The sequence below is a fragment of the Pleurodeles waltl genome, chromosome 8, assembly GCF_031143425.1.
Source record: "Pleurodeles waltl isolate 20211129_DDA chromosome 8, aPleWal1.hap1.20221129, whole genome shotgun sequence".
Taxonomy (NCBI): Eukaryota; Metazoa; Chordata; class Amphibia; order Caudata; family Salamandridae; genus Pleurodeles; species Pleurodeles waltl.
Window position 1 is genome coordinate 423,172,512 of NC_090447.1, and position 263,173 is coordinate 423,435,684.

At 46.0% G+C, this 263,173-nt stretch overlaps 1 protein-coding gene across 1 annotated transcript; it reads left to right on the forward strand.

The window, feature by feature from the left end:
* The first annotated feature begins 74,732 nt into the window (after positions 1-74,732).
* Positions 74,733-219,090, forward strand: RP2 (RP2 activator of ARL3 GTPase). The gene is made up of 5 exons (XM_069204296.1): positions 74,733-74,979; positions 91,513-92,178; positions 126,800-126,914; positions 180,409-180,494; positions 214,485-219,090. Exons 1-5 carry the CDS (start codon positions 74,872-74,874, stop codon positions 214,566-214,568), a joined length of 1,059 nt encoding a protein of 352 aa, XP_069060397.1. The 5' UTR covers positions 74,733-74,871; the 3' UTR covers positions 214,569-219,090.
* The last annotated feature ends 44,083 nt before the right edge of the window (positions 219,091-263,173 follow it).

Genomic DNA, 263,173 nt, shown 5'->3' on the forward strand with positions numbered 1-263,173 from the left:
ACTTCCCATAATCAACATTCGGGCATACGTGTTTAACAGACAGGTTTCCAGGCCATCTAGTCAGCCATGTATCAGTAGATATCGGCCATTAACATCCACCTGATGTTCCAGCAGCTGAAGGGGAACTTGTGGTGCAACCCACGTTATCACCCGGCACACGTAGTTGGAGTATGTTGCAGCATACACTTGTCCCCTCCATCTCCGGTGTAATTTGGTGACCTCTGAGTCAGTCAAGTCTGAAGGAGTTTAATGTGTATACCATGATGGCGCAGGTAGGTAAGTACCCTGTTACATTTAACATATGAGTCCAGCCCCCATATATTCCATCTCAAGAATTTATATCGGGTCCTCATTGTTTCGTATTAGAGGGTGTCATGCCCTGTATGTGTGATAAGCACGTCATGTGGCCATGTTGGTCATGGCGTATCGTGCAGAGCTAGCCATGTTGTCCCCCCACCCTTGGGTAAACACATGGAAACAAACAGTGCATTCCCAACTATACCTACAGAACCTCCCAATACCACCAGAGCCAAACAGCCCAACATTGTATTGTCATGTAATGATAGACAAATTGTGAAATTAACTTTTACAACTCCACAAGAATTTAATTCACGCCAAAGCATCCGTGTCCAACCCTTACTGTTGCTTTCCAGAAGCTTATGCACAGGCGGGTCCATGCTTTGTCCCTCACTGTCAAAGGGTCCCAGGCACCGGGCCCACTCTAGTGCCAATTCATACACTCAATGCAATCACTCTGCCAACAGTCAGTCCTGTTCCTCACTCTCTCTCACACATGCGACGTGGAACGCACACACAGCAGTCACACCAAAGTTGTCCCTGTGCGGGATTGGAGATACGTAACAGTCCTCAAGGGCAGCCCCACTGTGGTTTGCCTCCGGACTCAGAACCAATGATTTCGTAAGTTCTGCAGAATTGAATGAGCATCCCCACAGTATTTCAGTATTTCAGTACTTTGTAAGTCAAAGGAAGGGCCAGGCAGGGATGAGTGGTGACCCCGTGGGAGCCTTGTCTGCCCTTCACTCCCCAGTCTCATCACGGAGCATGGACTCTGTGGCTCCGCCATCAGTGCTCAGAGCTGTGACCTCCTCAACCAGGGACCTGACTCTTTCTTTTTCCTCCCGCAGGTTCTCGGGTTCCAAGCCAGGCCTATGCTGCTCCTCCGTCATTATCACACTGGGCTCGAAGGCCAGTGTTCCATCTTTTTGCACCACTACCCTCCGGGAGGGTCTGGGGAGTCCATATTGCTTCTGCCTTCTGCTCAGGGGCATTTGGGGATCCCCAGTATGTTCGCCACCCAGTTTGTGTGGTTTTGGTGCGTGGATGTGCTCATCCTCGCGCACTTCAAACCAGTTCCAAGCAGCCTCTAGGGTGCTGAAAAAGTGTGCTCTGTCAGCATGTATCACTTTCAATTTCACAGGAAATAGCAGCATATCGCACAATCCCAACACTTTTAGCTTCTGTTTGACACCCCCGAAGGTTGCACGGAGTTGTTGGACCTGCCTTGTGTAGTCAAGGAATATTCTGATTGTGTGGGTTTCAAACTTGTGGTCACCAGTTTGCCGTACAGTTCACAGGATGGCATCACGATCCTTGTAATTAAGCATTTTTGCATTGAGGGTGTGTGCGGTGCCCCCAACAAGTGGTTTCAGGGCCAAAGCTTGGTGGGCTCTCACCACCACGAACACTTGAGACAGCAGGGCTTCAGGACACGCTTCACGTATCCATCTTTTGAGGAATAATTCCGGCTAGTCACCCTCAGCATCCTCAGGGAATCTTATGAAACGGAGGTTGCATCTTCGTAAATGACCTTCTGCATCCTCAGCTCTCCTTTCCAGGGCATCTGTTTTGGAGGCGCGCACCTTGAGAGCTATTTTGAGGGTTGCCACTTTGCCCTGAAATTCAGATACATGCTGTTCAGTGATCTGGGAGCCCTCAGACACCTCACGGAGATCTGTCCTAAGGAGACCAACATCTAATGACACCGCCTCTATTTTGGCTTGGACCAGTGCACTGGAGCGTTATATTGCAGCTAGTATTTCTGCCCCTGATGGTTCATCCCTTGGGGGGGGCGGCTGTTCTAACAGACAACAGCGTGTGGCAAAGTCCTGCCCCCTGAGTAACCAAGGTGCTGTTGTGATCAATTCTGTTCTGCTGCGTGTTTCAGAATGTCCGTTCTTTCCCCATGGTGATAGCAGAGGGAGGGCCCCTCCTGCGAGCAGGCCACCTGCACTGGTCAACAGGAATGCGTGGTTAGCAGGCAGTCTGGGGCAAGCTCCTGTACAGCAAAGGTGAGAGTGGCTGAATGTTTAGCCTGAGCCCGCCTTCAACGTACACCCTTGTGGTCACAGGTCCTCCATGTAACTGCGCTCTCTGGGTGGGGGACCGCCATATCACCACCAACCAAAAGAAACGGGGGAAGGTTCCCCGGGTGCCCCCAGCCGAGATCTTGGGTTGGGGGTGGTCCACCACACCCCAGCACAACACCTGGCAAAAATGTTGTAGGCGTCCGCAATCAGTAAGGCAGCCCACGCACCACAGCAGCACTCACTGTTCCATGGGGGGACTAACTGAACAAGTCCCCAGTTTCAAGGGGACCCAGGCTCCAGATGCCCCCGCTGCTTGGGGCGGGTCCCCAGCCCAAGCTCAAACCAGTATAACACCGTGGCCTCAAAGTCCGGCTCCAGGCAGCAGTTCAGTCAACCAAGCCATCTCACCATGCCGCAAGGGGTCCACGCCTGGGCTCACCTCCAATCTGCACCACCAGCGCAAGCAAGTTCCCCCGCCGTCCTTACAGCCTCAGTCTGCTGGGCACTCCTCCCTCGTCCTGGCCCGACTCTCTCCCTGCTTCACTTCTCTTCCCAGGTGAATGATGCTTCATTGGGCAGCGCTATCTCTCAGGCTGCACACGCCGCGGTGCCCATCTCCAATTTGCCAACTGCCAGTTCAGGTCAGCTCCACAGGGTGACAGGTTCAGCCGGGCTCCAACCATCCTTTTTCCACTGCCTGGGGATTGGTTGGATGTCGTCCCACTCTTCCACATAAGGGTGCAAGGACCGTACGCTCCTCAGGTCCTGCAGGAGAAGGCCGTGCCTCCAATGCGGTTGTGTTCCAAGTCTTCCTCTCCTCAGCCAGGACGAATGCTAATTTGAGGTCCAACTCTGGCTCCCCCCGGTAGTGTTCACATGTTGGGGTTGCTTTCCCATGGGCTTTACCGTCCGGAGGTTAGGATTATGCAGGATTGTTTTCGGGGTATATCGGATCTTACGCTGAAGCTGTCCGATCAGCTGCTATCTTGGCCAGGCCCCGTGCCTTCACTTTTTTAATATGAAAGTAAACATATCTGCACTTCTCAGCGGGGTTCAATACTTTTAATGGGAGAGTACCAGCACTTCACAGGTCCTGCAGGAGAAGGCCGCGCCTCCCACATGGTTGTTTCCTAATCTTTCTCTCCACAGCCTGGACGAATGCTAATTTCAGGTCCAACTCTAGCTCCCCCCCGATAGTGTTCACATGCTGGGGTTGCTTTTAATGGGAGAGTACCAGCACTTCACAAAAATACACAGATACTCTTCGCCAGTGAGCCTACTCTTCCATAGTTCCAATTCAACCACTGGATACAACCTAGGAAAAATTGACACCATGTAATCGAGTAAGTGGGAGATAAGCTTTATACAAGTATAGTTCTCAAAAAATGAACGCAGCAATAAATTTGAAATACAACATAAGAAAAATTAAAAGCAGATATTGGAGAGGGAGCTGGAGAGAAAGGATTTCACTCTAGTAGTTAGCTCTACATTAACGCTACAGTATAATATAGGAGCCGACTGGTTGCTACCTATGAAAGTAACAGAAGCATTATACTTACATTTTGAAGCATTTCTTCCATTGAGCCCATTAATAGGTGTGTCAAGCGTGCCCCGACCTATCTATTTGTAGAATTTATTCATGCCAACAGAAGCCCTGCCAAGTTTCCTTAGGTCCATGTGTGATATGCTGCTCCTTTACAGTTTTTTTTGTCCTTTGAATTCTGGTACTCGTAGTCTTGTTTATTAAACCAGACTACAAGTCCCAGAATTCAAAGGAAGAAACCTGGACTTGAGAAGCACATCATGCATGGACCTGGGAAAGTTGGCAGGACAGCAACAGACACGATTCAGGGAAGATCCCACTTTTTTAGGCCAAAATCTAATTATTTTAGATGTTACCCAATGTAAAATTGCCTGTTTCAATGTATGTCAATGGGGAAAGTTCATCCCCTGATTTTTTTCAAATCTCCCACTTTCCAGCTTTAAAACATTGGGAAATATGGTGTAGACCCACACAGGTTATCAGCCAAGGCCTAGAATAGGGTTGCCACCTGGCTGGTTTTTATATCACATAGCCATGTGCTTTCTGGCAGAAACCTGCCATTTTGCCCTCCATCAGTACATTCTTTAAACAGGTAATGTTGTTAGAAAACACTTTTGAATGTGTTCTACAGCGGTGCTTATAATCTTTGACTGATAGATTTATGTCAAGGCTCCTATTATGCTTTCAATTCTTGCTTTCTATTTAAAAGCAGCAGTCAAGATAACAAACTACACGTCCCATGGGGCAAATAAATGTGACCAATGACATAAGAAACGTAGTACAAGTATACCAGCCAATGGCAGACAAGAGACCCCTATAATACCTAACTTCACTGCAAACAACCCTCTTTTCTTGCTGCTCGCAATCAAGATAAATATCTTTTATAATTCATGTTCATACTTAATTGGTTTATGTGCATTACTATACCATCCATCAATCAGTTTTTGTACAGAGTGGCTACTCACCCGTGAGGGTCTCAAGGCGCTGGGGGGGAGGGGTCTCATCCGAAGAGCCACATCTTGAGATTCTTCCTGAAAATGATGAGCGATGGGCTTTGTCTGAGATGCAGGGGGAGGTTGTTCCAGCTCTGTAGGTGGGATGTAGGTGAAGTATTGTCCTCCGGCGGTGATTTTGAGAATGCAAGGGATGGTGGCCATGGCCAGCTGGGCGGAGCGGAGGGATCTGGCAGGGGTGGGGAAGGAGACACCATGGTTCAGGTAGGCTGTCATGCATTGAGTATGGCCTTGTGCGTGTGGGTGAGTATCTTGAAGGTGATTCGTTTCTCGACCAGGAGCCAGTGGAGGGTCCTCAGGTGTTGAGAGATGAGTTCTCAGCTTGGGAGGTCCGGGATGAGTATGGTGGCAGCATTCTGGATGAGTTGTAGTTTTTTTATGTTTCTGGTCGAGGTGCCGATGTAGTGGGCGTTGCCGAAGTCGAGCTTGCTTATGATTAAGGCATGGGTGACTGCCCTGCAGCAGTCTGCTGGGATCCATCTGAATATCTTCCGAAGTTAGCCGAGCATGTGCCAGCAGGAGGAGGCGACTGAGTTCAGCTGGCGGATAGTGAGAAGTCAAGGATGATGCCTAGGTTGCGGGCGTGCTCATTCGGTGCAGGGGGGGCGCTGAGGCATATGGGCCACCAGGAGTCGTCCTAAGCTGAGGTGGCGTTTCCAAAGATGATGAGCTCAGACTTGCCGGAGTTGAGCTTGAGGCAGCTTTCTCTCATCCGGGTTGCGATGGCTTCCATTCCTGAGTGGAAGTTTCTTTTGGCCGTGTCCAAGTCTTCGGTGAGGGAAATGATGAGTTGTGTGTCATCGAATTATGACACGATGTCCATACCGTGGCTTCTGACAATGGCTGCGAGAGGGGCCATGTTTACGTTGAACAGTGTGGGACTCAGTGAGGAACCTTGGGGGACTCCGCAGTTGACTCCTCTGGGACTGGATGTATAGAGTGGGATTCTGACCTTCTTAGTCATCCTAAAGAGGAAGGAGAGGATCCATTCCAGGGCTCTTATACGGATTCCTATGTCATGGAGTCTGGTGCGTAGAGTGCTGTAAGAGACCTTGTCAAAGGCTGCTGAGAGGTCGAGGAGTATGAGCGCTGCGGTGTGGCCGTGGTCTAGGAGTAATCGGATGTCATCGGTGGCTGCCAGGAGGGCTGTCTCCGTGCTGTGGTTGCTGCAGAATCCGGACTGGGAGCTGTCCAGGGAGTTGTTGCCCTTGATGAAATTCTGTAGTTTGCGTTGATGGCTTTCTCCCGTACTTTGGCAGAGTAGGGTAACAGCAAGATGGGCCAGAAATGTTTTTGTTCTGATGGGTCGGCCAAAGTTTCTTCAGGAGAGGGCGTATTCCGGTGTGTTTCCAGTCCTCAGGGAAGGTGCCAGTGTTGGTGGAGCAGTTCATTGTGTTTCGGAGCTCGGGTGATGGATGTGCTGGCTCTGATGTAAATGTGGTGTGGGCAGGGGTTCGTGGGGGCTCCGGAGAGGGTGCTATTCATGATGCTGTTTCCTCTGTAGTGAGCGTGGACCAGCTGTGGATACTTTGGGTTTTAGGTTCCAGTGCCAGGATTTTCCGTGAGGAAGCTGTCGTAGATGTCCTTGATCATGCAGTGGAAAAAGGTGGTGAGTCTGTCGCAGAGGTCCTGTGACAGGGGATGCTGGTGGCTTCGGAGGGGGGATTTGTGAACTCGCTGATGACTGAGAAGATTTCCTTATGGTTGTGTGTGGAGGAGTTGATGCGATCCCGGAGTGTGACCTTCTTTGCGTTCTTGATGTTTCAGCAGTGGGCGGCGGTTGCAGCTCTGAAGGAGACGAGGTCTTTGCTGGTTCGGCTGTTCCTCCATATTTTCTCTAAACCTCTGAGAGTACGCTTTGATTCTTGGAGTTGGGTGGTGAACCAGCTGGCTTTCTTAGGTACGCGTTTTGCTGATATCAGCCTGAGGGGGGGCTAGAGTGTTGCCGCATTTGGTGATCCATGCGTTGAGATTGCGCGCTGGTGTGTTGGCATCATTGGAGGGAGGAATTTGGCAAGAGATGAGGTGAGTTGCTCGTTGGTGATTTTGTTCCATTTTCTGTGGGGGGGGTCATAGGGGTGCGGCTGCCGGGTGCGGTGATTGTGGAGTGTATGCAGCGGTGGTCGGTCCAGACTGGGGTGGAGATGGTCTTGATGGTGATCTGGTTGCTTGAGGTGAAGATGGGGTCCAGTGTGTGTCCTGTGATGGGTTTTGGGTGCGGAGACCAGCTGTCTGAGGCCAAGGGTGGCGAGGTTGTTGAGTAGAGCGGTGATGTTTGGGTTGGTGCATTCCTCGAGGTGGAAATTCAGGTTACAGAGGAGGAGGTAGTCATCTGGCACCAGGGCCTGGGGTTAGCAATGTCTACAACATCGACTATGAATGCTGGGTGGGGGCAGGGTGGACTGTACACCAGGGTGCCACGGATGGAGGAGTTGTGGTTGGAGTGGACCAGGAAGTGAAGGTGTTCCATGGTGGTGCATTGTTCTTCTGGGATGGCCCTAACACATAGTGAGGGCTTGTTTATCATAGCGAGTCCTCCGCCTGGGCGGGAGGGCCGGTCCCTTCTTAGGATGCTGTATCCGTCTGGAATGGCGATGTCAATGTTTGGTCCCGAGGTGGGGTTGGTCCAGGTCTCGGTAAGGAAGGCAATGTCCGGTCGGGCGATGTTGATCACATTCCAGAGTTCGGTGGCGTGTTTGTGGAGGGAGCCGATGTTCAGGAGCAGGCAGTTGACGGGGTTGGTATCTCTGGGTGTGGAGAGTACCTTCAGCTTGTTGAGGATGGCGCTGAAGTTGCAGTTCCTGCAGGTGAAAGGTCCGTGGGTGTCCTTGGGGGAGATAGTGCAGCAGTTGCTGAGATGTCCAGTGTTGAGGCAGAGGAGGGTCTGGGTGTTGTAATGGAGGCTGGAAAGGGGGTGGTTTAACGGAGATCCAGGGTTCCTGGTGCTGGGCACGGTCTGGGCGTGGACGGCCGCCATTAAGAAGGGAAGGAGGTAGGGGAAGCGGTCAGCTGGGAGGCAGGAGGGCTGTTGGGTGTACCAGCATTTCCTTGCGTAGTCGCTATAGTCTTTTTGTATACTGTGAGCACCTTGCGCTCTTCCCTTCCTGTGCGTTTACTGTGCGCTAAACAGTTCAGTCCACTAACTTGGTGCCTGCCATCTTCCCAGCTCGTCGCGCTTGCATTTCCTCTGTGTTTCCTCCGAAATATTGTTCTTGCAGTGGTTTGCGTTTTTTACCATGTGGAACTTTCTCAGTTTTTTGCTGAGTTTTAGATTTCTTTAGGTGTCACTAAGAAGGCGTGGCCTACTCTCCGCCTCTCTCCGCCTGCTCAGTGCATTTCCTCACACGGCAGCGCACACAGGGAGTGTTTTAGGGCTGTGATGCTATTAATTGTGTTTGACCAATGACTTTGTGTTTCACCACTGCGCATATAAGTTGCTCAATGTTCACCAGTAGCACATTATGGGGGTCATTCCGCCAGAAGACCGTACCGCGGTCAGAAGACCGCGGTGGTCATTCTGACTTTCCCGCTGGGCTGGCGGGCGACCGCCAAAAGGCCGCCCACCCAGCAGGAAAGCCCCAGCAACGAGGAAGCCGGCACCGAATGGAGCCGGCGGAGTTGCTGGTGTGCGACGGGTGCAGTTGCACCCGTCGTGATTTTCAGTGTCTGCCAAGCAAACACTGAAAATCCTAATGGGGCCCTGTTAGGGGGCCCCTGCAGTGCCCATGCCAGTGGCATGGGCACTGCAGGGGCCCCCAGGGGCCCCGCGACACCCATTCCCGCCATCCTGTTTCTGGCGGTGAAAACCGCCAGAAAGAGGATGGCGGGAAGGGGGTCGGAATACCCATGGCGGCGCTGCTTGCAGCGCCGCCGTGGAGGATTCCCTGGGGCAGCGGGAAACCAGCGGGAAACCGCCGGTTTCCCTTTTCTGACCGCGGCTTTACCGCCGCGGTCAGAATGGCCCCAGAAGCACCGCCAGCCTGTTGGCGGTGCTTCCGCGGTCGTTGGCCCCGCCAGGGTCAGAATGACCCCCTATATGTTTTGTTCAGTTCAGCTGCCTATTGGCTTTAACATGGAGTTAGCCATTACATTCTGTAATCAGGTCAGCTGCCTATTGGCTTTAACATGGCATTAGCCATTACATTTTGTATTCAGTTTAGCTGCCTATTGGCTTTGACATGGCATTAGACATTACATTTGGTATTTAGGTTAGCTGCCTATTGGCTTTAACGTTGGACATTGCAGTTGAGACATTGCAGATGAGCTGTGTTTTTCCCAGCTGTGTTTTTCCACATGATAGACCAAGCTGTGTTTTTCACACCAGACTAGACCTGATAAGAGAGAGTACATTTGGGCCATCATTACAACATTGGCGGTAAATCCTGCTTACCGCCGTGCAGAAGACTGCCAACACACCGCCGCGGCCGCGGAATTCCACCACAGCAATTATGACCCACAGTTCTGAATCTGCCAAAATCTAGACACCGACACAAGTCCGCCACACCAAAGGCCAGTGATAAACTGGCGAAAACCAAACCACCACCGTCACGCCAACAGAAATACACCCACACTATCACGACCCACGAATCCACGCGGCAGTCTTTCAACAGCGGTATTCCATTAGCAGTACACACCGCCGCGCTCAAAATACACACACATTTACAAAACACAACCACATTGGACTATTCAAAATACACACACCTGATACACATACACACACCACTCCCACACACCCAATACAATATAAAACACACACCCACATCACCCACAAACCCTTACGACAACAATTCACGAACGAAAGCCAGAGAGAGACAGCACCAGCAAGAACAACAGCATTCACAGGCACACAACACCATCACCCACAGAACTTCCACGCACCTCACACAACACCCCACTACATATCAGCACACTTATCACCCCACACATCACCTACACAACCCCATGGCACGGCAAAGACACCCCAGGTTCTCGGAGGAGGAGCTCAGGGTCATGGTGGAGGAAATCATCCGGGTAGAGCCACAGCTATTCGGATCACAAGTGCAGCACACCTCCATTGCAAGGAAGATGGAGCTAGGGCGAAGAATAGTGGACAGGGTCAACGCAGTGGGACAGCACCCAAGAAATCGGGAGGACATCAGGAAGAGGTGGAACGACGTATGGGGGAAGGTGCATTCTGTGGTCTCAAGACACCACCTGGCGGTTCAGCAGACTGGCGGCGGACCCCCACCTCCTCCCCCACAACTAACAACATGGGAGGAGCAGATCTTGGCGATTCTGCATCCTGAGGGCCTCGCAGGAGTAGGTGGAGGAATGGACTCTGGTAAGACAAATCTTAACTATTACATCCCCCACCCTACCTGTATGCCAGCACATACCCCCGCCCTCACCCCCAGCACTCCAACTCCTCACAAGTGTCCCAACATCACAAACCACACATCCCAACACCAAGCCCTGCATGCAACAACAAAGCATGGACACCAATCACTAAAGCATGCCCACTGCACATACCCATACACCCCCCTAAACCATCATCACACGATGTCCCACACAGGAATGCAAGCACTGGGGTACACGGTCACCCACCCATTGCACACCATGACACACACACGTCCACACCACCAACAGAAGAGGCCCACAGTGATGACAGCACCTCTGTCCAACTGGATCTAGATGACCAGCCCGGCCCATCGGGGACCTCTGGAAAGTTGGTTCCCCTCACACAGTCACAGGCCACTACAGAGCTTCCCCCTCTGGAAACACCAGCACAGCACCCACCCAGCGGGCCCATACCTCCATCCTCAGGACACATCAATCAGCTGTGTGTCTACCACTACAGGGAACCCAGGCTAACCCACCACACCAACAACAACAGGGACCTGGGGGCAGTGGTAGTGGGCACACGGTCCAGGGGACGGAGGCCCAGGAACACAGGGGAACTGGGAGGGCTGCTGTGCGACAGGGGGCGGACAGGCCCAGGGAACCCACTCTCCACGAGGCCCTCTCCTCCATCATGGGAGCCTACCACCACTCCCAGGAGACGATGGCAACGGTACTGGCTAAGTTTCAGGAGACCCAGTGCCTGCAGGAGGAACAGTATATGGGCTTCAGGGAGGAACTCAGAACCATCAACTCCACCCTGGGCACCATCGTAGGGGTGCTGAAGGAAGTACTCAACACCAGGAGGGACACTGTGGCACTACAAGGGGCCCCTGACACTAGCATGGACGATGAACTGCCCACCACCTCCGCCGGTGCTAGTGGACAGGAGGCACCGCCACAGGACCACCACACCAGCACCCCACCCCCTGCAGAGGGAGAACCCCCTCGCAAACGGTCCCTGAGATCCAGGAACAAGACAGAGCACGATGCCAAGAACCCCGCCAAAGAATGAGACCACCCTGATAGTCATCCTACTGTCCCACTTTGTCACCCTGTCCATACTTAAACTGCCCCAGCTCCACTTCCTGTGCCCCTTTGGACAATGCACCTGTGAGACTAATAGACTGGACTCTGCCATGGACATCCCTCCACCATGAAACAAACCAGTGGGGCACACCAAGAAATCTAAATCTGTACTTTAGAGATAATGTAATGTCTTAATAAGGTAAATAGAAGGATCATAATAAGTTTAGCTAGACAGTTATTTTAGTCCTCTCCTTTTCTAAAGTAGTATGGATAATCAACAAAACTAACCAAAAAAACGAGACATACACAAGAGTGTTCCTATCCAATCCAAGGATATATTCATACAAATAGAAATTATCATACAAAAAAAGTAAATTTTCTTAAACACATAAATATATACATATATACATCAAACATATGGAGAAAGAATGAAAAGCAATCAGCCGACACGTGTTTCGTCCTGAATGGACTTCTTCAAGGCTGAGAAAATCACAACAAATAACAATCAATACACAACAAACAAAAATGTACCATTTTACACAAAGATAGAATATATATATCTAACATTCATTTATCCTTTCCTTTCCTAAGATCAATACATGAAAGTTGTTTGGTCAGTTAAATATCCACAATATTATATCGACATCCTATTTGAGATGTGCCTCAATTTGAAATTAGAAAAGAAACTGCCCAAGAAAAGAAGAGAACCATCACCACATCTCCTTTTGTGTCAAAGTGTTGTATAATGGCCAAAGATATACCATAAGAAAAGGCTCCCCATGTCTCCAAAACATAACTAAATGAGAACCACCGCAATGATTACACATTCCACATGCAAAACCCAAGTATGCAGACTTTTCTCTTTTGTGGACAGTAGAATGTTTCATGTCCAAAGTGACCTCACTTTAAGCAAAGGTGAGGAGAAACATTTCCAATAAATATATACCTTTGATCCTTTACAAGTCCGTTATGCTCATATCCCATCTGACATGCACTAAAAAGGAGAAAGGTAACAATTTCATTATTCTCCTTTTGCTCCTCAAATATATTCTTTAAATGTATAAATTTAATTTATTATAATGCCCTTACTGACCTGTTTTTAACCACAGGCAATCACCTCTTTTTGCCTCTTCAAAAACCGTCTACACGCTGGGTGTCACAGGTCTCGTTCATGTTTTGCAAAACCGACTGAAACATAAACAATTGAAAATGACTCTAATGGCCCCTCTACAAAGACCCTAGTATTTTGTAATTGCTATGCGGTCACTGTCTACCCATGTAGTTAGATTGTTTTTCCCCTTTCGCCAGTATATAACCGGTTTTTAGCAGTAGAAAAGACACACAAATGACGCTTTCTTTTCCCATTGCTTGCATTTGGATGCACTTCCCAAACTGGCACTGTTAGCTTACCTATCCATCCATCTGTCTATTCTTTGGATGCACCCCAGTCGTGTTTGTTAGAGTATCTCGACGTGAAGTGCGAGAAGATTGTGTCCCTTGTGTGTGTCCTCCGGCTTGTTCGCAATAAGTGCGAGCCTCTTACCGGAATTGTTAAATGCCGCGTTCGTGTTGAAGACGATGTAACTGACCAAGACGACGGACTTCCGTCTATCCATTCTATCGCCGGCGGCCATTTTGACGTGGTTTGTATTTGGAAAGAGGAAGCTGACAAAAAGCAAAGGCGGACTTCTGCCTATCACATTTAACTACGTCGGCCATTTTAACAAAGTGATTGTGACTTCCATCTATCCATTATGACCACAATGGCCATTATTGAAGTGATTTGTATCTAGAAAAAAAGTGCTAACCAACACCAAGGGCAGACTTCCGCCTATCACATGTCACTACGGGGGCCATTTTCACATGGTGATTATAATATGTCATTTCTTTCAACTAGTGCACAGATGAGATAAAGTCTATCCTTTATAACAACAGCAGCCATTGGAGTGCTATATATTTGAAAGAAAGGCTGGCTAACAGCGAGGGCGGACATTCCGCCTATCCCTTGTAACTATGGCGGCCATTTTAAAATGGCAATTGTAATATGTCGTTTTTATTCAGCTAGTCCACAAACTGTGTCAATAACCTATTTAGGCACTGCTCAGAATAGTCAAATAATTTTGTCCTCAAAATTCTATGTTGCAAATAAATCAACAATATACTTCAACCTATATAAAGTATATTAATGAGATCTATTATCCACAAAAGGAATATATATTTTCCCTTAACTTTCAACCATTACATTTCTTAGTGGCAGCGTGATTTGTGCCCCAAAACATATACAGGATGTCATGCAAAGTGAGACAGTGAAAAAATCCCCCCAGTATATAGATAGTTGGAGTGAGAAGATGGATGGTCCCCTCAGTATCTAGGGGATTACAGTGTACTGTGTATGTCACCAAAGTACAGTTGCTCATGTTATATACATGTTATTCACATCAATGGTATATCAAATAAATACATTCAAAGAAAATGATACAATTCATCATCCAAATTCATGCCCATTTCAATTGTTCTTAATTTAATAATCCATTTTGCTTCATTTTTCCGTAAATCCAATGTTCTATTGCCCCCCCTATCATTCATCGAGATGTGATTTATACCCATGTATTTTACTAGTAGGACCTCAATCTCTGGATGTTTATCATTAACGTGTCGTACTATTGGCGATGCTGTATCAAGATTTCTTAGGGCTCTAATATGTTCCTGAATTCGTTCCTTCAAGGGCCTGATTGTACTGCCCACATATATCTGGCCACATATGCATTCTAATGTATATACCACAAATTTTGTGTTACAATTAATAAAGGTGGAGATTTTATATTTGTCACTGCCATTATAGCTAAATTCAGAAGTTTTATGCAGTGCCATATTGCACATATTGCAATTTCCACACCTATAGAAACCCACAGGTTTTTTAGAAAGCCATGTTGCTTTGTTTTCCGCTAAAGGTGGTAAGAAGCTTTTACAGACTTCGTTTCTAATGGTTTTACCTCTTTTATGTATTATTCTTGGCTTTTTGGGAAGTAGAGCAGCAAGTGTATCATCTGTCTGCAATACATTCCAATGTTTACATAAAATGCGGTATATATTATGACTGTTCTGGCTATACGCCGTACAGAAATGTATTGCTCTATATGATGAGCCGTCTCGCATTTTCGTGTCTTGACCTAATAGAGTAGTTCTACATACTTGATCAATCTTTTTTCTTGATGTTTTGATGATGCGTTTGGAATAACCTCTCTGTGCAAACCTGTCTTCCAATTTGTTTAATTCTATATCACATACATTGGGATCGCTACAGTTTCTTTTTAGTCTGGTCATTTCCCCAAATGGAATGGCTGAGATTTGACTTTTAGGATGAGCACTTTCCGCATGTAATACAGAGTTGCAGGATGTTGGTTTACGATGGACTTTTGTATGGATCTCATTGTCTATAATGGATATCTCTAGATCCAAAAAGCAAACATTATTCCTACTGAATTCATACGTCATTTTGATGTTGAAGATGTTGCAATTAATATACTCATAGAATTCAATTAATAGTTGTTCAGATCCTGTCCAGATCATTAAAACATCGTCAATGTACCTTCCCCAGAAGAAGATATTGTCAGTAAAGACAGAAGGACCCTTTTTCCAAATATGTATTGCCTCAAAAAAAGCCATATATAGATTTGCATATGATGGCGAGAACCGTGAGCCCATGGCTACTCCCTGTGCTTGCTTAAACCATTGTCCCTCGTGTGTAAACACATTGTTCTCCAATGTAAAGTCGATCATGCACAATATCATTTCAGTATGTTCCATATGAGATGCGGATCTTCCAGACAAAAAATGTCGCACTGCTTGTAAACCCATATCTTTGGGGATACAAGTATATAAGGAAGATACATCTAACGTGACCAACATCATATCTGGAGTCCAATTGACGTCCTCCAACTTACGAAGGACATCCTTTGTGTCCTGTAAATATGAAGGGATATTTTTCACAACAGGCTGCAGATAACTGTCAATGAACTCGGAAAGTCTTTCCGTAGGTGCTCCTATTCCCGATATAATGGGTCTACCAGGCGGTGAGGTGGTGTTTTTATGCAATTTGGGTAGTACATATATACATGGTGATGTGGGGTAAGGATTGAAAATATATTTAAATTCCAAATCAGAAATTAAACCCTGGTTACACCATAAGAGTAGCAATTTCTCAAGTTTGTCAACAATCATTTTAATGGGATTACCTTGCAGTTTCAGATATGTATTACTATCAGCTAGCTGTCTATCTATCTCTTGAACATAGTTTACTCTATCTAGAATCACAATGTTCCCCCCCTTATCTGCCTCCTTGATCACTATATTTTGGTTACTCCCCAGTTCCTTTAAAGCCAATCTCTGTTTATTAGTTATGTTGAATGATTTGTGAAAATTACCACATTTGATCTGTTTTTGGAGTTTAAACAGGTCTTCTTTCACTAACCTTCCAAACACTTCTATAGCGTTATTACTAGGTAACCTAGGGGTAAGGCTCGATTTTGGTTGGAGGCCACTATTTAGGGATGTGTCCTGTACAATTTTGAGGTCATTTAGTAGATCTAGCCTGTCCATATTATTGTAATCCATATTTTCCAGGGTAAGCAAGAGTTCAATATCTGCAATATCTTTGATAGTATATGTACTCACTGTCGTGCTCATCATGGCACCAGGTATCGCTTTTGTATGTGTTTCTGTCTTTTCTGCAAAATATTTTTTGAGTTTTAGTTGTCGAAGAAAGTTAAAAAGATCAATATGTACTTGCGTCATATCGCAGAGGTTGGCCACACAGAAGCCCAATCCTTTGCCTAACACCTTTATTTGTTCTTCAGTGAGAATATGTTTAGATAGGTTAACAATCGAGATGCTGCTACAATCCTGTGCAGCATCCTCCAACTTCTCGTTGGATACCAGTATAAATTTTTTTTGGTTTTGTTCCTTGCTGCTCTGGTCTGCACCCCTGTTGTTGGCTGATTCATGGCTTCCTCTTCTCCTTTTGCCTCTACGTGTTTTGGCGTTACATTTTGAAAAGGCTGGTTGTAAGCATACCTTTTGTTTCCCAATCTGTACCTTTTTGCCTCCTATAAAAAACTAGTGGTAGGCATTTGGTTATCACTAGGATTCTAATTGGTATTATCACTAGATATGCTTGTACTGTCTGATTCATCTGACGTAAGTGAGAAGTCTGATTTATTAATCGCGATTCCCAAAGTGCCTATCTCATTTGTAACTTGTCCTTTATGAATGAGATTATCAAATCTCCCGGCAAACGTATATACTCTACCACTTTCATAATCCCTATCATCTCTTCGTAATTTTGACAATTTTTTATTCTTGATATACATTTGATGTTTGTCAAGCATTTCTTTCAAAATCTTGTCATTTTTTATTTTAACATCTGGTAGATTTAGAGTCTTGATTTCATTTTCTAATTCCTGTATCTCTTTTAATAGCTTTTCTCTTTTTTCCTCTGCATGTTGTATTAAAATTGTCATCATACCCTTCGAAGTCTCGAAGAGCAGTTGTTCCAAGTCCAGCATGTGTTTAACTGACAAATCATCGAAAGTAGGAAATATGATTACCCTCAGGCCCCGAGGGACCTTTTTTTCCATAAGATATTTTTTCAGGACCGTGGCATCCCACCACCGGGATAATTCCTGTTTCTTAAGTTTTTCTAAACGTAGGTATTTGGATTTCATACCTTCTGAGCTATTGCTTGTACCTTGGGAAGCATTACTAGTATTTGGAGTGTGTGAGAACATTTCCTGAAAGATCTTATCTCTGTCATCCTCAAACATCGCCATTTATTTGGGAATGCCTATTCGGCAACCCTTACAATCTTGAACTGATACCTTTAGAAGTGCAAATAGTCAATATGAACATATACAATTAACAACAAATGGCAACTCATTAATTGAGATAAATGCACATTCAAAATAAATATTCAACAAGGAAAATTATGGGTGCTCATACACTGAACCACATCATTGCCTTGATGTGTAAAAACGGGTTCACAAAGGTGAACCCGTTCTAATAACAATGAAACAAACCAGTGGGGCACACCAACAAATCTAAATCTGTACTTTAGAGATAATGTAATGTCTTAATAAGGTAAATAGAAGGATCATAATAAGTTTAGCTAGACAGTTATTTTAGTCCTCTCCTTTTCTAAAATAGTATGGATAATCAACAAAACTAACCAAAAAAACGAGACATACACAAGAGTGTTCCTATCCAATCCAAGGATATATTCATACAAATAGAAATTATCATACAAAAAAAGAAAATTTTCTTAAACACATAAATATATACATATATACATCAAACATATGGAGAAAGAATGAAAAGCAATCAGCCGACACGTGTTTTGTCCTGAATGGACTTCTTCAAGGCTGAGAAAATCACAACAAATAACAATCAATACACAACAAACAAAAATGTACCATTTTACACAAAGATAGAATATATATATCTAACATTCATTTATCCTTTCCTTTCCTAAGATCAATACATGAAAGTTGTTTGGTCAGTTAAATATCCACAATATTATATCGACATCCTATTTGAGATGTGCCTCAATTTGAAATTAGAAAAGAAACTGCCCAAGAAAAGATGAGAACCATCACCACATCTCCTTTTGTGTCAAAGTGTTGTATAATGGCCAAAGATATACCATAAGAAAAGGCTCCCCATGTCTCCAAAACATAACTAAATGAGAACCACTGCAATGATTACACATTCCACATGCAAAACCCAAGTATGCAGACTTTTCTCTTTTGTGGACAGTAGAATGTTTCATGTCCAAAGTGACCTCACCTTAAGCAAAGGTGAGGAGAAAAATTTCCAATAAATATATACCTTTGATCCTTTACATGTCCGTTATGCTCATATCCCATCTGACATGCACTAAAAAGGAGAAAGGTAACGATTTCATTATTCTCCTTTTATCCCGGTGGTGGGATGCCACGGTCCTGAAAAAATATCTTCTGGAAAAAAAGGTCCCTCGGGCCTGAGAGTAATCATATTTCCTACTTTCGATGATTTGTCAGTTAAACACATGCTGGACTGGGAACAACTATTCTTCAAGACTTCGAAGGGTATGATGACAATTTTAATACAAGATGCAGAGGAAAAAAGAGAAAAGCTATTAAAAGAGATACAGGAATTAGAAAATGAAATCAAGACTCTAAATCTACCAGATGTTAAAATAAAAAATGACAAGATTTTGAAAGAAATGCTTGACAAACATCAAATGTATATCAAGAATAAAAAATTGTCAAAATTACGAAGAGATGATAGGGATTATGAAAGTGGTAGAGTATATACGTTTGCCAGGAGATTTGATAATCTCATTCATAAAGGACAAGTTACAAATGTGATAGGCACTTTGGGAATCGCGATTAATGAATCAGACTTCTCACTTACGTCAGATGAATCAGACAGTACAAGCATATCTAGTGATAATACCAATTAGAATCCTAGTGATAACCAAATGCCTACCACTAGTTTTTTACAGGAGGCAAAAAGGTACAGATTGGGAAACAAAAGGTATGCTTACAACCAGCCTTTTCAAAATGTAACGCCAAAACACGTGGAGGCAAAAGGAGAAGAGGAAGCCATGAATCAGCCAACAACAGGGGTGCAGACCAGAGCAGCAGAGAACAAAACCAAAAACAAGTGATACTGGTATCCAACGAGAAGTTGGAGGATGCTGCACAGGATTGTAGCAGCATCTCGATTGTTAACCTATCTAAACATATTCTCACTGAAGAACAAATAAAGGTGTTAGGCAAAGGATTGGGCTTCTGTGTGGCCAACCTCTGCGATATGACGCAAGTACATATTGATCTTTTTACGTTTCTTCGACAACTAAAACTCAAAAAATATTTTGCAGAAAAGACAGAAACACATACAAAAGCGATACCTAGCGCCATGATGAGCACGACCTTACCTTGGAAAATATGGATTACAATAATATGGACAGGCTAGATCTACTAAATGACCTCAAAATTGTACAGGACACATCCCTAAATAGTGGCCTCAAACCAAAATCGAGCTTTACCCCTAGGTTACCTAGTAATAACGCTATAGAAGTGTTTGGAAGGTTAGTGAAAGAAGACCTGTTTAAACTCCAAAAACAGATCAAATGTGGTAATTTTCACAAATCATTCAACATAACTAATAAACAGAGATAGGCTTTAAAGGAACTGGGGAGTAACCAAAATATAGTGATCAAGGAGGCAGATAAGGGGGGGAACATTGTGATTCTAGATAGAGTAAACTATGTTCAAAAGATAGATAGACAGCTAGCTGATAGTAATGCATATCTGAAACTGCAAGGCAATCCCATTAAAATGATTGTTGACAAACTTGAGAAATTGTTACTCTTATGGTGCAACCAGGGTTTAATTTCTGATTTGGAATTTAAATATATTTTCAATCCTTACCCCACATCACCATGTATATATGTATTACCCAAATTGCATAAAAGCACCACCTCACCGCCTGGTAGACCCATTATATCGGGAATAGGAGCACCTAAGGAAAGACTTTCCAAGTTCATTGACAGTTATCTGCAGCCTGTTGTGAAAAATATCCCTTCATATTTACAGGACACAAAGGATGTCCTTCGTAAGTTGGAGGACGTCAATTGGACTCCAGATATGATGTTGGTCACGTTAGATGTATCTTCCTTATATACTTGTATCCCCAAAGATATGGGTTTACAAGCAGTGCGACATTTTTTGTCCCGAAGATCCGCATCTCATATGGAACATACTGAAATGATATTGTGCATGATCGACTTTACATTGGAGAACAATGTGTTTACACACGAGGGACAATGGTTTAAGCAAGCACAGGGAGTAGCCATGGGCTCACGGTTCTCACCATCATATGCGAATCTATACAGTATATGGCTTTTTTTGAGGCAATACATATTTGGAAAAAGGGTCCTTCTGTCTTTACTGACAATATCTTCTTCTGGGGAAGGTACATTGACGATGTTTTAATGATCTGGACAGGATCTGAACAACTATTAATTGAATTCTATGAGTATATTAATTGTAACATCTTCAACATCAAAATGACGTATGAATTCAGTAGGAATAATGTTTGCTTTTTGGATCTAGAGATATCCATTATAGACAATGAGATCCATACAAAAGTCCATCGTAAACCAACATCCTGCAACTCTGTATTACATGCCGAAAATGGCTCATCCTAAAAGTCAAATCTCAGCCGTTCCATTTGGGGAAATGACCAGACTAAAAAGAAACTGAAGCGATCCCAATGTATGTGATATAGAATTAAACAAATTGGAAGACAGGTTTGCACAGAGTGGTTATTCCAAACGCATCATCAAAACATCAAGAAAAAAGATTGATCAAGTATGTAGAACTACTCTATTAGGTCAAGACACGAAAATGCGAGACGGCTCATCATATAGAGCAATAAATTTCTGTACGGCGTATAGCCAGAACAGTCATAATATATACCGCATTTTATGTAAACATTGGAATGTATTGCAGACAGATGATACACTTGCTGCTCTACTTCCCAAAAAGCCAAGAATAATACATAAAAGAGGTCAAACCATTAGAAACGAAGTCTGTAAAAGCTTCTTACCACCTTTAGCGGAAAACAAAGCAACATGGCTTTCTAAAAAACCTGTGGGTTTCTATAGGTGTGGAAATTGCAATATGTGCAATATGGCACTGCACAAAACTTCTGAATTTAGCTATAATGGCAGTGACAAATATAAAATCTCCACCTTTATTAATTGTAACACAAAATTTGTGGTATATATATTAGAATGCATATGTGGCCAGATATATGTGGGCAGTACAATCAGGCCCTTGAAGGAACGAATTCAGGAACATATTAGAGCCCTAAGAAATCATGATACAGCATCGCCAATAGTACGACACGTTAATGATAAACATCCAGAGATTGAGGTCCCACTAGTAAAATACATAGGTATAAATCACATCTCGATGAACGATAGGGGGGGCAATAGAACATTGGATTTACGGAAAAATTAAGCGAAATGGATTATTAAATTAAGAACAATTGAAATGGGCATGAATTTGGATGATGAATTGTATCATTTTCTTTGAATGTATTTATTTGATATACCATTGATGTGAATAACATGTATATAACATGAGCAACTGTACTTTGGTGACCTACACAGTACACTGTAATCCCCTAGATACTGAGGGGACCTTCCATCTTCTCACTCCAACTATCTATATACTGGGGGGATTTTTTCACTGTCTCACTTTGCATGACATCCTGTATATGTTTTGGGGCACAAATCACGCTGCCACTAAGAAATGTAATGGTTGAAAGTTAAGGGAAAATATATATTCCTTTTGTGGATAATAGATCTCATTAATATACTTTATATAGTTTGAAGTATATTGTTGATTTATTTGCAACGTAGAATTTTGAGGACAAAATTATTTGACTATTCTGAGCAGTGCCTAAATAGGTTATTGACACAGTTTGTGGACTAGCTGAATAAAAACAACATATTACAATTGCCATTTTAAAATGGCCGCCATAGTTACAAGGGATAGGCGGAATGTCCGCCCTCGCTGTTAGCCAGCCTTTCTTTCAAATATATAGCACTCCAATGGCTGCTATTGTTATAAAGGATAGACTTTATCTCATCTGTGTACTAGTTGAAAGAAATGACATATTATAATCACCATGTAAAAATGGCACTCGTAGTGACATGTGATAGGCGGAAGTCCGCCCTTGGTGTTGGTTAGCCCTTTTGTTCTAGATACAAATCACTTCAATAATGGCCATTGTGGTCATAATGGATAGATGGAAGTCACAATCACTTTGTTAAAATGGCCGACGTAGTTAAATGTGATAGGCAGAAGTCCGCCTTTGCTTTTTGTCAGCTTCCTCTTTCCAAATACAAACCACGTCAAAATGGCCGCCGGCGTTAGAATGGATAGACGGAAGTCCGTCGTCTTGGTCAGTTACATCGTCTTCAACACGAACGCGGCATTTAAAAATGCCGGTAAGAGGCTCGCACTTATTGCGAACAAGCCGGAGGACACACACGAGGGACACAATCTTCGCGCACTTCATGTTGAGATACTCTAACAAACACGACTGGGGTGCATCCAAAGAATAGACAGATGGATGGATAGGTAAGCTAACAGTGCCAGTTTGGGAAGTGCATCCAAATGCAAGCAATGGGAAAAGAAAGCGTCATTTGTGTGTCTTTTCTACTGCTAAAAACCAGTTATAAACTGGCGAAAGGGGGAAAAAAAATCTAACTACATGGGTAGACAGTGACCGCATAGCAATTACAAAATACTAGGTTCTTTGTAGAGGGGCCATTAGAGTCATTTTCAATTGTTTATGTTTCAGTTGGTTTTGCAAAACAAGAACGAGACCTGTGACACCCAGCGTGTAGACGGTTTTTGAAGAGGCAAAAAGAGGTGATTGCCTGTGGTTAAAAACAGGTCAGTAAGGGCATTATAATAAATTTAATTTATACATTTAAAGAATATATTTGAGGAGCAAAAGGAGAATAATGAAATCGTTACCTTTCTCCTTTTTAGTGCATGTCAGATGGGATATGAGCATAACGGACATGTAAAGGATCAAAGGTATATATTTATTGGACATTTTTCTCCTCACCTTTGCTTAAGGTGAGGTCACTTTGGACATGAAACATTCTACTGTCCACAAAAGAGAAAAGTCTGCATACTTGGGTTTTGCATGTGGAATGTGTAATCATTGCGGTGGTTCTCATTTAGTTATGTTTTGGAGACATGGGGAGCCTTTTCTTATGGTATATCTTTGGCCATTATACAACACTTTGACACAAAAGGAGATGTGGTGATGGTTCTCTTCTTTTCTTGGGCAGTTTCTTTTCTAATTTCAAATTGAGGCACATCTCAAATAGGATGTCGATATAATATTGTGGATATTTAACTGACCAAACAACTTTCATGTATTGATCTTAGGAAAGGAAAGGATAAATGAATGTTAGATATATATATTCTATCTTTGTGTAAAATGGTACATTTTTGTTTGTTGTGTATTGATTGTTATTTGTTGTGATTTTCTCAGCCTTGAAGAAGTCCATTCAGGACGAAACACGTGTCGGCTGATTGCTTTTCATTCTTTCTCCATATGTTTGATGTATAGATGTATATATTTATGTGTTTAAGAAAATTTACTTTTTTTGTATGATAATTTCTATTTGTATGAATATATCCTTGGATTGGATAGGAACACTCTTGTGTATGTCTCGTTTTTTTGGTTAGTTTTGTTGATTATCCATACTATTTTAGAAAAGGAGAGGACTAAAATAACTGTCTAGCTAAACTTATTATGATCCTTCTATTTACCTTATTAAGACATTACATTATCTCTAAAGTACAGATTTAGATTTGTTGGTGTGCCCCACTGGTTTGTTTCATTGTTATTAGAACGGGTTCACTTTTGTGAACCCGTTTTTACACATCAAGGCAACAATGTGGTTCAGTGTATGAGCACCCATAATTTTCCTTGTTGAATATTTATTTTGAATGTGCATTTATCTCAATTAATGAGTTGCCATTTGTTGTACATTCCTCCACCATCACCCCTCACCATTTTACTACCCCCTCCAATATTGAGCACTTAAATAAACACACTTAAAGCACAAAACAATCTGGAGTCTGTCTGTGATTTCGAAATAGTGTATTAGCAATTACAGTGGCAAAATGTTCATTCAAATGTAATGTCAACATACCTATGTAACACAGCTCTTGTCCATGAGGAATCAAAGCAGATGTCACACAGTGGGACCCACATCTGTGAAATCGTAAGGGAAAGTGACAACTCAGTGACCATACACTGGGTGAAAACGACAGACAGTAGAGAGGCAGTAGTGTTTAAGTACATGTAGTAGGCAGGTCTGTACTCTTACCTGTGTCTCACTGGAAATATTGCTGGATCACTGAGTTCCTGTTGTTCATGTCTTCTTCCTCTGCTTCCTCGTCTTCACTGTCCACAGGCTCCACAGCTGCCACAACACCGCCATCTGGACCATCCTCCTGCAGAAAAGGCACCTGTCGTCGCAAAGCCAAGTTGTGAAGCATACAGCAGGCCACGATGATCTGGCACACCTTCTTTGGTGAGTAGAATAGGGATCCACCTGTCATGTGGAGGTATCGGAACCTGGCCTTCAGGAGGCCGAAGGTCCGCTCGATCACCCTCTTAGTTCGCCCATGGGCCTCATTGTAGCGTTCCTCTACCCTTGTCCTGGGATTCCTCACTGGGGTCAGTAGCCATGACAGGTTGGGGTAACCAGAGTCACCTGCAAATGGCGAGGGACAACTGTTAGACACGCACTAACCTGGAGGGATATCCCCAGACCCAGACAACCATTCCCACTGACTAGCTTCCAGGTGCTCACCTAATAGCCACACACGGTGCCTCTGAAGTTGACCCATCACATTAGGGATGCTGCTATTCCGCAGGATGTAGGCGTCATGGGAGATGTACTGGTCTGCCAAACATACCATCTGTACATTCATCGAATGATAACTCTTCCGGATTCTGTACACCTGTTCACTCCTGTGGGGGGGACCAAAGCCACATGGGTCCCATTAATTGGCACCTATGATGTTGGAGATATGTCCCAGGGCATAGAAATCACCTTTCACTGTAGGCAAATCTTCCACCTGAGGAAAAACGGTGTAGCTCTGCATGTGTTTCAGCAGGGCAGACAACACTCTGGACAACACATTGGAAAACATAGGCTGGGACATCCCTGATGCTATGGCCACTGTTGTTTGAAATGACCCACTTGCAAGGAAATGGAGCACTGACAGCACCTGCATTTGAGGGGGGATTCCTGTGGGATGGCGGATAGCTGACATCAGGTCTGGCTCCAACTGGGTACACAGTTCCTGGATTGTGGCACGGTCAAGCCTGTATGTGATAATCACATGTCTTTCCTCCATTGTCGACAGGTCCACCAACGGTCGGTACACTGGAGGATGCCGCCATCCCCTCACATGTCCCAGCGGACGGTGCCTATGTAGGACAACAGCAAGCACAGAGTCAAACAACTCACAGGTACATACACACAGTTTACACAGAACACCATTCATACACAAAAAGTGGCCTGTATGTGTGTTGAGTCTAGGCCTAGGTATGTGTGACGCAGTTCAAAATGAAGCCTTGTGGGACAATGGGATGTGAGGTAACTGCGCTGGCGTACACCGTCGCGGTAGGCGGTCGAAGACTGCGGCGCAATGCCGCAATGCTCCTATGGGTCCCAGGAGCCAATGACGATGTACGCCGGCGGTGACGGTACGCACCGCCACGGACGTGACCGCCATTTTCTATCTGTTCAATCACTCGATACCTGATCTTTGACAGGAGAGGACCTACACTGCAAGTGCTGCTGTGACCTCGGTCTGGAAGAGACAATGGCTCGAGTGTCTGGGGAAAGGGCCCCTGCCTTCACATCGGAGGAGTTGGGGAAACTCGTGGATGGGGTCCTCCCCCAGTACATGCTACTCTACGGTCCTCCAGACAAACAGGTAAGTACACTGGGAGCATGATGTATGGGCTATGCCTGTGTGGAGAGGGCTGGATGTAAGAAGGAAGGGGGGAGAGTGCGGCGTGCATGAAACAACGGTGAATGCATGTGCCACATGGCAAGGATAGGGATGGGTGCCAATCACTTTGACGGTGCAGTTGGTAATAACTTTCTCTTCCCCCTGTACAATTCATGTAGGTCAGCGCCCACCAGAAAAAACATATTTGGCGTGCCATCGCCAAGGATGTCCGGACCCTGGGGGTCTACCACAGACGGAGCACCCACTGCCGGAAAAGATTGGAGGACATTCGCCGCTGGAGCAAAAAGACGGCAGAGGCTCAGCTGGGGATGGCCTCCCAACGTAGGAGGGGTGCCCGTCGCACCATGACCCCCCTGATGTTCAGGATCCTGGCGGTGGCCTACCCGGAGTTGGATGGGCGCTTGAGGGCATCACAGCAGCAACAAGGGGGTGCGTACACTCTCATTCTGCTGACTTTGCACACAGTGGAGCGGTCTGGGTGGAGGAGGTGGGCTGTGGGTTTCCCTAGGCCAGGGCGACTTCCGTAGGCAAGGTCCCTCCGTAAGGCAGGACATGTGGCACCCCACCCCACCTCTGTAGAGTGCCAAGTACACCTAGTCATGCCCCTGTGTCATCTATGTGTGCAGATGTCGTCCATAGCCTTGTAGGCCATTTCCCAGGAATTGAACAGCGGAGCCCAAGAGCGCGGCGTAGTGCCTGGGGTTTCTGAGTCTGTCGAATCCGCCAACGGTAGCGGTAATGCATGCACTCAACATATCTTTCTTCTGTCGTCCCCCCCCCTTTTTGTGGTCTCCCTGTTCTTGTGTGCATTAGCATCATCAGGCGGAGGAGCAGTGGCACCGGAGCACCAGGGGGCTGCATACCACATGGCCATGGAGTGCCACACTACGGACTCAGACTTCATCAGTGGGACGGAGGGCGAGGGGAGCTCCACGGCAGGGACAGGAGCTGAGACCAGCGAAACGGACTCGTCCTCTGATGGGAGCTCCCTTGTGGTGGCGGCAACACCTGTGCCACCCCCATCTACAGGTACAGCCGCCACCCCCCCTTCCAGCACCGCCCTCCCAGCAGCCCCTCAGCCTTCGCCCGTGCCCGCTCACCCGGGAGGGTGGGCATCACCTTCACCCCAGGCACCTCAGGCCCTGCCCCAGTCACCCCTGCTGCCCTCAGTGAGGAGGCCATTGACCTCCCCAGGTCCCTCACTGTTGGGCAGTCTACCATTTTGAATGCCATCCAGGGTGTAGAAAGGCAGTTGCAACAAACAAATGCATTCCTGGAGGGCATTCATTCTGGTCAGGCGGCCCTTCAGCGAGCTTTCCAGACTCTGGCCTCAGCACTGATGGCAGCCATTGTCCCTGTCTCTAGCCTCCCCCCTCCAACTTCCTACACCCAGACCCAATCCCCTCTACCTCAGCCTATCTCAAGCACACCTACAGACCAGCAGGCACGCTCGTCAACACACAAGGGAAGCTCTGGCAAACATAAGCACCACACATCCCACAGGCACTCACGCAAGCATCACACACATGCAGACACACCAACATCCACTGCCTCCACTGTGTCCCCCTCGTCGTCGTCTCCCTCCTCCCTCCCAGTCTCGTCTACACTCACACCTGCATGCACTACCTCTACAGCCACTACTGCCATCACCAGCACACCCACCACCACACCCCGCTCACGTGCAGTCACCACCCCCACTACCATTCACACGTCCCCTGTGTCCTCTCCCAGTGTGTCTGGTACACCCCCTCCCAGGATACACAAACGCAGGCACACACCCACCCAACAGCCATCCACCTCATGACAGCCTCCAGCGCATGCACATTCACTCAAAGTCGGAACTTGACCTCTTTCCCACACCTCCCCCACCCAGTCCATCTCCTAGGTCCCGAACTAGCACCTCAGCCACAACATCTCCGGGACCAGTGGTGCCTGTAGTCACCGGAATCTGGAGTGCACCGGCCACCAGGGCATCCAGTGTGGCACGGAGCCACAGCACAGACAATCCCCCACCTGTGAAGCATCAGAAGTTGGCCAGTGCCCGGCGGGAGAGGGGGAAGACTCCAGCCACCAAAGTCGCTCCCAGGGGTCCCGGTGGGAGTGTGGAGTCAGCTGTGACACCTTCCAAGGTGGGGAAGGGCCACAAGAAACCCGGCAAGTCTGGGAAGAGCAGCACGGCGGAGAAGACCGCCATCATCCCCGCTGCCCAGGAGGCCACCGCCATCATCCCCGCTGCCCAGCAGGCCACCTCCAGCACCAGCCCAGCTGCCCAGGACAGGACCGCCAGCACAAGCCCACCTGCCCAGGACAGGACCGCCAGCACAAGCCCTGCTGCCCAGGACAGGACCGCCAGCACCAGCCCACCTGCCCAGGACAGGACCGCCAGCACCAGCCCAGCTGCCCAGGACAGGACCGCCAGCACAAGCCCCGCTGCCCAGGACAGGACCACCAGCACCAGCCCACCTGCCCAGGACAGGACCGCCAGCACCAGCCCAGCTGCCCAGGACAGGACCGCCATCACAAGCTCAGCTGCCCAGGACAGGACCGCCAGCACCAGCCCACCTGCCCAGAACAGGACCGCCAGCACAAGCCCAGCTGCCCAGGAGGCCACCGCCAGCACAAGCCCAGCTGCCCAGGAGGCCACGGCCAGCACAAGCCCAGCTGCCCAGGAGGCCACCGCCAGCACCAGCCCAGCTGCCCAGGACAGGACCACCAGCACAAGCCCACCTGCTCAGGACAGGACCGCCAGCATAAGCCCCGCTGGGCCATGAAGGACCGCCAGCAAAAGCCCCCCTGGGCCATGAAGGACCGCCAGCAAAAGCCCCGCTGGGCCATGAAGGACCACCAGCAAAAGCCCCGCTGGGCCATGAAGGACCGCCAGCAAAAGCCCCGCTGGGCAATGAAGGACCGCCAGCAGCTGAGTCCATGAAATGGAGACCGCCGCTTCAAGCACCGCTGAACAGGGCATCGCCGTCTCAAGCACCGCTGAACAGGGCACCGCCGTCTCAAGCACTGCTGAACAGGGCACCGCCGTCTCAAGCACCGCTGAACAGGGCACCGCCGTCTCAAGCACCGCTGGCCCATGAGCGGCAAGGGCACAGACGCTACTGAGTCCGTCACTGGGTGAATGAAGCACTCTGGGCACCATGCCCCCTCCAGAACCAGTGGAGAATGTCATCCACTACCTCTGTCCTTAGGAGGATGAAGCACTCTGGGCACCATGCCCCCTCCAGAACCAGTGGAGAGATCCATCCACTACCTCTGTCCTTAGCCGGATGAAGCACTCTGGGCACAAGGCCCCCTCCAGAACCAGTGGAGAGATGCATCCACTACCTCTGTCCTTAGCAGGATGAAGCACTCTGGGCACAAGGCCCCCTCCAGAACCAGTGGTGACGCTCATCCAGTTGAGAGACTTGAGAGACTGTGGCTTTGCACTCCCCAGGATGGAACAGTGGGCAACCCACCCACTGTAGAGACTTGAGAGACTGTGGCTTTGCACTCCCCAGGATGGAACAGTGGGCAAACCACCCACTGTATAGACTTGAGAGACTGTGGCTTTGCACTCCCCAGGATGGAACAGTGGGCAACCCACCCACTGTAGAGACTTGAGAGTCTGTGGCTTTGCACTCCCCAGGATGGAACAGTGAGCAAACCACCCACTGTAGAGACTTGAGAGACTGTGGCTTTGCACTCCCCAGGATGTAACAGTGGGCAAACTACCCACTGTAGAGACTTGAGAGACTGGCGCTTTACACTCCCCAGGATGTAACAGTGGGCAAACCACCAACTGTAGAGACTTGAGAGACTGTGGCTTTGCACTTCCCAGGATGGAGCAGTGGGCAAACCACCCACTGTAGAGACTTGAGAGACTGTGGCTTTGCACTCCCTAGGATGGAACAGTGGGCATGTGGCCCCATTGTGGATTTGGCGTTGTGCACTCAACCGGCTGAGGTGCCCCCCTTTCCCTCCCCCTGAGGTGCCTGTTAACTTGCTCTCTGATGCCCCTGCAGTGTTCTCTCTGTCATGGTCGGGGATCTTGTGTGGGCCTCGCCCATACCGTGTGGTCCCAGTGTTCCATGGACTTAATTAGAGCACTACCTAGACTACTATGCTTGGTATATATTTTGTACATGGTGTATATATATATTTCTGCCTACTTGCTTTTAATATATTACAATGGTTACACTAATTTTCATTGTCTTTGCATTCTTCTGGGGGGTTTGGGAGGTGTAACTGTGATGTATTGATATGCCTTAGTGTGTGTGTTGTGGTGGGTGGGGATGGGGGTGTTGCGTGCTGCGTGTGAGTGTCACTCTCTTTTTCCTCCCCCCTCCCCTGTGTCATAGGTGCAGAACTCACCGTGGTCTTCGCCGCCGGCATTCGTGCTCCTGGTAGAGGAGCAGGAAGACTATTGCCGGTAGAATTAGGAGTTCTGGCTCCATGGTGTCCTCGTTCCTCGTGGGGTGTGTAGAGGTGAGCGTTTTTCCTTCGGAATTCCTGTTTCCGCCGTGTTTTTATCCACGGTGAATCCGCCCCGGAAAAGGTGGCGGATTGGCCTGTCATAATTGTGTGGGCGGTACATTGTCCTCCGCCTGTCTGTTGGCGGTGACCGCCATGCTGTTTGTTTGTACTGCCGTGGCGGTCAGAGTGTTAAAGTGGCTGTCTTTGTTGGCGGTTTCTGCCACGGTCAGAATAGCAAAAATAATTCCTACCGCCGCTTTATGACCGTCCGCCAGGGTTGTAATGACCACCTTGGTGTTTTCCTTTCTGCTCAGCCTTGGGAAGAGGAGAAGTCTAGGAGATCTGGCCTGTCTCCAAAGGCTTGCGTAGTTTTCCTGAGTCTGAGAGGAGGGGGCACGCTTTTGGAACGATGGCTCTGGACAACGGCAGAGTGAGTTAGATTGAATCTGCTTGACTTTAGACAGGAACGGAGACGTCAGTTGCCTGCCTCCTGTTTGGGTAGAAAATCTCTTTCTCGCAGTTGACCGGAGTCATCAACTTGCAGACCCCAGAAAGATTAAGCTGAGTTATAGGCCCTACAGCCTTGCCCTACGGTGATTAACTTTGACTTTTATGCTTTGCTTTGAAGTTATGCTATAATATAATCACATGTATTTGCTGTGTACATTGCAACTGAGAAGTACTATGATATATTTTGCTTTCATTGCTGCGACTACTTTTGAACGTGTGCTGCCAATCTACTAATTTCGTCTCTCAAGAACCATGTGGTGAAATAATAATAACAATAAATGTCTTCTTTAAACTCAAAAGTGCATTCCAGAGAGGTTCTGTAAGCTCGGTTATGAGATAAGAGCAGGAAAGCAGAAAAGGGCCTGGTCTCCTCCCCTTCTCTTTCTCTCCTCAATTTAACCCTTTTTCCACCTAACTATTTCTAACAACAGAGATAGACAGCTCTCCTTTACACAGTTCTGAATATGGTGATGGGGAAGCATTTAAAAATGTCTTGAATGATTCCATTGATTCTTCTGTAGAACCGGGTGTTTCAGCCTCTATAGAAAAAATGTCAATTTTTTTTTTGAATTCTCTGAGGAGTTTAATGTCAAAATCTTTGTTGGCCCATTCTGAGGGGGAAAGCAGAAAGCGTATGTCATTATCATTATCACATAATGTAGGAAGTTGGCTCTGTATGCACTATTTCAAAGTAAGGAATAGTATGCACAGAGTCCAAGGGTTCCCCTTAGAGGTAAGATAGTGGCAAAAAGAGATAATACTAATGCTCTATTTTGTGGTAGTGTGGTCGAGCAGTAGGCTTATCAAAGGAGTAGTGTTAAGCATTTGTTGTACATACACAAGCAATAAATGGGGAACACACACTCAGAGACAATTCCAGGCCAATAGGTTTTTGTATAGAAAAATATCTTTTCTTAGTTTATTTTAAGAACCACAGGTTCAAATTTTACATGTAATACTTCAAATGAAAGGTATTGCAGGTAGGTACTTTAGGAACTTTGAATAATCAAAATAGCATACACAGTTTTCATATAAATCACATATAGCTATTTTAAAACTAGACACAGTGCAATTTTCAACAGTTCCTGGGGGGAGTAAGGGTTAGTTAGTTTTTGCAGGTAAGTAAACCACCTACGGGGTTCAAGTTTGGGTCCAAGGTAGCCCACCGTTGGGGGTTCATAGCAACCCCAAAGTTACCACACCAGCAGCTCAGGGCCGGTCAGGTGCAGAGGTCAAAATGGTGCCCAAAACGCATAAGCTTCAATGGAGAAGGGGTGCCCCGGTTCCAGTCTGCCAGCAGGTAAGTACCCGCGTCTTCGGAGGGCAGACCAGGGGGGTTTTGTAGGGCACCGGGGGGGACACAAGTCAGCACAGAAAGTACACCCTCAGCAGCACGTGGGCAGCCGGGTGCAGTGTGCAAACAAGCGTCGGGTTAGCAATAGAAATCAATGGGAGACCAAGGGGTCTCTTCAGCGATGCAGGCAGGCAAGGGGGGGCTCCTTGGGGTAGCCACCACCTGGGCAAGGGAGAGGGCCTCCTGGGGGTCACTCCTGCACTGGAGTTTGAATCCTTCAGGTCCTGGGGGCTGCGGTGCAGAGTCTTTTCCAGGCGTCGGGATCTGAGGAACAGGCAGTCGCGGTCAGGGGGAGCCTCGGGATTCCCTCTGCAGGCGTCGCTGTGGGGGCCCAGGGGGGGCAACTCTGGCTACTCACGGTCTCGCAGTCACCGGGGAGTCCTCCCTGAAGTGTTTGTTCTCCACAAGTCGAGGCGGGGGCGTCGGGTGCAGAGTAGCAAGTCTCACGCTTCCGGCGGGAAACGCAGTTGTTTTAAAGTTGCTCCTTCTGAAACCAAGTTGCAGTCTTGGGTGAACAGAGCCGCTGTCCTCAGGAGTTCTTGGTCCTTTTAGAGCAGGGCAGTCCTCTGAGGATTCAGAGGTCGCTGGTCCCTGGGGAAAGCGTCGCTGGAGCAGTGTCTTCAGAAGGGGGGGAGACAGGCCGGTAGAGCTGGGGCCAAAGCAGTTGGTTCTCTGCAGGGTTTTTCAGCTCAGCAGTCTTCTTCTTCTTAGGTTGCAGGAATCTGAGTTCCTAGGTTCTGGGGAGCCCTTAAATACTAAATTTAAGGGCGTGTTTAGGTCTGGGGGTTAGTAGCCAATGGCTACTAGCCCTGAGGGTGAGTACACCCTCTTTGTGCCTACTCCCAAGGGGAGGGGGTCACATTCCTATCCCTATTGGGGGAATCCTCCATCTGCAAGATGGAGGATTTCTAAAAGTCAGAGTCACCTCAGCTCAGGACACCTTAGGGGCTGTCCTGACTGGCCAGTGACTCCTCATTGTTATTCTCATTATCTCCTCCGGCCTTGCCGCCAAAAGTGGGGCCGTGGACGGAGGGGGCGGGCAACTCCACTAGCTGGAGTGCCCTGTGGTGCTGCAACAAAGGGGGTGAGCCTTTGAGGCTCACCCCCAGGTGTTACAATTCCTGCAGGGAGAGGTGTGAAGCACCTCCACCCAGTACAGGCTTTGTTACTAGCCACAGAGTGACAAAGGCACTCTCCCCATGTGGCCAGCAACATGTCTCGAGTGTGGTAGCCTGCTAAAACCAGTCAGCCTACACGGGTAGTTGGTTAAGGTTTCATGGGGCACCTCTAAGGTGCCCTCTGGGGTGTATGTTACAATAAAATGTACACTGGAATCAGTGTGCATTTATTGTGCTGAGAAGTTTGATACCAAACTTCACAGTTTTCAGTGTAGCCATTATGGTGCTGTGGAGTTCGTGCATGACAGACTCCCAGACCATATACTCTTATGGCTACCCTGCACTTACAATGTCTAAGGTTTTGCTTAGACACTGTAGGGGCACAGTGCTCATGCACTGGTGCCCTCACCTATGGTATAGTGCACCCTGCCTTAGGGCTGTAAGGCCTGCTAGAGGGGTGACTTATCTATACTGCATAGGCAGTGTGAGGTTGGCATGGCACCCTGAGGGAAGTGCCATGTCGACTTACTTGTTTTGTCCTCACCAGCACACACAAGCTGGCAAGCAGTGTGTCTGTGCTGAGTGAGGGGTCCCCAGGGTGGCATAAGACATGCTGCAGCCCTTAGAGACCTTCCCTGGCATCAGGGCCCTTGGTACCAGGGGTACCAGTTACAAGACACTTACCTGGATGCCAGGGTGTGCCAATTGGGTAAACAAAAGTACAGGTTAGGGAAAGAACACTGGTGCTGGGGCCTGGTTAGCAGGCCTCAGCACACTTTCAAATCAAAACTGAGCATCAGCAAAGGCAAAAAGTCAGGGGGTAACCATGCCAAGGAGGCATTTCCTTACAAACCCCCCCCCCCGAAACGAAAGAGGATGAGACTAACCTTTCCTAAGAGAGTCTTCATTTTCTAAGTGGAAGAACCTGGAAAGGCCATCTGCATTGGCATGGGCAGTCCCAGGTCTCCGTTCCACTATAAAGTCCATTCCCTGTAGGGAGATGGACCACCTCAACAGTTTTGGATTTTCCCCTTTCATTTGCATCAGCCATCTGAGAGGTCTGTGGTCAGTTTGAACTACAAAGTGAGTACCAAATAGATATGGCCTCAGCTTCTTCAGGGACCAAACCACAGCAAAGGCCTCCCTCTCAATGGCACTCCAACGCTGCTCCCTGGGGAGTAACCTCCTGCTAATGAAAGCAACAGGCTGGTCAAGGCCATCATAATTTGTTTGGGACAAAACTGCCCCTATCCCATGTTCAGAGGCATCTGTCTGCACAATGAACTGCTTGGAGTAATCTGGAGCTTTTAGAACTGGTGCTGTGCACATTGCTTGTTTCAGGGTGTCAAAGGCCTGTTGGCATTCTACAGTCCAGTTTACTTTCTTGGGCATTTTCTTGGAGGTAAGTTCTGTGAGGGCTGTCACTATGGATCCATATCCCTTCACAAACCTCCTGTAGTACCCAGTCAAGCCAAGGAATGCCCTGACTTGAGTCTGGGTTTTTGGAGCTGCCCAGTCCAGAATAGTCTGGATCTTAGGCTGGAGTGGCTGAACTTGGCCTCCACCTACAAGGTGTCCCAAGTAAACCACAGTTCCCTGCCCTATCTGGCATTTGGATGCCTTGATAGAGAGGCCTGCTGATTGCAGAGCCTTCAAAACCTTCTTCAGGTGGACTAGGTGATCCTGCAAGCTGGAGCTAAAGACAGCAATATCGTCAAGATAAGCTGGACTAAAGGACTCCAAACCAGCAAGGACTTGATTCACCAACCTTTGGAAGGTGGCAGGGGCATTCTTTAAACCAAAGGGCATAACAGTAAACTGATAATGCCCATCAGGTGTGGAGAATGCTGTCTTTTCTTTTGCTCCTGGTGCCATTTTGATTTGCCAGTACCCTGCTGTTAAGTCAGAGGTACTTAAGAATTTGGCAGCACCTAATTTATCAATCAGTTCATCAGCCCTTGGAATGGGATGGGCATCTGTCTTGGTGACAGAATTAAGTCCTCTGTAGTCCACACAAAACCTCATCTCTCTCTTTCCATCTTTGGTGTGAGGTTTGGGGACTAAGACCACTGGGCTAGCCCAGGGGCTGTCAGAGTGCTCAATGACCCCCAATTCCAGCATCTTGTGGACTTCCACTTTGATGCTTTCCTTAACTTGGTCAGACTGTCTGAATATTTTGTTTTTGACAGGCATGCTGTCTCCTGTGTCCACATCATGGGTACACAGGTGTGTCTGACCAGGGGTTAGGGAAAAGAGCTCAGCAAACTGTTGCAGGACCTTCCTGCAGTCAGATTGCTGTTGGCCAGAGAGGGTGTCTGAATAGATCACTCCATCAACCTAACCATCTTTAGGGTCTGAGGAGAGGAGTTCAGGGAGAGGTTCACTCTCAGCTTCCTGGTCCTCATCTGTTACCATCAACAGATTCACATCAGCCCTGTCATGGAAGAGCTTAAGGCGGTTCACATGGATCACCCTCTTGGGGCTCCTGCTAGTGCCTAGGTCCACCAGGTAGGTGACTTGACTCTTCTTCTCTGGCACTGGGTAAGGGCCACTCCATTTGTCCTGAAGTGCCCTGGGAGCCACAGGCTCCAGAACCCAGACTTTCTGCCCTGGCTAAAATTCAACCATTGCAGCCTTTTGGTCATACCAAAACTTCTGGAGCTGTTGGCTGGCCTCAAGGTTTTTACTTGCCTTTTCCATGTACTCTGCCATCCTTGAACGTAGGCCAAGTACATAGTCCACTATGTCTTGTTTAGGCTCATGAAGAGGTCTCTCCCAGCCTTCTTTCACAAGAGCTAGTGGTCCCCTTACAGGGTGGCCAAACAGAAGTTCAAAGGGTGAGAACCCTACTCCCTTCTGAGGCACCTCTCTGAAAGCGAAAAGCAGGCATGGCAAGAGGACATCCCATCTCCTTTTGAGTTTTCCAGGGAGCCCCATGATCATGCCTTTTAATGTCTTGTTGAATCTCTCAACAAGGCCATTAGTTTGTGGATGGTAGGTTGTAGTGAATTTATAAGTCACTCCACACTCATTCCACATGTGTTTCAGGTATGCTGACATGAAGTTGGTACCTCTGTCAGACACCACCTCCTTAGGAAAACCCACTCTGGTAAAAATACCAATGAGGGACTTGGCTACTGCAGGGGCAGTAATCGACCTAAGAGGAATAGCTTCAGGGTATCTAGTAGCATGATCCACTACTACTAGTATGTACATGTTCCCTGAGGCTGTGGGAGGTTCAAGTGGACCCACTATGTCCACACCCACTCTTTCAAAGTGGACCCCCACCACTGGAAGTGGAATGAGGGGGGCCTTTGGGTGTCCACCTGTCTTACCACTGGCTTGACAGGTGGTACAGGAGACACAAAACTCCTTGACTTTCTGGGACATGTTGGGCCAATAGAAGTGGTTGACTAGTCTCTCCCACGTCTTGGTTTGTCCCAAATGCCCAGCAAGAGGAATATCATGGGCTAAGGTCAGTATGAACTCCCTAAACTCCTGAGGCACTACCATTCTCCTAGTGGCACCAGGTTTGGGATCTCTTGCCTCAGTGAAAAGGAGTCCATCTTCCCAATAGACCCTATGTGTTCCAGTTTTTTTGCCATTGGACTCTTCAGCAGCTTGCTGCCTAAGGCCTTCAAGAGAGGGACAGGTTTCTTGCCCCTTACACAACTGCTCCCTTGAGGGTCCCCCTGGGCCTAAGAGCTCAACCTGATAAGGTTCTAACTCCATAGGCTCAGTTCTCTCAGAGGGCAGAACTTCTTCCAGAGAAGAGAGGTTCTCTTTTTGTTGTTGTGTTGCAGCTGGTTTCCCAGTTGTCTTTCCTTTTCTCTTGGTAGGCTGGGCCCTTTTTCCAGGCTCCAGCTCTACTTTTTCACCCTGAGCCTTGCACTGTGCCCTTGTCTTGACACACACCAGTTTAGGGATACCCAGCATGGCTGCATGGGTTTTCAGTTCTACCTCAGCCCATGCTGAGGACTCCAGGTCATTTCCAAGCAAACAGTCTACTGGGATATTTGAGGAGACCACCACCTGTTTCAGGCCATTGACCCCTCCCCACTCTAAAGTTACCATAGCCATGGGATGTACTTTAGTCTGATTGTCAGCGTTGGTGACTGGATAAGTTTGTCCAGCCAGGTATTGACCAGGGGAAACCAGTTTCTCTGTCACCATGGTGACACTGGCACCTGTATCCCTCAGGCCTTCTACACTTGTCCCATTAATTAAGAGTTGCTGCCTGTATTTTTGCATGTTAGGAGGCCAGGCAGCCAGTGTGGCTAAATCCACCCCACCCTCAGAGACTAATGTAGCTTCAGTGTGACACCTGATTTGCTCTGGGCACACTGTTGATCCCACTTGGAGTTAGAAGTGGTACTTTTCTTGGGACAGGCCTTGTCTCCAGTTTGGTGTCCAGGCTGATTACAGCTACGACACCAGGCCTTTTTGGGATCAAAGTTTTTACCCTTGTACCCAAAATTGTTTTGTGAAGAGGCTCTGGGCCCACCCTCCTGTGAAGGTTTTTGGGGCCTGTAGAAGACTCTTTACTATTTCTGTTTTTGGATGTCTCAACACTCTTCCCCTGGGGAGGCTTTGTGACCCCTTTCTTTTGGTCACCCCCTGTGGAAGTCTTGGTCACCCTAGTCTTGACCCAATGGTCCGCCTTCTTTCCCAATTCTTGGGGAGAAATTGGTCCTAGGTCTACCAGATGCTGATGCAGTTTATCATTTGAACAATTACTTAATAGGTGTTCTTTCACAAATAAATTGTACAGCCCATCATAATCATTTACACCACTGCCTTGAATCCAACCATCCAGTGTTTTCACTCAGTAGTCCACAAAATCAACCCAGGTCTGGCTTGAGGATTTTTGAGCCCCCCTGAATCTAATTCTATACTCCTCAGTGGAGAATCCAAAGCCCTCAATCAGGGTACCCTTCATGAGGTCATAAGATTCTGCATCTTTTCCAGAGAGTGTGAGGAGTCTATCCCTACACTTTCCAGTGAACATTTCCCAAAGGAGAGCACCCCAGTGAGATCTGTTTACTTTTCTGGTTGCACAAGCCCTCTCAAAAGCTGTGAACCATTTGGTGATGTCATCACCATCTTCATATTTAGTTACAATCCCTTTTGGGATTTTCAACATGTCAGGAGAATCTCTGACCCTATTTATGTTGCTGCCACCATGGATGGGACCAAAACCCATCTCTTGTCTTTCCCTTTCTATGGCTAGGAGCTGTCTCTCCAAAGCCAATCTTTTGGCCATCCTGGCTAACAGGAGGTCATCTTCACTGAGGCTCTCCTCAGTGATTACAGAGGTGCTGGACCCTCCTGTGAGGGAAGCAGCATCTCTGACTATTATTTTTGGAGACAGGGCTTGAGGGGCCCTGATCTTCCTAATTAGGACTGGAAGGGGGGAATTCTCCTCCAAGTCACTAACATCATCCTCTGGGAGGTCATCCTCAGAGGGGTTGGCTTTTTCAAACTCTGCCAGCAGCTCCTGGAGCTGTTCTTTGGAGGGTCTTAAGCCAACTGGGATTTTCTTTATTTTGCAGAGAGACCTTAGCTCCCTCATCTTAAGATGGAGGTAAGGTGTGAGGTCGAGTTCCATCACATTCTCTTCTGCACCAGACATTATGTTTCTAAAAGTTGGAATACTTTTTAAGAATCTAAAACTATTTCTAGAACTTAATTCAAACTTTCACAAAACTTTTAAACTCTAAAAGAAATGCTAACAGGGACTAACACAAGGCCCTAGCAGGACTTTTAAAAATTTAGAAAAATAGCTCAAATTGCAAAAATCAGTTTCTAATGACAATTTTTGGAATTTGTCGTGTGATCAGGTATTGGCTGAGTAGTCCAGCAAATGCAAAGTCTTGTACCCCACCGCTGATCCACCAATGTAGGAAGTTGGCTCTGGATGCACTATTTCAAAGTAAGGAATAGTATGCCCAGAGTCCAAGGGTTCCCCTTAGAGGTAAGATAGTGGCAAAAAGAGATAATACTAACGCTCTATTTTGTGGTAGTGTGGTCGAGCAGTAGGCTTATCAAAGGAGTAGTGTTAAGCATTTGTTGTACATACACAACCAATAAATGGGGAACACACACTCAGAGACAATTCCAGGCCAATAGGTTTTTGTATAGAAAAATATATTTTCTTAGTTTATTTTAAGAACCACAGGTTCAAATTTTACATGTAATACTTCAAATGAAAGGTATTGCAGGTAGGTACTTTAGGAACTTTGAATAATCAAAATAGCATACACAGTTTTCATATAAATCACATATAGCTATTTTAAAACTAGACAGTGCAATTTTCAACAGTTCCTGGGGGGAGTAAGGGTTAGTTAGTTTTTGCAGGTAAGTAAACCACCTACGGGGTTCAAGTTTGGGTCCAAGGTAGCCCACCGTCGGGGGTTCAGAGCAACCCCAAAGTTACCACACCAGCAGCTCAGGGCCGGTCAGGTGCAGAGGTCAAAGTGGTGCCCAAAACGCATAGACTTCAATGGAGAAGGGGGTGCCCCGGTTCCAGTCTGCCAGCAGGTAAGTACCCGCGTCTTCGGAGGGCAGACCAGGGGGGTTTTGTAGGGCACCGGGGGGGACACAAGTCAGCACAGAAAGTACACCCTCAGCAGCACGGGGGCGGCCGGGTGCAGTGTGCAAACAAGCGTCGGGTTAGCAATAGAAATCAATGGGAGACCAAGGGGTCTCTTCAGCGATGCAGGCAGGCAAGGGTGAGGCTCCTCGGGGTACCCACCACCTGGGCAAGGGAGGGGGCCTCCTGGGGGTCACTCCTGCACTGGAGTTCGGATCCTTCAGGTCCTGGGGGTGCAGAGTCTTTTCCAGGCGTCGGGATCTGAGGAACAGGCAGTCGCAGTCAGGGGGAGCCTCGGGATTCCCTCTGCAGGCGTCACTGTGGGGGCTCAGGGGGGGCAACTCTGGCTACTCACGGTCTCGCAGTCGCCGGGGAGTCCTCCCTGAAGTGTTTGTTCTCCACAAGTCGAGCCAGGGGCGTCGGGTGCAGAGTAGCAAGTCTCACACTTCCGTCGAGAAACGCAGTTGTTTTAAAGTTGCTCCTTCTGAAACAAAGTTGCAGTCTTGGGTGAACAGAGCCGCTGTCCTCAGGAGTTCTTGGTCCTTTTAGAGCAGGGCAGTCCTCTGAGGATTCAGAGGTCGCTGGTCTCTGGGGAAAGCGTCGCTGGAGCAGTGTCTTCAGAAGGGGGGAGACAGGCCGGTAGAGCTGGGGCCAAAGCAGTTGGTGTCTCCTTCTTCTCTGCAGGGTTTTTCAGCTCAGCAGTCCTCTTCTTCTTAGGTTGCAGGAATCTGAGTTCCTAGGTTCTGGGGAGCCCTTAAATACTAAATTTAACGGCGTGTTTAGATCTGGGGGGTTAGTAGCCAATGGCTACTAGCCCTGAGGGTGGGTACACCCTCTTTGTGCCTCCTCCCAAGGGGAGGGGGTCACATTCCTATCCCTATTGGGGGAATCCTCCATCTGCAAGATGGAGGATTTCTAAAAGTCAGAGTCACCTCAGCTCAGGACACCTTAGGGGCTGTCCTGACTGGCCAGTGACTCCTCCTTGTTATTCTCATTATCTCCTCCGGCCTTGCCGCCAAAAGTGGGGCCGTGGCCGGAGGGGGCGGGCAACTCCACTAGCTGAAGTGCCCTGTGGTGCTGCAACAAAGGGGGTGAGCCTTTGAGGCTCACCGCCAGGTGTTACAGTTCCTGCAGGGGGAGGTGTGAAGCACCTCCACCCAGTACAGGCTTTGTTACTAGCCACAGAGTGACAAAGGCACTCTCCCCATGTGGCCAGCAACATGTCTCAAGTGTGGCAGGCTGCTAAAACCAGTCAGCCTACACGGGTAGTTGGTTAAGGTTTCAGGGGGCACCTCTAAGGTGCCCTCTGGGGTGTATGTTACAATAAAATGTACACTGGAATCAGTGTGCATTTATTGTGCTGAGAAGTTTGATACCAAACTTCACAGTTTTCAGTGTAGCCATTATGGTGCTGTGGAGTTCGTGCATGACAGACTCCCAGACCATATACTCTTATGGCTACTCTGCACTTACAATGTCTAAGGTTTTGCTTAGACACTATAGGGGCACAGTGCTCATGCACTGCTGCCCTCACCTATGGTATAGTGCACCCTGCCTTAGGGCTGTAAGGCCTGCTAGAGGGGTGACTTATCTATACTGCATAGGCAGTGTGAGGTTGGCATGGCACCCTGAGGGAAGTGCCATGTCGACTTACTCGTTTTGTCCTCACCAGCACACACAAGCTGGCAAGCAGTGTGTCTGTGCTGAGTGAGGGGTCCCCAGGGTGGCATAAGACATGCTGCAGCCCTTAGAGACCTTCCCTGGCATCAGGGCCCTTGGTACCAGGGGTACCAGTTACAAGGGACTTACCTGGATGCCAGGGTGTGCCAATTGGGTAAACAAAAATACAGGTTAGGGAAAGAACACTGGTGCTGGGGCCTGGTTAGCAGGCCTCAGCACACTTTCAAATCAAAACTGAGCATCAGCAAAGGCAAAAAGTCAGGAGGTAACCATGCCAAGGAGGCATTTCCTTACACATAAAGAAACCCATATCTATTGATTTGCCTCCATTGAACAGTGAGGCTCGCTCACACCAGACTGGAGACTCTGTTCCTCCCAGGCCTCCTACGAAGGAGGGGAATTCTAATGCATATGTTAAATGCAAAGCCAAAACTAAGAATTTTCAAAATACTCAAAATGTCACTCAACAAATAGTCATTTAGACTATTTTAGATACTGATGATGATATGGGTGACAAAGATAACAATGCTGATATGTTCAGAAACTCCTCTTCGAACCTCCCCGCACCCACCCCCACCACTCCGAAGAAATCCAAATCACATTCCTTTTTGGCCAAAGCAATCTTAGCTGCTGAAAGGTCTCCTATGTTCATCCCTCCCTTATTTGCCAGTCAAATCCTGCTGCTACACTTGTAGGACATTAAGGGGGTCATTACAACATTGGCGGTAAAAGGCGCTTACCGCTGTGCCGAAGACCGCCAATACATCGGGGCGGCGGCGGGAGACCGCCACAGCTATTATGACACACATCACGGAATCCGCCGAAATTCAGACACCCACACAAGTCCGCCACACCAAAGGTCAGCGATAAATATGCGGAAACAAATCCTCCACCTCCACGCCAACAGAAACACACCCATGCTATTACGACCCACGAATCCACGCGGCGGTCTTTCAACCGCGGTATTCCATTGGCGGTACACACCGCCGCGCTCAAAATACACACACATCTCCAAAACACCGCCACACTGGACAATTCAAAATACACACACCTGATACACATACAAACACCACTCCCACACATCCAATACAATATAAAACACACACTCACATCACCCACAAACCCCTACGACCACAAATTAGAGACGAAGGCCAGAGAGAGACAGCACAGAATAGATAACACCATCACACAGAGGCACACTACACCATCACCCACACAACATCCACGCACAAAACACCACATACCACTACACCCACCACACTCATCAACACATACACCACCCCACACATCACACACACCACCCCATGTCACGCCAAAGACACCCCCGCTTCTCCGAGGAGGAGCTCAGGGTCATGGTGGAGGAAATCATCAGGGTAGAGACACAGCTATTTGGCGCACAGGTACAGTACACATCCATAGCCAGGAAGATGGAGCTATGGCAAAGAATAGTCGACAGGGTCAACGCTGTGGGACAGCACCCAAGAAATAGGGAGGACATCAGGAAGAGGTGGAACGACCTACGGGGGAAGGTGCGTTCAATGGTATCCAGGCACCACATCGCGGTACAGCGGACTGGCGGCGGACCCCCACCGCCTCCCCCCAACTAACAACATGGGAGGAGCAAGTCTTGTCCATCTTGCATCCTGAGGGCCTCGGAGGAGTCGTCGGAGGAACGGACACTGGTAAGTCTAATCATCACTATCATATCCCCCACCCTACCTGCATGCTATCACACACCCCAACCCTCACACCCTCCCCTATCACCCTAACTCCTCACTAATCTACCCATAACACCAACCACCCATCCCAACCCCAAGACCTGCATGACACAACTAAGCATGGACACCCATCACTAAAGCATGCCCACTGCAAAGACCCACAACACCCCCCAACCATCACCACACAAGCCCCCACACAGGAATGCCTGCACTGGGGTTCACGCACACCCATCCATAGCACACCATGAAACACACACATGCAATAATCATGTTCTCATACCCCTGCAGGAACCCGAAGGACCGTCACCACACCAGAGGGTCCAGACAACACCACTCCACCCCCAGAAGAGGCCCACAGTGACGACAGCAGCTCTGCCCTACTGGATCTTGATGACCAGCCCGGACCATCGTGGGCCTCAGGACAGTCGGTTCCCCTTGCCCAGCCACAGCCCAACACCGAACTGCCACCCTCTGGGAACACCAGCACAGCACCCACCCAGCGGACCCATACCTCCCTACCCAGGACAGTTCAATCAGCGGTGTGTCCACCACTACAGGGCACCCAGGCTAACCCACCACCCCAACAACAACAGGGACCTGGGGGCAGTGGTAGTGGGCACACGGTCCAGGGGACGGAGGCACAGGAACACAGGGGAACTGGGAGGGCTGATGTGCGACAGAGGGAGGACAGGCCAAGGGAACCCACTCTCCACGAGGCCCTATCCTCCATCATGGGAGTATACCACCACTCCCAGGAGACGATGGCAACGGTCCTGGACAAGTTGCAGGAGACCCTGCGCCTGCAGGAGGAACAGTATTTGGGGTTCAGGGAGGAGCTCAGGACCATCGGCTCCGCCCTGGGCACCATCGTAGGGGTGCTGACGGACATTCAAAAGACTTTGAGGGACACCATGGCACTCCAAGGGGCCCCTGACACTAGCCAGGACGACGAACTGCCCACCACCTCCGCCGGCGCTAGTGGACAGGAGGCCCGGCCACAGGACCACCACACCAGCACCCCACCCCCTGCAGACGGACAACCACCACGCAAGCGGGCCCTGAGATCCAGGAACAGGACACAGTAAGATGGCAAGACCCCCGCCAGGAAATAAGACTACCTTGATTGTCCCCCCACTGTCCCACTTTGTTACCCTGTCCAGATTGGAACTGCCCCAGCTCCACTTCCAATGGCCAGATGTGCAATGTACCTGTGAGACTAATAGACTGGACTCTGCCATGGACATTATTCCACCATGACCTCTCCCCATTTCACAACCCCCCTACATTTTTATGCACTTCAATAAACACCCTTGAAACCTCAATAATATTGGAGTCAGACAATGACTGTGAACTTTGTATTGTCAATTACAGTATTAAAAAAAGGTTAGCCATTGGAAGGTCAACATACCTATGTCACACATCACAAGCCTTTCAAGGGTGCAAGCTGTTGACACGTAGGTCAACACATTAGTGAAACTGAAATGGAAGGGGACAACTCAGTTAACAAATAGGGAGTGAAATGTAGGTACAGGATAGAGGTAGACGTGTGAGATGTAATATAATGTGAAACATGAAATTGCACTCACCTGTGTCTCATTGAAAATATTGCTGTATGACTGACTCCCTGTTGTCGTTTTCATCTTCATCAGCTTCATCCTCATCACTGTCCACAGGCTCCCCAGGCTGCCCGCTGCAACAACACAGTCATCTGGATCATCCTCCGGCAGAAAAGGCACCTGGCGTTGCAATGCCAAGTTATGGAGCATGGAGCAGGCGATGATGATGTCACACACCTTCTTCGGTGAGTAGAATAGGGACCCACCTGTCATATGGAGGCACCTGAACCTGGCCTTCAGGAGGCCGAAGGTCCGCTCGATTACCCTCCTAGTCCGCCCATGGGCCTCGTTGTAGAGTTCCTCTGCCCTGGTCCTGGGATTCCTCACTGGGGTCAGTAGCCAGGACAGGTTGGGGTAACTAGAGTCCCCCAATAGCCATACACGGTGCCTCTGGAGTTCACCCATCATATCAGGGATGCTGCTATTCCGCAGGATGTAGGCATCATGCACTGAGCCAGGGAACATTGCATTTACCTGCGAGATGTACTGGTCTGCCAAACAGACCATCTGGACATTCATCAAATGATAACTCTTCCGGTTCCTGTACACCTGTTCATTCCTGCGGGGGGGACCAGAGCTACATGGGTCCCATCAATGGCACCTATGACGTTGGGGATATGTCCAAGGGCATAGAAGTCACCTTTCACTGTAGGGAAATCCGCCACCGCAGGGAAAATGATGTATCTCCTTACGTGTTTCAGCAGGGCAGCCAACACTCTGGACAAGACGTTGGAAAACATAGGCTGGGACATCCCTGATGCCATGGCCACTGTTGTCTGAAAAGACCCACTTGCTAAGAAATGGAGCACTGACAGCACCTGCACGTCAGGGGGGATTCCAGTCGGATGGCGGATTGGTGACATCAGGTCAGACTCCAACTGGGTACATAGTTCCCGGATTGTGGCACGGTCAAACCGGTAGGTCACGATGACATGTCGCTCTTCCATTGTCAACAGGTCCACCAGCGGTCGGTACACCGGCGGATTCCGCCATCTTCCAATATGTCCCAACTGACGGTGTCTGAGAAGGACAACAGCGAAAAAACTGTCAGCATTCCTCCAGGTATGTACCCACAGTCATACACAAGACTACACCAGACAATTAACCCATCCGGGAAAGGTTTTGAGTGTAGGCCTCGGTATGTGTGACGCAGTAGTAAATTAAGCCATTTGGGACCCTGAAATGGCGGCTGCCTGACCTCTAAAATGGGACAATGGAATTGTGGGGTAACTGCGCTGGCGTTGCATACTGTCGCGGTAGGCGGTCGTAGAGCGCGGCGCAATGCTGCATTGGTTAACATTGGACCCTATGGGTCCCAGGAGCCAATGAACAGGTGCGCTGGCGGTGATGATGCGCACCGCCGCGGACGTCACCGCCGCGACGTCACCACCATTTTCTATCTGTTCAATCACTAGATACCTGACCTTCGACAGGAGAGGACCTACACTGCTAGTGCTGCTGTGACCTCGGTCTGGAAGCGACGATGGCTGCTGCGTCTGGGGAAAGGGCCCCTGCCTTCACTGCACAGGAGTTGGAGAAACTTGTGGATGGGGTCCTCCCCCAGGACACGCTACTCTACGGTCCTCCAGACCAACAGGTTAGTACACAGGGAGCACGTTGTATGGGCTAGGCCTGGGGGGAGAAGGCTGGGTGGATGAGGGAAGGGGGCAGAGTACATAGAACAGTCATGCATGGAGATGAATGGGCCACAGGGATAGAGTTGGGAGGGGGCCAATTACAACGACGGTGCAGTAGGTAATGACTGTTCCTCTTTCCTTGTGCATGTCATGTAGGTCAGCGCCCACCAGAAGAGGGACATTTGGCATGCCATCGCCAAGGAGGTCCGGACCCTGGGGGCCCACCAGAGACGGGGCACCCACTGCCAGAAGAGATGGGAGGACATTCGCCGCTGCAGCAAGAAGACGGCAGAGGCTCAGCTGGGGATGGCCTCCCAACGTGGGAGGGGTGCCCGTCGCACCATGACCCCCCTGATGTTCCGGATCCTGGCAGTGGCCTACCCGGAGTTGGATGGGCGCTTAAGGACATCACAGCAGACACAAGGGGGTGAGTTCAACCTCATGCAATGGACTTTGCGTGCTGTGGAGCTGTCTGGGTGGGGGTGGTGGGCTGTGGGTGTCCCTAGGCCAGGGCGAGTTGGGTAGGCAAGGCCCCTCCGTTATGTAGGCCATGTGGCACTCTACCCCAGCTAAAAGAAAAAGGCAAATTGATGTATAGTTGCCCCTTTGCCATCCATGTGGGCAGATGTCTACCATTGCCATGTAGGCCATTTCCCAGGAATTGCATGTGCAGAGGGCAGGAGCACGGCGTAATGCAGGGGGCTGCTGCGTTTGTCTTGTCCGCCAACGGTAGCAGTATGCCATGCACTAAAACTCTCTTTCTTCTGTCTCCACCCTTTTTCTGCTCTCCCTGTCCTTTTGTACATCAGCATCATCAGGCGGAGGTACAGTGGCACCGGAGCACGAGGGAGCTGCATCCCACATGGCCATGGAGGGCCACACCACAGACTCTGATTTCACCAGTGGGACGGAGGGCGAGGGGAGCTTCACGTCGGCCACAGGATCACCAAACAGCGATACGGACTCGTCCCCCGATGGGAGCTCCCCTGTGGTGGCGGCACCATCTGTGCGCCCCACTTCTACAGGTACAGCCGCCACCTCCCCTACCAGCACTGCCCTCCCAGCAGCCCCTCAGCGTTCTCCCCGTGCCCGCTCACCCAGGAGGGTGGGCATCATCTTCGCCCCAGGCACCTCAGGCCCTGCCCCTGTCACCCCTGCTGCCCTCAGTGAGGAGGCCATTGACCTCCTCAGGTCACTCACTGTTGGGCAGTCTACCATTGTGAATGCCATCCAGGGTGTAGAACGAGAGTTGAAACACAGTAATGCATTCCTGGAAGGCATTCATTCTGGTCAGGCTGTCCTTCAACGAACCCTGCAATCTCTGGCCTCAGCACTGATGGCAGCCATTGTCCCTGTGCCCAGCCTCCCCCCTCCAACTTCCTCCACCCAGACCCAATCCCCTGTACCCCAGCCCATCCCAAGCACACCTACAGACCAGCATGCACACAAGTCAACACCCAAAAGTAGCTCAAGCAAACATAGGCACCACACTCACCACAAGCACTCACACAAGCATCAGACCCATACAGACACAGCAACATCCACTGTCTCCACTGTGTCCCCCTCCTCCTCTTCTCCCTCCTCCCTCCCAGTCTCGTCTACACACACACCTGCATGCACTACATCTACAGGCACTAGGACTCGCACCAGGACACCCAGCACCACAAGCCGCTCACCTGCACTCACCACCTCCACTGCTATATACATGTCCCCTGTGTCCTCTCCCAGTGTGTCTGTGACGCCCCCTCCCAAAGTACACAAACGCCGGCAATCACTCACCCAACATCCATCCACCTCACGACAGCCTCCAGTACCTGCACCTGCACCCAAAACACCTAAAGTGACACCTCCTACAACCACCTCCTCTTCCTCCACTCCCAGAGCCCCTCCAACTACCCATCCCAGTGTACGTCAGAAACTGTCCCTACGTCAAATTGACCTTTTTGCTCCCACCCCCCCCTCCAATTCATCAGTCCCGTTGTAGCGCCTCAGCCAAAATGCCTCCAGTACCAGTGGTGCATGTTCCAGGTTTTTGGAGTGCCCCGTCCACCAGGGCAGGCAGTAGGACCCGGAGCCAAGGCACTGTCAGCCCACCCCCTGTGAAGGCTCCGAAATTGGAGATTGGACGACGGGACCGTGTCAAGACTCCTGGTGGTACAAACAGTGAAATGGGATCCAAGGCGATTGGTGAGTCATCTGTAACTCAAAAGAAGGTGGGGAAGGTCCCGAGGAAGTCTCCCCAACCTGTTGTGAGTGTCACGGCGGAGAAGTACGCCATCATTTCCGGCGGTCCAGACACAACCGCCAGCACCGTCGTTACTGGTCAGGAGACCACCGCCAGAGTCATAGCCCAGGAGGGCTCAAGTGTCATTACTGGTCAGGAGACCACAGCCAAAGTCATAGCCCAGGAGGGCTCAAGTGTCGTTACTGGTCAGGAGACCACTGCCAGAGTCATAGCCCAGGAGGGCTCAAGTGTCGTTACTGGTCAGGAGACCACCGCCAGAGTCATAGCCAAGGAGGGCTCAAGTGTCGTTACTGGTCAGGAGACCACCGCCAGAGTCAGAGCCCAGGAGGGCTCAAGTGTCGTTACTGGTCAGGAGACCACCGCCAGAGTCATAGCCCAGGAGGGCTCAAGTATCGTTACTGGTCAGGACACCACCGCCAGAGTCAGAGCCCAGGAGGGCTCAAGTATCGTTACTGGTCAGGAGACCACCGCAACCGCCGGAGTCACGGCCCAGGAGGGGCCAGAATCTCACAGCCCCCTGGGCAATGATGGAACGTCATGCCACACACCAATGTCAGTATCTGAACCGCCATCTTAGGCTACCGCTGAACAGTCCATAGGCAGCCATGGCAAAGCACCGCTGAACAAGGCCAAGACCGTCATGGTGAAGACCGCTGAACAGGGCAAAGACCGCCATGGCAAAGCACCGCTGAACAGTCCATAGGCAGCCATGGCAAAGCACCGCTGAACAAGGCCAAGACCACCATGGTGAAGACCGCTGAACAGGGCAAAGACCGCCATGGCAAAGCACTGCTGAACAGTCCATAGGCAGCCATGGCAAAGCACCGCTGAACAAGGCCAAGACCGCCATGGTGAAGACCGCTGAACAGGGCAAAGACGGCCATGGCAAAGCACCGCTGAACAGTCCATAGGCAGCCATGGCAAAGCACCGCTGAACAAGGCCAAGACCGCCATGGTGAAGACCGCTGAACAGGGCAAAGACCGTGTGGGTATGAATAGTCCGGCACATCAGGCATCGTTCTCCCATGTGCAGCTGGGACAGTGACAGGACAGGTACTTTCACGGGGAGACTCATCCAGTCTGGGCACCAGTCCCCCTCCAGAACCAGTGGAGACCTGCATCTACCTGAGAGACTGTGGCTTTGCACTCCCTAGGATATGACAGTGGGCAATCCACCCACTGTAGAGACTTGAGAGACTGTGGCTTTGCACTCCCCAGGATATGGCAGTGGGCAATCCACCCACTGTAGAGACTTGAGAGACTGTGGCTTTGCACTCCCCAGGATGGCACAGTGGGCAAACCACCCACTGTAGTGACTTGAGAGACTGTGGCTTTGCACTCCCCAGGATGGCACAGTGGGCAACCCACCCACTGTAGAGACTTGAGAGACTGTGGCTTTGCACTCCCCAGGATACATCAATGGGCATGGAGCCCCGTCGTGGATCTGGCTTCGCATTCATGTGGCTGAGGTGCCCCCCCTTCCCTTCCCCCCGAGGTGCCTGTAGTGTTTCTATCTCATGCCCCGGCAGTGTTCTCTCGGATTTTGGTCAGGTATCTATTGTGGGTGTCGTCCATGCATTTTTGGACTGTTGGTGCACGGACATTGTTGTGTACATATCTGCACTACTTCTTGTTTTGTATATTTATTTTTGACAGATTTCGTGATATATATCCGTATATTTTTTAATGAGTTGTATATTGGCTAAAGTTTGGGCGCTATTCGCTTTGTCATTGCATTCTTCCGGGGGGGTTGTGGGTTGTTACTGTGATTTTTGTGACTGCATTGGTGTGTATGTTGTAATATGCGAGGGTGGGGGTGGGGGTGTTTGGTGGGTGTCCCCGTAACTTTTGCCTCCCCCCTCCCCGTGTCGTAGGTGCAGTACTCACCGGTATGTTCTGCGCCTACATCGCTGTTGGTCGTAGATGAGCAGGAATGCAAGGGCAGGTAAGATTTGTAGTTCCGGGTCCATGGAGTCCTCGTTCCTCGTGGGATGTGTTGAGGTGAGCGTTTTCCCATTGCAAAAGCTGTTTCCGTCGTGTTTTTATCCACGGTGAATCCGCCCCGGAAAAGGTGGCGGATTGGTGTGTTGTGATAGTGTGGGCGGTACATTGTTTTACGCCTGTCTGTTGGCGGTGACCGCCGCGCTGTTTGTCTGTACCGCCCTGGCGGGCGATGTGTTAAAGTGGCTGTCTTTGTTGGCGGTTTCCACCAGGGTCGTAATTACCTTTTTTTGTCCGCCGGCCTGTTTGCGGTATTACCGCAGCTTTAACACCGTCCGCCAGGGTTGTAATGACCACCTAAATATCTTACAGACTTTGACTCATTCTGGATAAACAAGGAATAAATTAAATTGTAATCCCTTTTCAACCAATATAATCTATATTGTTAATCTTTTAGCAGCAGAAGCTAGTGGAGGTAAGTCATATAGAAATATAAACCTCTATAGAGCAGCAATCTTGTTAATGGTTAACCAGCTAGAGAACACCCGCTCATCTGTTTTCTGTTGAAGGGAGTAAGATTTTCTAAACCTCCTCTTCTAAAGTATAATAAACTGTGGGATGTAGATGTGAAGTTGTTTATTCCCTGGCCTGATAACACAGCTCTATTTCTGAAAATGCTTTCTCCAAAAATTAAAATGTTGTTATGTCTAATGTATATTTTCCTAGTCATTTATGAAGGAAAGTCTTAATTTTATTAAAGACACGGATGCAAGTATTATGCTTTCTTTTCTTTTTTAATTTTAATAGCAGCAATCAAGACAAAAGCTACAAATCCCAAGAGACGAACGGTAGTAGCCAATGGGACGAAACGTGTAGTTCCTAGTGAAACACCAATCACATACCAGATGGTCCCATATTACTTATCTGGACCGTGAACAGCCTTCTTTTCTTGTGCAAGTGTTAGAAAGTAACAAATAATGGAAAAATAGAACAACATATGCAAACTGCCATGACTACAGGAAAACGTTCTTGTAAAAAGTTCACAACTCAAGGAATGAAACTCGGTAGGACCAAGAAGTCTAAGTGATCATTGTTGAGTCAAACCATTGAGGCTGCAGGAACTCCCATAAGGTGCTGTGTAGGAAAGATGTCCTTAGGAGGAAGCCTGCAAAGGAGTCGATGACCCTGTTAGGGAGGGAGAAAAAACAATTGCTAAGCAACTGTTGAGGCGGGATAATAGTCACCTCTGTGTCAGTAATAAAATGAAGACTTTTCTTCATAAATTACTAGGAAAATCAAAATTTTATGACAAGACCGGAGGCTCCTATTATGCTTTTTTAAAGCAAATTAGTTACAATTAACGAGGCATGTTGTACTGGTTTACAATACAATACTTTAAAAACATTATCATTAGACCAGTCAGCCGATCTGAGAATGTCCTCGAGCTGGGAAGCAGCCCAAAAAGCTTTAGAAGCCATAGTTCCTCTGGAAGAATGGGCCCCCCAAAGGAAGAAGTATCAATGCCCGTTAAGGACATAACCCACTTAACCCAATGGGCAAGAGTTGGGGAGGAGACAGGTTTGAAAGGTTTCCTGAAGGAAATAAGGAGTTGGGATGCTGAGGAATTTCTCAAATCGGCTATCTTTTGTTCATGTATCTTCAAACACTGACCCACACATAATTTAGGGTGGTCAGGAAAATAGGGATAAAATACACATGATAGATTAGTATTAGTACGTCTATGGATATTAAATAAAACACCTGTTGGAGTAAAATGACAAGCAGTGATATCTAGGGCTCTAACGTCTGAAAGTTGTTTGAAAGAAACAAGGCATAACAACATGGTAAATTTAGCAGATAACTTTTTCAAAGTAAGCATTGTGTTATCTGGCCAAGATACCAATGGGTTCAATACATCATTGAAATCCCACAAAGAACTGTATTTTGGTTGGGGGGGATTGGAAAATGTTACTCCCTTCAAAAGGCAGCAGACAAAGGGATGTTCTCCAAATGGCTTTCCGTTGATGTAAGGATGAGAGGAGGAAATGGCTGACCTACACATATTGATGGTGCAATAAGTCTTACCTTTAAGAGTTTCCGCTGCAAGGAAATTAACTATGAAGGTCACATCTGTTGAAAGGGAATCAATATGTTCTCCCATGCACCAGCTATGCCTCAAAGACCATGCTGATCTGTACGCCTTTTTTGTTCCTGGAGCCCAAGAGAGTTCGATGAAGTTTGAAGCTTCTGCTGAAATAGGAGGGACTGGCTGGGATTCCCTGATATTTTCCAAGTTGAGAGGGTAAGGAGATTCTCTAAGATTAAGTTGTGAGGAAGACCGAGGGAATTGGACAGAAGTTCTGGAAAGTAAGGAAGAAGAAAGGGGAAATCTATTGATAGCTCCAGAAGGGTGGGAAACCACTCCTGGGATTGCTAAAAGGGGGCTATGAGAACCACCACAGCATGGTCTTACCTGCGCTAACAATCTGTTGATCATGATGAAGGGATGGAAAGCATAATTGAGAGAAATTGACCAATCCTGTGAAAAAAGCATCAAAGGCTAATGCCAAAGGATCTGGGTGCCAACTGAAGAACTGGGGAACTTGTGCGTTGAGACGAGAGGCAAATAGATCTATCTAAAAAGGATCCCATTTCTGATTAATAATCTTGAAATATTCATGATGGAGTTTCCAATCGCTTTAGTCTTGAAGATGGAGAAAATGCCAATCTGCTACTGAGTTTAGATTGGCCAGTAGGTATTCTGCATGAACTAATATTCTGTTTTGGAGGCAAAAATCCCAAAACTCTTTTGCTAATTTGGCTAAAGGTTTGGGTTTTGTGCCCCCCAAATGATTGCTATAACAGACCGCTGAGATGTTGTCCATCCGGAGGAGAACCGAACAACAAACACTGTTTTTGCTAGGCTTTTGATTGCAAACGAGCCGGCAAGCATCTCTAAACAATTGATAAGCAATTTTGACTCCTTTAGTGACCATGTACCTCCAGTCGAGATTGGACCACACCGGGCCCCCCCGCCTGACCGGCTTGCATATGATTCTAATACAAGATCTGAGCCTGATGCAAAGATGGTCCTGCCATTCCACACGTCTAAATGGTCTATCCACCATTGTGATTCTACTTGAGATTCTTGATCTAGGGCAATAGTGTCTGGATAAGCGAGACCTTTTTGAAGATGACGTATCTTCATTCCTTGAAGGGCCTGATAATGAAGCAGGTCTGGAAATATGGCTCGAACTGAAGAAGACAAAAGGCCTACTATCCTTGCTAGGGATCTGATGAATATAAGAGAATTGCATAAAGTTTGAAGAATTTCTGATTTTATGGACTTTATTTTTGCTGGGGGAAGGAGTACAGTAGCCAAGATGGAACCCACTAGAAAACCTAGAAACTCTATCTGTTGGACTGGAACTAGAGAGGACTTTTAGTTGTTGATGATAAAACCGAGATCTGTCAGAAGAGAACAAGTTAATTGGACTTCAGATAGAAGAGAAGAACGGTTTTGGTTCATAAGAAGAATATCGTCCAAGTAAATGATCAACCTGGCTCCTTGAGCTCTGAGAAAAGCTACTGCTGGCTTTATGAGCTTTGTGAAACACCATGGAGCAGAAGAGAGGAGAAATATAAATACTGGCCTAGCCATTGGAATTGGAATTACTTCCTGGAGTCCAGATGCATCAGGACAGTGAGATACGCATCCTGAAGATCCAAGAGAACCACCCAGTCACCCTGAAGAAGAGAATCTCTGAAATGCAAGATGGTTTCCATTTTTAAATGGCGATAAATGACAAAGTGATTGAAATGTTTCAAGCTGATAACTGGGCGCATCTTTTTGTTCTTCTCTTGGACTAGGAACACTGAACTGATAAAACCTGAAAAATCAAGTGGACAAAAGACGATTGCCTGTTTTTGGAGAAGAGTTTGAATTTCTGATTAAATTAAATTTGTCATTTCCGTCGAAAACTGGGGAGGATGAGGAAGCACTGACTGAAAAGGCTTTGAGTAAAGCTTGATAGCATATCCTTGAACGGTGTTTAAAACCCATGGATCCGGAGTAATCGACTGCCATTTTAGAAGAAAAAGTAAAAGTCGACCTCCTACAATAGCACTCGTGATATAAAATTAGAAGTTATTCATGTGTCCCGTCTCTTTCGTGAAATGACATCCAACTATTTTGTTTGTATCACAGTCCATATTTATTCATAATGTTCAGATATCCTCCATAGGAACAGCCAACACGTGTTTCGTCCTTTGAGAAGTATCTCTCATTAAGGACTTCATCAGGGCTGAAATACAATAGAGTAGTGTCTATATATATGTTACAGAGCGATGATAGAAAAAACAAACAAATTTTGGACCAAATTCAATAAATGACAATAGTGCGGTACATAGATGCATGAACTATTGTGATTCGTGTGATAGTCGTCGGCGAAAAGAAAAAGAAATACACAAATAACCCGATTACACCAACGTATAACCTTAGGTACAAAATGTAAAACCTCTTGATCCGTGTCAGAGTAAGGTCTAAAACCTGAAAGTGATATGTGAAGGTCAAAATACAAAACGATAAAGTCCAAACAAGGTGCACGTCATTTCAGGCAAGCAAAGTTAAGAGTAAGTCTTTGTGATTAAAGTAGATAGGGGACCCCGATTCGTGTAAAGTACTGAAATAAAGATTAAAAAGTATAGCAAGAAAAACATTTGAGGAAAAGACCTACATGAACCAAAAAGGGGCGAAAATGCCTCCACTAACCTTATTGTAATTAGAATGTTTAAAAAATAATCATATCGTTGAGGTAGTCTCCGTCATATCTACAATGGGATGAGGAACACACAAAAAAAGATATTTTGCGGTCAGCCCCATCCAACTAGATATTCAAATTATGCTCCTAAAAGCCGATAAGACAAATTCCATGTGAAATCCAGTTAATAATGGATAATCTATACCTCACCTCTATGCGAAATTCAGTCAAAGTAAGTATGGGAAAGAGAGAAACCGCGCGGTCACATCCACCCCGCAGTGTTCCCAAATCTTATGGCCGCATTGAATCTGAACGTCAAGGATACGGACGTCAGATAAACAAGTCCACCCGCGGTGAGTCTGGAAATAGAGAAAGGGCTAAGGTTTGAGAAAAAACGGGCGCCATCTTTTAGTGTCTCCGTTGTTGAGCACGGAGATTTCTCTATATAGAAATAAGTCCTCTATTGTGTCTCTAGGTATATGTTACTGTCGTCACGACCATGTAGTGGCGCCATATTGGAAAATCTCTCAATTGGCAGAATAAAGGTAAGTTATCAATGAAGAAACAACCTATTGGTCTATAGTGTCCGCCAGAATGGGGCAATGTCCAATAAATAGAAAAGTGAGGAAAAAGGGTCCCAAGGAATACAGAGGAATGTTGGGAAAAAAACCTTTGATTAATCAACAAACCATCCAGCAGAAATATAGTTAGTGTCGTGTAAACATAAATAATAGTAAGATAACTTGATAAGATATCATCCTACCAATATTTGTACAATTACATACACGATATTACGTGTCATATTGCCAGCATTCGTAGCATAGAATATAACAAAATTAATATGAATATGCATTCAGTGAAAGTCACATTGTTAGTGTATCCTCCAAACTGTTAATAGTCTAAACACATTAATTATTGAGAGTCCCACATATCATATTACTAAGTACACTTACATCTTCGTACAAAATGACTACGAGTATGTAGTCAGCACATTGAAAGGAGCATCTTATTGTATAAACAAAGATGAGAGTGCAGGCATATACACACTTGTTGTCTATATTCTTAGGCTTTATGTATCGAGAGGTATTATATGAAGGTGCATTGATAGACTAACATTTGCCATCATTCATTGTGTGAATTCCCACCAAGGCCCAAAACAAAACGTATACTGTACGAATGTTCAGAGGACAGTCAGTTAGTCCCCTAGATAGTATTCCATCTCGAAGTTGGTATTGAGGCCATCCTCCACAGCTCTAAGTTTTAAAATCCAATAACATTCCCTTCTCCTGAGCGCTAGCTCTCTGTTACCCCCTCTAGGGTCTCTTTTAATGAGATCAAAACCAAAAAATTCAAATCCACAGGAGTCATTGCGATCAGGGCAATGTCTCATGTGGTTCACTATGGGGTATCTCCCGTCGTCTTGTCTGAGGGCTCTGAAATGTTCACTCGCCCTGATTCTGAGTGGTCTGATAGTGCTACCTATGTAATATAGGCCACATTTACATACAATCATATATACAACAAAATTGCTGTCACATGTGATATTGTGGTTGATATTGTAAGGTACCCGAGTAGAGCTCCTAAATGTGGTGATACCCGATCTGGCCCATCTACACATGCCACAGTGTCCACATTTGTAAAAACCCGTACTGCGGTTACTTAGCCAATTGCCGAGGTTCTGTTTTTTGCGAAAACTCGGGCATAGAATATTTTTGAGGGTTTTGCCTCTTCTAAATGTAAAAATCAGGGTTCTGGGAATCACTTTATTGAGATTAGGATCAGCTTTGAGAATACCCCAGTGTTTGTTCATACACTTTTTAAGGAGCTTTGCTGATTGCGTATAGTTGACTATACATCTCATGGTGTTATCTTTGAGTCGAGGTTTGTAACAAAGTGTGTCCGATCTTTTGAGACGCATCGCCCTCGTACGTGCATTGTTAATCACGTTGGACGAATACCCCCGTGCCTTAAATCTGTTGCTCATATCCTCAATACATTTATCAAAGACTTCTTCCAGACTACAATTCCGTCTTGCCCTTACCATCTCACCATAAGGTATTGTATTAATTTGGTGGATTGGATGAGCACTACTAGCATGTAAAATGGAGTTGCAGGAAGTGCTTTTTCTGTACAGTCGACTCTCTATTTTGTTGTCCTTGACAAACAGTTCCACATCCAGAAAGGCAATATTAGTTGCACTCTGTTCGGATGTGAAATGTATATTGCAATCGTTATTGTTAAGATACAGTATGTCTGTCATCCAGGAACTCCCTTCTTTGCTCCAGATCTTATTTTGCTCAAACTGTCCCATAAAGAGATTTGCATAGGCTGGCGAGAATTTAGACCCCATGGCGACGCCTCGTCTCTGGCGGTACCAGTCGTTTTTAAATAAGAAAACATTGTCGTTCAAAATCAGGTCAACCATGTTGACTAACATTGTCGTGTGGTCACACAGTCTCGCAGGTCTTTTGTATAGAAAGTGGCGCATCGCTTCCTTTCCTTGTTCATGATTAATACTGGTGTAAAGAGAGGTAACATCTAGTGTAACTAGGATCATACCAGGTTCCCACGTTATGTCCGTGTAGCAGCGCCAAACAGTACAGACACTCAGTAGAGACAGCTGGGGTTGTTCAGGTAAGTATTTATTTGTTGTTTCGAATAAGTGATGTATATGGTTCGGTACAGTGAGTTGAGGATTAGTTCTTCATTGAGTGAAGTTCGTTTTCCTAACGTGTTTCTCTCCCTCTTCTCCTTTTACGTGGTGTTTGACATCTCCTCTCAGGCTCCCGGGTTGCATATAGGGGAAAGAAAAGGATAAATATCGATGGTGAGTGGGATGACAGCCGTTACATACGTCCTTCGCTTAGCTGTACTACTGGGGAATGGGTTCGGGAAGGGGGGTGCGCCAGTGAGGACGGTGGGCTGTGTCTTTGTTTCCTTATCTCCTAAATGCGTTTACTTTTGGTCGTGCTCGTTACGTGCTCCTTTTGGTGCCCTCTGACTCCCTCCCTGTCCTCCCCTCACCCTGCCTCCCTCCCTTCCCCAGCTCGTTCCCCTTTAAGGTGCCCCTCTGCTCGTCCACAAGGACCGTACCTTCCAGAGCCACGACCCTCCGGGGCCGTGGCTGGCTCTATGGTGGTCCCCTCGTTGCTCTCTGGTCCCCTCGGGCTCCGGCACCACTCCGCTTCCCCTGGCTTCGTCGTCACAAGTTCCTGGACCGCGGGGCCGCCCTCCGTCTTCGGGGTTGTCCTTCGGATTGCGTGGCTCTCCTCCCCCGCCGTTGCCGCCGCCTTTCTCCTCGCTCGTTGTTCCTCCGTTTTCGTCCGCCGCACCTTCCGCCTCGTTCGCCGCATCTTCTTTCGCCGTCTCCTCCTTCGCCGTTTTCTCCGTCGCCGTCTCCTCGTTCGCCCCGCCTCCTGGGGAATCCACGGTCTTTGACCTCCCGCCGGCCAATCCGCTTTGGCCCCGTCATCGGTGGTTTTCAAGGCAACCTCCGAATGCCGTCCTCGTGGTGGACGCGTTCCCATGGCAACATGGGAACGCAACAACACTTGCTCTGCCGGTGCCGTGCCTCCGATCGGGCTGACCCGGTCACAGTCCGTTAGTATGCTGAGTATGTGTTTAGTATCCTTAATGTATGATGGTTGGTTGATTACAAAAGGTTGTAAAAAAATGTCAACATATTCCGAGAGCCTCTCTGTGGGACCCCCTATGCCTGAAACAATGGGCCTGCCTGGGGGGGATGTAGAGTTCTTATGTATTTTGGGCAGTATGTAAATGCAGGGATTCCTGGGTTTGTGAACACGTAAGTACATATACTCTTCTTCCTTTAGGAGAGACTGATTGAAGCACTGTAGTAAGAATTTGTTAATTTTGCTCGACAGTGCGGGAATGGGATCTATCCCAATCTTCTCATAGCATGTACTATCTCCCAGTTGTCTAAGAATCTCCTGTTCATATTCCAAGGTGTTCATAATCACAATGTTACCCCCTTTATCTGCCTCCCTTATAGTGATGTCCTCATTGTTGCAAAGTTGTCTCAGATTAATCATTTCTGTTTGGTTTAAGTTACGGTGCCAAGCGTGTGTTCGAGTGGTGTTTTTTAATTCCAACTTATTGAAATCACGCCAAACCACCTTGAAGAAAGTATCTATACAGTTGTCCTTCGTAAGGGTGGGAGTCCAGGTAGATTTATTCTTTAAGCCGCTAGGGAGTGTTTCTGATGGGATATCTAGTTCTGATAAGATCTGTGTTACAATAGTAGGATCTTGTTCATAATTGGCAATAGATAGTAAAGTAGCCGTATCTTGAATGTCCTTAATAGATAAAGAATGGCCCTCATGGAGGGCATCCATTGTGGTACCTTCTTGTCTATAGTCGGGTAGGTTGATAAAATGTTTTTTCAATTTCAGACATCTAATGAATTTAAAAAAGTCGATTTTAGTACTCTGAAAATCTCCAGCCTCACCTGGACAGTATCCCAGACCCTTGCTGAGAAGTGTTAGATCATGAGTAGTGAGTTCAAGACTGGATAAGTTAATGACATTAATATTGTTGCTTACAGAGTTTTCTATTTCCCCCTGTTCCAAGAGCGTGTTTGCATACCTTTCTTTAGTCCGATGTTGTCTGCCTCTCCCACCCCGTCTGGTTTTCCCGGCTCTACCAATCGTCGATTTGTCTCCCACTGTCCTTGTCGTATTCTCTGGACCTCTGCTAAAAAAGAGGGAGTGCCCTGTTGTGCTACCCTGTCACATCTAGATGTATTTGAGCTAACGCTTGTCTCGCTATCACTGGTGGATACACTGTTCAAAGAGGATGTAGAGCCCGCTTCATTGTTCGGCGGGAGTTCAGTCCTTTTGATCAGATGATCATATTTATGTGAGAAAGTAAAAATTCTACCATTTTTGTAGTCCAACTCATCTCGTCTGAGTTTTCGTGCTTTTCTTTGTGCGACCTCATTCTGATGTTGGTTTATGATTTTGTTTAGAATTTTATAGTTTTTGGCCGTTGGTTCTTCCAAATTCATTTTTTAAATTTCTGTTTCTAATTCGGAAATCTCCGTTTGGAGTCTGGTGACTTTCCTCTCTGAGTTTTCTATCAAGATATTCATAAGTTTAAGTGAACTTGACACTAATTCTTGTTCCCAATTATTCAAGAGATCCGGATCAAGATCATCAAAAGTGGGAAAGATGTGTGATCTTAACCCCCTTGGTATCCTGTTAAGTTTAATATATTGTTTTAAGGTGGCCCCATCCCACCATTTCGATACCTCCTGTTTCATCAGTTTTTCTAATTTAAAAAATTTATCACGTAGCCCCATTTTGTTGTGTGAGGTATTTATTCCTTGTGGTTGGAGTATAGTCCCTGTCTGATTTAAGTTCCCAAATATGTCTGCTGCTAATTTATCGCGGTCCATCGCTACAGCAAAGAATACAAGACAAACAGTATAACATGAATTAGTTAGTCGGCAGGTCTGGAGCAGCACCCCTATGTAACACAACGTGATCAAAAACAATGCCAACAAGGAAGATATTCATAGGATTTGGGCGCTCACAGTGAGTCCATCAAATAACAACACATTGTGTTCATGGCACGGTGCTTTCGACAAGAGGATCTCCCTCAATCCTCCAATGTTTCTGGAGAAACAAAATAGAATAAGAACAGGTGTCGTAGCACTCGTGATATAAAATTAGAAGTTATTCATGTGTCCCGTCTCTTTCGTGAAATGACATCCAACTATTTTGTTTGTATCACAGTCCATATTAATTCATAATGAATAAATTTTGTTTGTATCACAGTCCATATTAATTCATAATGAATAAATATGTACTGTGATACAAACAAAATAGTTGGATGTCATTTCACGAAAGAGACGGGACACATGAATAACTTCTAATTTTATATCACGAGTGCTACGACACCTGTTCTTATTCTATTTTGTTTCTCCAGAAACATTGGAGGATTGAGGGAGATCCTCTTGTCGAAAGCACTGTGTCATGAACACAATGCGTTGTTATTTGATGGACTGACTGTGAGCGCCCAAATCCTATGAATATCTTCCTTGTTGGCATTGTTTTTGACCTCCTACAATAGGAAGGCCAGAAAGGCGACCTACCGGGTTAGGAGGCATATCTGGAACTCCTGTTGCCTTTGTAGCAGAAACAATTGCTCCTCTGTGGATAGAACTGTGGTCTGTACTCCTGGTAAGACGTGTTGTATGTGCCACGGGAACCCTGGTTATTGTATGTATGACCGGCAAAGCTGTTCCTGCCTCTGCTAGCCCTGGAAAAAACCCAACTGGAGAACATCTTCTTAGGAGATTGCTGAGCTTTGTCCAGAGAAGCAAATGTTGCAACATATTTACTAAGCTCCTTTATGAAAGAGTCCCCAAACAGGAGACATTATGACTTAATACCTGGATCTGTGACGGCCAGATTTACCAGTTTGGGATCGAGTTTGAGGAGGAGTCCCTTCCTGCACTCATAGGTGATCGATGAGTTGGCATCACCCAGTAAAAAAAAAGCAAACTGAACCCACAAAGACAAGTCAGCTGGACTAACTGGAGAATTATCTAATCGAACTGCCTTGGTCAGATCAAAAATGCGGGTTAATGGCCTCACAATGTTTAACAGTTTGTCCTGGCATGTGTACCATGCCTTATCCACTCTCTTGTGGGGATCCTTGCCGAAATTGTTAAAAAAGGTAATAAGAGAAGGGTGGATGGCAGGAGTTACAGTTATTTTTGACTTTAGGGAAGGGTGAGGACATTACGATCTTAATTTTGCTCTTGCTTGCTTGACCAGAAGTGTTCGTAGTCTTGAAGCTACGTATTCTCCAACATGGTACACAGGAAACCATTCAGTATAATGTGGGTGATGGATATCATTTGGGTCAAACATAGGAGCCCCTTCTATGTCAATAATTTTATAAGGTTTGGAAGTGTCTTGAGCTGAATGTTTGGCTTTCTTTGGAGGGGGGACAAGTCCCCGTTATCATTGGCTGATTTTCCTGTATCAGAGTCAGCATCTTGTAAATCCTCATCAAGAATCAAGATTTTTTTTAATGATTATGGGAGAGGACAAGTGCTTAGATTTAGAGGTACATTTTTTAGACAAATTATTTTTCGTTATCCCCTCTCGTAAGGAAGACCTTTGTGGAACTATGTCCTCTGCCTTTTGTGAGAAACACTAACCTACCAATAGCGCCACCTTAGGAATTGTTTTAGAAAAAGGGCACTTTCTGCTATCCTCCACAGACTGGGCAAAAATTGTCTTGGAAACCAAATTAATAACTGAATTCTCTAAATTCTTTGACAATTTATCCATTGAGGCAGCGGCTGCCTGCTCCACAGAGACTTGAACAAAGTCACTCAAGTTGTTCTTAAAAGCCTCCTCTTCCCCATTCAGAGCATGTGAAATAGGAGAACTATCAATATCCATTCCAACTATTTAGTAAAACCTTTATTATAAAAGAGACTGGTGATGAAAGGGTTCATTTTTTTTCTCAACCAGAGATAAAAAATGGTTTGGCTCCAGCTATGGACAGAGAAAAAGGAGGGACCAGAAAGGGAAAGGCAAAGAAACAGTGGCAACCTTCAGGGTAACAGCAATGGGAGCGTCCAGGATATTCAGGGAATAAAACCAGAAATACAGACAGGACTTCTACAGTTGAGTCGAACATGGCGACAGGAAGCTGAGGGGACGTTGAAGATTCAGGAAAAAATCTGACGAGCGCAAGGCAGGAGTGCAAGGCAATGTGCGGCTACAAGCTGACTGGGAAAGCGAGAGAAAGAAACCGCGCGATAAGCAAACGTGCATAAATCAATAACATTAAACAATCACCCTAATGAGATAATGTTAGAGGATTGTGAGAATATACTTATATTGACTGCGAGCAGCAAACAACAGAGGGCTGTTCTGGTCAAAATTAGTAATATGGGACCATCTGGCATGTGATTGGTGTATTACTACGAACTACACGTTTCTTCCCATTGGCTACTACCCTTCGCCTCTTGGGAGTTGTAGTTTTTGTCTTGACTGCTGCTATTAACATTAAACGCGAAAAGAAAGCATAGTAGGAGCCTCTGATCTTGTCATAAAAATTCCATTAAACATTTATCAGATGTTAAATCCATCAGATGTATTCTCTTGACAATACACCCCTACTGGAGTAATGTTTACAGCAATGTAGATTTTCCTAGTAGTTTATGATGGAAAGTCTTAATTTTATTAAAGACACGGAGGCGAGTATTATGCTTCTCAGTCTTGCTTTATTACAATGAGCAGCAGTCAAAGGAACAACTACAATTACCATGAGGCAAAGGGAAACCAGAGCCAATGGGAAACAAAAACGTATCGGAGTAAGAACCAATAGGAACATGTAACATAATATAAACACTATGCTTGACTGCGACCAGCCCTCTTTCTTGATGCGAGAAGGCTAGTTAGTGTGAGTAAACATAGGAAAAATAGCGCAAACAATGGAACTGCCAAAATTAGAGAACAGAGTTCTTGAAAAAGGTCCATCCAGTACTGTAAACGTATAGAGATCCAAGGCGTAGAATGAGGATGAAATTGAAAACTGGAAAGCTGGAAGGACGAAGATGATGTTGTTGAAGATATTGCTTGGTGTTCAGGTTGAGTTCTGTGGTTGAATAGATGATACTGTGGGGAGGGAAAATAATCGAGAAACAAAGTTAGAGAGACTGTGAGGAGGGATAATACTCGCCTCCGTGTAAATTAAGGCTTTCCGTCATAAATTACTAGGAAAATCTACATTTTATGGTACGACCAGAGGCTCTTATTATGCTTGTTTAAAGCATGTTAATAATAACAGAAGTAGCTGTATGAACTGGTTTACAATAGAAAGTTCGAAAAACATTGTCATTTGACCAATCAGCCGATCTCAGGATGGTTTCTAGTATGGAACCCACCCAGAAGGCTTTGGAAGCCATAGCACCTCTGGAGGAGTGAGCACCAAAAACTGAGATGTCAATACCCGCTTAGGACATGACCCAATGAACCCATCTAGCTAAGGTAGCTGAGGAAATTGGTTTGTGAGTTTTGCGAAAAGAAATAAGGAGCTGGGAACATGAAGACGTTCTGAGATTGGCTGTACGATCTTCATATACTTTAAGGCATTGACCTACACATAACTTAGGTTGATTGGGAAAGTAAGGATAAAACACTGAGCGTATATTGGTTTTGGTGTGTTTATTGATGGAGAAAATAACACCTGTAGGGGAGAATTGACAAGATTAAAAATCTAAAGCTTTAACATCCGGCACTCGTTTAATAGAAACCAAACAAAGCAAAATGGTAAGTTTAGCGGAAAGCATTTGTAGGGAAAGGTCGGAATTATCCCGCCAGGAAAGAAACAGATTTAAAACAACATTAAAATCCCAAAGTTTTGAATACTTGGGTAAAGGGGGAAAAGAAAATGTTACTCCCTTAAGAAGACGACAGAGTAGAGGGTGTTCTCCGATGGGTTTTCCGTTGCTGTAAGCATGATGTGGAGAAATAGCTAATCTATACAAATTGATTGTTCTGTACGACTTACGTGCACTAGCTTGGGCTGCTAGGAAATTAATTACATAATTTATATCGGCTGAAAAGGGATCAAGGTTCCTTGCCACACACCAGCTTGTCCAAAGAGACCAGGCGCAACAGTAGGCTCTCCTGGTGCGGGGGGCCCAGGCTTTATTAATAAAGTCCGAAGCCTCTGTTGAAATAGGAATGAAGATTGGGAAGACCCGATACCTTCCAGGCTGAAAGGATGAGAGTATTGTTGAGGACAAGGGGATGTGGGTAACCTAGGGAGTTCCGCAGAAGGGCCGGAAAATTCGGAAGAAGGACCGGAAAGTCCGTTGTGAGCTCGAGGAGTGGAGGGAACCAAACCTGAGTTTGCCAAAAGGGAGCAACAATTACTAGCGTTGCTTTCTGGCTCCTGACCTGGGCGACAACCCTGGTAATCATGATGAACGGAGGAAATGCGTAATTGAGCGAAGAAGACCAATCCTGGAGAAAAGCGTCGGAGGCTAGGGCTGAAGGATCCGGACGCCAGCTGAAAAACAGAAGAAGCTGTGTATTGAGACGAGAGGCAAACAGATCTATCTTGAAGGGGCCCCATTTGTGAAGTAGAGATTGGAATACTGAGGGATGGAGTTTCCAATCTCTGGAATCTTTTAGGATGCGATAATGCCAATCCGCAATCTTGTTGAAGTAACCTGGTAGGTATTCTGCGGAAAGAGAGATTTCGTTGAGGAGACAGTATTCCCAAAGGCTTTTTGCTAGATCTGCTGGGGGTTTTGATCTGGTTCCCCCTAATTGGTTATGTAGCGGAAAGCCGAGACATTGTCCATACGGAGGAGGATCGTACATTGAACTCTGTTTTTTGTGAGGCTTTTGATCGCAAAGGAGCCTGCAAGCATCTCTAAATAATTGATATGCAATTTGGACTCCTCTGAAGACCAGGAACCTCCAGTCGAGATTGAACCACAGCGGGTGGACCAACCCGTCAGGCTTGCATCTGATTCTAACACAAGATCTGGGGCTGATGCAAAGATAGTTTTGCCGTTCCAGGCATCTAAATGGTCTATCCACCATTGGAGTTCTGACCGAGACTCCTGGTCCATTGTCTCTGAGTATGAAAGCCCTCTTCGGAGATGACAAATTTTTTGTCTTTGAAGGGCACGGTAGTGGAGGGGACCGGGAAAAATGGCTTGAATTGAAGAAGCGAGAAGTCCTATGATTCTGGCTAGGGATCTGACAGAAATCTGAGAGCTGTGTAGGACCTTCAGAATTTCCGCTTTGATGGATTTTACTTTTTGTTGGGGAAGATGTAGTGTAGCAGAAAAGGAGTCGATTACGAACCCCAGGAACTCTATTTTCTGGGAAGGAGTAATGACGGATTTTTCCCTGTTGACCAGAAAACCAAACTGAGAGAGTGAAGGGAGCATGTGATCTGGAGATGGGATTGAAGGGAGGAATGATTCTGGTGCATTAGGAGGATGTCGTCGAGATAGATTAGACTGTCACTGGCTTCATTATTTTTGTGAAGCACCAAGGTGCTGATGAAAGACCGAACGGAAGGGACGAAAATTGGTAGGTTTGATTTTGCCACTGAAATTGAAGGTACTTCCTGTGGTTTGTGTGGATCGGGACAGATAGATACGCGTCTTGGAGATCCAGATGAACCATATAGTCGCAAGGAAGAAGAATATCTCGAAGATGGATTATAGTCTCCATCTTGAAATGTCTGTAGACCACAAAGCGATTGAAATCTCTGAGATTGATAACCGGTCTTAATTTTTTGTTCTTTTTCTGAACCAAGAAGAGAGTGCTTAGAAAACCTGAAGGGTCTGGACGGGCGACTTGTATGGCTTGTTTGGAAAGAAGAGACTGAGGGGGTCATTCCGACCCTGGCGGTCCATGACCGCCATGGCGGAGGGCGGCGGAAGCACCGCCAACAGGCTGGCGGTGCTTCCTGGGCTATTCTGACCGCGGCGGTAAAGCCGCGTTCAGAAAAGGGGAACCGGCGGTTTCCCGCCGGTTTTCCCCTGGCCCAGGGAATCCACCATGGCGGCGCTGCTTGCAGCACCGCCATGGGGATTCCGACCCCCTTCCCGCCAGCCTGTTTCTGGCGGTGTCCACCACCAGAACCAGGATGGCGGGAACGGGTGCCGTGGGGCCCCCTAACAGGGCCCCACAAAGATTTTCACTGTCTGCTTTGCAGACATTGAAAATCGCGACGGGTGCCACTGCACCCGTCGCACCCCTGCAACTCCGCCGGCTCCATTCCGAGCCGGCTTCCTTGTTGCAGGGGCTTTCCCGCTGGGCCGGCGGGCGGCCTTTTGGCGGTCGCCCGCCGGCCCAGCGGGAAAGTTGGAATGACCGCCGAGGTCTTTTGACCGCGGTGCGGTCATTCGGCGGTAACCGCATGGCGGGCGGCGACCGCCGCCCGCCGCGGTCAGAATGACCGCCTGAATCTCTTGCGAAATAAGAGAGGACATCTCTAGAGAAAAACGAAGAGGCAGGGACTTCTGGTGGGGAATTCAATAGAGTTCTATTGAATAACCCTGAATTGAGTTGAGAACCCATGGATCGTTTGTGATTGTGTGCCATTTTGAAGCAAAAAGACGAAGACGACCTCTTACAGGAGGAAGGCCAGAATTGTGGCTCACCTTGTTGGAAGTTATGTCTGGCGCTGGTTGTCCATGGCCGCGGTAGCCTCTGCCGCGCTGTGGATAGAACTGGGGTTTGTATGATTGCGGTTCGTAGCTGGAGTTGAAGGAGCCTCTGGATCCTTGAGATCGAAAGGGACGGCCGGTAAAGCGGCTCCTGCCTGTACCGGTCTGTGCAAAAACCCGCTGGTTGAAAACTTTCTTTATGGATTGCTGAGCCTTGTCTATTGAGGCAAATGTAGAAACAAACTTTCCCAAGTCCTTGATGAACGAGTCACCAAATAGGAGTCCATCTGCCTTGGTGCCTGGGTCGATAGAGGCTAGGTTAGCCAACTTTGGGTCAAGTTTTAGCAACAGACCTTTCCTTCTCTCGTGTGTGATGGCGGCATTAACGTTGCCCAAGAGGCAAAAGGCTTTCTATATCCATAATGAGAGTTCAGAAGGATCAATGTCAGCATTGTCCATTTTAGCTGACTCTGCCAAATCACAAATACGGGCCAGCAGCCCCACCAGGTCCAGGAGTTTATCCTAGAAATTCGACCAGGCCTTATCTACTCCCTTACGGGGATCTTTGCCAAACTTTGAAAAGAAAGTAAGGAGGGGTTGGTCAATAGAAGGAGTGGAAGTGATGTTGGAGCAAAGGGAAGGTCTGGGACATTCAGATCTCAATTTGCTTCTAGTGGCCTTATCTAATTGAAGTCTCAAACGGGAAGCTATGTAATCCCCTACATGGGAGGAGGGAAGCCAATCGGTGGAGTTGGGATGGTGAAGTAGGGAAGGGTCAAACATAGGATTGTCCTCTGCATCTAGGATCAATCTGGCTGCAAAGGGACTGGAACTATCAAATTTAGTTTATTTTTGGGGGTGGGGGGGACTGAGGTATAGATCCCCAAGCATCTGGATTGTCGCCCAGGTCATCCATGTCACCCATGTCATCATCAGTGTCTGAGATGTGGGAAATAATGATTTTCTTTGGCGCGCTGGAAATATGTTTAGTTTTTGACAAACATTTTTTCTGTGTATTGTCCAATTTCCCCTCCTTTAAAGGAAGCCTGGGAGGAGACTCGTCCTCGTCCTGGGATGAAGCAGCTTCACCAGTCAAAGCAGCGCCATCAGCGGTGACATTACATTGGGTTTTTTGGGCAGTTAAATCCTTAATCTTTTTTTTTTTTGATAAAGAGATTTTATTAAATTTTGCATAAAACAATTATGAATACAGTACTACATGATGCCAACGGGCATCAAAACAGTAATGGTCAAGTCCTCGGTCCCTGCCCCTTTTATTACTAAATGTTGCTCACCATCCACTCTTAAAGGCCCGCTACATCCTCCCACTTCCCCCATATCTTCTTATGTTTGTGTAAGCAACCTCTGGCCTCGTACACAAGTTTCTCCCGCTGCGCACACCAATCCACTCCCCGTCTCCACTTAGCCAGTGCCGGAGCCACCCTGGCCTTCCAATCTGCCATTATGTCCCTTTTGGCCACTAGACACGCCACCCCTAAGAAGGACCGATCTGCTCTTCGTAGCTCTGTATCTCCCATGACCCCGAGAAGGAGGGGCAGTGGCGACCTCTTTACCTCCTCCTGTAGGACCTCAGATATCTCTTGCACCACCTTTTCCCAATAGGCCATTATAATTGGGCATGTCCATACCATGTGGTAGAAATCCGCTGTATGATACCTGCAGCGGGGGCATTCCGCTGTGGGGCGGAGGCCTGCTTTATGTAACATGGCGGGTGTGAGGTATGCGGCATGAAGGAAATAGGATTGTATTAAACGGAAGCGTGTGGCCATTGTTAGGGAGCGTGGGGCCATTAGTGCTTCTGTCCAGTCCGCTTCCTCCATGGATCCCACCCAACTCTCCCACCTTTGGCGAAGCTCTCTCAGGGGTCCCCCAGTGGCGGTGATTAAGGTGCGATAAATCTGAGAAACCCCTCCCCTTCCCAGGTCTCCCATCAGTGCCTTGGCTTCCATGGGGCTGTGCTCGGGTATGGTGTCTCCTGTCTGCAGGTGAACTAGTAGGGCATGGCGTAATTGGAGATATCGGTGGAACTGTGTTTTGTTTAAGGAATATTGTTTCTGGAGGTCTTGAAAAGATCGTATATGTGTCCCTCTCCAAATATCTCCCAGCGTGGAGATCCCTATGGTGTCCCATTTCTGAAAGCCCTCCAGACCTGCCACATGTATCAGCTGCTTCCCATGCCATAGCGGGGTTTGTTGGGTTAGACGTCCCCACCACCCCGTCACTTTCTGGGCTGTACGCCATCCCAGAAGTACCACTTTGGTCACATCTGGAGTATCCCGGGGTATCGGGCTCCCGTAGAGTATGTCAAGGATCCGTGGGTAGCCCATTGTCTGTAATTCTAGTTGGTATGCGGGGTCTGTCCATCCACCTCCCATCCAGTCATTGATTACAAGTGTGTGCATCGCTAGATAATAGTATTGAATTTTCGACATGCCCAGTCCACCCTCATATACATCCCTCTGACAGGTTTTTAGCGACAATCTTGTACGTGAGCCACTCCATATGAATTGGCGTGCTAAAGAGTCCATCTCCTTGAACCATCTCACGGGGATGGGGTGTGGGAAATTCTGCAGGAGGTATAAGAGCCTGGGGAGAATCATCATCTTGTACAGCGCTATTCTACCCAGTAAATTCAAGGGGAGGGCCTTCCAGCGCAGAAGGTCGATTTTGATTTTCTTTGAAAGCGGCGTGACATTGAGTTCCCACGCTAGCTCGGGGAGAAGTGAGATATGTATCCCGAGGTATTTAAAGCTGTTTCTCCGTACAGGGATATTCCGTTGCCAATCTATACAGTCGTGCGAGCGATGAAGGGGGATCAGTAAAGATTTGGCTGGGTTCAGGGTCAGCCCTGAGGCTTCCGCGAAAAGTCTAAGGATCTCTAGGACGCGTGGGCCGCTTTTGGATGGGTTGGAGATATACAGGAGCACATCATCTGCGTACAAAGCCACTCTGTCTTCCGAACCAGAGGGCCAGTGCCAGCCCTCGATCAGTGGGTCGCTTCTCATTAGTATCGCCAGTGGCTCTATCACTAGTGCGAAGAACCGGGGAGATAACGGGCATCCCTGTCGAGTCCCACGGCCAATGGGGATTGGGTCGGGGACTACTCCATTCACCCTGATTCGAGCCGTCGGGTTAGAGTATAGGAGTTTCACCAATCCCCGGAATTTAGGTCCGAGCCCGTTTTTATATAGGACCTGATTGAGGTAGGACCAATCTACCGTATCAAAGGCCTTTTCGAAGTCGAGTAAAAGCAGTGCCAATTGCGTATGCAATAGCGCTTTGCGGTGCGCCAAAGCAAGATGCAATCGTCTGATGCAGTGCCTTGTGCTACGAGTGGGCATAAAACCACACTGGTCAGGGTGCACCAGCGTGGGCATTACCTCCTTCAGTCTGGAAGCAAGGATCGAAGAGAGCACCTTGACTTCCACATTTAGGAGCGAGATAGGCCGGTACGCTGAACATTGTCGTGATGGGAGTTGGGTTTTGGGGTTTACCACAATAGTGGCTTGATCAATCTCTGTTGGGAAGCGGCCTTGATTCTCCGCTTCTTCGTACATGTTGAGCAGGTGGGGACCCAGAATATCGCTGCATTTACTATAAAATTCCGCTGGAAAGCCGTCGGGGCCTGGTGTTTTGCCTGATGCCAGTCCCGATATTGCGTTGCAGACTTCTACAAGACCGATGGCCTCGTCCAGTCTGTCTCTCACCTCTGGGGTTACCCCGGGAAGGGTAATCTCATTTAGTAGGGGGGACTCTCTCTCAACAGCAGGGCGTGGGTGCCTGGCGTATAGACGGGCGTAGTAGGAGGCGAAGCTATGTGCGATTTCCACTGCTGTTTTGACAAGAGTACCCGAGTCATCTAAGATCTCCGGTATAATTCTGTTAGCCATGGGGAGGGTGGCCAGCCAATGCAGTAGCTTCCCGTTTTTATCCCCCCATCCATAAATTCGGCCTGCTGAGGCTCTCCACATGTGCTTGGCCGAATCTAGCATTATATGTTTAATATCTTCTCTAAATCCTTAATCTTACGTTTTCTGCTTTCCCTTGCAGAATGGGCCAATAAGGATTTTGAGACCATATTCTTCACAGAAGACTCAAGGTTTCTGCTCATTTTGTTCATGGAAACAGAAATGGCCTTAGCTACTGCCTCATTAATAAAATTGCCAAAATCCTGGTTAAATACATCATCCTGATTAGATATGTCAGGGAAATTCTCAGAATTCATTTTGATTGAGAAAAAAACAGTAAAGTGAGGAAAGGGTTAATAAAAAATGCCTGGTCGAATAAGGAGAGAGAGAAAATGCTCCACGGGCGTTACTGATGGAGCCAGGCAGAGAGAGTGTAGTCCGGAATGGTTAGAGGAGGCGTGGCAGCCGAAAACTAACTGGAAACAGAGACTTTGTCCGTCAGGCCGTTGACGAAGCTGTAAGCTGAGGTAAGAGGCTCGCGCGGCGTTAACAAGCCTAAAGCGGCCGTTAGAACGAGACACGTGAAGGAAAGGCAGCACGAGCGCTCGCACGTTAAGAAAAAGGCATCGGAGGGGCTCTGGGGCTGAGAGAAAAGTGTGTGAACGAGCGACACGGCAACACATGCACAATTAAGGAAAACAACTGTGAAAATATAGGGCAAATAGGTAAACAACAGTAATAAATAAATACAGTAATTCAATAAACAACGATATATAAGAAAAATGGGCACTTATCCTTGACTGCCAGCAGCAAGAAAGAGGGCTGGTCGCAGTCAAGCATGGTGTTTATATTATGTTACATGTTCCTATTGGTTCTTACTCCCATTCCTTTTTGTTTCCCATTGGCTCTGGTTTCCCTTTGCCTCATGGGAATTGTAGTTGTTCCTTTGACTGCTGCGCATTGTCATAAAGCAGAGGCCTTCAATCTGGGGGTCGCGACCCCCAGGGGGGCCGTGGAGTCCTGGAAAGGGGGTCCCGCAGTCCCCCAGCCGATCCTTAAAATGCCTCAGCTGAACTTTAATTTGAGTCTCCTGTGCTGTGAAAGCCTCACAGACAGCTAAGGAGACCTTCATCAAAGGGTGTCTGCTTCCTGAATTAAATGCAAATGTGCTCTAAGAGCTGATCTGCAAATGTATAGGGTGCTTGGGAGCAGCTTTAAATGATCGAATCACTCAAAGCTTTGTGAGGACAAACATTTATTCTCTTAGAGGGGTAATGCAGAGTTAACAACTGTGCTGTGAAGTGCACACTTTTAATTGTATTTCTACAGCATTTCCACAATGCTTACTTCAATTACTTCACCTGGAGGTGTTGAAGGGACAGCTAAAAGGTATTGCATATGCTCTGATATTACTTAAATCTACATTTTGGAAGCACAGTTTTATCTCAAACCTTGTTGTAGTGGCCTATCTTATACTGTGTGTAATGCAAGTATAAAATACCGCCTTACATATTCACAGTGCTTTCTGTCACAGGCTGTGACCTCATGGCACTAAAAATACACAAGTCACTATTCTCAACTGCACTAACCAAGATTTAGTTCTGTCGCTCTCTGGTTACACACAGACCTCTGCAGTGCATTAATTGAGGTTTCATAATGCACTACAGTGCATTTCCCAATGAGTAACAACTTTTTCATTTAAGCTGGCTGTTACTTTCTATGTAGCTACCTGACGGTGAAAGACTTTTAAAAACGTAGAGAATATTTTAGGTTTATTTATGAGAGTCTTGCGCTGCTGGAGCATCATTTTTTTTTTTTTTTACGCTCCAGTGGCACAAGCCTCTCAGTCATACCTATGAGATGATGCAAAGTCACCCTGAGTGGCTTTGAATTGCCTTGTAGATATGGAGTAAGTCAAAGCAGTGCAAGCCGCTGCATTGCCTTACTTTGCGTGAAGGAGGCGTTCCATGGGCATTGTAGTGGGTGTTCCCATGCAACACAGATGGATTTTGACGCTTCCCCAGATTTACAAAATCACATAAACTGGAGCAGTGCCAAAACCTTACGCCTCCCCAGAGCAGGCGTAATGAGGAGAAATGTTTTAATTTCTCCTTATTTTTTTCTCTTTCCATGTGTGTTGCATTCTGCCGCACATTTAGAAAGAGGTACAGTGCCTCTCTGGATTGTTTTTGTGCAGGAAGGTCAGCCTTCCTGCACAAATACAATCCTGCCTATGTTGTCATTAGGTAACAATTGTGCGCCAGCACAGGGGGAAAGGACAGAAATGCACTGTATTTCATAAATACGGTCCATTCCTGCCCTTTTGTATTGGCATGGGGCAGTGTAGCAAGAAGACTTGCGGCGCTGTCCCACGTCAATTCCTCAAAAATGATGACCTTTGTTTTTAGCCACACCCTTGACCACACCCCCACACTCACTGACCTTTGGGTTGCTAAACACTGTTTAATATTATTTCCTCACAGTAAAAATGATTTGCTGTGGGAAATGGGGACGTCTATTATTGTTGACGATGAAGAGTACCAGGTTCTAGACATTTTTTATCAGGAGGGGGTCCTTACACCTAAAAATTTTGAAGAGGGGGTCCCGCCATCAAAAAGTTTGAAGACCTCTGTCATAAAGCAAGACTGAGAAGCATAATAAGAGCCTCAGGTCTTGCCATAACATCTACATTTAAGTAAACAAAAACAGAAAGAGCATGCTGCAAATTAATACAGACGATTTCAAATAAAATGATACCTAAGAATCAGTTCTGGCCGTGGCAGAATCTCAAAACGTGAATATGTTTCAAAATAGTTGACTATGTCTTATTGTTTGATAGTTTTAATAAGACGCATAAATATTTCAACATGTAAAAGTGTGTATTTTAAAATGATGTGCCTTCCGTGTTTGAGGCTAGAGCTCACAATACGGACAGTTTAATTTTCCAATATGGCCGATCTTGAGCTTTGGGCGCAGTGGTAGTAATCATAGGTCTTGTCCGTCTTCCATGCTTACGAAGCTTTAGTTTACCAACTGAAAGCAGTGAGGTGGGCGGGACTGGTTGTCATGGAGACTGGGAGAGGCCGTTGGCAGTGGAATGAGGAAGCACTGACGCCCGTGGGGGTGTAGTTACAGAGAGGAGCTTAGCTGTCAGCCCGGTGCGTGCTACCCTAGCTCCAGCAGCCCCTCTGGCGGTGCGGCCATGGGATGCCTCTTCTCCAAGAAATCCAAGAGGAAAGGAAAGGATGGCGACAGCGAGCAAACCCAGACCGAGGAGCCCAAACAGTACAGCTGGGACAAACGTGAAAAGGTACTTACTAACCGAACCTCTGACCAAGCCCCTTCTCATCACTATAATCACAAACTCCAGGCAGCATAGTCTTTACACTAGCACCGCCCCAGCAATAAGAAACACCTCTTGCACAAACAGCTTGTCATCTCTGCAGCACCGCATCCCATCTCTGCAGCATTTCCTGTTTCCAGCACACTCTCCTTCTTCGCCCTCTTGCATTTGTGACATCCCAAACTGGGTTGCAGTGCAGTGCATAATGAATGCAGAGGCGTTAGGAGTGTTGGAATAGACACTGGCATGGGTAGGAGTTGGTTCTGGTGGTCCGTTGATAGCTGTTGGCGAATGAGGGCGCATTTAAATGCTTCGTTATTAAATATATGAGTGACTTCAGAATGCAGCTGGCCTTTATTGTAAAGCTCATCCGCTCTCACCCAGCACCTCATTTGTCTCCACTCTGCTCTCATTATTTTTACAAGAGCATGTTCCATGCTGCTGCAGCAGTCTCAATTTGGTGTCTATCCTTTCGCTATCTGCACACCAAACCACCCATCCAGCATATCACTTTCACACCCAGCACGCCCGTCTCCCTCCAAAACCGCATTCTCAGCCCCCGTTTACCACTCCTTTGCTTTCACCTACCCCTCTCCAGTACCATTCTTTCCAGTCTCCCTCCCAGCACCATCTTTGACTTTACAACAGTAGTTTTCCTTTCTCGCAGAACTCTATACATCCTTGGTATTAATGCAGCACTTTCTTCTTCTCCTTTTTTTCCGCAGCACCCTCTTCTCCCCAAGTCCTGCAGCACTATCCTTCCCCCTTTATTAGAGCGCACTCTACCCCCCCCCCCCCCTCCTACCGCAACACCCTTTCCCCTTGTCAGGCAGCACTTTTCACTCTTCCACAGCATCGTCGCCCCGTCGCTAGTACTGCCCAGCCGCTTCCTCAGCAACCATCCCACCCGCTTCCTCAGCAACCATCCCACCCGCTTCCTCAGCAACCCTCTTGCCTTGCTTTCTCACTAACCCATTTGCCCTGCTTCTTCAGCAACCCACCTGTCCTGCTTCTCCAGCAACCTTCCTGCCCTGCTTCCCCAGCAACCCTCCTGCCCTGCTTCCCCAGCAACCCTCCTGCCCTGCTTCCCCAGCAACCCTCCTGCCCTGCTTCCCCAGCAACCCTCCTGCCCCTTTTCCTCAGCAACCCCTCTGCTGCCCTGCTTTCTCAGCAACCCCCTGTCATGCTTTCTCTGCCCCCCCCGGCCTACTTCCTCGGCACCCCCTCCGCCCTGCTTCCTCAGGAACCATCCCACCCGCTTCCTCAGCAACCCTCTTGCCTTGCTTTCTCACTAACCCATTTGCCCTGCTTCTCCAGCAACCCACCTGTTCTGCTTCTCCAGCAACCCACCTGCCCTGCTTCTCCAGCAGCCCACCTGCCCTGCTTCTCCAGCAGCCCACCTGCCCTGCTTCACCAGCAGCCCACCTGCCCTGCTTCACCAGCAGCCCACCTGCCCTGCTTCACCAGCAGCCCACCTGCCCTGCTTCCCCAGCAACCCTCCTGCCCTGCTTCCCCAGCAACCCTCCTGCCCTGCTTCCCGCTTCCTCAGCAACACATTTGCCCTGCTTTCTCACCAGCCCATTTGCCTTACTTCTACCGCAACCCCCCGCCCTGCTTTTCCAACCCCACTCCTGTTTCTCCAGCAATATTCCTCAACCCCCCCCCCCCCCTTTTCAATGTCCCCAAGTCAATCTAGTAACTGCAATACAGGCATAAGACCTACATGTTTGGGCTTTCACAATCAAATACGCATCTCTGTTTGTCTGATGAGATGAGAGCATGTGCACATCTGCTTCCATCCATGCTTGCCTTACTGCCTCTGCAGAGTATGCCTCGATCCCATAATTTGGCTTTCAGGGTGCTCCTTCTTCGCTGGGGTTGCAATAGAGGGTGTAGTTGGAAACACTGTTTAACTTTTTCATTGCGGTGAAAGAGAGTGACCCAACAGTGAGCATTTTCTTTTTCTTCACTTCGTGGGGGAATAAACATACACTATCTTCAGCTCTCTCCCCACTACTAAGAGGATAGATAATTATGGCTCCCAACATCAGCCCTTGTGGCATATTTTGGCCCCTTGTTAATACTGATTTTGAAATAATTCGGCTTGGCATTTGGCAAGGATGAGTCAACAACTATCCATGCTTGGTTAAGGCTTCTATCAAGCACTTTTCACCCACCTGATCTTAATGCTGAAATAAGAAACTATCATCCAAAAGAGATCTCATTGTTCTGAAGATGCTGTCCGTTCAAGATAAGTCTGCTTATCCCAACGTAACTGGACTTGTCAATTGCCAAAGTCCTCCAAGTGGCAGGGGCCAATGAGCTCCCTTGTGCTAGAGATGCCTCAAAGGAAACCATTGCCTTATGTTGGTACCAGACCTCTCCTGTAACGTTCTATCAGCCTTGCCTGTGACAATGAAAGGCTGTGGTGAGCAGCATGGATGGAGTGACGGGTCCCAACCATAGTCCTGTTCCAGTGCGAGGGTGTTGGACATCTCTCAGAAGGTTGTTGAGTGAAGAACCTGACCTCCCATTTCTACAGTAAGCTGTGAAGTTTTGTCATTGGTACTAAAAAAGATTTTGTGCTGAAGAGGTAAACATCAAAAATAGCTAAGACAGTTTTCACCTGTTTGCCATCGCTGTGGCTTTACAGAGGTGCATATGCATGCAGATGGGTTCTTTGTCGGAATAACCAGGAGCAGTATTGACCCTTATGGCAAAGACATGATCTGCTTCATACTTTGGCGGATGCAGTCATGGACACCAGCATGGCAGAACCAAATACCCAGCCCTTACTTCCATAGCCTGAAAAAAGGATGAGAGTTTAAGGTCAGGGCCACCAGGATACATGCCTTGGAGGATTTTAAGTTCATTCTAGGGCACATAAAGCATGTGTTAGGCAACCTTTGCAGCTTGCACAAAGTGTGATGAGAAGTTCCTCATGATCCATGTGGATTACAACGGATTGCTCGGCTGTACTTGAGGAATTTGGGGTAGTCCTTTTGCAGTTACTGTAGCTGGATGAGCATCTTTAAGTACTTTGACGATCTATTCCAGGGTGTGGGTTGACTCGAGATGATTCAAATAACGGGGCAGGACTATGCCACTAAACTACTTTTGCTTCCCTGAAACGCCACTTGTACAATGTTCAGGTTTAGTTCAGTGTTGCAACTTTTCCATCTTTCGAGGTTCCCCCTCTTTAATTTGAAAAAGCTTTGGGGAATGCAATAGTGAGTTTGTGCTCCAGTAAATGAACACAGTCTGAGTGATTGAGAAGCATGTATGCTGGTACTCTCTACAGACTACATGCAGTGGGGAATATAGTTAGTTGCTCTCTGTTGCATTTGGGATGGAAGGAGATGGAAACTTGGGTATCTATCAGAAGTATCATGCTTTCATGACAGAAGGTAATGGGGCCATAACCATGCTGCTGAGTACTCTGGTAACAAATAAAATAATCACTATTCTTAATGATATGATGCACAGTATTTCAATCATACTGTCATCCAAAGTCCTGCTGTTATCTCGCTCTCCTTTTCACCCTTCTCCTCTTGTATCTAGCCATACACGTCCGTCTTCCAACCCCTACCTTAAAAAACCTTAACCTGCCCTTTTACATTTTTCGTAGCAGCACATAGAAGAGATTTCAGCATAGTATGAGTGTATTACATAAAGGTAAGCCAGTGGTTAAATAGGTGAGGAACGCTCAGACCGGAGAACAAATCAGAGAAAAACTCTAAAGATATTTGGGCACTTCAACCGTTTTATACCGTGGAATTGTTTATACTAAATGCTTAACGGTGTTTGCTTAGACCCGGATCATGGGATAGAGAGATCACATTGTGGAGGTACGCCTGCTTCTTGGAAGCATGTCACTTTAGTAATCGGTCAGCAAAACCCCTAGAAAATAAGAAAAAAATAGCTAATGAAGATGATATTTCTATTTATTTAAAGTCTGTGGTTATTGTTTCTTCGTGAAAAAATTTAAAAATACTCTCTGCTGTTGCCCACACTTAAAATATTTCATGTTCTGCTTCCATGAAATATAATTACTGTACAAAGTAAAACTGTCGGAGCAACGAGGAGGCAGGTGGCCTGAGGGTGTGGAGTGGTGGGGTTGTCTACTTTCTGTTTACCTTTAAGAAAGCTACTATGAGGACTTATGGTTAGTCGAAAGGTTTTAGACTTGTTGAGTGATAGTGACAGGTGGGAGAGGTGCTAGGTAAGTCTGGGTTATTCCTGATAATCTTTTTTATTTTATTTTTTGTATGACTGGGGTCCTGCCAAGGGCGTCTCCCTCAACCTTAAGTTTGCAAAATAACCACCAGAGCTGCAGAGGATGAGAGTGAAACACCAATGGTTCCCGAAAGAAGCATCTTATCCTAGAGTGTTAGCTTTCACGAGTCTTATCGAAGACCCCCTCCCAGAACTGGTCTCTACATCTTTTGGAAAGAAAGGAAATATGTGTATTTCTTTCATTAAAATGTAATGTATTTAGAAAAAACAGAAATCCCTTCTTTCAAGGTTCCATTCAAAAGCACTATTAAAAGGTAGGGTACTGCCACTGTGATGCTGAGAGTTTGGTAGGGTCTCCAGATCTTTTAGTAAGCAGGGAATAGCAAAATACATGTATCTAGAAGCCATGTTCTGCTATCACTTAGTAGGCATTGTATGGGTTAAGAATTGGTTAATTGAATGCCACCAGAGGATATTGGGAAATGGAACAGCTTTCAACGGCTACAAAGGGAGTAGCTCAGATAACATTATCGGGATCTGCATAGTGTCATCTATTTATAAATTATTGTTGGAAAATAATCTTCAGCTTTGTTGTTAAAATACCCAGACGAAACAAAGTTAGAAAAATTAGCAGAAGCCACAGAAGTCAGTGAAGTGCCGAAATCCCCAGAGATTATAACTGTACATTTGTGCAGATTATTCCAGATGTAAATCTTCTAAATGTGAATTGCCCTCTGGATTTATAGTTCTGAAATATATGTGCATATTACAAATTATTGGACTTAACCATGGTAACCTCAGAAGGAGCTGGTTGTGTTACATTTTGTTGTTTGGTTAGTTAGTTGGGTAGATACTCGGAAAAAAAAACTCCAGCCAGCAGGTCCACAAATAGAAACGTCGTCAGTGCGAGGTGAAAGAAAGCTCTCTGAATCTTTTTACTGTAATAAACGGAGTAAGGAAGTGAAAGTTGCTCAACACAGTGCTGGTTTTGACTCATTAATCATGCAGTCTCATCCAGCACAACACGTCAAGTAATTTCTTCAGCAGCAATAAATTTGAGGACAGCAGCCCTGATAGTTTTAAGTAACACCAAAGTTTCAACTTCTTAGTTTCCATCAATGAAGAATGACTCATGCCAGCATGTGACAGTGTATGTGGATTTGGTTTAAAAAAATATTTAAATAAATCTTGTTTTTCACGTTTTAATGATTAATATTGTAGAGCTGAAGTATTTAGGGCCTCATTACGACCCTGGCGGGTGGGGGAGAAGTGGCGGTAATACCGCCAACAGGCCGGCAGAAAAAAAATGGAATTATGACCATGGGGGTTACTGCCATGGTCATCCGCCACTTCTCCACTCCGACCGCTGGGCTGGAGACTTCGGTCTCCAGCCCGGCAGCCGTCACCAGACCGCCAGCGGTATCAGGACCCTGCATACTGCCATGGATTTCCGGTGGTTTGGAACCGCCACGAAATCCATGGCGGTAGGCACTATCAGTGCCAGGGAATTCCTTCCCTTGCACTGATGGGGGTCTCCCCCACCCCGAGTTCTCCCCCAACCCCCCTGCCGCCCCCCCAAGGTGGCAGGACCCCCCTCCCCACTCCCACCCCCAACATGCACATACCCACCCCCACCATGCACATACACACTCCCCTACACACACACATACACTACAACAACAACACATACCCGCATACATACAAACAGACATGCACACATACCGACCCGCACACATTTCCCATACACACAACACCCCCCCACATGCATACACACACTCACACACCTCCTCTGCATACTCACACCCACACCCCAATGCACGCACACAACCCCCAACACCCCCCACCCCCCTCCCCTAATGGACGATCAACTTACCTTGTCCGTTGATCCTCTGGGAGGGGACGGGATCCATGGGGGCTGCTCCTCCGCCAGAACCCCGTCACCATAACACTGCCACGCCGAATCATGGAACGTGATTCGGTGGGCGGTGTTCTGATGACGGGGCGGTGGAGGTGGAGCAGCCTCCACTTCCCCGCCGACCACCAGTATGGCTGCTGGCGGCTCTCCGAAAAGGATGGAGGGCTGCCAGCAGTCATTATACGCTGCGCGGAAAACTGCCTGCACTGGCGGTCTTCAGCGCGGCGGTACCTCAGCGGTCTTTAAAAAAGACCGCTGAGGTCGAAATGAGGGCCTTAGTCTGTCCATAAATCCTGCACATAGCTTATTTCCTAAAGTATGCAGAAAAGAGATATGTTGCTGAAAATCTTGCTCACACAGATTAGCTCAGAACTGCCCTAGTTCTAGAGTGACCACTGAGATATGTGTTAATAAATTCTGCTGAATATGATATAGGTAGGACAAGTTCGAGGGATGTGCTGTCTTCTTTTGTTGGGGCTCTGATATATTTTAGATTTGTTTCTTTTATATGGCAGTTGATAATTATTGGAGTTTCATTTATTTCTGTTTTTTACATGATGGCTAAGAAAAAAAAATGGAGTAGACCAAGTGGTGCCAATGGTTAATGATGTGATTTTTATTTGTTTTCAATTTCTGCTGTGTTGTTACCTCACTGCCGACTTTTCTAATTGTGAGGGTAGAATGCAATTATTTACTGGCCATCCCTGTGAAGGCCACCCCGGTATCTCGGATGGAGTCACTAAGATCGTATGATAGGCAGCAGACCCCTAGGGGGAACTGAACTTAGGGATCTTTACAAGGTCGTATTGCAGGTAAAGGAGGTTTTCCAGATGGTGCAACATGGTGAATGCTGAGTTCTTCCTCCAAACGGTTTGTACCTTAATTTAGGAAGACATGTATTGTTTTGTGAACCTTGACAGAAGATGTGGGGTCTTGTACTGTAACTTTCACGTGAGAGTAAAAATAAACTTAGTTATAACAAACAAGTGAGGTAGATTTACAAATCAAGTTTTATATATGCACCAGAACTTTGGTGGCTTGACGTTTTCTGGCAGTTTCTAAAGAAAGTACTTTAACTGAACTAAAAACGTGAAACTAATATAAGACTTAGGGGGTGATTCTAATCCTGGCGGGCGGCGGAGGCCGCCCGCCAGAATTCCGCCCCCATAATACCGCTCCGCGGTCAGAAGACCGCGGAGGGTATTATGAGTTTTTCCCTGGGCTGGCGGGCGGTCTCCAAAAGACCGCCCGCCAGCCCAGGGAAAAACTCCCTTCCCACGAGGATGCCGGCTCGTAATCGAGCCGGCGGAGTGGGAAGGTGCGACGGGTGCAGTAGCACCCGTCGCGTATTTCAGTGTCTGCAAGGCAGACACTGAAATACCTTGCGGGCCCTCTTACGGGGGCCCCGCGACCCCCCCTACCGCCATCCTGTTCATGGCGGCTTTCCCGCCATGAACAGGATGGCGGTAGGGGGGGTCAGAATCCCCCATGGCGGCGCAGCAAGCTGCGCCGCCATGGGGGATTCTGAGGGCAGCGGTAAACCGGCGGGAGACTGCCGGTTTACCCTTTCTGACCGCGGCCAAAGCGCCGCGGTCAGAATGCCCTGCGGGGCACCGCCGGCCTGTCGGCGGTGCTCCCGCCGACCCTCGCCCCGGCGGTCGAAGACCGCCGGGGTTAGAATCAGGGCCTTAATTTCGTATAACTCAAACCATGTGCCTCTGTTTTCGAGTATTTATTTAAATGCTGACGACGAATGGAAAGAGGAAGTATAAACTGTCAATGCTAAGTTGGTAAGTCCCTAGAATTTCCTCCATGCAACTAGTTGTGCTTGTGCTACTCTTTTAGATAATAGAGGGTAATTGCATTATGTGATGTATTACAAAGACAAATAAAAACGTAACCTCTATAAATGGACAAAGTCACAACTGGCTATGTGCTTGTGTTTAGCCTGCAACATATCCTCTGCCACATGGGAGGCATGCGATTAAGCTGTGCACTGTCATTTGCAATATCTTAACTGCGGAGGTAAAAGGAATGTATTGGGTATTTTATAGAACTTATGCTCGTTGTTAAGTTGATTTTAAGGATATCAGCTCCACTGACTAGAACATGGTGTACTATCGCCAATGTGGATTAGTAGATGATATCTTTGTGTATAAATGATAAACAGGACAAATGAGTAAGAAACAGATGAGCATTTACATTTGATCCAGACCACTATCACACATCCTATTAGTCTATTGGGTACCCTCCCAGGACCACTTCACCTCTGCTAGTTGGTCACATCTAACTTTCTGACAAGTATAACCTAATACTGGCAGTGTGAGAGTATTAGGATGCCATACCCGTTTTGGGACCCGTAATTTAGCTACGAGATGCACCTGTGGAAACGTTTCAAACATTTCACTTGGAGCCTTCAAATTTGCCTCAGTACATTTTGGTTGCCACTAGTTTCTTGATGTCTATTTCAATATCTGGATTCTTACATGTTATTATCGGGTTTTAGAGGTCCTCCACTTTTTAATACACATTCTTCAAACGAGCATTTTCAATGCAACGTGTCTCGCATTTGTTCGAGTTAGAGCTATTAGCGTTGTAAACTCCTAACCGGACTTTTCTTGCCACCCAAATTAAAAGAAAAAAAAAACGCAGTGCAAACGCGCTATGTAAAATGCAGCGCGATCACGCTGTGCGGAAAATAAACAGATAAAGTATTCCGGAAACCATGCTGAAAACATCGAGCCTTGAATGTTTTTAGTAGTTTACCGGTGCTGTGTAGGTGGGCTGAACACCGGAAAAGGCATGACGTGTGCATGCCTTTCACAAATGAAAGCAAGCAGATTTTAAAAGGCAAGTCCACAAAGCGGATATTCCTACACTGTTTGCATGGTTGGTTCTTCTTTAATGCCTGTGCAGAATACCTTTTCAGTGTGTAAGAGAAATAACCAATGGTGTTTATGATAGACTGAGGCAAGCAAAGTCCTACCTCAATGTTACGGGGTTAGAGATTATTGTGAAATTGATTTCCTGTTATTTATACTGCAAAAATGATCCTAGTGTACATGGCTTAGATGGCTTGACATAGTGTACAAAAAAAAAAGATTTAGGATTATTCAGAGGTCTCTTAAACGTCTTTAGAGCTTTAAAAGTATTTACAAGCAGATGTGAGCCATGCATTAACAATGTTTTTTTTCATAGACTCAAAAACATAAAGGCTCAGAGTACTGATTGTCATCTAAAGATTACATTACTATAGCCTTTACACAACCCATGTGGCTTTGATTATCGTGATCACATTAGTCCAAGTGAGGGCATTGGTGAAAAACAGCCAAGTGTGTATACTGTTTGAAAAGAGGTGCTGACCAGTTGTTTATCGGAATTTACCTTTATCAGTTTGGGGCTCTTCTCTATTTTATTGGCTTCTTAGTATGTTACGTTTGTTTCTTTGGAGTGTACGAAATTGTTAACCAAAAAGATAGCGCGTACATTCTGACTGGGAACTCAGTTTTTTATTACAGGCAGGAAGAGTCCATGGCTCCCAACGGGAGCTCTCACATGAGCTATGAGTTATTATACAGGATTGAGGGCTACACTACACACTCTGTGATCACTTTTTCGTTTAAACATTAATTCATTGGTTTTCTTTGTAAACCGCAAAATACCAAATTATGCTGGTTGCAAAAGGAGGGCAGCGTGAACTTTTCAGTGCTTACTCCTATAAGATAATTGAAGCAATATGAACAAACAGTAAAAGTGCACTGAACTCAATAAAGCGTAGTATCCACGTAATCAAAAAGAACATTACCATTTCCCACTCCAGCTATATACAGGAGAAGAGAAAAATGTAAATACGGAGGAGGGCTCTTGTCTCTACTGACGTTAAGTGTTAAAAGTACTCTTGGTACAAAAACACTATATGCATCCTCCACACTGCAGTCAAGAAGGCAGATCCTACCCGGAAAGGCTCACTTTGTGGACTCTTCTATGTGGGTTCTGGTGTCAATTATTTGTCCTAAACTATTTTAATCCAAATATTGACAAAAGGAAATGTTCACGGAGATCACTCCGGGATCCATTCCAGAGGAGATGTTTACTGCCTCGCTCTTCTGCGTCTGCACATCTACTCGTTCTCATTGACTTAGGCAAAGCTAAGAACTGACCATAGTCTGTATCCCACGCAAATTTTAAAAAAATCCTGGCTCAGTAAGACGATTTTCATTATGGTCTCTTTAGGTTATATTTTAAAGCATTAGATTAGGATTTCATTAAGACCATCAGTGGGTGATGGTACGATTTTGCCTTTTGTGATTATCCTGAAATATATGTTTACCGGGGGTTGAGCAGTCATATTTTGTTTTAAGGCTTAGTCCTGAGTTCTTAGGTAGAAGTGAAGTATTGTCCATGAGGGAGCAAGAGGGAAAATGCACCAGTAACTTTGTGGGTTGTTAATTTAATTGTGTTGTTGTCTGAAGTTATGCTGAGGTTGGTCTCCCACAGAAGCATGAAAGAAAATAGTAAAGAAGTCCTCGTACATGCAAAGCTAGGAGGTACTGGACAGCAAAGGTAAAGTTGGATATCATGCTGGCCAAAATTTTTCAAAGAGACAAATAACACTGGGTCCTTCAGCAATAACCCCTGCCTTACAGCACCCAATTCTCTTCATTATAACACCACTGCACACAAAAAATGTTTTAGCAATGCTTGTCCCCGTTTATTTACTGTATTGATACATTCTGCGGTGTGCTAGCTCGTGACAGACACTTTATAAACGTGGTAGCTATGTTAATGGCAGTTCTTGATGTAACCATCCTCCTTCCCAGACTATGGGAAGTTGGGGACAGCCTCCCAAGCCAGTGGAAGTGTATTTCCTGCATTCCCATGGCTTTAAAGTGGAGACTGGACACTGAAGTGAGAAATAACCCTGCTCACGAGAGGGAAAAGGTAGGCACATCTCTAGCACTAACATTTAAAATACAACTTCCGTTTTTGCCTTTTCCTTATATCAATTTTAAATGGAGAATAAACCGCTTGTAGCTCATCCATTAATACTGCCACCTTTTGCATAAATTTGTCTGCCCCTTCCCTAAAGATCACACAATGCATATTAATTTGATCTCCCACATAGAAACTGGAGTACATGCAAGGAATGGTTTCTTTAAGAACACAAGACTAATCCCACTATTTAATAACGGTTAAAAAACACCTTTCGTTCTGGAGCAGCGTGATTTCCAGTGTAAGGTGCTACATTACCTCATCAGGGGTAGTAAGTGCTATATAAATGCAATTACAATACGATATATAACCTACCACTCAGCGGCCAGGCAGTAGATTGTATTTCATACAGGCTGAAAATAAATTCCTTTTACAGCTTGACACTCTTACACTAACATAAGACAGAACTATTAAGGGTCATGTCCATCAACCAGTACTGTACTATTCCACAGCAATAAACAACCCAAGTGAGAAATAACTGATGAGATCTGCCACATGTTTCTGGTCAGTGGAGGACTTTAATTTAATCCATGACTGAAGGTCCCGACTAGTTACATATTACGATAGCTTCTTGACATCTCACAGTGACAGTCAGATATGGGATGATATTACTGGAGTCCGTCCCAGTTGATCTTTCTCCCATTTGTCCTTTTAACAAATGCCTGCTCAGGATCATAAACTTAAAACAGATTATCTCAGAAATGAGCAACCCATTGCAGTAACCAGCTAAGTGGCATATGAACCTAAGAAATACCATAAAAGGACCTACAGAGCTGCTCTAAGCGGTCAGCCTAATGAAATCCATAAGCTTTGCATCTGTCTTCACACTTTTTCATCACACACTGCCAAGCGCTGTGTCCCGTAACACTATAACCGCACATCGGTGGTCATTATGCACAACATGGAAACACTTCCCACACAGGACCAAAGCAAAGGCATATGTCCAGCCACACATCATACACAATATAGGGCTTGACTTAGATATTGGCGGATGGGTTACTCCGTCACAATGGTGATGGATATCTTGTCCCGAAATCTAAATCCCATAGGAAATAATGGTACTTTAGATTTCCGTGGACGGGATATCATTCAACGTTATGACGGAGAAACCCATCCGCCAATATGTAAATCAGGCCCATAGTGTGCTATCCATGTAGACAAGCACTTTCGCTTCCCACACAGGATTAGTACGCTCCAGTGTCTAATTTGTAAAAGAATGTGTTCCAGTGCCACAGCTGTGCTCAGGTAGTGCTGGGGCGCCTAATTCCAATGCTGCCTGGTGGTGAATTCCCCGCATGCCTCTTTAATCCACTACCATACACTGCTTCCCCTTCATCTCACTCTGATGGTCCTTGGTTTCTCACTTTGTGCCTGTTTTTCGGTATTTCTCTTCCTCCTTCATTCCTGCTTGTGTATTTCTACCTCTCGTGCTTGCAGTCAATATCTAATGAGGGAAAATAAGTGCTGTTCCCAAAAAATGAGTGCTGGTAAGTCCCACCTACTCAAATTAAGCGCTGGTAAGCACTATTTAAATGGTGCAGCACAATACAGTACACTACAATAAGCAGACAGGTAAAGAAAGACAAAATCCAGCTGGAACGAAACTTGGTTCTGGAAACCAAGGGTTTATAATTAGAATATATGTCAAAGACAGTGGCCAGTGAGGTGAGGCGGGCAGGCAATTAGAACGGAGGTGTGCGGTTTCAGTAAGGTTACAAGATAGTTGTTGTGTTTATCTGGTTTATCTTTTTTGTTTCCTTTTGTTATGTGGGTCTTTTTAACCTGCCCCTTCTATAAACTTGCACTGCAGTTTACTAGGATTTGATGGAACACATTTTTGGATATAATACAGCATTCTGCAATTTGACTACTATGCTCTCTCAGTCTCTTAGTATTTAGGTACATGTGTAGTTATGTCCCGTGTCAGACAATATGGTCCCCCTTCTGTTTAAATACCATTGCTTCTTTACTCAGATGACCTTAATTGGCTTGGTTTATTCGCTCAACCTTCACAGAGTCATTAAGTCATTTTTGAAAAAAGGCTGCCGTGGTGGTTCATAACTTCCTGTAATGTATTCACATGTATCTGAAACTGTGCAGAAGCCCATAAGGTCATATCAGATGCGATTCTAGTGAGTCATCTACTGTGACACGGACATAGTATGCTGTTCTGCATCAGCGTGTCTTGTCAAAGTGTTTGTATGTTCGTGGTTGTCCGAAAACAACAATAAAATGTAGGAGACATGGATGGGCTACTCTGGCACCCCTGCTTAAAGGCTCCATCTCATATAAACATTATTGCATTACTTGCTGAAACAAAATGCAGTTGCCTTCTGGGTACGGGGTGATCATGGATACTGTGCTAGTATGATGGTTAAGAAGTGCAATTGTATTACTATTTCTTACAAAGTGTGTTACAAAATGTTATCATTTTTTTTAATATGAAAAAACATATGTAATATGTTAAATACCACCTTAATTGAGGTAATATTGCCAGAAGCACACAATGCTGGAGCTCCTAGTTTTAACTGGCAAGATGGCTTCACGAGAGCTAAACCCTTGTTGCTGACTTTTCGCGGCCTGCAATTTACAAGCATAAATGATAATCCTATTAAGGCAAACTTAACCTTCCATCTTTCCTATCATGTTTATAAATTTGTTTACCATTACGTTGGGAAGTAGCAAACCTGTTTCTTTAGCGCCTAGAAACGGTAAACTGTGTTATGAAGTGCTACATCAATTTGGTTTTTTTAAATTATTATCCTCCTAAAGGGTGTGGCATCTACATGACGCTATAAAGCTTTATTGTAAGCTATTGTGAAGCCTCCGATTGTATGTATTAAAAAAAAGTCTGTGGATGGTGTTCCATTTATAAGTTAAAAATAAATGAAAGTCTGCCTAGGAAAAAACACGCGAGGCATCATAACTGTTTGCTAGTATGAACATCAGTGAGAAACCGAAGCCCTAAATAAACGAGCTTATCACTAGAACTGGTTTGTGTTTTTCAACTGCTTGTTTGTCAAGTTACTCCCTGCATCTGGTCAACAATGTTGAGCTCTTATTTGAAATTCACTTAGCAAATCAATGGGATATGGGGCTGACTGGTCTGATTAACTCCATGGACGCAATGGCTATAATTCATATTGCTACGTGACATGTTTTGCCATCGGTGACTGGTATTGTGAGGTATGAAAGGAGAAAGCTATTTTGTTCTTTGAATGTATTACCTGTAAAACAATACCGTATTATAAAAGATCCCGGTAGACTGCATTCGTATTTGGCCAGCTATTTATTGTTCTGCCAAAACAGTTTGCGTTTCATAAGGGTGGAGCTGAAGAAAGATTTTTGTTGAAAGGCAGTGTTTCCCTTCCCTTCCTGTTTGCCTTAGGCAAGGTGTCCTGTTGTGCCTGGTGCGTGTTATTGTGGTGGTGGCTTCTAGTCTCTAGTGCATTAGATACCCAGTAATTAGTCTCTTGTGGCAGTGATGACGGTAAATAAACCTGGGAATGGAAAATAAAATTAGTGCGTTGGTTGCATGTAGGCTGGCAGTGCTAAAGGTGAAATTAGGCACGGAGGGCTGAAGAAGTAAGGGTTAAGGAAGTGAGGGCAATATGGAGGAGCAGTTGTAAAAATGTGAACTTTAATCATTGTTGTGGAATCTGGATCATTAGAAACCATTCCACCTGCCTGCAACCTGCCAATCTGGTCTGTGAGAGCCGAATTACTCTCCTTGACTAAAGTTGGTGAGACCGGTCATAGTCAGTTGAGCTGGTTACCTATGTGCTAATTTAGGACCGTTATTGGCAGCTTCAGATGGCAAAGCTATACACCTGTACGGCTATACGGCTATACTGTTATACATCTCCCTAAATCAGTGGCATTCTGCTCATGTTATAGCCATTTGAAAATGGTGTTGCATTGCGCAGTATCTGCTGTTCCCTGGTCAGAAATCAGTGCTGGTATTATTGTTGGTCATTGTTACTTTTTTGTATACTCTTGCATTAAAGTCAATAAAAAGAATGTTTAAAAAAAAAATTAAAAGCAATGCTGGTTGTGATGCGAGCATGTAAAACCCTAATAATTCTAGTGCTGTCAACTAGGTTTATATTTTCTTTGTTAATTTGAAAATAGGTGCCATTAAACTTTAGGATACTTTATGACCACTTAATTTCGCTTCTTTGTTAATCCTTTTAGTACCTGAGTGAGCAACTCATAATTTGTGTAGGTGGTTGGCACCAGCACTCATTTTTTTTTTAACAGGGATTTATTTTACATCATCAACCTCCGACATGGAGCAAAAGGGAGAAAGGAGGTAGTTAAGAAAGATAGGAATGACAAAAGGAGAAAGCAATCATAAATAAGAACATGCAAGAGAGCGAGAAACTATAATTGTAGGCCGGTGGAAGAAATAGGCTTGGGATAGAATCAATTCTAGGCAGTCTGTGTATTCTACATATGTCTGGGACAAAAGGCAATTAAATTTAACAAAACAGGTTAGCCCCTCACCCTATAAACAACTTTATATGGGCCAGGGTCTTGTAGTTGGTAAGATACTTCAGATCTTAACAGTGGAAGTTACGACGATTAAGGTTGAGAGCCATGTTTCACATCAAAGTAGGATCCACTATTTCAAGTGGTAGGGGAGAACAGAGTCAAGAGTAAGAGCTGGAAGATTGTAGTGAACGAGATATTGTAAACAGCATTCATGTTGGGAGGGTTGGACAGTAAACTGTGGGATGCCATAGGTATGAAATGGTAGAGGAGCATTCCGTTATACAACCTTTAAGTGATGTGAAAATAGCAGAAGAGTCAAGAGAGCACAGTCATATTGATATCCTGAGATTACATTGATTTCAGAGGACATCACTATCAAAGTTGGCCAAATTAAGCAGAGACTTGAGTATGAGTAGACTAAATGGATAGCATTAGTGAAGCGTTTTTCAATGATTTTTGAGAAAGCAGGAGTGTTAGTTAGAGTGGGCAATCTAAACTGAAAGACTGCTTTAATATTTGTTTGGCATACAGGTTTAGGAGTAGTTGGCTGACTCACATAACGTTTGATATCATATCATATTGATATCATTCAGAAATATTCGGGCTTTTAAGATGGAACTATCCATAAGCTCAAGCTCATGGTGACATTTTTCATTTGAAAGCAGTTCATTAAGTAATATGTTCTCTTTTTTCTTCTTATTTCTGAAAAACATTCATTTTCTTGTCTTTTTAAAAAGTTGATAATTCTCTGCCGATTTCATGCATGTGATATGTCCTAGGTACTAGAGCCATAAAGCTTCTTTGGGATTTTGGCACGATTTTGTTTAAATGTAAATGATTCATTTTTGTTGTTTTTCTCCTAGGTTGATCCAAAAGACTACATGTTCACTGGATTGAAGGATCAAACTGTGGGTCGTCTGCCAGGAAAGGTTGCAGGGCAACAGTTTGCAATTCAAGACTGTGAGAACTGCAATATCTACATTTTTGATCATTCAGCAACAATCACGATTGATGACTGCACAAACTGTCGCATCTTTCTTGGACCTATAAAGGGCAGCGTGTTCTTCCGCGATTGTAAGGACTGCAAATGCGTTGTTGCGTGTCAGCAGTTTCGCACTCGGGACTGCCGGAAGCTGGAGGCCTTCCTCTGCTGTGCCACTCAGCCCATTATTGAGTCCTCTACTGGTGTGAAGTTTGCCTGTTTTCAGTACTACTATCCAGAGCTTGCATTCCAGTTCAAGGATGCAGGCTTAAGTATCTTTAACAACAACTGGAGCAACATTCATGACTTCACGCCGGTGTCTGGAGAAAACAACTGGAACCTCCTCCCAGAGGATGTTTCTGTTTTAGATGCTGTTCCTTTGCCAGACTCTGAAGAGCTCAAAGCTGTCCGGGTTGCTACAGATCCTAATAAGAGCATCATCCCCGTGACCAGGGGGCAGCGGCCAAAGAAAAGTGATGAATCATGTCTGGTTGTGTTTTTTGCTGGAGATTACACCACGGCAAATGCCCGGAAGCTGATTGATGAGGTAATCCGTTATTTGATTATTAGTGTTTTTTTTTGTAGTTTTACAATATACTCTGGGTTGGTATAGAGCATCATCACCTACTAGCAACACTTCAATCCTAGTTGTAGAAGTTGCCTGTTATGTTTAAAGAGAATTTCTAGTCTTTTAGCAAGGAGTATGTTTTACCTGCACTGCTGTTTGCTTCATTCCTTCTTTTGAGCCATGGGGTGAAAATGCAGAGCTGCAAAGCTAGGACTTTAAAAGTCGGATATACGCCTACATTTTGAGCACATGCCCTATAGTGGAATTCACAGAGGTTTCTAAGAATAATCTACAAAATATGACTTTCATAGATTTTGTAAGTATTGCTGTCCTTAAAATTTACACAACCAGAAGTTGTACCAGCTGGAAAATTCTGTGCGGTTAAATGTTAGACCATTGTGCAAGTATAGATTTATGTTTTTCCCTGCTGAGGAAGCCATTCCACTTATGCCCACCTGAAGTATGGGGGTATTTGCTCCCCTTACGTACTTTGGAAGCACACTTGCTCCAGCCCTTGACAAAGGCAAATGTGTAAGTGTTTCCAGGGTGAGAAACTACATGCATGGGATATGTAAATACCCACAGAGACACAAGTTGGTGGATTCTCCTATGATTGCATGTCGGCCAGCTTTTCCATTTGCAAGAGTACAGTTCCATCAATCCTAATTCCCCCCTCCCCCCACGTTTACTTCTTTTGTGCATTGAGGTTTGAGGTTGAACGCCAGTATGGAAAAATGTCTGTGAAACAACCTCACAGAGTTAAAATATATATATAGTAAATTAAATGGATCGCGGGAGACGGGGTCGCGACCCCCCAATAAATCAAATAACGAACATCCAAACACCCGGGCGAGCCGAGTTGACTCGCCCCGGACGTAAAAATGAGTCTCCGTCACACAGGATAGCTGAAACTGGAATTTTATTGACGTGGAAATCCAACGCATTTCGGAAACAGTTTCCTTGATCATATATACATATATATGTGTGTGTGTGTTTCGGGGTGGCTGTCTTCTTTGTATAGGTACTGGGAAAGGGGCTCAACAGCCTCCCTGAAGCCTACGTCAAACTGACAAAGCCTATTGGTTGCTTTAAACATTAGATTTTCTCTACTTGAGCTTGTTCTGGCATTTATTTTTGTTATGTTGATAAACTTGCATAAGTGTCTTGTTCTGTATTTCAATGGAAATATCAGGGTGGGTTTCTTGCTGGGCCGATTTTTATTTCCTTCCAAATATTCTACCAGAAATCCTACCTTAAATACTGTGGAGGCAACTAGTTCCATGGCTGTAGCTTATTATATGATAGACATTTCCTCCTGCAGTTAAGAAAAGGTCTGAATATATGGAAGATGGTAAACCCCAACTAAGAATACTTTTTAATAGGATATTCCGTCATAAAGTAGAGAAACTGATTTAAAATTTGCGAAATTGTGCCTTCAGCAGGGCCTCTCTTATTTTTGGAATCCTAGTCTTTTTGTTGTATCCCAGTGAGACTTAGCATGCCCTTTAACTTTACTGAGCCTGCTGACCACATAGTAGCTCCTAATCTAAGTGTATGTTGTATCCTCCTCTTAGCTCACAGATTTGGGTAGTCAGTTGAGTGATGGCCAGGTTGAGAGACAAATAGTGTTAATTCAGGCGGTGTGCTGACCTGTACGTTTTTTAAGTACGTTCAAAGCACGTTACAACTCTTTTTTGAAGGCTGAAACAATGAATAATCAACTAGAGTAAGGCAGCTGACAGATCGTTGTTGCCCTTTCATCTTAAACAATCCTAAATGCAAAAAAGAGTGTCTTCTCACCCACGAGCAAGTGAGTGCACATTGGAGGCAACAAGAAAGTCCCAAGCTTTATAGTGGCAGCATGCTGGTTTATATATTACTTTGAGATCATCACTGAAACAGTAATCTCCCTGTTTTCAGCAATGCCAAAGCACTAAGCAAGCAAAGGCGGTGGTGTCCTAGCCTGTGACAGTTTAACATGCGTTTACAGGGCATGAGGACGTACGCTGTGCATGCTAATTAAATGTAAAAGAAAAATGGAAACACTTAAGAATCTTCAAATACAAGCAGTGATGAGGACTGAAGAAAGAAGTTACTGTGAAACCCATGTAGCTCAGATAAAAATCCTGCAACAAAGTTGGTTATAGAACATGAAAAGTGCTTGTGTTCACAAGCAGATAAAGAGGTCCTGGTATCCCGTGTTGGGAGTAGATAACGAGAAACCAACAAAGAACTGAATATCTGAAAGGTCCAATGTCAAACATACCAATCGAATCCTTTCATTACGATTTTAGGGTCGAGTGCAAAGCGCTCTGTCCCTGGTATAATCTCTCTCTGTGGGCTTTTAACCACGCCCATTTCTGATGGATACAACTACCTGTGGATTCCTCACCTAATGAATACTCCCATGGCGCGAGCATTCGACGGAAATCTTCTTCCTAGTCTCTGCACGTCGACGAAGACGTCACTCTAGCCCACGCGACGCCATCTGACGTCATACAGGCAATAAGAGGTCCTCGACGACGTGCCGACGTCAGTTCCCTTTTTTCCGTTCATTCGAACGGTTATCTTCGAGGGAGCTACTGTTACTTTAGTGGTTACAGTGTGTTTTCTGCTGCGTAGTTCTTCTCTGCGGTAACCATGTCTCAGAGAAAGTCGGGTTTCAAGCCCTGTCGAGAGTGTGGGGGCAAGATGTCCGTTACAGATCCTCACTCCGACTGTCTCTGGTGTTTGAGCTCCGACCACGACGTTGTGACTTGCGATTCATGTCAGCACATGAATCCGAAGGCCCTCAAGGAACGTGAGGCTAAATTATTCCTGGCGAAGTCGAAGAGAAAGGAAAAACATCACAAAAAGTCTTCCTCACCAAGGTCTCATCGGCGTCATCGAGACTCCCGGCGCCGTAGAGATTCACGGCGTCATTCAAGCAAGGAGACTCGTTCGAGGTCGCCTTCGGCTCGGCGTCGGAGGACTTGGGAGGTCAGTCCAACGGTCACGCCGCATCCATCAACGCCGTTGCCCTCTCCGGCGTCACCGACTTCGCCTGGACAAGCGTCTGTGGTTGAGGTGATGCAGCCTCTGGTGATGTCTCCGGCGTCGCGGACGTCGAGGCCGGCGTCGGGGTCGCCTTCGATCCAGGCACCTCAGTATCCGGCTTTTCCAGCCCCTGGAGCCGATAGTACCGCATTTCTGAATGCGATGTATACCATCTTTCAGCAGATGGCTCCAGGAGGTGCTCCGGCTGGTCCTTCGGGGCCTTTGGCCTTTTCATTGGGTGATCCTGCACCTCTTCGGCCGGCACCCTTTATGCCCTTTCTCCCTTTTGGGAATGTGGGCTCGGCGCCGGTGTCGGCACCGGTGGCCGCTCCGGTGGCTTCAGAGGGATTGGCTCCAGAGGTTTCCATCCCGTCTATGTCGGGATTTCGTCCTGTGACTCCGGTGGGTCCATCGGCTCCAAGATCTCTTTGTCCTGCTCCTTCATCGGCGCCGAAGCTGCCTGTGGCGCCGGATGCGGCGTCGGATGCTTCTGGAGATCGGCGCCGATCTTCGACTTCGGCAGAGGCCATGTCGACTCCGCGTATTGAGCAGAGACTACATTCAAGGAGGCGTGCTCTCCGTCTGTTGGAAGAGCAGGAGTACCAGCGAGTCCTGGAGGAAGGAGAGGTTGAGGACTCTGGTGATGCACTGCATGGTCTGGATACGGCCAGTGGGCTGGATACTTCCCCTGAGTGGGACCTTTCATCTCCAGGGGAGTATACGGAGGAGGCTGCTACCTTTCACGCGGTGGTGAGGAAGGCGGCTAACTTTCTGGACCTGCCTTTGCCGGTGGCAGAGGCGAAGCAGAATTTGTTGACGGAGGTGCTGCATCCGGCCTCTGCTGCAGCGGAGCCTCTCTTGCCGTTTAATGAGGCTTTGCTTGATCCGGTGTTGGAGGTGTGGAAGAAGCCTGTATCTTCCTCTGCAGTTCATAGGGCTGTGGCCAGGAGATATCGGGCTGCACCATCTGACCCTGGCTTTCTTTCAAGACACCCTACGCCGGAGAGCTTGGTGGTGCAAGCCTCCTGTTCATCAAAATCAGCGCCTGGATCTTTCCCGACGGTACCAGGAGACAGGGACTCCAAAAAACTGGATGCGCAATCCAAGAAAATATTTTCTTCTTGCAGTTTGGCGTTGAAGGCCACCAACGCAACTTGCATTCTGGGGAGATCTATCCATACTCTTATGGATGATATTTCATCTTCTTTTACGGAGCTTCCCCAGGGACTCTTGGATGTTGTCTCAGACGCCCAGGCTGCCGCAACCCAGATTATCCAGTCTGGGCTGGACACGACCGACTCGGTGGCTAGGGCGATGGGCACGGCTGTGGTGGCAAGGAGACAGGCCTGGCTCCGTAATTCAGGGTTTTCTGCGGATGTACAGTCGACCCTATTAGACCTCACGTTTGATGGGGACAAACTGTTTGGAGCAAAGGCAGATTCGGCCTTGGAGCGATTTAAAGAGAGCAGGGCCACAGCCAAATCGTTAAGGCTGAAAGCTCCTTCTTCCTCTGCCTCTCCCAGGTTTTTCAGGAGGTTTCGTGGATTTGGGCGTGGCTCTTCCTCCTCTTCCTTTCGGGGGAGGTTCCAGCAACCTGCCTCTTCTCACCCCTATAGATCATTTAGAGGGAGAGGTAGGGCCCGCACCAGAGGAGCCTCTCAACAGCACTCTGCCTCTTCCTCGTCCTCTGGAGGAGTGCAGCAGGGAAAGCAGCCTTAGGCTTCCACCATTTCCCACTCACTCCTCTCCTGTAGGGGGAAGATTACGGCATTTTCTCCACAAGTGGGAGACTATTACAACGGACACTTGGGTTATCAGTATTGTGGAGAAAGGCTACACCCTTCCCTTTCGGGAGTTCCCGCCCCCCCTCCCGCCCCGCCCATCTTATTGTTCAGAAGAACACCTCCTGTTGCTAGAACAGGAGGTTCAAGTCCTCCTTTCAAAGGGCGCGGTGGAGTTGGTTCCAGAGCAGGAAAGGGGTCAAGGTTGTTACTCAAGGTACTTCCTGATTCCCAAGAAAGATGGTCGGTTGAGACCGATTCTGGATCTGAGGATCTTGAATTGGTTCCTCAATCAGGAAAAGTTCAAGATGCTAACCCTAGCACAGGTGCTTTTGGCGTTGAACAAAGAAGATTGGATGGTGTCTGTCGACTTGCAGGATGCTTATTTTCATATCCCGATACTCAAGTCGCACAGGAAGTATCTCCGGTTTGTGGTAGGGTCGCAGCACTATCAGTTTGCAGTCCTCCCGTTTGGTCTTACTTCAGCACCTCGAGTCTTCACGAAGGTGATGTCAGTGGTTGCGGCAGAGCTCAGAAGGAAGGGGATAGCAGTATTCTCTTACTTGGACGACTGGTTGATCAAAGCCAAGTCCCCGGAGCTTGTGTCGTATCATCTGCAGTCAACAACCCAGTTGTTGTTCGACCTGGGCTTTTCGGTGAACGTGCCCAAATCTCACCTGGAGCCCTCTCAGCGCCTCCTGTTCATAGGGGCAGTACTGGATACAACATTGAATCGAGCCTTTCCTCCGCCTCAGCGGGTTCAAGATATTCAGGAATTGGTTCCAATGTTTCGAAATGGAGCGGTAGTTCCAGTCCTCAAGGTCCTTTGTTTGTTCGGTCTGTTTGCCTCCTGCATACTGTTGGTCACGCATGCTCGCTGGCACATGAGGGCTCTTCAGTGGTGCCTCCGAAGGCAGTGGTCTCAACACAAGGGAGATCTAGAAGGTGCGGTCAAGATCTCCAGAGATGCTGCTGTGGACTTGAAGTGGTGGATTGCGAGCAACAATCTTTCACAAGGAAAGCCGTTCGCGCAGTCGCCACCAGTGGCCACGGTCATAACGGATGCTTCCACTCTAGGGTGGGGAGCTCATCTGGGGGATCTGGAGATCAAAGGACTTTGGTCTCCAGAGGAACAGATGTTTCATATCAATCTGTTAGAGTTACGGGCTGTACGTCTGGCTCTCAAGGCCTTCCTCCCATCCCTTCGTGGTCAGTCGGTACAGGTCCTGACGGACAATACTACCACGATGTGGTACATAAACAAACAGGGAGGAGTAGGGTCGTACCTTCTCTGCAGAGAAGCTCTTCGACTATGGTCCTGGGCAAAGGACCATCAGATTTGCTTGGTAGCAAATCATTTGGCCGGGGTCTTGAATGTACGTGCGGACAGTCTCAGTCGCCAATTCTCGGCCGACCACGAGTGGCGTCTCCATCCAGATCAAGTTCGTTTAATCTTCCAGATGTGGGGGTTTCCTCGGATAGATCTGTTTGCCACTCGGGAGAACGCGCATTGTCCGTTATTCTGCAGCCTCCAGTATCCGGTGCAGGGAGCATTGGGGGACGCGTTTCTGATAACCTGGTGCGACCAGTTGCTTTACGCGTTTCCCCCATACCCTTGATTCCTCGAGTGTTGAGGAAGATTCGCCAAGACCGGGCCCAAGTCATCTTAATAGCTCCGGATTGGCCAAGGAGGGTGTGGTACTCCGACCTTCTCCAACTCTCGCTGTGCCCTCCGCTCCGTCTCCCTCTCAGGGCAGACCTCCTCTCGCAGTCGCAGTGGCAGGTTTTACACCCCAACCTCCAGAGTCTACACCTACATGCCTGGAGATTGAACGGGGCAACCTGAGTTCCTTCTCTCTCCCGCCTGATGTAGTGGATGTTATCTTAGCGGCCAGGCGACACTCCACTAAATCTATCTACGCTAATAGGTGGTCTAAATTTGTTACGTGGTGTGGGGAGAGACAGATTGATCCCTTACATGCTCATCTGTCGGACGTCTTGTCTTTTGCTCTGTCTCTAGCGCAGAAGGGTTGTGCAGTGGCTACCATTAAGGGTTATTTGTCGGCTTTGTCAGCCTTCATTTGTCTTTCAGACCAACCATCGTTATTTAAACCCCTATTGTTCTCAGATTCTTGAAAGGTCTTCTAAATAAATATCCTCCAAAACCATTCGTTATGCCTCAATGGGATTTGTCCTTGGTCCTCACTTTCCTTATGGGGTCCCCTTTTGAGCCTATGCATTCTTGCCCCTTAAGGTATTTGGTTATTAAAACAGTCTTCCTGGTGGCTATAACATCTGCAAGGAGAGTGAGTGAGTTGCAGGCCTTATCGGTAAAACCCCCTTATACAACTTTTTATGGGGATAAGGTGGTGTTGAAGACCAAGGCTGCTTTCTTCCCGAAGGTTGTTTCACCCTTCCATTTGGCCCAGACAATTACTTTGTCCACGTTCTATCCTCCGCCTCATCCTTCAAAGGAGGCAGAGAGACTACATCGCTTGGACCCAAAGAGGGCGTTAAGCTTTTTCATTGATAGAACGAAGGATTTCAGGCTGGAGGATCAGCTGTTCATCGGATACGTGGGCAAGAGGAGAGGAAAGGCAGTCCACAAGAGAACACTCTCCAGGTGGGTTGTTCTTTGCATTAAAATCTGTTACTCTTTGGCAAAGAAGGATCCTCCTGATGGCATTAGAGCTCATTCCACCAGAGCTAAGTCGGCCACTTCGGCCTTGGCCAGAGGTGTTCCTGTGGTCGACATCTGCAAGGCCGCAACTTGGTCGTCCCTTCACACTTTTGCAAAACATTACTGTTTGGACTCTGAGGTCAGAAGGGACGGCCATTTTGCACGGTCAGTGCTGCAGGATTTCTTGGTTTGACCATTTCGGCACCCACCACCGGGAGTGGTACTGCTTTGGGACTCTATTCATTAGGTGAGGAATCCACAGGTAGTTGTATCCATCAGAAGAACGAGTTACTTACCTTCGGTAACGACTTTTCTGGTGGATACATTAGCTACCTGTGGATTCCTCACGGTCCCACCCGCCTCCCCGTTGCCTTTCTGGTCTTACCAAGTAATCCTTGAGTGCGCTCCTCTTGGTCTTCAGGATTGCAATAGATGATGTATATATGGATACTTGTATATATTTATATGTATGTATATATTTTTGTGTATATACATGATTTACATATATTTGTTGGTTTAAAAAAAAAAAGTTATATTAAATCTACAACCATTTTATTGCAATGTTGTGTATTTGACAATGTTATGGGATGTTGCCTTGCTCTTTCATTGCATTGGGTTGTTGTTCTCATGCACGTAAAAAATGTTGGTACTGACGTCGGCACGTCGTCGAGGACCTCTTATTGCCTGTATGACGTCAGACGGCGTCGCGTGGGCTAGAGTGACGTCCTCGTCGACGTGCAGAGACTAGGAAGAAGATTTCCGTCGAATGCTGGCGCCATGGGAGTATTCATTAGGTGAGGAATCCACAGGTAGTTAATGTATCCACCAGAAAAGTCGTTACCGAAGGTAAGTAACTCGTTCTTCACACCCATCAGTTTGGTTGGTTTGTGGGCTTGCCTTTTAAAATTTGCTTGATTGAATTAGTGAAAGGCATGCACATGTCATGCCTTTTCCGGTGTTTAGCCCGCCTCTAGCGCACCGGCCAACTACTGAAAACATACGAGACTCCATGTTTTCGGTATGGTTTCTGGACTACTTTTTCTCTTTATTTCGTAGGCAGCACAATCTCGCTGGGAAGTAGTTGAGCGTTTTTGCATGACATTGACCCTGTTACATGGATAATTGCACTTTTGCTGGTAACATGGATAATTCCACTTTTGCCAGTTACATGAATAATTGCACTTTTGTCAATACGTTTCACTGCACGTTTTTGTGTGTCTGCTTTGCGCTCATGGCGGCCGTCTGCTCGCTTATGTGAAACTGTTTTACTTTTCAGTTTATGTGGCAAGAAAAGTCCGGTTAGAAGTTTACAGCGCTAATAGCTTTAACGTGAGCAAATGTTAGACCCATTGCATTGCAAATGCTTGTTTTTCTTGCCATGGTTTCTCTTGAATAAATTTATGCCACAAAGCCCATAGGTAATACCCCTTATTTATTAACAGATGATGTTTAATAATCTACTGTACACCTAGCAAATGCCATCACTATCTTCATGCATGACTGTGCAGGAGCTTGCTGGCTGTTTGAAAAGTTGTAGGTTACCACCATACTGTTCAATACCACACCAACTCCATCAACCACCACACACCCATTCTTAAACCGTTAATTGTGTTGTAAACGTAATGCATTTTAACTTAATTCATTGTAACTGTCTGCGTTATAGAGTTAAATCCATTGTAGTGCTTGCAATGTACGGGTCCCTCGTTGGACTGGGTGTGTTGTAAAGTTTGCCTATCTGCTTGAAATAACCAGTATGTCTGTAAGCAAAAAGTGCAGAAGTTAAAATGGGAGTTTAGCAAATATCTTTTGCGCATATGAGAAATTATTTGTCCACATTCAGGCCACCGAACTTGAGGGCTCCTGAGGGTTCTGATCCAAGCCTGTTTGCGACTTGGCAGTTCAAGTAGGCATTGACCCTAAGCTATAACAAAGGACTCGAAGTGACCACACAGATTCAGTATTGTGTAACATATGAATATTGGTTTTCATCAGAGGTCCCAAGATACTGAGCAGCTACTTAAATACCACAATGTAGTTACAGGGTAGTTGTAGAGAATTCAACTGCTAGAGTTCCAAGTTTGATCTTTGGTCTTCTTGCTGATTTTGTCAACCATTCACTGTCCTCTCCACATTTTCAAGCTTCAGACATTGGTCACCAATCACTTGATGATTAACTAATTTCTCTCTTTCAGAAAATTCTAAGTACATGCCACAGCGCGACTTCTGGGGTTCCTTGGCTAAATAATGTTAAATGTCACAATCCTATGTGGAAAAGAGAGTACAATTGGTTTATGTTACAATTACTAGAAACAAATTATTTAACTCGGATCACACTAGAAGGTAACCCACTATGTGTAACACTATCAACAATCAAAAAACCTCTAAAAACCACAAGCACTGTCTATTATTCACCTAATAATCTACCTGAGCCACATCATATTCTGTTGCACATCTCACCAACCACTTCTTCACAGACTTTGATTAATCAACTCTACCCTTGAGCGCTAGAGGTGCACAAAGTATAGTCAATTACATATTCACATCAAAAGAGTTGTTTGGATGGGTTGTAAAATCTAAGGTTATTCCTGAAATGTGTAGGGAAAACTATGCTGTCATCATAATGGAGGGCCATGTTTTCTTTTGGATTCCCACACAGTTAATGCAGCCCTGTGGAGAAAGGTGGTTTGCCAAGAACTTAAAACACAATGAGATTCATCCAAGCAAAATTAATGATAGATATAGAAGCCTGCCTTCATGATGGAACTGACAGATTGTCCATCCTCCCAGTGGCGGCTCATGAGAGGTAAAAGGGGCAAGTTGGCGCAGCGTGTGGCGGAGGGACAAAAAAATAAAATATAATCATTTAAAAAAAAATACTTACCTTTCTTGCAACGTCACGCCAATCCTCGGTCCTCTGCCTGTGTCCAATCCCAACATTGCTTTCAGGCTGCTGGTAGCATGAAAGCAGCGTTAGGATTGGACGAAGCACCCATCCAGGGCGCCCAAAGGCAGAGTGGAAGTCTCTGCCTGCTGTCTCTAACCCAGCAAAAGTACTGCCTGCATTGCCGGGTTGAAAAAGGCCTACGGTGGATATGTGTTTGACTGGCCCAAGATGGCCGGCCAAACATACATTCGCACTGTGCTCGTCACAGCCCACGGCCCGCCTCTTTTACATGAAAACGATAATGACCATAACAAATATCATTTTCTTGTAAAAGTTTTCCAGCTGCTGCTAGTGGGGGAGCAGCCTCTGCTTCTTCCTCTCATTTTCACTATTAACCAAAACTGCTGAGTCCCTTTTTAAAACCTGTTAACTGAAGACCTGGTCCAACTATACCTAAGAGATGGTTTGATAAGAAATTTAGGGAATCCAGCAAAGCCCATCTAGTCAGAGGAAGCTCAGGGTACAGGAAAGTGTACAAAGCTGGTGTTACTTCTAGGCAAAGAGCAATCATTGAATAGGTTGATGGAAGGTTCCGCAAAAACACTCAAGATTTTTGAAAGGTTGTCATCCATTTCTCAGTGAGGACTATTCTGGAGTATTAGACATGAATACTGCAGGCTCCCCATTAGTCCAGCACTTTTTCTTTTCATAAAAAGAAAATAGTGCACCGGACCACTTGAGCATTCCTCTGGAGGAATCACTGTTGTTTTCACTTGAGGAGATAATAACTTTTAAGAGGTCAGCCCATGTAATAAAGCTTCTTGCCCCTATGGGCCTAACAGTTTTTTTTAAATACAATATGAATTTGCAGGACCTGTTTTTGACAGTATTTAATTTGGCATTGAAACAGGGATTGTCCACAGCATTACTGCCTAATATTGTCAATTGATTCTTGCGATACAGTGTTTTTTTGCCAGGAGGGAGGGGTTCTAACACCCCGACTCCAGTCCTGGGCAGAAGAAACGGGAATCGTAGGAGAATCACATTATTGCTTTAGATTAGGCCTAGGCACTGTGGATCAGTGTCTCAACCTCTGATTACTACTTGGAGAAATATGTTAGTGATGGCTGGGTATTCTTCACCTTGCTTTCATGGACTTGACCACAGCCTTGAACTGACAACTGACTAAAGTTTTGGTTAATGCTAGAGGTTTTGGTTGTTCAGGTTCCTCCATTTCAGTATAATTCAACGCTTATGCAAGAACTTGATAAGCAATGTATGATTTGATCCTGGAAGGAAATGCACATAGGGCTTCATTACGAGTCTGGCGGTTGCATGACCGCCAGACTCGTAGTGGCTGCTGCGGTGGAACCGCCATATTATGACTGTGGTGGATCCACCACGGTCAGACCACCGACACTGCCAGGCTGCAGCAAGCCGGCAGCCTGGTGGTCCCGGTTGTTTCACATCCTCCAGGGCAACGCTGCTTGCAGCGCCGCCCTGTGGATTAGGAGTCCCCATCTGCCAGCCTTTCCATGGTGGTTCACACCACCATGGAAAGGTTGGCGGAATGGGGGATTCGGGGGGGCCCCTGCATAGCCCATGAACTTGGCAAGGGCCCCCATGCACAGCCCCCATGCACAGCCCCATTGCGCATTCCACTGCCCGAATTACAGGCTGTGGAATGCTCAACAGGTGCTGCTGCACCGCCACATTGGCGCCGGCTCCATTAGGAGCCGGCGTCAATGTTAAGGCCCTGTTAACCACAGGGCGGGAACACTGTTTCCGCCCGCCGGCCCTGCGGTGAAGTCCTACTAGGGCCGGCAGGGACAGGCCGCACAGGCAGTCTGAGGGTGGGAGAGTTTGGCGGGTGGCATTTGCCACCCGCCAAACTCTTAATGACCCCCATAATGTCTCCTTCAAGTAGAGGCATCCTCAAAGGATGTGTCCTGTCTTCTCTCCTTATCACATTATATACTAACCCTCTGAGACAAGTGCTAAAAATGAAAGCTTAGCCCACACAAAAAGGTTAGACAAAACGTGCAATACCAGTTTGCCACTGTCCTTCTGTCTAGAACATCAAAATGATTACAAAAACTAATTTCAGGTTATTTGAAATGCATGAATGAGTCAGACCTAGTAACTAACCTAATTAAATCTCAGATTATGACCCTAGGGCCCAACAACCTCAGAAGGAGAAATATTTTTATGGGTAAACCCAAACTGAACAGGTCTTAGTTTTTAAATACCTTGATGTGCTCTCTGACTACAAACTGTCATGACAAGAGTTCCCCATTAGCAGAAAGCATTGTTTACTGCAAAGCAATAGATTGCTTCTTAATTTTACATCAATATTATGTAATTGTTCCTTGGTACATATGTTACCTATATAAAACCAGGTGTACCCCACTACTTTTTTCCTGCAGCTATCTGGGGCTATCCAACCCGATTTGACGTGCAAATAGTGAAAAATATCATAAGGAGACTCCTCATTTTGCCCCAGTCAGTCCTGACAGTTTTTTAAATGATCTTGAGGATGGTATTTAATTATCTTGAGGAATGTATTTGCCACAAAATCCCAATGGTATTTACAAGAGGTATTTGTTATTGAGATTTCTGTGTGGCACAATTCATCCCTTATCACCTCAAACAAATCTTTCATTTGACGCTGATGATTCCGTCAACAATGCACTTTTTAGGTCGAGCATAGCATCGCGTCAGTTCTGCTTTTCCGACGTGTTGGGATGTATCTGGGCTTTTAACCCTGCGGTCCGCACGCCTATCACTATCACTCCTTCATGAGCTTGCCTTTCAAAAATCCTTTGTTTTCGTTGGTAACTGCTTTACGTTTGTCCGTTGTTACAGCCCTGGCCATTGACCCTGTTACATGGATAATTGCACTTTTGCTGATAACTTTGACTGCGAGCGAACTTCTTTTTCCTTTTGTCTTTCTCTTTGTGCTTACTTTGCAAACTTTGCGGTGGCACTTTGAATCGGCTCACTTATGTCAACTGTTTTACTTTTTATTTTCAGTTTGTGTAGCAAGAAAAGTCCAGTTAAGAATTTACAACGCTAATAGCTCTACCTCGAGCAAACTCGAGACCCATTGCATTGCAAATGCTTGTTATTATTTTGTCAACAGCATAAATCCAAAGATGGAAACTTCTTATTTGAATTTTAAGAAACCGAGTCAGTTCAGGAATTGCTGTCCGGCTTTTCTGTTTCTTCATTTGTTTCAACACACTGTCATAATGTTCAATAGGTGAATGTTTAAAGTATTCGGTGGCTATGAAGAATAAAGGTCCATTTTAAGGCTAAGGTTTGTAAAATAACCTTTATAGTAGAGATTTTATTTTTATTAGCCTAGGAGTGTTTTTTCTTATGCATTTGAATGTAGCTAAAATACCTGTTGTCCATAGTAAACTGTTTCATGTTATATGTAAGCTGTAATTAACTTTGAGATTGACATACACGGAAACCACAGCACCAGCCAAATGTGATCCTCAGTTATCGGAGCTAGGGCTTACCCAAGAATACCTCAGTTTAAGTCCCCTCCCCCCAACGCCCACATGAGCAAAAGCCCACAGTTCCATACAGTCCTCAAGGTATTTATTGCCTTGAAGTGCCAAGAGGCCAGGTTTCAGGTAAACCTATACTATATAAAAACTGTGTAGCACAAAACATAACTTGTTGTAAAGAGAACCTGGAGACTGCCACTCATTGAAAACACTCACAAAAACAAAGGTTGCACAGATGTTACACAATATATGTAAAGAAATTCAAGTAGCACAAACCTAGCCAGGAAGCAATGGATTGCTGAACAGTGGATGAGAACCCAGGAGTGCTATTTTAGGGTATTTGCAGTGGGACAAGTGGCAGGTGAGTAGTTAATGTTTTGGGGTAGAAGTTCCTTGTAGAAATGAGAATGTGTTTCATGATAGGGGTTGTGAACTCCATGCTCAAATGGTGATTCTGCCATTTGCATTTTTAGTGATGTTTCATCTTTGGTGCATTCATGATGGCGTCTTGTCAGTCTTAATTATGAGTTACTACGACATGTGCATTCTTTTAGTAATGTTTACCTGATTACTGCTTATGTTGCAGGATAACCAGTAACTTGTGTGTTGTATGTGACTACTGCTGGCTTTTGCAGAGTAATAGTACTGTGTAATATTCTGACAAGTGCTTCGGTAGCAGGGTATTACTGACATGTGTTTGGTCTAATGATGTTGTGTACAACACAGTTTATTTTTATATAACTGGGTGTTGTGCTTCCTTTATGATGGAGATAGTGCGTCACTTGTGGTGTTCAATCGCTTTTCACTGCCTCTGGAATAGGCCTGAGTGCTCGTGCCAAGCTACCAAGGGTGTGAGCAGGGGTTATCTTGGGTGTGTAACACCCTCGCCCTGACTAGAGTGGGTAAGTTCTGCCTGGCGTACCAGAAACCCCATTTCTAACATTGGTGGCTGCAGTGGGATAGGACTTGTGCTTGCAAAATACCATTGTGACTCACCACAAACTGTATTTCAGACCATCACATGTTTTGTTTCTCCTGATTTTCTCTCATTGGTCATTGTTCCTGCTTTCAGTTCTTGCGCTTGGGTATTTGAGTTGTCGCATGGTAGCCTGCTTTCCGTGTTTTTTTGTGGGTTTTTTTATTGCATACTTTTGTCTACTGGGCACCTGAAGAGGTTTGTTCCCTGGCAGGGTACGTTGAAGTATTGTTCCTAATAACCCTGTAGGTGAAGCAACTGTCTTAAAGATGAGACAGGTCTGGAGAGGTTGCCATTGTAGCTCAGTCAACGTTTAGGTAGTATGGTGAAGTTTTTGTAGCACCTCCATGAGGCAAGCTGGAAAGTCTTAGATGCTTTGAAGTGAGTGGTGGGGCTCAGAATCACATCCATCCAGGTGTGAGAGGACTAAGGCTTGCATTCTTGTTTTGAAATCAGTTTCTGGAAGCAAGGGTTTAATTTTTCAGAAGGGAGAGCTGATATACCATGCTGCCTTGGTTTTCCTGGCTGTGTGTTACTTGAAGATCTGTTCAAAAGCTGAATCCAAGTAATTTCAGATTGGGTGTCAGCCAAGTGGTGACATTTTATAGATTTATGTCAGGTAGCTATGGTTGAATGTGTGGTTGTGTGGAGCTGTTGTCGAGTAGGTGGAGCTTTGTTTGTCTCTTTGCATATGGCATATTATTTGTTGAAGTGTTTTTAAATGCAGCAAGGGTTTGGGTTTAAACAATTGTGTTTTTAGTGTGGCATTGAGTTCTGCATGATTTTTCAGTTTTATGTTGTAGATGCCGAGTTGTGTGTTGACATTTGATATGGTCTGGATAGGTTTTGTCAGGTGGTTCATGTTTCCTTGGAAGTTGTCACCCCTAGGAAGATTTTGGAAAAGAGCATTGTGTATTTTTTCCTTCTGTCTTTGGTTGTCCTTAATGCAGTTGGATGGTGTGGAGAATAGAGAAGGGGATGTCAAAGTAGTTTGTCAATTATATGAGAACTGGGGCTCTGCAGTAGATTGTCAGTGATACTGACATGATGATTATTAGTACATTGCCTTTGGAATGGTGAAACTTGCTGACATGCTATTTGATGTCCATAATATTGTGTTGTGCATAAATGGCTACCTGCAAGGTCCTAGTGCTGGAGTGGCTGAGTAGGTAGAGCTGGAGTGCCTGGGTAAGTTGAAGTCTCGAGGGAATGTAGGGTGGGGGCTACTAAACTGAGGTGGGGGCGATTCAGTCTGAGATTTATTATCTGAAGATCTCCTTGGGTCTGATCAGAATGAAGGAAAATGTCGGAGACTTTGAGAGTGTGAAGTGGCAGTTGTGGAGCCCGAGGGAAGCACAAGATAAATTTGACTTCCAAAGATGCACAACCTAGATAAGTAGAACAACCAAAATACAAATATATTGCACTTAGAGAACCTCTAATCCATAAGCCACAAGACTGAGGATCTGGCCTATACCCACCCCTTGTGATCTAGACAACAACTATAACCAATATATATACGGTGGAGGCGTGTGAATTACTTGGAAAGGCAGCTGGGCCATAAATGGCTAAAACCCCCAAGCCCTAAATCATAACGACCTGTTCATTTGTGAATTGCCTTGTCTGATCGCCAGAATGATTTCAAGGCTATTCTATGGTTAACTACCTACCAGTCTAGAACTTGAGAGGTATATAGTAGTTGGGTGGAGTCCTTATGCATTAAGTTAAAAAAAAAAATATTGTTTACAGATCTTATCAAACAGGAAGTTGAGATGAGGTGACATCTCATGTTAGGATGCATTTTTATGTTTGAACTCTGTATTGAAGTAGCCAATCCCTTTTAATGTTTAGTGGGAATTTATTTTGATCTGAGTAGCTAAAAGCAGCATCAAGGGTATGCCGTACATAACTTTCAATCATTTGTAGATTTCAGAGTTGTCTACCAGAGATCAAGTTTGACTGAACCACTTATTCAAATCTACTACAATGATGTGGTATTCATGCTTCAAGATTGGGATTCATTTGCTTTGCTAAGATAATATGCAAATTTGAGGTGGAATTCTGCAGGGCTGTATAATAGAAGCAATGTATGATAACAACAGAGTGCGAGACTACATCACAATAAAAGGGATTCATAGCTCTGTTCTTGGGGGGGCCAGAAAGAATGCTGGTTTCAGTCCTTTCTTGTTTGCAGTGGCTACCCATTTATAGCATGGATGAATTGACGTGGGGGGGGGGCTTTGAAAGTACAATCCTCAGAGTAACACGTTTTCAGTTAGGAATGTGATGAAGATGGGGGGCGTGGCCAACTGCAGGAGATGGCGCACGCTTAATCTCCTCGCTCCGGAGGGGCCGCTTTACCTTATACCTGTAAGCGTGCCATCTCCGGGCGGGTCAACGCCAAAAGACTGCTCCTGACCTGGGGGCGGAACCTGGATGCGGCTGGGTTCCCCGCTTTTGATCCGGGACGTGCGGAGGAGCGGGTTCGGCTCGCTGGCTCCGGAGCGGACCTGCGGCCTTTCATCCCGCGGTGAGCCGGGGCCTCGGGTAGGGCCGAGCTTTGCGGCCGAGCGAGTGCGACCGGCCTGGGCCGGTGAGGCGATCCCGCCTGGTGGGGCCCTGGCGCGGCGGACCGGACGCCGGGAACCCCCTTTGCGAAGAAGTGGAGGCGGAGCTGGGCCGCACCCGGTCCTGGGTGAAGCAGCGTGAGATGGAAGCCACCGGAGGAGGGGGCTCGGAGCCGCCATCTTGCCGGGAGGGCGACCGGACTACACTTTGGATGTTCAGAACAAGCGAACCTCATTCCTAGCAGTCAAAAGGGCCCTCAGAGACGAAGGGATTCAATATTCATTGCTATATCCGGCCAGACTGAGAGTGATACTGGAGGGGAAAACCACTTTCCTCCAAACACCGGAGGAAGCATGGGAATGGCTCGAGAAACAAGGACTCCAAGTGGGGCGACCCAATGGTGAGAACACATCTGCGGGCAGGGCTCGCCGAGCTCCAAGGGCGCGAAAACCCGGGATCCGACCGAAGCTGGCGCCAACACAAATGCAAAAGGAAAAAGATAAGAGGGCGGCTCTGGAGGCGGCAGCCCGAGTTGGTGGTGGAGCCTCCCCTCCGGAGGGCTCAGGAGAGGATTCAGACGGTACAATGGTGTCTTCGGATGGAGACTCGACCTGCTCGACACGTGCTCCCAGGGTGACGCCGCGGTCCGCTGACGAGCTTGGATAAACATTGCAAGAGTTGACCTGGCGATGCGACACAACAGAAGAATATGAGGCCCCTCCGGACCTGACCGCCCCCCGAACCAGTAACTCGCTGGTCTAAGCTAGCCTGGCGAGAACTGTAGCTATATGTTTAAATAAGTTGCACTGTTGCGTGATTTTCTGGGCCACCTGCAGGTTGGTAGGCGCCCTGGGGTGGGGGAGTTGGGTTTTGCAGTTATTAGTTAACTTGGCTAAGTGGGTGGCGATATACGATAACAGTAAAGATCTGAACATGGGTAGGAATAGAGTTCTACTCTGGGGGCGCCAGGGACACTATTATCAAATTAAATTATTAACATGGCAAACTATAATCTTTTAACATGGAATGTTAGGGGGATGAGCACTCCAACCAAAAGACACAGAATCCTCTCCTACTTGAAGAGAAGAGGGGTGCAGGTGGCAATGCTACAAGAAACCCACTTAATAGCTGGAGAGGTTGAGAAACTGAGACGCAGATGGAGGGGACAGGTGTTTGCCACAGAGTATTCAGCATATGCGAGGGGAGCATTGATAGGGGTCAGAGCTGGGGTCCCACTGATAATAGACTCAACTGACATAGATCAAGAGGGCAGATTTGTGGTGATAGAAGGGAGACTACACGGTATCTCTGTTGTTATGAGTTGTATTTATGCTCCCAATCAGGACCAAGTCCCTTTCCTGACCAAATTATCAAGCCACCTCACCCGCCAAAGCACAGGAGAATTAATAGTGGGAGGGGACTTCAATGCAGTATTGGACATTAACAAGGACAGATCGACCCCGCCACTGCAGGGTGCAGGGTCCACTAGAATAGCCAAAAAGCTCTGCGAATGGCTGGACTCCTGGGGGCTAGTGGATGTCTGGCGGGAACAACACCCAACAGACAGTGACTATTCTTATTATTCAGGCCTCCACAGGCTGCACACTAGAATTGACAGAATGACATGCACTGCGGGACTTGCGCGTTATGTAACCCACTCAGAGTATCTTGGCCGCACACTATCAGACCATAACCCCTTGCTGATTACACTGAGTATTATAGAGGACAGACCCCCAATTCCATCGTGGAGACTGTCCCCCACTGCGTTGGAGGATCAGCCGTACCGAGAGGCCCTTCGATGCCATTTGACAGAACATATCAAAATTAACAGTGGATCCGCCACATCCAGAGCCACAGAATGGGAAACGCTTAAGGTGGTAACGAGAGGATTCTGCCTGGGTCAATCAGTGGGGGTGAAACGCACACTTGAAAGGGAATTGACCTCTTTAGAGAAGAAAATACACGAATGGGAAGTGAGACAAGATGTTAGAGCCCAAGAGAATGAGGAATATAAGCGGGCCCGTAGAGAGCATTCCCAGATCGAGTCACAACTTAGGTGCCACAACACACAAAAATACCTGGCATCAGTGCAATCAGAGGAGGGTAGATCGGGAAGGCTTCTAGCTTGGCTGGTACGCCCAAGCGGAGGGGGAGAGCCCATCACAAGTGTACAAGACAAAAAGGGAATATGCAGGCGAAGCCCAGGCCCAATCAACGAAGCTTTTAAGGGATACTACATGCACTTGTATAGGAAACCCCATGACCTGGGGGTGGAGGCCTTCCGAGACTCCCTACAGCGAATCGCTCTCCCGGCCTTGGACCAAGCGGGGAGGGATAGCCTGGGGCGACCTGTAACAGTGGAGGAGATAAGTGAGGCTATATTGCAGTTGGCTCCTGGAAAGACTCCCGGTACCGATGGCCTTCCAATGGACTTTTACAAAAAATATAGGACATTGTTAGTGCCCCAACTGGCTGAGGTATACGCGGAGGCGTTGCACCGAGGAGAGTTACCGGGCACATTACGTGAGGCTTTGGTGATACCACTACCTAAAACAAAAAACAGGGAAGCGCCGGTGACCGACTTCCGCCCATTGTCAATGCTGAATAGTGACTTTAAGATCCTCAGTAAGATCATGGCTAACAGACTGATCCCCCTAATGACAACACTAGTGCACACAGATCAGAATGGTTTCGTCCCTGGTCGCAGCACGTCGTTGAACCTGAGGAGGGTCTTTGCCATCTTACACATGCCAGCAACAGAAAAACCTCCGACAGGGGTTTTATTAGCAGTGGACTTCGAAAAGGCCTTTGACTCGATCAGGTGGGACTACCTTAGGGCTGTGATGCTAAAGATGGGACTAGGTGAAAGCTGGGTGAAGTGGGTGGACCTACTGTACTCCTCCCCAATGGCTAGGGTGAAGACGGGCAGAACGATATCCGACACATATCCGGTGTATCGAGGAACCAGACAGGGATGTCCTCTATCACCGCTGCTATTTGCCCTGGCAATTGAACCTCTAGCGGCCCAAATACGACAGGAAGGAATCGGTAGAGGAATTAACTGGGGTCCTAGCGAGCATATTATTTCCCTATACGCGGACGATATTCTGGTGTATTTGAGAGACGGAACCAGTGGCATCCCGTGGGTTTTAAAGATCCTGGAGAGCTATGGGGAACTGTCGGGACTTCATCTTAACCGCGGCAAAACATTTGTCTTCCCCATACTACCAAACATAGAGCGCCCTGAAACATGTCCGAAAGATATGAACTGGGCCCCGCGGACTTTCAAATATCTAGGGATCCAAATATTTCATGAGCTGGCCGATCTTCAGGACGGCAACCTGGGTGGGGCGCTCCGGTCCCTGCGCGCCTCAGTTGGGTTTTGGCGGTCGCTGAAACTAACAACAATGGCCAGAGTGGCGTTGTCTAAGATGGTGATGCTGCCCCGCCTCCTCTACTTTTTTGCTAATCTACCGTTATGGGTCCCCCCTGCATGGTTCCGTGAATTAAACACCCTACTTCGGGAATTAATATGGGATGAGGGCCGGAGACGCACAGCATTGACTACTATGTGCAGACCGATGCGAGCGGGTGGATTAGGGGCTCCTGACTTTGAGGCATATTACTTGGCATCCCAGCTGCAGTGGGTGGCAGGCTGGATGGTGGGTAAGGGGCAGTTGGACCTAATTAACCCCCACGGTTCGATGGACATAGATCGAATAATAGCACGCATGATAGAGAAGAAGCTGTCCCCCTTCGGAGACAACCTAATGACTAACACCGCGAAGATGTGCTGGAAAAGATGTGCGAATAGGACTGGAGTTGGTCCACCCTACTCACCGGCGATACCGATTCCGGTATTGCTCGTGGAACCGAAGGGAACCGGATCTGGGGGCCGGGGATTGGGCCCATGGAGGGATGCAGGAGTATTGACGGTGGGGGAGCTCTTCAGGGAAGGTACAATACAGAGTTTCGGCGAATTGGTAGGGAAGGGGGTCCCTCAGGGTCAATTTTTGATGTACAGGAGGCTGGTGCACACTCTGAAAGGCCAGTGGGATACGATTAACGCAGAGCCCGGGACTCACGGAGTGTTGCACCTCCTGCTGACTTCGGGAGAAGAATCCCACTTAATTACGAAAATATATCGAGCCCAGTTAGAAGCTGCATTGGATCCCCTGCACTCACTCAGGGAGAAGTGGGAGAAAACAATCGGACATATGCTATCTGAGGCAGACTGGAACAGAGCTCTGGCTTATCCTCGGAGGACATCGCGTAACACCCGGCTGCAATATATCCAATATAACTACCTGCATAGAACTTATCTTACCCCTCACCGACTGTTCCGAATATATGGGGGAACCCCCAAGATATGCCCCAGATGTGGTGAGGGCGAGGCAGACTTTGACCACATGATGTGGAAATGCACAGTGTTACAAATGGGCTGGAGAGCAGTGATGGAGAGCATGTCAAGATTATATGACACGGAACTGCCGTTCGCCCCCGATGTCTGTCTGTTGGGCCTAAAGACGGATATCCAACTAGGGAAGATTGGGAGTCGCTTCCTGGATCTCGCCCTGGCCCTCTACAAAAGATTAATTATGAGGGGTTGGAAAGCTACTACCCCTCCCTCACTTGTTGAATGGAAAAATGACGTCAAGAGGTGGGCCGGGGCGGAATTGCAGGTCTTAAAAACTGAAGAAGCAAAGGGTATCCGACAGACTCCCGTGGCCCCAGGGTGGGAAGAACTACTGATGAGCTGGGATAGCACAGGGGAAGAACCATTAAATCCTAATACAGCTCAAACAGAAACGGAAACCTAAACAGATACTGTAAGGAGATGAGGAATAAACCCAGGTACACTGCTGGTGAGGGTGAGAAAGAATAACAATGAAATAGCTAACAGAGAACACTGACAGCTCATAATAAACCACAAGGTGCAGAGTGGAGTGGAGTACAATCACCCACAAGGAGTAATAGGAAAACGCATACAGCAGATGATTATCCCTCCAGATACAGCCCCCTAAGGGATCGATCCTCACTACCTAACACTAAAACCACCCACAAAAAGCCATTAAGTATGTACATAGTTATGTTAAAGTTGAAGCTGCTATGTGGACATGTAAGACAAATGGGTAACAAAGAGACAAGGAAATAGATACTTAAGGAAACAAATATAGAACCCTAGAGCTAACAGGCAACAGAAATCAGATATAGACCTAGATGTGAGTTAAAACACAACATAAGTCATCTGTGAACACATGCAAAGTAAAGTATCCTTTTAAATGGTGTGAATAACTTGGATTATATGTTCCCATAAATGTAACTGTGAAAAGTAAACAGCGACCTATTAATTAATAAAAATATATTCAAAAAAAAAAAAAAGGAATGTGATGAAGATGTCATCTTTTGATAGAAGATCATAGTTTTAAGTCCAATGTTGTGATACTGATTGAGTGTGGGTTAGCATATATTGATTGCATCAGTTAGCTTTGAGTGTTGGCTTGCTTTCTGTTTGGTGTAGATATTTTCTGTAGAGCGTTAACAAAATGACCATGTTATGGACTACCTTTAGAGATTTTGAATAGTCATTTCATAGGGAGAAAATAAAGTTTGCATAAGAAGGGTGGGTTATATGCGAAGGGCTTAGACTTTCTTTACTGAAAAAAATCTGGCCATTTCCTGTTAAGTTATTAACCATGTATAACTGTCAACCACACTTAGCTGCCTCAGTTCTCTCAATTGCTGTAGAGTACTGAAGAAGAGAAAGTATTGAGAAGTAGAACTTGAATGGGTTATATCCACAGTGTGGGTCATTTAAGGGTGAGCTACGTTTAGTATATAGGGACGCAATGTGGTCTTACCAACAGTGACTGTTCCCCACAAAAGGATAAAAGTCACTTTTGTCTCTTTTTTTATTTTTCTGTCAGATCTTTGTGCCTTAGTCCTAGTCGGCAAACAGAGTAAGAAGGGCAGATCGGGTTCTCCACCTGCCCTCATATAAATACCATCAGCCCTTTCTATTAACCCCCAAAGGCCTATGCCAAGCCCACTTGCAATTACAGCCATTCCAACACAGTGCTTTGCCTCTGCAAAAGACTGGGACAGATCAGTGTCATCTTATATCTCTTTAGGAAGTGCACCAGCCACAGTTTTGGGCAGAGACAATGGTTCTTCTGTGCTTCAGAGCATAGATGCTTCTCCTCCCTCCAGGTAGTGTCCTCCGAGCCAAACATCTACGAGACTGCGCCCGGAGCACGAGGAATAAGCACCGCACTGGATACCTGAGAGAGCGCATCTGCTTGGCAGCGCAATCAGCACAAACTCCTCTCTCTCCTTACTACTATCCCCCGCCCAATTCATTTTTATGTAGACCTGGCGTTCATCCCCAGGTATATGTTGTAATGAAAGAAAACAACCTCCAATTACAGGACTGTACTAATACTTCAGAGAGCCAGATGCAAGTCGCCATTTAGCTAATCATGGCATGATTGGGTTATTGCATTGTGGGTATCATCAGTCTACCTAAAATGTTCATAAACAAGCTACATTGCATAAAACAATAGGCAGAAGGCTTGGCCCTTGAATAGAAGAAATGGGACCACATCATATCAATCCTTATAAGCACATATGACCATAGCAAGAATCAAATTCAAAATGCTATGTAGAGTGTTTTTGAATAAGGGCCCATTGTATATTCATAGGTGGGTCTTGCTGTGTCTTCTACTCAGGAACCTCTGATTTACCAGCACACAAACCAGCTGTGAAAGTTCAAAAGACAGGACAGAGACCTGGGTGAGCAGGGCCCAAGAATCTAGAATGCTCTCATAGTCTCTGTGTGCAGCTGCTTTATCGCTCTCCATCAAATCTCTGAAATGGAGGCACTCCTATGACAAGTAACAAAGCCCCCCCCCCGCCTCCTCTCCTCCCCCACTTTCCCCCCTCAAACACAGCAACGAATAACGCCAGATGATTGCATTTTTAACTGTGTGGTCAAAACAAATATCACATTTACCACTAACACCCCATTCCTAATATCTGTCTCTTCCGAGCATTGGCACAGTTTATTACTGACTGGTTGTCTAGTATTTACCCTAACCTTAACTAGTGCACATTCTTAATATAGAGCTCTCCAACCTATCTCTCCTGATTATGCCATATTGCATTGAATGTGCTCTATTGGGTCATGAAAGTGACATGCTAGTCTAATCAAATCACTGAAATAAGTAAAGTGGATTTAGACGATAGTATTGAATACCTGGCAATAGCCCTTTGCTTATTTCAAGATGTCTTAAAGCTCATTTTAACACAATTTCTTTTTCATAAAAAAGTAGTCTGAAAATCGAAAACCCTCAAACTCCTTAACTGTTCTAAAATGTATGTGTAGTTTTTAGGCTTGTTTGCTGATGAAAGACATGTATTGATATGTTTACACAATGCAACAGTGACGTAAGGTAGTTTAACATATTCTCATTCTTGATAATCGAATGAGAATGGTGCAGTCGAAGCAGCTTATTTTTGGAAAGCAAGCTGATGAAACTTTTGTTAAAAATATAGATATACATTCTTCATACAAGATCTGAGATTTAAGGAAGCCATATAAGTACACAAACCTTTTCGGTATGTTACAAAAAGTGCAACTAACCCATGCATCTCAGAGGGTAGACAGTCCACAGAAGTGACTCCAAGAGAAGTAATCAATGGCGACTCCTCCATTTGGGCAGAGAAGCATCAAACACCCCCTACCCCACCCGCCTCCCACCAACAGCGGCAGCTGCAAAACCTTTTAAAGAAAACTATAATAAACTATGTTTATTATTGTTTTCTTTGAAAGGGGTGGGACCACTGGGTGAAGTGCACTGAGAGGCAGTGCTCAGCAGTCCCCCTTCACAGTACATGTGTGTTTGGCTGGCCACCTCGGGCCGGCCAAACACACATGCGCTGTTGGCTCTCTCCAGCCCAGCAACAGAGTTGTTGGGCTGGAGAGAGCCTGCACAGGCTCCCAATCTGCCTAGAAGCACCCTGGCTGGGCGCTCTCAGCCAATCCTGATGCTGCTCTGAGCAGCGTCAGGATTGGTGCAGGGCAGGCTGGGACCCTGTGCCTGCAGCGAGGAGCGTCGTGGGACAGAGGAGCGGCGGAGTAGGTAAGTGATTTATGTATTTTCAAAAAACTTAAATTAAATGTTTATTCTCTCCCGCCCCCTCCCGCGCCTCCCCGGCCCTTCCGTGGCCTGCAAGCCGCTACTGTAAGTAGTAGTACTTTCCCTCTTTCTCCCTATAGTAAACTTAGTTGATTTCCCTCCATTCTCACTCTGTCCACTGCATGTTATCTGTAGAGTTGTCTATTTCCACTTTGATTGCCAGACGATAACCACCTATGAGGTGGATGCTGGAGGCATGAAACACACAAAAGGTGATGGGGGGATGCTTTAAAACTGTCTAACTACTGACAATCACTTGGGTTAGCATCCTAACCCGTCGTCCTTTTGCTCCATGCCATCTCAGTTTGGACCCAGTCCTATGCAAATCAGTCTTGATCTTGCTCTTCAAGGGAACAGTACAGCACAAAGTGCCAGGCCAGGTCCTCCCTGGTCTGGAACACAAACAACCCAGGACCAGTTTTGCCCTATTTATAGGTTCATCAGGCAAATACAGCTTGGTTCCGGTGACACAGTGAGCATGGGATCCACATCTGAGCATAACTGTGTCACTTATGGCTGTACATGAAACACACAACAGGTAATGGGAGGAATGCTTGCAATTTGTCTAACCACTGACAATCACTCAGGGTAGCTTCCTCGCCCATTGTTCTTTTGCCCACCATGCACCCTGAGTTTGGACTCTGCCATATTTAAATCAGTCTTGACCCTGCACCTCATGGGAACAGTCTAGCCCGAATTGCCAGACCAGGTCCTCCCTGAACCGGAACACAAGGACTGGTTTTGCCCTAATTATGGGCTCATCAGCTGAGTACAGCTTGGTTCCAGTGCCACAGTGAGCACACAGGACACTCATCTGAGCATATCCATGCCACTTTGGGCAGTACATGAAACACACAAAAAGTGATGGGAGGGATGCTTGCAATTTGTCTAACCATTGGCATTCCCTCGGGGTAGTTCTTTTGCTCACTATACCACTTCAGTTTTGACCCAGCCATATGCAAATCAGTCTTGACCTTCCTACTCATGAGAACAGTCAGCCCGATCTTGCAAGAGGCAATCAAAAAATGCTGTTGTTTTGAATTTGGTTAACCCTCCTACGGCATACTGTACCACCATGGTCTCCTATCTTCTGAAATGTTATCTTACTCTCCTTCATTTAATCTAAGAGTTAATTTAGAATGAAGTTCTTTATTTGCCTCCATGAAAAAGATTTTTTTATTCAACCAAACTGACCAAGGCGTGGTACGATGGCGGGATTGCCCTCTCCAACATACAGAAATACCACTGGGCAGCACAGTTGACATCAATAAATTGCTGGATGCACGTCCCACAAGACGAACCCGCATACCGATGGAAAAGAAGTTGCTGCAACCTGGGGGCAGGGCTGGCTTCTGGTCAGTGCAAGCGGTGCAGCCGCACCGGGCTCTAACCTCAGGGGGGCACTGTGTTTAGCAATAACTGCCAAAACTTGCGATTCAGAAGCACCTGCTGAAAAGTTCCTTGTGCGTTCAGCCTTTCAGGAAACAATTAAAATGTCAAGATACCTCTTGTGTTTAATGTTCCTAATAGGGAGAGAGATGGGAGTTTTACCTAGTGGCAGCTTTGACCCAACATAAAGTAGTATAGAGGGTTAATATGCCTGCTGCAAAAAAACAGAACTATGGGGCATATTTAAGAAAAGTGGCGGTGCACACAGTGCAGCTTCACTTTTCGTGCACCACTTAGCTCCCCCCCTAACGCCACCATGTGTGCTTTATGTTTAAAATACGGCGCACAATGGCGGTAGTTAGGGGACTAGCGTCAGATTTTTTTACGCTAGTCCAGCGCTTTGCAGGATTAGCTTAAAATTGTTTGACGCTAATCTTACAAAGCACCAAGAGGTCCATTGTAACCAATGGAAGGCCCCTTTTAATGCCTGCTCTGAGCATGAGTTAAGTGCCAAGAAAAAACATGACACAAAGAAATCTGTAAGATGTCTTTGCGCCATTTTTTTGGGCCCCCCCAATGGGGGAATGCCACTTTTGCATACATTATGCCTGGTGCAGGCATATACAAAGTGGCGTAATACATGCATTGCGCCACTTTGTAAATCTAGCATGGCGTTTTTGACCTTGTAATTCCACATTAGCATAAAAAAAATTACGCTAATGTGGCGTTAGAATGGCACTGGGCTCTTAAATATGCCCCTATGTTTTATGTGAATAACTGTGTGGATTAGTAGAGCCAGCCTTTACAAGTGCTTTAAAACACATGAATGTATGTGAAAGGGGAGCGATGGAGAGATGAGGGGCACATTTGCCTGGTGGTAGTGATTGAAACCGAGGAGGAGGTCATGGGGTGGAGGACGCCACCAGTCCTAAAGCCGGCCCTGCCTGGGGGGGGGGGGTCACCTGTAGGTCCTATATTTGCCCCCTCAACCCCCACACCCCAAAGGGCACGAAAGCTCTGCCCCATGTCAGTGACCATCAACTACTGGCATATCACACAAAGGGCCCTGGGTTGGAGAGAAAAGACAGAGTCCCAGAGCGGGGTGGCCTGGGTCAGAGACACTGGGTGACCTCCCTGGGTTTGCTAAGTGGGACCTTATAGGAATATCGAAGATCAGTGATGTTTGGCCATGCAATGCTAGCAAGACTTTTGGCAAGCTACAAGAGGAATACAATCTGGCCCCTTTGGATCACTTCCGCTGCCCACAGATGCAGCACACACTACACACAGCACTCACCGGGGGGGAATGGAGCATCCAGAGGCCTCTCCCCTGCAGCGCAAATTGTTAGAGGAATTCCTACATAAAAAGCTATCTCCCTCGCCTACAAAACCATACTTAACAACTCACAAGATGCGCTTCAACATCTCAGGCAAAAGTGGGAACGCAGCATGGGAGAGTTGGAAGAGGAGGAATGGGAGGAGGCATTGGCATCCTTATGGGAGGTGGGAATCCGCTCTCGGTTCCGCCTGATTCAGTTAAAAATACTCCATAGAACATACATACCATGTACACTCAGATTAAGAATGGGAAGGGCACTGGGCAAGCTATGCCTCAGGGGATGCAGGATGGAGAGATCCTTCATACATATTCTATGGGAGTGTGCTGAAATTAGCCAATATTGGTCCACAATATTGGCATGCTTTAGTGGTCTCCTAACTGAGGAACTGTCTTTATCAATGAAGAGATGTCTGCTGAACATATGGGACCCATGGATCTGGGTAGGTCAGAGGGGCTATTGGTGACACTGGGCATGGTGGTCACAGAGAGAAATATTGCCAGACTGTGGGACTCAGCAGTAGTGCCAGGCCTGCAAGATTGGAAGAAAGATCGGTGTATGATCGCAGAGATGACTACCTATATGCGTCGGGATGCCCATCGAGATGGGGAAAAGTGTGGGGGAAATGGAATTAATACAGAGGGGGAGTATGTACGCCACCCCTCCTACAGCCGTGCAAAGCACCCAACTAGGACAGACAAGATGCCGCTTAGGAGACCTTCTGAAGATTGGGGAATGGGCCGAGGACTTGGGGTGAGGGAGACGGGGATAATTGTTGAGATCATGCATTGTTTATACAGCTTTGTGCTGAGTAACTCGCAGTGTGTAATGTATACTTGTCAATCCTTTGATAAAAATATATACATTTAAAAAAAAAAGGAACATCAGCACCCACTTACCTTGGCTTACAGTCAGTTGTGCACTGCACACGTGGATACAGGCAGTAACCTCGGGCCATACTGTGTAGCTGTTTGACTAATTGCAGATCATTTCACCGCTTCACTGCTGGTTTTTCTGAGCACCCCTTCACAATACACTTTCTTCAGTGTTTGCACAGACCTTTTTTTATTCCTTAATCTATCATATTAATTTTAGTGTTACACCTACCACACCTCTGGACCTTTAGGTTAGACCATATAATTTTGCTCATAGCATTATTGTAACGCTTACTTTAGTATGTGTGCATTTCTTAGTATTGACTGACTAGATACCATAGAGCAAAAATAAGTTCCTCGTGGAGGACTGCACAGGTCAGCCATTAAATACCAAAAGAGGTCCTTCATCTGTATTCTCCATTCTATTATATTAGTATCAATCATACTTTGTTCTCCTGGACCTCCATTGAATTTCTGGAAGTTCTGAAAGGCATCACAGACTATCCATTCTTTTATAGAAAGTATTTTTTTAACCAAATGTATACCAGATTGGAAACTCTTTAAAATAGATAAAATACAAATTATATTGCCTGGACACGCCATTGACGAATTTTCTTTGCTACGATCACAATAGCCATGAACACGATCATGTGATTGTACAATTTAGTTTTCCCAAAGAGTAAAATAGTACTTTTCTTTATGCACTTCCTAGGTAACATGGAAACATACACTTACAAGAATATAGCATTTGGCAATTGATTTTTATCCCGTTCATATTTTTTATATGTCGGAAAGCTGTTTTCTCCCTGCTTTTTTCACATTTCTTTTGACAAAATCAGTTTTTCAGATTTCTGTCATCCAAAAATTCAAATGCCCGTTCATATTCCATTCAGCAACTATTGACTTGGCAAAGTCTGGAAATGTAATTCCTGTGGTGAGTTTTTTCTATGGCTGAAGTGTGAAAAAGTGCCTCTTTTTGCGTGGTCACCCATATTTATAATGGACTGGTCCTGCTGGTTTTTGACTGTGTTCTAGGACACTGCTAATCAGGCCCCAGGGCATGTGCTTTGACACCTAAACATGTCGAATTGGCTAACACCCAATTGGCATATTTAACTTTACTATTAGACAATAGTATACGGTGTCATAAGTATACCTAATTTAGAGGACGTTAACTATTACCTGTGGACTATATCACTACTATGCCATCCACTAGTGTGACCAGGCAAATATGACTTCAGGCATCCATAGCCTGACAGCTGCATTTTCAAACTGGCATGATAAATCGTTTTTGGCAGAAGAAAATCTCTTTTTTTTAAATATTAGTAAATCACCCCTATGTAGGCCTTGTTCCCACAAGGCGGAGAGTGCTTGGTATTTAAAAGTAGTACACGTAGAAATGTAAATTTAACATGTCCTTACAGTGATTAGCATCCAAAAACTATTTTCCCTGCAGGAAGGCTGGCTAGATCATATAGAAAAAGTAGTGAGAAGCAATATTATTGTTGCTATCTCATTCTAGGGACCATCTAGAAACATCATCCAATGACTATTGTAATATGTAAAACCAAAGTCAATGATGAAGTAAGATTTTAATAAATAGCATCGAAAAGGGACTTTTAGAAAGTTACTTTTTACCTGCCTTAAGCTTCTTGCATTATCCTCCATCTGTCACTGAGCTAGTGAATAACTCTGAGATCCAAAAACTGCCCCAAGAGCAGAGACAGACGTCCAGGTATGGGGAGGTGTTTTGTTTCTCTGGCAGGATGACCAGTTGTGCAATGACCAAGACCTTAATCTACTTCAGACACAGATGTAGCTCACAACTGTATAAGCCCTGCTGGTTGTCTTCTGCAGACACCAGACTCGGGGAGTGAGGGAGAGCTACCTTCAAAACTGGTTTGGAGAGATCAAGGAGGAGGGGACTGCTCATTACAATAGCCAAACCTACAGGTGAGCACACAGTTTATGCACAAGGGGAGATGGTTTCTCCATCTTGGAATCAGTGAGTGAGGGGGTCTCTGGGATTGTTTACATTGGGGTACACAGTAACTGCTGCAAAGGTGGCTTGGGTTGCTCCTGGGAACGTTTTCCCCTATTGGTTCACACGGGTCTAGGAGTCATTCCTACCCAAAAGTTAGTGCCAGGCATAAATGTGGCATCACCTGGCACCCTCTTCAGAACACTCTGGACCTGTAGTGTAATAGAAGAAAGACTTCACCTGCTATTTGAGATTTGTGAGGAGACCATAAGGGCTGGACCTGCTCCCACTTGTGCCAAATAAGTGGACTCCCAGGGGCTGTTGGCTACAGAGCCACAACATGCTTCAAGAAGCCATTCCCTGAAGAGCCCAACTGACAAGTACCAACTGGACCTGATCTGGACACTCTTGGTCGGCTCTGCTGGAGTGCACCTCAACCTTCAAGTGCTGTTCAAAGTGTGCTCCTCCTAATGTCCCTGAAAGACCTGCGACTTAGAACATTTTTGGACTAAAATCCTTCCAGACGACTGGGAAATTCTATCAAGCCAATCCGCCTGACGTGCTTTGCCGCAGGACTGAGGAAACAGGTTTCCCCGCTAGAAGCTTCTTTGCAGCAGCAATTGTGACGGTGACAAAAAAGATTAAGACCCAAGATAAAACCTCTGACTGAGCGGAACCTGGTTGGTGTATCTGACCCAAGCTCTATAGCGGTCAGCCTGAAATCATGCTTAGGGTCCCTCATTCCATGACAATTAACTACTATGGGCACTATTTTTATTCAATATGTTTTAAATTCATATATCCAGTTCTCAGTATTTAATTTGTGTTGTTTTGATTTAACTTTGTTTAATTATTCTCTATTTTTGTTTTATAAATTGAAGTGGGATTTTTATTGTGTAATATTTTCGAATTTCTAACTGTTTAGGTACTTCTAAATCCTTTACACATTTTCTCAGGGCAAACCTGTCCGCTGTGTGCCATAGTTACCAGGAACCTTTAACTGGACCTAGCAAGATAGTGAGTGACCTTATTACTTTTGTTGGACTGCCACCCACCCCAATGAATAATTCACTTTCTCACATTAGGAATCTAGTAAACATGAATAGGACAATTTGTCTTTAAAGGCAAGAACTTATTTTGTTTAACAAATGTCCTTTATTAGTTTTAAATGGCTGGTGATAATGCGAACAGGTATATTGTGAAATCTGATTTAAATTGGAGAGGGATATTTTCTGTCAAAGTTGACATTGTTTTGTAACTTAGAAATTCGTACCCTGTGTTCTGAAGAGTTGTTGCGACAATTGAAGAATTAGGCAGCATCTCTGTGCTAAAAATTCTATGTTCCCAGTGAGTAAACACTGATAAATTGGGAAACTATATTCAAAATGCAGAAGGCTCTACATGCATTGCAAATTATAAACATGTGGGCCTACAAAAGAATAATCTAACAGAAAATGTAGATAAGACATAAAAAATGTGTTGGATTTTAGATTCAGCTTTTGATTTCTGTTATGAGCTGCACTGTAGTTGGCAAGAAAATAATACTTCCCCACCTCCTGGAGGTGTTTTCAGTCTTAACCTTGGTAATAATATTTAAATAATTAGATCAGCTTTCGTTAAAGCTGGCATGAGCAGGTAAGGCCACTAGACTGGTGCTAGACATCCTGAAATGGCCATGTGGAGCAGGAGGCATACATGTTCCTGCCTTTGAATTACACACTCCTAGTGGCACAGCATTATGATGTAGTGCAATGGTTTTCAACCTTTTGACTTCTGGGGACCCCCACTTAATCATTACTGAAATCTGAGACCCCCACTGAATTATAACTGGAAACCAGGGACCTCATTGAGACCCCAGTCATAGCAATTTAGATGATATGAATCACAAAACAATACACAAAAATACAGACAAAAGCATTCCTCAAATACACAAATGCTGAAATATTTTATTTACTTCCCAAAGACCGGTAAAAAAAAATCAACAATTTTATTCTAATGGGAAGGTTAGATCTTTTCTAAATTCAATTAAGGTCACCCATCGTACGTTCTATATTCTGTTTCATGCACTTGCACGCTCCCACAAATCAATGTGAGGATCCGAACATATATTTTAGCCTCCTATTTCAAATTAATTCACATTTACAGAACATTGTAACATTTTCAATAGTACATTTTGCTTCCTTATTTATATTCACTTTATTAATCTGTTAATATGATTTAGTTTTCCAAGCAGACGCGGACTCCTGAGTAAGCGAGGTGGACCTCTTGGGGTCTCCGAAATCACAGATTTCGTGAATTGGAAGTGCCACTGCTACGCAGGAGACCTGTGTGATAGTTTGGCAACACATTCCCCTATTGAATATTGGATGGACTAAATGGACATTGAATAGAACATCACTCTAAAATCAGTAGATTGTAAGTTATTGCAGAAGATGTTTCTTAGACTGCATTTGTGGTATATATGGCCACCTGACTGGAAGTATGGCTAAATCTAAATGTAGACAGCAAGCTCTTCCAGGAGTATAGAGCTAAATAGATCCAAAGTAGTTGATTAAATAAGTAACATTTCTTCACTAACTGTCAATTTTTAGATTTTGAAAAATTGAGAGAAATGCTTGGACTTCCTAGTGGTGAATTCATGAAGGTAGGGAAACTGAAAAGGATTTTAGGATGAAACTGGTTGATCTGCCACAGCGAGTCACGGATTTTTGAGATGTCTGAACTTGGAGAGAGCAGACAAAGAAGTTCTGGTTTGCATATTTATTATGTTTTAACCATGGTACCAGCTACAGGTAGGTATATTCTCAAGGGGAGGTGGAAAAGGGACCTCAGGACTCACCAAGATTTGTTAAAGACCTTTCAATGTGCAAAAAGATGTTAACGTTTTTGAAATTTAAAAAGCTAAGTTCCCAAATAACTAGGGCCATGCTAGCTTAGTGTCGGAAGAGACATTATCACCATTGTATGACTTGTTTGTATTCACTCATTTCTGAAATGGTATTTGGATATATGTTTTTTTTTTAAGAAGACAGAATATGTTATAAAACAACATATTTTGTCCATATTAACCCACCATCTAGCTACATCACTTCAAAGTCAAACCTTTCATTAAGTAAAAGTGTTCTTACTTTGTATCTACATGCTATGCTGTGTAGCCCCTGATTCCCATGCATATACGGTTTCTGCTACATTCATAGAAGTCCTTAAGGAGAAGGGAAATTGAGGTGGTGGATTTATTTGATAATTAAACAATGCCCTAGGGTCATGCAGTTCTTCCCTCCACTAGCAGAGGGCATGTACTATTATGCCACACACAGGGGAAACCTAAATTGTAATCTGCATCTTATAGTAATAGCCTTGTATATGTTTTTTTACAGATGACTGACAAGGGATTTTTGCTGGTTCAGACAAAGGAAGTCACCATGAAACCAGAGGATGCCAACAGAGTGTTCAAGGAGAAGGCAGAAGATTTCATGTCGCTGCTTGAGCAAGGTGAACCTTATTTGCATTACTAGACTGAAATTCTGTAATCTACTCTGCAAAAGTACTGGTTATTTTATCAAAGATCTTACAACAAGGACTCAGCATATTTAAATATGCAGATATAATAGTTTTAGACCCTGAGTATTGAGTGTGGATTTCCAATCCCATTAACCTGTCCACTGCAACTATTTCATATTTCCCCTTTTTCATCCTAACAAGAAGCTGATCCCTGGAGCTTGAATTGCACTTCTCTTTATGGCCTGCAATATACTGTCTTAAAGTGATTTTTTCCAGACGATATTGCTTGCTTAAATTTCAACAACACTACCTTAATCTTTACTTCTGTGTGTGATCCTAACCCAGAGGTACTGGAGGCACAGTCCAGTTAATTTTTAACACTTGCTTTTTTCCGTGGCAGCTCAATGCAACACTCCTATGTAAGAGCAAAACCTTGTTACTCCTTGCTCTTGTGGCATTAAAGATTTTTATTCCTTTCGTATTGACCATTTTTGTATGGCTTGCTTAGGGTAGCTTTCAATCCGCTCACCAAATTAGCACTTTCAGGATATATATATGTAGGTAAGTCATTAAATGTCTGGACTACAAGCTCAGGAGTTTGTTCTTATAGTTTACAGTAATCTTATGTACTTGGACAGTAACAATTTCCAAAGACGAACTTGGGTTCAACACAGAGACATTATTATCAATTAGGTTTATATTAAATATGAATTGTTAGGCAATTTGATCATATCAAATGGACATTTGAGTCAACATTTAGTTGATTGCCAAGAGAAAGCAAAACATGTGTAGCTTTCCACATGCAGAATATACAGATATAGGGTACAAATGGTCAGATTTGGGAGAGGGGTGGGCTCATGAAACCCAACTGAAATGAGTTTCTACCTTTTTGGACCTCCTGGGCCTTTTTGGCATTTCCAGGACTTGCTCCTTTGATGTAGTCCGATTTCCTTAAAATTTGTTTTAGGTGTCACCTACAGACAGCATTTATACGTTTGTTGTCAAAGTCCTATTGTAGATCCTACCAGAACTCACAGCAAGCAAAGGGCCAGGGCTTTGGTTACCATTGGTTGATTTTCTTCGCCCTCTCATTTGCTTGCTTGTGTATGACCTCCCCTGCAGCATAGCTTCTTTCCTGTCCTTTTGATTGGATTTCTTGTAACCTTCCACTGCTCATATTCGGGAAACTGTTTTTTAGGTCTTTTCTAGACAGCTCATGCATTGTCTCTTCAAGACCTTTATTTTTCTGAAAGTGGGCTTAGAGGCCACCCATTGCTTTCCATTCATTGGCATCATTGTAACTCATTTGCTTTCTTCATATTGGTAAGCTGAGATAAAGTTTGATCTGGTGTGCCTTCCTATACCTGTATGCTGTGATGTAGTCATCAAACTAGTGACCTCACTGGTCGTATGGACCTTTTTATTATGGACTGGAAGAATAGGAACATAGCTAGCATGAGCTGCAATATTCAATTGCAGTTAAACCAATTTGACTCCACAAGAACAACAGAGAGGATGGTGTCCTACCCATGAAGGTTTATGAGCAAATTAGTATAACTTACGAGTTAACCAAATCAGTAAATTCGTTTATCAAATGAGGTAATGTAATCTGAATTTGTATTTTATTTTTTATATATTTAGTTTGTTTGCATTTAGTTTTCATCCAGAATCCTCACATAGTATGTGGTAAGAAGCAGCGTGCCATAATTATCAATTATGAAATCCAGCAACATTACCCTCTGTTAACAATACAGGTAATGATACCCAATACAGCAGTTGCAAACAATGCCCCTCTCTCCCTTCATCTCCCGCCAGTGCTAGCTCACTATATCTGGTAGTATCAGTAGGATGGTCATACCACCTGGCGTCCTCTCTAATATCTCAGTGTACACTAAGCAATGTACCATCACTTCCACATCAGCATTCAGCGGGGTCACCCCCTGTTCCCTTCCATTCTGTCTCGCCAGAGTTCCTGTCTTGGGCGCCTGATCAAGCAATAGGGGAACCAAGCCCTTCATCCATGGAATATGTATTTTATATAAAAGAAGATGCAAACCATATCCAACTAAAGAATATAGTACAGAAAATATATTGGTTACATAAACTGGCAAGGGGAAATTCTAGGCAGACGTTGTCAGCAGCAGTTGACCCAAATTAAGAAACACAGAGGAAATAGCTGTAGGTGTTCAAGAGGGAAGCTGAAGAACCAGAGTGGAGATAATAAGTAAAGTCAGAGTAAAGGTCTTCCCAAAGCAAATTCAGAACAGGATCTGCAATACTATTCTAAGAAACACACAATTATATCAAACAGAATTACTCAAAATCTTTGGCCCACCAACTCCCTCTGGATGGACCACCAGCATCTGGTGGGAGCAGGTAGATTTCTTAAGTTCCCATCTCTGAACAAAGGAGCACTCTGCTGCACGGCCTTGAAAGTATCTGTAGTCTGGTCTGTTTGGTATAGGAGGTTTTCTCCCATCCCCACACACAACACAGCCCCCGGCAAGGCTCCATGTAACATTCCTAAATTTAACAATTTCTAAATCTAAACAAAGAACTGTTCTCCTAACTAACCAGGATAATAAGGCACCTGCGAAGGAACGAGAAATGTGAAACTGCGCAGAAACCAACAGTGCACATCTTAAAGGAGATCGTCAAGTGGCTTTGGGGTAGTTGCAGTCAAGCTGATGTTAGGAAAATCTTAATCATGGATTCATCTATGTCATAAGCAATACCTTGATTTTACTTTGGCTATATAAGTGTGGGTCAGTTATATTGTTATACTGTCACACGTTGACAAACAGATTGACTTACTAGCAAATTGAATAACACATCTTCTGATTCCTGTGGATTCCTCACCTTATGAATTCTCCCAATGCACCAGCATTTGACGAAAAATGTTTCTTCCCAGCTCTCTACGTCGACGAGGACATCCCAATTGCCTGACTCCCACGCAACTCTGTCTGACGTCATCGTGGCAATAAGAGGTCCTCGCCGGCGTGCTGACGTCAGTTCCCTTTTTTCCGTGCCTTCGAAGCATAACGTTTTTTTCCTAGCTCTTGGGAGTTACTGCTTCCGAAGGTGTTAATTGTAGGTTACAATGTCTCCTCCTTGGAAATCCAGATTCAAGCCTTGTCGGGAGTGCATGGGGTGCATGTCGGTGACGGACCTGCACAATGACTGCATGTGGTGCTTGAGTTCTGAGCACTATGTAGAGGAGTGTGGTTCATGCCAGAGGATGAACCCGAAGGCGCTCAAGGAGCGGGAGGCCAAACTCTTTGTGGCGAAGGCGAAGAAGAAGGAGTAGCATAGGAGTCATCGGAGGACTTCTTCCGGAAAATCCTCGAGGTCGCACAAGAAACGGCGCCGGCATGATTCCTTGCGTCGTTCGGATAGAGGTCGGTCCGATCGAGGTCTCCATCAAGTTGGCGACGTGGGAGGTTAGTCCAATGGGGATTCCATCACCTCAGAGTCCTAAGGCTTCACCGGCGCCTTCAGTCTTCGAGGTGGTTGGGCCTTAGTAGAGTCCTCGCTTTTCGCCTGGAGCGCAATCGGACGTTCCGGATCCGGGGCCACAGGAGGAACAGGGGTGTCCAGCCTTCCTAGCTCCGGGTGCGGATCCAGCGGCATTTTTAAATGCCATGCTCAACATCTTTAATTCTATGGCTCCTGTTGGTGCACTGGCTGGTCCCACAGGTCCATTGGCCTTTTCAATAGGCTCTCCGGCTCCATATAGACCGGCGCCATTTATGCCCTTTTGCCCTGCGGAGGGTGTTGGTCCAGCGCCGGCGCCAATACCGTTGGTGTTGCCCGGAAGACCTTCGACGCCAGTGACTTCACCTATGAGACCAATGGTGCCGGTGACGTCGCCCCATACTCATTTGACCCCGGTGAAGCAGGACCACGTGTCCTCGGCGCCGATGAATTTGGTTCCGGCGTCGGATGGATCCGTAGAGCGGGGTGTGTCTCCTGGTCCACGTCAGCCGAGATCTTCGACGTCAGTGAATTCCATGTTGACGCCAAGAACAGAGGCCTGGTTAAGGTCAAGGAGAAAGTCTCTCACGCTTTTAGAGGAACAAGAGTATCAGAGGCAACTCCTGGAGGAAGGAGAAATTGCTCAGCCCCTGGGAGACTATCAGGATTTGGACTTGGCAGGTAGACTAGATACTTCCCCTTAGTGGGATCTAGCCTCTCCTGGGGAATTTACAGAAAAGGCAGCCTCTTTTCATACTGTGGTAAGGAAGGCGGCAGATTTTCTGGACCTCCCACTACCATCTGCAGAGGTCAAGACTTAACTGAGGTCGTCCATCCGGCTTCAGCTGCTGCGGAGCCACTACTGACTTTTAACAGTGCTCTTACAGAGCCTATTCTGGAAGTCTGGAAGAAGCCCGTGACTTCGTCTGCTGTTAGCAGATCGGTTGCAAGGAGGTATAGAGTGGCTCCGTGGGACCCAGGTTTCCTGCGAAAACATCAGATTCTGATGGATACAACTACCTGTGGATTCCTCACCTAATGAATACTCCCATGGCGCCAGCATTCGACGGAAATCTTCTTCCTAGTCTCTGCACGTCGACGAGGACGTCACTCTAGCCCACGCGACGCCGTCTGACGTCATACAGGCAATAAGAGGTCCTCGACGACGTGCCGACGTCAGTTCCCTTTTTTCTGTGCATTCGAAACGGTTATCTTCGAGGGAGCTACTGTTACTTTAGTGTTTTCTGCTGCGTAGTTCTTCTCTGCGGTAACAATGTCTCAGAGAAAGTCGGGTTTCAAGCCCTGTCGAGAGTGTGGGGGCAAGATGTCCGTTACAGATCCTCACTCCGACTGTCTCTGGCGCTTGAGCTCCGATCACGACGTTGTGACTTGCGATTCATGTCAGCACATGAATCCGAAGGCCCTCAAGGAACGTGAGGCTAAATTATTCCTGGCGAAGTCGAAGACAAAGGAAAAACATCACAAGAAGTCTTCCTCGCCAAGGTCTCATCGGCGTCATCGAGACTCCCGGCGCCGTAGAGATTCACGGCGTCATTCAAGCAAGGAGATTCGTTCGAGGTCGCCTTCGGCTCGACGTCGGAGGACTTGGGAGGTCAGTCCCACGGTCACGCCGCATCCATCAACGCCGTTGCCCTCTCCGGCGTCACCGACTTCGCCTGGACAAGCGTCTGTGGTTGAGGTGATGCAGCCTCTTGTGATGTCTCCGGCGTCGCGGACGTCGAGGCCGGCGTCCTGGTCGCCTTCGATCCAGGCACCCCAGGCACCCCAGTATCCGGCTTTTCCAGCCCCTGGAGCCGATACTACCGCATTTCTGAATGCGATGTATACCATCTTTCAGCAGATGGCTCCAGGAGGTGCTCCGGCTGGTCCTTCGGGGCCTTTGGCCTTTTCATTGGGTGATCCTGCGCCTCTTCGGCCGGCACCCTTTATGCCCTTTCTCCCTTTTGGGAATGTGGGTTCGGCGCCGGTGGCCGCTCCGGTGGCTTCAGAGGGATTGGCTCCGGATGTTTCCATCCCGTCGACGTCGGGATTTCGTCCTGTGACTCCGGTGGGTCCATCGGCTCCAAGATCCCTTTGTCCTGTTCCTTCATCGGCGCCAAAGCTGTCTGCGGCGCCGGATGCGGCGCCGGATGCTTCTGGAGATCGGCGCCGATCTTCGACTTCGGCAGAGGCCATGTCGACTCCGCGCATTGAGCAGAGACTACATTCAAGGAGGCGTGCTCTCCGTCTGTTGGAAGAGCAGGAGTACCAGCGAGTCCTGGAGGAAGGAGAGGTTGAGGACTCGGGTGATGGACTGCATGGTCTGGATAGGGCTAGTGGGCTGGATACTTCCCCTGAGTGGGACCTTTCATCTCCAGGGGAGTATACGGAGGAGGCTGCTTCCTTTCACGCGGTGGTGAGGAAGGCGGCTAATTTTCTGGGCCTGCCTTTGCCGGTGGCAGAGGCGAAGCAGAATTTATTAACGGAGGTGCTGCATCCGGCCTCTGCTGCAGCGGAGCCTCTCTTGCCGTTTAATGAGGCTTTGCTTGATCCGGTGTTGGAGGTGTGGAAGAAGCCAGTATCTTCCTCGGCAGTTCATAGGGCTGTGGCCAGGAGATATCGGACTGCACCATCTGACCCTGGCTTTCTTTCAAGACACCCTACGCCGGAGAGCTTGGTGGTACAAGCCTCCTGTTCTTCAAAATCAGCGCCTGGATCCTTCCCGACGGTGCCAGGAGACAGGGACTCCAAAAAACTGGATGCGCAATCCAAGAAAATATTTTCTTCTTGCAGTTTGGCGTTGAAGGCCACCAACGCAACTTGCATTCTGGGGAGATATGTCCATGCTCTTATGGATGATATTTCATCTTCTTTTACGGAGCTTCCCCAGGGACTCTTGGATTTTGTCTCAGACGCCCAGGCTGCCGCAACCCAGATTATCCCGTCTGGACTGGACACGACCGACTCGGTGGCTAGGGCGATGGGCACGGCTGTGGTGGCAAGGAGACAGGCCTGGCTCCGTAATTCAGGGTTTTCTGCGGATGTACAGTCGACCCTATTAGACCTCCCGTTTGATGGGGACAAACTGTTTGGAGCAAAGGCAGATTCGGCCTTGGAGCGATTTAAAGAGAGCAGGGCCACAGCCAAATCGTTAGGGCTGCAAGCTCCTTCTTCCTCTGCCTCTTCCAGATTTTTCAGGAGGTTTCGTGGATTTGGGCGTTGCTCTTCCTCCTCTTCCTTTCGGGGGAGGTTCCAGCAAGCCACCTCTTCTCACCCCTATAGATCATTTAGAGGGAGAGGTAGGGCCCGCACCAGAGGAGCACCCTACCACCATTTCCCACTCACTCCTCTCCTGTAGGGGGAAGATTACGGCATTTTCTCCACAAGTGGGAGACTATTACAACGGACACTTGGGTTATCAGTATTGTGGAGAAAGGCTACACCCTTCCCTTTTGGGAGTTTCCGCCCCCCCTCCCGCCCCGCCCATCTTATTGTTCAGAAGAACACCTCCTGTTGCTAGAACAGGAGGTTCAAGTCCTCCTTTCAAAGGGCGCAGTGGAGTTGGTTCCAGAGCAGGAAAGGGGTCAAGGTTGTTACTCAAGGTACTTCCTGATTCCCAAGAAAGATGGTCGGTTGAGACCGATCCTGGATCTGAGGATCTTGAATTGGTTCCTCAATCAGGAAAAGTTCAAGATGCTGACCCTAGCACAGGTGCTTTTGGCGTTAAACAAAGAAGATTGGATGGTGTCTGTCGACTTGCAGGATGCTTATTTTCATATCCCGATACTCAAGTCGCACAGGAAGTATCTCCGGTTTGTGGTAGGGTCGCAGCACTATCAGTTTGCGGTCCTCCCGTTTGGTCTTACTTCAGCACCTCGAGTCTTCACGAAGGTGATGTCAGTGGTTGCGGCAGAGCTCAGAAGGAAGGGGATAGCAGTATTCTCTTACTTGGACGACTGGTTGATCAAAGCCAAGTCCCCGGAGCTTGTGTCGTATCATCTGCAGTCAACAACCCAGTTGTTGTTCGACCTGGGCTTTTCGGTGAACGTGCCCAAATCTCACCTGGAGCCCTCTCAGCGCCTCCTGTTCATAGGGGCAGTACTGGATACAACATTGAATCGAGCCTTTCCTCCGCCTCAGCGGGTTCAAGATATTCAGGAATTGGTTCCAATGTTTCGAAATGGAGCGGTAGTTCCAGTCCTCAAGGTCCTTTGTTTGTTCGGTCTGTTTGCCTCCTGCATACTGTTGGTCACGCATGCTCGCTGGCACATGAGGGCTCTTCAGTGGTGCCTCCGAAGGCAGTGGTCTCAACACAAGGGAGATCTAGAAGGTGCGGTCAAGATCTCCAGAGATGCTGCTGTGGACTTGAAGTGGTGGATTGCGAGCAACAATCTTTCACAAGGAAAGCCGTTCGCGCAGTCGCCACCAGTGGCCACAGTCATAACGGATGCTTCCACTCTAGGGTGGGGAGCTCATCTGGGGGATCTGGAGATCAAAGGACTTTGGTCTCCAGAGGAACAGAGGTTTCATATCAATCTGTTAGAGTTACGGGCTGTACGTCTGGCTCTCAAGGCCTTCCTCCCTTCCCTTCGTGGTCAGTCGGTACAGGTCCTGACGGACAATACTACCACGATGTGGTACATAAACAAACAGGGAGGAGTAGGGTCGTACCTTCTCTGCAGAGAAGCTCTTCGTCTATGGTCCTGGGCAAAGGACCATCAGATTTGCTTGGTAGCAAATCATCTGGCCGGGGTCTTGAATGTACGTGCGGACAGTCTCAGTCGCCAATTCTCGGCCGACCACGAGTGGCGTCTCCATCCAGATCAAGTCCGTTTAATCTTCCAGATGTGGGGGTTTCCTCGGATAGATCTGTTTGCCACTTGGGAGAACGCGCATTGTCCGTTATTCTGCAGCCTCCAGTATCCGGTGCAGGGAGCATTGGGGGACGCGTTTCTGATAACCTGGTGCGACCAGTTGCTTTACGCGTTTCCCCCCATACCCTTGATTCCTCGAGTGTTGAGGAAGATTCGCCAAGACCGGGCTCAAGTCATCTTAATAGCTCTGGATTGGCCAAGGAGGTTGTGGTACTCCGACCTTCTCCAACTCTCGCTGTGCCCTCCGCTCCGTCTCCCTCTCAGGGCAGACCACCTCTCGCAGTCGCAGGGGCAGGTTTTACACCCCAACCTCCAGAGTCTACACCTACATGCCTGGAGATTGAACGGGGCAACCTGAGTTCCTTCTCTCTCCCACCTGATGTAGTGGATGTTATATTAGCGGCCAGGCGACACTCCACTAAATCTATCTACGCTAATAGGTGGTCTAAATTTGTTATCTGGTGTGGAGAGAGACAGATTGATCCCTTACATGCTCATCTGTCAGATGTTTTGTCTTTTGCTCTGTCTCTAGCGCAGAAAGGTTGTGCAGTGGCTACCATTAAGGTTATTTGTCTGCCCTGTCAGCCTTCATTTGTCTTCCAGATCAACCATCGTTATTTAAATCCCCTATTGTTCTCAGATTCTTTAAAGGTCTTCTAAATAAATATCCTCCAAAACCATTCGTGATGCCTCAATGGGATTTGTCCTTGGTCCTCACTTTCCTTATGGGGTCCCCTTTTGAGCCTATGCATTCTTGCCCATTAAGGTATTTGGTTATTAAAACAGTCTTCCTGGTGGCTATAACATCTGCAAGGAGAGTGAGTGAGTTGCAGGCCTTATCGGTAAAACCCCCTTATACAACTTTTTATGGGGATAAGGTGGTGTTGAGGACCAAGGCTGCTTTCCTCCCGAAGGTTGTTTCACCCTTCCATTTGGCCCAGACAATTACTTTGTCCACGTTCTATTCTCCGCCTCATCCTTCAAAGGAGGAAGAGAGACTACATTGATTGGACCCAAAGAGGGCGTTGAGCTTCTTCATTGATAGAACAAAGGATTTCAGGCTGGAGGATCAGCTGTTCATCGGATACGTGGGCAAGAGGAGAGGAAAGGCAGTCCACAAGAGAACACTCTCCAGGTGGGTTGTTCTTTGCATTAAAATCTGTTACTCTTTGGCAAAGAAGGATCCTCCTGATGGCATTAGAGCTCATTCCACCAGAGCTAAGTTGGCCACTACGGCCTTGGCCAGAGGTGTTCCTGTGGTCGACATCTGCAAGGCCGCAACTTGGTCGTCCCTTCACACTTTTGCGAAACATTACTGTTTGGACTCTGAGGTCAGAAGGGACGGCCATTTTGCACGGTCAGTGCTGCAGGATTTCTTGGTTTGACCATACAGGCACCCTCCACCGGGAGTGGTACTGCTTTGGGACTCTATTCATTAGGTGAGGAATCCACAGGTAGTTGTATCCATCAGAAGAACGAGTTACTTACCTTCGGTAACGACTTTTCTGGTGGATACATTAGCTACCTGTGGATTCCTCACGGTCCCACCCGCCTCCCCGTTGCCTTTCTGGTCTTACCAAGTAATCCTTGAGTGCGCTCCTCTTGGTATTCAAGGTTGCAATAGATGTTGTATATATGGATACTTGTGTATATTTATATGTATATATATATATATATACATGTATATATCTTTGTGTATATACATGATTTGCATATATTTGTTGGTTTAAAAAAAAAAAAAAAAGTTATATTGAATTTACAGCCATTTTATTGCAATGTTGTGTATTTTACAATGTTATGGGATGTTGCCTTGCTCTTTCATTGCATTGGGTTGTTGTTCTCATGCACGTAAAAAATGTTGGTACTGACGTCGGCACGTCGGCGAGGACCTCTTATTGCCTGTATGACGTCAGACGGCGTCGCGTGGGCTAGAGTGACGTCCTCGTCGACGTGCAGAGACTAGGAAGAAGATTTCCGTCGAATGCTGGCGCCATGGGAGTATTCATTAGGTGAGGAATCCACAGGTAGCTAATGTATCCACCAGAAAAGTCGTTACCGAAAGTAAGTAACTCGTTCTTCCGGAGAGTTGGGTGGTCCAGGCTTCATGCTCATCTCATTCGGCTCCTGGTTCCTTCCCTGGCACGCCTTCAGACAGGGAATCCAAGAGGATGGAGCAGTCTGCCAAAAAGACCTTTTCTTCATGTAGCATGGATCTCAAATCTGCCAATGCGACTTGTGTTTTGGGCAGATACATACATGCTCTGATGGACGCGGCCAAGGCTGTGCTACCAGATCTGCCTTTGGAGATGCAGGGACTCCTGTCAGATGCTCAGGCTGCTGCTACGCAAGTTATACAGTCGGGTCTGGACACTACAGACTCTGTGGCCAGAGCGATAGGCACTTCCATTGTCACCAAAAGACATGCATGGTTGAGGTCTTCCTTTGAGAACCCAGATGTCCAGATGACCCTCTTGGACCTGCCCTTTGATGGGGACAAATTGTTTGGGGCTAAAGCTGACTGTATTACAGTGCTTCAAGGAGAGTAGGGCTATTGCCAAGTTCTTGAGCCTGCAGGCTTCCACTGCCACCCCATTCAGATCCTTTAGAAGGTTTAGGGGGTTCGGGCGAGGAGCTTCCTTTCGTGGGAGACCCCAACCAGCAGGCAAACAATCCTCAAGTCTGCCCTATAGATCCTATAGAGGGTGGGGTAGAGTTAGGACAAGAGGGGCCACCCAGCAGCACCCTGCCTCTTCCTCTTCCTCTTTGGGGTGCAGCAAGGAAAGCAGCCTTCGTTCTCCGCCCATTACGTCTCATGTTTCTCCTGTAGGGGGAAGGTTATTTCATTTTCTCCGCGGGTGGGAGTTAATCACATCAGACTCCTGGGTCCTCAATATTGTGCGGAAAGGTTATGCCCTTCCTTTTCGGGAGTTTTCCCCTCCCACTCCTCCCCGTCCATCCTTTTGCACAGAAGACCATTTCCTGTTGTTACAGCAGGAAGTTCTAGTCCTTTTATCAAAAGGTGCAGTGGAGTTGGTTCCAGAGCAGGAAAGGGGTCAGGGTTGTAATTCAAGATATTTCTTGATCCCCAAGAAGGATGGTCATTTGAGGCCTGTCCTGGACCTGAGGGTTTTGAATTGGTTCCTCAAACAGGAAAAATTCAAAACACTGACCCTAGCGCAGGTGCTTCAGGCGTTGAACAAAGAGGATTGGATGGTGTCGGTCGACTTGCAGGATGCCTACTTTCATTTGTACCTTCTCTGCAGAGTTCTGAATGTGCGTGCGGACAGTCTCAGTCAGAATTTCTCGGCCGATCACGAGTGGCGGCTCCATCCAGACCTGATCCATTACATCTTCAAGATGTGGGGGTTTCCTTAGGTAGTCCTGGATGCCACTCGGGAGAACGCGCACTGCCCGTCGTTCTGCAGCCTCCAGTATCCGGTGTAAGGAGCGTTGGGGGGACGCATTTCAGATGACCTGTAATGGCCAGTTGCTTTACGCGTTTACCCCCATACCCTTGATTCCTCGGGTTCTGAGGAAGATTCGCCAAGACCGGGCTCAAGTCATCTTAATAGCTCTGGATTGGCCGAGAAGGGTGTAGTACACAGATCTTCTCCAACTTTCACTGTGCCCTCCGTTCCATCTTCCTTACAGGGCAGACCTACTCTCGCAGTCGCAGGTGCAGGAGTGTTCTACAACCCCACCTCCAGAGCCTGCACCTTCATGCCTGGAGATTGAACGGGGCAATCTGAGTTCCTTTTCTCTCCCGCCAGAAGTGGTGGACAATATTTTATCGGCCAGGCGACACTCCACCAAGGCTACCTATGCTGGTAGATGGGCAAAATTTGTTGATTGGTGTGGAGAGAAGCAAATTGATCCCTTACGAGCCCATTTGTCGGACGTTTTATTGTTTGCATTGTCCTTGGCGCAGAAGGGTTGTGCAGTTGCGACTGTCAAGGGCTATTTATCGGCACTGTCGGCCTTTCTGTGCCTTCCTGACCAACCTTCCTTGTTTAAGTCCCCTATAGTTGTAAGGTTCTTAAAAGGACTAACCAATAGGTTTCCTCCCACTCCTTTTGTTATGCCTCAGTGGGATTTGAATTTGGTTCTCACTTTTCTGATGGGTTCACCGTCTGAACCTTTACATTCTTCCCCCTTAAGGCTTTCGGTTTTGAAGACCGTTTTCCTCACAGCCATCACGTCTGCTAGGCGTGTGAGTGAGCTTCAGGCTCTTAGTGTTAAACCCCCTTTCACATCTTTTCATGCAGACAAGGTGGTGCTGAGAACCAGGGCGGCTTTCCTACCAAAGGTAGTTACTCCCTTTCATATGTCACACACTTGTCCTTTTACCCTCCTCCCCATCCATCGAAAGAGGAGGAGAGACTGCATCGGCTTGACCCAAGGAGGGCTTTAAGCTTTTATATTGAAAGGACCAGAGAATTTTTAGTGGACAACCAACTCTTCATTGGCTATGTGGGGAAGAGAAAAGGCAAGGGCCATAAGAGAACGCTGTCCAGGTGGGTCATTCTTTGTATTAAAATCTGTTATTCTTTGGCAAAAAGGGATCCTCCTGTTGGAGTCTGCCACTTCAGCCTTGGCTAGAGGTGTTCCAGGGGCTGACATTTGTAAGACTGCAACTTGGGCTTCCCTCCACACTTTCTCTAAGCAGTATTGCTTGGACTCAGAGGTTAGGAGGGATGGCCATTTTGCACGGTCGGTGCTGCAAGATTTCTTGGTGTGACCACCCAGGCACCCACCTCCGAGCGCGGTGCTGCTTTGGGACTCTATTCATAAGGCGAGGAATCCACATGTAGTTGTATCCATCAGAAGAACAAGTTACTTACCTTCGGTTACGCTTTTTCTGGTGGATACACTTAGCTACCTGTGGATTCCTCACGGTCCCATCCGCCTCCCCGTTGCCTGTCTGGTCATACCAAGTTTTCTTTGGGCGAATATTTAAATATATATATGACCTCTTATTGCCACAATGACGTCAGACGGAGTCGCGTGGGAGTCGAGCAATTGTGACATCCTCGTCGACGTAGAGAGCTGGGAAGAAAACATTTCAGTCGAATGCTGGTGCATTGGGAGAATTCATAAGGTGAGGAATCCACAGGTAGCTAGTGCATCCACCAGAAAAAGCATTACCAAAGGTAAGTAACTTGTTCATTAGTAATATTATGGAGCCTTAAAATTATGCTGGTCCATTGATCCCCTCTGATGGCTAGAATTGCCTTCACTCATAACAAATCAATATCCTCAACCATTTGAATAGTGTGTCACACATTGCTTTTTATATTTGGATTTCTCCAATTCCCTCAGCTTATCATAAGCTTTACAATGCTTATTCTCCAACTCAATTTCTGCTCTCTTTCTCTTGGTAGTCCTTCTCTCTACGGGCCTCGTCCTGGCCTGCATATATAGTTAAATCCCTTCACAATAGCAAATAGACAAATCACACAAACTCCAGTAATCAGGTTAGGCTTCAGTATAGCACCTAGAAGTCCACTGCCAGTATTGCTAAACCAACTACCTGTAGTAGAAAATCCCTTTCCAGTCGCTTACCAGGCCGCTCTCGCTCCCAATCCCTTCACCTTTGTTGACATTCCTTTGATATTTTCAATATACCCTCTAATCTCCTTACTTTTATCTGGTATAAAATTGCACCATTGCTGAACGTTAAGCTTTTTACAAACTCCGTTCTCTTTCACAAGTAAAATATCTAAAGCAAGCTGTTCTACATAACCATGGCCCTACTGGTTATTAGCCTGGTATGAATTGCTAGCAAAGGTCCAGCAGTGCAGGTTGCAAGTTTTTGGATTAAAGTAGAAAGATTTTTTATCTTTAAATGATTCATGTCAAGGCTGATAATGCAGTAGAATTGTGGGTCAGATACAATTACTCCCTCTAACGGGTGCTTCAAAAGGAAATATGAACCAGTTAACTGCTGTGGAGCAGCAGTTGATCGTCCCAACACCTGTAAATCTACTTTCTGTGTCAAAGGTGCAAGGTGCGTCTGTACACCTAGGAGGTCGAAGGTGTAGATGGAGGAGTCTGAGATGCGAGGCAGGCACACGGCTGCCATATGGAGTTGCTTGGAGCTGGCAGAGAACTCCATGCAGAAGAGACCAGAGCAGGCTGAGGCAGTCTGGAAGTTCAGAGGACCAGAGGCTGGGGGTGAGACCAACAAAGAGCATAGAGGGCTTGTGCATTAGGCATTAACTACAGGTGTTGGCCGGTGAACACAGGTGGCCAGAGTAGTTGCTGTTGCGGCTTGTGCTTGGAGGCATTCCTGTTGTGGATCCACTCTGTTACCTGTCTTCTACTTGTCGGATTGCCCACTACCTGCTGTTACTCGCCTGTCTGCCCTGTACAAACTGCCAAAGTGGTCCCCCTGGTAGATACTTGGAAGACTAGAAAGGGGCTTGTCTGCCTTCCCGGATGCTGGTACTTGGTGATAATCCCAGAGAAGCTAGGGAAGCTGGAGGCAGGGAGTTTGCAGATCAATGCCCATGACTATACCAAAGTGGCAGTTGTGAGCCCATTGTCAATTGGGCAGCAAAAGTCTGTTTCTTTCTGGTGTAGGTGTGTCGGAGGTAGGTGGAGTGGTGAGAAGCAGTCCGCTTGGCTGGGTCTAATAGGGTCAGGTCCTCAGGTGTGCAAGTGGCTGGCAAGTGACTCAACGGATAGTAATATGACTGTTGGTAATTCACCTGAACCACATGAGGTGTGGAGGTGGTACAGAAGTAGTGGAATTAATTTGTGTACTCCTTTTACTTCCACTCCTTTTTCTCCCTCTTGTTTTGCCACCATCTATTTTTTGCTTCCTACTAGCCCTGACCACCACCCATCGCCCCTCTCTCCTTCCAGGATCTACTTAATGGAGGCCGCAGCAAGACCCGAGTGAGCAGGTCCCAGGCTGTCGGACCCTGATCAGCCAAATTCTTGCCCCGCTTGTGCCTCGTTGTTTCCTTCTTCTGGGCTTTGCCTTTTCGGCCTTTTTCCTTTGCCCAAGTGTCTTTCCCTTTTGTGCCTGTTTTTTTCCCTCCTTTTTCTCCCACTTAATTTGCTGCCACCCGTTTTTCACCTCCTGCTAGCCCCGCCTACTGCCACCCATCCCTCCCTCCCCCAGAACCTACTTCTTGGAGGCTGGAGCACGACCCCATTAAGCAGGTTACAGGCCCACCTCTCTCTCACACTATCGGTCCCTGATCAGCCTCCTTATGCCTCATTTTTTCCTTCCTTCTTTGCCTTTTTTGCCTTTTTCCTTTGCCTTTGTGCCTTTCCCTTTCGTATCTGTCTGTGCCTAGTTTTTTCACTCCTTTTTCTACTGCTTGTTTTATCACTGCCCGTTGGCCCTGCCCAACTCCACCAAACACCCCTATATCCTATAAGAACCTACTTAATGGAGGCTGCAGTGCAACCCCATTGAGCATGTACCAGGCCCAGCTGTGTGTGTGTCTCTCTATCCCTCTCTCTCCCTCTCACTCTGCTCCTCTGCCCTTGTTCCTGGATCGTCACTTCCACAGCCCAACACCGCTTCTTACGGCTTACCTTTGATAGTTGATTTCCGGATGTTTAGACGGTCAGCGCGCAATAGAAGCACATGTTATCATTGTCCTTGGTTACTTGAATACTTGCTGTCTGCCGAATAATAACGCTCATAGTTGTTAGCTTGCAGTGACAGTACATATTTGAGCGTGTGCCGGACAATTGTTATTTTAACAATGTACTATGACCTTGTTCATTATAGTTGAGTTTTATGTCGCATTTTTGTGATACCAATCATTGCCTATGATAAAGAACTCTCAGTGCTTGGCACACGCTAGTTTCAACATGTGAATCAAAGGTCTGTTATTTCCATGTTCAGTTGTCACTGTGATGTAACAGTGATGACACAAATTACATATAAAAGTGAGCTTTAGTATATTACCTATGCTCTCAGTGTGGTTTAAACACTGAACTCTGCCCTTTCTGTTGCTAACATGCTGCACTAATTAAGCCCTGAATATTTGAGAAATCAAAATACTTAAGAATTGATTTTCATTCTTTATCATCTGGTATGTGTTTATGATTGTGAGTGTGGCTGTGTTTTAGAAAGTCTCATCAAGACCCAACGAGCGAGACGTACACTGAATTTCTGGAACACTTTAGGTAGGCCTTCCAGTGTGGCCACATTGACTTAGGAACAAGGTGGGAATACATGTAGATAGTATAGAAGGCTAAACATTGTATCTGGTTGCAGGTTCCATACTGTTTCTTGAAGATCCCTACAGAGAGGGGAGAGCCATCAAAAGCAGGCTAGGGAACCCTGACAGGTACACCTAGTTTGTGGGAATTGGCAAAAAGTAGTTTTAGTACATTGATTACATGAAAAGTGTTATTTGATTATATGCTTAATTCGTCATAGGAAATATCTGCTCTTCAAAGACTACCGCTAGCCATCCAGATCCTGCCAGGCGATGTCCGTTTTTTTTTTTCTCTCTCTCTCGCTCTCATCCATCCCCTTTACCTCTGAACATTCCCGTGCTGATCACGTACAAGTACGTGGAAGGTACACAACGTCTACGTAGAGTTGGGAACAAGCAGCTTGGGTCAGAATTGTTTCTCTGTGGGACAAACAGGTTTAGTGCTTGACATTTGCTGCCTCCTCCTCAACACATACTTGCTTTGCAAACATGCCACTGAGAGCTGGGGCCTCATGACCACCCTCACTCAAGATGTCGTCTTCCTCACCGGACAGATACCAGATCACACACAGAGACCACACCAACAAACCCGGAGGAAGGATTGCCATAATCCACAAAGAAAACCTCCACTGCACCATCGAGTCAGAACACACCCTCCAGACCATGGAACACCTTGATTTCAAACTCCAAATCACCAGCCCCGCATCTCCACCACAGAGCCACCCAGCGCCCCTGCCACAGCTGGAGCAAAGTATCATAGAGCAAATAGGCCGATGCAAACAACATATCATGCCCTAACATTGTATCAAACCTGGATCAGGCAGTTAAAAACTTCAACTCCTGGATTACCAACTGCGCCAACGTCTTCCCTCCCATCAAGATTAGCAGACATAGTAGATCCACCAAACAGGCAAGATGGTACACAAAGGAACTGAGAACAGTAAAACACCACTACAGGCTACTGGAAAGAAGAAGGTGCACAAGCAATTAAACCTCAGACAGGACCACCTTCAAGACCTCCCTCAACCTCTGCCACCGGCTACTGAGGGAGACAAAGAAGAAAGCCCTAGCCGACCACATCAAACCACTGCAAAGAGCTCTTCAACATCACCAGATGGTTCACCAACCCCGCAGCCACAGAAAACATCATCCCTACTTACAAAGAACTATGTGACAGACTTGCCATATTTTTTTCCACACCAAGATCGCCATTCATAAGAACTTCAAATCCCAACCCAAACCCTCAGACTTCCTTCACTCAATCACAGGAATAAACACGACCACCGACTTACTACATGGGACCAGCTCATACCCACACCCTGGACATCACTGTCATGAACTCCATCCACTCAGGAGCCCCAACGGACCCCTGTCCGCACCACTTTTTAAACCCTTGAAGCCGCAGGATCAGCAGCGAGCTCACCACCCTCTTGAACTCCTCACTTCCCACAGCCACTTTCGGAAGACTGGAAACATGCAGAAGCCAAACCATTCCTCAGGAAACCATCTGCCTCCCTTCTCCCTTTCCCCGCCAATGTCCTGGAAAAAGCCATCAACTGACAACTCACTAAATATATGGAGCAGAACCTTCCCAATCTGGATTCCACGTCAACCACAGCACTGAGACTGCCTTGATCGCAGCCACCGATAATGTCAGAGACCTCCTCGACCAGTGAGAGTCAGCAGCTCTGATCTGCCTCGACCTCTCAGTAGCCTATGACACCGCATTTCATCACACCCTGATCAGAAAACTGCATCACATCAGTATCCAGGGAAACATCCTCAAGTGAACTGTCTCCTTCCTCATTGGAAGAAGGCAGAAGGTCCACTTTCGTCCATTCACCTCCGAACCTAAGGACATCATCTGTGGTATCCCTCAAGGATCCTCCTTCAGCCCCACCCTTTTCAACACCTACGTGACCCCCTTGGCCAACATTGTCCAATCCCACAGACTAAACATCATATCCTACGCAGAGGACACTCAGTCCATCCTTTCACTCTCAGAAGACACTGCCAACACAAGAACCAACTTCCACAGGTGTATGATGAGCGTCACCAACTGGATAAAGGATAACTGCCTGAAGCTCAACATGGACAAAATGGAAGTGCTGATCTCTGATCTCTGTGAATCTATGAAGGATACCAATACTGGAGAACTATAGTTACAGGTAAGTAACCAATTTTCTTCTCCAGTATTGTATCTTTCATAGATTCACATGCTTGAATTAGAGTAGCGAGCAGTAATATTGTTTAACTAATCCTAACAACCATAATAATAGGAATGATGTTACATTCAGTTAATATTAGAAAGCAATATAGGTATGTATCGAGCATAATAACAACAATAATAATGAAAATAACAATAATAACATTAGACAAGTATAGATCACATACCTTTCAGGTGGAATGTGGGATAACCAAAGAGGCTCACCTTAATGGAATAGATGTCTCAGCACTGCTTGCCCAACCGCCGTGTTCAACTTGTTCATCTCATCAAGGCAGTAGTGCTTTGTAAAAGTATGCTGGCTGGACCATGTTGCTGCCCTGCAAATGTGTTGCAAGGGTACTGCCGCTGATGTGGCCATCGCTCTGATAGAGTGGGCTTTGCTGCTTGAGCATGACAAAATTGTATCACTAGGCAATAGTCTGCTTAGATATCGCAGAGCCCTTTCTGGCATCTCCGAAGGCTACAAATAGCTGGTCCAATTTCCGAATGCTTTGTGTTCTTTGAAGGTAGAACTTTAAACATCTTCTTACATCCAGCGAATGCAGTGCTTTCTCCTCAACCGTTTGTGGTTAGGAAAAAACATTCTTAAGACTACCGGCTCATTTAAATGGAAGTGTGATGGTACCTTTGGTATATATTTTGGATTTGTTCGAAGTATCACTCCCTTTGGAGTGAACTGAAGAAAAGGTTCTTTGATCGCAAAGGCTTGTATGTCACTCACCCTTTTTGCTGATGTGAGAGCCAGTAAAAGTGACGTCTTCCACGAGAGGGACTTTAACTCTGACCTGTGGATTGGTTCGAAAGACGGCTTCATGAGTTGTCCCAACACTATGTTAAAGGACCATAACGGTGGCGGTTTACGCACCGGTGGAAACACTCTAAAATGGCCCTTGAGGAATTGTTTTACAATTCTGGTACAATATAGAGAGGAGGTGTGCTGAGAGCGGCGGTATCTTGAGATTGCCACCACATGTACTCTTATGGCGAATATGAAAGCCCAGATTTCACTAAGTGCAACAAATGAGGAAGTATCTGCTCTGGGGACGACAAGATAGGATGGATTGCTTTCGCAGCACACCACAAACAGAAACGTTTACATTTAAGTTTATAGGTCTTATTGGTGGTGTCCGCTCTGGCTTTGGCCAATATTTCCCTACATTCCGATGATATGTTCAAGGTGGAATATTCAGTGAATTCAGGAGCCAGGCCGAAAAGTGTAGAGATGAAGGATCCGGATGCCTGATCTGACTCTGGTGCATGGTCAGTAGGGCTGGTGTCTATTTGAGTAGAACATGTGGCTGTTCCGAATACAGAAGGAGTTCTGTGAACCAAATCTGCGTGGCCCACCTGGGTGCTATTAGGAGAAGACGACATCCCTCTGCTTTCATTTTGTTGAATACTCTGGAGATAAGCGGAATCAGGGGAAAAGCATAGGCATAGATTCCTGACCATCTCATCAAAAACACATTTCCCCACGACCCATTCTGGTGATGCCAACTTGCGTAACATCGGCATTTCCTGTTCTTGTATGTGGCAAAAAGATCTAGATTCCACTTTCCCCACTTCTGAAAAAGTTGGTCGAGAACTTGTTGGTTGAGTTCCCACTCGTGATACAGGATGACTGTTCTGCTTAAAGCATCCGTTAACTGTTTTGTTTGCCCTGGCAGGTGTTCCGCTTTTAGAGAAATTTGGTTTGCTATGGCCCGTTCCCATATGCTCTGAGCTGGATGTGAAAGCTGCAAGGATTTCATGTCACTCTGTTTGTTCAGGTAAAACATACTTGTGGTATTGTCCGTTCTGATGAGAATTTATGAGTTACGTATTCTTGGTAAGAAGGCCTTCAGCGCCAGATCTATTGCTTTGAGTTCCAGTTGGTTTATATGAAGCTGTTTGTCTTTTTGTGTCCAGTTGCCACTTATCTGGAGATCTTGAAGGTGGGCGCCCCAACCCTCGAGTGATGCATCTGTCTATGTACTGCGGTACTTGCTGACTAAAAGAATTCTTTGGATAAGTTGGTCTGTTTTGCCCACCAAGACATGGCAGTTCGCATTACTGGTGTGATGAGAATCCGATCTTTGAAGGAGCCGTTCACTTGGACCCACTGAGAGTCCAGTTGCTCCTGTAAAGGTTGCATGTGCAGTCAGCAATTTCGGATCAGTGGAATACATGAAGAGATCATTCCCATGAATGATTTGTAATTCCGAACTGAAACAACCTTTTTTGCTGATAGCTTTTGAACCATGTTGGAAATCTTTTGTTGCCTCTCCCCAGATGGAAATGCTTTGCTTTGGATAGTATCCAGAATCGCTTCTAAGAAATTCAGCCTGTGTGTGGGATGGAAGTGTGACTTGGGATAATTGATGGTAAGACCCAGAGTTTTGAGCTTTTGTGGATGCCTTTATGAGCCAGTCTTCCAGATATGGAAAGACTTGTATGCCCAACTGGTGTAAGTGAGGCGCTACTGGTGCTAGCACTTTGGTAAAGATTCTGGGGACTGACTTTAATCCGAATGGCAGGACACGAAACTGTAGATGCATACCAGCTACTCTGAACCTGAGAAATTTCCGAGGGTTTCGATGTATTGGGAAATGGAATTATGCATCCTGGAGGTTCAGAGATGCCATGTGATCTCCTGTGTTCAATAGACATAGACTGTCCTGAAGCGTTACCATGCAAAAAGTCTGTTTTTTCAGAAACTTGTTTAAGGACCTCAAATCTAGGATGGGACCCCAATCCCCCAAAGGCTTTTTACTAGAAAAAAGTGGGAGTAAAATCCCCGGTTCCCGTGCAGTATTGGAACAACTTCTATTGCCCCTTTGTGTAACATCACATATACTTCCCTTAGGAGGTGTTTTAATGTTGGAGGTGGTGGTCCTGACGGAGGGGTATTTGGAGGCTTCTGAATGAATTCTAGGGTATGCCTCCTGGATACTATGTCTAGTACCCACTTGTCCAATGTTATCTCCTGCCTCTGAGGGATGTGATAAATGATGCGGCTTCTAATCCTTGGAACACAGGTGAAGTTGGTAGCTGGTATCAATGCTCGGTCATTGTTTTCTACCAGTTTCTCTGCCACGGGTAGCAGCTCTTCCCTCGGAGGGATGTCTATAGGCAGCGGTAGGTGGTGCCCGATATTGCTGCTGGTGTTGTCCCTACTGTTGTTGAAAGCCTGTCTGAGCCATTTGGTATTGTGCTCTATATGTTTGGAAACCACCACGAAAGGAGTAAGCTCCTCTTCCTCTTGCTCCCCGAAATGGTTGCTTTTTGTACTGCAATGTACTCAAGGATCTGGCCTTATCCGTATCCTTTATGGACTGCAACATGTCATCCACATGTTTGCCAAAGACACTTTCCCATCATATGCCATGTGAAGTATCCTACTTTGAACCTCCGGCCTAAAAGAAGTAGATTTTAGCCAGCCCTGTCTTTGCAAGACCGCTGCCCCTGAGAGTTGTCTGAATCCCATTAGTGAGATATCGGTCGCACAATCAATCACTTCAGCTGCGATCCGCTCTCCTTCCTGCAACAACTTTTTTGCCTCCTCGGGTAACAGGTCAACGTAGGAGGATATGTCTGCCCACATTTGGCGATCATGTCTGCCTAAAATTGCTAACGAGTTGGCAGCTTTGACTGTCATTGCTGCTATTGAAGAGAACCTTTTCCCTAAATTGTCCAGCTGGCGTCCTTCTCTATACGGCAGGGATGTTATTGGTGCTGAAGGATTTTTTGAACAGCGTTGTTCCGCTTGAGATTCCACAGACTCTGGCTTTGGTTGTGTAATTAAGCAAGCTGGAGTATCCTCTGGGGTTTTAGACTTTTTCTCAAACCACAGGATTTGGGAAGGTATTGTAGCTGGATTTCTCATTGCCTTCAATCCTTCCTGCCATATGAAGTCCACTATAGAGATAGCTCTCACTGACTTTTTTGTTGGTTCCTTAAAGTCATATAGGAGACAATCAGTTTCCCTAGAAAGAATAGGCAGTTCAAAACGTTTAGCCGCTCTTGTCCATCAAATTTTGGAATCCCCCTATGTTCTCTGGGGGTGAATCCACTGGTCCTGCCGCCAGTGGTGATGGCGTAGGAATCGGGTATTCGTCCCATTCACTAGGAGTGGTTTTTGGGTATTTCTCCCTCTTCTCTTTCTTCTTCTGTGGATTGAGGGTCATCCTGAGGCAGCTGTACAAAAGGGATGTTTGTATCCATTCTGATTGGTGTTCCTGGATAGCTAGGGAGAGGAGTGTGCAGTCCCTGTTGTAAGTTATGCTGCTGCGTGATCGGAGTCGCTGGTATTGAGGGCGGAAACCTTCTGTAATAGTCCTGTACATACTCTGGAGGTCTGTCACCAAAGACCTTGATATGGGGACAGAGGTGCCTATGTTTCCTTCTGTAGAATACAATGCAACCTGGCTGGAGAGTAGCTGTCCTGATACTTATCATCACCATAGTCATCCAGGTTTTGGGATTTGAAGTTAAGCTGTGAGGTACTGTTAGCCACTCCAAACATTCCATCATCCTGAGAGAGTACATCGTCGTCATCATCTAATAAGTGTTGAGGACGATACGGTAACACCTTGCTTGGGGAGGTATGCATTGGTAGGATCGGAGATGTCTTCTTTCTTACCGTTATTAAAGAGAGAGGAAGAAACTTTGCTGTTCCTGAAGTGTACATGGTGAAATCACTCGTAGACGTAGCCCCTGCTGTGTCCATCGTCGACTGCTGTGTCGTCGACGATGCTGCCGTCAACGAAGATATTGTGAATGGTTGCCTTGTCAGCGGTTCTCTCGTCGACGGTTCTCTCGTCGACGGTTCTCTCATCGACGGTTCCTTCGCTTCATGTCTCGTCAACGGGTCTGATGATGAGGGAATTTTTGTTGGCTTGTCTCGCGTCATCAATATCCTCATCGTCAGTGTTCTTTTGTATATCCTAGATGTGATGATCGTCATCGAAGAAAGCAACAACGTAAGTATCATAGGGTGTCAGCGAGACCGGATCCTCGAGGTTTGCGCCTATTCCCAATATGTCCACCTCTTAGCAGCTCCAAACTCTACTAGCCGTTATAGCACAGAGTTAAAGAATGGCCAAGCGGGGGATGGGGTTTAGGTTGGGAACAGCGGGGAAGGAGAACTGTGGAAGCAAGAGTTAAGAACACAATAGCAAGGTCATTCACATTAATCTTCATGAACTTTGTTTTAACTCTTTATGCTCTAATAACATGAGAGATCAAGAACTTTTCAATAACGTGACCTTTTTATAATCATATACTCTGAACATTGAACCTTCTCAAGTTAATCTTTGGAACAGCAATTACACCACAACAAGAATCAATGAGTACATTCGTTCCCAAAGAATGAACTTCTATAGGATTCATGAATTATACTGTGGAATAGGCAAACTGACTAAACTTGTTTGGTCTAGAAAGGTCACACTCTGTTTGATCTAAGTTTCAAGATTCAATTGCGCACCTTATTGCCAGACTGCGCATCAAAACTCAAGATCCTAGAATGATTGCGCGCTCTGCCGATCTGAACTGCAAGGGTTAATTGCCAAGAATGAACCACACACTGTTGCTGATTCAACCATCAACATTCAAAGGCCTTGAAATGATCGCACACTCTGCTGATCTGAACTGCAAGGGTTAATTGCCAAGAATGAATCGCGCACACTGTTGCCGATTCAACCATCAGGATTCAAATGCCTTGATATGATCGCGCACTCTGCCGATCCGAACTGCAAGGGTTAATTGCCAAGAATGAATCGCGCTCACTGTTGCCGATTCAACCATCAAGAGTCAAATGCCTTGAAATGATCGCGCACACTGCCGATCCGAACTGCAAGGGTTAAGTGCCAAGAGTAAATCACACACGCGGTAAATCACAAAGCCAAAGACTCAAATGTTTCTAGAAAACTGAGTCGAGGTCTATCCCGAACTCCGCCTTACCGCCCTGCTTGAAGATCAGCAAGATAATGAGGACAGGGCCAGGAAATGTCCAAGTAGGCCTCCGGAACAGGAGCCCTGGAAAATGCTGCTGCTCTGCACCGGGACCTCTGAATAGTGAGCAGTGGAGCTGGGCTGGGTTCCTTAAATAGACCCAAGCCCCACCCACCTGCCACACCCGACCACACCCAGCCACACCCAGCCAGGCTGCATGAAAGGCTTGAAAATGAACAATACATTTCAAACAGTATTAAAGACATTTCAAGATAAATACCTGCAATCCAAAAAGCTAATATGCAATATCAGCACACAATGCATGAATTATTACATTGCATAAGGTTTGTCATTTTGCATTATGTTGCTCGTAGAGCGCGCACTTTCCTGGTGTTGACAGTACTCCCCCCTCCCGAATGCGCTCTAGGGCCTGGTTTGTCTGGGTTTAGGCGGTGAAAACACCGCACTAGTCGTGGAGCATGAATGTCAGATGCTGAGACCCATGAGTCGTTCTCTGGACCGTACCCTTTCCAGGACATTAGATACCAGAGAGTACGACCTCTAAATTCTGAATCCAAAACCTGTTTTACTTCGTATTCCAGTTCTCCTTGTACCAGTACTGGAGTTGGTCGAGAGTGAGTTTTCTGGAAAACTCTTTTTAGGAGAGAAGTATGGAACACTGGATGAATACGTAGTGATTTTGGTAACTGTATTTTGTAGGATACTGGATTGATCTGTTGAAGAACTGTGTAAGGACCTATATATTTGGGATTAAACATATGTCTTTTCTTAAAGTCAATGTGATGTGTGGAAAGCCACACTCTATCTCCTGGCTTATATTGTGGTCCTTCACAATGTTCTTTGTCATAATGTTTTTTATATTATTGTTTTGCTTTGTTCAGATGTTGCTGGATTTGTTTCTGGGTTTGATGGAGTTGTTGTATTGTTTCTGACACTGCTGGTGTAAGTGAACTTTCTTGTGGAATTGTGATTGGCAAAGTATCTGGGTGATAACAAAATAGACCGAAAAAGGGCATCGCTCCAGTAGAAGTATGATACGAGTTATTGTAGGCCAGTTCAGCTAACCAAAGCATTGATACCCAGGAATGGAGTGCTTTTTCAGCGTAAGCACGCAAATATTGTTTCAATGTTTGATTGAGTCTCTCAGTTTGGCCATCTGTTTGAGGATGGTGACTGGTAGATAATGTAGATGTAACCTGTAGTGTTTTGCACCATGTTTTCCAGAAGTTAGAGGTAAATTGTGATCCTCGATCGGAAATAATTATTTTTTAGTAATCCATGATAACAGACTACTCGATTTAAAAGTATTGTTGACAATTCACTGGAGGTAGGCAATTTCCTGCAAGCAATGAAATGTGCATATTTTGTGAGACTACAAGGATTACTGAGTGATGTTGAACAACTGGCAGTCCTGTAATAAAGTCTATTGATATGTGTTCCCAAGGTTGGAGCGGAGTTGGGAGAGGATGTAACAGTCCTTTTGGTTTTGAATGACTTGTCTTGGTACGGGCACAAACTTCACAATTAGTTACCATTTGCTTGACGTCTTTTGTCAAAGTAAGCCACCAAAAATATTGTTGGATTAGTTCAAGTGTCTTAGGAATACCTTGATGACCTGCCGTAGGTATAACGTGCAACCAATGAAACACTAATTTGCGCAACTTGGTAGTAGGAACAAATAAACATGCATCATGAAAAGGTAGGCCTTGTTTGATTGATCTTTTGGGGTTTGCTTGAGTCCATTTCTGCCATTTTTCAATGGTGAAAGAATTACGAATTTTTAAAAAAACTCTTCAGTTTTGAGGATACAAAGGATTTTGTCTGGAGCAATGATAGCTCGTGGGGGCTGGATTGTGGGTAACATGGTAGAGTCTTGTCTGGACAAGGCATCCGCTTTGCGATTATCTTTGCCGTGGCGAAAGGTTACCACAAAATCAAACTCTGCAAAAAACAGCATCCATCGTAATTGTCGAGGAGTCAAAAGTCTAGCTGAACTCATGAACCGGAGATTACGGTGATCTGTGTATACTGTAATAGTGTATCTGGCGCCTAGCAAATAGTGTTTCCACTCTTTAAAGGCATCACAGATTGCTAGAAGTTCTTTCTCGGCAATGACATAATTTAGTTCCGCTTCGTTTAGTTTTCGGGACATGTAAGCTACAGGCTGTAGCTGACCGGTATCTTTGTTGCGTTGTGATAACACTGCACCAAATGCCACATCTGAAGCATCTGCTTCTACTATGAATGGACGTTCAGTATCTGGGTGAGTCAAGACTGGGGCGGTGGAGAAGGCTTCCTTTAAGATTGAAAAGGCCTTGTCAGCTTCTGGAGACCATACAAATGGTTCTTTCTTTCATAGTAACTTGGTGGTTGGTGCCACTGTCTGTGATAAGTGGTGTATGAACCTGCAATAGAAATTTGCAAAACCAAGGAAGCACTGAACATCTCTAACAGTTTTGGGGATTGGCCAATCGGATACTGCTTGCACTTTTCTTTCTGCCATGACCATGCCTTGAGGGGTAAGGATGACCCCTAAAAAATTCAACAGTGGTAACATGAAATTCACATTTGCTCAATTTGCAATATAAATGATGTTTCCCGAAGGGCTGTGAGAATCTTTTGGACATGTTGTACATGTTCGACTTCGTTATCAGAATAGATTAGAATATCATCAATATAAACTATTGCAAATAGATTTAGATATTCTCTAAGGACATCATTCAGAAAGAATTATAATGCTGCTGGAGCATTACAAAGTCCAAAGGGCATGACTGTGTATTCAAATAGACCATATCTAGTTTTCAAGGCGGTTTTCCACTTGTCGCCTTCTCTCATCCTGACTAGGTGGTAAGCTCCTCTTAGGTCTAACTTGGTGTAAATGTTTGCTTTTTTAACTTGATCCAACAGGACAGGGATCAAGGGTAATGGGTATTTATTCTTTATTGTGATTTTGTTTAACCCTCTATAATCTATACAAGTCCTAAGATCCCCATTAGCCTTGGGAACAAAAAAATGAGGAGATGCTGCAGGAGACTTGGAAGGACGGATAAATCCATTAGCTAGAAATTGATCTAAATAGCTTCTTAGATATTGATTTAAGTGTTCAGACAGGGCATACACATGACAACTAGGGAGTATAGTACCAGGAGTCGGATCAATTTGACAGTCATAAGGTCTGTGCGGTGGCAAGGTTCCTGCTTTGTTTTAATCAAAAACATCAAGGAAGGATGAATACTGCAAAGGCAGCATTACATATTTTTCAGCGGCTGTGGCTATGTGGGATTTGTGGGAATCTGTAACACTTGATGTTTGGAGACATTTTTCTATTTTTCTTTACACCGAAATGAAGAAAACGTGATTTTCCTTTCTTACCAGTTTATTAAAGGATTATGGTAACTTAACCACGGCATTCCTAGAATAATTCCATACTGAGGAGCATGGATTACATCAAAGATTATTTTCTCTACATGTTTGGTGTCTTGATTTCCCCCTTTACAGATCACAGACAAGGAGAAGGTCTGTAGATTCACCGGACCTCCAGCTAGGAATTTTCCATCTACAGCTTGTATTATTTCTGGTGTTTTCTTCTTCTTACATGGGATCCCCCATTTTTTAATCAATTGTGCATCGATAAAATTACCAGTAGCCCCGTATCTACTAAGGCTTTCTTTAGATAAGTCTTTTGTTTTACCAGTACTTCTAGATCTAATTTTAAATGTCTTGACTCGAATAAAACCTTTTTAGCATCTTGTGAAGGGTCCATGGTTACACCCAAGAGCAACCCTTCCTTACATCTTGGGTGTTCTAGTTTTCCTAATTGATATGACCATTTGCTACAACCTTCTTGGTAGGGGTTTGGTTACTTTTCAGTTTTGCTGGACATTCTTTAGCGAAATGGCCCTTTCGACCACAATACAGACATTTTCTGATGGATACAACTACCTGTGGATTCCTCACCTAATGAATACTCCCATGGCGCCAGCTTTCGACGGAAATCTTCTTCCTAGCTTCTGCACGTCGACAAGGACGTCACATTTGCCCACGCGACGCCGTCTGACGTCATACAGGCAATAAGAAGTCCTCGCCGACGTGCAGACGTTAGTTCCCTTTTTTCCGTGCCATTCAAAACGGTTATCTTCGAGGGAGCTACTGTTGCTTTTCGAGTTACAGTGTATTTTTCTGCTGCGTGTTTTTTCTCTGAGGTTACTATGTCTCAGAGGAAGTCTGGTTTCAAGACCTGTCGAGAATGTGGGGGCAAAATGTCGGTTACTGACCCACATTCGGACTGCTTGTAGTGTTTGAGTTCCGACCACGATGTGGCCACGTGTGATTCATGTCAACACATGAATCCGAAAGCCCTGAAGGAGCGAGAGGCCAAACTCTTTATGGCGAAGTCGAAGAGAAAGGAGAAGAGACACCATAGAAAATCCTCTTCGCCGAAGTCTCATCGACGTCATCGAGACTCCCGGCGCCGTCGGGACTCACGGCGCCATTCGAGCAAGGAGAGGTCTTGATCGAGGTCGCCATCGGCTCGGCGTCGGAAGACTTGGGAGGTCAGTCCCACAGTCACACCTCATCCATCGACACCGTTGCCTTCTCCGGCTTCACCGACTTCGCCTGGACAGACGTCTTCAGTGTTTGAGGTGCCACAGCCTCAGGTGTTCTCACCAACATCGCGGACGTCGAGGCCGGCGTCGGGGTCGCCTTCGATCCAGGCACCCCAGTATCCGGCTTTCCCGGACCCTGGAGCCGATAATACCGCATTATTAAATGCGATGTTTACCATCTTCCAGCAGATGGCTCCAGGCGGTGCTCCGACTGGTCCTTCGGGTCCGTTGGCTTTCAGCTTGGGTGCTCCGGCGCCGCTACGGCCAGCACCCTTCATGCCCTTTCTCCCTTTGGGGAATGTGGGCTCTGCGCCGGTGTCGGCTCCGGTGGCTTCAGAGGTTTCGGCCCCGGAGGTTTCGGCTCCATCGACTTTGGGGTTTCGGCCAGTGACCCCGGCAGGGCCTTCTGAGACTCCGAGACACACTTCTCTTCATCCGACTCCTGGCTCGGCGTCGAAGCTTCCTGTGGCGCCTGACCCGGCGTCGGACGGATCCGGTGATCGGCGTCGTTCCTCGACTTCTGCAGACGCCATGTCGACGCCGAGAATTGAGGAGAGGTTACATTCGAGGAGACGTGCTCTCCGTCTCTTGGAGGAACAGGAGTATCAACGGGTCCTGGAGGAAGGAGAAATTGAGGATTCGGGCGAGGGTCTTCATGGACTGGATACAGCTAGTGGCCTTGATACTTCCCCTGATTGGGACTTGTCATCTCCAGGGGAGTATACTGAAGAGGCAGCCACTTTTCATGCTGTGATAAGGAAGGCAGCTAACTTCCTGGAGCTGCCTTTGCCGTTGGCTGAGGCGAAACAAAATTTACTGACTGAGGTCTTACATCCGGCCTCTACATCGGCAGAGCCTCTTTTGCCATTTAACGAGGCGCTGCTTGAACCGGTAGTGGAGGTCTGGAAGAAGCCGGTATCTTCCTTAGCTGTCAATAGGTCTGTGGCCAGGAGGTATCGGGCTGCACCATCTGACCCTGGCTTTCTTTCCAGACACCCTACGCCGGAAAGCTTAGTGGTCCAGGCTTCCTGTTCTGCAAGATCTGCGCCTGGATCTTTTCCATCAGTGCCGGCGGAGAGAGACTCCAAAAAGATGGACTCGCAGTCAAAGAAAGTGTTTTGGTCTTGTAGCATGGCGTTAAAATCCACCAACGCTACGTGTATCTTGGGGAGGTACATCTATGCTCTGATGGACGAGATAACATCTTCGCATACAGAGCTTCCTCAAGGACTCTTGAATCTCGTGTCTGATGCTCAGGCTGCTGCAACCCAGGTTATCCAATCTGGGTTGGATACAACTGACTCGGTGGCTAGAGCGATGGGCACGGCGGTGGTTGCGAGAAGACAGGCTTGGCTTCGCAACTCAGGGTTCTCTTTGGATGTGCAGTCGACCCTGTTGGACCTCCCGTTTGATGGGGACAAACTTTTTGGTGCCAAGGCAGATTCGGCCTTGGAAATGTTTAAGGAGAGCAGGGCCACGGCCAAGTCGTTAAGACTGCAAGCCGCTTCTTCTGCCTCCTCCAGATTTTTTAGGAGGTTTCGAGGATTTGGTCGTGGCTCATCCTCCTCTTCCTTTCGGGGAAAATTCCAACAACCTACCTCCTCTCTCACCTTTAGATCATTTAGAGGGAGGGGTGGGGTCCGTACCAGAGGACCCTTTCAGCAGCACTCTGCCTCTTCCTCGTCCTCTGGAGGGGTGCAGCAGGGGAAGCAGCTTTAGGCTTCCACCAATTCCCACTCACTCCTCTCCTGTAGGGGGAAGGTTACTGCATTTTCTTCACAAGTAGGAGGTCATCACATCAGACACCTGGGTTACCAGCATTGTGGGAAAAGGCTACACCCTTCCTTTTCGGGAGTTTCCGCCCCCCATCCCGCCCCGCCCATCTTATTGTTCAGCAGAACACCTCCTGTTGTTAGAACAGGAGGTTCAAGTCCTCCTTTTAAAGGGCGCGGTGGAGTTGGTTCCAGAGCAGGAAAAGGGTCAAGGTTGTTATTCCAGGTACTTCCTGATTCCCAAAAAGGATGGTCGGTTGAGACCAATCCGGGACCTGAGGATTTTGAATTGGTTCCTCAAACAGGAAAAGTTCAAGATGCTGACCCTAGCTCAGGTGCTTTTGGCATTGAACAAGGGAGACTGGATGGTGTCTGTCGACTTGCAGGATGCTTATTTTCATATCCCGATTCTCAAGTCGCACAGGAAGTATCTCCGGTTTGTGGTAGGATCGCAGCACTATCAGTTTGCGGTACTCCCGTTTGGTCTTACTTCAGCACCTCGAGTCTTCACGAAGGTGATGTCCGTGGTTGCGGCAGAGCTCAGAAGGAAGGGGATAGCAGTATTCCCTTACTTGGACGACTGGTTGATAAAAGCCAAGACTCCGGAGCTTGTGCTGCATCATCTGCAGTCGACAACTCAGTTGTTGTTCGACCTGGGCTTTTCGGTGAACGTGCCAAAATCTCACCTAGAGCCCTCTCAACGCCTCCTGTTCATAGGGGCAGTACTGGATACAACATTGTATCGAGCCTTTCCTCCGCCACAGCGGATTCAAGATATTCAGGAGTTGGTTCCAATGTTTCGAAGTGGAGCGGTCATTCCAGTCCTCAAGGTCCTTCGTCTGCTCGGTCTGTTTGCCTCCTGCATACTGTTGGTCACGCATGCTCGCTGGCACATGAGGGCTCTTCAGTGGTGCCTCCAAAGGCAGTGGTCTCAACACAGAGGAGATCTCGAAGGTTCTGTCAGGATCTCCAGAGATGCTGCCACGGATTTGAAGTGGTGGATTGCAGACGACAATCTTTCCCAAGGAAGGCCGTTCACGCAGCCTCCACCAGTGACCACGGTCATAACGGATGCTTCCACTCTAGGGTGGGGAGCTCATCTGGGGGACCTGGAGATCAAAGGGCTTTGGTCTCCAGAGGAACAGATGTTTCATATCAATCTGTTAGAGTTACGGGCTGTACGTCTGGCTCTCAAGGCCTTCCTCCCATCCCTTCGCAGTCAGTCGGTTCAGGTCCTGACGGACAATACTACCGCGATGTGGTATATAAACAAACAGGGATGAGTGGGGTCGTACCTTCTCTGCAGAGAAGCTCTTCGACTATGGTCCTTGGTAGCAAATCATCTGGCCGGAGTCTTGAATGTACGTGCGGACAGTCTCAGTCGTAGTTTCTCGGCCGACCACGAGTGGCGTCTCCATCCAGATCAAGTCCGTTTGATCTTCCAGATATGGGGGTTTCCTCGGATAGATCTGTTTGCCACCCGGGAGAACTCGCACTGTCCGTTGTTCTGCAGCCTCCAGTATCCGGTGCAGGGAGCTTTGGGGGACGTGTTTCAGAGAACCTGGTGCGACCAGTTGCTTTACACGTTTCCCCCCATACCCTTGATTCCTCGAGTGTTGAGGAAAATTCGCCAAGACCGGGCCCAAGTAATCTTAATAGCTCCGGATTGGCCAAGGAGGGTGTGGTATTCCGACCTTCTCCAACTCTCACTGTGCCCTCCGCTCCGTCTCGCTCTCAGGGCAGACCTCTCGCAGTCGCAGGGGCAGGTTTTACACCCCAACCTCCAGAGTCTGCACCTACATGCCGGGAGACTGAACGGGGCAACCTGAGTTCCTTCTCTCTCCCGCCTGATGTAGTGGATGTTATCTTAGCGGCCAGGCGACACTCCACTAAATCTATCTACGCTAATAGGTGGTCTAAATTTGTGGTATGGTGTGGAGAGAGACAGATTGATCCCTTACGTGCTCATTTGTCAGATGTTTTATCTTTTGCTTTGTCTTTAGCACAGAGGGGTTGTGCAGTGGCTACTATTAAAGGTTACTTGTCTGCCTTGTCAGCCTTCATTTGTCTTCCAGACCAACCTTCATTATTTAAATCTCCTATAGTTCTTAGATTCTTGAAGGGCCTTATGAATAAATATCCTCCAAATCCTTTCGTTATGCCTCAGTGGGATTTGTCCTTGGTCCTAACTTTCCTTATGGGGTCCCCTTTTGAGCCTATGCATTCTTGCCCCTTAAGGTTCTTAGTTCTTAAAACAGTCTTCCTGGTGGCTATAACATCTGCAAGGAGAGTGAGTGAGTTGCAGGCTTTATCGGTAAAACCCCCTTATACAACTTTTTATGGGGATAAGGTGGTGTTGAGGACCAAGGCTGCTTTCCTTCCGAAGGTTGTTTCACCCTTTCATTTGGCCCAGACAATTACTCTGTCCACGTTCTATCCTCCGCCTCATCCTTCAAAGGAAGAAGAGAGACTACATCGCTTGGACCCAAAGAGGGCGTTAAGCTTTTACATAGACAGAACGAAGGATTTCAGGCTGGAGGATCAGCTTTTCATCGGATACGTGGGAAAGAGGAGAGGAAAGGCAGTCCACAAGAGAACACTCTCCAGGTGGGTTGTTCTTTGCATTAAAATGTGTTACTCTTTGGCAAAGAAGGATCCCCCTGATGGTATTAGAGCTCATTCCACCAGAGCTAAGTCGGCCACTTCGGCCTTGGCCAGAGGTGTTCCTGTGGTCGACATCTGCAAGGCCGCAACTTGGTCGTCCTTTCACACTTTTGCAAAGCATTACTGCTTGGACTCTGAGGTCAGAAGGGATAGCCTTTTTGCACGGTCAGTGCTGCAGGATTTCTTGGTTTGACCATTCAGGCACCCACCACCGAGTGCGGTACTGCTTTGGGACTCTATTCATTAGGTGAGGAATCCACAGGTAGTTGTATCCATCAGAAGAACGAGTTACTTACCTTCGGTAACGACTTTTCTGGTGGATACATTAGCTACCTGTGGATTCCTCACGGTCCCACCCGCCTCCCCGTTGCCTTTTTGGTCTTACCAAGTAATTCTTGAGTGTGCTCCTCTTGGTCTTGAGGACTGCAATAGATTTTGTATATATGGACATATGTATATGTTTATATGTGTGTGTATGTATATATATATATATATATATATATATTTGTATATATATTTATTTATTTATTTTTTTTTAAAAAAAATATATATATATATATAAACAATGAAGAAGCTTCCAAGGAAGAACGCACACTCGGGAAATCCCAGAACTCAAAAAGAGTAATTTATTTCACACACTACGCGTTTCGGCTGTCTAGCACGTGATCAAGGCTGCTAGACAGCCGAAACGCGTAGTGTGTGAAATAAATTACTCTTTTTGAGTTCTGGGATTTCCCGAGTGTGCGTTCTTCCTTGGAAGCTTCTTCATTGTTTCTATTTTTAACCGGAGTGCTCTGCCGGTTCTCTACGCACCACCTCTCTCGGGCCTCCAGGAGCCCAGCTGTGAGCATTGCTATAGTGAATATATATATATATATATATATGTATTAAATTTATGGCCATCTTCTTGCAATGATGTGTGGTTTACAATGTTATGAGACGTTGCTTTTGTCTTTTATCGCATTAGATTATTGTTCTCAGGCACGTAAAAAATGTTGGTACTGACGTTAGCACGTCGGCGAGGACTTCTTATTGCCTGTATGACGTCAGACGGCGTCGCGTGGGCAAATGTGACGTCCTCGTCGACGTGCAGAAGCTAGGAAGAAGATTTCCGTCGAATGCTGGTGCCATGGGAGTATTCATTAGGTGAGGAATCCACGGGTAGCTAATGTATCCACCAGAAAAGTCGTTACCGAAGGTAAGTAACTCGTTCGTCCGTTCTTTCTACGTAGATCTTGCTCTTCTTTTGTTAAGGGCCGCCTGATGGTTCCTATTTCCATTGGTTCATGATTGTGGTCTCCATGAATTTGTGAGTCTCTATGCTCATGAACACGCCAGGAACTTTTCTCAGTCTTTTTACGTGTTCCACGTCGTTCTGCAAGACGATGGTCTAACCTTAAAACAAGATTTATCAGATCTTGACAATCCGTGGGTTGAGGATCAATCTGTGCAAGAATGTCTTTTAACTCATCTTTGAGTCCTTGATAGAACAGGGCTGATCTCTTTTCCTCAGGCCAGGCCGTTTCTGCTACCAGCCGATTAAAGTTAGCCAATTAAGAGACAAGATCTTTATTTCCTTGTCGCAATTCTAACAGTTCTCGGTCTGCGGGCAGAGTAACTGTTCTTCGATCGAAAAAACTTTCAAATTCTCGGACAAAGTCTCTCCGGTTATGAAGCAAAGGATTATCTCGACGCACAAGAGGGATTGCCCAGATGGCCGGGTCTTCAGTCAAATAAGAAATCAAGAAGGCCACCCTGGATTGGGAATCAGGGAAGGTGTTCGGTCTGCAGGTGAAGTGCAATTCTACTTGAGTCAAAAAGGATTGTACTTTCTGAGGATCTCCTGAAAACCTTTCAAGGTGAGCCAAAGGAATGGGTGTGGGAACTGTGAGTGATATGTTAGTTGTAGGATTCCCTCCTGAACCTTGAGGAGTAGGATTAAACCTACCCGCACCCAAAGGACTTATTTCCTTCTTTCCCACCCTGTCTTGTAACTGATCCACCCTTTCTGCTGGATTGATTGCTATGTTTTTAGATTCGACTACATCCACTTGAAGTTGCGTAATTACATTAAGTAACTCGTCCAATGTGGCCATATTGAAAACCTATCACAAACCAGGAGTATAAAAAAATTGTGGGCTCACTATTCTGTCAGCGAGACCGGACCCTCTGGGTTTGCGCCTGTTCCCAATATGGCCACCTCTTGGCAGCTCCAAATTCTTCTAGCCGTTATAGCACAGAGTTAAAGAATGGCCAAGCGGGGATGGGGTTTAGGTTGGGAACAGCGGGGAAGGAGACCTGTGGAAGCAAGAGTTAAGAACACAATAGCAAGGTTATTCACATTAATCTTCATGAACTTTGTTTTAAGTCTTTATGCTCTAATAACATGAGAAATCAAGAACTTTTCAATAATGTGACCTTTTTATAATCATATACTCTGAACATTGAACTTTCTGAAGTTAATCCTTAGAATAGCAATTACATCACAACAAGAGTCAATGAGTACATTCGTTCCCAAAGAATTAACTGCTATAGGATTCATGAATTTTACTGTGGAATAGGCAAACTGACTAAACTTGTTTTGTCTAGAAAGATCACACTCTGTTAGATCTAAGTTTCAAGATTCAATTGCCCAGAAATTATTGCGCACCTTATTGCCAGACTGCGCATCAAAACTCAAGTACATGGAATGATCGCGCGCTCTGCCGATCTGAACTGCAAGTGTTAATTGCCAAGAATGAACCGCACACACTGTTGCCGATTCAACCATCAAGATTCAAATGCCTTGAAATGATCGCGCATTCTGCCGATCTGAACTGCAAGGTTTAATTGCCAATAATGAATCGCGCACACTGTTGCCGATTCAACCATCAAGATTCAAATGCCTTGAAATGATCGCACACTCTGCCGATCCGAACTGCAAGGGTTAATTGCCAAGAATGAATCGCGGTCACTGTTGCCGATTCAACCATCAAGATTCAAATGCCTTGAAATGATTGCGCACTCTGCTGATCCGAACTGCAAGGGATAATTGCCAAGAATGAATCGCGCACACTGTTGCCGATTCAACCATCAAGATTCAAATGCCTTGAAATGATCGCGCACTCTGCTGATCCGAACTGCAAGGGTTAAGTGCCAAGAATAACTCGCACACGCGGTAAATCACAAAGCCAAAAACGCAAAATGTTTCTAGAAAATGGAGTTGAGGTCTATACCGAACTCCGCCTTACCGCCCTGCTTGAAGATCAGCAAGATAATGAGGACAGGGCTAGGAAATGTCCAAGTAGGCCTCCGGAACAGGAGCCCTGGAAAATGCTGCTGCTCTGCACGGGGACCTCTGAATAGTGAGCACGTGGAGCTGGGCTGGGTTCCTTAAATAGACCCAAGCCCCACCCACCTGCCACACCCAGCCACACCCAGTCAGGCTGCAGGAAAGGCTTGAAAATGAACAATACATTGCAAACAGTGTTAAATACATTTCAAGATAAATACCTGCAATGCAAAAAGTTAATATGCAATATCAGCACACAATGCATGAATTATTACATTGCATAAGGTTTGTCATTTTGCATTATGTTGCCCGTAGAGCGCGCACTGTCCTGGTGTTGACGTAGGGGCATTGCCGTGGTGAACGTCGACATTATCGTTGTCGTCGTTACTGTAGATGTGGTCATCGACAGGAATGTCGTCTATGAGCCTTTTATGTCAGAATCTAAAGAGTATTTTTTATTTGGTGACGGAGACAGAGAAGCACATTTTAGAGGTGCCTTTTTTCCAAAGGTTTTGTAGGCTCTGAGTGAACCTTTTTTAAGGGCTTAACCCTGGTGTCCGATAATGATGAGACAGAGCTCCCTTGGCCTTTCTGTTCTTCCAGGGAAAGGTGTTTAGATTTTTTTTAAATTTTCTTTGGAGGTTCTGCAGAAAGTTTCTCTTCACCTTTAGGCCTTTTTAAGGACTGAGAAGTCTGCAAGGAGGTTTCACCCTCTTCAGGGGAAGGGCATTCCATGGCTTTTTGCTTTTGGAGCCATAACAAATGTCTACCCTCTCTGTCTTTTAGAGTTTTATGACTGAAGGTGCGACAGATCTTACAATCTCTCACCTTATGGGCAGGATGTAGGCAGTATATGCACTTCTTGTCGAGATCATCAATATGAAGTATTTTTCTCCCACAGCTGCCACAATCTCTCAAAAGTCATTTTTTGGCTTGCTAGGACATCCTGTCCATTGGAAATCCAAATTCTCTCAGAGAAAAATGTTCTGTGAGAAAAGAAACTGAGCAGAGCTCAGGGAGACTCCCTTCACACGATGTGCTGTAGAAAATCTGAGGGAATCAGCCTCTGTGGGGAGTGTTCTAGAGGGTGCTGGTGCTTGATTGGTTGTAGTTCAAGTTGTATTTTTTTATTTTTTATAAAAGAACATGGATAGGCTGTAACAGTGCCTTTCTGATGGATACAACTACCTGTGGATTCCTCACCTAATGAATACTCCCATGGCGCCAGCATTCGACGGAAATCTTCTTCCTAGCTTCTGCACGTCGACGAGGACGTCACATTAGCCCACGCGACGCCATCTGACGTCATACAGGCAATAAGAGGTCCTCGCCGACGTCAGTTCCCTTTTTTCCGTGCATTCGAAACGGTTATCTTCGAGGGAGCTACTGTTACTTTCATAGTTACAGTGTATTTTCTGCTGCGTGGATTTTCTCTGCGGTAATAATGTCTCAGAGGAAGTCGGGTTTCAAGGCCTGTCGAGAGTGTGGCGGCAAGATGTCCGTTACTGATCCTCACTCCGACTGTCTATGGTGTTTAAGCTCCGACCACGACGTCGCAACTTGTGATTCATGTCAGCACATGAATCCGAAGGCCCTGAAAGAACGTGAGGCTAAACTATTCATGGCGAAGTCGAAGAGAAAGGAGAAGAAACATCATAAGAAGTCTTCTTCGCCAAGGTCTCATCGGCGTCATCGAGACTCCCGGCGCCGTAGGGATTCACGGCGTCATTCCAGCAAGGAGTCTCGTTCGAGGTCGCCTTAGGCTCGGCGTCGGAAGACTTGGGAGGTCAGTCCCACGGTCACGCCACATCCATCGACGCCGTTGCCCTCTCCGACGTCACCGACTTCGCCTGGACAGGCGTCTGTGGTTGAGGTGATGCAGCCTCTTGTGATGTCTCCGGCGTCGCGGACGTCGAGGCTGGCGTCGGGGTCGCCTTCGATCCAGGCACCCCAGTATCCAGCTTTTCCCGCCCCTGGAGCCGATAATACCGCATTTCTGAATGCGATGTATACCATCTTTCAACAGATGGCTCCAGGAGGTGCTCCGGCTGGTCCTTCGGGGCCCTTGGCCTTTTCATTGGGTGATCCTACGCCTCTACGTCCGGCACCCTTTATGCCCTTTCTCCCTTTAGGGAATGTGGGCTCGGCGCCGGTGTCGGCGCCGGTGGACGCTCCGGTGGCTCCAGAGGTTTTGGCCCCGGAGGTTTCCATCCCGTCGACGTCAGGATTTCGTCCTGTGACTCCGGCGGGTCCATCGGAGACTCCAAGATTTCTTCGTCCGGCTCCTTCCTCGGCGCCGAAGCTGCCTGTGGCGCCGGACGCGGCGTCGGATGGTTCTGGAGATCGGCGCCGATCTTCGACTTCGGCGGAGGCCATGTCGACTCCGCGTATCGAGGAAAGCCTACATTCGAGGAGGCGTGCTCTCCGTCTTTTGGAAGAGCAGGAATACCAACGAGTCTTGGAGGAAGGAGAGGTTGAGGACTCTGGTGATGGACTGCATGGTCTGGATACAGCCAGTGGGCTGGATACTTCCCCTGAGTGGGACCTTTCATCTCCAGGGGAATATACAGAGGAGGCTGCTACCTTTCACGCTGTGGTGAGGAAGGCGGCTAACTTTCTGGACCTGCCTTTGCCGGTGGCAGAGGCGAAGCAGAATTTACTAACTGAGGTACTGCATCCGGCCTCTGCTGCAGCGGAGCCTCTCTTGCCATTTAATGAGGCTTTGCTTGATCCGGTGTTAGAGGTGTGGAAGAAGCCAGTATCTTCCTCGGCTGTTCATAGGGCTGTGGCCAGGAGATATCGAGCTGCACCATCTGACCCTGGCTTTCTGTCTAGACACCCTACGCCGGAGAGCTTGGTGGTGCAAGCCTCCTGTTCCTCTAGGTCAGCGCCTGGATCTTTCCCGACTGTACCAGGAGACAGAGACTCTAAAAAGCTGGATGCACAATCCAAGAAGATATTTTCCTCTTGTAGTTTGGCGTTGAAGGCCACCAACGCGACTTGCATTCTGGGGAGATACAGCCATGCTCTCATGGATGATATTTCATCTTCATTTACGGAGCTTCCCCAGGGACTCTTGAATGTTGTCTCGGATGCCCAGGCTGCCGCAACCCAGATTATCCAGTCTGGGCTGGACACGACCGACTCAGTGGCTAGGGCAATGGGCACGGCTGTGGTGGCAAGGAGGCAGGCCTGGCTCCGTAACTCAGGGTTTTCTGCGGATGTGCAGTCGACCCTGTTGGACCTCCCGTTTGATGGGGACAAACTGTTTGGAGCCAAAGCAGATTCGGCCTTGGAGAGATTTAAAGAAAGCAGGGCCACAGCCAAATCATTAGGGCTGCAAGCCCCTTCTTCTTCTGGCTCCTCCAGATTTTTCAGGAGGTTTCGTGGATTTGGGCGTGGCTCTTCCTCCTCTTCCTTTCGGGGGAGATTCCAGCAACCCACCTCTTCCCTCCCCTATAGATCATTTAGAGGGAGGGGTAGGGCCCGCACCAGAGGAGCCTCTCAGCAGCACTCTGCCTCTTCCTCGTCCTCTGGAGGGGTGCAGCAGGGAAAGCAGCCTTAGGCTGCCACCATTTCCCACTCACTCCTCTCCTGTAGGGGGGAGGTTACGGCATTTTCTCCACAAGTGGGAGACTATTACATCGGACACTTGGGTTATCAGTATTGTGGGAAAAGGCTACACCCTTCTCTTTCGGGAGTTTCCGCCCCCCATCCCACCCGCCCATCTTATTGTTCAGAAGAACACCGCCTGTTGTTAGAACAGGAGGTTCAAGTCCTCCTTTCAAAGGGCGCGGTGGAGTTAGTTCCAGAGCAGGAAAGGGGTCGACGTTGTTACTCAAGGTACTTCCTGATTCCCAAGAAGGATGGTCGGTTGAGACCAATCCTGGATCTGAGGATCTTGAATTGGTTCCTCAAACAGGAAAAGTTCAAGATGCTGACCCTAGCTCAGGTGCTTTTGGCGTTGAACAAAGAAGATTGGATGGTGTCTGTCGACTTGCAGGATGCTTATTTTCATATCCTGATACTCAAGTCGCACAGGAAGTATCTCCGGTTTGTGGTAGGGTCGCAGCACTATCAGTTTGCGGTCCTCCCGTTTGGTCTTACTTCAGCACCTCGAGTCTTCACGAAGGTGATGTCAGTGGTTGCGGCAGAGCTCAGAAGGAAGGGGATAGCAGTATTCCCTTACTTGGACGACTGGTTGATCAAAGCCAAGTCTCCGGAGCTTGTGTCGCATCATCTGCAGACAACAACCCAGTTGTTGTTCGACCTGGGCTTTTCGGTGAACGTGCCCAATTCTCACCTGGAGCCCTCTCAGCGCCTCCTGTTCATAGGGGCAGTACTGGATACAACATTGAATCGAGCCTTTCCTTCGCCTCAGCGGATTCAAGATATTCAGGAGTTGGTTCCAATGTTTCGAAATGGAGCGGTAGTTCCAGTCCTCAAGGTCCTTCGTCTGCTCAGTCTGTTTGCCTCCTGCATACTGTTGGTCACGCATGCTCGCTGGCATATGAGGGCTCTTCAGTGGTGCCTCCGAAGGCAGTGGTCTCAACACAAAGGAGATCTAGAAGGTGCTGTCAAGATCTCCGGAGATGCTGCTGTGGACTTGAAGTGGTGGATTGCGGGCAACAATCTTTCACAAGGAAAGCCGTTCGCGCAGTCACCACCAGTGACCACGGTCATAACGGATGCTTCCACTCTAGGGTGGGGAGCTCATCTGGGGGATCTGGAGATCAAAGGGCTTTGGTCTCCAGAGGAACAGATTTTTCATATCAATCTGTTGGAGTTGCGGGCTGTACGTCTGGCTCTCAAGGCCTTCCTCCCTTCCCTTCGTGGTCAGTCGGTACAGGTCCTGACGGACAATACTACCGCAATGTGGTACATAAACAAACAGGGAGGAGTAGGGTCGTACCTTCTCTGCAGAGAAGCTCTTCGACTATGGTCCTGGGCAAAGGAACATCAGATTTGCTTGGTAGCAAATCATCTAGCCGGGGTCTTGAATGTACGTGCAGACAGTCTCAGTCGCCATTTCTCGGCCGACCACGAGTGGCGTCTCCATCCAGATCAAGTCCGTTTAATCTTCCAGATGTGGGGGTTTCCTCGGATAGATTTGTTTGCCACTCTGGAGAACGCGCATTGTCCGTTATTCTGCAGCCTCCAGTATCCGATGCAGGGAGCGTTGGGGGACGCGTTTCAGATAACCGGGTGCGGCCAGTTCCTTTACGCGTTTCCCCCCATACCCTTGATTCCTCGGGTGTTGAGGAAGATTCGCCAAGACCGGGCCCAAGTCATCTTAATAGCTCCGGATTGGCCAAGGAGGGTGTGGTACTCCGACCTTCTCCAACTCTCACTGTGTCCTCCGCTTCGTCTCCCTCTCAGGGCAGACCTCCTCTCGCAGTCGCAGGGGCAGGTTTTACACCCCAACCTCCAGAGTCTGCACCTACATGCCTGGAGATTGAGCGGGGCAACCTGAGTTCCTTCTCTCTCCCGCCTGATGTAGTGGATGTTATATTAGCGGCCAGGCGACACTCCACTAAATCTATCTATGCTAATAGGTGGTCTAAATTTGTTATGTGGTGTGGAGAGAGACAGATTGATCCCTTACATGCTCATCTGTCAGATGTTTTGTCTTTTGCTCTGTCTCTAGCGCAGAAAGGTTGTGCAGTGGCTACCATTAAAGGTTATTTGTCTGCCTTGTCAGCCTTCATTTGTCTTCCAGACCAACCATCGTTATTTAAATCCCCTATTGTTCTCAGATTCTTGAAAGGTCTTCTAAATAAATATCCTCCAAAACCGTTCGTTATGCCTCAATGGGATTTGTCCTTGGTCCTGACTTTCCTTATGGGGTCCCCTTTTGAACCTATGCATTCTTGCCCCTTAAGGTATTTAGTTATTAAGACAGTCTTCTTAGTGGCTATAACATCTGCAAGGAGAGTGAGTGAGTTGCAGGCCTTATCGGTAAAACCCCCTTATACAAACTTTTATGGGGATAAGGTGGTGTTGAGGACCAAGGCTGCTTTCCTCCCGAAGGTTGTTTCACCCTTCCATTTGGCCCAGACAATTACTTTGTCCACGTTCTATCCTCCGCCTCATCCTTCAAAGGAGGAAGAGAGACTACATCGCTTGGACCCAAAGAGGGCGTTAAGCTTCTACATTGAAAGAACGAAGGACTTCAGGCTGGAGGATCAGCTGTTCATCGGATACGTGGGCAAGAGGAGAGGAAAGGCAGTCCACAAAAGAACACTCTCCAGGTGGGTTGTTCTTTGCATTAAAATCTGTTACTCTTTAGCAAAGAAGGATCCTCCTGATGGCATTAGAGCTCATTCCACCAGAGCTAAGTCGGCCACTTCGGCCTTGGCCAGAGGTGTTCCTGTGGTCGACATCTGCAAGGCCGCAACTTGGTCGTCCCTTCACACTTTTGCGAAGCATTACTGTTTGGACTCTGAGGTCAGAAGGGACGGCCATTTTGCACGGTCAGTGCTGCAGGATTTCTTGGTTTGACCATTTAGGCACCCACCACTGGGCGTGGTACTGCTTTGGGACTCTATTCATTAGGTGAGGAATCCACAGGTAGTTGTATCCATCAGAAGAACGAGTTACTTACCTTCCGTAACGACTTTTCTGGTGGATACATTAGCTACCTGTGGATTCCTCACGGTCCCACCCGCCTCCCCGTTGCCTTTTTGGTCTTACCAAGTAATCCTTGAGTGCGCTCCTATTGGTCTTCAAGACTGCATTAGATTTTGTATATATGGATATTTGTGTGTGTGTGTATATATATATATATATATATATATATATATATATATCTCTTTGTGTATATACATATTTAGTATATATTTGTTTGTTTAAAAAAATAAAAAATAAAAAAGTTATATTAAATCTATAGCCATTTTATTGCAATGTTGTGTGATTTACAATGTTATGGGATGTTGCCTTGCTCTTTCATTGCATTGGGTTATTGTTCTCATGCACGTAAAAAATGTTGGTACTGACGTCGGCACGTCGGCGAGGACCTCTTATTGCCTGTATGACGTCAGATGGCGTCGCGTGGGCTAATGTGACGTCCTCGTCGACGTGCAGAAGCTAGGAAGAAGATTTCCGTCGAATGCTGGCGCCATGGGAGTATTCATTAGGTGAGGAATCCACAGGTAGCTAATGTATCCACCAGAAAAGTCGTTACCGAAGGTAAGTAACTCGTTCATTGGGGCCTAGTGTGATACATTTACTGTTATTTATATATAGAATTACCGTGAGGCTCCCACCTCAACGACGGGGATGATTGAAGCATGTGAATCTATGAAAGATCCAATACTGGAGAATTTTAAATCATGAGTCAAGCATATTGTCCCCACAAGAGGGCACATTTCGGTATTCGCTTAAATGTCAGTTACAGTTGAAAGAACCAGTCCCTTGGATAAAGAACCCTAGGAAACGTTACTTTACTTGAATTTATCTATTGTTACCATTTTTAATGACTCCCAACATATCATTAGGAAATGATAGATACACAAGATTAAAAGCTATGCCATACAATGTGAAATAAACGATTGCAGTAGCAGACCTCAGTTGGCACAATTGTTATGTACGGACTATAAGGCACTATGTAGCAGTACTTAAAACATATAAAAGTTAAAAATATTAGACAGTGGATGCGGAAGCAGGGACTTGGCCAGTTGGCGGCCTTTATAAGTTGAAAATTTAACATCATGATTCATTAAAAAAAAAAGACTCTTGACCTGAGGTTATTTGTCCATGCTCTAATCAATGTACTTTGTCTTTATGCCACGTATTGATAATTTGTACTGCTTTTAAACAAGGAAGAAAGAAGGAAAGGTTTAATGTCTGTTTTTAGAGAGCCCTGTATATGACAGCTTCAGGATTTATTGCCTACCACATTATCATGTTATAAGGCTAGGCTATGCTACAGGGTTGCAAAGTCTTGAAAACAGTGAATAATAGCCTGAGCTAATATTGCAATCTGTATTGCCAGTGTTGTAATTATTGATGTGGCAATGAAACAAATTAATATTCAATTATTCTCTTTATACATTTATACCCAAATATGCACTTTACATTATCTACACTATAAAACTTTATTGTTCTATTGAAATAATGCACATGAACACTTTTCTAGCTGTTGGAAGATTAATTAATTAGATCGAGCATAAAAACTACCCATAATTCTGAAAGGAGATCAGAAATATAAAGGAAAATTGGGCTGATTAGTTTTGGTCATTAATCTACAGTCTCTTGGAGTTAAACCATTTTAAAGTGTATATATACATATACTATATTTACTGTAACGCACAAGGTCACGTTATATATGAGTATATTATCAGTATTCAGAGCAAAGGAGGGAATTTTGTTTTGTAATTATTACTTAATTATTGACAAGATGAATTATTAGTGTGTGTCATTGTGATTCTGTACATCCAGTCTCAAATGTAAATTAAGACCGGATTAATTTTGGATGGCTCATGGGGGGCAGAATGTTATTGTTAAATTTGGGAATAAATGGTTCATATATAAGCTTAATTATCATCCATACAATAGACAATGTGAATGTTTTATGTAGGGTAACCTGTGGAGGAAATTAACTGATAGTGGATCAGGGCTGGGTTTAAAGTAACTTGTTTTACATATATGTGATGTATTATTTGGAGTGTGAATTCTAACCATCTGCTTAGAGCCCTGGGATAAAGACCATTTTATAAGTCGTGTCTGAGTTTGATATTTTTTCTTTTAGCTCTGTTAAGGTGTGTGAACCTGTAATGTGTGTGTGCGCCTTTTTGACCCAAATTAAACAATAAAAAAAAACTGAAACATTCAGAACACCTACCGAAGTAAATAAAGTGTCAAAAATGTCTCCCACTATTTGTGCTCTTTGCCACAGATGCAGGCAAATGGGCACACACAACAGTCCTTAACATCCATATTTTTGGTGTATTCATACAAGAGCTTAAAGAAGACATTTGAAAATAAATCTTCCTCTGAAGCATCCTTATGCAAGATTCTGTCTATCTTCTACGGGAGAAGCAGTGGTCGTAGGTTTGGATGTTGACTTAGTAGGACTAGTACCTACAGAGAAACTCAAACATATTAGCAAAGTAGTCATAAAAAAACAACAACAATCAACACTATAGCCACAACTACTCTGTTGGTTCTTTGAAAATATAACCATTGTTTCACTAAAAGTCAGATCTTAAAAATAGAATAGCTGAAAGCAAAATGATTACTGTTCGTAGCTTCCAATTCTGTAAATTTGCAAAACTGCTTCATTGTCACACAATTATCTCATGTACAGTTGTCTTCATGTGTCTTCCCTAACCCAAATGCATCTTCTCTAAAATAGCACCCCTACTTTTCTTTAGGCGCATTGGCCATAGGTAATCGTCAGAATTCAACAAAGTTCAGTTCATAGATACAGTTTTTTCACAATGGTGATAATCAAAATCCAAGGAATCAAGAACTCCTTACTGTGGTTCTGTGGGCACTGCTCCTGACTTACCAAATCATAGAAGATTGGATCAAGTTCACTTTCTGCAAAGTACGTCAATTCAGGGGCTGAGTACCTTCGACTAGGTGCCCTTGTTCTCTTTAATCTCCTGACAACTGGTTGTTCATATTTGCTGTCACTTAGTCTGTTCAACTAAGTCTCCTCTGTGACAATTTGTGGGATGCGTTCCACAGATATACTCGGTCTTAGACGGCTTCTTGGCCACCTGTCTTTTCTGTGGGCACTTTTCGATCCTTATCCTAGATCAGAGTCATCATTCACTTGTTCATTAAGTTGATTCAGTCTGGCTTCTCCTGATTCGTTCACCACAGGCTCAGAACTTGCCTCAGTTTGACTTTGAGACATCTCTTGGGTTTGAGGTACTTGGTGACTTTGGGACACCCATGTCTCGCTTTGCCCCCTACTCCTTTCGGGTGATCAGATGTTTGGCTTTACGAATCTGTGGTTGTTGTCTCCACTTCTTCATCATGTCTTGCTCACGGAGTGTGTAATGCCTGCACCCAGTTAGGCAGTCCACTACTCTTAACCACTGTGTTGGTGACCAGCAAAACCTGGAACGGGCCCTGCCAATGGGGTTCCATGCACAATATCCTGACATGCTTCTTCACCAAATCCCAGACCTACCAGGACTATGGCCATAGCCCTGCACCTGGCCTGGGAAGGCAGTTGCAGCTTCCACCTGGTGAAAGACAAAACACATCATCTCAGCCAATCCTTTCCAGCAGTTGAGAACCACATCATTTGAAATATTCGGAAGCGCATTAGCAGGCACATCAGGCAGCCTCATGCCTCCCATGGGACATCCACCCTGATGTCAATCATGAGTACTGAGAGACTCATCAACACCAAGAGCAAGGCAGCCACCCCTTTCAGAGATATGGGTGAGACTTAAAAGCCCCGTTTAGCTGTTCTACAATTCCGGATGCATCAGGTCGATAACTTCAGTGCAGTCACTGTTCAGCTTGCAAGGCAACACATAGCTTTCTTAGAACCTCATTGCTGCAATGTGTTCTGCAGTCTGATTCAAGAAAAACTGATAAGCCAATCCTAGGTATTAATTTTTGTAACAATCACTTGGCTTCAGTGAGACTGTCATTTCTCCATGTAGGATAGGGTTCCACTCAACGAGAAAAGATACGCACCTCAAGCAGGACAAACTGCAGCCCTTTGCACACAGGCATCTTGCTAAAAATCCAACTGCATGCTATTAAAGGGGCCTCCGTTTCTTTCTGTGTAACTCAACGTTACTGGTGTCCTCCTCCCTGCATTCAAGTGCTGACAGGTAACACACCAATGACACATTCTCAGCCATCACTCTGAAATGGGGTTTAAACCAATTCTGCCTGAACAATCTCAACATTGCATCCCCCTCTATATGTGTTGGACCATGAAAATGTCTGACCATAGGTTGCAGTAAACTGTCTGGTAACTTAGGTCTCCCATCAGCAGAAACCCAAATCTCATGTCCATTCTTCACACAATCTGCTCTGACCCATTCCTCCTGTTAATCTCTTGCACTTCCTCCTGCAATCGCTTGACTTTTCCCATATATCTGCAACAGTTGTCAGCAGGTTCAAGTTGGTCTCATTTTGAGATTCATTTGAATAATTTCTAATGAATACAAAGGTTGCAGTACTAAGCAACTTCATTAGCATACCGATTTCCAGCAGTGACATCATTATTTCCACTCCTTTGTGCTGTGCATTTCACAACTGCTATTTCCAGAAGCATTTGCAATGCTCCCAGGAGTTTCATAATAAAGTTCCCATTCTGGATCTGAGACCCAGAAGATATCATAAACCCTTTTTGTGACCACAACTGTCCGAAGTTGTGGACAACACCAAAGCCATACTGATTGTCAGTGTAAATGCTAACTTTTAATTGGTCTAAGACACAGCAAGCTCTGGTAGGAGCGACCAATTCAGCCACCTAGGTAGAGGTTATATCTCGTAGCTAAGAGGCTTCTAGTACACCTTCTAAGGTGCAATAGTATTAGCAGCTCACAAATTTCTCCCATCATCTCTCAGGCATGAGCAGTCCACAAACAATACATAATCATGTCTTGCAAGAGGTTCATCTTTGATGTTAGGTCTTTGCTTGGTTAACAGTTCAGTCACATGGAGACAATTGTGCTGGACCTCTCCCACCATACACTTCAGTTTCAGGCAATGGCAAAAATGTAGCAGGGTTTAGGTTAGGGCACCTCTTTAACGTATTGTTATATGCTGCCAATAGAATTTGTTTGTACGTGGTGAGGCAGCTGCTAGTAAGGTGTCGTGTTTTGGTTCTAATGAGGAGCACCTCCTCTAAACGGGGAAGCATCACTGTAAGAGGATAGCCCATTACAGTATCCTCGCTCTGTTCAGTGCTGACACCTAATGTCACCACAGCCATCAGGCAACCTGGCCAGGTCAAAAGTGGCTGAAAGATGGGTTATTGGCTTTTGGAAATCACCATGTGTTTGTGTAAGCACTGAGAGAGCACACCCTCCCTTCTCACTGCAATATAGAATAACCTCTTTACTGTATTTTGGCATTCCTAGAGCCGGGGCACGATAAAGACTTCCTCTCAGCTCTAAAAAGGTGTTTATGCAGTTGTGGTACCATGGTAGCGGATCAGACACATCCTTGTGTGCCAATCTCTATGCTTATTTTTCACTTGGCCCCCCTATGTACTAATCAAACCTCTGTGTCCTCTCCTTCCTTGTCCATGTTATTTGCCCCCATCCGCCTGTCCTCCCTCGTCTGTGTGGCTTGCCACCATCTGCCCTCCCTCGTCTGTGTTGCTTGTTCCCTCCTTCCATTGTTTTCCATGTTGCTGCTTGTCCCCACCTGCCCTCCCTCCATAGGTACTCCCATTTACTTTGGTTTGATCTGTTCTTGTTGCGGGCACTAGGCCTAGCCCTGCAAGCGGGACAAGTGAGGTATTGCTAGGTGGTAGTCATTTTTATGGTTTGCTGCTGATTCCTGAAGTTTCCATCACGGTAATGTAAAGAAAATGTGTGATTTTAGACAACGTTTGAGGTTTGCAGGGCATTGTGGGTAAGAAAACCTGGTGGGATACATGCAGGGCACACCACCCTGCAATCCCCTAGGTGTCTAGTTTTAAAAAATGTCTGAGGTTCTTAGATTTCTGTGGGTGGAGGCCGAGCACTGCCCCAAATACTGCAGCTACCCCTATCGCTGATCTTGCCACGAAGTGATTTAGGGCCTAGTGTGTCGTGGTCCCATGCCCCCCCCCCCCCTTTCACAAGTGGGGTATTGTTGTTATCAGGAGACATGTGGGTACTCTGGATGGTATGGAATTTGTGGATCCCCACTGTTTCAGATATATGAGTAAAATGTGTGTTTTAGCCAATGTTTGAGGTTTGCAAGGGCTTCTGTACAAGAAAACCAGGGGAAGTCCACCCAAGTCACCTACCCTGAATGTCATTGTAAAAAAATGAGCAGGATTGCCAGGTTTCCCTGTGTGCCAGGTGAGATAGAGCCCAAAATTCACAGCTACCCACCTGTAAGGGTCAGTTTTCAGTGGAAAAATGTGATGTGTCCATGCTGCATTTTCGGCCCTTTTATGTCACAGGCACTATACCTACCCACACAAGTGAGGTACCATTGTTATCTGGAGACTTGGGGGGGATTGGTGAGTGGTAGGAAATTAGTGGCTCCCCACAGATATTTTCCTAAAAGAAATGTGAGGGAAATTGTGTTTTTAGTCAACGTTTGAGGTTTGCACAGGCTTCTTGATGAGAAAACCTGGTAAGAGCCACACAGATCACTCCACTCTGGATTTACCCGAGTGTCTAGGTTTCAGAAATGTGTGAGTGTTGTCTCGTGGAGTGTCATATATTGGAGTGGAGTATCATACAATGGAGTAGCTTAGAGTGCAGTAGCGTGGATCCGTGTAGTGGAGGGGCCTAAAGTGGAGTAATGCCGTTGAGTAGAGTTGCGTAGAGCGGAGTGGTGCAGAGTTGCTTTGAGTGTCATAGAGTAAAGGGCAGTAGAGTGGAGGGGCATAGAGTGGGGTGTTGTAGAGTGGAGTAAAATGTCATACAGTGGAGTAAATTGCTGTGGAGTACAGTGGAGAGTTGTAGATTGGATTAAAGTCGTGGAGTGATGTAGAGTGCCCTAGAGTGACAAGGAGTGTAGTAAAGGGGAGTGTCATAGAGTGGCATTGAATGGTGTAAAGTGGAGTTTCATGGTGTGATAGTGCACTGCCATTACAGACAACACATTTTCAATTCAAATGACAATTACATTTCCACAGACATACAGTTTTGCTGATAAAACTATACTGCGCCTAACAATAATATGTGGAAATGGCATCACCTAGCGTATTGATTTGTTTTGATCACATTAAAATATTTTTTTCCACCATATTACAGAATTACACAAAGATTGCTTCATTTGTTCTTTCCTAGTGATATGTGCTGAAATGTTTGCACAGTTAGTTTACAGATATTTACATTTTGTATTGTGCTAGAAAAACACCTTTCCTTTTACATCCCAAGATTGTCAAGTAAATCCTCTCACTTGAAGTCAGAGAAAGAAAACACCAGGCTTCCTCAGGAAACAAGGCCGGACATTTGACCTCTGTCTTTGAATGCAGAGCAACTGTGACAAGATAATAGCAACATTTAAAGGGCTGTTTACAGAAAGCAATCACTCCTGGAAGAATATAATAAACAGACTGTGCTCCAGAGGAGGGACAAAGGCATGCTGGACAGCCTAAAACTAAAAAGCCATCATATAGAAAATCTATAGTTTACTGGGATTACCTGTTGGTTTCAAACCGGTTGCCGCAACGTTTTTGAATAGAGTTGTTTAGAAACATTTTGAGTGTGTGTTTCCCAGAGATTCGTATGCAATAATTAAATACCAGTTAAGCACAATTTAAGATAGCACAGTTCGAAGTGTAACACATCTGGCAGAATGACTGCCTACATTTGATAGGCTGCACCTTTTAATTATTTCATTGTTATTGATTATTTTACATAGTTAATCTCGAGGGGCTCCATTCAAAGTTTGCAGCATTTATTATTGACATTCTTCTTGTAGTATACCCAAAAAGGGTGTGTTCCGATATTTTTTTTCCTTGTTTCCTGAGCAACAGTTATTCTTTTGCAGTATCTTAATATTTGAGTGCCCTTCATTCTGACGCAGTCTTAGTGTTCCATTGATTTTTAAACCAGCCGACACGTGCCTCTCCCCCTACAATGCTAGCAAGCCTAGGGCTTTTTCAAGACTTCCATGAGTTCATTTTCTTTTAGCTCATTATTATGATATGACTCCTTTGGTATGTCAATGAAATTCCCATTTGGACTGATCAGAGCTAGGGCACTTTGCCCCAGGCGGGAGTTTTGTCTAGTCGCAGTTTTGACTTGCTTAAAGTAGCATAGAAGATTAGTATGCCTGCTGCAAATAACAAATCTGTATTTTATGTGGTTACCTGAGTGGATTGATAAAGCCAGCCTTTACCAGTGCTTTAAAACAAATTAAATGCATGGGAGGGAGGGGCTATAGGGAGAAGATGGGCACTTTTGCCAGGTGGTAGTGAGGGATTCTGAGGAGGTGGTCATGGGGGGGCTAGAGGGGTCTGGGAGGTTAAGGGTGTTGGGGGGAAAGGATAGGTGGGTGGGGGTTGCCAGAAAAGATTGTCACACCGGGCGCCACCATCCCTAAAGCTGGCCCTGGGTCTTTGCACTGGGGTGAAAAAGCCTCAGCAATTAAGGGGGCTAACATTGATTTGATGTAGTTTCCTCGGGCGGTATAGCCTGCGCAAGTTCATAAATTAATCTGCACCTCTAATTTATTTGTATAAGCTTTAAGACGCTGCACCAAGTATTTAAATTGCACAATTCTGCACCTCTAATTTGTTTGTATCAGCATCGAGACGCTGCACCATTCGTCCTTAATAGTTGAGTCAACACTTGCCATTTTTTCATTGAGCGCTCCAGGCAGTCACACCCTCATCCAGTACTGTGTTGCTTCAAAAACCTACAACCTCGCTATCGTTTCCAAGATGTGACACCACCGCCAATCACAGATTAGATCGGGCAGGGAATTCTATCAGAAGAGACTGTCGTGTGCTGCTCGAAATCTGAAAAGTTATCATAAGTAACGTGCATTCCAGTCTCCTTTGTTTCTAAAAAAATATTCTAACGGCATGAACACACGATGAATTAAAAAAAATACATTCCACCGGTATAAAAGCCCCATCTTAGTGAATGACTTGTGGGGCATCAGTTCAGAAGTGACACTGAGATCAGGGCAGTTGTATTTTTGAAATTCTGATCGTGTTACAGTTACATACTATATGTATTTCAGTTTTAACTGCAAGTTGTGGGGAAATATTCACGTTTCACAATAATGACGGGAGTTTTTTTTTTTTTAACATACCTTCCTGGAACAGTGCCTCTTCAACTGCTTTAGTGGCTTGGCTTGCTTGCCCGTGCTTCTCAATCTGCGACTATTTGCGACCCAGTGATTTTGGCAAAAAAAGCGCTAGTCCAGACTGATGGTGATTTCATACAGACACATTTAAAACGGTGTGCGTGATATCGGGGAAGTCGTGTAGACATGTGCTTATGGATCTTCTCCAAACCGAGTCAAGGCAAGCACCATGTGCATAGCATTTTGTTATAATTGTCCTACTAGTCATAAGTGTATTTATTACGGTCATTGGTTGGCAGTGAGGTTAGTGCTATTTGTGATGTATTGTTTATTGCTTTGTATGGGTAAATATGAGATTTACGTTGCTTAATGCTTTATTTTCACAGGTTTGTTTGACAGAACCCAGCCTTCAATCTGGTTATACATTATTTCAAAAAATATTTTCTGCAGTACATTGTTCAGATACACTTGAGTTTTGCAATTAAGATGATATGATACACTTAAATGGCAACCGACTAAACAAACTGAATCATTGTTCTTTTTTCGTAGGCCCTGTTGTTGCTTTGGAGTTTAATGGAAATGGTGCGGTTGAAGGATGTCAGAGCATTGTGAACGAAGTATTTAGTGGGACCAAGGTGAGCCATTTTCTGTGCTAACATGTTTGTCAGTAAAGGTTCTGCACATTATGGAATATACGGCACAGGTTCTGGTGCAATCACTGTATTTTTTTAATTAGTCACGCAAAGTTGGACACGTTCCCCTTACCTTTATCCAGGCATATTGGATGTCTGGCCAGAAAGGAGGAGCACCTTTACAGGCACAGTGCAGTCTCATAATATCTAGGTGACACTTTGCATTCACCGTTCCAGTTTTAAATTAAAAGACCTTCTCCACGTGGAGCTGAGGTGCTTTTGAAGCACATGTTTTCGGGATGGAGGAAGGTTCTTACACTGTACATTACATTATTTGACGAGGATTCTGACAGCTATGAAGAGAGGGACGATTCCACAATATTATAACTACAACTGCTATGGAGAGTTACAGGATGCGAGGGGGCTTGACATCTTGCCTGAAACTGGCCTTGTGTCTCCCTCAGGAACTGCTATGGAGCCAAAGTGCTTCTTTCGCTGTTGTGATGTGAAGGGCAGCTGAAGTACTAGATTTCAAGTGGAAATAATGGAAGTTAAAACCAATGTACTAACTGAAGTATTGCAACCTAGTCAGACTCCCACCGAGCCATTGGAACCTGTCAACAAAGCACTTACTTGACACCCTTTTGGGCACTTGGGCCTATCTCTGTTTGGGACTCACTGTTAATCGACAGGGTGCCTGTCACCATTGCCATGTGCCTGGCCACCCTCCCTACTTAACATAGCATCCAATTCCGGGGAGCTTGGTTGTTCAAACTTTAACCAGCACGGTTAACCCAAACCATTCGCTTACTAATCTTCCCAATTGTGAGTCCAATTAAATTGAAACTTTTGCAAAAATATATTCTCCTCCATGAGCCTTGTTCTTAGATTCGTCATTGCCAGCAATATTCTTGGCTCTTATTCTCATACTTCTTGTGATACAGTGGCTCAGATTTTGGCAGGCTTTAAGGCTCTCTTAGAACTTCAGCAGGGATTGTTCAGCCTAATTTCCAGAGGCAAAGCTTTTCAATAAGTGACCCTTAGTACTGAAGGGGCTCTGGATCCCCACCTCTTGTGTGTGATTTTAGGAGCTGCAAAATTCATCTGCGATCTAGATCTTCTTGATCGAGTGGTGAATATTTTTTTTCCACATTTTTTTGAGTGGTGAGTATCAAAATAGACATTCTAGTAAATCAGAAGCTTTATCATTCAAGATTATACGCATTGTATATCCTGACGAAAACAAAATCCTGTGGTGGATTGGCAGCAAATAAAATTCGTGCAGATTTGCTGCCTCATGATCACGTTTTTTAAAGCTTAAAAAATACAGTGACAGTGTAATTTTGGATGTTTTGCACACTCCTGGTACTCTTTTTGGATAGCTTTAAGTATGTTCAAGTTCAGTTTTAACACTTTTTGAGTTAGAGTCTAACATAGCAGTTTCACACAAAACGAAACATCTGATAGAGACTTTATCTAGCTGCAGATTGCTTACCTTTGAATTTCCCAGGAGTCAGACTGAATCCGAAAACGTTTAAATGAGTTGTACCCCTGCAAGACGTTAGGTGCCTTCGTTCTGTTCCACGCGTTGGCACAGGAAGTGACATCGCGGTCACCTGTATAGGCACTACACAGGCGTGTGGACGTCAGTTCTTTTCTTTCCTTCCCAGTTAGCAGTGATCCGGAGAAGAGCGACCCTTCTGTCTCTTTTTGACAGGTATTTTCAACTATTTTTTCAAAGTGTGTCGAAAGATGTCTTCTAGGAAGGCAGATTTCAAGTCATGTGGCGCCTGTCACCCACCTTGTTGGTAACTGACCTGCACTTGGTGTGCTTATGGTGTCTTGAGGATCACCACGACTCGAAGTCATGCTTGCACTGCTTGGCTATTGTGATGAAAGCTTTGAGGGAGCGGTCCCTAAAGCTGTTTGCAGCCTGGCAGTCAACACCAATTAGTGTGACTCCTAGGAGGTCTCGGGCCCGATCGAGAAGAAGGTCACAGGACTGCTCCAGGAGCCGAAAGTCCTCTTCCTCGCACTCGGGGAAGAGGCACAAGAAGAAAAATAAGTCTAAGTGGTCTTCAACATCACCTCGTCAGTTGACTGACGTAATGAGTGAGGAACATTGGTGTTCCAGGAACGGTTGTGCGGAGCAGTTACCAGGTCTGACTCCATGCCCCAACCCCCCCTTGGTTTATGGGAGCCAGAGTGCCACCGATCAAATAAAGGGCTTTTACGGGGCCAGGCGCAACATATTTGAGCTGCCATGGGGAAGAAGTGGGAAGGGGTCAGTGACCCTTTAGAATACCAGTTAGAGGCCCCAACTTCATTGGACTGGTATGAGGAACTAGGAGATGCCAGTGGACTGGATATCTCTCCATATACTGACTTGCTCTCTCCACCTACGTGGCTACGGAGGAAGGAGCATCTTACGCAATGGCGGCGAAGAGGGCTGCGGAGGTCCTTGACCTCAAACTTCCCTCTGTGGCGGTCAAGACTACCCTCTTGACAGAAGTGCTTCAGCCGGGGGCGTCCTCATCCGAGCCCCTATTGCCCTTTAATGAAGCACTGACACTGTGCTGCTGGGAACTTGGTCCAAGCCCAGCACATGGCTCCTGTGAACAGTACCATTGCCCATTGCCATTGCATTGTCCAGGGTGATTCTAGTTTTCTCACCCAACACCCCACCCCTGAGAGCTTGGTAGTCCAAGCCTCAACTTCCCATGGCGCATTCCCTGTGGCTCCCCCAGACAGGGAATCCAAGAGGCTGGATAGCTTAGGCAAAAAAAAAAAATCTTCCACCAACCTAGCATTGCGGTCAGTGAACACTGCATGCCTAGTGGGCAGTTATTCCCATACCTTGGGATATGGTTATGCAAGTGCTGCCAGCTCCAGAAGGAGGCTCGGGACATCCTCTACCAAGCAGTAAAAGACAGAAGAGATGCAGCAAACATCATCATTAGGTGTGCTCGACTGACTTGCAGGGCAGAGCCATTTCCTTGACAGTGGCCTTGAGGTGCCATGCTAGCTGGGAACATCTGGCTTTTCGGGTGATGTCCAGCCCAACCTTATGGACATGCCCTTTGACAGGACTTCTCTTTAGAGAAAAGGTAGAATTGTCACTGGAGCGCTTCCAGTACTTGTGGGCTACGGCAAAGTCCTTAGGCCTCTCAGTGACACCTTGCCCCAGTCTGCCTTTTGCCCTTTTTCGTGGATACGGAGGAGCGTGCCACCATGCCAGCCTTATGCCAGCCACCATAAAGTGCAATCTTCCCAAGCTGTGTGAGGACATGGACATGGTGCATTACGACCCTGTGCGTCTGGTAGGCAGAAGTCGTCCACCATCAACCTCCCACAGCTGCAGCCTCTAACCCCTCCTAGTTTGGTTTTGCAAGACCATGGGTGCCCAGTTGGAGGGAGAATCCAACATCATCTCATCTACTGGCAGTCAATTACATCAGACAAATGGGTCTTGCAAATCATTCCCTTTCCAATCTTTCCCTCTTCCAATACCACCAACACAAGAACGGTTGGTGGAGGGTCATCATCTTTCTTTGCTCAGAGAGGAAGTTACAGCTGTCTTGGCCAAGGGAGCTATACAGGAGGTTCCAATATCAAAAGTAGGTAGTGATCATTTATTGTTATTGCAGCTACTTTTCAGATTCACAAGAAGAACAAGGGTATTCACCCTATTCTAGACCTCCGAACCGTCAATATCGTCCTCACAAAGGAGTTCAAGATGTTCCCTTTAACTCAGATCTTGTCTGCCCTCGACCCAGGAGACTGGTTGGTAGTGTTGGACTTGCAGGTTGTGTATTTTCACATCCCCATCCTGCCTGTCCACAGACGTTACCTGCCGTTCAAGGTAGGCCACGAGCACTTTTCAGTTCACGTGCTCCCCTTTGGCCTTACCAATGCCCCTCGGGTGTTTACCAAGCTAACTGCGGTGGTCGCAGCTCGTCTGCGCAGATCACGGGGTTTCAGTCCTCCCCTACCTCGACGACTGGCTGTTGAAGGTGGGCTCACCTCAGGCTGTCATCCTTCCACCTTCAGATTATGGTGGACCTCTTGCATTCACTGGGGTTCACTATAAATGCCTCCCTCACTCCTTCTCAGACACTCCCTTTCATCAGATCAGTTCCGGACACAGTGCAGCTTCAGGCTTATCCTCCAGAGCAGCAAGTCGAGGATACTCAGGCTATGATACCAATGTTTTAGCCTTTGTCCTGGATTTCGGTAAGAAGGACTCTGAGGCTGCTCGGCCTCATGGCCTCCTGCACCCTGTTAGTAAAACATGCAAGATGGCATATGCAGGCTCTGCAGAGGGACCTGAAGTTCCAGTGGGTGCAATATCAAGGGAATCTCTCCGACATGATCCAAATCTCGGAAGGAACTGCAGAAAACCTGCAGTGGTGACTGACGAACTGCGATTTGGTCAAAGGCAAACTCCTCTCTCTTCCCTAGCCAGATCTGACAGTAGTGAAATATGCGTCACTCCTGAGATGGGGCGGCCATCTGGGAGAGGTTTAGATCAGAGGACTCTGATTTTCAACAGAATCCGGACTCCACATCAACTTGCTGGAGCTTTGTGCAATCCGGCTAGCATTGAAAGCATTTCTTCCCTCTGTCAAGGATGTTCACGGACAACACCACTGCCATGTGGTACTGCAACAAGCAAGGCGGAGTATTGTTGTGGACACTTTTTCCAAGAGGCTCTGCACCTCCGGACTTGGCTGGAACAGCAGGGCATAACCTTGGTGCTTCAACACCTGGCATGTTATCTGAACACCAGGACAGACAGCTCAGTCATCGATGCCTAGCAGTAAAGACTACGCAATATCAGCAGTTTTGCGTGTTGGTGTTTCCAAGGCGGAAATGGCTCGGAGATTCTTTTCGTCTTGAGTGGAGTTCAGGCCTCCTGTACACCTTTCAGCCCATACCACTTCTGCTCAGAGTTCTCAAGAAGATCAGAAAAGACCGGGCTCAAGTCATTCTTGAGGCACTGGACTAACGTGGAGATTACATATCGACAGTGGATAACTTACGACCTTCCTCTCAAAGTTGTTAACGTTATCTTGGCAGCCAGGTGTTATTCCACTAAAATGGTATACACCTGCCTATGGCAAAAATGTGTGAAATATTCTACAGAAAAATCTATCTACCTTCTTTCTGCCTCTTTCTCATATTCTTCTCTTCGTTCTTACCCTTGCCCAGCAGGGTCCTGCTCTGCCCTGTCTGTCTTCCTGCGGCTGCCTGACCAACCCTCTTTATTTAAGTACCCTACTGTAAATAAGTTTCTTAAAGGGCTTGTGCATATGTTCCCCCCCATGCCCTTTATTATGCCTCAGTGGGAGTTTAATTTCGTTCTCACAGTCCTCATGTGCTCCATTTGAGCCACTGCACAATTGTCTGCTCTGGCTTCTTACCATCAAGACAGCCTTTCTAATGGCAATAACATCTGCCTGGAGGGAGAGTGAGATGAGGCTTTATCATCCAAGCTTTCCTTTCTTATTGTGTTCCCTGACAAAGTTGTGCTTCCTCCCGAAAGTGGTAAACCCATTCCATTTGGGACACTGTCACACTGCTTTCCTTTTAAGCTCCTCCACATTCTGCTAAAGAAGAGGAGTGACTGCATTGCCTGGACCCAAAAAGATTGTTGTTGTTCTACCTTGACCGTGCAAAAATGTTGTGTCTGAATAACCATCTCTTTGTGGGCTATGTAGGAGCTAAGAAAGGTCGAGCAGTACAGAAACAAACCATTTCATGCTGGGTCATTCTCTGCATCAAGATCTGCTGTGCCTTGGCTAAAAGAAGCCTCCTGAGGGCTTAAGAGCCCATTCCACCAGAGGAAAAGCAGCAACCTCGGCATTAGCTCTTGGAGTCCCAGTTCTGGATATTTGCCGGACAGCAACATGGGCGACCCTGCATTTGTTTGCCAAACACTACTGCCTGAAGAGTCAGGTCTGTAGGGACAGGATTTCGCCCATTGAGTCCTGTAGGATTGTCTAGTTTAGAAAAACATATGTGTAGCCCACCGCAACTAGGATATGGCTTGGGTATCTATTCAAAGGTAAGGAATATGCAGCTAAAAGTCACTTACTTTTGCAATTAAAAGATGGAGGTCACTGGTAATGAGGCAGCACCACCCAGTGTTTTATGCCTCAGTGTTTCCACTGGTGATACTCCCTACTTGTCAGGTTGGATACTTCACATAGTGTAGATTGGAACAGTAGCTAGAGGCAGGTTTAGAAATTGTGGGGGACTGTTATACTGAGGGCATGATGTGCACAATGGACTCTGGTGGAGGAAGAATGCCTCCCTGGTACCTAGATCCTCACACATGCCCACTACAGGCGGCTATGAGGGGTCTCTGGACTAGGGGTCATGCGGAACCTCAGACTCATGAGTTTCTGCAGGTCCTCCTGGCCTTTGGTCAGGGGCACAAGCTGATGTCATGGCTCTCCAAATCAGAGGTAGAAATGACCCCGGATGAACTCCTTCGTAGGCATGAGTGGTGGGAAGTGGCACTGGATAGGAGGCCCCAGGACAGAGAGTGGAGGATGGCCATGGAGCACGTTCACAATGTTTTGGGAAACACTTGTTTCATTCATACACAATTCCAATACATACACACCACTTACTTGACTCTCCACCGAATAATTGTGAAGAGCTTGATGGGGACATGCATTGCCGTACATGTGCCCTGGTGAACTCATGGGTTCTTACAAATGGTTTATGACTGCTCTGTGGTCAGGTGCTTCTGGAGCTCAGTGGCTACCGATGTGGAGCACACGCTCAGCAGTAGTGATGCTGGTACCCTGTAGGTCCTCCTGTTGGGCGTTTAACCACTGGAAAAGCTGCACAAGGTGGGGGATCAGTTTCTAGACTTAGCAGTAGTCCTGGTAAAGCAGACAATCGCGCTCCATTGGAGGTTGCAGGAAGGGCCCCCTGCATATTTGCTGGAGCTGTGGGCCAGGGCGGAGGCCACAGCATTGGGGAACGAAGGGAGGCGCAGAGTGGGGAAACAATCTGTGGCAGGTCTGTGGTTGGAGGTACTGGAAGCTTTTATGACTAATTATGAGAAACAGATTCCATCCTCTAAACCCACCGACCCGTAAGGCATGGGGGAAAGAAGGGTCCGAGGAGGATGGGAGCCATCCCTCTTTCCGTCAAAGGCCCGGGTGGCCACACTGTAAACGTTTGCCTGTAGGATGTCGACTGTTCTCCCCCAATCTTCTTTTTTTTTTTTTTTCCCTCCCCTGGACTTCCCTGGGAACTTTGCTTTCCATTGACCGCCTACTAGGCTGAACTAGTGCACGCATGAATCTGGGTGGATGACCTTGCCTGCGAGTCTAGTCTCGGTTTTGAGTTCCTTTTTTCTTGCTCTTATGGTTATATTTGTTGTCTCTATGTGGGCCTCCCTGCTGCGACAGGGGTGGCTGCTAGCATCCTCCCTCCTTCGGGCGAGTGTTGGAGTATTACTACCTCATTGTCCGCCCCTCTGTTACTCAGTGATTTGTACCCTGGTTGGGTTGGGACCGGGGAATGCTCTACGATTATCCTGTAACTGTTGTGATGCATGCTTATGTCCGGGCATGCCTTCTCTGCCCTGTCTCTCTTTCTTCTTTGTTTGTTTGGAGAAATACCAACAAAGACAAGTTAAAAAAATCTTTGCTGGAAAAGGCACCTAACAAACGTTCAGCAGACATTATACTGTAATGGAAATTAAACAGTTTAAGCCTGTTACATATTGTGTTAACTTTAGATTTAACCATGTTCACGTGCTAACACCCAGTTCATGGTAGTCTGAAAGTGAAACTTAATTATCATTTTGCCTATATTCAAACGTAGATGTTTATCTTCATTGAATTCCCCATCCTATTCAGAAGATGTTAAGCAAGTTGTAGACCTTTCCAATAGGAGTACATCAATATACTAATATAAAGTAGTACACAGTTGCGAAATAAGTTTAAGAAAAAAGAGAGAAAAGAAAAGGAGTCCTGAAAATCAGGAGCAATGGTCCTCACACACCTTAATTGGTGTCATGCTTCATCATCGGACAGCTCCTCGTCAGACTGGCGCTGCAATGTCTGACGGGCACCCCCCAAAGGGGGGCTCTTTGCCGGAGATCTTTTATATACTCGATGATGCCGCGGAACCTAATATGGATCCGAGAGAGGACAAATCCACAAGAGAGAGAAATAAAATTGGCTCAGATCCCTTACTCAATGATTTATTGCTTGCTATTGGGAAATGGTCAAGGTTAAAAGAATGCAGGGAGTGGAATCAGAGGTAATGCTCAGACACTCACACAAAACACTCAACGGAACGCGACCCCAGGGTAGGTGTTACTGAGGACACCGGCTACCTGAGAAATTTTCGGTGAGCCAGGCAAGAGGCCAGCGTGATCCCATGGAGCCTGTTCTTTAAGTGAAGATGGGCGACTAATAGGAAAGAAAAGCCAGTCCGGTTTAATCTTAGTAAGTGACTGATGACGCCTTGACTGTGAGCGTTAGTCAGCAGGAGTATAGGTATATTGATTTTTTTTAGAGTAATTTTATGATTTAGTAGGTCCTGAAGAAGCGTCACGGGATCCTGTGGGACCATTAGAGACGCGAAACATGTCGACCGCATACTAAGGAGGACTGGATTATTTCCACCATCCTCTACTTTTGAGTGTTTTGCGTGAGTGTCTGAGCATTACCTCTGATTCCACTCCCTGCATTCTTTTAACCTTGACCATTTCCCAATAGCAAGCAATAAATCATTGAGTGAGGGATCTGAGACAATTTAATTTCTCTCTCTTGTGGATTTGTCCTCTCTCGGATCCATATTAGATTCCGCGGCATCATGGAGTATATAAAAGATCTCCGGCAAAGAGCCCCCCTTCGGGGGGTGCCCGTCAGACATTGCAGTGCCAGTCTGACGAGGAGCTGTCCGATGAGGAAGCATGACACCAATTAAGGTGTGTGAGGACCATTGCTCCTGATTTTCAGGACTCCTTTTCTTTTCTCTCTTTTTTCTTAAACTTATTTCGGAACTGTGTACTACTTTATATTAGCATAGTATTGGGAGAACGTACACTGGACCGCCCAATCCTCCCTTTCCCCCCTTTTTTATTGAAGTACATCAATATACAACATTAGTCTTAAATGATACTTCCGAGTCTTTGGGGGATGATTTCTGCAACTCTTAATGATTCCAGGTCAGTCAAGAAGCCAAAGATAAAGCAAGATTGCCATCTGGACGTAACCTTGGGTTATCCCTTTCGTAGTGCTGACAGGATTAGAAACAACCACCTTTCTACACTCATACACCTTGACCCAGGTATCCTTATCAACTGTCTGCAGAAGCTTTAGACGACCTGGATTAATATGCCTTAGATTGAAGGTTTGGCATTAAACTGCCAGGTAATATTGCTTGTAGCTGGAGATCAATATTAAAGTGTTTTCAGTCAGAAGAAAATGGTCCCAGCTGCATGTTTTCTCTTCGCCATCCAAGAATGATCTAAACCAGTTCATTGTTATACCTTTCACTGCACAGCTGCCCGACCATTGAAAAAGACAAAGTTTCTGGTGTCAAACGCAGTGGACAGATGTAATAAGGCCGGTATCTCTGCTCCTCCTCCATCAACCGTCACACCAACGTTTTGCAGACAAAGTTAATTATCTGCACAGTCATTCAGTAGGATTAGTGGATTTACCCCCAATACCTTTTGAAAGCGTGTCTTTAATCAGTAAGGGCGGTGGTCCTAGGTCTCTCTTCAGCACTTTAATATTCAATAGAAATAAAGAAGACGGAACTGAATAACTCAGGATGACGTCTTCATTAGGCAGAAGCTCCAACAAAAGTGAATATTGTAAAAATACAGCCTGTTGGCCTATAAAGGAAGCGAAATTGAACATAGAGTTAAAAAGAAATGCACTGAAAGTACAGCCACGGGACTATGCGAAAGAATAGACAAATTTGCTTAAAAGCAACATTTTGCAAATTGGCAGGCCAACTTTTACATGAACGTTGGTTTTGAGACCCGATGTAAATCCATCCCAACATCTGATTTTGGCTGCTTCAGGCCACAAAACCAAGAAGGGTTGTATAGAAGCGATATGTTTATGCTTTCCTGTTTTTAGTGTTTATTTTTATTGGATTGCCGTCAAGTTTTACAAACTCTTATAAAATCAGTATTTATCCTGATACTTGTGAAAAAATACATAAAAACTATGTTTTAAATAGTTGTACAAATAAGCTTCATCACTCTAGTACATGTACACAACATGCATACTTAATGTGAAGGAGGAGTACTGCATGAAACATATTGACATTGTATGCAGTTGACTTATTGTTGGGATGGTGACGAATTCTCTCCTGTGTGCCCGAACTGCATACCTGCAATCCTGTTTTTTTTTGTCATGTTATACACTAATCATTTTTGCGTGTCTAGGCGCAGTCTTTTGAAAATGATGGTCTAGTCCTGATCACTGAGGGGAGCACCACGTGCACTCTCACAGTGACAGGAGGCTACTGTCCCCATGTTTGGTTTCATGCATGGAGCGTGGTGGTGGCAGCGCACTGAGTTAGTGAATTATAGTGACAGCCTTTTACCTCTGTAATGTGAATGTGTGCTTACAGGCCCACTCATCTAAAGTTCCACTGCTCAGGAGGAACCCGGAATTTGAATGTGTGTATGTGTGTGTTGTTACTGTGTTAGTGTGTTAGATGTTATGGTGTGTAGTGCCAGAATGGCACAAGCCTGCATGTTCCATTTTGGAAGCCTACAGACAGGACTAGAGTACCTGACCAGCATAGGCCTAAGGTGGTCTTCTGGTGGAGATGGGGATCAGAGGACTCTAGTCCCTGGCTCCGCAAACATCTGTTGGAGTTGCAGGCCATCCATCTGTTGTTGAAGGGCTTCCTGTCGTCCATCATGGGAAGATCAGTACAGATTCACACAGACAACACCACTGTCGTGTTACTGCAACAAGCAGGGTGGATTGGAATCTTTGGCCAGGAGGCACTCTACCTCTCGAGCTGACAGGAGCCATTTGTGATGCCACAGTGGGTTCTTAATTTGGTCCTCATATTCTTCATGTTTACCTCATTTGAGCCAATGCACAGATGCTCATTTCAGCTTCTGACTCTCAAAATTATTTGAGTGAATGACTCCATGCTCTTTCGGTACTGCCACCCTACACCACCTTTTTGATTTTTGTTTGTTTTTACAGACAAACTGATGTTAAGGACCAGGGCAGCCTATGTGCCCAAAGTTGTGACTTCTTTTCATATTGGTCAACCTATCACTCTCACAACGTTCTTTGACCCGCCTCACCCCTCGAAAGAGGAGAAGAAGCATCATTGACTAGACCCCGAGAGAGCATTGAGCTTTTACATCTTTCTCACCAAAGACCATTGATAAAGGATCAACTTTTTGTGAGTTTTTTTTTGGTCTAAGAAAGGTAGGGTAGTGCAAGGTGGATATCCTCTGCATTAAGATCTCCAGTGCTTTGGTCAAGAAGCAGCTTCCAGAAGGACTGAGGGCTCATTCCACCACAACCAAGGCTTGTATTGGCATATGGAGTGCCTGCGTCTGACATGTGTCAGCCCTCAATGTGGGCATCAGTAAACAGGTGTTCGATGGCATCTGTCGCTGTAGATACGCATGTTTTGCAATAGCTCGCCATCTGGTGTTGGGCCGGAGTGTTACAAGTTGTTTTTCTTCAAAGAAGTCTTTCGAGTCACGGGACCGAGTGACTCCTCCTTTTGTGTCCATTGCGCATGGGCGTCGACTCCATCTTCGATTGTTTTTTTTCCGCCATCGGGTTCGGACGTGTTCCTGTCGCTCCGAGTTTCGGAACGGAAAGATAGCTAATTTCGGAAGATTTTCGTCGGTATTGTTGCGTTCGGGATCGGCGTAGTTAGATTCAACACCGCATCGAAGATCGAAGAGCTCCGGTGCCCTTCGGGGTAGTTTTTCGATCCCCCGTCGGGGCCTGGTCGGCCCAACCGCGTGCTGAAGAACGCCGATGGAACGGACCCCGTTCCGTTTCTGTCCCAAATGCCACAACAAGTACCCCTATACAGACCAACACTTGGGGGGTCATTCTGACCCCGGCGGTCTAAGACCGCTGGGGCCAGGGTCGGCGGGAGCACCGCCGACAGGCCGGCGGTGCCCCGCAGGGCATTCTGACCGCGGCGGTTCGGCTGCGGTCAGAAGAGGCAAACCGGCGGTCTCCCGCCGGTTTACCGCTGCCCTTAGAATCCCCCATGGCGGCGCAGCTTGCTGCGCCGCCATGGGGGATTCTGACACCCCCTACCGCCATCCTGTTCCTGGCGGTTCGCCCGCTAGGAACAGGATGGTGGTAGGGGGTGCCGCGGGGCCCCCGTAAGAGGGCCCCGCAAAGTATTTCAGTGTCTGCTAAGCAGACAATGAAATACGCGACGGGTGCAACTGCACCCGTCGCACCCCTGCAACTCCGCCGGCTCAATTCTGAGCCGGCGTCCTCGTTGCAGGGGCATTTCCTCTGGGCCGGCGGGCGCTCTTTTGGAGAGCGCCCGCCGGCCCAGAGGAAATGTTTAAATGGCCGCCGCAGTCTTTTGACCGCGGTGCGGTCATTCAACGGCGGTACCTTGGCGGACGACCTCCGCCGTCCGCCAGGGTCATAATCAGGCCCTTGGTCTGTAACCTGTGCCTGTCACCTGAGCACAGTGAAGACACCTGCGAGGCCTGTCGTGCGTTCCGGTCCCGAAAAACACTCCGAGACCGTCGAGCCAGAAGACTTCAAATGGCGTCCGCGCCGACAGCCCACCGAGAGTTCGAGGAACAAGAAGAGGAAGGTACCTTCTCGATCCACGAATCGGACTCCGAGAAATTCGATGACCCACGAACCGTGAGTAAGACGTCGAAAACAACACATAAGAAGATTGACAAGGCCCAGGGGACGCCACTGCCACCAGGCCATGGCTCCACCCATAAATTCGGTGACCGACCGTCGGCACCGAAAAAGGCCCAAACAGTGCCGAGACCGTCCGACTCCGGTCGAGACACCGGCACGCAGCCTTCTCGGGACCGAGAAAGTGCTGGAGACAAGCATCGACACCGAGATAGCGGTGTAGACACGGCTCGACGCCGAGACAGCGGCACCGACGAAGATCGACGCCGAGAGGTTTCGGCCCCGAAAAAGAGAAAAGTCAGCTCGGAGCCGAAAAAAGATGCAGACAGGGTTTCGGTGCCAAAACAACCTGCAACCAACCCAGTTTCAGGCTCTTATACAGAGGAGCAATCACTAACCTCCCAAATGCGAAAGCATAGGTTCGAGGAAGAGCTGCAATCTACAGATGTAGACCATACGCAAAAGCGTATTTTCATACAGGAGGGAACAGGGAAAATAAGCACCCTTCCCCCTATTAGAAGAAAGAGAAGACTGGAGTTCCAAACTGAACAAACACCACAAACAAAGGTGGTGAAGAAGGTTACTCCACCACCCTCTCCTCCACCTGTAATTCACGTATCACCAGCACAAACTCCATCACATTCCCCAGCTCACACCACCATGAGCCAGGGTGACCAGGATCAGGACGCATGGGACTTATACGACGCCCCAGTGTCAGATAACAGCCTGGAGGCATACCCTACGAAGCCATCTCCACCAGAGGACAGCACTGCGTATTCTCAAGTGGTGGCTAGAGCAGCACAATTTCACAATGTAAGCCTCCACTCAGAACAGATCGAGGATGACTTTTTATTCAACACCCTCTCCTCCACCCACAGCTCCTACCAAAGCCTGCCTATGCTCCCTGGTATGCTCCGGCACGCAAAAGAAATTTTTAAGGAGCCGGTCAAAAGTAGGGCAATCACACCAAGAGTGGAAAAAAAGTATAAGGCGCCCCCTACAGACCCTGTTTTCATCACTGCACAGCTGCCACCAGATTCCGTCGTTGTAGGAGCAGCTAGGAAAAGGGCCAACTCCCACACATCTGGGGATGCACCACCCCCAGATAAGGAAAGCCGCAAGTTCGATGCAGCTGGAAAGAGAGTCGCAGCACAGGCGGCAAACCAGTGGCGCATCGCGAACTCTCAAGCACTACTTGCGCGCTATGGCAGAGCCCATTGGGATGAGATGCAACACCTCATTGAACATCTACCCAAAGACCTACAAAAGAGGGCAAAGCAAGTGGTTGAAGAAGGTCAAAACATTTCAAACAACCAGATACGCTCCTCCATGGATGCAGCAGACACAGCTGCAAGGACAATTAATACATCTGTGACCATCAGAAGGCATGCATGGCTACGAACGTCTGGGTTTAAACCAGAGATACAGCAGGCAGTTCTCAATATGCCTTTCAATGAAAAAGAACTGTTCGGTCCAGAAGTGGACACGGCGATAGAAAAACTTAAAAAGGACACGGACACTGCTAAAGCAATGGGCGCACTCTACTCCCCGCAGAGCAGAGGAAACTACGGCACCTTCCGCAAAACACCCTTTAGAGGGGGGTTTCGGGGTCAGGCCACACAAGCCAGCACCTCACAGGCAACACCGTCCAGTTACCAGGGACAGTACAGGGGAGGCTTTCGGGGCCAATACAGAGGAGGGCAATTCCCTAGGAATAGGGGAAAATTTCAAAGCCCCAAAACCCCTACAACTAAGCAGTGACTCACATGTCACTCATCCCCTCCACACAACACCAGTGGGGGGAAGAATAGGTCATTATTACAAGGCATGGCAGGAAATCACTACAGACACTTGGGTTCTAGCAATTATCCAACATGGTTATTGCATAGAATTTCTACAATTCCCTCCAAACATACCACCAAGAGCACAGAATTTATCTCAACATCATTCCCAGCTCCTGGAGACAGAAGTTCAAGCACTATTGCAAAAGAATGCAATCGAATTAGTACCAAACACACAAATAAACACAGGAGTTTATTCACTGTACTTCTTAATACCAAAAAAGGACAAGACGCTAAGACCAATCCTAGACCTCAGAATAGTAAACACATACATCAAATCAGACCACTTTCACATGGTCACACTACAAGAAGTGTTACCATTGCTGAAACTACACGACTACATGACAACCTTAGACCTCAAAGACGCGTATTTCCATATACCGATACATCCATCGCACAGGAAATACCTAAGGTTTGTATTCAAAGGAATACATTACCAATTCAAAGTATTGCCTTTCGGTTTAACAACAGCACCAAGAGTCTTTACAAAATGTCTAGCAGTAGTCGCTGCACACATCAGAAGGCAGCAAATACATGTATTCCCGTATCTAGACGACTGGCTAATCAAGACCCATTCGTTAGCAAAGTGCTCACACCACACAAATCAAATCATACAAACCCTCTACAAACCGTCAACTTCGCAAAATCAAACATCCTGCCGTGCAAGGTACAACAGTACCTAGGAGCCATAATAAACACAACAAAAGGAGTAGCCACTCCAAGTCCACAAAGAATTCAAAACTTCAACAACATCATACAACGCATGTATCCAACACAAAAGATACAAGCAAAGATGATATTACAACTCCTAGGCATGATGTCTTCATGCATAGCCATTGTCCCGAACGCAAGACTGCACATGAGGCCCTTACAACAGTGCCTAGCATCACAATGGTCACAAGCACAGGGTCACCTTCTAGATCTGGTGTTAATAGACCGCCAAACTTACCTCTCGCTTCTATGGTGGGACAATATAAATTTAAACAAAGGGCGGCCTTTCCAAGACCCAGTGCCACAATACGTAATAACAACAGATGCTTCCATGACAGGGTGGGGAGCACACCTCGGTCAACACAGCATACAAGGACAATGGAACGTACATCAAACAAAGCTGCATATAAATCACCTAGAACTGCTAGCAGTTTTTCAAGCACTAAAGGCTTTCCAACCAATAATAGTTCACAAATACATTCTCGTCAAAACAGACAACATGACAACAATGTATTATCTAAACAAGCAAGGGGGGGGGACACTCAACGCAGTTGAGCCGGTTGGCACAAAAAATATGGCATTGGGCAATTCACAACCAAATTCGCCTAATAGCACAGTTTATCCCAGGGATTCAGAATCAACTCGCAGACAATCTCTCTCGAGATCATCAACAGGTACATGAATGGGAAATTCACCCCCAAACTCTGAACACTTACTTCAAGCTCTGGGGAACACCTCAAATAGACTTGTTTGCGACAAAAGAGAACGCAAAATGCCAAAACTTCGCATCCAGATACCCACACAGGCAGTCCCAGGGCAATGCCCTATGGATGAACTGGTCAGGGATATTTGCCTACGCTTTTCCTCCTCTCCCTCTCCTTCCTTATCTGGTAAACAAACTCGGTCAAAACAAACTCAAACTCATATTAATAGCACCAAGTTGGGCAAGGCAACCCTGGTACACAACGCTGCTAGACCTATCAGTAGTACCACACATCAAACTGCCCAACAGGCCGGATCTGCTAACACAACACAACCAACAGATCAGGCACCCAGATACAGCATCGCTGAATCTAGCAATCTGGCTCCTGAAATCCTAGAATTCGGACACTTACAACTTACACAAGAGTGTATGGAAGTCATAAAGCAAGCCAGAAGGCCATCCACCAGGCACTGCTATGCAAGTAAATGGAAGAGGTTTGTTTGCTACTGCCATACTAATCAAATCCAACCATTACACGCAACTCCAAAAGATGTGGTAGGTTACTTGCTTCACCTACAAAAATCTAACCTAGCTTTCTCTTCCATTAAAATACACCTTGCAGCAATATCTGCATACCTGCAGACTACCTATTCAACTTCCCTATATAGGATACCAGTCATTAAAGCATTCATGGAGGGCCTTAAAAGAATTATTCCACCAAGAACACCACCTGTTCCTTCATGGAACCTAAATGTTGTCCTAACTAGACTTATGGGTCCACCTTTTGAACCCATGCACTCCTGCGAAATACAGTTCCTAACCTGGAAGGTTGCATTTCTCATCGCCATTACTTCCCTAAGAAGAGTAAGCGAGATTCAGGCGTTTACAATACAAGAACCTTTTATACAACTACACAAGAATAAGGTCGTCCTAAGGACTAATCCTAAATTTTTACCAAAGGTTATTTCACCGTTCCATCTAAATCAAACAGTGGAACTTCCAGTGTTCTTCCCACAGCCAGATTCAGTAGCTGAGAGGGCACTACATACATTAGATGTCAAAAGAGCATTAATGTATTACATTGACAGAACAAAGAACATCAGAAAGACTAAACAACTATTTATTGCATTCCAAAAACCTCATGCAGGAAACCCAATATCAAAACAAGGTATAGCCAGATGGATAGTTAAATGCATCCAAATCTGCTACCTTAAAGCTAAACGACAGCTGCCCATTACACCAAGGGCACACTCAACCAGAAAGAAAGGTGCTACCATGGCCTTTCTAGGAAACATCCCAATGCAAGAGATATGTAAGGCAGCCACATGGTCTACGCCTCACACATTCACCAAGCACTACTGTGTAGACGTGTTATCCGCACAACAAGCCACAGTAGGTCAAGCCGTATTAAGAACATTGTTTCAAACTACTTCCACTCCTACAGGCTGAACCACCGCTTTTGGGGAGATAACTGCTTACTAGTCTATGCAAAACATGCGTATCTACAGCGACAGATGCCATCGAACTGAAAATGTCACTTACCCAGTGTACATCTGTTCGTGGCATCAGTCGCTGTAGATTCGCATGTGCCCACCCGCCTCCCCGGGAGCCTGTAGCAGTTCGGAAGTTACCTTCAACTATTTGTATATATATATCATTTCAACCTTAAATAAGTACATACTTAGTCACTCCATTGCATGGGCACTATTACTACAATACAACTCCTACCTCTCCCTCTGCGGGGAAAAACAATCGAAGATGGAGTCGACGCCCATGCGCAATGGACACAAAAGGAGGAGTCACTCGGTCCCGTGACTCGAAAGACTTCTTAGAAGAAAAACAACTTGTAACACTCCAGCCCAACACCAGATGGCGAGCTATTGCAAAACATGCGAATCTACAGCGACTGATGCCACGAACAGATGTACACTGGGTAAGTGACATTTTCATTACCAAGCACTACTGCCTTAACAGCCAATTCTGACAGGAAGGGCATTTTGCTTGTTCCGACCTGCAATACTTTTTGGTCTGAACCCACTCTGGAGAACCTTCACCTTGGAAAGGTACTAATTTGGTATCTATTCTAAAGGTGACGAATGTATGGTCAGCAGTATCTATCAGAAGAACAAGTTACCTTCGGGATGCTCTTTCCAGTGGATACTCTATCTAACAGCAGATTTCCAGACTGCCCCCTCCGCAGTGGTTTGGTCTCTTTTTACCATCTAAAAAGGTCCCGAATTAGAGATCTGCCCATTGGTACCTCCAATTGTTTAGTGCTCTGCCTTCAAGGGCAAGGAAGGAATCACATCTTCAAATCCAGAGGAAGCTGGGCTTCAGAGCAGGGAGTCTTTCTAAGCAGAGACATTGGGAGAAGTATGACGATTTGCTTATGCGTTTGTTGTCAGGATCCACTGCATATAATTTAAACCAACAACCCTCTTTCTTTGACTAGCACAAGAAAATAGTTAATCATGAAAGGGCCATGTAGAATAGTGGAAATGGGAGGAAATTGGATATGGCATCCCGTTACAGAAGTACATCCTGCTGGTGTATGTGTTGCTGTTACGGCAATGGGACAGCGATCAAATAATACCCCAGATACTGAACTAACTACAACAACAAGCTCAGGAATACTAAGGAGACTGGGGAACTTAAATGGTGTGTCACAAGACATGATACTGTTTAAGTTATTGCCTCCAGAAGAAGTTGTACTCTGGCTTCAGGATGAATGGCCAAGAAGCGGGTAGCTCAATATAAATGGATTAGCTAAGCTCATTGGATAAACGGTTGGGCACATCTGCTGGATACATTTCAAATATTTGAAATACTCCCTTCACATTTGAGAGTATTGAAATTCTCCTGATCAGGGGGCTAAGGTCACCGAAATGCACAAGTGCTGCCAAAGCAGACGTGGGTGACTTACAAGAAATTCCTTTAAAGAAAAAGACTAGAAAAAGCTAACCACTGCACACTTTAAATGGGAACAGTGGGAAGGTGTGGTAACTGGTCTGCAAAGGAAAGTTGCACCTCAAAGGGCAGACATGAAATACCAGTTCAGATAGGTGCATCATGATTGGTGGTGAGATTGGCATTACAAAAGATAACAAGTTGGAATAACTTCAGTTATGCTACTAGCCAAAACCAAGATATAGGGAGTTATTACAACTTTGGAGGAGGTGTTAATCCATCCCAAAAGTGACGGTAAAGTGACGGGTATACCACCAGCCGTATTACGAGTCCATTATATCCTATGGAACTTGTAATACGGCTGGTGGTATATCCGTCACATTTGGGACGGATTAACACCTCCTCCAAAGTTGTAATAACCCCCATAGTCTTTCCTAAAGCGCAGTTTGAACAAGGCAATGCTAGTTTCTGGTCATGAGTGCAAAGATTGGCAGATCTGCACAGAGTTTCAACCCATTCATGGGGCAGCCTAAGGAAGACTGACATTCAGACTGAAAGAAGCATGGCTTGTTGATCTCTCTTATCCTCTTATACCAGCACCAACATATTCTCACTTCTCTCTGCACTCATCCTAGGAGATATCACATGCTACAAAACAGATTACCTAACTAGGCTAGAAAAAGAAAAAAAATCATATCTGATCATGTAACAATCTCTGCCAAAACTAACCTTTTGAAGACTGGCATAATATTTTATGAGGGGTCTAGTAAAAAGAAAGGGAATGCGTGACTTAATTTTAGACCTATGTTTTGTAAACTATCCAAAGAAACTCCAAACAGCATAAAATGGTGCACAGTGAAAATAATCATATAGCTTGAGACTGACAGAGCATTTACAGAACAAGTTGGGAGAATTAGAAATGCTGTCAAAAAGTGTAGGAAAGTACCATCTTGCCTGGCATGTTACCCCCATTTTTCACTGTATATATGTTGTTTTAGTTGTATGTGTCACTGGGACCCTGCCAGCTAGGGCCCCAGTGCTCATAAGTGTGCCTGAATGTGTTACCTGTGTTATGACTAACTGTCTCACTGAGGCTCTGCTAATCAGAACCTCAGTGGTTATGCTCTCTCATTTCTTTCAAATTGTCACTAACAGGCTAGTGACCAATTTTACCAATTTACATTGGCTTACTGGAACACCCTTATAATTCCCTAGTATATGGTACTGAGGTACCCAGGGTATTGGGGTTCCAGGAGATCCCTATGGGCTGCAGCATTTCTTTTGCCACCCATAGGGAGCTCTGACAATTCTTACACAGGCCTGCCACTGCAGCCTGAGTGAAATAACGTCCACGTTATTTCACAGCCATTTTACACTGCACTTAAGTAACTTATAAGTCACCTATATGTCTAACCTTTACCTGGTAACGGTTGGGTGCTAAGTTACTTAGTGTGTGGGCACCCTGGCACTAGCCAAGGTGCCCCCACATTGTTCAGGGCCAATTCCCCGGACTTTGTGAGTGCGGGGACACCATTACACGCGTGCACTACAAATAGGTCACTACCTATATGTAGCTTCACAATGGTAACTCCGAATATGGCCATGTAACATGTCTATGATCATGGAATTGCCCCCTCTATACCATCCTGGCATAGTTGGCACAATCCCATGATCCCAGTGGTCTGTAGCACAGACCCTGGTAGTGCCAAACTGCCTTTCCCGGGGTTTCACTACAGCTGCTGCTGCTGCCGCCAACCCCTCAGACAGGCTTCTGCCCTCCTGGGGTCCAGCCAGGCCTGGCCCAGGATGGCAGAACAAAGGACTTCCTCTGAGAGAGGGTGTTACACCCTCTCCCTTTGGAAAATGGTGTGAAGGCAGGGGAGGAGTAGCCTCCCCAGCCTCTGGAAATGCTTTCATGGGCACACATGGTGCCCATTTCTGCATAAGCCAGTCTACACCGGTTCAGGGACCCCTTAGCCCTGCTCTGGCGCGAAACTGGACAAAGGAAAGGGGAGTGACCACTCCCCTGACCTGTACCTCCCCTGGGAGGTGCCCAGAGCTCCTCCAGTGTGCTCCAGACCTCTGCCATCTTGGAAACAGAGGTGCTGCTGGCACACTGGACTGCTCTGAGTGGCCAGTGCCATCAGGTGACGTCAGAGACTCCTTCTGATAGGCTCCTTCAGGTGTTGCTAGCCTATCCTCTCTCCTAGGTAGCCAAACCCTCTTTTCTGGCTATTTAGGGTCTCTGTCTCTTGGGATTCCTTAGATAACGAATGCAAGAGCTCATCCGAGTTCCTCTGCATCTCTCTCTTCACCTTCTGCCAAGGAATCGACTGCTGACCGCGCTGGAAGCCTGCAAAACTGCAACAAAGTAGCAAAGACGACTACTGCAACTCTGTAACGCTGATCCTGCCGCCTTCTCGACTGTTTTCCTGGTGGTGCATGCTGTGGGGGTAGTCTGCCTCCTCTCTGCACTAGAAGCTCCGAAGAAATCTCCCGTGGGTCGACGGAATCGTCCCCCTGCAACCGCAAGCACCAAAGAACTGCATCACCGGTCCCCTGGGTCTCCTCTCAGCACGACGAGCGAGGTCCCTTGAATCCAGCAACTCTGTCCAAGTGACTCCCACAGTCCAGTTACTCGTCAGTCCAAGTTTGGTGGAGGTAAGTCCTTGCCTCCCCACGCCAGACTGCATTGCTGGGAACCGCGACTTTTGCAGCTACTCCGGCCTCCGTGCACTTCCGGCGGAAATCCTTTGTGCACAGTCCAGCCTGGGTCCACGGCACTCTAACCTGCATTGCACGACCTCCTAAGTTGTTCTCCGGCGACGTGGGACTCCTTTGTGCGACTTCGGGTGAGCACCGTTTCACGCATCCTCGTAGTGCCTGTTTCTGGCACTTCTGCGGGTGCTGCCTGCTGCTAAGAGGGCTCCTTGTCTTGCTTGATGCCCCCTCTGTCCCATAACGCAATTGGCGACATCCTGGTCCCTCCTGGGCCACAGCAGCATCCAAAAACACTAACCGCACAATTTGCAGCTACCAAGGCTTGTTGGCGGTCTTTCGGCTGGAAAACACTTCTGCACGACTCTCCACGGCGTGATGGATCCGTCCTCCAAAGGGGAAGTCTCTAGCCCTTGTCGTTCCAGCAGAAACCTAAGCTTCTACTGTCCAGTAGCAGCTTCTTTGCACCCACAGTTGGCATTTCCTGGGCATCTGCCCATCTCCGACTTGCTTGTGACTTTTGGACTTGGTCCCCTTGTTCCACAGGTACCCACGACTGGAAATCCATTGTTGTTGCATTGTTGGTTTGTGTCTTTCCTGCAGAATTCCCCTATCACGACTTCTATGTCCTTTGGGGAACTTTAGTGCACTTGGCACTCACTTTTCAGGGTCTTGGGGTGGGCTATTTTTCTAACCCTTACTATTTTCTAATAGTCCCAGCGACCCTCTACAAGGTCACATAGGTTTGGGGTCCATTCGTGGTTCGCATTCCACTTTTGGAGTTTATGGTTTGTGTTGCCCCTATCCCTATGTGTCCCCATTGCATCCTATTGTAACTATACATTGTTTGCACTGTTTTCTAATACTATTACTGCATATTTTGGTATTGTGTACATATATCTTGTGTATATTTGCTATCCTCATACTGAGGGTACTCACTGAGATACTTTTGGCATATTGTCATAAAAATAAAGTACCTTTATTTTTAGTATATCTGTGTATTGTGTTTTCTTATGATATTGTGCATATGACACTAGTGGTACTGTAGGAGCTTCACTCGACTCCTAGTTCAGCCTAAGCTGCTCTGCTAAGCTACCATTATCTATCAGCCTAAGCTGCTAGACACCCTATACACTAATAAGGGATAACTGGGCCTGGTGCAAGGTGTAAGTACCCCTAGGTACTCACTACAAGCCAGTCCAGCCTCCTACATTGGTTGTGCAGCGGTGGGATAAGTGCTTTGAGACTACTTACCACTTTTGTCATTGTACTTTTCATAAGAGAAAAATATACAAAACAAGTTCAGTGTATGTACACCTAACCAAAAAGTTTTGCATTTCTTTTCTCACCTCTTTTCTAAAGTGCTGAAAAGTACCTCTAAACTTTCTTAAAGTTTAAAAAGTTTTTTTTTTTCTTTCTAAAAGTTCTGAAAACTTTTTTCTCTTTTTCTATCACTTAAACTCCCTTTCTAAAAATGTCTGGCACAGGCCAAAATGTTGATCTGTCCAAACTTGCATATGACCACCTTAGCTGGAAAGGAGCAAGGAGTCTCTGCATAGAGAGAGGTTTGAGTGTAGGGAAGAATCCTTCCTTGGAATTATTGCTTAACATGCTTAGAGAACAAGATAAGGCCAAAAGGGCCCCATCTGTTGAAAAAGTAGCTAATGGTTCCCTATCTGATCCAGGGACCCCCCTAGGAAAAGATTCAGGAAAGAAACTTCATAGCCTGCCCATTACTAGACAGTCTAGTATAGTTGGTACTGAGGTTGAGTCACACCATACAGATAGTGTTGTCTCACATCATAGCAAGAGCATTCATTCTCACCACAGTAGAAGTGATGTTTCTGTTAACCAAGCTGTTAGGGTGCCTTCTGTAAGGGACAGGTCTCCTTCTGTCCATTCTCATCATACTTCTGTTTCAAGGCATGTCCCTCCCACCCACCCTGATAACAGATTGTTAGAAAGGGAGCTCAATAGATTGAGAGTGGAACAAACCAGACTGAAGCTCAAGAAGCAACAGCTGGATTTGGATAGACAGACCTTAGAAGTAGAGAAGGAAAGACAGAAGTTGGGTTTAGAAACCCATGGTGGCAGCAGCAGTATTCCCCATAGTCATCCTGCAAAAGAGCATGATTCCAGGAATCTGCATAAGATAGTTCCCCCTTATAAGGAGGGGGATGACATTAACAAGTGGTTTGCTGCACTTGAGAGGGCCTGTGCTGTACAGGATGTCCCTCAAAGACAGTGGGCTGCTATCCTATGGCTATCATTTAGTGGAAAAGGTAGGGATAGGCTCCTTACTGTGAAAGAAAGTGAAGCCAATGATTACAAAGTTCTTAAGAATGCACTCCTGGATGGTTATGGCTTAACCACTGAACAATACAGGATAAAGTTCAGAGAGACCAAAAAGGAGTCTTCACAAGACTGGGTTGATTTAATTGACCATTCAGTGAAGGCCTTGGAGGGGTGGTTACATGGCAGTAAAGTTACTGATTATGACAGCCTGTATAACTTGATCCTGAGAGAGCATATTCTTAATAATTGTGTGTCTGATTTGTTGCACCAGTACCTGGTGGACTCTGATCTGACCTCTCCCCAAGAATTGGGAAAGAAGGCAGACAAATGGGTCAGAACAAGGGTGAACAGAAAAGTTCATACAGGGGGTGACAAAGATGGCAACAAGAAGAAGGATGGTAAGTCTTCTGACAAGGGTGGGGACAAATCTAAAAATGAGTCTTCATCAGGCCCACAAAAACACTCTGGTGGGGGTGGTGGGCCCAAATCCTCTTCTAATCAAAACAAAGAAAAGAAACCATGGTGCTATTTATGTAAAATAAAAGGCCATTGGACAACAGATCCCAGTTGTCCAAAGAAAAGCACCAAGCCTCCTACCACTACAACCCCTACTGCTACACCTAGTGTCCCTACTAATAGCAGTGGTGGTGGGAGCAAACCTACTAATAGCCAATCCAAGGGAGTAGCTGGGCTCACTTTTGGTAACTTAGTTGGGGTTGGTCCTGTTAGGGAGACCACAGAGGCTGTGTTAGTCTCTGAGGGGGCTATTGATTTAGCCACCTTAGTTGCTTGTCCCCTTAACATGGATAAGTACAAGCAGCTACCCCTAATAAATGGTGTTGAGGTTCAGGCCTACAGGGGCACTGGTGCCAGTGTGACTATGGTCATAGAGAAACTGGTCCACCCTGAACAACACCTACTTGGTCACCAGTACCAAGTAACCGATGCTCACATCAACACACTTAGCCACCCCATGGCTGTTGTAAATCTCAACTGGGGGTGGGGGTTACTGGTCCAAAGAAAGTTGTGGTAGCCTCAGATTTACCTGTAGACTGTCTACTAGGAAATGATTTGGAGACATCAGCTTGGTCAGATGTGGAGTTGGAGGCCCATGCAGCAATGCTGGGCATCCCAGGGCATATTTTTGCTTTAACCAGGGCTCAGGCCAAAAAGCAAAAAGGACAGGGAAACTTGGATCCTGGAACAATGGACCAAGTGCTCCCTAAAGCTAGGGCTAGTAGAAGTAAAGCACTTCCTACTATCCTTCCCTCTACAGTGGATTCTACTTCTGAGGAAGAAGAATTTCCACCCTGTGCAGAACCTACACCAGAGGAGCTGGAAGCAGACACTGCTGAGCTTTTGGGTGAAGGGGGGCCTGCCAGGGAGGAGCGGAGTGTGGCACAGCAAACCTGTCCCACACTAGAGGGTCTAAGACAGCAAGCTGTCAAACAAGCTAATGGGGATGTCAGTGACTCTCACAGAGTTTACTGGGAGGACAACCTCTTGTACACTGAAGCAAGGGATCCTAAACCTGGAACTGCCAGGAGGTTAGTGATTCCTCAGGAGTACAGAAAGTTCCTCCTAACTCTAGCCCACGACATTCCCCTAGCTGGACATCTGGGACAAATGAAAACTTGGGACAGGCTTGTTCCCTTGTTTCATTGGCCTAGAATGTCTGAGGAGACAAAAGAGTTTTGTAAGTCCTGTGAAACCTGTCAAGCCAGTGGCAAGACAGGTGGCACCCCAAAGGCACCCCTTATTCTACTGCCTGTGGTTGGAGTTCCCTTTGAAAGGGTAGGGGTTGACATAGTTGGCCCCCTTGACCCTCCTACTGCTTCAGGCAATAGGTTTATCTTAGTGGTAGTGGACCATGCCATAATATATCCAGAAGCAATTCCTTTAAGGACCACTACAGCACCTGCAGTGGCAAAGGCAACCCTGGGAATATTTTCTAGGGTGGGCTTCCCAAAGGAAGTAGTATCAGACAGAGGAAGCAATTTCATGTCTGCTTACTTAAAGGCCATGTGGAAGGAGTGTGGTGTGACTTACAAGTTCACTACACCCTATCATCCACAAACAAATGGACTGGTGGAGAGATTTAACAAAACTCTCAAAGGCATGATTATGGGTCTCCCTGAAAAACTCCGCAGGAGATGGGATATCCTGTTACCATGCCTCCTTTTTGCCTACAGGGAGGTACCCCAGAAAGGAGTGGGCTTCAGCCCCTTCGAACTCCTCTTTGGACACCCTGTTAGGGGTCCACTAACACTTGTCAAGAAGGGTTGGGAACAACCTTTAAAAGCTCCAAAGCAAGATATTGTGGATTATATACTTGGCCTCAGATCAAGGATGGCTGAGTACATGAAAAAGGCCAGCAAAAACCTTCAGGCCAGCGAAGAGCTCCAAAAGCAATGGCATGACCAGAAGGCTGTTTTGGTTCAGTACAAACCAGGGCAGAAAGTGTGGGTCTTGGAGCCTGTGGCCCCAAGAGCACTCCAAGATAAATGGAGTGGACCCCACACAATTGTTGAGAAAAAGGGTGAAGTCACCTACTTAGTTGACTTCGGCACTGCCAGGAGTCCCCTTAGGGTGCTCCATGTCAATCGCCTTAAACCCTACTATGACAGGGCTGATCTCACCCTGCTCATGGCAACTGATGAGGGACAGGAAGAAGACAGTGATCCTCTACCTGATCTCTTCTCTTCCACAGAACAAGATGCTCTGGTGGAAGGCTGATTGTCTTACTGCTGAGCAGAAAGACCATTGCATAAATCTCCTGGGTCCGTTTTCTGAACTCTTCTCTACTGTGCCAGGTACCACTTCTTGGTGTGAGCACACTATAGATACTGGAGACAGCTTGCCTGTCAAAAGTAAAATCTATAGGCAGCCTGACCATGTCAGGGACTGCATAAAGCAAGAGGTGCAGAAAATGTTAGAACTGGGAGTGGCTGAGCACTCTGAAAGTCCATGGGCCTCTCCTGTGGTACTTGTACCAAAACCTCATTCCAAGGATGGAAAGAAAGAAATGCGGTTTTGTGTTGACTACAGAGGTCTCAGCCAGGTAACCAAAACTGATGCTCACCCTATACCCAGGGCAGATGAGCTCATAGATACTCTGGCATCTGCCAAGTATCTAAGCACTTTTGATTTGACTGCAGGGTATTGGCAGATCAAATTATCAGAAGATGCTAAACCTAAAACTGCATTTTCAACCATTGGAGGCCATTACCAATTCACAGTAATGCCTTTTGGATTGAAAAATGCACCTGCCACTTTTCAGAGGTTAGTGAACACAGTCCTGCAAGGGCTGGAAGCTTTTAGTGCAGCATATCTGGACGATATAGCTGTCTTTAGCTCCAGTTGGGATGATCACCTGGTCCACCTATGGAAAGTTTTAGAGGCCCTGCAAAAGGCAGGCCTCACTATCAAGGCTTCAAAGTGCCAGATAGGGCAGGGGAAAGTGGTTTATCTGGGACACCTTGTTGGTGGGGAACAGATTGCACCACTTCAGGGGAAAATCCAAACTATTATAGATTGGGTTCCCCCTACTACTCAGACTCAGGTGAGAGCCTTCCTAGGCCTCACTGGGTATTACAGGAGGTTCATTAAGAACTATGGCTCCATTGCAGCCCCTCTTAATTACCTCACATCCAAGAAAATGCCTAAAAAGGTATTATGGACAGCAAACTGTCAGAAAGCTTTTGAGGAGCTGAAGCAGGCCATGTGCTCTGCACCTGTCCTGAAAAGCCCTTGTTACTCTAAAAAATTCTATGTCCGAACTGATGCATCTGAATTAGGAGTAGGGGCAGTCCTATCACAACTTAATTCTGAGGGCCAGGATCAACCTGTTGCTTTTATTAGTAGGAGGTTGACCCCTAGAGAAAAGCGTTGGTCTGCCATTGAGAGGGAGGCCTTTGCTGTGGTCTGGGCACTGAAGAAGTTGAGGCCATACCTGTTTGGCACTCACTTCATTGTTCAGACAGACCACAAACCTCTACTTTGGCTAAAACAAATGAAAGGTGAAAATCCAAAATTTTTGAGGTGGTCCATATCCCTACAGGGAACGTACAAAGGTAGATTTATTTTTATTGGCATGATAATGAAGTGAGAACGCTCTAGATGCCTGGATGAATGTTCAGTAGGCCAAAACTCACATCTCAAGTATGTACAAACACAAGGATAAAAGAGACCAATTTCAGACTTTTTAGGAGCAGCAAAATAAACTCTGATGATTTGCTCTGTTTTAGGTATGTAATGAATGCCTATGGAATGGAGTGTTCCCATCTTTGTTGTCCTTTCCAAATAGTGAGTTAGACCAAACTAAGCTGGAAGCTCAGAGCCAAACAGCAAGCTGGAAAAATGATAATCAATGAACTGAAAGGTTAAAGAAAGTGGAGGCTCAGACTAGGTCACCAGCTCATTTTACAAAACGGTTCCTAGACAGCTAACTAACCTGCAAAGCAGCATTTTTATTTAGTTTAGGAAGCAAGAAGAAATTGCTGACATTATTGAAGGCAGTTATCACAATGTAACTTAAACCATTCAAGGACCGTGCATCTTATAGGCCAATTGATTTATTTAATCATGATGTAAAATCATAATCTTAAAAAGTAGCAAATTATTTGGAGAAACTGTTACCTACCTTGGTTAATCCTAACCATTCTGGCATTATTATCAAGAGAAATACCTTTGATCAGCTCATGATGGTCAGAAGTGTAATCGCCATTCTTCATGCAGACCACAAGGAGTAGATTTCAAAGACTTGAGTCCTGTCGGTGTTGGACAGTGGGAATATAGTATGATGTCCCAGAGAAGGAATTCCAAATGAGAAGACCCTAACCTGGCAATTAAGCTCTGCTGGGATCTTAAATAAAACATACCAATTTACACTAGCACTTACAAAACTCCACCTGTCACAGGTAAAGTTAAAAATCATGTGTCCAACAACACTTTCATCACACTTCTGCACAAGGAGGAGAAGGATCCTCTGGAATGTGGGAATTAAAGACCCATCTTCTTTATAAATGATCTTTCCTAAAATATTTGCTATGAGATTAGGCAATGTTATGACATTTATTAGACCTGACTAGCAGGTGCACTTTATTCCTGGGAGAGCTATGAGGAATCACCTGTAAATCGCTTCCCCCTTTCTGTGGGACCAAAGATATAATTGAACAGGTACTCGCTATTTCTATAGACACAGAAAAAGCATTCAATAGCGTGGAATGGGTTTATCTCCAGAATGCTTGAAATGCTGTTACGAGGTTCAGACTTTATTTTGAGAGTCAGATTGCTTTACCAGACTCCTGTGGCACGCATAAACTGTGGAGGTTTCTTGTCCCACACAGTATGATTAAAGGGGGCATGAGGCAGTAGTGATGTTTAGCGCAGCTGGCGTTCTTGTTAACACGTGAACCCTTTGCAAAAGCTATTTTGCCTTCGGAAGAGATTAAGGTACTCACAACCTATGCTGGCACCTTTTATATGACTGTTGGTGAACAGACTAATGTGGTTCCTGCATTGCTTTCTTGGATGGATGCAGTTTCCCAATTTTTGGGTTGTAAGTGAAAACTCGGGGAAATGTGATGCTTTACTGATACCTAGGATCATCACGGGTGTGAATGTAGCGGGGATTTCTATTAAATGGTAATCATTGGCTGTAATACCTCAGGATATGACTGAACCCAACACTGGAAAGTATAGTTGAAGACAACACTTGACTGCTGATAGCTAAAACATGATTAGATATTGAGCATTGGTCACAACTATAGCTATCTATGTAGGGGAGTTTACAATCAATTAAAATGGTGATTGCCCCTAGATATAATTATGTATTTCACATGACACCACTCTTAGTGCCTAAATCAGCATTGACTGACATAGATGCAGACATTAAGGATTTTGTTTCGGGTGGCAAGAAACCCAAGCTGAAAATTGGTTAACTATATGCACATACAGATAGGGGGTGTATGGTTACCTTGTATGACATCATATGGCGCATCACGGGTGTCAGTTGGTATACATAGTGCCTGCTTTGACTAGTTCCCATTGGTCAGATTAGAACAGGGGTTGGTGGAAATGAGAAGTCTAACTTTGCTTTAGAAATATAAATCTATTGGTAAGGTGACAAATAATCCAGTAATTCTGGGAATATATTCTGGTTGGACGTTAGCACATATCTGACTGGTTGGGGTCACTATGATAGACTATTTGGTGAAAGGTGATACAATGAAATTTTTTCAGATGTTGGTGAATGAGTATAGTATATGCAGTGATCAGCAAATGCAATTAATCCAAACTAATGCTCTCTTTGAGGGGTCAGTTACAAAGAACAAGACAGACTTTCCAAACCTCACCTATAAAAACATATCTTGAGAAATTTGGGAAGTTTGGTGGAGAGGTCTGTTGTATATACGGTATGTTGACTGATATCCTCTACTCACTCCCACGCAAGACGGATCCAATCGGCAGGTGGCCCTGAATTGTGAATACACTCCAGAAAATTGGTCTATGTTGCTGTTACCTCATGAGAGCCTGGTCAGATGGAAGAATTCATATTTTAACACTTTCCACAGATCTTTCTGGATGTCTCTGTGCTTACATATATGTGTGGTCTTTTGTCCTATATGTAGTGTTAGAGATGTATAGTATTATTAAGCATACTGTGGCAGTATGAATTGCATGGAGGGATAGTTGCATATTGGTGCTAAATTGTGTACATTCTTGGGTTATACACTGGTTTAACCATGAATGCCCTTGTTCCATGTTCAAAAGAAACTGTGTGCGATTTAATGCGTATCTCAGACACTGTAAAACTTTAACAAAAAATTGTTGCAAAAAACATCTGGTGTGCAATAGTTCGATCAGAACCAAGAACCTTTGATTTAAGAATGCGAGGATGATAAGACTAGCCAGATTCACATAGAAGACTGCAGGTAAAACCATAAAAGTGCAGGGTCCTCGAATCTACAAGTTCTTCATTCTCCATATGTGCTCCATTTCCAACCTCCTCATGAGAGACCAGAAAATGGTTGTCTTCAAGGAAGGTTTCTGCCTAGAAAGAAAGATTATGGTCCACCATCTCTGGGCAGCAAAGAACAGCAAACTCTCCAACTAAACTCTATGAAGAACGATGGTGTGGTTGCATATTAGATGGGCTCCAGCCTTGTAATGAATTTGATTCATACTTGTTGCTGCTATAATATATTGGCACAAGCTTAATCTAACTGTGCTTCTCTCTAAAGTGGCTAGCACACATGCCTTCACAATCCTACCAAACAAAATGATAAATATACATTCCACTTCCTCTGAAGACTGATATCTAGCCTAGTTTTGGATACACATTTAAATCTTTACCTCTGACACTAGAGTGATGCATATCAGCCTTATGAACCCTAAACATTAGGGTTTCCAAAGTGGCTCAGTGATTGTCATGTCAGAGGTATCTGCTCACACCTTTTCGACTTGATCAGATCACTGCAGCTATATTCGTGCAAAAGAGATTGTTAAAGTACCAGTCAGAAATGTAATCTACATTCTTGCTGACAATGTCGCTCTTTCACTGGGCTGCCAAGGTACCTCAAATGACTATTCAAAATGGACTGAATTCAAAATCCAGTAAATCAAATTAGAAATTCAAAATCTTTCCATGTGTAAACAAGCATGCAGCATACAGAAACAAGAAACACATTTTAAATTGTCAACAAAATCCAAAAAGTCACTAGGTATGAACATCATAGTGGTGCAGCATATCTTTCTAGAGCCAACAACTGTTTGAGTCAATGAAAATGTTTCTAGCAAGATTAAAGTACTCAGATCTTTTGATTTTGGTGAATATCCATTATCAAGGTAAAACATTTGCTGCAACTACTTTACTTTTGCTTTCCCTATCCAGGTTCATTCATATTTACTGCAAAAGTGATTAAATTACTTTATCTGAAGTGGGAGGAGTATTGGAGTATGCAAAGTAGGCAAACACAAATTTGTCTTTCCCAAACATTAGGGGCTGGAGGATTGCTTTAACATATTATATTCCAAGGCTCCCAAGGGCAGAATACTGTCTATATGGCCTCTAATACTGTCTGAAAGATAGTGGGTTCTTGTAAAGCAAACAGATTAATTGGGATCAATGCTGTTTATATAAACATTTTATTGCCTTTGGGTCTGATAATTCACAGAGACACTCAAAACTGGCTGGGAGCCAGTAATACAGCCTTTTCTCTAATTAACACACCACCCAATCAGGCACAAGTAAAATTTAAGATTTGCATAAGTTAGGTGGGAAAGGATCTTTGAGTCACATTCAATTCTGGGGCACACCTGTTTTCTTTCTCTTAACTATGGGAAAAGAGGACTTAGGGTTTTGGAGTTGAGGTTTAATTTCACAAATGTAGTGTCCACATCCAGACTAAATACAGTTTTCCCGTAGAAGGAATGAGTATTTCCTCCCTCTGTTTGGAATAATGCTTGTAGTCAAGATTGATGCCAAGTTTAATTAATGGTGATATGATGAGTGAATTGCTATCACATCAATTGCAAATCCCAGAGCCTAATTAGAAGCAAGGTACCATGGTTAAAGTGCAGATTCCATCTCAATATCTTAGCTTTGTTGCAAGAACATCTTTAGTCATTCCATTGTTTCATTAGAAATCTCAATCTGTTTAAGATTGTACAAAGGTAGTTACTTTTCCTGCTAGAAAGTAAGTGGTGAATGTTTTTAGTGTGTGGATCCTAGTTTAAGTAATGCGGCTTCAAGGGTAACCTCTTAATCACTTCCTGTCCATGATGGATCACAGACCTAGTAACAGAGCTCAAAAGCAACCATGGAAAAACTGAAACAGAACAGTTTTGAGAGGACTGTCTTATAGGCCAGGGAGTCTAAACATTCTTTGGTGTCAGCAGCCTGCCTTGAGGTCTCCCATACTCAGTCACCAAGTCTCTATATACTGACACAGTCTTCTGAAAGGCAGAACATCATCCTGAATGAATTTCAGTGTGGGGAAAATCCCTTCTGTGGGTCATATTTGTCCGATAGTCTTTCTGTGATCTGTACTAAAGCTTGTAGTATAAATGCACAACATGAGGATCACGTTCCTGCCACTCAGAATAAAAGTCTGCCTCTACCAAAGTTCTTGTAATGGCTCTCTTTCAGTAAATAGAATGTCTTTGGTACCAGAGCTGCCTAGGCTAATGTTTATTATGCCAGAATTGCTGCTACCAAACAAAATGTTGACACTAAGGTTGGCTAGTACTGAAGATGTGTACACAAAGGCTGCTAATATAGATAAGGGACTGTGGGAGGATTTCCAAAGATGTATCTTGGCCATGGAAGGTGGGCGTGACATGCAGGCTAGATGACAGCTCTTCTGTTAGAGCTACTGTCTATGGCCTCTTGGAAGGGGTCTGAGGTCCTTACCAAAGTAAATGGATCCATCTTAAGCTGAGGAGATTGATAGATGTTGCTTATTGCAGACAGGCAATCTCCCATTTCCTTCCTTCGAAGACTTAACTTTACCCGACTTTGTAATGGCCCACCATACATGAAGCATGAGTCTCTTAGCTCCTCTGGTGCTGCCAGAAGCAAGCAAAAATAAAATGGAGGACCGAAAATGACTTTTTAAAGGATTTGTAGGTTACAGATTGCTTACCAGAGATATTAGAAAGCTACACATACATGCACAGGGAAAGGAGGTCTACCTGCTCAATTACAGCAAAAGGGTGAGTTGTATAAGTCTTTATCGAGGTCCTCATATTGGAAGCGCAGCACCGCTACCCACTTGATATTACAATCCTTTTCTGTACCTCTGAGGTGTACGCGATAGGCTAAACCCCGTTATTACTAGTGAGTTTAAAGTGCATCTTTGCTAAGTTTTGAAGTTGTTTGTGATGTATTGATCGTAGATCTCGTCTTACCTTTTGTTTCATGTTAAAACAGGTGTTTGTTTCTCAGAGTCCGGCATCAGCTTCTGGAGATGTGGATAACTTCTATAACTTTGCAGACATGCAGATGGGAATGTGAAGCAACCATGGACACACAACCTTTTTATCTACTTTCACTCGTGTCTGTCAGCTTTTGTATGTAGTTGTTGGCTATTGATTGTATCTCACCTCGCAAGTGTTGCATCCAAATGTTGTATTTTTTATTGTTACTGAAATCTGGAAAGGAAATATTTGCTTTTAAAAACAAAATTGCATTTCCAGATTTTGCCTACCTTCGTAAGGCACCTTATTTTCTACGTGTATGTTTACTACACTTCTGCGACAACTGAAAAACATTTAACTGGAATCATTTTAGGTATACTGTGATTTGTGTGAACATTTTGGTACATTTGTATTTTGTACATGGATCAATTTAGGATTGTGTCCGAGCAACATTTATAAGTGTATATTTTTTTTATAAATTCAGTGTTTTAATAATGAGAAAAAACAGAGCGACTTTGACTAGAAAAATGTATATTATGTTAAATGTATACCTTTTTCGTTTCAGTGAACTCGTTTTGCGGGTAATCCGCACATAGAAACAGATTGGCAGTTTGTGATTACATTTATGTCATTTCACTGTTTCACTTACTACAAAGAAAGCTAAATTGTATGCTTAATACTGAGAGATCACTTGCAAATTATCGCTAAACAAGATTGCTGTAGACGATTGGTCAAAGTAGTGAAATTCACAAGAACTCACAACCTTCTTCAAATCAGTGTGCATGTTTTCATAGAATTATCAAAACTCCGCACCTACGCTTTCCGATTTTTTTTTGTCAAGTTTTTACTGACATTTATTAACCATAGATAACAGTGTTGTTTAGATAGCAGCAACATTGAGCCATATTACAAAACGGAAGCAATTGAGATGTACAGTATCGAGTAAAGAAACATGACCGATTAATCGTTGAACGTGAGAAAGTGAAAAAAAAAAGTAGGGAAGAGACAACGAGAGGAAAAGAAAAACGAGTGGAGAAATAGAACAGTATAAGAAAGAATACCTCCAACATGATTTCGGGTACAGCTTACATATCATGGTAAAAAACAACAGATTATTGGAGTAGAATGCTAACTGTAAAACAGGGTTTGTATGAGATAACAAATATGGCAAATCACGGGGGGGTGGTGGACGGTGGGTGAGGGGGAATGGGCCACAAGACATCTGAGCGCATCGAGGGGTAAGCCATGAGGATGTGGACATGCTTTCTATCTGGAAAAGGTGTAATGCTTTGGTCCGCGTGGGACAGAAGAAAAGTGGAGGCCATAGGACAGGAAGTGTACCAAGGGACCCCATATGTTTTCAAAACCCAGCCTGGTATCTTCACGCTTTCATATTTTTATAAATCTAAAATACCCAAATTGGATTTATTAACTACAGCAAAGGCTAGGCAGGAAATCATATACCCACAGATTGAACTAAAGCATGTTAATTCGAAATAAATTGTTGAAGATCTATTGAAAACTTATAATAATAATGATGCAGTGCCGGCATCGAGCTTGCCTTTGTATTTTTGTGTGGTTGCTTTGGACCTACTATGTGTCATATTATGGCTTGTTGCAAAATGTTTTTTGTCAAGTCATTGTGAACTATCAGCAAATATGGTCGGATGTCCTGTGCAGCAGCTCTAATGATATATTGGAAAGTGAGTTCACTCGTGATGCTGCCGACTGTTCATTACTTGCATCACCCATCGTTTTTGAAGTGAAGGATTGATTAAGGGGTTTGAAATGTCATTGTTACATTGTGGTTGAATCACGTCGTGACTCAATTCATCGACCGATGTGTTCTTACTCATTTTAGATGCGATTACAAATGTCGGAAATAAGCAATTCTATCTTGTTTGTCGCTGGTGGGTTGGGCAAATGGGTGTGCAAGCACCCATTTAAAAGTAATCAAATGGTTGAAGTGCTATTTCGAGGTTTCGAAGTACACATTTTATATAGTAGTGTACTCCCCTTTTACCAGTACTATTAGCGTGAAGTCAGATATGTTCTTGGTTTTTTTTTCACAGGAGGCTGATTGGAACTTTCTATATATAATGGAAGGGAGACCTTCACTAACGATTTTTTATTGCCCTTTTCCTGAATTATAGGCAGGCTACTTGAGTAATGCAATGCAAAGGGACAACATTATGTGGCAGATTTAACTAAATTATGGACTAGAAAAAAGGCAAAATATGCGAAGTAATGCAGATGATTATTCACAGTACACATGTTGACACTGTCTAGGCAAAGGTTTCACCTCACTGGTACCAGCTAAACACCCAAATACAGCAGTAAACTAAAACTGGAATAGTAAACCTTTGAGAAGGGCCTTCTACTGCGAGGTAAATGTCGTTGCATTTTTAGTAACTTTTGATCTTTTTGAGCTGGAAATACTTTTTTGTTACAATCTACAGCTTATGCAACAGCAAATGATGGATTATTATTTGATATTTATGCAAAAAATGCAGCAGAATCGCATACATTCTGCTGGCCCTGATTATAAGTGTTGCACCGTACTGCAATATGTTTAATTTAGTGAATTCAGAAAGCTTAACTATATATGTCAACAATTGTAAATTTTAAGATTTTGGATGGCTTGGAAAATGTTTTCAAATGTCACTATGTGGACATATGATGATAGCCCCGAAACGAGATTTAGGTTTTTTTTGTTGCTGTTTTGTGCAGTGACTAATTTTGATGGTAGCTTCACGTCTTCACTTCACTGCTCAGAAGATCCATTGATTCTTAGCAGTGAAATATGATCAGGAGTTTGAGTATAGGATAGCTGTAACTAACTGTCAGGCTTTCCGCTTTGCCTTGATCATCATGTTTTTCCTGCATGTATGGCAAAGACCTGATTCTGCAAGACCTTTTATCAGTGGTCATTACCTGAGCTCGTATTGCTTTGTGGGTGGGGAATTTATGTTGCATACAGAGGTCCAATTTGCATTTTCCTTCTTTTTTTGTCATCTGCATTTGATCCTTGGCATTAAAGTTTTGCTCAGTAATATTTAATTACTAAACCCTCCTTGCTGCAGGACTGTGAACTACTACCCGAATCTTTATTTTGGCCTAGTTTGCACCCAACTGCTGGTTACAAATTTGTGTAATTTTCAACAATTTTTTACTTTTCCAAAAACTATTACAGGACAGTTGCAGTTCTGAGTTTTGCAGTATTGAGTTTATCTTAGCCGAGTCCTCTCCATAGTTATAAAAGGCTTCTGGTTGAGTGTTTTAACCTACTTTGGGCTTTGATCCAGAAATATTTGTGTCAGAATATTGCAGAGCTCTGGTGCTTCCTACAAGAACATGTCCATATAGTCTTGATCTTTGTCTCTTCTCTCAGAGATGTTGGTTTATCTCCCATTGTGAGCATAGGTTATTAGAGTATGCACCATCTCAATGCACACACAGCTAATTTGTTGGTCAGTTGAGTAAACCATGTTCATTTTGGTAATTGTAACTTTTTGTGACTTGCACGTTTACATATTTTTAGCTGACTACTCTAATGTATGTATATTTATTTGGAAAAGTGTTATGAATTTCAAATTGAAGCAACAGAATAATCTAGTGTAGAAAAAGGATATGTTTGTATTGGTCTGGGATGTTAATGACAAATATTAGTGAGCAGTACGTATAAATTATTTTGATATTTTTACCAGGAGAAAAATCTCTTTGAGACTGTGATATTACACTTTATACTGTTCGCTCTTGTATGCTGATGCTGTTATATATGTTACTGGCTGGAAGCCTTTGGCTCCATCATTGATTCATGGGGCAATTAATATTGAACATAGATTCTCACTAAGACCACATGCAAGGCTCCCATGTCTGATACCTTCATCTTTTGCAGAAGTCTAGTGGTCATTGCTTGAAATGGTTAAGGATGTCCTGACAATCTAGTTCTGAAATTGGGTGCATGTTCTGAAGAAGGACAGTACAGCCTAAACCAGCATTGCTACCCAAAGGACCAATTGCAGCAGATAATACTGCTCAATATGGCCGTCTCTGCAACATATCCAAGCTTTTCATTCTGTGCAATTTTTATGGCTTCACTTTTAGACCCCTTTTTGCAAAGTAAGTGTAGGATAACTTACTGAGCATAAAACGTTTTTTATTCTTATTTTGTAAGTTTTTGACCTAGAACTTGTAAACTGAACATTTCAGAAGCAGTCTATTAAACCGTCCTGTATTTATTGCATTTGTTCTTATGATTGCAAAGCCAATAATAACAAACTGTTTCTAACACAAGCATGCATTCATTTTGTAGTGTGACACTTGATTATTCTTCTGTGTAAGCCAGGGATAAAGAATGAGTTCAAAGAATGATCTAAAATATTATCTACATTTCTTACACGTGTGTGTTACACCTGTGTTTCTGATTAGACCAACTTCTGGTTCATCACAACGTCAAAATGTTCAGTGTATAATGTTGGATGGTTTTCAGACATTAGCTGCCATGTTTGTTTGTTTTATGCTTTTGTACAATTAATTTGTAGGTTTTGTATGTTACATAATTAGACTTTCTAAAATGTCATTCATAATTAACACAATAAAGTGAAAGATCATATATATTTTTTCATTATGTCTGTTTCTGCTACAGGCACGGTTTTAGGTCTACTAGTTTACCATAACCTTGCCTGCAAAAGTTCTGCATGTATTACAGTTATGCAGTGTTATCTGCTTACATTTAATGGGTGTATAGGACCTAAGTAAACTGTTGTGTTCAGATTCAGTTGTTGGTTGCAATGCCGAAATATACAGTGTAGGCTCAGATTCCTGTGCAAAAACCTGGCCACCAGGTTTAAGAAGAAGAATTCGAAGCATGGTTCGCTTGCACTGAAAAAACATCTGATCATTTATCACGTTTGTGAAGAAAAAGACAGAGCAGCCTTTTCACACCACATCACTACATGTTCCTCCTATTATCAATACTTGTTTTTAATTCTTTGTCTTCTGACACATGCTGTGTTCTATCTCGTTTCTAGACGTATGGGCGTGGCAGTCACCCTACATATCCATTGGGTAGTGTTCGGAATTTGCCAGTTTCCTATAACATCTTTAATGTCAATGCAAGTAGCCCTGTCTTATAGCCATAACATGTGGTTTGGGGGACAGAGGGCATGCATTGCAGCATAGTTTCTATTTTAGCCAGCATCATGTCAGAGGCCAAGAAATCAAGTCTGTACTACAGGGAATTTACTTAACTTAGAGTAGCTCCAACTGTGAGGTGAAGAACAAGCGCTTTCCAATCTTGGGTACAATATCACTAATTACCTTCCACCAAAAATATTTTATAATAGGACATAACCAAATCAGTTGGGGAAAAGTGCATAGAGGTAAGGCAAGTGGGGCCATACTCATAGCTTCTCCAAAGGATCTTGCTCAGAGTTATGGAACTTCTGATGAGGAGTTTATGGTCGGTAATCTACACTGGAACATCAAGTGAAACCACCCTGATTTGCTCGCACCCTGTATGCTATTGCTCCGCAATATAACTTTCCTGTTTGATTTGGCCTCTACAGAGCCTCTGGATAACAGTCTATGCTGAATCATGTAGGTATTTTTCATGAACTTTGGGCATCCAGTAGCCTCAAGAAAGTAATATAATAAAGGATTTGTATCTGGCTTCTGTGAGCACAACTCCAAATATTTTGCCATTGCTCCATTCTGGACCTGTCTAGAATCTCTTTCAGGGATGTGAGTGTGGCATGGCATCTTGGAATGATATTCAACATTTTCCCGGTGTCTCCCTCTTACTTGAGTTATTCTTAACCACTGGCAATTGCTGTGGACTGCATTTCCTGTCAGTGGACAGCATACCTGCCATCACAGACATGGACCCACCCTATGCAGACCATTTTGACTCCATTCCCGAAGGCTCTTCTGAATAGGAAGACAATGAGCACCAGATATTTTTCAGTTTTGTTCAGTGAGGTTCAGCTTGAACCCTTTAAAACAGATATCTATGAGATCTGCATCTGGACATAAGAGTTTCAAAAGTTAAGGAGACGCACTGAAAAAACAGTGACTGATGTATCTAAAAGCTTGAATCAATCTTGATCACTTAGCTGTGAGCAACATGCATTCCATTGTTTGTTTGGTCACTGTGCAACTACAGACTTCAGTCAATCACCTGATCTCCATCCGAAACTCTCAGCAGATGGCGATGCTCTCATATTAAAGATCATGAGATGCTGGCAATCCAAAACGCAAGAAACACCAAAGTTACAAACTACGGGAAGGCCTATAAGAAAACAACATTCTGGGTGATGTACCAAAAGACATCAGAACCTCGTCTTCACTTTTTGCTTTCTGCAAAGCACTGTTTGTGTCTTTGTTCAATAATTTGACATAACTGTTAGGTTGATCCAGTTGTTCTGTTTACTTTCCATTGCTCAAATAGTACGCTATTCGCTTGTTTGATAGTACAGTGTGCCAATACCTATTGTACAGCTGGCCTTTAAAAATTGCTTCATAAGTAGAAGAAATAAAAAACCTACAAAAAATCTTTAACATACCGTTAAGGTTTGTTTGTGAATTTGGCACTGATCTTCAGAAGACACACTTTTTGTTTTGACCTTGGTGACCAAACAAGAAAAGTAAATAGAGGACACTGGACTTGGCTCTGCTGTTGCTTAAATCACCGCCCAAATAGGATTCTGTATTCGTGATAGCAGTAAAAAGATTGTCAGCCAAACCTATATCTTCACACCAAGGGGATACGAATTTGGTGCATCTCTGCTACAGCATCCACTACAACCTGAGCTCAAGTTTTCTTAGCCATTGTAAGCAGCCACAAATAAGATATGTAGAACAGAATGAACTTGATTCTTTCCTTCCTTTAGGAGAAGAGCAAGATGAGAACTATCAACGTTCAAATAGAAAACTCTGTAACAAAATCATGTTTGTAGGTTTCTCTTGCTGAGATTCCCTTGGCCTAACTTCATAGGAGGCTGGTGATCTGTTGGCTTTGGCTGTGTCAAAAGACTGTGCTCTGCTGCTACTTCCAATCTGTGGCTCCCCTTTGGACTGTCTGCTGCCCCGTCTCTGTGGATGTTTCGTCTGCCCTGGTTAGGAAGAGAGAGAATGCTCACATTACTGGTGGCAGGGGCGTGGAGATTGGATGGAGCTTCTTTCCTGTCTGCTATGAACTATTTGACCTGTCCTTGCTGAAGGTATGAGATGAAGGGATACCAGCTTTTATGAGCTGTAGTCCAGTCCTCTCCATAGCGTTCTTTATATCATATACAGAAACTATTTTCACCAGGCCATTCGGATCATGTGAACCTAATTCTAACAAACAGGCAAGTTGCTAAGAGTTCCTCAGCGAGGTATCCAAGGGGCATGCGACCTGCTCATGAATCCTGTCAGGCCCTGTTAATTTTTGGAAGAACCCAAGAACCCCCTGCTGCACTCTTTATGTTCCACTTTTCATGCCAGACCTTCAACCCCAACTTTTGCAGACACTCACACCATCACACACAATAAATGAGACAAAGAACTTCAGAGCAGCTCCTGGGAAGAGGGTCTCTGTCACCTCTTCCTCACAGGTTGGTCCTGCATGTCAGATTTCCTTGCATCAAACTCACCACGATCAAAATGTAGCACTAATGCCAGAATAAGTATGTGGTCAATAATTATTACATTGAACCTACCCATATGACTGTTGTATTATCTGTGTACCAGACTGAAATGTTTGCCTTTGTGTTCCTTATAAATATATAGGTTATATCAGTAGTTCTAAATAGAAAATGTTTTGTAATTTCTTAATCAAGCAGCAGTCTTATACATTGCTTTACCCCTCCTAACCAGGCAGTGATGATTTTACAATTGTAATGTTGCACGTTGTTAACCTGCTGTGCTTTGTCCACAGGCCCTTCGGGAGGTCCAGTCTAATATCACAAATGTGTACACAGCTGCTCTGATTAAGAGATTAGTTATTTCTTTGGATATTCATATCACCCAATTAGTACATTATAGACATTCCATACCAGATGCACACAATGCACTTCCAAAATGCCATATTCTGGGTTCAATAAGTTATCCAACATCACTCCCTGCTCAAATTTTATCATTGCACAACATTGTTCCAGACCAACGTACAACTGGTCACCCTTGGATAGTGCACACTAAACTAAACCCTCACACCCTCCTGCGTAGAATGCACCACAGCCATGTAGTTGGCAAAGCACTATTACTACAGAAACAGCCTTCAGCACCCATACAACTGTCAAAAACGCCAATGTTCATAAGTAAGTTGGATTACGGGAACACCCTCTTTGCCGTGATCAACAAAAAGTTCACCTGAAGGCTTTGACCATTCAGAACTCAGTGGCCAGATTCAGTCTTAACCTCCCATGCTGCACGTACATCACATCACACCACACCACACCTTCAGGAGCGCCACTAGCTCCTCACATACAAATCAAGCCATTTGAAGGCTTTTTGTAACTTGCCAAGTGTGCGAAAGCAGGAACAGGTGACTGTGGATCTGGGACTTCATGGTCTGTTTACTGTCCAAGATTATGCCAAGGTTGTTAAATTTAGGTGATGGTCCTAGTTCTGAGGGCCACCAGGAGTCCACAAATGAGTACTATTGAAACTCCTCACCCACTCTTTAAAGGCACTATATAACATCGAACCAGTATATTTCATCATTCAAATCAGCTTTCACAAACCTTCCAGACACCTTCACTCACCTGGACTCCTACTTGCACACATCCCAGACATATAGAAAACCAGATCCAGAGGTCGCGTGTGCCTTCTTGTACATTGCTATTAAAGCATGGAATGACCTGCTGCCACACATAAACGTCTCCTCCTCACTACTTTAATTTTGCAAGAATCTGAAGACCTGGCTTTTTAGAGTAGTGTCACCAGGCCCAAGGTGGGGCTAGACTAACACTTGCTCAGCACCTGGATACACTCTTGGGTGTTAGTGCAATCTACAAAACTGCATACCATAACACAAACAGCATTGTCATGCTCCACTTCAGCATACACCCTAAAACCACTGCTAAAGCCAGGATGTACATACCACACCATCTTGCCCACAGGATTGTATCATATTTGTATACCAAGAAGGTGATTAATGATGCATGTGTTGAAAAAGCCCTTTATTCCAGCTAAGCAATAGACTACTGATGATTCAAGACAAAGAAATGTCTTTTGTTGCACTTGCACTTACACATACATATAAAACATTAAAAATATCTTTCAAAGTCACATGCATGTTTCTTTTACACCTGCACAAACCACTTCTACACCACACAGTGAACAGGCTCTACTAACCCACACAGCCTAACACCAAAAAGAAGAAAGAGTCAATTGATAGTACTCCATGGTCAAGAAGGCCCACAATTACTTAATAATGGTAGAAAGTACTATACAAATGCCAGTAACAGTACATTAATATTTACGAGGTAGTATGAGGTGAGACTTCTTTCAACTGAGGACAAACTTCAAATTCCGAAGAAACTTAACTGTGTGCCTGAATGGATTCTTGGCAACACTCAAATAATGTCAACCAAGTACACTATCAGTTGGATTTCCAAGCTGATGCCCTTACAGCTATTATAACTATTTTCATTGGTTTTACTTCACACCAAAGACATGGACAAAAGTGTGGAACAAAAGACATTTGCACTTCTGTTTTGCGCTTTTCGGAGAATCCTGATGAGGGTTGTGAATTGGAACTGCAAGGTATACATGTTTTTGACAACAGAGTATCCCATAGCCACTATAATGATTTGGATGAACTGTTCAGGCCCACTGCATTATCTTGGGTAGTGTAGTAGATGTGAATGGCTTATACACAATCACTTATCTCAAGAAACTATAACTTCAGCCGGAAAGTAACTTTAGGCTACGAGTTCTAATTTCTTAACATTAGTATAAGTATAACTATAACTGCTCAATTTCTATGGTCTTGTGTGGGCAAAACGTCAACTTAACTATAATGTCTCTGTAATCTTTGTTTTTTTGTGAATACTGTGGACTCTATTTTTTTTGGATGAACAAGTAGGTGAGGATCCATTTTGGCATCAATTCTCATTTCAAAGAAATTAAACCTCAACAGGAAGCAATTACAAATATAAACATAGCAGGTGTCCCAGTTGAAGTTCCAGTTCTGTAAAGGACAAATGCTCCTAAATTCTTGAACTTATCCAAGGTAATACATGGGGTGTTTTCTCTCCAATTTCATATTGATAAATGCTCTGAAATACTTGATGGAGGTGAACGCATTATTGCTACCCCCGTGGTCTATAAAAGTGCATACTGGGTGCCCTGGGCGGGGCCCAGGCACTGCAGCCAACCCCTGCCCCACACAACCAAAGGCTCTGTGTGGCATTGTGTCGGGTGCCTATGGGAGGTTGGCCGCAGGCCAGGCCCTTCAGCTTACTTCCGCCGTGCATGGCTGATGGTCATGCATGGGGTGGGGTTGGATGCTAACGGGGTTTGCCGCACAGTCATTGCCACAGGCCAGGCCCTGCAGACAATGCATTGTGAGGGTTGGATTAATATTACTTCACAGAAAAAAAAACTAGAAATTCACTGAAAAACCAAAGGTTAGAGGGATGTTACCGCTAGGTAAAGGTTCTACATGCACAAACTATAGAAATCCAATAGTTATAGTTATACTTACATCAAGTCACTATAAATTGTGCTCTAAGGTAACGATAACTCACGCCCTTGCCACGCACTGCTACTCACTGCACATATTACAAAAGTAATGACATCATCTATGACATCATTTATAATATGATTCCAACATTTGCAATAAAATTATTGATGAGAAAACGGTGAATGGCGGGGGCAAGAGTTATAATTACCTTACAGCATGAGTAATGGTGTCTTGAGGTAAGAATAACTGAATGTTCGATGGCATCTGTCGCTGTAGATACGCATGTTTTGCAATAGCTCGCCATCTGGTGTTGGGCCGGAGTGTTACAAGTTGTTTTTCTTCGAAGAAGTCTTTCGAGTCACGGGACCGAGTGACTCCTCCTTTTGTCTCCATTGCGCATGGGCGTCGACTCCATCTTCGATTGTTTTTTTTCCGCCATCGGGTTCGGACGTGTTCCTGTCGCTCCGAGTTTCGGAACGGAAAGATAGCTAATTTCGGAAGATTTTCATCGGTATTGTTGCGTTCGGGATCGGCGTAGTTAGATTCAACACTGCATCGAAGATCGAAGAGCTCCGGTGCCCTTCGGGGTAGTTTTTCGATCCCCGTCGGGGCCTGGTCGGCCCGACCGCGTGCTGAAGAACGCCGATGGAACGGACCCCGTTCCGTTTCTGTCCCAAATGCCACAATAAATACCCCTATACAGACCAACACTTGGTCTGCAACCTGTGCCTGTCACCTGAGCACAGCGAAGACACTTGCGAGGCCTGTCGTGCGTTCCGGTCCCGAAAAACACTCCGAGACCGTCGAGCCAGAAGACTTCAGATGGCGTCCGCGCCGACAGCCCACCGGGAGTTCGAGGAACAAGAAGAGGAGGGATCCTTTTCGATCCAAGAATCGGACTCCGAAGGATTCGACGATACACAAACCGTGAGTAGGACGTCGAAAACCACTCAAAAGAACATTTACAAGGCCCAGGGGACGCCACTGCCATCAGGCCATGGCTCGACCCATAAATTCGGTGACCGACCGTCGGCACCGAAAAAGGCCCAAACAGTGCCGAGATCGTCCGACTCCGGTCGAGACACCGGCACGCAGCCTTCTCGGGACCGAGAAAGTGCTGGAGACAAGCCTCGACACCGAGATGCCGGTGTGGACACGGCTCGACGCCGAGACAGCGGCCCCGAAGAAGATCGGCGCCGACAGGTTTCGGCCCCGAAAATAAAAAAAGTCACCTCGGAGCCGAAAAAGGACGCAGACAGGGTTTCGGTCCCGAAACAAACTGCAACCGACCCAGCTTCAGGCTCTTATACAGAAGAGCACTCGCTAACCTCCCAAATGCAAAAGCATAGGTTTGAGGAAGAGCTACAATCAACTGATGTGGACCATACGCAAAAGCGTATTTTCATACAGCAGGGGACAGGAAAAATAAGCACCCTTCCCCCTATTAGAAGAAAGAGAAGGTTGGAGTTCCAAACTGAACAGACACCACAACCAAAAGTGGTGAAAAGAGTTACCCCACCACCCTCTCCTCCGCCCGTGATTAACGTCTCACCAGCACAAACCCCATCACACTCCCCAGCTCACACCACCATAAGCCAGGGTGACCAAGATCAAGACGCATGGGACCTATACGACGCCCCAGTGTCAGATAACAGTCCGGAGGCATACCCTACGAAGCCATATCCACCAGAGGACAGCACTGCGTATTCTCAAGTGGTGGCTAGAGCAGCACAATTTCACAACGTAAGCCTCCACTCAGAACAGGTCGAGGATGATTTTTTATTCAACACACTCTCCTCCACCCACAGCTCATACCAAAGCCTGCCTATGCTCCCTGGTATGCTCCGGCACGCAAAAGAAATCTTTAAGGAGCCGGTCAAAAGTAGGGCAATCACACCAAGGGTGGAAAAAAAGTATAAGGCGCCTCCTACAGACCCGGTTTTCATCACTACACAGCTGCCACCAGACTCTGTCGTTGTAGGAGCAGCTAGAAAAAGGGCCAACTCCCACACATCTGGAGATGCACCACCCCCAGATAAAGAAAGCCGCAAGTTCGATGCAGCTGGTAAGAGAGTCGCAGCACAAGCTGCAAACCAGTGGCGCATCGCGAACTCCCAGGCACTACTTGCGCGCTATGACAGAGCCCACTGGGACGAGATGCAACATCTCATTGAACATCTGCTCAAGGACTTACAAAATAGGGCAAAACAAGTGGTTGAGGAGGGACAGACCATTTCCAACAACCAGATCCGCTCCTCCATGGACGCTGCAGATACAGCTGCACGGACAATTAATACATCTGTAACTATCAGAAGGCATGCATGGCTCCGAACGTCTGGATTTAAACCAGAGATTCAACAAGCAGTTCTCAATATGCCTTTTAACGAAAAAGAACTGTTCGGTCCAGAAGTGGACACAGCGATTGAGAAACTCAAAAAAGATACGGACACTGCCAAAGCCATGGGCGCACTCTACTCCCCGCAGAGCAGAGGGAATTACAGCACATTCCGTAAAACACCCTTTCGAGGGGGGTTTCGGGGTCAGAGCACACAAGCCAGCACCTCACAAGCAACACCGTCCAGTTACCAGGGACAGTATAGAGGAGGTTTTCGGGGACAATATAGAGGAGGGCAATTCCCTAGGAATAGAGGAAGATTTCAGAGCCCCAAAACCCCTACTACTAAACAGTGACTCACATGTCACTCACCCCCTCCACACAACACCAGTGGGGGGAAGAATAAGTCATTATTACAAAGCATGGGAGGAAATCACTACAGACACTTGGGTTCTAGCAATTATCCAACATGGTTATTGCATAGAATTTCTACAATTCCCTCCAAACATACCACCAAGAGCACAAAATTTGACAACACATCATTCCAATCTCCTGGAGATAGAAGTGCAGGCACTATTGCAAAAGAATGCAATCAAATTAGTGCCAAACACACAAATAAACACAGGAGTTTACTCACTGTACTTTCTGATACCAAAGAAGGACAAAACGCTGAGACCAATCCTAGACCTCAGAGTAGTGAACACTTTCATCAAATCAGACCACTTTCACATGGTCACACTACAAGAAGTATTGCCATTGCTAAAACTACACGACTACATGGCAACTTTAGACCTCAAGGATGCTTATTTCCATATACCAATACACCCATCGCACAGGAAATACCTAAGGTTTGTATTCAAGGGAATACATTACCAATTCAAGGTACTGCCTTTCGGATTAACAACCGCACCAAGAGTCTTTACCAAATGTCTAGCGGTAGTCGCTGCACACATAAGAAGGCAGCAAATACATGTGTTCCCATATCTAGACGACTGGCTAATCAAGGCCCATTCGTTAATACAGTGCTCAAATCACACAAATCATATCATACAAACCCTCTTCAAACTAGGGTTCACCGTCAACTTCACAAAATCCAAAATTCTGCCGCGCAAGGTACAACAATACCTGGGAGCCATAATAGACACATCAAAAGGAGTAGCCACTCCAAGTCCACAAAGAATTCAAAATTTCAACACCATCATACAACGCATGTATCCAACACAAAGGATACAAGCAAAGATGGTATTACAACTCCTAGGCATGATGTCTTCATGCATAGCCATTGTCCCAAACGCAAGACTGCACATGAGGCCCTTACAACAGTGCTTAGCATCACAATGGTCACAAGCACAGGGTCACCTTCTAGATCTGGTGTTAATAGACCGCCAAACTTACCTCTCGCTTCTGTGGTGGAACAACATAAATTTAAACAAAGGGCGGCCTTTCCAAGACCCAGTGCCACAATACGTAATAACAACAGATGCTTCCATGACAGGGTGGGGAGCACACCTCGATCAACACAGCATACAAGGACAATGGAACGTACATCAAACAAAACTGCATATAAATCACCTAGAACTTCTAGCAGTTTTTCAAGCACTAAAAGCTTTCCAACCAATAATAGTTCACAAATACATTCTCGTCAAAACAGACAACATGACAACAATGTATTATCTAAACAAGCAAGGGGGGACGCACTCCACGCAGTTAAGCCTGCTAGCACAAAAGATTTGGCGTTGGGCAATTCACAACCAAATTCGCCTAATAGCACAATTTATACCAGGGATCCAAAATCAACTCGCAGACAATCTCTCTCGAGATCACCAACAGGTCCACGAATGGGAAATTCACCCCCAAATTCTGAACACTTATTTCAAACTCTGGGGAACACCTCAGATAGACTTCTTTGCGACAAAGGAGAACGCAAAATGCCAAAACTTCGCATCCAGATACCCACACAAACAGTCCCAAGGCAATGCCCTATGGATGAACTGGTCAGGGATATTTGCTTACGCTTTTCCTCCTCTCCCTCTCCTTCCTTACCTGGTAAACAAACTCAGTCAAAACAAACTCAAACTCATATTAATAGCACCAACTTGGGCAAGACAACCCTGGTACACAACGCTGCTAGACCTATCAGTAGTACCCTGCATCAAATTGCCCAACAGGCCAGATCTGTTGACACAACACAACCAAAAGATCAGACACCCAGATCCAGCATCACTGAATCTAGCAATCTGGCTCCTGAAATCCTAGAATTCGGGCACTTACAACTTACCCAAGAATGTATGGAAGTCATAAAACAAGCCAGAAGGCCATCCACCAGGCACTGCTATGCAAGTAAATGGAAGAGGTTTGTTTGCTACTGCCATATTAATCAAATACAACCATTACACACAACTCCAGAACATGTAGTGGGTTACTTGCTTCACTTACAAAAATCTAACCTGGCTTTCTCTTCCATTAAAATACACCTTGCAGCAATATCTGCATACCTGCAGACTACCTATTCAACTTCCCTATATAAGATACCAGTCATTAAAGCATTCATGGAGGGCCTTAGGAGAATTATACCACCAAGAACACCACCTGTTCCTTCATGGAACCTAAATGTTGTCCTAACTAGACTTATGGGTCCACCTTTTGAACCCATGCACTTCTGCGAAATACAGTTCCTAACCTGGAAGGTGGCATTTCTCATCGCCATTACTTCCCTAAGAAGAGTAAGCGAGATTCAGGCGTTTACAATACAGGAACCTTTTATACAACTACACAAGAATAAGGTCGTCCTAAGGACCAATCCTAAATTTTTGCCAAAGGTTATTTCACCGTTCCATCTAAATCAAACAGTGGAACTTCCAGTGTTCTTTCCACAGCCAGATACCGTAGCTGAAAGGGCACTACATACATTAGATGTCAAAAGAGCATTGATGTATTACATTGACAGAACAAAGAACATCAGAAAGACTAAACAACTATTTATTGCATTTCAAAAACCTCATGCAGGAAACCCAATATCAAAACAAGGTATAGCCAGATGGATTGTTAAATGCATCCAAATCTGCTACCTTAAAGCTAAACGACAGCTGCCCATTACACCAAGGGCACACTCAACCAGAAAGAAAGGTGCTACCATGGCCTTTCTAGGAAACATCCCAATGCAAGAAATATGTAAGGCAGCCACATGGTCTACGCCTCACACATTCACCAAGCACTACTGTGTAGACGTGTTATCCGCACAACAAGCCACAGTAGGTCAAGCCGTATTAAGAACATTATTTCAGACTACTTCCACTCCTACAGGCTGATCCACCGCTTTTGGGGAGATAACTGCTTACTAGTCTATGCAAAACATGCGTATCTACAGCGACAGATGCCATCGAACTGAAAATGTCACTTACCCAGTGTACATCTGTTTGTGGCATCAGTCGCAGTAGATTCGCATGTGCCCACCCGCCTCCCCGGGAGCCTGTAGCAGTTTGGAAGTTACCTTCAACTATTTGTATATGTATCATCTCAACCTTAAATAGGTGCATACTTAGTCACTCCATTGCATGGGCACTATTACTACAATTCAACTCCTACCTCACCCTCTGCGGGGAAAAACAATCGAAGATGGAGTCGACGCCCATGCGCAATGGAGACAAAAGGAGGAGTCACTCAGTCCCGTGACTCGAAAGACTTCTTCGAAGAAAAACAACTTGTAACACTCCGGCCCAACACCAGATGGCGAGCTATTGCAAAACATGCGAATCTACTGCGACTGATGCCACGAACAGATGTACACTGGGTAAGTGACATTTTCATTCTATGGTTTTGTGTGTGTGAAATCTGAACTTAATTATAACGTCCCCCTAACCTTTATTTTTTTAGTGAAAATATAGTTATTGATTTGCCATACAGTTATACACCGTTAATGTAACAGAGTGATACAATGAAATAACACTGCTGAAGAGAAAATAAGAAAAAACAGAAATGTCAAACAACCAAAACACAAAAACAGTAATGAAGCAAGCCGCTAAATAACCGAAATCTAGAGATCCATGCATCTACTGACCCCCCCAACTGGGCCCACATTAAACTTAAATATTTTTGTGCTGGGTTCCTCTTGACCAGAGACAACTCAAGTGTATATGTATATATACACATATACATACCATGAACTGCTTGTACCAACTAATGAGTGATGGTGGGTTTCGTTTGAGACCGTATTACACCACCAGAATCCTAGCAGTTAAAAGCATGATAACTGTAATACCTTTCACTTTGGTGGAAACTTCCCTGGAGGTACCAAGGATTATCAGCTGAGCCAATGGAAAAATAAGGCCTCAGGTGACCTTTGAAATCTCATCAAACACGCGCTTCCAGTAATCATGCAGCACCCTGCAGGAGCACAAGATATGCATCGGCCTCACCAAAGCACAAGCATTTAGAGCTCATGAGACAACCCCAATTGAATATTCAATTTGGAGTATAATAGATATCTTGGAGTATCTTAAAGTGGTGAACTTTCAGCCTAGATATATATTCACAAAATTGATTATTCAACTGGATAAATTCCAAAATCAAGTTGTCTCCTACATATATTAGCAGTTTTCAAGCCCAAATAGAGGCTATAGCTGGTATAGCTGGTCTGAAATTAATAATTTATGCAATTGGCTTATACTGCTTCTGTGACAAATTCTATGCAAAAGTTAGATGTAGGATGTACTATTCAGTATCCCTGGGTGTTTAACTAGATTGTGAAAAAACTTTTAATCTGTATGTTCTTGAAAAAGCTTGACTTTGGTACTGCAAAGTGAGTGACTAGCTCTGAGAAAGATAGAATCTGGGATACCGCTTACAACTGACCAATCAGTTGGAGGTGTGACCTAGACCAATGTGTTGAATGCAAATCAGATGAAAAGGAGGACAAATTTGGAGTGAACCATAGAGACGTATATTGCGTGAGAGAACCAACAGCAAATTTACCCTTGAGACTCTACCAAACCTGGTGGAACACCAGAAGGGTCTTGGTGTGTGTACACTTGAAATATGATGGATCATGAAGTTGTACCCATGGCCCAGATGCAAAATATAAAGACCGTAAGTCCCAAAGACTCGTGAAAGACTAAATGAGTAACAAAGGAGGGCCCATGAGCGGTGTCTCAAATTAAACCTCAGAGACAAGGGCGAACATCTGAATGGATGCCAGCTGGTAAAAGCTGGGGTGAGATTGAGGGTGGGGATGATGAGTACAAAGGACCGCTACACTGGGACCTCTCAGCCAATGAGCTAGTGGAGAATACTGTTATTTACTGTCAGGAGGGCCCAGCTTCTACCCAGGAAATTGGAGAGGTGTGCAGCAACTCCCTACACAGGACTCCCCCCCCCCCTCACTGGCCTCTATCTGTAATTTGATGAGGGCTCATAGAGGGGAGTACAAAAAAGACTGCTGCACTCAAGACATCACATTTGAAGAGACGGAAGCAGCATTGAAGCGCATGTTTAAACAGCTGAACTCCATGAGCACCAGAGGAACTGAAGATGAACAAAGAATGTGAGAGCTGGAGAATCAGACAAAGCATGTGGTAGAGCAGCTAGAAGACCATAAGATTTTAGGAATTAACTTTCACTGAAGGTCAAGGATTTTGAGAACAGTATGCGCTGGAATAATGTAAGTTCCCTTGGCGTTCCGGACCATGCTGAGGGCAATGATCTCTGTAGTTTTATCGTACAGCTATTTCCTCAAGCTTTTCCTAGCCTAGCCTAATGGGACATTGACTGTCAAATCCAGAGAGCTCACTGATTCCCATTCCAGAGGCCAAAGCAGGGCAATGCCTCTAACAAGCCAAAGGCTATCCTTATCAATGTGGGGAACTTTATCTTCCACCAGATTCTGTATAATTCAGCACACCCAAGCAACCTCGTTGAGGGGGGAATATTAAGTATTTGGTTCATTGGGATTTTTTCCCGACCACAGTAACTAGGCTTTGGTAGCTCTGGAATCTGATTCACAATTTCCGGGCTTTGGGTGCTCAGGTATTCCTGCAGGAGCTGGCTAAGCTCAAGGTTATTGATGAGCAGTAGGTTTTCTTCTTCTCTAATACAGAATTTCATGCGAAAGGTCGACTGGAACTGTGGTCTTGTGCTACTGATGCAAACTGTACTTCAAATAAGGACTAGATGGGTATTTAGTCCTTGCCCCAACCCTTTTCCTGCCTGAAAGGGGGTGGGGCAAGGTGCCGTCTAGGAGGCTAGCGGAGGCTCGTTTGAATACAGGGGGCAATGGTTTGAGAGAGGGTACTTAATACGAGGATCATTCAAAGGGCACCGGGGGAAGTGTGCAGCGGCCTACTTGGCTACATGGTGTGCTTCAGGATGAGAGGGAAGGAGTTTTCTTGGCTCAGGAGGACTAGTCCCTCGGTGAGCCGTAGGTCGTGACGGGCCAAGGAGGTATCAGTACCTCTAAGGCAGGGGGATGGCAATGAGTTGGGTGGCAGGGGTACATGTCGGGTAGGCACAGGGTTCCCAATTCTTAGTTTTTAGTGTATATCAGCCGTACAGTGCTCAGAGTAGTGTATGATGCTGATTCTTTTTTTTTTTAATGGAAGGGGCATATCAAGTAAAGTGTTAGTCGCACAAGGGGTGTGCATTCTAAGTTAGAATGTCAAAGGACTATGTTATTTTTCTAAAATTTAAAAGGTTAGCCATGAGCTCCACATGATGAAACCTTGATTGGCCTGCTTGCAGGAAGTGCATCTGACATGTACAGAGTCACATAGGTTTGAGGATATAGGGTACAGGTTAATAGGGCATCAGGCTATGAGACCAATAAGAGATGTAGCAATCCTAGCTAGAGGGGCCTCATCGGTATGCACATAGCTAGAAAGGGACAACTTAGGTCGGTGGTTTATAGCAAAGCTTAGCTTAGGTCGTAACAGACAAACTATTTGTTGTTTGTATGGGGCTAACGATGATGACCCATCACCAGTTCACCAGCTGATGATGGTGCTTACCTTTGGGAAGACCCAATAATAGTTTGAGGTGATTTTAACATAACTATGTCTCCTGATATGGTTGGCTCAAATAGACCTTGCACACTGCAAATGACTGCATACAAGCTGCCTTGTATCAACTGGTGCGTAGTTATGGGCTGATTGACAGCTGGCGTTACACACATGCGCTGCTCCCAGCGTACACATTTTATTCAATTCCACATCAGATTCAATCCAGGATATACATGATATTTTTATCACTTGAATTGGTCAGTATTATCTCGACTTCTCTTTTTCCATGCATATTGTCTGATCATAACTTGCTGCTGGCCTGGGTCACTCTTACCTAGAAGGGAGACACGGGTAGGGGTGAGCTTAAAAGATGGACTTTTGACAGCTCTCAGCTAACTGATGGCATTTACTGTGACTGTATGAAAGAAACCCTATCTATACTTTTAAAAGAGATTCAAGTTTTCTGTTCCTCAACTATGGTTGGGGATACGATGAAGGCTGTGGTGTGTGACCCCACGGTCAGTTTTGTCTCTCAGTTGAACAAAGCCACTTGGGGGCAAGAGGAAGCTTTTCTCAAGGAATTTCACCAGCTGGAGTATGGATATCCAGATGCCCTAAAATTTAGGAAGTCAGAGGCAGTAACCGAGGGGATCTATCCGAGACTTCAGAGCATCAAAACCAGAATACAGATATCAGTCTGGGACAAAGATGCTACGGCATCTCGTGCCTCTAGGTTAGATACTTTTGAAAATAGCAAAGAAATGGGGCGTATATTAGCATTATAGGTTGAGGGTGAAGACCAATAAGAATGTCATCGATTCTATCAGAGATGTGGATAATATACTTCCAAGGGGCCCGTATATGGTCTTGATGGTCTTTCAGGCTTACTATGGCATATTGTACAGGGAAACATCTGAGCCTGCCCTAGGCCTAGGAGACATCAATTATTGTGTTAAACCAGTTCTACAAGGTTTAGTTTCAGATAATAATTGGATATGGATTTGCCTGTTACATTGATTAACTGTGATGCTAAAATGTACGCTGAAATACTGGCTAATCGCATTGCACCTAGAATTGCTGGATGGTATGCAGCACGGGTTCATCCCACATCATGATACCAGGCTCTCTATTCAAATTTGTCAGCACGGGTAATTGTTGTGGCTCCATTTCTGAAATGGTGGGCATAAAAAGAGGAACATGATAGGAGTGCCCCGTCCCCTTTATTATTTGTCTTGTACCTAGAACCATATTTACAACACTTGAGAAATTCAGGATGGTTAAGGATTACTGACTCAATCTTAGCATTGGTGCATATGCAGATGACGTGGCAGTATTTACATCTGACCCCTGCATCCATTGTGGCAACTGAGATAAAGCATTTACAATTGGGGCCCTATCTGGCTATAAGCCTAATGTGTCTAAGACACAAATTCTTTTTAATAAAGCTAGTCCAGAGGGGGAAAAGCAATATGTAGCATCTGCACAATATATGGAGTTTGGCTCTCTCCAGCGGTTAAGGACATTGTGCCATTTAACTATGAACTGGTGGCAAAGAAATCGAGGCAGGTTTTTGAGCACTAGAACAGATTACTTTTGGGTCTTATTGGGCGCTGCAACCTGATTAAAATGGTGATCCTTCCAATATTCCTATACCAGTTTAGGGCAATACTTTATATTTAACAGCTGCCTTCTTTTCTCGGGGAGAAATGTCTTGGGCCCAGTTAATTTGACAGTATAACCGCCCTCATAGTTCCATTCAGATATTACAAATCTCGAAAGAGAAAGGGGGCTGCTTGCTTCTGAATTTAAAGTATTCTCTCTAGGCTGCTTGTTCTGAACGCATGTCCAGGGGTGTGGAATTTATTAAAATATCTACTTGTCCAGGGGACAGGTTGCTTCTCAAATCTACTTGTCCTGTAAAAAGATCTACTTGTCCCTTTGGTGCCATGTAGTGTGGCGACAAATTATGGCAGCAATCTCATTATGTAAGTGCTCTGATAATAGCCTCTCTGATTATACCAGGGCTACTACCATAGTAGGGCTTGAATACTTGCAGTTTCAATCCCTACTGTAGCCATTTCCTTATTTTGCCACCTTTCTGCAGATCTGCATACTGGGGCTGGAGGAAGCAGTAAGCAATAGTTCCAGGGCTGGAATGCCTTTGAATCTGCAAACCTACTAACCTGCATGTTTTAAAGATTTTTACGAGCTTCTCTCTAATATTTTCCCATAATAAGAAAGGTTGGACATTTACTCTTGACCATGGCAGAATAAGAACTTCTTTCAGGGTTGGGAAGAAAGTGGCTGGAGGGAAAATGAACTTGCAAATGCTCAATAGATTTTTACATGAGCAAATCTACACATCGTATTTACCCATGCTAAAATACAGTTCACAAATATTTTATAGGGGTACGACATATACCATGGGTGCACTTTTGTGACTTTCTTTAAGAATTTGGGGCCACATGTAGGTAGGTTCAGATTTGCGACCTGCAAATTGCGAGTCGCAAATCCGAATGTAGTATGGTGTCCCAGACACCATCTGTGATTCGCAAGGGCTTCGCAAATGCCCACCTCATGAATAATCATGAGGTGGGTCGCAATTTGCGACCCCCTCGTGAATGGCGGCCCTCACAGGGATGGTGGCCTGCTGGAGACAGCAGACCACCATGTCTGTGACTGCTTTTCAATAAAGCCGTTTTCTTTTTTTTTTTTGTAATGCAGCCCGTTTTCCTTAAAGGAAAACGAGATGTATAACAAAAACGAAAAATTAAACGTTTTCGTTTCATTTTTTCAGAGCAGGCAGTGGTCCGCAGGACCACTGCCTGCTTTGAAATTTTTTTTACAGTGACATTCACAATTTGGAAGGGGTCCCATCAGGATCCCTTCCCTTTTGCAAAAGTGTTAGCACCCATTTGAAATGGGTGCAAACTGCAATTGGTTTGCGCCCGCGTTCACAAAACAATCCTACATTGCACTGCTAGTCGCAATTAGGAAGGGAACACCCCTTACTAATTGCGAGTCGCAAACCCGTTTTGCGATTCGGTAACCAGGTTACCGAATCGCAAAACTGGGTTTGTGCATCGCAATGTGCTTTTTGCACGTCGCAAACAGTGAAAGTCGCTGTTTGCGACATGCAAAAAGCTACCTACATGTGGGTCTTGGTCCCTAATTAGGTCTGGTGTTAACAAAGACATTTTGTTTTTATTAAACTTCTATTTCTCTCTCTTTCGGCTGGCTTTACTGTGAGTGATCGCATTCTGCTCTTCCACAAGGAGCATATTGCCACACAAAGTAGTTTTGTTCAGTGTCAGGAACTACAGTGGCAATCAGTGACGTAACGAAACTGGAGGGTGCCCCTTTGCAAAGAACATGGAGGAGCCCCTTCTCCAGACTCACTCAGGGCAGGTGCTGTGCTGAAGGGGCCCCCTGGAGGGCGGCTGCGGGCCTTTGTTATGCCGCTGGTGGCAACGTGTGCTTTTAGAGTTCAAAAACTTTTTTGGGGGGTTTTGCCAGTGTTTGTTACAATGTTGAGGGCCTGGTAGCTCCCACAACAATAAAGTGTTACAAAAGCCATGGCAAAACAAGACCCGCATTGATGAAACTAAAAGACTTATAAAAATATGTCAGATCAGTTGGCTTTGTCAGTGTTTATTTTCATGCTTCCCATAACTGTGTTGAAAATGGTTACACTGATTTTCCATTAGAATTTTTTTGGGGAAATACTAGCATGCATCAACACATTTTACTAAATGACACTTCATTTGCATATAATCAGAGAGCATTCTGGGAGCATTATACTTAGCCTCATAGCCTAAACTTTTCAAACATGTGTATGCACGTTTTTTTTTTTGTACTGGAACCAACGTCATCAGTGAAGACCTTAAAACATTTATTTACAGCACTCACCCTAATAATGAAGGCTTTCAAATAATGAACCATAAATACAAGTTTGAACAGCATTATCTTTTGGAAACACATTACCTCAACTGCAGAGAGTTGTACTCTCTGTAAACAGGCAGCCAAAGGGTTTGTGCTGCGGGGGGTTGGGCCTACTTGTCCAAAGGACAAAGTAAACATAAAAACTTGTTGCCCTTGACCCCAAACAAGATGTGCGTTGGGCGATAGGAATTCCACATCCCTGATGTCTCAAGTAATGAAAAAAAGGTATAAGGGTTAACGTACCATATTAAACTAACAAAACCACTGAAGTTATCGCACGTAACTATAACTCGTACCCCCGCCAGGCACAGTGTTATCATCAGTTATGCCATTTCAAATGTTGTGGTGATATTAACAATGATTTCATAGACCATGTCTTGTGTGATGTAATATATGAGGTTATAAGCAATGTACGGTCATTAGAGGACTGCGAGGTAGGGTAGGCAGCAGTGGCACAGCAGGGGAAGGCTCATGGTCCCTGAGGCACGGCGGGGGTCCATGCAACTTTTGTTTTGCTCATACCGGGCAGGAGCAATTCTGTGTTTTCCTGCTAAAAACACATCAGGGAAAATGTTTTGTGCTCTCACTTGGCTAGAGCAGCTTTCTGCTGCAGTGATATCAATTATCTCATAGAACATGTCATGAGTGTTGTAATAGGTGAGGTCATAAGCAGACTTAGCCGTAAGCGGTTTGTGGTATGTATTTAACCTTAAGGCCTAGCCTTTGGCCAGGTCCTACTCCAACCTGTTGCGGGCAGCCAACCCCATGCCACTCACCGTTTGTGGAGGTTGGCTGCAGGGCTTTGCTTGTTGCCAGGCCCGCATCCAACCGCTCACAGGCTGGCAACCTCACGCCATGCATGGCCTTCGGTCATGGCTGATGTAGGGTTAGCTGCAGGGCTGGCTTGTGTCTAAACTCTTGCAGGCAGCCAACCTCAGACCACGTACAGCCTTCGGCCCCATGTGTAGTATGGTGTTGGCCGCGAGCCGGGCCCTGCACCCAATCCCCCTCGGATGATCAACCCCTCCCCTCTGCACACTAGCCATGCGGAGAATGGAGGTTGGGCGCAGGGCCTGGTTGGGTGCACATGGCTGAATATAAAGGGTGTCATTTTAAGTAAGTCAGAGCCACCGACTTTGTCAAAGGGTCAGAACTCCAAAATATAACAAGCATTGGTAAAGCCAATAGGTATCCCCTATGCAAGAGCTATTGGCTTAGCCAATATGTTTTAGCCATGTTGCACACCAGCCTGGCTGCTGTTCAGCATGACTAAAAGTTAGTGGGGTAAAGGAGAGTGTAGTTTTGTAAATTGAGTGGCGTAGAGTGGTGTGGAGTAGAATTGAATTGAATGGTGTGGAGTGTCATGAATTGGGGTAGAGGGAGTAGAATGTTGTAGAGTGGAAGAGAGTAGAGTTGAGTGGTGTAAAGTGTCAGAATGGAGTGTCATGGAGTGGTGTTGAGCAGAGTATAGTGGCGTAAAGGGTGTTGCGTAGAGTGGAGGAGAGTGCTGTACAGTAGAGTGGCGTGGAGCAGAGTAGATTGTCAGAATGGAATGGCATAGAGTGGAGTTGTGTCGGAGAATGGAATGGCATAGAGTTGAGTAGTGTTGTGGAGTTGAGATGCATAGAGTGGAATGACAGAGTGGAGTAGTGTTTCATAGAATAGAGTGGAGTAAAATGACATGGAGTGGCAGAGAGGGAGTTGCATAGAGCGTCAGTGGAGTAGTGTTGTAGAGTGGGTTAGAGTGTTGTAGAGTGGAGTACATTGTCAGAGTGTAGTAGAGTAGATTGGCAGAGTGCAGTGGGTAGAGTGCATTGGTTTTGACTAAATTGGTGTGGAGTGCTTTAGCGTAGAGTGCAGTGAGAGAGCAGAGTGGCGTAGAGTGCAGTGGCATAGAGTAGAGTAGTGCAGAGTAGAGAGAAGTAGCATAGAATGGATTGGTTCAGGGTGGAGTGGAGTGGTGCAGGGTAGAGTGCAGAGATGTACAGTAGAATGTCGTAGAGTGCAGTGGTACAGAATAGATTAAAGTGCCATAGAGTGCTGCAGAGTGTAGTGGCCAAAGTGTAGTAGAGTTCAGTGGTGCAGAGAAGAGTGCAGTGGTGTAGAGTGGTGCAGGGAAGTGCAGCAGAGAGCAGTGGCATACAGTACATTGGTGAAGAGTAGAATAGAGTGGCATCAAGTGCAGTGATTTTGTGACATAACATTCGGTGCAGTAGTACAGAGTACAGTGGAATTGAGTTCAGTAGTGTAGAGTCTGGTCTTGCAGAGTAGAGTGTTTTTTAGTTCAGTGGCCGAGAGGATTCTTGCTGGGAACAGTGGAGTAGAGTAGAGTGGTGCAGAGTAGAATAGAGTGGCATAGCATGCAGTGATGAAGCATGCAGTGGTGCAGCAGGTTGGCAGAGTAGATTACAGTGGCGTAGAGTGCAGTGGTGCAGAGTGCTTGGCATGGAGTGCATTGGTGTAGAGAGCATTGCTTTTGAGTAAAGTGGTGTTGAGTGCAATGACGTAGAGTGCAGTGGTTTACAGAAGGGTAGAGGGTAGGGGTACAGAGTAGGGTGGTGCATAGTAGAGTAAAGTGGCATTGAGTGGCAAGAGTGGGTCCTGCGGCTTCATAGTAGAGTGAAGTGGCATAGAGTGGAGTAGTGTAGGGTAGAATGGAGTGGTTCAGGACACAGTGCAGTAGCATAGAGTAGTGATGTAGAGTGGTGCATCCCCACCATGGCCAGTCCCAAGCCCAGTTGTGAAAGGAGGAGGGTTATGCGTGCGGATAGCTACCCCACCATGTAAAGAATCCTAGATCCATAAATGTAATTCAAAAGACCAAACGTCATCCTGGCCTTGGGGAGAGAGGAATCTCCTTCCAGAGAGCTATGACGCCTTGTGGTGAAAGCCAGGGATCATTCGCGGCAATCCACCTGCTTTGGACCAAAACCCTCACCATCAGGACCTGGAATGTGAGGACCATGTATGAAACAGGTAAGACAGACCAAATTGGGGTGGAGATGAAAAAATACAATCTTCCTCTGCTTGGCAACAGCAAGAAGACATGGACAAAGTCCAGGAAGAAAAGACCGGCTCTTTGAAGAATGCTGCTGTATTCTGGATGAGGAAGAGAATGCCCCACATACTCGGGGAGTAGCACTGATACTAACATCAGCAGTCAACACAGCTCTGATTGGATGGGGAAGCCCACGGTCCCAGAATCATCACAGCGTCTTTCTGCACAAAGAAAAAGAGGATCAACATGAACATGATCCAGTGATAAGCACCTACAAATTACAGCTAAGATAAGGAAAAATAACAGTTTTACAACAGACTCCAGTCCATCCTGCAGAATTGCCTTGAGAAAGACATCACCATACTTGCTGGTAGACCTCAATGTCTGAAGTCTCATGAAGACTGGATGCAACAATAATGGGTACTAAGAAGTCATGTGTAACCATGGTCTTGGCAGCATGAATGAGAATGGTGAAAGACTTGTAGATCTCTGTGCCCTGAACAATCTGATGACAGGTGGTAGTATAGTCCCATATAAAATACAAAAAAACATACAAGGCAGTGTGGGTGACACCAGATCATTAAACATCGACCATATCTGCATTGCCAAGAAGTTTCAGAGGTTCCTGCAGGATGTGAGAGGGATGACAGGAGTGAAGGTGGCGCCAGCCCATCACTTTGTTTTGCCAGCCTAAAGATAAAGCAGAAGAAAGCATGGATGGAACTGACCAACCAATGCCAGCGATGTAACACCACCCTCCTCACAGATGCACAGAAATGTAGTGAATACTCAGTCACCCTCAGTAACAAGTTTCAGGTTTTGCTAGAACTAGAGGACAACATATGCCGAGTAGAAAGTCATTGGGAGAAGATCAAAGAAACAGTAAAATTAACCTGCCAGGAGGTACTGAGTCCCAAGAAACACCAGCATAAAGAATTAATCTCAGCCAAGACTCTCTGCAAAATCTAAGCAAGAAAGGAAAAGAAAGCTGCAGTCAACACCAGCCAAACAAGAACAGAAAAAGAAAAATCTCAAGGCAAATACACCAAAACCAACAAGGAAGCAAACAGAAGCTTAACAGCAGATAAGCGAAGATTCATCGAAGATCTTGCCACAGAAGCACATTAGGCAGCAAGCCATGGAACCTTGAAAGAACTGTACAAGATAACAAGGAAACTCTATGGAAGATACCGCAAGCCAGAAAGACCTGTTGAAGACAATCATGAGTAACAAAGGCCAACAACATAGATGGGTGGAGCACTTTGAAGAACGGCTGAACCAGTCAGTGCCACCGTTTCCACTAGACATACAGCCAGCTGACAAGGACTTGCCAATCAACTTGAGCCAACGAAAGAAGAAATAGGGCAAGCTGTCAAACATCTGAGAAATGGGATCACTGAATGCAGACATTGAAACATCAGTAGACATGCTATACCCCATGTTTGGAAGGACCTGGGAAGAGGAAAAGTGCCATCAGACTGGAAGGGAGGGATATTTCATCAAGATCCCCAAGAAAGGTGACCTGAGTAACTGTGCAGACTACAGAGGAATAACTCTTCTATCAAGCCCAGGCAGTGTTCAACAAAGTCATCCTGAACAGAATGAAGGAACAAGCTGGTGTCTGCAAAAACAGATCCTGCACATACCAGATTGCAAACACTGTGCATCATCATGGAGGAGTCGGTAGAATGGAACTCCTCCTCCCTCCCCCCCCATGTCAACTTCATCGACTATGAGAAGGCGTTCAACAGCACGGACAGAGAGACCCCTTGGAAACTCCTTCGCCACTATGGTGTGCCAGATAAACTCATAAGAATCTTCAGGAACTCTTACAAAAGAAAAGACATGCAGGATAGTCTATGGAGTAAAGCTCACAGAAACCTTGGAAGTGAGGACTGGAGTCCACCAGGGTAGTGCCCTCGCCTTTTCTCTTCCTTCTGGATCATGAAGATGTCCACAGTAAGGAGAGGAAATGGGGTCCAGTGGGCACCCTGGACACAGTTCAATGACCTGGACTTTGCAGACGGCCTGCCCTGCTCTCCCATAACCTTCTGCTGATGCAAGAGAAGACCGACAAAGTGGCATAAGGCATAGGCATAAGTAAGTAGAGTGCTGTGGCATAAAGTGGAGTGGGACAGAGTGGCATAGAGTGCAGTGCCATACAGTAGATTGTTTCACAGATGAATGAAGTGGTGTAGAGTGGAGAGGTGCGAGGTAGAGTAGAATGGACCAGGTTAGAGTGTGGTGGCATAGAGTAGTGGCATAGAATGCAGTGTTGCAGAGGAGAGTGGCATAGAATGGAGTGGTGTAGGGTGGAGTGGTGCAGAGTACAGTGGAGTGACCTAGACTGGAGTACAGTGCAGTGGCAAAGAGTGAAGTGGTGCATAGTAGAGTAGGGTGCACTGGCATAGTGTAGAGTAGTGCATAGTAGAGAGGAGAGGCATAGAGTGAAGTGTCATAGAGTGTTGCACCAGACACCAGCAGTGCTAAAGCCGGCCCTGGTGGTAGGCCTTTGTTGTTTCAGTGGAACATGTTCACCTATTTCCTTATTGACATGCAGGCATGTACCAAGTAGTATAAAAACGATGTTTTGACATAGGTATGATGTTTAAGGCTGTAGTCTAAGTAATGTGTTGGTTATCTGGGCTCCTGTTTGTAGTTTTCAGGAAAGCAGCGATCTGTGTCTAGATTCTTGTGGCACAGTGCTACTGGAAGTGTTGCACAGACTGAGGCTATTGCTTGTTACGTGTATTTGTGTAGGCTGCACATTTGGCTTGCCAATGCATGTTATTATTAAAAGTGTTTGCTATTCGGATTTGCTGACTGTAAACAGAAAGATCATTAGACATTCACTAGGCGGTCACATTAAGCAAAAGCCAACAATGCTTTGATAGAAGAACCTCAACATGAATACTTGTTTAACACCGCCACAGAATGTGTGTGCACCTTCTCCCTGCAGGCCTATTTTAAGCATGATGTTACAGCCTTGTAAACTAGAGCATAGTAGGGGCATGAGCAGGCTCGAGGGGGAGAGTAATCTGCATTGGTCTTACTTTCCTATAAACACTCACTTTAAAGTCACAGAAATAAAAGTAAACAACAAGCTCCCTCAGAAGATTGAGCTTGACATTGGACATTTGTTTTTAAATGCACAGCAAATGTGACAAGACAAGAACAAGATTTAAAGGTCTGTTTACAGAAAGTGAAATCTCGGAAGGATACAGTAAACAAACTTTGGGCAAAGAAAGGGACGCCTTAAGCTGGACAGCCTAAAACAAATAGAGCTAGCAAATAGAAAGGAAATGTAAGTCACAAACCACAAAACCAATGGGTAAGTAGCAGGCAGAATGGATTTCCAGGGAAGCTTTCTGAATGTCCCCAAGATGTCTTCAGCAAAACAGACAGCTGTGCTGTCTGGTAGGCTTATACCTAAAAAGTGGGCCTAATGGCTTTATGAAGGGGTATCTTAATATAAACATATGTAAAGAACTAATAATAATAATGAAATGTATATTTGATTAAATGGCACAGTTCAATGTTTAATAAAAGTGATTATGATTAAAAAATAATAAAGCTTTAGCAAAAAAAAGCAATCCATCAGAACGGGATAGAGGTCCAGCTAGGGATGTTTTAAAAATATGGTAAGCTCTCCTGGGTCATGGATTTAATTACCCTAGAGAATTACTATATTTTTTTTTTATGTTGCGGGGAGCTGCTGTACTTCCTGCAGCACCCTCATAACATTAACAAAAATGCCTGGTGGTGCTAATGCCCCTTCGAGAGATGTCACCAGGCATGAAAAACTATGTTTAAAATGCCTTTGGAGGGCATTATGAGGCGCTCCTTGTAAAATGCATTGAATAATAAATGAGTGCCTTCTGAAGGCCATTTAATTTTTAATTCATGTATATCTTCGGGGTCTCAGAGCCCACCTGGGACACCAAGATGATTCGTTTTTGTTGGGGACTGCAGGTGGAGCCCTTGCAGGGCTGCAGGCTCTCTGCCAGTTGCCCCATGGGTCAGGCAGAACCGGGCCACAGATTTTTAAAATTGAGTTATTTTTTATTACAATCTGGGGTGCCCAAGTGTCCACCCGGGGCACCTCACACCATTATTTATGTTGAACAACACAGGCGGAGTACCAGGGGCTCTGTCAACTCTCTGCTACTGCAGGAGCCGGCATTTTGATATATATATTTCTAAGTTGGGTCCCCAGAACATGTTGAACATTGGAGGTCTGCGGGAGGGAAGAGAGGGGGGCATGGCTTCCTTAACCCTGCAGGCTCTCTTGCCTGCACCCATCAGCAGTAACCAGCATTCCTTCCACCTGCTGGGAGCAGCTTTTCTATTGCTCCTGCTGGACGGGAGCAATTCTGTCTTTCCCTGGCCAAGAATGTGGAGAAGGAAAAGGTTTTGTGCTTCTACCTTGCATGAGCAGCTTTCTGCTTAGGCCAGGTGGAAGCATATTACACTTTCCCTGCCTGTGCTCTCGGGCAGGGAAAATATATTTTCCCCAGGATTGGGGTCACCAGGACACCATCCCTGAGCTCGCTCCGGGGATTGGGTCCCGGACCAACAGAATGGCTCTCAGAGTGCAGCCATGCGACCCCCCCTCTACTTGTTATAAAATCGGAGGGACCTCAATGAGGCTCAAGGAGGGGGATGCATATAATATGTATATACCTATGAAATCCATTGTAATTTTGCTGAAGATTTGCAGATACAATACAAATTTGAAACAATTTCTTTAGAAAATATATGTTTTGCCCAAGTAGGCCCTCTGTGACCCCCACGAGGCCTAAGGGTTCAGGGTGTCATTAACCTGTCCCTTTATATGTTTTTAAATGTTTTTACCAGGACAAGGGACTGAGTCCCAAGTCCTAAGATGGCTACCACCAAATTGTTGTTGATGTGGTGGTAGCCAATCAGATCTTATTTCAAGATCTACTGGTCTGTGGATCCTCCGCTGCATTAAATATACAAATTATTTAAGCCTTAATATATCAAAACCTACTGAATGGATTTATAACAAATCACAAAAAGCACACTTCCTGGACCAAGATCTAGCTTTCTGCCAAAATTGTGGTAATTATGTTTAGCCATTTTGTTATCCCTGTGTCTAATATTCCTATGGCAATATTAATGGGGAAAACACTTTTTGGGAACCCCTCTCTTTGTTGGCCTCTGCTTGAAGGATCACCCTAAAACTTACCAGAAAGGAGCTGAGAATCATCAAAAAGCACCAAAGTTATAAGCAAACAAAAAAGTATTTTCCTATGGAAACTTGGTCCTATCATAAGTACCCAGTGGTGACTGCCACATGTATGTATGTATGTATCTTAGGTTCCTTCTAATCCTTCTCTTACTAAGGCAAGTGGAGCCTTTACCAGGTGTCCATACAGAAGCTCAAAAAGACAACTCTACACCATTCCACAGAATCTTTCAGTACGCAAACAAGAGAAATGGCAGTAGAATATCCCTCTTCTTCCTCTGGTTCTCTGGCAGAGTTCCCATCATGCTTTCCAGTATGTTGTTAAACTGGTCCACCAAACCATTGGTTTGTGGGTAGCATGCTAGCGAGAAGTGGTATATCACAGAAGGTTGCTTCCACATCTCTTTCATGTAAGACATGATGAAATTGGCTCCTCAGTGTGAGATTACCATCCTCAGAAAGCCTATCCTAGAAAAAATACCCAGGAGAGCTTTGCTACCTCCTATGTAGACATGCTTCTCGGGGGCACCTCCTCAGGGTACCTGGAGGCGTGATCCACCACAATTGCCAGTGGTTGGACAGATTGGAAGCATTCCTCCCATCACCATTTGTTTCATACAGGTCAGTGAACACGACTCATAACTCAAAATGCAAGCAGTTCGAACAATAAATCAATGTCCAGTCCAATACTTCCTTTTGTAATAAAAATACGTATTTTATTTCTAACTCTACATATGCAACGCATATAATATTCTGAAGCAGTAACACAATCCCCCCTTTAGTTTGGGGCACTAGTAGTTATCAGGCAAATCCTTGTCCCACCCTCCTTCATGTGACGTGGTTGGGGTTTTCCCCATTCACTGGTGGCCCCATCCAGAGACTGCAAATTATCAGGCTGTACTCAACAGCTTTCCCTTTGACTCTTTAGGAATTAGTCAAAATTATCTATGGTGCAGCAGCACTGTTTGCAGTAAGTCCCTTGGGCCCCAAAGGCTGTGTTTCAGTCTTACACACTTCCGCTGTATAGCAGCGTTCAGCAGTGCAGTGATTGCCGTTTCCCCGGGTGTTCCTAAGTCTTGATCCTGTACATTGAAAGGTCAATTTCGACCCCTTGCAATCGACGAAGTGGCACAGGCTCTTCCTGTTGAGCAGCTTTGCCGGCTGGTTTCCAGGGAATTGAGCTGATCCCACTTGGTGGACAAAAAAGGTAAGTTGCTTTTTCCCCTAGCAGAGTGGGGCAGAGGGTGATGGTGTGATCATCTAGGTCCCAATCAGATCTTTTACAAGGGTGTGACATCCTCGGTGGTGTCTTGGTGAACCTCGGGACTTCGCCAGGTGCAGATCACAGCAGTCTGGCTCGATCCACTGGTCACAGCAGCTCTTCTTTGGTCTCAGGCAACAACCTGAACCCTATGCCAAAGTGGTACTGGTGGTCCCTCCTGAAATACAGGGTTGCCCTTCTCCCTTTCTTCTTTCCTCCTGGAAGATGTCTGTCACAACAGGCATGACTCTGAAGCTAACTGATCCACAAAACAATTTACAGGAGTGAACAGTTCACACCTGAATGTTAGCCAATGTAATGTGTGCTTCAAAAGGTTAAACCCAGGCTCCGAGCCCTGTCCCTAGCCCTACTCTTTATGATTCCCTTATCAGCACCATCTCCCTTTCTGAAATGTGTCCAGACCCCTTCCTTGTGATCTATCACTGAATTAAAGACCAATCTCTTGAGGTGCAAAGGAAATCACTAGCTTTCCTACAGTGTGTGTCCCACGATGCTCACAGGTATGCAGTAATCCACAAATCTGTCTGGGGGATTTCTCTTTTCATGTCTTCACCAGGAAGGCCTGGGCTTCCAAAAACAGAACCCAGGGTCTTCCATATAATACACCCGTGCAGGCACATTTACTCAGTGTATACTTAGCACACTTACTGTCCAGTACTAATATCTTTATGCATTGTACACTTGTATGTACACATGCGTTAAACACACAACATTGGCTGTAAGTGCTGCTTACCACCATGTTGACTGCCGCCAACATACAGCAGCACTATACCGCTACCCGTATTATGACCCACACATAGAAATCCGCCACTATACAGACACACAGACACAAGTCCGCCAGACCAAAGGTCAGTGATAAACTGGCGGTACCAAAACCCACACAGTTACGCCAACAGAAATACGCCCACAGCATCATGACCCACGAATCACCGCGGCGGTCATTCAACCGCGGTAAACCATTGGCAGCACACACCGCCGCGCTCAAAATACACACATACAAAACTACACCACATTGGACAATTCAAACTACACACACCTGACACACATACACACACACACCACACCCACACCAATATAAGACACACACACACACTACCCACAACCCTTTACGACCCAAAGATTTTGTGAAGTGGGAGAGAGACAAGCCAGGAGCACCCACTGAATCAGAGCCACAAAACACCATCACCCATACACCATACACATACCTCACAGCACACACCCCAACACATCACTCCACACACCCTCACACATACCACTCACACCACCACCCATGGCACCACAAAGACACCCCAGGTTTTCAGAGGAGGAGCTAAGGGTCATGGTGGAGGAAATCATACGGGTAGAGCCACAGCTATTCGGATCACAGGTGCAGCAGACATCTACTGCAAGGAAGCTGGAGCTATGGCAGACAGTCGTGGACAAGATCAACGCCGTAGGACAGCACCCAAGAACAAGGGATGACATCAAGAAGGTGTGTAACGACCTATCGGGGAAGGTGCGTTCCGTGGTTGCAAGACACCAGGTAGCTGTACAGAGGACTGGCAGTGGACCCCCACCTCCACCCCCACAACTAACAACATGGGAGGAGCAAGTGTTGGCGATCTTGCATCCTGAGGGCCTGGCAGGAGCAGCAGAAGGACTGGACTCTGGTAAGTCAAATCTTTACTACTTTATCCCCCACCCTACCTGCATGCCATCACAAACAACAACCCATACCCACACCACCCTCACCCCACCACCTCACATATACCCCACCATCACAACCCACCCATACCAATACCAAGCACGGACACCACTCACAGACCTGCATGGACACCCATCACCACAGCATGCACACTAGTGACAATCACGTAGCCAAACCAATCACAACTCACACAAGCCAATGCTGCTTTGCAAATAACAACCATAGAGGGAAACATACCCATGCACAAGATGGCACATGCAGAAACAATAACACTGCATTTACATCCCCACGGACCCCCACTCAACATCACCGGGGAGGAGGTGCCAGCCACATCCAGTTCCCCCCCACAGAAGAGGCCCACAGTGATGACAGCAGCTCTGCACGCCTGGACCACGATGACCAACCTGGCCCATCAGCGACCTCTGGACAGTCTGTTACCCAGGCACAGTCCCAACCCTCCCAGAGCCTCCCCCCTCAGGAAACACCACCACAGCACTCACCCAGCGGGCCCATCCTTCTGTCCCCAGGACACGTCAATCAGCAGCGTGTCCACCACTACAGGGAGCCCAGGCAACCCCACAAACACAGGACGATCAGGGACCTGGGGTCAGTGGGCACATGTTTCAGGGGACAGGGACACAGGACAGCAGGGAAGCTGGGAGGACTGCTGTGCGACAGGGGGAGGACAGGCCCAGGGAACTGACTCTCCACGAGGCACTCACCAACTTCCTGGGAGCATACCACCATTCCCAGGAGACCATGGGCCAGATACTGGCCAAGTTGCAGAAGACCCAGCGGCTGCAGAAGGGACAGTACCTGGGGATCAGGGAGGACCTGAGAGACATCCACACCACCTTGGTCACCATTGCAGGGGTGCTGGCAGACATGGCCAACACCATGACAGAGGCAGTGGCACACCAAAGGGCCCCTGACACTAGCCACACCGAAGAACAGCCCTCCACCTCCGCTGACGCTAGTGAACAGGAGGCCCTGCCACAGGAACAACAGGCCACCAGCACCCCACCCCCTGCAGAAGGAGAACCACCACGGAAACGATCCCTGCGATCCAGGCAGAAGCCAGAGAACATTGCCAAGACCCCTGCCAGGAAATAAGACTCCTGATTGTCACCCTTGTGTCCCACTGTGTCACCCTGTCCACTTTGAACTGCCATTGCTCCCCTTCCTATGCCCCCTTGGACAATGCACCTGTGATACAAATAGACTGGACTCTACCCTGGACTTTCCTACATCAGCAACCCAGCCCATTGTAATACCCCCTCCACTTATTAGCACCTAAATAAACACCCTTTGAACAAAATCAAATATGTAGTCTGGCAATTGTTTGACAAATGTATTAGTTTCACAAACTGTAAACATTGCAATTAAAATGTACTGTAGTATTTACATAGGTATGACCTGTAGTGGGCAGCAGTAAACACACAAGGAGCCAGAGTGGGGCACAGAGATCTGAAAATAGAGATGCCAAAGGGTACAGTAAGTGGCCATAGAAATAGGGAAATCAGGCTGCCATGTTCAATGTCCAACACAAAACTGCAATGGAAGGTGAAGTTACAGTGTCTTACCTGTGTGTCACTGGAAGTACTGTTGAATTAGTGTAGTTCTGTTGTCCACATTTTCTTCCTCTGCCTTCTCTTCGTCACTGTCCACAGGCTCCACCGCTGCCACGCGACCATCCCGAGGCTCATCCTCCTGCAGAAAAGGCACCTGGCGTCTCAAGGCTAGGTTGTGCAACATGCAACGATGATCTGGCACACCTTCTGAGGTGAGTAGTACAGGGATCCCCCTGTCAGATGGAGGCACTGGAATTTGGCCTTCAGGAGGCCAAAGGTTCGTTCAATGATCCTCCGTGTTCGCCCATGTGCCTCATTGTAACGTTCCTCTGCCCTTGTCCTGGCATTCCTCACTGGGGTCAGTAGCCATGAGAGGTTGGGGTAACCAGAGTCACCTGCAAATATCGAGGGATATCTGTTAGCCACACACTCACCCTTAGGGCAAAACCCACACCCATATACCTACATCAACTGGGTGGGGACCATGGGCTCACCAATTAGCCACACCCCGTGCATCTGGAGTTGAGACATCACATATGGGATGCTGCTATTCCTCCAGATAAAGACATCATGCACAGAGCCAGGCTACTTGCCATTGACATGGGAGATGTACTGGCCCGCCAAACACACCATCTGCACATTCAGAGAATTAAAGCTTTTTCTATTTCTGAACACTTGTTCATTTCTCGGGGGGTGACAAATGCAATATGTGTACCATCAATGGCACCAAGGATGTTGGGGATATGTCCCAGTGCATAGAAGCCAGCCTTCACTGTGGCCACATCCTCCACCTGGGGGAATACGATGTAGCTGCGCATGTGTTTCAGCAGGGCAGACAACATTCTGGTCAGCACGTTTGAGAACATAGGCTGTGACATCCCTGATGCCATGGCCACTGTCGCTTGGAAGGAACCACTTGCCAGGAAATGGAGCACTGACAGGACCTGCACTAGAGGGGGGTACCTATGGGGTGGCGGATAGATGAGATCAGATCTGGTTCCAATTGGGCACACAGTTCTTGGATTGTGGCCCTATCAAGTCTGTAGGTCAGGATAATGTGCCTTTCCTCCATAGTCGCCAGGTCCACCAGGGGTCTGTACACGGGGGATGTCTCCATCTCCTATTCATCCTCAGTGGTTGAACTCTAGGGTGAAAAACGGTGAGCAGAAGGTCTTATTCACACATATTTCAAAATTAAAATGCAATTTTTTCTTTACAGAAACAGTAAGTGAACTCGTAAGTCCGTTGATGTGCCAATGTCTGCTGTGACGCAGTTAGGTGCCATGGCCTGTGCCCCCCTGAAATGGCGGCTGCCTGACCTGTGAGGAGGGACAAGTGGAAATGAGGTAATTCCGCTGGTGGTGTGCACCGTTGCGGTTGGCGGTCGACGACTGCCGTGCTACACCGCATTGGTTATCATTGGGCCCTGTGGGTTCCAGGAGCCAATGGCAATGTACACCAGCAGTGACGGTACGCACCGCCGCGGACGTGACCGCCATTTTCTATCTGTGCACTCACTTCCTACCTGACCTTCAACAGGAGAGGACCTATACTGCAAGTGGTGCTGTGACTTGTGTCTGGAAGCGACAATGGCATAGTGTCTGGGGAAAGGACCCCTGCCTTCACTTCGGAGGAGTTGGAGAGACTGGTGGATGGGGTTCTACCCCAGTACCCTTTAATCTGTGGTCCTCCAGACAAACAGGTGAGTACACTGTGAGCATGATGCATGGGCCATGAATGTATGGATTGCTGTGTGTGTAAGCCTCGTGTAGGGGGGGTTCTGAGGAGTCCTGGGGAGAGTGCTGCATGTATGGTGGTCAATGTATGTGCGTTAGGGATTGGGGGAATATGTTGGGCCATGCATATAACAGTCTGGCCGGTATGACTAATACCAGTTTCTACATTTTTTTTTTTTGCAGCTCAACGCCCATCAGAAAAAGGGTATTTGGCGTGCCATCGCTAAGGAGGTGTGGACCCTGGGGGTCTTTGACAGGCGGAGCACCCACTGCCGCAAACTGTGGGAGGACCTGCGCGGCTGGGCAAGGAAGACGGCGGAGGCCCAGCTGGGGCTGGCCTCCCACCGCATCCTGGAGGTGGCCTATCCAGAGTTGGATGGGCACTTGAAGGCATCACAGCAGCCACAAGGGGATGAGTACAGATTCTGAATCATGACTTTGCGCGTGTTAAGGTATTACCTGGGTGAGGGATGTGAGCTGTGGGTGCCCCTAGGCCAGGGTGAACATGGCAGGGTATGTTCAATGATGGGCAAGCTCAGATGCACTCCAACCCCAATAATGTTAGTGGGCATCTACTACTGGGCAGGGTCATGTGGGTTTCAGGTGTGCAGCTAATGGCGTTAGGCATTGTACCCCATGGGCTGCTGACTAGCACTGTAACTGGTAGTGCATGGCCTAGTGCATAGGGCTGTTCCCTGTGAGTTGCGTATGCCAACGGTAGTGTTGTTGCTGGCATTGACCAAGTGTATCCTCTGTCTCTACCCCCCTTTTTGTTTTGTCACACTGTCCTTGTGTGCATTAGCATCATCTGGTGGAGGAGCAGAGGCACCGGCGACGGAGGGAGCTGCATCCCACATGGGCCTGGAGGCCGAATCCACCGACGGTGAGGAAACCAGTAGGACGGAGGGTGAGGGGAGCACCACGATGGAGACAGGAGGGGACAGTACGGACAGCGACACCTCCTCCGATGGCAACTCCCTGGTGGTGGTGGACACCTCTGTGCCCACTCCAACTACAGGTACAGCCGCCACACCCTGTACCAGCACCACCCTCCCAGCAGCCCCTCAGCGTATTTCCCATGCCCCCTCACCCAGGAGGGTGGGCATCTCCTTCGCCCCAGGCACCTAAGGCCCTGCCCCAGTCAGCCTGTGGCCCTCAGTGAAGAGGCTCTTGACCTCCTGAGATCCCTCTCTGTTGGGCAGTCAACCATACTGAATGCCATCCAGAGTGTAGCAGGGCATTTGCAACAAACAAATGCATTCCTGCAGGGCATTCACTCTGGCGTGGCGGCCCAACAGAGAGCATTCCAGGCTTTGGCCAACTCACTGAGGGCAGCCATTGTCCCCGTCTCCAGCCTCCTCCCTCCAACTTCCTCTACCCAGTCCCAATCTCCTCAACCCCAGCCAATCCCAAGCACACCTTCAGACCAGCAGTCACCCAAATCAACCCACAGAAGTGGCTCAGGCAAACACAAGCAACACACTTCATCTCACAGGCACTCACACAAGCACCATCCACATGGAGACATCAACATCCACTGCCTCCAATGTGTCCCCCTCCCTCCCAGTAGCGTCTGCACTCACACCTGCATGCACTACATCCTCATCCACTACCTCCAGCACGCCTATCACTACATGCCCCTCACTCGCAGTCACCACCCCCACATCCATTCACACGTCCCCTGTGTCCTCTCCCACTGTGTCTGTGCCCCCTCCTCCCAAAGTACAGAAACGCAAGCACTCAGACACCCAACGGCCATCCACCTCACAACAGCATCCAGCCCATGCACCTGCACCCAAACACAGCAGATTGACACCTCCTACAACCACTCCCTCTTCCTCCACATCCAAACCTTCACCCTCTTACCACCCCATTGTCCCTAAGAAGCTTTTTATTGCCACCATCGACCTATTCCCTACCCCTCCCCCCGTCCTTTACCTCAGGCCAGGGTGGCCAGAACCCAGCCCAGCACCTCAGTCACCCAGTCCATGACCACTGTGTTTTCTGCAGCAACTGCAGGTGTGAGAGGCTCCAAGGAGGCACCCGTCAGCCCAGCCAGTGTGCCAGCACCACCTGCCAAGGCCAAGAAGGGTCTGCCACCTAGCAAGGGCAAGAAAGGTGACACCAGCCAGCAAGGGGAAGGAGGCACCACCAGCCAGCAAGGGCAAGAAAAAGACACCAGCTGGCAGAAGCAAGGAGGCACCACCATCTACCAAGGGCAGGAAGGGGCACACAACACCAGCCATGGCACTTTTGCCGTCCGAGGCTGCAGGTGAAGGCCTAGAGGCTACTGCCACCACTGCCAGCACCACCACCTGCATCGCCACTGCCAGCCAGCAGCCCCAGTGGGCAGCCGTCCGAGCTTGCAGGTGAAGGCCTGGAGGCTACCACCACCACTGCCAGCACCACCACCTGCAGCGCAACTGGCATCCAGTGAGCAGTTTGTATTGGTGACTACATGGGCTACAGTGCGTCCTGGCCCCTGCGGTGTGACACACAGGTGAGAGACTGTGACCTTGCCCCATCCAGGATGAAGCACACTGGGCACAAGGACCCCTCCAGAACCAGTGGAAGCCATCCACATAGCCCCTCCTTGCCAGGATGAAGCACACTGGGCACAAGGCCACCTCTAGAACCAGTGGAAGAAGGCATCCACTCAGCCCCTCCTTGCCAGGATGAAGCACACTGGGCACAAGGCCCCCTCCAGAACCACTGGAAGAAGGCATCCACTCAGCCCCTCCTTGCCAGGATGAAGCACACTGGGCAAAAGCCCCCCTTAAGAACCAATGGAAGAAGGCATCCATTAGAGAGACTGTGGCTTTGCACTCCCCAGGAACAAGCAGTGGGCAAACCACCCACTTCAGAGACTGTAGCTTTGCACTCCCCAGGAACAAGCAGTGGGACAACCACCCACTTGAGAGACTGTGGCTTTGCACTCCCCAGTCAAAAGCAGTGGGCAAAGCACCCACTTGAGAGACTGTGGCTTTGTGCTCCCCAGGAACAAGCAGTGGACATGGCGCCCCCTCCAGGCAAGTGGCGTTGTACCATCTTCCGGCTGAGGTTCCCACCGATTCCCTGTCCCCCTGAGATGCCTATGTGTTTTCGACCTGATGCCCTTGCAGTGTTCTCTCCGTATTGAGGCAGGAGTCAAGTGAGGCCTTGGCCTATGGGTTATGGCCCAGTGGGCCCCGGACATTTTGGAGTGGGCATTGTCCCTTCTTTTGTATATATTGTACATACTGTTTATTGTTTAAAGACATATTTTTCTAAAACTGTACTATTACACCCAATTTAATCAATTCCTTTTGTCCTTGTATTATTCCTGAGGGTTGCAGGGTGTATATGTAATGTTGTTGCATCTGTTTTTGTGTATGGTGTTGGGGGCGGGGTGGGGGTGGGGGTGTTGCATGTGTGTGTCACTCTCTCCTCCTCCTCCCCCCCTGTGTGCTAGGTGCAGTACTCACCATGGTCGTCTTTGCCGGCGTTCGTGTTCCTGGTGTATGAGAAGGTACACCAGCATTGGGAAAAAGTGCAGCCCGGGCTCCGTGGCGTCGTGGTTCTTCCTTGAGTGTTGAGAGGTGAGTCGTTTCCCTTCAGTGTTCTGTTTCTACCGTGCTTTTGATGCCGTTGGTACCGCCCTGGAAAAGCAGGGGGATAGGCGTGCTGTAATGCTGTGGGCGGTACATAGTCTTCCGCCTGACTGTTGGTTACCGCTGTGGTGTTTGTTGCTACCGCCATGGAGGTCGGTGTGTTAAAGTGGGTGTCTGTGTTGGCAGTTTCTGCAGTGGTCATGATTCCATTTTTTTTTACCGCTGGCCTGTTGGTGGTGTTACTGTTGCTTTATCACCGACTGCCAGGGTTGTAATGAGGGCCTGAGTCTGCACATACCTTTCAGTACTAAAGCTTTCCTATATTCAACCAGGATGTGCTTATTTTAAAACACACAAATTGCCAGGACACATACTCATATATATGTATATATATTTTTGTATCACTCAGCCCACTTAATACTTACTTGTACTTACCTTTATAACCTTTACCACGCATACACCTTTACCATTCATGCCTTTACAACAAAATGTGTTGTAAAGGCATGCGTGGTAAAGGTGTATTCGTGGTAAAACCATGTGTGGTAAATGCATATGCATTGTAAATGCATCGTGGTAAATGCATTTTGTTGCATTCACCGCGATGTAAGTGATGTTTCCCGCTTCCACACCCTGACAATGCTGAGGAAGATCTTTAACTGGCTCCCAAGCCACACAAGAAAAACTGTCACTCACGCCCTAGTCACCAGCAAAGTGGACTATGGGAATACCCTCCACTAAACAACTCACTAGAAGACTACAGACCATCCAGAACTCTGCAGCTGGACTCATACTCCCACATAGAACTCACATTACACCACACCTCAGGGAACTACACTGGCTTCTAATACACAAATGTGCTTTATTCAAACTCCTCACACACACACATTGAAGGCACTCCATAACTCAGGCCCCAACTACCTGAACAGTTGCATCTCCTTTCACCAACCATCCAGACACATCCGCTCCGAAGGACTCATACTCGTCATTATCTCATGCATACACAGATCAGGAGGACAAGTGTTTTCTTACATCTCTCCTAAAGTGTGGAATTACCTCCCTCTCCATATCAGTACCTCCTCCTTTCTTTTTTTAACACTGCAAGAAGCTGAAGACCTGCGTTTACAATGAACCATGCTACCATAAGCAGGCTAGGCACACACACCTACTCAGTGTGGGTAATAATGCGCTTTACAAATACACATAAAAAATACCAAAACCTAACATTTACCTGTTCACTATTGAGTAGACCATAATCTCAGTCAGCATACTCTTTTCTGACCATTCCTTTGCTTACCTGATCCTGGATTTCTTTGTGAAGTCCCACTAGCAAAGATCACCCCTCCTGTACTTTGCAGAAATCTTCCTGGGTAGGTCCTCCAGCACTTAACAAATTCTGCAGATCTGGAAGCTACCCAGACTCCAGCAAACGGTCTGCTTCAGGAGCCTCATTCTCCTCTCCTGCTGAAGGAGAAGTGAAGACCTCTATGACCACTGCCTTCCTGGAGTCTGCCTTTTTATGCAAACTACCTTGTTCTGGTCTCTGGAAATCAAAGACGATCCCAGCCTCACTCTGAGACCAGTTTGTAGCCTGTGCTCTGGTTAGCACAGCTGACGTTACCAAAGAAATAAAGGCTTCGGGTCCTGCCATTAAACCAAGGGCAATCAAATAATTGCTCAAGAAACATCCAGTTCCACGTATTTTCCTCACCCTGATAATCATGGCTTTCTTGCCACTGAGCTCAACCATAGAAAGTGGATACTGTGCCTTCTCCACTGGCTACCAATCCTGTATCCTAGGTTCCAGGGACTATCTCATCAGGATTAAGTGACTTCTTCTCAGCCATAGTGCAGAAGGTTCCAGTCTCCCTCAGAGCAGGCACTTTCTTCCCATTGATACTAATTTCCTGCATAAACTCCAGTGCTATAGGATTTATGTGCTTCGGAACGTCTGGGTCCCTCTCCCAAATGCCCGTAGCTACTAGGTTGAGCGCAACAGGTCCCTCTTGAGTACCTTCACCCACTTGTAATATGTCTGCTGTCACAGGTGTTGCTTGGCAAGTTCATTCTTTTGACAGTCTCTCTTGTAGTATTCGACCCTGTGGCACTTAAAACAAGTCACCGCCTTGGACTTCGAAGGGCTTCCTTGCCATCCTTTCTCACAAACTTCCTTTCCAGGCACATCAATACAATTCCCAAGTTTTCTAGGCCCTCAAGTCCCATGAGAATTACCCTGGCTCTTAACCTCTGGTTTGAAACAAATCTGCGGAGCGTTTTTCTTCCCCTTTGGCTTGCAACCATGTTGATTCCATCCCTTTATGAATCATGTTAGCCAACCACATATAAGCTAACACTGTAGGTTTTCATGGATCCCTAACTGTCAGATCAGACAGGTATTGCCTAAGTGCGGTGAACGCTGGGTGGTAGGAAATTTGTGGATCCCTGCACATTTCTGAAGTTTACATTACAGAAATGCAAGGAAAAATAGTGTTTTTATTCACAATTTCACACTGGCAGGGTAATCTGGGTAAGAATACTTTGGGGAACCATATAAGCCACACCTCCCTAGACTCCCCAGGGGTGTCTAGATTTTAGAAATGTCTGGGTTTTTCGGAGGCCGACCCCCTTACAATTTCAAATGCGTTTTCAATCACTTTTTAATTATTATTTTTTTTATCCCCTGGGGGACACTATCGAGCCCAAAGGGGGGGAAAAACTATTTTTTTTCAAATTAATATGCCCTGGGGTGGGAGGCTAGCCGGTTACCACATGGGCTGACCCCCTCTTGTCAATTCTCTGGTGGCCTAGTGGGGTCTAGTGGGATACTGCGATCCATGAATAGGAATCTGGTTGTGAGAGGCATTGCTGTAAAAAAAAAAATATATAATTAAACTACCCGAACCCTAAAACCTTCGCCACCCTGTCCTAAAAACTACCTATCCCTCTGACCCTGTCCTAAAAACTCCCCCACCCCCAAAACCTCCACTTACCTCTCTCCTCTGGGGGTTTGTGACGTCAGCGTGCCTCACGATGAGCTGAAATCACAGATCGGCAGGGGGTGGGAGAGAAGCAGAAGCTATTCTGTGTCTCCCCGGGGGTTTAAATAAATCCTCTTTGCACAAGAGGATTTTTCAAAGCCCACCCTGGTGACGGCCAATGGTGGTCAGATGCACCAGTGAGGGTGTGTGTGCAACTATAATTAGCCGTCACACACAGCTAATGGGTTAATACCATTTGAGTGACAATGCAGTCTTTTCAATGTTCTCCTTTACATTTTGGTATTTTCCCTGCAAAGTTCTGAAAGGAACAACTAAGTGCACTTTACTTTCATTGCCTTTTCCTTACTGTCCTTTGTGGAATTATTTCAAGGTTATTTTTAGAATCCCAATTGCTGTTGCTAATAAATTAGTCTTTCAGGTTACACACTTGACCTTAACAAGCTCTTGTCAGTTTCATCATTAAATAAACCTGTATTCCAAATCACTCTGTGGAAGAGTTTCTTTCCTTTTTCATACTTAAGGAAATCAAGGTAAGAATATTATCTTTATTCAACATGAAGCCAAATAGGTGTTCCCTGTCAAAGTGTATCAAAGAGCTTCTATTCTTTTTAATCTGTTAAGGAAAACAAAGGCAGAATATTGGTGCAGGTGTGCCCTTACCAGAAACACTCAAGTTTTGACCTTCCCTCTTGAGATGCAGCAATTGGAAGTGGGTGTTCTGATCTGTTCTTCTTCTATCACCGGTTCTTCTAAAATACTGATCTCGGGCAGGGCTTCCTTTTATAGATGGATCCTATCCAAGACGGCAGCCTGCGAGAATTATAGGACACGTAGTCCCTTTTTTAATACATAGTGGTAATGCCTCGAGACAATGTCTTATGGCAATGGCATACTCACTACCACCTGTGTGACACAGTGTGTGCTTTGCCGCAGCGTATTCAAGGTGTCATTGGTTCACGACTGACAGCCTTTCTGTTTCTGTCAGGTGTGTTCCTGCCACTAGTTGCATTGTTACCAAACATTAATGCACTCATAGTTGCGCTGACCAAAATGTCCCTGGCAGCGAGCATAGGATGACTTCTGACAAGGCCTGTGCCTTACACGTGACCTCAAAGCTCACAAACCATTCCAAGATGCCCTGACCTTCCGCTTACACAGACACAAGATCTCTTGGAACCTTGGCCACAACCTGACCTGAATTGGAGGTACAGGCACTTATCTCAGATGGAGTTGTCATGGCCGCCATCCTAAGATTTTCTCTCTCTCAGGGGCTATCTTTCCTACTCCAGCTCTCTTTCCATTTCCTTCTGTTTCTCCCCTCAATCTCTCTGTTTCACCTCCCTTTCTCACAACTTCACCTCTTGGGCCCATTCCTCCTGTCTTTTCCACCTCTTCTCCTATTGTTCCTGGTAGGCTAGTTTTAACTTCTCCCTCTCAAACTCCCTGTCCTTCTCTTCTTGCTTAGCTGTATCTTTTTGGTGTGCCAACTGCAAGTTCAGGCACTCCAATGGACTTAACCCACCCAAGCGATTTACTCCTGAGATTGGAGACAGTAGTATCCTAGACATTTGATGTGGAGTACACACCTGAGGTATTCTAGAAACTACAGAGGGTGGGAGTACCTGAGAAACTCTGGAAAGTACATTAGAGGACACACTAGGTGCTTGTCTGGGATAAAGCTGTCAAAGGGACTGCAACCTGACTCCAAAGCACTCTACTCTTAGATCCCTCCCCTGGGCTTCCTCCCTTTCACCCAGTGTCTCAAACTGTCCCGAATGAAATCAGCTAGAACCTCCCTGTCCCTGTTCCTGGGAACCCTCCACTCTCTGTGCATACATAGGTCTTTCATCTGTTCCACAGACATGGGACTGTTGTATATTGCCAACTGTGTGTTTTCTATTATTTGAGTGTGCAGACTTTGTGCGTAAAACTTTACTTATTGCGTTACTGGCATAAATTTGAATTGGCCAGTGCCACACCAGCACCCTAAATCCCTAACTGTTAGGCACCCTACCACGTGCTGCCAATTGTAAGAACCCTTTTCAGAGGTCCATGGGGAAGCAGGAGGTACTGAACCCAAGCATGGTGGTTGAGGCCTTTTACTCCTGAAGTCCCAGGGTCCGGCCTGCTGAGAAGCTGGACCAAGTACCTCTTCAGCACCTGACTGTCAGTGGTAGTGCAGTTGGAGCAGTCCAAAGTTTCTTTCGGAGGTGGCAGCTGTAAGACGAGCACAGACTCATGACTCAAAATACATCTGGCAACCCCAATAAATGAATGTCCATTCAAATACTTGTTTTTATGTAAAATGAAGTCTTTCTCTACTAACACAAAGTACTGCACAACAAACTACAGATAATATACACAGTCTTCATAAAGTAGGCCTGCTGGTGTTACCAGGTTCATCTCCTGTCCCACTTCCCCTTCTACGGAGGATGGTTACTCCCCATTCACATGTGGGGACATTCAAGCCAGGCCCACTAGTGAGTTCAAGTTTTAGACATTCCTAAGAGCGCTTCTAGCACAAGTCTGCCTGTCCCTGCACCAGGGCACATCAGTCAGAAGAAGTTCCCCTTGAGGCCGACAGCCTAGTATCAGTCTTACCTGGACACGCTGGGATGGTGGCCTGGAGTCGCCAGGTGCACGTTCCAGGCCCAGCATTGAACAGGAGTCTAGAATGTGCGACTGTGGCAACAGACGTTCACGGTACTCCTCAAATCCGGTGATAAATCATGTTCTTCGTCTGAGGACGGGTCTTAGGGGCTACCAGACTGAGGTAAGTAAAACTTGGTTCCAACTCCATGAGTCACAACTTCCTCACGATTATGGTTGCACGCTGCTGTAAAGCGACAGCACTCCTTCCTGGTCTGCGGCCCCCCCGCCTGACATGCAGTGGGTTTTCACAGTACACACAGAGTGGCAGGCCTTAATTTTCTCAGCAATGTCCTCCAGACCTACGGGGGTCACTAAGCAGCATTGATAAGGCAACCACCCTCTTAGGATTCTGCCACTACCAAAGGAAACAACCCTTCCCTCATGGCAGTACAGCACCATAGCGGTGAACCTTTCTCTCAGCAATAGTCCTCTCCTAACATCAGGGGCTAGATGCCAGCTCAGTATGGAGGTCCCATCCACTTTGCGAATCCCACCTGTGGTCCCACAGCGAACAGGGGCAGATAACCAATCAGCAGGCTGTTCTTCACGGAGCAGAATCTCACACTGCTCCGTGGATCCCCTTTGTAGGACCCCCTCTGGGCCTCACTCCTTCCAGGCAATCTCCTTCTGCTCACAGTGCTCCTGGTCTTGAAAAGACAAGTGCTCCTGGCAAGTTTTCTTGATTGTCCAGAGTGATGTCCCCTCACCCAGCATGGAAGACTGGCAGACACTTAGTCCCCAGTCCTGGTCACAACAGGCAGAACTCATGCTGAACTTCTCCACACTGATGTACAGCTTCAGATTGATAATTTGGCAGTCTTAAGCTCCCTTTTTCATAATACATTTCCAGACTTGTGATTTAGTGTCTCTGTCTTTGAAGTTAGTGTTCTGGGGATTGCCCACTTTGTTGTGCTGTTCCTCCAGACAGCAGTCTATCACAGCAGGACAGTCCCCAAACGCATGCCATGGGAGTGGCAAGAGGTTGACAACTGGGTGTCAGCCTCAGTGATATGTGCATCAAAGGTTTACCAAAGGGCCCCACC

Coding starts and splice junctions, on each gene's coding strand:
- RP2 (XM_069204296.1), top strand. CDS start 74,872: ATGGGATGCCTCTTCTCCAAGAAATCCAAGAGGAAAGGAAAGGATGGC. Junction 74,980..91,512: donor GCTGGGACAAACGTGAAAAG/GTACTTACTAAC, acceptor TTTTTCTCCTAG/GTTGATCCAAAAGACTACAT. Junction 180,495..214,484: donor AAGTATTTAGTGGGACCAAG/GTGAGCCATTTT, acceptor ATGTTAAAACAG/GTGTTTGTTTCTCAGAGTCC.